Raw genomic sequence first — 285349 nt, 5'->3', positions numbered from 1 at the left:
GAGAATGATGAAACAGGAGAAACACAGCTGTGGAGGGATGGGTTGCAGAAAATAACTGCTCTTCTGCTTTCTGCTGCTCCTTTCTGTCTCTCCCTGCCATGTTTCTGTGTGTAGGAGTGAGAATTTGAAAGTCCCTATTCCTATCCATGTGCTAGATTCTTTCGTGCAATGTCTCTCCCAGAACAAAGGTCATTCCCAAGGATAAGGGGAAAAGTCACAGACAGACTGTGCTGAAAAGATGGGTAGGTTTCTTTTTTTGCATCTCTGTTTCACATTACAGGTAAGTGTTAGGTGACAACACATTAGCAGTGAGTTATCCCATTTTGGGAAAATGAAGAACAGAGAAAAAAACATAGTCACTTATGACACATGGTTTGCGGCAGCAAGCATCTGGAACATTCGTTATTCTCGTTTCATTCCTTAAAAAACTTATACTTCAGAATCAAATCAGTAACGGTGTGTACCAATTTTATCTTGTGCCTAATGTGAATGATAATAAAAATAATAATCTCATTTTTTTACACTACGTATCAGCTCCACTGAAACCATATTACATTCGTTTTCTCTTTACAGCTCTGTTTTAAAGGCTGCAAGGGAAACATAAAAGTGACATCCAAACCATCTGCTCATCAGCATTTCATCTCCTTTGCTGCTGTCTCCACACACACAGGAAAATTATCCAGCTGTCTGTCTGTGTACATGGACATATATAATCTCAAACAGACAAGGATGCGTGATATTCCTTCTGATGCCAAAAAATTCCTGTGCACATCACCTGATTAAACCTTAAACTTTCCTGCAACAACAACAAAAAAATATGTATTCTGGGAGAGTTAGATCATGGGATTTACACTAATAAAGCTGACGCAACTTGATGTCAAGCATTTATCTTCTTCTGATAAAACTTTTTTGGAGTTCGACATATAAATCTGTAATAAAGCAATTTTAGATGACACTAAGATACTGGTCCTTCAGCCAAAGTTAACAGAAACAAAGATTGAGGAAATAAAATATTCCTTTACAAAGAAAATACATGAAAAGCATAATACAAAATGGAAATAACCACTACATTGCCAGTAAGATAACAGCCAGACCTGTCTATGCTTTACCCAGAATGCTGTCCTGCCTACTTAAAAATAGCAAAGGACTTGCATTAAAGTGATTTGTTGAGTTCTGAAATTCATTACAGCAAAAAGCCTTTCCAACAGTAACAACTAAGCCACTCAATCCCATATGTCCCAGAACCTTATCTATGAACTATTGCTAGAGCACAAGGGGAACTGCTTCTTGCCTTTCACAGGCTTATGCAGCATCCTGTGCTAAATGAACACCCAGAGGCAGCAAAGTGTTAAAAAGCAGAATCTCACGCCTTTGGTTCAGAAGCCAAAAATTACTTCACATTTGGGAGTAAACTAATTGCCAGATGCACATCAGAGTAGATCCATGTGTAAAAACACAGTACAGAAAAATTCCTAATTAATGAAGGGTTGCACAGCCAGTGCACCCACACTGCCCAAGGTTCCTGCAGGACCTACCAAAACATCCAGCTCACCCAACCCGGTAGCTATTTGCGCTCAGTGTAAGTGCAGATGTACTAACAAGGGAGGTTCTTGCTTGGCGGGCAAAGCTGTGATTGCTTTTGGGTTTGTTTCTGAACAAACACCTGGAAGTACCACAGGGCAGAACCAGGCCAGACCCATGGGACAGGGCTTGGGCCAGACGCAGAGGTGGCGTAGGAGGCCCTTAGCTGTGCTTGGAGGCTGCAAACATGGAGCTGGTCACCTCTGCACCTCACTTCACTGCGTTCCCACAGAGACAATGTGTCCCCATCTTGCCTCAGGCTTTGCCTCCTCATTTTGGGCCACCCAGCTGGGTGTTTGGTGAGAGGAGCACGTGCCTTGTTGGTGAAGGCTCCTCCGGTGGAAGGGGAGGTTGGTTAATGTGGGGACGGGCAATGAAGAGGAAATGCCATGGGTGAGAGACACACCTGCCTGAGGCACTTCCAGCCCCAGCACTTGTTGGGGGCCTGGTACTTTTCTCCTCTACCCGCACTGGCTTCAGCTGCACTGAGGAGATCCGGCTTTGAGGAGGGAACAGGAGGAACCTCTCCTGTGGCTGCCTCTCCCCTTGGGCCTCATGTTCTGTTTGAATTTATCTGCCTTCAATCTCCAGCCTTTGGTTCCTGTTACTTGACAGGATTAAATCACTCTTCACCGCCCTTGATTTTCTCCCCAAGCAGGAATTCGCAGGCAAGCTGTTTTCAGGTTGTTTTCCTTGCTATGTTGTGCTAAATTTACAAAGCCCTTAAGACTCTCAGAGTAAGGTATTTGCTCCTCTATTTGACTGCCTCATCTGTCCCTCTCCTCCAGGTATCTCAGTTTTCTCAGAATCTTTAAAAGATTTGTATGCCATCTTCCAAGGTGAGCCCATTTGTCCCATGTCCTGAGACAACCTCACCTTTCATTTGTCATTCAAATGTTTCTGAGAAGGCATAGAGAAAATATCTGATTTTTCTTTATGGCCCTGACTGATTTAGTGCTGTCAACAGGGACTAATGGCAACTTGACAGGTATAAATGGAGATTTAATTCAGATTAGCATTAGCTGTTCTTGACAAAGGGGAGACAGCACATCCTTCTGGTACCAAGCACAAACACTCTGAGATGCCAACACTTACATAATTTGCCTTACTGCTCCCTACAGATTAACTGATGCTGCCACTGGGCAAAAGCAAATACCAGCATGAGAACACACGCTGAACCTGTTCCCAGTGTCTGCTAAGGTTGTGCTAGTTCCCACTTAGCCCATGAAAGACATAATAATAATAATTTTCTTCTTGCATCTTTCTTCATGTTTGGTCAACAGGCTCAGTCAAGCACCCTAGAGAAAGTAAGTGTGAAAATAATGTCAAATAAGGCACAAACCAAAACCACAGAGCTCCAACTCAGTTTCAGAGAAGGGTTCAGGGACGGGCAGGAAAGGGACCTTCTGTAAAAGTTGCTTGGTGTGACCCAGTAAATGCCAAGTGGTGGCAGAACGGTGTGTGCCTAGCAGTGCCCCTAGACAGTCTGTCTGCCTCTGAAACAATTAAAATGCCGCAGTGTTTATGACAGAGGCCGATCCTGAAATACAGATGAGTATAACCGGGCCCGGGTAAGTCCAAACACAACTCCTTGGACTGCATGCCCCAAATCAATCTTCTGGGACAAGGTGGCTCCTCACACCTCTTCCTGACTCTTGGAGTGCATTCATGTTTCCTGTTTCCTTTAAAATAAAGCCAACTAGACAGTTCCCAGAGGTGCAGAGCGGGAGTCAAAATGCTGAGCAAATGTAGATGTATGCCAAGGTGTGTGCAGATCTGGCGGGACCCTGGTCCAGGATTCCTGCTTCCTTTCTTCTATTTCAGCAGAACTAATTTCAGCCTAACAGTTAGGATTTTTGTCATCCTGACTATCCTGATTTGCTCATGCTGTAATGGCACCCCAACGCTGCAGTAAGAATCAGGACTTCTCTGGAAGAAGACCTTGCTCTTGGCTGAGAAAACTTAAAAAAAAAAAAAAAAAAAAAAAAAGGTCCATATATTTCTGTTCCATAACAATTTTGCCCAGCAGATTCAGGACTCAGCAGCATGATTCATTGCTCAGTGTACTCTGAGCTTATGTCTATGGTAGCTAACCACACGATTTCCTTAATCTAGTATAATGAAATCAATGGAATAATAGGAAACCCTTCCCTTCTTGACAGCACAAACATCAGCTGATTTCATAGTGTGCTGGCAAGAAGAGATATCAGCTGTCAAAAAAAAAAAAAAAAAGGGGGGGGGGGGAAGAGAAGAGAAGAGAAGAGAAGAGAAGAGAAGAGAAGAGAAGAGAAGAGAAGAGAAGAGAAGAGAAGAGAAGAGAAGAGAAGAGAAGAGAAGAGAAGAGAAGAGAAGAGAAGAGAAGAGAAGAGAAGAGAAGAGAAGAGAAGAGAAGAGAAGAGAAGAGAAGAGAAGGAGAAGGAAAAGAAAAGAAAAGAAAAGAAAAGAAAAGAAAAGAAAAGAAAAGAAAAGAAAAGAAAAGAAAAGAAAAGAAAAGAAAAGAAAAGAAAAGAAAAGAAAAGAAAAAAACAGCCACAACACACAGAACAAACTAAAAAAGAAAAAAGCTACAAAATAGAAGAACTGTTTTACAATAATCTGTCCTAAGATTCAGGTTGGGTGAAGATAAAATTTCAAAAATTGTCCTCATACTTGATGTTTCAGATACCTTCTCTCCTCTTTTTCTTTTTCACACACAAGTGTTCTTATATGGCATGTTTCAGCTCAAGATCATCCTATTCCAAAGCCTGAATATGATGCAGAAAAAATTGTATATGTAAATCCAAAGCCAACCAGAAACATTTGCCATCCTTTCTCTCAGCTCAGACATGGTGATTAACTATGGAAAAATGTTGTCTATTCACCTAAATAACACGCTTTCTCACCAAAGTGCTGAGGAGAGCAGTTTTGGTGGCAGCACTAGGAAAATTCCTGCAAGAAAAAGCTTTTGTTCAGAAAAAAAGCATCTTGAGCACTTTGTTTTCTGAAACAGAAACAGCAGGTTGTGCAAAGGACTTGCCTGTGGGAGCCAGGAGGCTCTGGATGTCAAGTGCAGATAAGTCCCTGTTGGAAAGGAGGAAGAATTTTATAGTCTTAATTTTATCATTTTAATTACCAGTGGAAACGTGGAGCTCCTGCTATTCCCACCTGGCTGCAGGGAAGCAGAATGCCCCTCAGACATCTTTTGTGCAGGGGATGATGCTGTGCATTGCTCTGCTCTCCAAACCCAGGATGACATGGTCTTCCCAAGGCTCCACTGTGGGAAAGTGGAAAGAAAACACTAAAGCTCTTTTCTTTCTAGACATGGGCAAAAAGACAGAAAAATCAGTATTCTTTGTCAGCATTCTTCTGCTAGTAGATCCTTCAAAAACAATAGCAACAGAAAATTATTCTAGAGTTGCCAAGGAAACAATCCAAGAAGAAATATATACTACTCTTAGACTTCACCCAAATTACATCAGCCACCTTCACGTGAGGGCAGAGGACCCAAGCTATTCAACTTGGTTGTTCCCCCCAGATTTGTTAATTTCTTACAATTTCAGCTTTCAGAGGGACCCCTGAGTCCAGTTTTACAACAACACAGGCACACTTTGAGCTAAACCATCCTTAGAGGCTCAGGCAAGAGCAAGCAAGGTCTGTGAATCAAACAGGCTTAAGCAGATTTGTGGTGCCTCTTCTCCTCACAGCCACTCCAACAAAGAGACTTCAGCTCAGGGATGAGCCTGGTGTGATGGGAATGTCTTCGGTCAAAGGGAAGCCCAGTTCATCTGCCGCAGAAGTGTTAATTAGTAATAGCTTTATTTTACCAGAAAGCAAAGGTATTCTGTCTAAGACAGAGAAAAAAGAGTTTCTCTTGTGGTGTGGCAGAAATGGTCCTGTACTGTGAATTTGGAAGAGGCAATGCTCAATAGAAAAATGAGGTTACAGCAAAGCGCAGTCGGCGATGCCCAGTATGGAGCAATGGGGGAGTATCCCACGCTGCTCTGGGGATGCACGTGGGAGCTGTTTGTTGCACCTTGCATGTGGCATTGCTAGAGAGCATCTGGAGAGCATCACGGAGCCCAAGCTGTTCTGCATGAGTGGCTATTTGAAACAAATAAGTGTATATTCCCTTACAGTGATTGCCTCACAAGCTGTTGTTGAGAGGGAAATGTAAGCATGCTGTGTCTGAGGAGTTTTCGGAGGGTTAGATGAGTGCTCTGGCAGCAGCAGTCCAAAATACATTTGGTGTGCGTGCATAACTTACATTGTGGCTGTTCCAGTCCTGTGTATGTTGCTAAATAACTTTCCCATTGTTTCATTGGTTACATTGCTCTCAGTATTTGGCTTGACTTTTGTTTTATGTCTCAGTCCCCTTAAATCCTGGCTGATGGAAAATTCATAGCCCTTTCCTGAATCTTTTTTAGAAGAGCCTTTTTTGTCTGTACTTCTGTGAATCTCCTACTTCCCTGGGGATTTTACATGTAATATCTTATCTATAGAAAAACAGTTACTCTTAGGATTTCAAGGGAAAAAGCTAAAGGAAGGGCTATAAAAATTTATAATTTTATATATACCATATCCTATATGTAGGGTCCTACCTACAGGATCATTTTTAGTGTAAGAAAAGGAGGTTGAGAGGTCCAGATCATGACAGAAGTGCGTTGTGCAGGCTGCGCACAGAACTGGGCACCTGGCAAGGTGCACACTGTGGCCTATGTGCCTACATAGGGGGCTGCCCCAAAATGGGCACCCACGCTGTTGGTGCAGCTTGCCAGCTGGCATGGGAGCCCAAAATCTGCATTTTCAGGACTTCCAGACCATGCTTATCCTACCTTAGTGGAGCTGGGGAAACCTAGACTGTCAAGTGTCTTGGGCAGGTTGAAGACCAGGTCCCATGGCTCACTGTCTCCCAGCTCATGGCTACCTAGACCGACTGGGAATGGGGATGTGGGAGCCTGGAAGCTCCAGCCTCGCCTCTCTTGGGGAGCTGGGAGAGAAGTTGGATGTTTGGGAGCTTAGGGTCCTGCAACTGCAGGATCTTAGCTCTCTGGAAACCACCGGGCAGGCTGCCAAGAGCAGGAGAAGCCATCCAGCTGCCTGCCAAGAGAAGTGAACCCACCAGCACCCCAAAGGGTGACCTGGTGACTTGCTGGGACTCTGACATGCCTTACTGTAAGTGGGCTGCCTGCACAATCCATACAGGGGTAAGCCTGGAGAGAAGCATCTGCGGGGACCTGAGAGGATGGACTCCTTCTCCCATGCATTAGGAAGGACAGTCCTGCAGCTAGGCACAGCACAAGGCACGGGAGGCACCTAAAACACAAGGCTCATGGGCTGTGATGGAGGGGGTTTGCTGGGCATTTCTATTCCTTACGTCTGACTTAAGGCATCAAACTGGAAGGGCTTAAAATATGTTGAAACCAACTGATGCTATATTAATTACATTTTGGGCTTTTGATTTTGGTCTGTAAGGATCAGGAAGTATTCTTTTTTATTATTTTTTTTTCTCACTTCTTAATATATAACTTTAGAAAAGAGGTTTTTGTCCTTTGGTGATGTATTGGAGATGAGCTACTGGGATGTGTCTGTGCTTCTAGGTACTAAAAAACTCCAAACCCTGGTGCCTGTCTTGCTCACATGGATTAGGCGAGTAAGAGGAGAGGTTAGGAGGCAGAGGCTGGCTTTCTTTGGGACAAGGTATGTTTTCTAAGATCATCTTTTCTCCCAAGAATTTTTCTGGCATTTAGAGACCTAAAACATTGGCAATCTCTGCTTTATCTCCTTCTCTCTTCCTGATGTACACTGTACAACTTTGGGGGGTTTTGATCTTATAAGCTAAATTCAGTATGCTCGATAGAAGCTATCAGTAACTGGTTTTGATGTATGGGATGTTGGAAGCAAATGCTGTAGGAGCCCTTCTGCACCCAGAACTGGGGGCAGATGTCAGTAACCGCAAGGGAATGGACCCAAGAACTGAAATGATCTGTCCTGCCTTTCCACTCTAGCACAGGGCAGGGAGTTATTTTGGAAACACAGAAGAAGAGTCGAGGAGAAATTCTGGGCTGACAGAGTTCAAGGACTTCTTATGACTTGCGTAACAATGTGAACCACTGACTGCTACAGACACTCAAGCTGCTTTGCAAAAATAAACCACCTCGTATTTCTTCCACTGAGTAGCATTGAAAGTCAGGAGTCAAGACTGACACCTGAAAAGCAAACCTGTCTGTATTTTCTTATAATAAGCCCCAAGATCGGTGATGTGAGAGGCTTCCGGGAGACTTGAAAGGAGGACTGTAATTTTTGTAATTTTGTAAATTTTATTTTATTTTATTTTATTTTATTTTATTTTATTTTATTTTATTTTATTTATTTTATTTTATTTTATTTTATTTTATTTTATTCTTTATATTTCTTCCACTCTGTTTGAGCTTTGCTCCGGTTTAGCAAAGAACTTTTCAGGATGGCAAATGCTTGTGTTGTCCCTGCATCTCTCCAGACCCTTGGAGCAAACCTGTCACACACTGACTCCCTGTGCTGCCAGGAGTGTACGATCACCTGGTTCTCCCCACATGCGGGTGCTCCCCACATGCATCCATGTCACAGCTGCCCCACTCCTTGCTCTCACATATCCTGCACTTCTCCATCAGCCATTCCAAATGGAATGAGGGTCACATAACACTGTGCCACACAAATATGCCAGGTCAAAGACAAGCCTAAAGCGTGCAGTTAACAAAAAAAATGGAGGGTGGTCACACATGCTAGCTAGGAACTCCTGAGCAGTCACCTACATTTAATTATTCTTCATTTTATATTGCACCCTAACCCCTCATATTCATTTCATGCTCCCATTTAAAGGAATGTTTAACTTGGATACAAAACTGTGAGCTTACTGCTGACATCCATTTGACTGCATTTATTCCCCCCTTCTACTTGCTCCCCTGTGACCAATACCATTTGGTCACACAATCTCAGCTTATACCATCAGAGGAGATCTCTCCAGTTCACACAGCTGCTTCCTCTCACCTTGGAGACCCGCTGAGCCCAAGGGGTGCATACTCCATAGGCACATAGGTTTGTTGTTACTGCTCTTGGCACTGGGCAAGCGCCAAAGGCTGACAGCCATGCAGGCATCCTACAGATGAAGGAGCCTGTCTGCTCAGTCTAAGTGTTCCCTACAGACCTAAATAAGAGGTGACTCCTCAGTAAGATGATGCCCATAAACTATAGGAGGAGATTGGTTTAGCGTAGTTGGCGTTTTCTTGTGAAGACTTTCTGTAGCAACAAAATTTCACTGTTACAAGCCTGTTGGTGGTGTGTGTGTAAGAAGGGGGCAAAGAGAGAGGACACAAAACCAAGATACAGTCCCTAAGCCGCAGTAGGATGCTGCAACTTGACAAACCGTGAGTTGGAAATATTTGTGGTGAAGAGTTTGGATTGCCCTCCAGTGGCCAAATGGGATTTCAGATAGCAGCACAGGTCAAAGGCTGTGTTGAGAAAATAAATTCTGAAAAAATCAGCAACTAGAAACAGACTCTTATTGCATTTATCTGATACATATTTCACAGGATGGTGGTACCTCTATCATGATCGTGGTAGTGCATCTCTTACAGATAACTAATATTTGCCATCTTCCTTTTCAGTCTTAACTGTATTGCCACTCTCCTGTGACCACGCAGACATTCACAGCTGTCACCAGCCAAGCATTGATCCAGCTGGGACCTTTGCTAGCAAACGAGGGTGGGACAATGTGCACAGAGCCAAGGTCAGCGGTCAGTGCAGTATCCAGAGAAACAGGCCAAACAGACTGCATGCAGCAGAAAGAAGGGTCTTCTTAAAAGCACAAGGCAGATCACCAATAACAAAATTTATATTTAAAAAAAAAAAAAAAAAAAGTGAAGAACAGGCTGGCTTCACTCAGTAGGAAAGAAAGACAAGAGAAGTTTGGCATGCTGGCATGTTTAGTTTTTTTTTGTTTGTTCGTTTTTTCTTTTTTCTTTTTTTTTTATTTTTTTTCTTTCTTTCTGGGACAACACTTTTTCCACATCCATTTTGGACAAAGCCTCGGCTTTTATCTTCCAGCTACACATCTGACCCCTGACCAATTTTCTGCCTTTTGAACATTGTTCCTAAAGGATATTCCAACATCAGACCATCTGCAAGAAAAGGGATTAGAAAAGACTGTGTGAAGGGAAATCAGCTCCTGGTGCATCCTGGTCTCATTCAAGCTTCGTTGGCAGGACCTTTGCAGAAACTTCCTGCTTCCTTGCCATGCTGCTGCAGGTCTGTTTCAATTAACGAGCAAGGCAGCAAGCTGTTGGTTGTAGCTCAGAGAGCTGAGTGGCAGCCAGAGATACCTTCTCCTTGGAGAACCGAAAGCTGTTTGGTACTTGGCCAGCCAGCCAGTCTTTCCAAATGAAGCCTTTGATGTCTAGGTGCTGATTTCAACCTAAGGGTTGAGCAGAGCTCTGTCACTTTGAGACCATAAATCACAGAAATGCGGGGCTGGAGTGGATGTCAGGAGAACACCTACTCCCGCCATGCACTTGGCTCTCCTGTCAGATGTATGTCTGATTTGGACTTAAAAATGTCTGATCACAAGACTAAGAAGTCTCTGTAGGTGTTTTTCTCAAATTCTGGATCTTCCTAACAGTAAGAGGTGTTTCCTGATGTCTAACCTTTGACACAAATTAAACCTGTTCTTCCCATATCCTTATGGGTGTAATTCATCATTTCTTTTACAGCTATGTTTTAAGTACTGGAAGTCTTTCATCATGTCCCATCTTAGGATGTTTTTATTATTATTATTATATTTTTTCTAGATTAAAAGAAAGAAAGAAAGAAAAAAGCAGTCACTTGATCCTTTTCTCATAGGTCATATTTTCCAAATTTCTCCTTTTTGGTCTGTTCTGGCTCTTCTCCAATTAGTCTCCATCTCTCATCAAGTGCACAGCCCCAGAGCAGACACAGTACTCCAGTAAAGACCTCACCCACACTGAGCAAAGCTAAAAAATTACCTCCTGTGGATTACACAACACTCATATTATTAGATGCCAGTACAAAACTGGCTGTGTTTTTTCTTCTTTCTTTACATCTCATTGTTGTTTGTTTGTTTGTTTGTTTTTTATTCAAGAATCATCAGTCTTTACAGACCCTTCACCAGCTTCATCTCCTGTTCTGTAGTACTAATTAAACCTGTTACTAAATCAAGACCTAAATTGGATGTAAATCCATGGAAATTAATGGTATAAGTGTGGCAGCAGGGATGGTGTAATAAAAGCAGCAACGAATAGAGTCAGGACCACAGCCTAGGCTGAGTACCAGTGTACTTAGACTGCCTAGAGCTAATATACCCCCTATGTGTTAATGTTGCTGTCTGCAGAAATGCATATAATTCTTCATATTCCTCCATGGAATCAGATACATAGTTCTTACATCTCTCATTTCTCATATCTTTCATTTGTTTTATGAAGAGTAAGATTAGCAAATGTTTGAAAAAAATTGGTTCCTGGGCCTATCCCTAGTATTCATATCTTTATTCATGAGTAGTTCCCTCACATAACCCCGTGAACATCGGTAGGAACTGGATCCTAAATCTTGCCCCCATCTTGCACAAATAGAGTTTAGAGCACATACATGTGCTCTGATCCATTAAGTATGTGGATGTACAGATAGTGACAACCTAAAAAATTACTTAGCAGAGTTTTGAAAGGCCCTTTTTTAATTTACAGTTTTTCCATCTTGTAGTCATAATCAGTGTTCTAGATATTGGATATACAGAGGCCAGAGATGTGGAACACTGGGTGGGTACTGCCTGAGATGACTCCTGCCCAATTAAACTCTGTAAGGATTTGCTTTCCCTTCACCAGTGAATAGTTGCTTATTCCTGTTTTATGGAGTAACATTTGGCCATCTAATGGTTCTATAAATATTGTTCTGTAACTGCTTTCATTTCAGTCAGTTTGCCTCAAAATATTTTCTCTATAAAACTTGATAATGCTGGGAGTGCACTTGAAAATATTTGTCTACTTTTTTTTTTTTTTTCCACACAAAATACATTGTATATGCTACCCAGCAAAAACACCTAGGAAATGTACAGGTAGGTCATTGTAAGGATGATGGAAAATAAACAGGGGAAAAAAAATGCTTTGTCCTTGTTATAACATTCAAATCACTTGTCCCCAAAGATCAAATGTAAATCATAGATCTGGGAAAGCCCAGAAAGATAGGAGGAATAAGTGCATCTAGACACTTCAGCTAGGGAGACATTTTGTAAAGCTGGCCAAGAGGAGGTCACTGGTGACCTTGAATATTTAGACATATGACTCATAGATAAATGGATACTTGAACCGTCAAGAAACAAAAGATTAATCATTTGTTGGCCTCTCTCTTTTCTCTTTCTGCCCTGGCCAAAAAAAAAGCCTGCAGTGGTGTGGTTATTTTTTTTCCCTCTGATTTAATTCTTCTGTTAATATACAGTAAAGAATCAGACTTGAACTGGGAGGAAGCATATCTTCTGTTTACAGTAGCATATATTAAAAGGGGATCCTGGGCATTGAAAGAGGGGTATGGTATTCTTTTTAGTGTTTCACCATTCTAGCAAGTGCTAAAAAACTTGGGACTAAGCTATTTTTAAACTGTTCTCTTCAAAAGCCCCCCCGAAGTATGATATTTGCACTCCCCACAGCAAGCATGTAGTTGGCTCAGAAGCATGAAACTACAGGACTAGTAGATGTGACCAATGCCAAGGGTCTGAGGACTAGAAGAGGCTCTCTAGTTTAAGAGTGTTAAATATCTCAGTGGACTCACACAGGCTGCAGGTTTCACCTGGACCCATCCGCTGGTCTGCATCCTCTGTATGGCTAATGTGGCAGTATTTTCTTGGCATCCACAAATATTAAATACAGTTCATGCCTTTGGCTGAGGGTCTTGCCTCTTCCAGCTTTTTACTGCTGCAAAGCTGGAAAGGATTTCAGACAGCGAAACATACAGATTTATCATTTCTCATCTGCTTCCTTTTGCAGGACAGTTTGCCCTGCTACACAAAAAAGCCACAGCTGTTATTATCCAGGTCAGGTTGTATCAGATGAACCCTTGCTTGCTGAGATGAGATGTGAATAGAAGTAGGCGACTGGTCTGAATCCCTGCTTACAAGTAATGCAAGTTGGAAGACACATTTGGATAGCTCCAACACACTGATAGTAAAAGATAGAAATGGATGCCTTTTTTCTTTTTTGACAAATTTTGGCTTTGGATTCTTTGTCAAATTCTTTCTTTGTTCAGAGACAGCCTTGGCAATCACATCACAGAAATTCATTAAATTCACTCATGAAATTCCATCCAGAGAACAAAAGCTGGCATTCGTGTTCCTGTGCAGAATGTGGATTTAATCTGAAAGCCCGTGTGATTGCTAAGCAAACACCTCACATCTGTTGCAGGGTGGATTTGTTTCTAGTAGCTGGGATAACCTTTCTCACCTGCCATTTGTGGGCTGGAAAGTTCAGCATCATAATTCATAGCAGAGACACAAGTATTTGGGGAGTTTCTCTGATAGCAAAGCCACAGCAGAATGGTTCACCTCTACTGAGACAATATTCCTCCCCAAGTAACTACTGATCAACACTAAGACACTTTGTAAAAATCCAAACAAAATAATTTATAATGTCTATTAGATTTGCCCACTACCATAGCAGAAGTCTGCAACTACCTACCAAGAGGAAGTACTGAAAGAGGTCATGAAAGTAGACTAACCCAGACAAGGGTTATTTTCTTTAAAATTAAATATATATGTGTGTGTGTAAAAAATAAATAAATGTGAGCACATCAGTAATATCATTTGCTTGTGCTAGAAAAGGTGTAGATGTAGTATCTCTGGGAAATAGGATGAATGATGCAGGTAAGCTCTGATTTAAGACCCAGAAAAGTCAATGGTAGGCTTTCAGGACTTCTGCAGTATATAGTCCTCACCCTACTCCACACACAGCTGGAGTCTCTGCTAAGTGCTGCCTTTTACTGTGTCTGTCTCATTAAGTCACTTACAGCTGCCTTCCCTCTAGCCATGGAAAACCTTGACCCTATCAGTCTAAAGACCACGTCATGAAGCTTCACCGCATATTGAATCTAATATACTCCCTCATTTATTACTGTGACTTACATGAAAGACATCTAATTCCCTTGGAGCTAGTGGGAGTTTGGCTTTGTTCTCTATTAAAAAGAGACGAAGAGTCAGTGTTTCCTCACTTTTTTTTTTTTACTTTTTTTTTTTGGCTGAAGACACAAATCCATCCCCTTGAATTTTGTTTACTTTTAGTTTGTTTGTGGAGTTTGTTAGTTTCCAGGGGAATGCTAGGCAAGAGAGCAATAGTCATTTACAAGCCTATTCTCACAAGGAAGTGTTGTTACAGCTGTAGTCATATAGGGCAATCTATTTGTGTCACCACAGAACAGTGATCCTACACGCACACAGTACTGAAATTGGTTGCTCTTGGTACTTACATGGTATCTATGATAATAAGATTAATCTGCACAGTGTTGATACCACCTTTTGCAATTCAGTTTTGTTGTACTTTGCAACATCTGTTCTCATGGTACTCCCACGTCTATCTCATCTCCCTTTTACTAGAGCTAGGATAGTGCTAAATGTGTGGCTGCTCTTCCTCAGTGAGGTTGCTGCACATGAGGATCACAGGAAGGGCATTTTACTGGATGAGGAGGTTGAAGACTAGGAGGTTTGAGAAGAAGTATGCCCTCAGCATCTTCCACAAGCTGTCCCGGGTCCATAATCAGGTCAGATTTGGAAATCAGGGGTTAATGGAGAGACACCATCCCTCTGGCTTCTATCAGGCTCTTGGGTGCTGTTGATCCCTTGTCCAAAATCTTTAAGAGTTTTATGGTACCTGGTGATATTGTGATACCTTCATCTGGCACCAGTATAGTGAAAGATTGAAGCAATATCCAGAGAAATAAGAAGTTCATCTGAACTTCATTTTTCATCCAGGGAGATCTGTCATCAATAATAACAGACCAATTGGACTCAGTGCCAGTTCATTTGCCAGCAGGAGCAGGGAGGTGATCATCCCCCTGTACTCAGCTCTAGTGAGACTGCACCTCAACTACTGTGTTCAGCTTTGTGTCCCTCAGTACAAGAAGGACATCGAGGCTCTGTGGCATGTCCAGAGAAGGGCTACGAAGCTGGTGAAGGTCCTGGAACACAAGTCCTGTGAGGAGTGGCTGAGGGAGCTGGGGGTGTTTGGTTTGGAGAAGAGGAGGCTCAGGGGAGACCTCATTGCTCTCTGCAACTGCCTGAAAGGAAGGTGTGGGGAGCTGGGGGTCAGCCTCTTCTCACAGGTAACTAGTGATAGGACAGGAGGGAATGGCCTCAAGTTGCGCCAGGGGAGGTTCAGGTTGGCAATGAGGAGACATTTCTGCTCAGAAAGAGCAGTCAGGCACTGGGATGGGTTGCCCAGGGAGGTGGTGGAGTCACCGTCCCTGGGGGTGTTCAAGGAGAGATTGGACGTGGTGCCTGGGGACATGGTTTGGTGGGTGACCTTGGCAGTAGAGGGCTGGTTGGACCAGATGGTCTTGGAGGTCTCTTCCAGCCTTAAGGATTCTGTGATTATATTGACTATCCTTAAGAAAGAAATAATGCTGTGATCAGCCTGTTTAGCCACTGAATTTCTCCCAGGTAGAGAAGTTTTGGGGTCATGTACAAGTTTAACCTAGTCACCCCAGCATTAAATACTTTGTTTAATCTGCACAATCTAGCTTTCTGTTTTGTATAGTTTATGAAGAGCATATTTCTCTGAGTACATATTTGAAAGGGTGTGTTCACCATAGATGTTGTTTGTTAACATTTTTCCATTTCTGTCAGCTTTTTATCCCTACTTGCAATTAAATTGACAACTGGGAAAGGCAAAGAGTATTTTGACTTATGGACCTACTACAAACAGTAAGGCAAAAATTAAAAGTAAAAATATTCAGGTTTGACCTATTTACATGTCATATTACTGTTTTCAAACTGCATTTTCCCACTACACATTGTTGCAATCAAAAGATGCCAAAACATATGCTTTCTGTTAAATATAGTTCTTCCATTCCAATGTTTTTTTTGTTATGAAGATCACAGAAAAATAATTTTCATGAAACCTCTATGCATCAGAAAACTTTGTGAAATTAGGAAACTTCAGGTGAAAAAAATGTTTTCCTTTCATGCTTCTAGATAGTTCATTCAGGCTACTGTCCCTACGCAGCTGCTCTGTCACTGGTTTCTTTCATTCCTACTCAATGGCCCTTGTGAATTAACCAGGAAGATGGCTTCTTTCCAACCTTATCGTGAAGAGAGTGTTTGCAATGTGAAACCCAATGCACTCATCACCCCCGTGATGGTAGTGTCATCTCACTCCAGAACATCTCAGACCTCAGGTACCTCCCTCTGTTCCTTCAAAGGCGCTCAGTCTAATTCCACCATTCTCCAAGAGGTTCCCAAATACACCCCAGCTGGCCTATGTTCCTGTAGCACACACCTGCAGCTGCTGCTTCCTTTTCAGAGGCAGCCAAAGGAGCACTAATAGATCTCATGGTTAAATTGGGAAATGGGAGATCAAGAATCAGCTCTTGATCAGCCTGGGACTGTTTGCATGTATTGCATCAGGGAGTGTAGCTGACTCCAAAACAAATCCCCCCAAACCTAAGCTGAGCTCTAACTTCACTTTTCAGCAGTTAGGATGTGCAACAAGACTTGTGCTTTAAGCTCTGAAATTCTCTCTTGAACTCAGCCCTTAACTGAAAATCATCACCCCTGAAACGTGAACAGATGAGGTTGGACACCATGGTCAGAAGCAAGCATAGCTCCACTAAAACAGAGGTCAAAACTATGTTTAAAGTCTTACTTTACTGTAAAGTTTTAATATAAAAGAAAACAGCCTAATGACATATGTCTGGCTATCACTCTGTAAAGCCTGTTCTATGCTACTCTTCAAAGCACGTATCATATAAGTGACACTCTCACACTGACATGTTTACCTCAGTGTGTTGTCTGCATAACATGTTAGATTGCTTTTACAGGCTTGTCAGTGAATTCTGGCATTTATATCACTATACTTACTCAGGTTGTAGCTTGAAGATGTATAGATAAATTGTGAGAAGATTCAGCAGACCAAAAACCTGCAAAAGAGTTTCCCAGGAAAGCAAATACTGAGTCCAATAGCTCAGACAGCCTCTTTCAATGCAACTCTAAGATGTTTCATGTTTATACTTCAGATATAAGGGGGAAGGGGCTAAAACCAGGCGCGCCGGTGAAGACCTAAGGGATGGTACACTAGAATCAGAGGGGCTGTGTGCCAGTGAGGTCCTTTGGTCAGATCCACAAGGTGCTGAGTGTAAGGAGACGCACTTGAAATGCTTTTACACAAACGCACGCAGTATGAGGAATAAAATAGATGAGCTAGAAGTCCTGGCCCAGTCCCGCAACTACGACATCATCGGCATAAGCGAAACCTGGTGGGATGAGTCCTGTGACTGGGGTGTTGCGATAGATGGTTACAGGCTCTTCAGGAGGGACAGGCAGGGTAGGCGAGGTGGTGGGGTGGCGATGTATGTGAAGCAGGGGCTGGACTGTGTGGAACTTCAGGTCGGCGATGGCAAAGTTGAGAGCCTCTGGGTAAGGATCAAGGGACGAACGAATAAAGGGGATGTCGTTGTGGGAGTCTATTACAGACCGCCTGGCCAGGACGATAGCGCCGATAAATTATTCTTTACGGAACTAAGAGAGGCCTCGAGATTAACTCCCCTTGTCCTTATGGGGGACTTCAACTTGCCGGACGTTAACTGGGAGTGCCACACGGCTGACACGAGCAAGTCCAGGAGGTTCATGAAGCACCTAGATGATAACTTCTTGGTGCAGGTGCTAACGGAGCCAACTAGGAAAGGTGCCCTCCTAGACCTGTTGCTAGAAAACAGAGAGGGTCTGGTGGGAGATGTGGTGATTGGTGGCCGCCTCGGTCATAGCGACCATGAAGTGGTTGAGTTCAAAATTTATGGTGACAGAAGGAAAAGTGCCACCAAAACCTCATCCCTAGATATGGGGAAAGCGGACTTCAGGCTGCTCAGGGAACTAGTCAGTAAGGTCCCCTGGGAAACTGCTCTTGAAGGCCTCGATGTCCACCAGTGCTGGTCACTCTTTAAGCGATGCCTCCTAGAAGCACAAGATAAGGCAATTCCAAAATATCGCAAGTCAGGCAGGCAGGGCAGGAGGCCGGCGTGGCTGACCAGGAATGTTCTAATGGAGATTAGGCGGAAACAGAGAGTGTTTCGCTACTGGAAGGAGGGCCAGGCATCATGGAAAGAATACAGGGATGCTGTTCGTGTTTGTAGGGAGAAAGTTCGAGTGGCCAAAGCACAGCTAGAGTTGAAGCTGGCTGTGTCTGTGAGAGAAAATAAAAAGGGTTTTTTTAGATATGTAAATGGAAAAAGGAGAACTAAAGAATACATAGGGCTGCTCCTTGATAGGGAAGGTCTCCTCACAGACAATGACGTAGGCAAAGCAGAGACGCTTAATGCCTTCTTTGCCTCTGTCTTCAATGCCGATGATGGGCTTCGGGACCCAGGGTGCCCTGAGCTGGAGGACCGGGACGGTGGGGATGACAAACTCCCAACTGACCCTGAACGTGTGCGGGATTTGCTACTCCACCTGGACCCCTACAAGTCCATGGGTCCGGATGGGATTCATCCCCGGGTGCTGAAAGAGCTGGCGGACATCATCGCGGAACCTCTTTCAATTATTTTTCAACGATCCTGGGAATTTGGAGAGGTCCCGGTAGACTGGAAGCTGGCAAATGTTGTGCCAATTTTCAAGAAGGGTCAGAAAGAAGACCCTAGCAATTACAGGCCTGTCAGTCTCACATCAGTGCCTGGTAAAATCATGGAGAAGTTGGTTCTCGGACTTATTGAGGCGCACCTGGGGGACAAAGCAGTCATTGGTCCCAGCCAGCATGGGTTTGTGAAGGGTAGGTCCTGCCTAACTAACCTGATTTCCTTTTATGATAAGATCACCCGTATGGTGGACCAAGGGAAACCAGCTGATGTGATTTTTTTGGACTTCAGCAAGGCTTTTGACACGGTTTCCCATAGGATCCTACTGGACAAAATGTCCACCATACAGCTAAATAAAAACATCATACGATGGGTGAGCAATTGGCTAACGGGCAGGGCCCAAAGGGTTATGGTAAATGGGGCTGCGTCAGGCTGGCGGGCGGTCACCAGTGGGGTCCCTCAAGGCTCCATTTTAGGGCCGGTACTTTTCAATATTTTTATAAACGATCTGGATGTAGGAATAGAGGGTATTTTGAGCAAGTTTGCTGATGACACCAAACTTGGAGGAGTTGTGGACTCAAATGAGGGCGTAAAGGCCTTACAGAGGGATCTGGACAGGTTGGAGAGCTGGGCGATCACCAACCGCATGAAGTTCAATAAGAGCAAGTGCCGGGTCCTGCACCTGGGACGGGGAAACCCTGGCTGCACGTACAGACTGGGCGATGAGACGCTGGAGAGCAGCCTAGAAGAGAGGGATCTGGGGGTCGTGGTAGACAGCAAGTTGAATATGAGCCAGCAGTGTGCCCTGGCAGCCAGGAGGGCCAACCGTGTCCTGGGGTGCATCAAGCACGGCATCGCTAGTAGGTCAAGGGAGGTGATTGTCCCGCTCTACTCTGCGCTGGTGCAGCCTCACCTCGAGTACTGTGTGCAGTTCTGGGCACCACAGTATAAAAAGTACATGAAACTGTTGGAAAGTGCCCAGAGGAGGGCTACGAAGATGGTGAAAGGTCTGGAGGGGAAGACGTACGAGGAACGGCTGAGGTCACTGGGCCTGTTCAGCCTGGAGAAGAGGAGGCTGAGGGGAGACCTCATCACAGTCTACAACTTCCTCGTAAGGGGTTGTCAAGAGGCAGGAGACCTTTTCTCCATTAACACTAGTGACAGGACCCGTGGGAACGGGGTTAAGCTGAGGCAGGGGAAATTTAGGCTGGACGTCAGGAGGGGGTTCTTCACAGAGAGGGTGGTTGCACACTGGAACAGGCTCCCCAGGGAAGTGGTCACTGCACCAAGCCTGTCTGAATTTAAGAAGAGATTGGACTGTGAACTTAGGCACATGGTCTGAACTTTTGGGTAGACCTGTGCGGTGTCAAGAGTTGGACTTGATGATCCTTAAGGGTCCCTTCCAACTCAGGATATTCTATGATTCTATGATTCTATGATATTTCGATATATGTCCCTCAGTGGAGATCTGTATCTTCTTTACTCTTGCAAGAATGCTATAAGAGATCTCACCCAAAGTTCAGAATAGTCACTGGGAAACCTCTCACCAAGTTAGCAAACACCATAGCTAAGCGTCTCGATGCAGTGAAGGACTGCTGCTTTTATTTCACCTAACATCCTCTTAGGCACCCTGAGAGCTACACAAATGCTGTCTGCAGTGGCTGTTCTTCTGAGTCCAGTCCCTCAACGTGGCTTCTTTCAGCATCACACTGGTGTGCAAGGAGGCCCAGCCTTGCACAACCCTTGCATGCCAGCCTGGCAATGCCAGCACAGCCTTTGCAAGAGAGGAGGCTCTTCCACACAGCAGCGGTCTTTCATGGCCTTGCTGAAAGGAAGGGGTTGGCATAGAAAGACACAACTCAGAGATTCATATTTGGGGGAATCAAGCAACCCTATGAGGGAACAGGGAAGTGGCACTGCAAAGACTCCTGTTAAACACAGAACCCCAGGAACAGGCATCTGAAATAGCAAGCAAGTTTACAGTGTGATGGGGGAGAGTGGGGAAGTGATTTGTGAAAGTCTTTGTAAAAGAGAGGACTATTTCAGCTAGGAAGATAACTGGAAAGTGGGATAAAAAGCAGCAGGGATGTGTGTGAATAGCATGATATCATTCTGATAAGATGGTTATCTTTCAGACAGAGTAATAACAGTGAGCCAAATCTGTCTGGACATCTGTATAGTGTCACATGGGAATTATTAACCGAAACTGTGAAAATGGAAATCAGCACAGAAATGGTTAGGAGATGAGGACATGCCTGAGTTGATGACAAGGAGTTCTCCTGCAAAGAAGTCTAATGAGCTGGGGCAGTTTTCTCAGGAATGAGGTTAAATATCAGTTCAGTGTGATCACTGGCAGAGAAAATGGGAATGCCTAGTATTATTTATTGATGTCAAAAAGCTGTGGGCATTACCAGCATGCTGTGATGCCATATGGGTTAAGCCCAATGACCAAGAGGTCAGAACAAAGATTAATAACATACAAAATCCAACCTCTTGTGCATGGTGATAAGTTACCCAAACTTTCACAACTGTCAGGAATCCTGCTGTCTGAAAATGTGACTGGGAAAAGACCTGTCAGTGCAGGTCAGGGGATGACCCAGAACTCTTGGAAAGGAGAAGAGAGGGGATAAGGCAACCCCAGGACATGCAAGGAGAGGGCTTTGCAATAAAGACACAGAAAGGAGAGCTCCCACTGCACAGACATCCCTGGGGTGACCTCACAGGTTTGTGGCATACAGATTTCCTTGGCCATATTTGCATTGATAGATACACTGAGTGGAAGAGTAGCAAATACTGATCCCAGGGTTATGGGGAGGCCATCTAAAGACATCAGGTTAGGTAAACTTGGCTTTCCAAACAAAACAAAACAAAACAAAACAAAACAAAAAAAAGCAAGGCTGAGAATAAATATGACTCTTGTCTGTAAATGTAGTAGGGTAAAAAACAGAGAGGGGAAAAGAACAGCTTGAGCCAAAGTACAATGTTCAAATTGTAAACTGGCCATAGCTACCCTTACTTTGGGAATCACAAGCTTGTTTCTCAGTGCTAGAGGAGCCCTGTGCTGAAGGGCTCTTCATAGAGGTGCAGTGAGGACAAGAAGTCTCCCTGCTTCTCTGATATCTAATAAGACAACTAAAGGTACCACTTCCTTCTGGCTCCCTTAATGACATGGGAATAGAAGTGACCCTGACTGTGCAGTTCACATCATGGCGAGTATGTGCTCTGCCCTCTCCTTGCTGTGTAGTGCAGAGCCTTTGTGGCAGTACCAGAGCCCAGCATCACCTCCTTCCTGGAGGTAGCAATCGTCCCTCAGCACACTCAGCTGCAGTTCATTATCTCTGCGAGGAGGAAACAGAGCATTATGCTACACTAAGTTACAAAATGTCCCTAAGCGTCTTGTGCAAAGGACCAGAGAGCGACTACAAATTGCAAAGGAAATAAATTCCAGAAAAAGTATAAAAGAAACAATACTGAATTTATTAAACTTGACCTTTTTTCTTTTCTTTTCTTTTCTTTTTTCTTTTCTTTTCTTTTCTTTTCTTTTCTTTTCTTTTCTTTTCTTTTCTTTTCTTTTCTTTTCTTTTCTTTTCTTTTCTTTTCTTTTTACAAAAATTTCAAAAATCTCCAGGAAAACATAATGGGCCAGACTGAATTTGTTCCACTTGGATAACAAGCTTCCTGAAAACCCTACAAAATAGCTCAGAATGTAGCTTTAGCTTCACGGGAAAAAGTAATCACTGGTTGATAAAGAATCTCTAAATGATCTCTGCCCAGCACTTCAGTGTTTTGCTTAAGGTCTGCTTTGTCAGGGAGGAAGGGCAGGAGCAGAGCTGCCTGCCAGATTACTCATTGCTGGCAAGAGGATGTGAATCAGTGTTTGCAAATCTACAGTGTGCTGAAAGGAGATATTTATTGAACTGAAACAAAAGGTTAAATTGCCAAGGACTGTGATTTTTTTCCAGGGCTTATGTACAGAACTAGATCATAGTCTAGGTCTGAAACTGAAAATAGTCATGCATGCAGTGAATTTAGTAGGTTTAGTAGCAGATGATCAGTTTGTGTTCCTGGGCTGGTTATGCACAACATCTAAGCCCAAACTCAGTCTAATTTCTTCATCAGCTCTAACTGTGTGCTGAGAATTGGCCATGGTGGCAAAACTGCACAGAGAAATGCATGCTCGAGTGGAGTCTGAACTGCCCTTGGCTCTGCCGGTGTTATCCAGCCTTACTTTGTTGGGATTTTCCCCTGGATAAAAGATCAGGTTCCTACATGCTACTGATTCCTACATGCTACTGGTTCCTATATCAGGTTCCTATTGATGGTTGTTGATGCCTCTGTGCTGGGAAGGAAGCAGGGTTTTATCCACCTTTTGACAAATGTTGTGCCAGCTGCACTGTAACACCCCATATAATGAGCCATAACTACCTGCCCGTGGTTTGTCATGCAATGTGCTGCCTGCACCAAATACCTCAGCAGCAGTGCCAGATACCAAGGAGTGAGGAGCAGGGACAGCTATGAGATCAAATGAAAAATAGGTGGAATGAATCATCCAAAATAGTGAAGTTTTTTTTTTTTTTTTTTTTTTTTTTTTTTTTGTATGTGGTCTTGGAAAAGAATAGGACTGGCTGTCCTGGAGGGCCAGTTGTTGCTCTTTGTTTTCTGAAGTCCTGTAGATCATTTAACATGTACTGTGACTTAAAACCTGTATCCGTACGTTTTAATTTTCAGAACGGTTCCCATTTTGCTGTTTTTCCACCTTTTCTTTCTCTCTCTGTTGGCAAGGAGGAAAAAAAAAAAAAAGAAAAAAAAGTTCTGGAGGGGATGGTGGAGAGAAAGGGCAAAACCAGAAGAAAAGTCCTTGTCTGATGAAATTCAAACGAACTAAGGGTACATTTTTCATACGGCTGTTTCTTTGGAAGAATTGAACACTGAGATTTCAAGAAAAGGGCTAATTTACACTGAGAAAACAGACTATTTTTTTCAATTTAAAAAATTAATTGGCTTCATGCAGTACTTCTTGAAGAGGTAACCAAAGAGATGTAAAAACGCATCCATTAGTAGTTCATATTTACAGTGGTTTCTCACTAAAACTCATGCACCACTGTAAAACGGTTTAATACAGTAGTGCCTGGGGACAGGATGGGAGTGAATGTACCTTAATCCCAGTAGGAAAATATCCCCTTCAATCTTTATTGCATTTACTCAAAAATACCTAAACCTGCCTTGAATCTCTGCGCTCCAGGCCACATGAAAAGGGAGCCAAGAACTCAAGGATATTCTTCTCTGAAAATAGCATATTTCCCCACTCAAAAGAGAGAAAAAAAAAATCCCATCAGTCTGAGAGACTTCCAGAAAGCAGTGGGATTAATTTATAGTTGCCAGGAACCAAGCTCTGTTTCTTTAGGCACCAGCAAGAAAGGGGCTATTTTACATCCTTGTTTACTTAGCTAATGAATATAAGAGGCTGCTTAGCAACCTCTCATCAGGCAGCATGAGGCTCACCTTCCTAAAAGCAGACACAAAAATGCAGTGCAATCATTTTGTTCTGTTTTAATGTGTTAATAGAGGAAATCATGACACTACTGCACATTATTTGGATGTGTTATTTCAATGTTTTATAATGGTTTCAGGCTATTTAAAGGTATATTTTTATTTAATGTTAATTACGTGCTTTTCCCTCTTCTACTCAATAAGCCTTTTATCTGTTACATCCTCATAAAAAGCTTGTTACATTGACTGTATTAAAATATATTGTATTTTTCCCACTCAGCTTCATTGACAAAGACCTCCTAGATTATGGCAAAACTGGTTTGGCTTGGGTGAAGAGAGACAGAGATCAAACACAGGGAAGAAGTAATGTCGACAGGCTCTAAGATGTTGCATTAAAGTGAACTCAGAGGTCACAACTGCCATCTTAAAGTCATCAGCCCTTAAGGGATGAACCAGCAGCCTCTGCTTTCTCTAGAGGGCTTAAACTAGAGGGCAGTTAATATGCAGAGAACAGTGCCTTATCACCCAACCACAATATCCAGTTTGCACCATATTATTCCTGCTCAGCAGGAAATTGGGGTCACCTGAGTGTGATGCAAAAGCAAGGACAGAAAGAAGCCTGCTTGGTGGCCTCCTGCACGCACCTACTGCCACAAACAAGGAGGGATGACCTGAGATGGAGTGCTTTGGTCTTGCAGGCAGCTGATGGGCAGAGAGGAGAGCAGCTTGCTTTGGCTTCTCCCTGAGGGCAAAACAGTCCCTCCTCCCACAACAGCCTGGTAGCTGGTTGCTCTGTTTTACAGTTGCCCATGGTGAAATCCCAGCTCCCTTTCTACTCAAGTTTTTAAAAGTGATTCAAGATGCTTGGAGAGGCACCTGGCTTTCCAGGAAAATTACTGAAATAGTTTCTTCACATTATTTTTTCCCCTCTGCCTGCAGCCAGCAGGTAACATCTGGAAAATATACAAAACAAAGAGCAAATTGTCATTTCAAAGAGGTTAGTAGCTCTTTAGCAATTGTCTGTTAGTAAGGACAGTATTTGCACAGCTTTTTCTCAACCCAGAGCAGGCACAGAACAAGGTTTTATTCACTGCTGATGTAGAAAGCCCATACAGATACAGGGGTTAATCTGCTCTGCCACTACCCCTCCCACAGAAGTAGTGATGGAGCCTTCTAGAGAAGTGGGGGACCTTGCATTTCTCTTTTAGAGATGTAGCAATAACCAAGGTATCTAGGAAGAACAATTTCTACCACAGAAAGCCCATCTCCTCTGTTTTAATGAAAATGGAGAAACAGGAACAGATCTCCCAACCATAGTAGCAGGGTAAAAAAAAAAAAATTAATGACCACAGGTGCTTGGGGTCTGCAGCAATGGGTCTGCCATACAGGAACTTGAGATCATTAATTCGAGGTGAAACAGTGCTGTGGAGGTATGAGATTATTGTATTGGCAAAATGCAGAGTATGTGATGCGGGGGCACCGGCCTTCCCTCTCTTCTTGTTGAAGGCAGAGCCCCTCTGGGGTGGCTGTGGTGAGCACAGGCGGTGCTGACTTGCCCAGGGCAGAGCCTGAGCTCTGCCTGGGGACACACAGCACAGGCAACATCCATCACCTGTTCCTGCTTATTCTCCTGTGCTTACAGTGCAGGTGAAGTTGAACAACCCAGCCGTTCAGACATAGGACTGAGAAACAGGCATGCACAGGAGCTGTGTGAACCTGCTCGTGTTTGCACAGCCAGGGAGAGACAGGCAAGGAACTCACTTCTCTCACATTTTACTATGCTGGTCTAAGAAATTTGCCCCTAGAGCAATGGCAGCATGGTCAGAAGCTGACCAAGGATCCCTGTTTCTGCTATGTTTTGGGATACAGCCTCAGGCACGGTGCTCGTGTGGTCAGCCAGCTTCCAGATCCTCTCAGCTGGGAACACAAGCTGATGAGGAGCGTGTGTCCAGCTGCATCCCCCTGGGAAGACGTCCCATGTTTGCCAGATTTTGTAGATGTGTTTGATAAAAGGTCCCAGATTCCAACACTGCAGCAAGAGTAGGAATGAAATGGGACCTGCCCGAGCCATTTGACTCTCATCAGTTTTGGCACATCCTGATGTACAAATAAAAACATGTTGTGCCTATGAACTCAAAAAATAAATCAACTTAGTCTTACTGTAAGGGTATTATAAACTTTATGCAAAAGTTTGATGGGAAAGTTCTTTAAAATTTACAGGGACGTGTTCATTTGACTTGTTTGACCATGGAAACTAAGGATAAGGAACATCTAACACTATTTCACTGAAGACTTACCAAAATGTTAAAGTAACATCTACAGCCAGGCATTTCAAAATAATGCATAATATTTTGTGGTAAGAACTTACAGTAATAATTAAATCAAATCTTCTTTCAACACTGCTAGTAACCTAAATGAGCTGAAAATCAAATTCATGTCAACAAATGATTTAACGAGCAACATTATACGGGTTGTGTAATGACACATGCGAGGACCGCTACCGAGAGGCCAACAGAGCCTGAGCTGTTCCAGCACTAGGAACGGTTCAGGGATGCCTCGGTGGCCAGCTCAGTCCCTCACATGCTGCCAGGGAGTTTGCTTTTGGACTGGGCTGTGGGAGGGAGAGTCGGTGTGATCAGGAGACAGAAGGAGGTGCAAGCAGCTCTCTGGTGCTCACGGAAGACAAAGAAGAGCTGTCATGTGGGAGAAAAACCTGTCTTTGCTATGTACATGGAGGCTTTTCTCCCAAAGGACTTGGCATAATCCCAAGAGAGAAAATTAGCTTCAAAAATACATAGCAAATTTGAAGGAAGCCTCGGTCTTTTCAGCAGGTGATGGGAAGCTGGTGGAGGAGAAGCAGGAGAGAGCTCTGACTGGTGGGAAGGAGAAGAGTGGCTAGGAGGTGATCAAGGACCACAGGCAGAGAGGGTGTGCAAGGAAGAAGGTACAGGCAGGTATATCAGAGACTCAAGAAACTGGAGATAAACAGCAGGGGATTGTTTTCCTTTGAACCATCATGTCCTGAGTGTTTCCTGTTGCGTGTTTCTTCCTCCAAGCTCCTGTCAGGAAAGCTTTAAGTAGCTGAGAAGAATGGAGGCAGAAAATGCTGAAGACCCACGTGAGAGATCTCCGAGGTAGACCAAAGACATATACTCCTGAAAAGACATCTCCTGAGGCTGTTGCTAAACAATACAGGATATGAAGTATAAAACACTTACCTGTATCATGGGAAACTTTCAAAAGACAAGTACATGAAACACGATCAGTGCTTTCCTCTGCTGATATGTCAACAACAACAAAAAGCAGCATGGTGATTAATCTGACTGACTTGGTCTGCTTCATATGTGGTCTTCCAGAATGCCAGCAGCATAGATGCTGAGCCAAAACCAAACGAAAAATACCTGTTTCTCTGGGATGCAGATTCAGGTTTAAACCCCAGATTTCCCTCAGATTTTGGTTCTGAACTGAATCATTAAAACTCAGTGGGTCTGTCTAACCTACAGTCATATCTGCTGTGGTAAGGTTTGTCTCAGAAAGCAGGAAACCTGGAAGATCTCAACAAGATTTTACCCTAAGCTGGCCCAGATCTGAATATGCCTGGAAGACAGTATCTGCTTTCTCTGAGCATTTCCCTCAGAAAAGATAAGTTTTGCTAGAAACTAAAGCCTGCTGTTTTTTATGTAATGGCTATTCTGAGCATCCCACTCATGTCACCAAGCTGCTAGCCAGGTATGAAGAATGTTATCTCTTTAGCTCTCCTCCACATCTATAATAATTCTCATAAGTGGAGATGGTCATTCTGCCAATCAAAGGAAAATCATCCCTACCAATAATGAATCTGTCCAAACAACAATTAATTTCCTGAGCTGGCATGTCTCACCAAATTAATTTTGCATCACTCTGGCGAAAATAATACTGAATTTTCTTTTTCTTTGTTTTCAGTCAGTACTACATATACTGGATAAAACTTGCTTACTCAGATCAAAGATGTCATCACAACTACACAGGAATTGTGATTATAAGAACTTCAGAAAACTGAGTTGAAAGTATATAAGGGAGCTGCCTCACAGCTTGTTTCTTCCTTCATTAGTATAAAGGGATGGCATACAATCATAAAAAGTAGCTTTGCTTATTTGGTCGAGTTAAGATTATAAACATGGTTTCTAAATGTTGCCTGAAGTTCCAGCCTCTCCTATGTTCTTATTACATCTTCTTGGCTGATAAATGAAGCTTGGAGCCAAGATTTCCAGTTGTTCAAAAAGCCAGAAGAGGTGTTCAGTGTTGTTCCAAATAATACTCATTCTGCAATATTTTAAAGTCGTCTGTGCAACTTCTGACCAACCAATCTCCCTCGCCCTGGAGGGCAGGCTGTGGCATGGTCTGATCATAACCCAGTGCTTTCTATTTGCTGTCTGTGACTTCACCTGAAAACACTGCAGCATTACACATCTTGTGGCATGTCCACAAAAACTTACTGTGCCAGCAAGAGGTAAAAACCTGGAAAGCAATTCTGCCTTATGAAATTCACAGACCTGTTGCTGTGACATCCTGTGAGTTCATATCCCCAGAAAGGAATAATTAAAACATTGAATTAAGTAAGAAAAACCTTCACTTTTCTGAGACCCTCATCCACAGTCCTTGTAATCTAAAGAAGTCTTTGCATTGAGTTATTGCCAACTAAGACAGTAGCTGTGCCATACATGTATCGTATTTCCTTGACAATCACCATTGTAAGAGCCTCTTACAGCTACTCAGAAGCTTCCCAATCTTTAAAGCCTTCAGCTGAGATTTACATGCTGTGAAGACAGTTGGTCTCATCTGAAATTTTGGCAACTAACTAGGATAACTCTTGCATAATGAAAGGAAACGGAGATGAGAGGCTGAGATGCTCCGCTCAAAGACACTTGTGCTTGTGAGCCTGGGACCCATCCTTGCTGGGCACTGCTGTTTCAAGGCTGAGGAGGAGGCACAGGACCTGCAGCTGCTGTTCCTGAGACCTAACAGCTGCATGGAGGCTCAGCACCACAGCAATGGGAATACTAAAGGGCTGGAGCTGGCAGCAAAGCAGGATAGAGGTAGAAGCTTGGAACAAGAGAAATAGGAGGGTGGAGTCCATGAAGCAATCCTAAGAGAGAAAGTACTATCAAAGGCTCAAGGCTGGTTGACATTTCACAGGAAATCTTAGTCCTAGCTTCTCTTAACAACTCAACTCTTGACTTGCAATCTGTATGATGTTGTTTCAGAGGAGAGTTCACAAGTAATGACTGCACACGTGCTTTCAAGTGCACATAGTCCAGAAGACCCAATGAAGGGCTGACATCCACATTTGTCAGGTGTGACATATAAGGTGGGCAAGCCACCAGGAAAGCAGGACATCTCAGGTAAGGACTTTTGGCAAGTCTGTGTCAGTCAGAAGCAGAGCCCTGAGGGCAGGAACAAAGTCCTCCTCAGGCTGCCCAGATGCCTATCAGTGCCTTCCTGCCACAGCACTGAAGAGCATCTTCTCAGCTGAGGTGGCTTCCACCACGACCCCCCTCTCTGAGAACACAGTAGGAGGAGGGCTGTAATACACTGCCTTTCCCCCACCTCTGCAGGCCATGTCCCTGGGAGGCGTTGCAGTTCACCCTGGCTCTGATAAGGAAACACAAGTGCCTGGCCAGGAGTGCTCTATGCCTGCCCATGAAGAAAGGAAACCATGTCTCTGCACTGCAGCATGCACACAGCCAACAGCCAGGCCTGGGCCCTGAGTGCTGCACCCGCACTCCTTCCTCTGAGCGTCCCTGGGGGCAAAGCCACGTTCTCCCTCAGCCCAGATTCCCAGAGGGTTTTCCCCAGGCTGGAGCAGCCTCACAGCCCGTGGCATAGGGGTACTCAGTAGTGCTGGCTACTCACTAAGGGTACTCACTAGTGCTGGCTGACTGTGGTGTTCACCAGTCTGGCGTCTCCTCAGCACAAAGCTCCTTGTTCCCTCCTAGAGAGCTGTTATAGCCATTTCAGAAAGCTCTTCCCCAGAGAACAAGCTCACAACCCGAGACGTCTCCCTACCCATGGGCAGCGTGCCCCATGGGGCAGAGCCGGCAAAGGGCTCTGACTCACACATGAGCCGCCTGTCAAGGAACAGCTGGAGACGCTCAGCAGTACTGGAGTGCTGGGCTCCGAGGCTGCAAAAGGCATATTTGGGGGTTTCGTGACATGCCGTGTCCTTCAGAGCCAAAAGTCGTAGGGTTCGTGGCCAAACAGATGGACTTAGCTGGGAGGAGGGGGAGGCCACCTGAGGAAGGACTGCAGAGCAACCAGAGCCAATGCCAAACATGTGTAGGGCTTCTTAGCAACATGGGATTAGCCTAAACATGCCATTGCACAGCAGATCTCTGGACATCCCCACACTCTCCCTTACTCACACATACTAAAACTCTCCCTGGAGTGCAGCATTGTCAGTGGCCTCCTGCCAGCAGCCTCCCTGCACTGCTCCATCCTGCTCAATAGCAGCCAGGAGCCAAATCCCGGCATCCCTTGTCCCCTTCCCACACCAAGTAACCTAACATGCAAACACCTCAGGCTGCCCCTCTTCACCCCAAGATGTTACAGGCTCTTCCACATCACTGATCTATAAGAGGAAGAAGAAAGTCAGAGCAGGAGTTTCTGAACAGATACAAGTACCCCAGCAGCACACAAAACACATCATATTGCTGTTAGCTTGCGGACAGCCAGAAACAGCCAAAGTCAGCAGTGCCTATTACAACTGCTGTTGATGTTGACACTAATTCAGACAAGCCTTGCATTGGTGAATGACTCCATTAACACCGTCCTTTAACTCAGCCCCCAGTTCCACCTCTATGCATTTTTCTTTACTTGTGATTCTTTGCTGAAACTCATGCACGTGGCTCAGTGCTTCTGCATGTGTCCAGTGGATGTCTGATCCCTGTCCAACCTGAGAGGTCCCTGACAGAAGCACGGTGAGGAGCAAGCCAGGAACCCTTCTCCTGGAAAACACACCCAGCATGGAGGGTTTGGTTGGGAGTGGAGCCATGCTCAGCATCTGCTTCCTTCCCATATATAAAAGCCTCATCATGCTGGACCTGACATGCACATCACAGAGCTCTGTCTTCCTTTCAAAGATTTCTACTTGGCTTGCTGCCTGTCACTGAAGAGCCATACCTCCTCTCTGGATTTCCTTTTTCCATGGATTCAAAGCTTGTCCTCCTGCTACTATGTTCTCTGGCTGTGCCCATTTGCACAGGGGTGCGCAAATTGAACGGGGATAGTGAAAAATACCCCTGTCTCTCCCTATCTGTATCATGTGCTCAAAACCAAAACAGTCTCAAGGCATCTCTGCTCTGTGTTTTGGGTCCTGTCCTCAACAGCATGTGCTCTTACTGGGATGTATTCCAGCTGGTCCTGCTTCTGCTCCCTGCTCCCTGCTGTCGTAATGTGATTGATGAGTAGGAAGAGCTAGGCAGAAAGAACAGAATAGAGACCAAAGAAAAAAATCAGAGAGAAGGCACTGAAGCAGAAAGGTAGTGAAAAAAAAAATACAATAGTGAAAACAGGCAGAAAAAAAAATAAAAAGAGAGAGAGAGAAAATGAGATTATGAGCAGATAGAAGAAGGGGGGGGAAAAAGAATGGATAAAAGGTGTAAAACAACAAAAAAAAATGAGGGAAAAAATATTGAATGAAGCAACAATAGCAGAGACAGCCCCTACCCTGAAGATACACATTACAACAGAAAGCCCTTTGACACTGTAGATAGCTTGGACATGAGGTAGCAGATGCTGCCCTTTCTGTGGGACTGGGGCAGTCATGTGTCATAGGCAGAAGTAAAGGCACCAGAATAGCCTCTGAGGGAGTTAACCCAACAGAATCAGAGAGAAAATCTCTTGTTAAGCTTGAAAGGATCATTAAATCCCTTATCAGAAAGCTGATCTGTTGCATGTTCATACTCAGCTTGTTCAGTGGTTGTGTGCTCATGTGCCCATGTCCTCCTCACTGCACGTGCACAGGGTGGGCAGATGAGCATAAAAGGGAGTTTACAACACAACAACAGTAAAGCTTTCTGTCCTCATGCTCCCTGTGAAAATGGGGCCAAATCTATGCTACATACAGAAATAATCAGTGCTCTCTTCCAGTGTGCTTATTAAACTAGATTTAAAGCTAGTCTGTTGCAAAATAAAAGACTACTTGAACTCTGGTTTATATCAGTTTTTTCATTGCTGGGAAGTAAATCCTTCAATGAAAGCCCATATTTTACCAATTTAAGCAATACTAAATGAAAGCAATGCCGATACAGTAAATGTTAAATTAGAGGAAATGAGTAAAACCCACTTTGTCCTCTTTATAATCTTCTGAGCACACATGCAACCAAGCTAATTCTGACTGAGTTACCTCCATGCAATACCACATGTGGGAGGAGGTTGCAGGGAAGTTTTCTAAGGGAGTTCACAGCAATGGTGTATTTGTCCCTGTGAGGTCAATTACTCTGCTGAAGCATATGATTGCTGGCACATATGAGACTCACTAGATTAGAAAATGCTGGAGCTCTTCTATTGCTTTTGAAGCTTCTGTTCTCTGTGTTTGGAGTAGCTAAATACATAGGTTTTTGGAAGGAGATTTGATAAACCTTCAAGACCAAGGGTAAGATTTTCCCAAAATTCCCAAGTGATTTAGAAGCACTTCTTGCTTCTAGTAAAGTGTGGGTTCCTGTGTTGCTTGGATGTGTCCTAAAGTGCCACCACAGATCAAAAAATGCTCACCAAATTACACTCACCTGCACTTGGTAAGCAGGCAGTGAAGACCCAAGAGAGGAGATATGAGATGGGACCCTGGATTCAGCATCACTGGTGCGGCACTGTGAAAGCTTAACTGGGAGCAGAAGCTAGCTCCTTGATGCCTCCAGAAAATGCCAAGGAGTCAGTTGCTGCATAGCAAAAATGTTTGGGCCTGACATAAGCATTGGAAACACCCTAGGTGGAAATTCTGTGGCCATTATGTTAGCAGTTGTTCAGCCTCAAGTTCTGGTATATAGGAAAGACTTGCAGCTGCTGTGAGCCAATATGCCCATGCAGAAATCAAGAATAGCCACTTTTGAAGAAGCCTTGTAAGAGCTAAGGGCATTTACACAATATGAGGCTTCGACCCTGGTGCCCTCTCTTTACATGCCTAGTCTGTGGAAATGTCGTTGTTAAGTGCTATGCAGGAACCACAAAGTCAGGCTCTTCAGGATATGCCATTAATGAAAAGACACATTATCAAGCAATTAAGAGATTTACAATATAAAGAATGTTTCTGAACCATTAAGTCCTTTTGAAAGTCTTGGTTTAAAGCACCATTTGAATCTTTCCCAGAAACAGAAACGCAGGGAAGTGTAAATAGCATACAAATTAGACTTGACTAAATAAAGACATTTGGTAACCAAAGTAGCTTCTTAATTAAATTCTTTTAAACATTTAGCAATCAATGGGATTCATTTTTTTTAGAGTAGTAAAGGGAGGATTTGAAGGTATGAAAAGGCGAGGGGAAAATATTTTAATTGCATCAGATGCAAAAACATCCTCTTACCTCGACACATAGGCAACTAAAAGAAGCACAATGTCAGTGTAACAGCGTTGTGTTAAGAAAAAAAAATACAAAGAGCTTTCTCTTATTTCTGGGTTTCTTCCTCCTGTTTCAGGGTGTCCTCACTCTACATCTGTGAGGCAATTTCATACTTTAAACTGTGATGGTGTCCCTTCAGTTCTACAACTCAGAGGGATAGGTTGATTTTAGACACAACTGTCCAATGCTGTAGCAATGTGTTAATAGGAATCTGATGCTGACATTTTCTAGAAATAAAGTCAATAATCACCTAATCTATTATCAGTATCTAAACTAAAAAAGAATGTAGTATGTAAACATACAGTATCAACTTCCATAAATTATTTCAGTGTTTTTTATCTTTGAATTATAATATTAAAAGCAGTTAGTCATAAAAGCACTGAAAATGTTTATTTTCTTTAAAAGTAAAAGCATTTTTAACATTCTTAGGAGCTGATATTCGTGAAGAACTGCATCCAGGTCTTGAAATATTAAAACCAGCATGATCTAAATGCATATCTATATAGCCCTAAATAACGAATCCAATCAGTATGTTATTCTTTCTCTAAGGGATTAACTTTTTCCTCTGTCACATCTGACTTTTAAAAACATCAGTCACCACACTTGGTAGACTACTTTAATGTAGAAGATGAAATCACTTCATGACAAATATTCAGTGTACTGCCATATGCTATTATTCCAAAGCCTAACAGCAAACTTCATCCTTTATAAGCAGAACACCAGCCAAACTGCTTAGTTACCAAATGTGTTTGCATTTGTGTTTACAAACTGAGCACACCCCTTCCTTCTTTTAATTAAAAGAAAATAAATAAATAAAAATCCTTGCAATGTATTAAACTAACCCTACGCTTGCTGGCCAAAACTTGGGGAATGTCCTTTCTAGTCAATCACCATAATTAGTGACTGCACTTCTCCAGGGATGGCTCCTCAACACCCCTCAGCCGCACCCTGTGTCAGTGGAGAAATCTTCACCCCACTCAGGAAAGATTCAGCTCCTCTGGGTGAGAACACAATGTATTCTCCACTGAAAAATCATTTAGTCTTTGGCTACCACGTGTTTGTGGTCACTGTGAAAGCCTCCATGTTTCTGGTCTAAGTCAAGGTGATCAATCTTCCTCGTCTAACAGAGTTATTGTGAAATGACTCTGTTTATATCTGTGAGGAAGTCAGATATTCAGCAAAGGCTGAAATCATAGAATCAGAGAATGTCTCAGGTTGGAAAGAACCTCAGAGATCATCTAGTTCCACACCCCTGCCATGGGCAGGGACACCTCCCACCAGACCAGGTTGCCCAAAGCCCCATCCAGCCTGGCCTTGAACACCTCCAGGGATGAGGCATCTACAGCTTCTGAGGGCAACCTGTGCCAGTTCCTCACCACCTTCTGAAAGAAGAATTTCCTCCTACTGTCTACTATAAATCTATCCTCTTTTAGTTTAAGACCATTCTCCCTTGTCCTATTGCTATCTACCTGAGTAAAGGGTCCTTCTCCATCTTTTTTATAAGATCTCTTTAAGTATTGAAAGGCCTCAATGACATCTCCTCAGAGCCTTCTTTTCTCCAGGCTGAACACCCCCAGCTCTCTCAGCCTTTCTTCACAAGAGAGGTGCTCCAGCCTCTGATCTTCACTGTGGTCCTCCTCTGGACCTGCTCTAACAGCCCCACATCCTTCTTGTGCTGGGGGCCCCAGCCCTGGATGCAGCACTCCAGGTGGGGCCTCACAAGGGCAGAGCAGAGGGGTACAATCACCACCTTTGCCTGCTGGCCACTCCTCTGTCCATGCAGCCCAGGACACAGTTGGCCTTCTGGGCTTCAAGAGCACACCATTGGCACATGTTGAGCCTTTTTTCCACCTGAACCCGAAGTCCTCTGCAGGGCTGCTCTCAGTGAGTTCTTCTCCCAGTCTGTAAAGCTTATCAATAAACCAAGGACGCAGCTCTGAAGAGGATGCTGAGAACTGCCTGGAAAGAAACTTGAAATGTGGGATAGATAGGCCCAGCAGAGAGGAGATACCAATGGGATCCAAAGGTTCAGGAGGAAGTCAGTATTTTGTAGCCTGATCTCTCTGAGAGCTGAAGGAAATTTAAAAAAAAAAAAATATATATATATATATATATATAATTGTGTTACAACAGGAGAGGCCAACCAAGAATTACAGACTGACTGACTAGCCAGTATTGTAACGTCATAGTTTCCAAAGAGGCTATGTTAGAAAACAAAAGTACACGTCAGTGGCAGTTCTCATCATCTGTGATTGTCCGAACTGAAGCAGAGCCTTTGAAGAATAACCATAAACACTCATGCAGGGTTCAGACCTGCTCAGCATATGACACATATGAGCATATGGGCAGAAAAAGGGCTCTTTCTGCTCCTTTCTTTCACAGGCTTCTCTGTCCTTGCAGGAGAGATGACCTGATATGGCTTTGGTGGAAAATATGTAAGCAGATGCAGTATCAATGGTTCATTTATCCAAGCACCAAATTTTCCCTGTTGTATTATCATCTTCCCCAGCATAAATTACAATCCGGTTACTAAATTCCTTACAGGTCTGTAGGGAAGGCTCCTGTGTTGAACAATCAGTGGCAAAATTCCCATCCACTTCAACAGGGCCAGAATTTCACTGTATCTCTCTCTCCTTTCATGGGCTTCTTCTGCCTGGAAGGGGAAATCTGTGCTTAGGCTTAGTCTTATGGGCTGGTATCAATGTACATGTATTTATATCAAACATCTGCTTGTATATCAAACATCTGCTTGGCTCTGCAGTGTCTTTCAGGTGCACTTCTACACCTTTAAGTCTTTGAGAGTCACAGCAGCAGAAGCTGAAGGGGCATCCTGCAGCTCAGTGAAAACACTCCTGTGGCCTTTGGATCCTGCAGTTCTCTTATTCTGAGCCCATTGCTTTATTTCTGTATTACTCAGCCTGTATTTCAAAGCACGCTGTCCCCTGTGTGACCTAAAGTAAATTAAAAGGTACCATATGTTAGAGGACTTAAAAGAAAAAGTGTGCATACACTACCTGAAGTAAATATGCTGAAATCAAGATCATTTTGAGCTTTTTCCTTACAGAACTCCCGTCCTTGTGGTAACACAGTTGCCTGGCAGACATTTCTGCTTTTCCCTTGCCATGTGCAGAATAAATCAGAGACTGAAACACAGTGATGGGAGATACACACAAAAGCAACCACCAGGAAAGCTGCTGCAGCCCCACAGAGACAAGGAGGGGTCCTCTGTGTCCCCAGATGTCCTGTGACTTCAGTGAGGCACTCAGCCACCCTGAATGCCATCTGCTGGTGGAGGTCCCATCCAGGTGTTCCCACTGCACACTCCTGGTGCCAGCCCAGCTCTTGGCAAACCTCCTGGGGATGAGGAAGCTGCCAGCTCTGATAACATCCTGGGGACATGCCAAAGAGGGCTCTGCCTCCACTCATGCTGGACACCAAAGGTGGCTGCCAGACCTGGCATGGTCGTGCAGTCCAGAATGACTTTATTTCTAATAAGCTTTCCCTAGGAGAAGAAAAAAATACCCCACTAAGAAAGAAGCTGTGCAGAAACTAAACAGACACATGCAACATTTTGCAAAGACAGTCTGACTTCAGGATTAGATCATTTTAATAAGCAAAAATAACAGTGTTTGCCAAAATACTTGCACTGTTATGCTTCTCTCTAGCAAAGGACTGTGAACTGAAACCTGCATGCTTACAGCACCCTTATTTCCTTCTATAAAATCAAATTTATCTTGTTACCTTATTTATCCATGGCCAGCAGATCAGTTCAAATAAGCTATACTTAACTGGTATTTATTGTACTTTCTTATCAATGTTACTCTAAGAAACAAGTCCAGCATGAACAGGAACCAAAAAGGGGCTGAAGCTTTGCTTTTGCAAAATTAAGTCAAATGCAAATTACTATAGGTATTTGTTTAAAGAGATTTTGTAAGAGGTAGAACAGCTATCTGCAGCCTGTGTTTCAAATAAGGAAAAAATCTTACACACAAGGACTGCGTATCTATTTAACTGAATGAAAATCTAGCACAAAAGGTAGTGTTCCCCCTCCCAAAAAAAAAGGCATTATGAGCAAGCAGAGTATGGAAGGAATGGGAGAGAAGAACTGGTCAATAAAGAAGCTTCTGATTAAGATTTCAGGATATATGGGTATAGAAATTAAAAAGGCAAGGATTTAGAAAAAAAAAGAAGAAAGATTTTCTATCACATATAGAAAAAGCAGAAGGACTGAAATGTGAGCCTGATAGGCAGTGTAGAGAAGGTTGAAATGAAGAGTAATCTAGACAAGGACCAAAATCTGAGCTTTAAATAAAGATGGTTATCTTGAACATAGGAACAAAGTTGCAATGGCTAATAAGAGTGTTAGATGGAAAGAGCTGTTGCCCTAAACCACAGTGTAAGGAAATTTGAAAGAAGATAATGTATGAAATATAGATGGAACATACATTTCTTCTTCCAGAATTCTGGAAAAACTAGCATTTGGACCTGGAAAGTGATGAACTCAGATAAAGGTACTGTGTGTTCTGGTTTAACCTGGCCAGCAGCTAAGCACATACATCCCTTCGCTCACTCCTCCCAGCCATTAGGATGGGGGAGAGAATTTTAAAAAATAATAATTAAAAAAAAAAAAAAAAAAGAATAAAAAACTCATGGGTAGAGATAAAAACAGTTCAATAGAACAGAAAAAGAATTGATAAAATACTAATAATAGAATACACAAAGCAAATGATGCACGATGAAATTACTCAACACCCACTGACTGATGCCCAGCCAGACCTCAAGCAGTGGCACCCCCCCGGCCAACTTCCCACTTATTTATTGTTCAGCACAATGCCCTGTGGTGAGGGACATCCCTCTGACCAGCCTGGACTGTCCTGGCTGTGTTCCCGCAGCTCCTGGTGCACCCCCAGCCTCCTCGCTGGCTGGGCAGTGCCAGGAGCAGAAGAGTCCTGGGCTCTGTGTGAGCATGACTCTGCAACAGCTGAAACATCCGTGTGTTGTCAGCATTATTCTCATCCAAAATCCAAAACACAGCACCATACCAGCCACTAGGAAGAAAATTAACTCTGTCTTAGATGAAACGAGGACATGTGACAAGAGGAAAAGACAATAAAACCTAAAATACATATAAGAGGCTTGATATGATTTTGAGATAAGAGATTTTTGCAAGAGGAAAGCATGGTAGACCTATTCCTTTGGCCTTGAGTAGAGCATTTTCTACTGTAATACTTAGGGAAATTATTACAACTGACATCACACTGGCTAAAAGCAGAGAACAGGCTGCACAAAAAGGGCATGTTTGTGCTGAAGGTAGGTTATTAGTGGTGCTCATCCAGTGGAAAGTATTGGATCTAATGGTAACACTTCTAGGAATGACCTGTATGACTTACTACAGTTTTTCATATGTTAATAAAATTTGCTACTGACACAGCACAGAAAGGAACTGCCAGGAGAGGAGGAATGCAATATAATTTGGGGAAACCTGGATGACCTGGAAATCTGAAGCAGTAGAAATGGAACAAACTAGAAGTACAGGGACATATATTTGGGGCTTAAAAAGAAGGCTAAGAGTTATAGCACAGGAGGTCATTTGTGTGAAGCAGCTGAGAATAAAGACTTGAATATATTATTTATCAAGCCACAAATGTGGTACATCTATAAGAAAGGTAGGTATGATATAATAAGATGAATCAAATTTTTCACATACAAGAAGTAATAAACAAAGGAGATTACATAAAATTCTTATGGCACCTCATTTGCAATGCTGTGCACAATTCTGGTCACCTTTAAAAAAATAATAAATAAATAAATAAATAAAAATAAAAATAAAAATAAAAATAAAAATAAAAATAAAAATAAAGAGGAGAGGAGAGGAGAGGAGAGGAGAGGAGAGGAGAGGAGAGGAGAGGAGAGGAGAGGAGAGGAGAGGAGAGGAGAGGAGAGGAGAGGAGAGGAGAGGAGAGGAGAGGAGAGGAGAGGAGAGGAGAGGAGAGGAGAGGAGAGGAGAGGAGAGGAGAGGAGAGGAGAGGAGAGGAGAGAAATATCCTGCCTGTACTGTTTGAACTTAAGCACAGAGTTGCTTGGGTTGAACAATTAACATGCAGCAGAAAATGTTACCTCTGAACTGCAGCTCTTATTTCACTGTGAAGGTCACTGGCTTCCAACCCCACCCAAGACAGCTGTGTTGGAGTTTTGCAAACCAAGCCCAAAACTTGTGACTTTGTTTTTGGCTGGAGCAAAGATCAGAAGACTGCCTGAAAAGAATGCTTGGAAGGAACAGGGAGGGTGGGAGAAGAGCAATGTACATGCCTGGCTGGTTGGAGGGGAGGTAAAAGGGCATCTAAGGGATGGCATAAGAAAGATACAGAAATGTCTAGTCATACCTGAAAATCAATGGCGAAAATGTGAGGCGAGCCAACGTGCATCAAAAAGTCAAGCTGTAACTATGCCTGACACAAATAGTGTAGGCAGCCCTGAATACCATATCTCTTCAAAGGATTTTCTTGGAGAGAAATGAAGTTGAAAACTCGTCTGGGATTTATTTTATATTTTATTTCATTTCATTTCATTTCATTAGGAATAGCTCTACATTTCAGCTGATCATTTGCAAATGGACGGAAAAGTTTAGATGTGTTTAGGAATCCTCCAATTCACTTCACAAATAACCCTGCAACTCACCTTCACTGTGCCTCTGCTCTGGGTGAGTCACCAGCACACATGAAAGACAAGGAAGGAAGGGCTGGGGTTAATGAAGAACAGCCTGCTTGGAGACTTAATTTTAATGTTCACGATTAAAGAAAACAGAAGATAAAGTATTCCTTCCAAACCTAAAACATTCTGCTTGTTCAGAACAAGCCAAAATCAAAACAGGAATAATCTATTCCCCACAGTGTTGCAGAGGAAGAAGAATATAAAATAAACACCATGTATATGAGAAGTTCTAGATTTTATGTAACAGCACAAACTGTACACAATGATAACGGAAGCAGCTCCTGGATATGTTAGTCTCTAAGTGGGTCTCAATTCACACTAGCCATGGTAACTGCCCTCTGCATTTTGTTGGCATCTTCATCATAGAGATGTGTTTCTTCTAGTTTGTCTAGGTCTTATTCAGTAATGGAAGTACAGCAAATGGAAAGAGGAGAACATGCAGAGGAGGCATGTACTTGTCCTCATCAGAGTTTACCAGCCATCCGGTCCCAGGTGATTCCAGCAGCATGAAGAAATGCCAGTTCAGAACAGGCTTCCTCTGGGAACGCTCACCAATATAAGGATATGAAGTGATGTTTGTACAAATATAGCCATACCAATAAAACTGGCACACCCACGAGTAATACACACCAAAAAAAAAAAAAAAAAAAAAAAAAAAGCTGCACTCTACAGATCCTCCAAAGCTGGCCAAAGCTGTCACATCAATGCAGCCATTTTAGATTCTCTCAGCACATGGGCAAGTGAAGGCCTGGCCATCGGCTGTCAGGTGTGTCACACCTCCTCCTCAGAAGTAATGAAGGAGATCAGTGACCAGTCACAGAGACCATGACATACCTTGCAAGTGCCCTTAGCAGGGTGACCGCCCCCTCAGTGGCTGCCCTGGGGTGAGAGCAAGCAGCAGTCTGTGTGGAAACTGCCTTTTGCTCAGGTAGCTGGGGCTCATTTGGCTGAGACAACAGAGCCTGAAGAACAGAAAAAAAAAGAGTCATAAATCACTCAGGTAAAGTATATACATTTTGAAAGGCTAACACTAGGTGGAGGGGAATCCCATCCTTACCATCTTCATCAGACTTTGGCCCCCAAATACAGACAAGAGGTAGTGGAGCCAATTCTTGGTCTCGAAGACTTCCCCACTGGGGCTGAGCAATCCCAGCAGGTCCTTCCATAGAGACACAGCAAAGGAGCCGTGTTGCTGGGACAGCAGGACCTTGTTCCTAGAATGGAGTACTGCGCTGCCAGGTGGGTGCTCTGCTGGTGCAGTCTGCAATGGGGCTGTGCCTGCCTAAAATTATTGCTACAGGGCATGCTCCTTCGTCAAAATCCCACAATGTGGCTATGTTGGCAAAGGTCCTCAGTGTCAAAGAAGCCTGAGCTTCACATTTAGCCTTGTCACATTCTCCGTACCAGTCAGAACAGGATTTTAGGCAGAGGGAATTGGATCAAAGCCCTGGGGCATTTCTTTCAAAATAAATGTACAGAAGTATCTGCAAGTAATACCTGGTGTGTATGCAGAGAGACAGAGAGAGAAAAAGCAATCAATCAAACAAAACAATCTGTTAACCTATTTCAATTAGCCCTCTGCTCAAGTGATCAGATATTCATTTGCAGCCAGGTCAATAAAGGGCAGTCTCTGTTGGACACCTCTGAATCTACCACCACAATCGTGCTATGATCACATCTAGCCAAGTGCAATACCTTTCATGCATATCTGCAGTCAGAAAACATTGCTGCTACAGTCACCTGAAAGGGAGGCTCCTGCTGGAGAAAGAAAGGAATTTGGCTGCCAAAGTTGTCACACACAAAGCAGTGTTCCCAGAAAACATATTTCCCAGCCCACATGCTGCATCATTTGAAAACCTGAATTTTATATAATCTTTGGAAATGGATAATTACATGCCCTTTCCTAAAATGTAAGCTAACTTCAGGACCCCTCAGAAAATTAACTTTCTATAGTGCAACTTGCTTCTTCTTTTCCTACCCCCCTGAAGCATACAGCTTTGCATCCAGTATCTATTTAATTTGCTGGTCTTCACAGAGGTCTTTATTGTCTGCTGGAAAGACCTGCAGCTCATTAAAATTATACTGTATCACAGTTGCTTATAAATTCCTTGTGCATTCCCTTGGCATTCAGTCAAATAAGTGAATGTGTGTATAACAACCTTTTCCTTCTTAACAATAAATCTTGTAAACAATAGAAAAACAAATTAAATTTTTACAAGTACCAGATAAATTAGGCTAAAAATTTGTACCTCCTGAAGGAAATGTTGTAAGTTGTTTACCCTGAAATACAATTGATAGCATTGACTCTTCAATTTTTGCCCTGAGCTAACGCTATGGAAAGAAGCTGCAGCAGTGTAACCTGTTTCAAGGCCCTTCTGCAATGTGCATCAGTGTAGTTTAAGCATAACCCACTTTACAGATGGACACATCAATAAACAGCTCTGCCTGTTCTCCTTTGGGTCTGCCTAAAGGAAGGATACCAGATTACACAGCAGCTTCTGTTCTGTGGACAAAATTAATACGTGGGATGAAGCCACTGAACCTTTAGACATCCATCAGCTGCTATTTTCCTTTGCTCTTGCCTATGACCAAGCCTCCACATCGAGGTGGGTGACACTGTTTGGACAGGGCCATTCTCCACACATTATGCCCTATTTCTCAGCAAGTCTGAGCTCACTGAGGCCTGGAGCCAGCCCAGGCCAGCCTTTCTCTACAGAGAAGGCTGTAACACAGGTGGGGTGGGAGGTGTTTTGTCCTGGTCTTACCCTCTCACACTGACTTCAACCAACTTCATCTCTAATGAACTCAGACCATTTCCTGGGATGCTGGCTGGATGGGAATGCCCCCATGGGGCTAGGAGCACAGCCACCCCCATGGGGAGTTCTGTGCAAGTAGCACCACCACAGGGACAGAGACAGGAACCGAGGGAGGATTTGTGTATGACAGTTAATTCTCAGCAAAAAGATGTCAATAATATGACATAACTCATCTCTAGGAGAAAGAGCTGACCAACTGCCATCAGAGCTATGGTACAGCTCACCACCTGACATCCCTATAGGGCACCAGGGACTCTGTGAAGCTGATACAGCAATGCTAATTTGTAGCTCCTGAGAGACCAGCACCCTTGTTTCATCTCCAGAGCAGCTCAGATGCAGAGAGAACAAAAATTTTACAAGACAAAATCAGCATGTGCTTTTCAAGACTGGTGTTGATATTTGAGGCTATTTATCTCACACTGCTACAATGATATCCAACTTAAGCCTTCTTGTATAGTGCTATTGGTATTATAATTGTTCTGCAAGAGGACAAAGTTCATCACTTTTGCCTCAAAAATATAAAAGCAGACATAAATATGTAGCAAAGGAAGGATCCACCCTGAAGTCTGTTTCCCCAATATGTGCTAAAAATATTTGGGTAGCTCTTGATGTAGTCCCATGGAGTAAAGTCATTATGTGCTATTGACTTTGATGCAATAAATTTAGTATTATCTGCTGTCACATTTTATGATAGTCTCATACCCCAATTGACATAAACTGCTATAAAACCTCATATCTGAACTCAGATCAAAAGAGATTATGCACTAGCTCAGACAGATGCTTTTTATTCAGTTCTTTCAGAAATGCCTGGAATTTCTACTGCAAGTCTTCCTGGGACTTTCTGCAGTTAGCTGGTCATCCACTGAGCCGCCTGCAGATTTCCAGAGGTTGCTGCAGACCTTATGAAAGCTGGAAGAAAACTCATTTTCCATAGCTCAGGCTGCATTTTTTCCTAGGGAGTCCTGCATTCCAAGGGTTTAATTGTCTGAATTTGATATATGTGAAATCTCAGCTTCTAAATGTGTTTCCCATGAGAGATTTTATTTTTTTGCTACCATAAATTTTTTAAAGCAAGCATTACAGTTGGAAAAAAACACTAGGAGAGGAGAAGTATCAGAATGGACTATAGAAGGGTGAGGTAAAGGTGTCATAATTTCCCAAAAGCTGAGATACTCAAGAAGTCTACACAAATAAGTCATTCATTTAAAAGAGAGGGTTCGTGGGAGTGAAGTGCCAATTTTTTGTTGGAACCTGAAAACTCTAGAGACCATCAGCTACCCTTGACTTCAAGGCTTCATAAGGCATAACACTCCTACTTACACCAGAAAAATTCTCTGTGTCAGAGGAACAGACATGGTGTTTCTGATGGTACTGACAATTTTGACAATTTCTTCAACAACCACAGGAGGAGTTTTCCATGACCAAAACCAGTGAGTGCCCCCTGTTGTAAGTCCAGCACTTGGAGTTATTTAGATCAAAAACAACTCTTGGACCTTCCCTGTCTTACATACCAGCGGGCCTGGTACTGAACAGTGGGACTTTGAAGTGACTTTTTGCTTGACTTGTGCTCCTGAATCTCTGGTCATTTTTTAAAACTTAGTACCCAGGTACCTGTGGTTAATGGAAGAGTTAGTGAGATTTACCAGCAAAAAACTGCTAAATGAACATAACAGTGTAAGTCAGTGTCTTGTTTCCTGCACAATGTGGGCCACTAAGCTGGTGCTCCCCTTGGGGACACTAGGTCTTATCCTGCCTTGCTTGCATTGCGGTGGAGATTCTGCCTATGAAGCTTGGTGGAAGGATTTCTGTGTGGTCCAAGAGAAGCAGAAGGGTCTTCTACTTCCACCTCAGTCACCTCAGGCCCCTCAGCTGGACAAAGGCAAACATGCAATCCCGTTCAGACATGTCCTGCATTCCAGACCAGTGCCACCCAACACATCCATAAGTACTCTTCCTTATCTCACTGATCACACCAGCAAGGCAGGAAGGCAACGCCCAGCTGTAGGAAGGTTCACCTGAACTTGTCAAGTGCTGTGCAACAGCTATCTCAGGTAAGCTTTGACATCCGATCCCTTCCCAAACACAGTGCTACCTTACAGTTGGAGGAGGGGGCATCCCCAGCATCTCCTCTGTGATCTTCCCCTGCCAGCACAGAGGGAAGAGTCACACACGAGGGGAATAGGGTGGCCCAGGGCTTTGGCTTGGTCATGATCCAGCCTCTCCTTGCATGCAGGCAAGGGCACTGAAATGTGCAGAAGCTCAGCCCTGCCTAAAACACACTTCTTTTGCAGGCAGCAACAAGCAAGAGATTAGGCCAGATACATGATGTCATTTTTTTTATCATCTGTAAATCTCCAGCTTTCCATACTCCCAGCCAACTCTATGATAAGCTGGATCAAACTTTGCTAGAGAAAGAATGGGAGCCCTCTGTTATTTCGTATGAAGTAACCTGCAGGTCACCATAAAGGATATTAAACATTGTTTATCTAAACCTATAAAACTCGTAAGACTTAACATGGGGCTTGGAATATACCTTCTCTGCAGCTCCATTACATTTGCTCTAAGAAAAATAACTTTGCCCTGAAGGGACAGCACTTGCAAGTTGTGAGAAACCCGTGCCATGGAACATCTCTTTTCCTTCATATAAATAAGGTCACTAAAGAACTGAGCTTTAGCTCTGCTAAATTCAGCAGACAAGCAAGTATCCACTGTGCCCATTTAAGTATAATAGGAATGAAAGTGCCGGCCTTGAATTTTAGGGCTGGTTTCACGAAAATACAGCATTACAGAGCAAATCAGGACAGAATGATGCAGAAGACATGTAGGAGAAGAAAGATAAGATGTGTCTAAAAGTAAGTAACTTGTATTTAAGTACCTAAATTCAACAGGACAGAAAAATCCAAGTCTGGCCAAAGTCAAAGACCATTTGACCATTGCTTTGAAAAGTACACTCAAAACCACATTCTTCTCTCTTGCAATGCAATCACTCATTTTGACTAGAGAATTATATTAAATCTACTACTTCTAATGTAACTGCAAAAATGGTGAGTTTAGAGGCCTGAAAGTTCCTGTCATGAACCACCCACCCTGTCAAAAGCACTGTCCCAGGGAGAGACAAGCACTTATCCAAGGCACAGCCCGGACCTACAGGCTCTAGCATTCCATAAATACCTTTCTGCAGGAAAAAAAAATCAATGGGTGCTTTCAGACTTGGAATTGATAGCAGAGCCATGCCCAAATCCATCTCTACTGTCTGCGGATCCCTGCCAAGCGCCAAAGAGGAGTCTCTGGAGGGTCTGAAGCAAACCAGCCAAGGAGCCCTGCTTAATCTCCTGCCCAATGTACTCATCACAGAAAACTTCTCCAGGAAATGCCAGGGCTCCCAAGCCTTCCAGTGTGCGCACAGCTCCTTGTAGCTTGCTGAGGTACTTCTTGGCTTGCTCTCAGGTTCTCTGATACAATATATTACAAGATTCCAGCCTCCATATGATTTGGAAATGGCCCAGTATTCATAGATCCTGGCTTATGGTAATATTAAAGGGACGAACAGGACGACCCTCTATCGTTCCCTCCTACAGGATATGATATCTCCTGTGGGTCTTTGTCAGCTTAGGAAGAGATAACAGTGCCTGCAAGGCAGAGCTGTTAACACTGCTCACTGTCCTCGCTGTCACAAGTGTTCATTAAGCAGCCTCAAAAGCTGCTTTGTAAGCCCAAACTTCAGCTAAATTGACAAATCCTTCCTGGTACACTCAGGCCATGCTAAAGAAATGCCTGTCCAGAGGCTAATTCATTTCTAGCTCCCCAGGCTGTGGTGTGCAAGGCAGCACACAAGCCGTGTGACAACCTCTCCATGCTGTGGTGCAGCCAGGACCACAGGCACTGGGGCAGGGACACGCAGCATCTTTGTTTTCCCCAGGGAAAATGCAGTGGAAGGGGAGCCCCAGGTGAGGAGTACAGTCAGAAGTACAGCTGTGTTTTAATCAGGAAGGACTGGCCTGGTCCCGCACCCTCTGGAAGGTTCAGGATTTTCAACATGGAAAAGCACAGAGGAGCCAAGTGCCTCATAATCCTACACTGGAAAGCAATGGTGATAGTAGGATTTTGAGAGGGTACCAGTGAGGTGTGAGAAATGAGTCTGTAGTCAGTAACTACAGCTAGAGATCCGTGCTTGTTGGAGCTCATAGAGGTATTAAATGAAGTGAAGCATTAATTTTTTCTCCAGCCTTGTGTGTGCTCAAGGTCAGACCTTCACTTGGAGTCTGCATGCACATGGTGCACACTGTTACTCTCTTCTGTGACTGACAGTGTGGACTTCATGCAACAGCCATTTCTCTGATCTGGCAGAGAACTGTAACAGTCTTGGAGAGGTTAATGTATAAATCAACCTTCCATGTAAACATCTCAAAAGGTCCTGAGATCACCATATATTAAAATATGGACAGTATGCTCAGCCAAGAATGAAATCCCAAGAAGCCTTACAGACTTTGTGTGAGCCTAAGAGATAATGAATTCTCAGGGAAGGAAGCATGGCTTTTTGTTGTGTATGATGTTGAGTGTGCATTTATACTTAGATAAAACCAAAAAATGCAACTGGCATTTAACTTAAGAGGACAGGAGCTCCCACTGGGTCACAGTTTTGACCCTGGCGGGACTCAGGCTGTAACATTTATGGGGATGGTTTGAGGAAAACATTTACTTATATCAACATGGGGAGAAGCCATTTTTCAAATACCTTTTGAGACAGGGACGCTTCAAGACCAGCAACAAGAGAGTCTGAAAGAAAAATCACCTAGCACAATGTGGGACTTGTAACTGGAGCCACCCCCCACTTTGGGGACCCACTGCCAGTGCCCTACCTCCCTGCCTTGGTACCTTGTGGTGATGAATGTTGGACATCTACCACGTGTCTGGAGTTTGCTAGGAGCCACTGGGGAGTCCAGGAGGTAGTGGTGGGCGTGAGGCCAATGTAGTGTCAGTGAATGTCAAGTGTGGGGCAGGAGGAACAAATGTCCCGTGGCCCTTTCTGGACATAAGCCCAGTCCCTGCTGTTGGCCCTGTGGGACTGAACTCACCCCGTCACTTCCATGCCTGCACTCTCCAGCAAAATAAATTCCATTTTGCTCTCCTTATTCACAATGCATGCTAACTGAGCCGTGGATAAAGATACCATACAAAGTACCTGAGCCTGAAGATGTACTTGTGTTTAAGAAGTTGTTGAATAACTCCTCATCCTTACAAAACTATTTCTTCTAAGGTGCTGCCAAAGTTATGGCTTATGTGCTTACCAACAAGATAAATTACACTTGCATGAAAGAAAGGTGACTTTGCAGCAGGACTGGCTGCCAGAGCTAAATCCTCTAAGCATTGTCTACCTCATTCTGTAGCTTCATCCTGGCCTGTTACCCTCACCAGGCTCAGTGGATAACCTGTTTTCCATCTCCTGCAAAACTGGCAAAGTGACAGGAGCACTGGAGACACAAGAAGAAAGAACAGATTTATCATTTTTCTTTTGCTGGCTCGAACACATCCATGCTGAACTGGACTCTTATACACGTGAGAGACTGTGCCTTGAACAAAGAGATCGGTACATTGGTATAGACTAGCAACAAGATGTGAAGTGCATTAGCAAAACTACATTTCCTTCGTCTCCTCAGTTCTGCTTAGGAAAGGGGTCTTCCCTCCCATCCATTATTTTTAAAATAAGCATGAAAATCTACAGTACACATCCAGGTTTTGCAGGAAAGGAATTTGGGGTTTTGGGTTGTTTGTTTGTTTTCTGGAAAGCTGCTGAACATTTTTTTCAGTATAGTGAAGGTAAAGATCATTCTCCAGTTCCCCATGTGATCGTGGCAGTTCTGTCTCCTGAATACTAAAAGTAGGCTTACCTTCGGAAGGCAACATAGCATAGACAACTGAATCTTCAACATCAAATGGGTATCAACCTTCCTTCTCTGGTAGCCAGGACGGAGCAGGAGCTGCCTGTATCACGTGATAAGACACACTCCAGCTCTCTGCTACAGGGAAAACACTGAAGACCAAATCCAAGCATCCTGTGATCAACTGGAGTCTTCCTGCCTTGTGTTTCCTGCCAGCAACCAGTCCTTGGCAAGTTCCTGCTCATCCCCTCAGGGTACCCTCCAAGCCTCCTCAGAGACACCTGAGACTTTCTGCTTGGGTGGAATTTACCTTATGTGGATCTCAGCTTGCATTATGTAGCTCAACATATTCATTTAGTCATCTGCATCCCAGAGTGCCCAGTTCTAAGAAAAAAAAAAGTGGAACCTGTAGAGGTTTTGGCCGCCAGTATGTGTAAAGTGTTTTTAAAGGAGGCTGTTCTGTGGAGGAAGAGCCACAACACTGTGCCACCGTGAACATACATGTACAGTGAAGCTGTTTAGATCTCAGGGAGTATGATACAAAGGTGTTGTGGATGTGGAATAAGAGAAAGCCTCTCCTTGTGCTGAGGAGCCACCATCAGGTCATGCTGGAGTAAACGCAGCACCTATGTAAGGGCTGCATGTGAGCATGGGTCAGTGCAGAGCAAGATGCTGATGTTGCTTAGCTGTCCACATGTTTTGTTACTGCAGCCTCTTCCCCTGTATCTCACTCCTTATCCAACATGGTGTAAGTGGATTTCCAAAACGATGTTCTTAGTAAGCAGTGGAGTGTTCAAAATCTGGGCCGCAGGATCTGTAACTGCTTTTGCTGTTATTGTTGGTGATTCTTGCTTAGTACATCTGATATTCCCGCAGATGTGAGGACTGGAGCTCTGTTGTTTCTTACGTTGTTTATACGAGTGTCAAACTTACTGGCTTGTGGCCTTTCTCAGAAATATAGGTTACTAGTATTTATTTATATCAAGGAAGTGCCTAGAAATTCTAGGCACAGACCAATGCTCAGCTTGGTAAGGTGTTATACAAACATAGAATGATTCTCCATCCCCTTTCAAGTCCATGATCAAAGCAAAAAAGAAGAACAGACACATATGCAGCATAACAAAACAACATCTCTGTATCACAAAATTTTGCCATGAGAGTTGCTGGGTTTGATTCACTAGAGGTTGCGAAGACAATTTTGAACAAAGCAACAGCAGAGTTAAACCAAAGAATCATTGCGTTGGGTCAGAACAGGCTGCTAAACTTGTCCTTGGTCCCCACCTCACCATCATGAACAACCTCCTCACTTTTCCAGGTCCAGGGTGAATGCCCACTTGGATGCCTTTGCTGGACATCTGCATGGCAATTTCTGCCTATGCAAGAGTGACAGCACATTCTCATCTTTCTTTCCTGGCTAGAACTCCATGCTCAGAAAAAGGGTGCCATGTCTCAGACACCAACACCAGGGAAAGCTCAGATCCACACACGGATCCCAACCCCAGCACTTGGGAATTGCTCCTGGCCTGCACCAGAGACAGAGTTTGACCTAGCATATTTTATATAAACAGCATGCCACACTGGGATGACTGTGGCATGCAAAACTCTCAGAGGAATGTAGTCATGTTACTTATTAATGTAGATGCTCTGAAAAATGTAGCCTGCCTTCCTTCCTTCCTTCCTTCCTTCCTTCCTTCCTTCCTTCCTTCCTTCCTTCCTTCCTTCCTAAACTGGGATGAATAAGATACCTTGCACCCACTTTTCAGCTTGTTCATTTTAATCAAGACAGCTAAATGTACTAGAAGGAACACAATACCTGTAACATATCTTCACTTGAAAAAAAAAAAAAAAAAAGGAAACAACCCAACCCTCATCCCTCATCCATGAGTACAGAGATGTAAATGTGCATTTCTGTCCATGTGTACACATTAGCTGTTCTTTCAGAGTAAAAATCTAACTTCTATTCTGTCTTAGTTTTCCATTATTATTGCTTCCCCTCCCAAAGAGTCTCAAATGTTAATAGAGCTTCTTCAAAATGATGACATTGTTCCCTCTTCCTAAATATCAGGAAAAAATGATACTCACAGTAATGATTTATTTGAAAAATCTTTCCACTCACCTACAGCTATGAGTAATATTTAAACATACTGTAAGATCATCAATCTGGACATCTGAGGCCAAATTCTTCTTTCTGCAGTATTTCTGGAGGCAGCTGGAGCTGATGGGTTTTAACGAAGACATTTATACACAGTGAACACTGCCAGAGAAGAGTGTAGCAGCATTCCAGGTGCAAAATGTCTCTCACCTGGGCACTCTTTTAGAAGATGAACCTGGATGGCTCTGGGGACAGACATGGTCATGAATCTGGATCTCTCACACCCCAAAGACTGGGAAAAAGTGGGTGTTCATTGCCTTCCTCTCCAGTGTTTTGTTTTCTGCTGCTTGTTTCCCTCACTTTTCTTCTAAGTGCCTGAAATGAAAATTTTAATCTAGAGTCATAAAGAAAGTTTCCTGAGCAGACTTAGTTTGGTTCTTCTTCACTGGAAGAGAAGTTAAACCTCTTTCTTTTTACCTTTTTAATTCAATCCAAAGCCAACCAGCTTTTTCCTCTCACCTAGCTGTTTAAATAAGACTTGACACAGCCATATGAAGAACCAAGTGAAGCACAGCCAGCCAGCAGCAGCTGAGGCACCACCGCTGGTGCCCACTAGACAAGAGTGGACTCAGTCTGTTCTGGTGCCCATACCTATGTCAAGTGCTGTTCCAAATGCTCCTTGTCTTGAACTAGATGGGATTGTCATCTTTACTTCAAGGACAAAGGTTTGTATTGTGTCAACCATTTTAAGGGCACCTGGGATGAGACAATGAGGAGGAAACAGATCTGAAGGAACAACTTGCAAGACGGTCTCTTTCCAGATGTGCCACGGATCAAGACAGAACTGATCTGCTGCCTAAAATGAGGAGGATCTTGCTAGTAGTTGTTAAGTTTCCTACATCTCAATAGACATCCTGCATCTAAGGTTTATACACCTCAGAGCTTGGCATTAAACCTCATCAACAGACTGCTTTTCCTCATACAGTTGAAAGATAGCAATGTCTAACTAAGAGGATGTTTGCCTGATGCAGTGGTGAAGGAAGAGTCTACATCTCACAGGAACACATAGCACTGTTATTCAGGTGTATGTGTCCCAAACTCCTCATGATCTCCTGTGCCATATCCATTTGGGACCAGTTTTCATTAAACAAGATAAATAGCCAAGCTGTGCAAAAATCAACCAACAAAACAAAAGCCCCACAAAGACCCAATAAACAACAGCAACCGACCAACTAACCAATCAAATAAATAAATAACCCTGGATGTTACAAGCTGAACATGACAGTGCTATAGCACCCAAACAAAATGAAAAGAAAAAAGGCAGGCCAATTTCGAATTTAAGCCACTGAAACTGGAATTCCCATTACCTCTTCTGGACTGCTTTCAAGCATATCTGGGCTAGGTGGAGGTATTTCTCAGCTGGTTAGATTACAGGTACTGGGAGGTTTAGAGATGTCAAGATGAATGATCTGTCTCTACTGTTCTGGTCTTCAGGGACTGTTTGGAGGCTGGTGGGCCTTGGCTATTGGCTGCTATAGGTTCCCCAAAACACAATTGAAACTCAGAAAAAAAACATGGTCATAAAACAGAAGTGCAGAATATGGGGGTGAGGCTGCTGAGAGCAGGTTCTCCTGCTGGCCTGGCCTGGCTGCCTGGCAGATTTTGGGTGATGTTCAGGGTATCAGTTGAGATCTACCAAGTTTTGCGCTAAGGTTACTACAAAGACCTCCTGGGCAACTGTGTCATCTTTGCAATCATCAGAAATAGTGAGGAAAAGCTCCTACCTCTTGGTTTGTGTGTCTGGCATTTGGAAATAGGCTGGGGTAGTGGGTTCATTTCTTGCTTCTTCACTTGTTTCAGACTGCTTGCTCAGGAAAACTGCTTTTCTGATGGCCAGCAACCCTCCAGACTGCCTATCTGATGGTTGTGAATGCTCTTTTCTTCCTTCTGAACCTAGTCTTGTCTCTTTTGCAGGTCCCCCTAAACAAACCTTTGCCACCATGCTCTGAGGAGGTGAGTATTGGATACTAGCACAAGGAAATACCATTCCCCAAACTAACTAGCTTCGTTCAGGCAGTGGTGCCTAGAGCTGTTTCACATTTAACATTAATGGCCATTGTTCTGCAGTTCAAGCCATAATGTCTCTTCCAGCTTTACCTCCCACTAACCCAGAAGACTGCTTTCAATTTCTGGAGGGAATTTCTAGGTGGTAATTCAATTAATACACTAGTGGGTCAAATTTTGGTACAAGGTGAAGCCTTATGTTAAATCTTGTAAAGCAATAAGAGCTTGCTGGTGGTGCTATAAGATGTCTGAAAAACATACTGTGTCACAAGGCTGCTAGGAACATCGTTTTTCAAATGATGCTGTCAAGATGGACTAAATAGTTTCACTTGCAGTAGGAAGCATGTCCTTAGCTGTAACACCACCTGACAGTGTCCTAAAATGACATTTTCAAACATTTTCTCTGTGGTGGTTCTGCTTTTGCTTTGATTCTCTCAAGGGGAGTGGATGAGGTGTGTGTCTGCAGGACCCATCCATGAGTGATGGACCCTGTAGCCTGTGCACAAATGGAGGCAGCTCACAAATGGCAATAGCAATTCCCGTGGCTGTAACCAGACTCCTCTCCCTAGGCCTGAGCACCTGGTTAGACAAGAAATCACCCCTCAGTAAAGCGTGACCCAGGGTTGAAGTGCCTGTGGATGTGGTAGAGGACATGCAATCACTAACAGAGCAAGAAAACCAGTGGCTCTGATACATGTGGACAGCGGGGCAAATGCTTTGGCTGAGGCAATCACCACTGATGACACAAACCTCTGTCATTAGGAAGTTAATTCTGTCCCAACAGCCCAGAAAATTAGCTGGTTTCCTTCAAGGGTCAGCAATGTGTCCCCCCGTGCACTCACCACACAAGCACTGTCCTGCCTGGGGACCCAGCCATCAGCCTTGCCATCTGGTGGCTGGTGGAAAGCCACAGCAAATGACCAGCACCTGACCACAGCCCTCAAGAACATCACAGATGTGTGACTGCCATGGAGGTGAGCCACTGGAAACCTTTGTCATAGACCCAAAACTGTGGCCGTGTGCTTTTAGAGCGTGGTCTTTTGGGGCAGATACCTTTCATTATGCAGGAATTGTATGCATATATAAAAACATAAACAGAACCATATACACGTGTATACAGAAAACATCTCTATATGGCAAACCCATCAGTGAGCAGTCCTTATTCTTAAAGCACTTGCTGCCTCCCGTGGGATGCTGTTTAAGGATGAGCATGCAAAGACCTTGGCTGGGATCACATTATCTATAAAGATGTTGAACATTATTTTTCCAGCCTGTAGGTTGAGGTGACTGGCTGGGTTTCCCTCCTTCAGTGGAAGAATACTGAACTATCCAGAGGTCCCACATGCAGTATAAATATGCCAATTCCATTAACTTCCTTAGTCATTACCATAGCTTCAGCCTGAAAACACATTTGTCTCGAGGTGAATTTTTCCCTAATGGAATAAACAGAAATATCTGTAAGAGGTGTCGTGCCTCTACCTCCTCCTGTGGAAGGGCTGCTTGGAGAGCCCAGCAAGGGCAGGAGTTTGATGTGTCCTCAAAGGAGCCCAAGTAACAAGCACAAAACCCAGCCAAGAGCTGATAGCTGTTTTGGTTTACTTTCAGCGAGCACAAACCTGCCAGAGGTAAAAATGGAGAAACATTTTGGAAGCCATCACTTTGAGTTCATGTTTTCCCTTCCCCATGGTCTCAGCTCCTCCGTGTCACACCAACAGAGCTTTTGACTCTTCTTGCAGGCTACCATACGCTCAGTGGGTATTAGATGGCAGCCAACTCTTTGAATTATACAACAGGCAGAGACTTCCAGCCGTGGTCCCGAATGCCCCAATTGCTGTGCACTGACCTCAGTTTTTCTGATTAAGTTATCCATTCCCTGCAGCTAACCAACCAGCAGAATGCTTTCTCTCCTTTTGTGCTTTCTCTGAGAGCCAGGGAAAAGGTTGTTGTTGGTAACAGTGAAACATAACAAACTCACATGCTGTCTTAGGTAATTGGTGAAGGTACAGACCAGTTCATCAGCAATGGTTTTAACCTGTTCCATACTTTATATTCCAAATCTTCAGACATCACTCTGGTAAAAGGTGGGAACAAAATTTCCTCTATAAAACATTTATCAACATGGTATCTGCAGATGCTGGATGGAGACATGAAAACACCCTAGTGGTCACTGCAGCATAAATCTCTAAGCAGCTAAGAAGGTAGAGGAAAAATAAGTTGAAAAAACTTGGGAACCAATGAACTCCCTGTGAGATTTTACCAGAAAGGGCCTTATAAAGCACTAGTAGGCATGGCCATAAATACAGACGAATATAGAGAACATACTTTGGATTCAGCAGATGTACAATAAAGGCACGTGTTGAATACAGTAAAATTGCAGGGTGGGCAGTGGTTGAAAAGCCTACACTTTGAAGAGCCACATGGGCACTTTTTTCTGAGGGGAGGCAGGTGGAACAGGCTCATAACAAGGCCTCAGAGTTTCTATGTCAGGATTTCTTGGTGTTCATGCTGATGCTTTTGAATTCCCACTTAAGCCACTGAGGTTAGTTGTAAGTCAAAAAATATGTCTCATCCCAGCATTTTGGCACTAAGCTATAAACAAGTTTGTTGTGCAACTGATATACATTTGTTTTCAAATGTTTTATTTACAATTCTTTTTACAATTTATTTTTTTTAACCCTCAAACCAAGGTTGAAGTGTGACCACTTTTAAAGATCTGTTATAATACATTTTCCTCATTTTCCTAGAAACACATTAAACACATTCATAAGTCCAGTGATTGCCTGAACTTTTAGCCAGGCTTCTGACAACCCTATTAAAAAAAAAAAAAAAAAAAAAAAAAAAAAAAAAAAAAAAAAGTTACTGGCCAAATGTTAATGATGTTAATGGCAAATCACATTCTGTTAATAGAGAATGTTTCAGACAAAGCAGGACCTGCTCGCTGCATTGCAATGAGAAAGCCCTGAAAGTTGCTTGTTGAAGTGTTCATATCCCCACACCACTACTGTGTCTCTGGAGAGGACATCATCTGTTCAGAAGTGCCACGTTTTCAGCATTAGAGCTAAGAAACTTCTTAGGCTTTTTTAAGGCTCTTATGTTTTTAAGTAACAGACATAATTTTTTTTGGCAAGCATTCTCTCCAAAATGTGCAGATAGTTCCTATACAGTAAAAACGAACCATAAAATTGCACTGTACCAAGAGGAAAACTAATAAAACAGATTTTGCTGAGAAGAGCCAAGCTAAACGTGTCTAACACTCTTTGGGAACCTGCTCCATCTCCTGCTGCCCAAACCACAGGGCGGTGCTGGGCTCAGCAAAACCCAAATGCTTACACGGACAGCCTGGTGATCCCAAGGGCTTCATCCCTTTAGAAACTCTTGGTAGCCAGCACCACTGTCTTTTCTGTGATGAGGCCAGGGGCTGTCCCCACTGCACAGCTTTTTCTGCAGAACACCACATCTACACATCTACAGGCCGATATCCTTTGTTTCTAAAATCGCTAATGTACATTCTCTGGCCAGTTTCTTCCCTTTCCTATTGTCTTTCTGTGCCTTCATGTCCCTTCAAACAAAAAATATATCCTCAAGCTTAGCCTCTTCCCAACCCCTCCAGCGAGTCTGCACCTTCCCTCCTGGCTTCCTCCTCAGAGCCCATGTCTGCTCTCCCGGTGGCTGGATGATCTCAGTCATCTGCCCCGGTCTCAGATGCTCCACTGAAACACTTCATTGTGTATGTCCCAGCCCTTGTCTGGCCTCTGGCAAGCTTACATTTTCCTGCTCTTTCTACAGGGTGGCAAATGTCAAAGCTGCCAAGGTGCATCTACTGCCACGAGCCAAGTCAACTGCAAGTTCCTCTTCTCTTTCTCCTGCAGCCAGAGCCAGGTCCGCTTGCAGACAGGCTTGAGTTTATCTTAAGGGATCAAAGCAGAGCTTAGTGTAGTATTTAACACGTAAGATGAAGAGTGTGAGGTCTGACCTCCCCTTTCCAGATGTTTCCACGGTTGTAAAGAGGACGGAAGGCCCAGAGCTTGCTGCACAGCTGCAGCTCTGCTGAGGCCTGACCCACCTGCTGCTGCACTTCATCTTGCAGCCATTGCCAAGTTAATCCAAACCATGTGGCTGCTGCCATCTCCTAACAGACACACATTTTCTGCATAGTTTCTTGTCATTGCCAGTGCTTTGTTCCGGTGTTTTTGAGAAAACATCTGCCCCAAGGATTCCCCCTTTTATAACCTCTTTAAAATATGTCACCATCTGCTCCTTCTTAAAACCTCTTCCTCGATCCCATCACCACTGCCTGCCCCCCCAGTGACCTCCCCTTTCTTAGCAAGGAGCTTGAGGAGGGACGTTTGTTCCTTTGCTTCTCATAACACAGCATTGTGTATCATGTTTTGATCCAGTGGTTTATTCAGTCTGTAGCAGAGAAACGCCTCTGCTTTAACAGAGAAATGCCTCTTCCCTGAGATGCTGAAGGTACTTTGCTTCTTGGCATTTGTAGGGTGTCTGAAAGCAGAACCCCACCCCACCTCTCCCTGCACCAGCCCATCTCCAGGCTTATGGTCTCTAGGTTCTTGAATCCTAACAAGCCATTTTCTCCTCTGCCCCAAAGCCTGCCTGCACCAAACACCCAGAAATATCCCCTATTGAACCTTCACTGGTCGCTCCTCCCTTTTGTCACCTTTCTTTATCTCCTTTTCCGCAGGGCATATGCCACTATTTTGCTGATCCTTTTGAATGACACCTCTCCATGTGCTGTCTCCACTTATTTTGCCTCTTTTCAACATCCTTTGGCTCAATCAGTCCAAGCCAAAAGTGCCTCTTTTCACCAAGAGCAGGATCTACAAGAAGCTTTTCTTTCCCTACTGCCTTTTCCAGTTAGACTCCCAATGCACCTCTGCTCTCTAAAACTTTCATGAGATTCTTGTATGGAGATTTCTTTCTCCTTCTGTATAACACATTTTCAGACAAAATTTGTCTTTTGTCAGATCCATTTGACTGGAAGGCAGAACTGAAACTGTTGTAAGTGGAGGTCAGCTGTCTGTGGTACATGGCACAGTGGTCATGTTTAAAGGCAGTGTGTGGATGATGTACTGTATGCCTCCAGAGTTACTTTGCAATGGATTTTACTTCTTTGCTTTCTTCTGCACTTCTGTGCAGGTCCTTTAACTATTAAAGGTAAGTCCAGGAGATAGTTTGTTTCTAGCACTTCACACTCTCAGGGCACTTTGCAGGTGGTGACCGAGCATCCCTGAGCTCCTGCCATGTCAACCAGAGCCTCTGCATATACCACTGCTATGTTAATATTCTGGCTGCAGGCTGCTAATATATAGAAACCCAACCTCTTTTCCAAAAGTCTGTGCAGAAGCTGGACTTACCATGGCAGAGCATATCTCCCAGGCCCTCCTCTAGCTCCCTGCACACAGCCCTTCCACGTGGCTCCCCCCAGCCCCAGAGCCATGGCTGTCGTCCCCCCAGCCCCTGGCTTCGAGCAGCTTTTTGGCTTTGAATGAGAAGCAGGGTGCCTTGCCTCCTTTCATCAACCTCAGAAGGAGGCTGTGGGCTGGGCAGAGCTGGTGTGGGGTAGAGGAGATGCTGTTTGAATGCAGCATCAGAGAGAACTACCTGTGGGGCAATAAGGGCTGAAACTGGAATCTGTGTGATAAAAAGAAGAAATTTGATTATTTTTTTCTTCATTTTTCCCCCTCCCATTTGTCTTTAATTTATTAAAACAGTTGTGAATCTTCCTGGAGATTCACCAGGAATAACTCCAGAGGGACTAATACTCATCATTTTTCTGGATCCAATTAAATAGAGCATCACTGCCCTCATCACTAACATATGTTAAACAGAGCTAAATATATCATCTTATTGTAAATTGCATACAATTTGGCTTTTGTTTGTCTTTTGTGGGCACTGGTATCTGTTTTCTGCTCTGAATTTGTCATTAGTAAAATAGAACTCACCCAGAGAGAGCTGTTAAGTGCTTGTATAAAATAATCCGACAGAAAACGTTACCAAAGGATGTCAGCAGGTGGGTCCCATGGATATTACAGGGAGTTACAACCATTTCTAAAATGGGGAAAATTTTGCAATTGTTGCCACTGTTCACTGTACAATCTGGCTTCTAAAAATGCTGGCAAACAGAAATTTAGCACTGCCAACTTTTGCAATTGTATCATGAGTTGCTGATACTAACGTTTTTAATGTAGTCCCCACTCCTGAAAGCATCTGGATTAGATGAAAAATCTCAACTTTCATTTCATATAAAAGCCTTGTGATTCTAACCCACATGGTTTTAAAAGCCTGGCAAGGCATGGGTGCCATTTCATCCAGTTTTACTGCCTGTAACTTAGACATCTAGCTTAAGCAGGTCACCTGGCCCAGCAGTGGGGAGAATGACAAATCCAGGTGGCTGTGTGGCCCCACCAACACCCCAGCATTACCCTTATGACCACTGGGTGATCCTGGGTGCTGACCTAAACCACAGAAAGCATCAGCAGAAAGCGGAGGGCTAAGAAGAAGTATGGAGCTATGAAGATAGTGATGCTGATCCCAGTGGTGCCGGACAACTGCACACGGTGATTTGGAGATTTCACTTAATGTTTGCACTGCATTAAGAGTGGGGCTGGAATAGGTGACCTGCAAAAGTCCCCTCCAACTTGGGTGTTGGACAGCACCCTCACCAGCAGTGGATTCTCAGTGGATGGTTCTGTCCACTCTACCCAGAGAGGACTTATGGCATGCTCCTAGAGTGACGATGGGAGTCAGGAGACAGCCTCCCTTTTGAGAGGCATCAGTTGTGCCCCATCTGCTGGCACATGCTCCATCTTGGCTTTTAAAGCTCTGTATTTGTTTGCACGTTCTTACACCTGCTGTGAAATTAGTCATAATTCTTCAAAAGCTCCCTTCAAAAAATAGTGGTGGCTTTTTAATTTCCAAGATTCTGAAGTCCAACAACATCCTCTAGCTTGTCTCTCTTTTCTTCGTTGCACTGTGAGCATCTTCACTATTTTTGCCTCTCCTCTCTCATAAGCAGAATCCAATCATATCCTCAATTTATAACAGAGTGATTTTTATTGCAAACAAAAGACTTAATGGGTCACAACACCTTTCTTCCTGTGTTTCAGCTTCCTTCCCTTTTGCTTTGTTTTATTCTTTCTCTTTTGGGGAGCTGGAGTTTGGGTTTTTGTCCTTCTGTGTTTTTCCCCATAGAAACTGCTACCTCACAGCTCCAGTGCACAAGGCAAGAGGAAAAAGGCAGGCCAGCAAGAAGCAATGACTCACAGTGTCGTGTGCATTTAATTGTCCTTAATTTATCACTTGTGCATTTAATTGTCCTTAATTTATGAGCTGTAGGCAGACAGTGGCAGCAGCTAGCTGAAGTCTACTTACAAAAACAGACTAAGTTTTTTTGCCTCCAGTGCCTGGGCACTTCCCATCCTGAGTAACAGCATGACAGCACGGCCCAGCATCACTGCTGGCATGGCAACTGCCCCATGAGTGGTGAGCACTGGGTCCTGCCCTTCCTCGTTTTTTTGCTGCCTGAAGGCAGCTGAGGACATGTACTGGAGCCCCGGTGAAATCAGAAAAGCTGATGACAGTGATTGCTTGCTCTGAAGGTGTGCGCTCACTCTCACGCTGTGCAACACCATCTACGTGTCCATTCATCTTCCCCAAAGTGGTGAGAAACCTCAAAGGAAAAAGAACAAAGCAAAAAGAAACAGGATCTTGGAAGAGAAGAGCTGCTGCTGTGAATAAAGGAGGCCAGATGGGAAAATCACCACACAGAAACACGCTGTGAATCACTACAACAGGAGCTTTGGCTCTTTGGGTATATTTGGACCTTAGGAGGCAGACATAGCTGCAGACACAGTGTATCAGAGGCCTGGTATACATTATATCTACAATACTAAATATTTCATCTCAGGTCATTTGGAGCATCTTGTTATAAAAAATCTCTGCAAGAAGACTGAATAGCTCTCAGGGTCTCACTGCTCTATTGTTATTCATGTCACGAGGAACCCAGCATTAGCATCTTTGCACCCCATATATGCTTGGCACAAGATGCTGCAGGTGTGAAAGTCTACTTGGGTTTGAGGGACAATTCTACAAGATCATGAACCAGAAACACATCAAGAGCTAATAAAAACAAAGGCACTCCTGGCCCAGACACAGTTGCAGGAGGAGGGGAAAGCATCCCTTCACATGTGCCCCAGTCTTGCAAGATTCCCCAGCTTCCAGTATCAGCTGGGCTGGGTGAACCTCTCTTCTGCCCCACTCAGTGGCTCTTATATTCCTGTAGGTGAATTTTGTAGCAAGCTCAGCCAGTGTGGCTATTTGTTGGTATTGTCTCACCAATCACTGCCTTTTCTGTTTTCCATTTATGTGTCTCTTCAAAATACAGCAGCACTCAGCCAAAGCAAAACACACCAACCAAGCTAACGGGGAGTTCAGGCTGCACAAAGCCATCCCCCCATCCGAAAGGAGAGAGAAAGGAGGAGCAACAACCACAAAGGCTGCCTCCAGCCCACCAGCACTTCCCGGTACCCTGCCCCTTTGTTCAGCATCCGCAGCCATCGGCGTTAAACACAGCCAGGGTCCAGGGAATAAACACGACCCAGTTCATTGCAGCAGACATAGAGGAGTCGGAAATGAAAGAGTGAGTGGTACAGCCTCTAGGGGAAGAAAAAAATAAAAGAAAAAGACAAAAAAAAAGGTGGAGCCAACTGGAGTTTTTGCACCAAAAAAAAAAAAAAAAAAAAAAAAAAAAAAAAAAAAACAGTATTGAAATACTTTATTTTAGCTTTGCTTAAATCAATTTTTCTTTTCAATAAATTTTAAAAAAATCAGTGCTCAACCCACAGCAGCCTACACCTGCAATCTCCAGTTACACCAGCTAAAATACAGGGTGTTAACTAATCCCTGGCATTTTGCATGCAAAACAGGCCTTCCTTGCAGCTCCTTGGAGATGTTTTACTCATCACCATGAAGCTGCTGCTGCTGTGGACAGAAATTACAATTATTTTTTGAGAAAAATATACAGAGGTGGTGTATTGCTAGACCCTATGTGCCACCAGGGTGACAGCAAGCACCTCTCTTGTCTTTGGGGGCCAAATACCGTAGCATTGACACTCAGCACCAATGCCTCAGATCCACACTTCAGAGAAGGGGAAGAGTCAGCTCATCCCTGGAAAGTCTGCTGGAGTAAGTAGAAGCCTTCGAGGCACCCGGGCCCAGTGTGGGATGACCACTTTGTTCCACTGCACTGAGAAGAGCAAGCTTCAGCTTGGATTTTGGAGTGTTTTGGGATACAAGTATAAATAGGAACTGTACCCAGCACATACTTTGCACCTTGCAGTGACAGAATGTGCTCGAAATTGTTCTTTCCATTTGTCTGTCCCTGCTTCCAACATAATGATTCAACCTTGCACACAACTCAGAGCGTTTACCTTGCAGGGTTTATTTTACATCCACACGCTTGCAGAGATGAGAAAGCCTTTTGGCCACAAGGCTGTAGTCAGGATTTAAAACAAAATCATATGGAAAACATATTGCGAAGAACTTACTGGGGATTTCGAACCTTCAAAACACATTATTAGAGCAGCTGGCTTCTATTAAAGGAGAGTGCAGAAGTTGGTAAAGACCGATGGTATCCCAAATGGAGCTCCAGACTGAAGACAACCCTGTCCATTGTTTGATATTCAGCAGCCTCCCGACCCTACAAGCACTACATACCCCGAGGATAAGGCCAACCCTTCCTTCCACCCTTGTCCTCAAGAAAGGAGAGCACTAAAAGCCTTCTGGGCAGATCCCAAAGAGCAAGCCAGGGTGCTACTGTCACCCTCCACATGTGCCCTTGTCACCTGAGGGTGGGACAGCTTCGCCCACCCTGGACCCCCAGTGCTGTGGGACAGGCTTGGCCACAGCCAGAGCTCTCCCAGGGCCATGAGTCCTGCTCTTCTCCTGCCCCACAGGCAGGGTTTTTGGGACCAGCGTGGCCCTCTTCTTCAGCCCCCGCCAGCACTGATGTTTTCTCTCTGGGCTGCTCTTGGCTTCCTCCTCTGCAGCTGTGCTCTCCACAACTGAAGGGGCTTTTCAGGGAAAAGTGAAATTAGTAAAAGCTAAGATAATTGAATGCATTTTGTTTTACCAGAGAGGCTGTTTGTGGTTTGCAAATAGACATGAGACGTTATAAAATATTTTATAACAGTACCCTATAGAGATGACTTGTCTGTAAAACATGAAATGCAACTGGCAGGAAACCACCACATTGACTCAATAAAACGTAACATAAACTGACAACAAAAAACAATCTTGTCAAGCAGCAGAAAACTTTATAACCTCAGTTATTTGAAAAATACAGAGGTAGCCCAGCTATTAAACTGGAAGGGTTCATTAGGATAATTTGCACTATTTGCTTCACTGTTATTAAACGTGCTGCCATGAATCCATCAGGTTGGAATTTCTTTGACTCTGTTATTCTCCTGACTCTTCCTGCTCAAAAAATAGTAAGAGGCCAATGACCACTTTAAAAATCACACAATGTTTTGCAACACTCATTTAGAAATATTTCTAGGGCAGCCAATCAAGGCTTCAGAGCTTATGGAGCATGCATCTCCTCAATGCATAATAGTACATACATTCTTGGCATGCTCCGTGGATAAAATCGATCAAATCAGTGTAACTAAAGTTATTGCCTGGGTCTAACCTAGGCGTTGGAAACAGGTCAACATCTGTCTCATTAATCTTCTCTGTCTTTTATCTGGGATGTTGCAAGAACATCTTTGCATGGGAAAGCACGGCTCCTAATAATGTGGAAGTAACGCTTAGGAGGCTTAAGTAGAAGATGATATTTACTTGTTCACACCTATATTTTTGTACTGAGGTGTGCCTCGATAATGAGCCAGGACTCCAGCCCTGCTGGCACTACACAGATGTGGGACAAATGCAGAGCCTGGAAACTACCCCCTTGGCAGGCTGCACTGAGCACCTCCTTCAGGGGTATGAAAAAGAAAGGAAAAACAGCTGAACAGGTTCTTCATCATTTCTTAACCATTGTGTCCCTCTGAGCAATAGCTCTGGAGAGGCAATCCTAAAGCACCTCTCAACACAAACTCCAAGAAGTTCATTCCCACCTGAGTCCTGGCTTAACCCTTTGTACCACGGGTCCAGAGGAGCAATATGGTCTCTGCAGTTCTGCACATCTCAAGCAGAAGATGGGCAGAGCATTTGCTCCCCCAGGAGTCAGTAACTTCCCACTCCCTTCCTAAAGACAAGTGCAGCACACATCTGGGTGTCGTGGGTGCTTCCAGACACCTCTTTGCCAGGTGGACACAACACCTGAAAGGCACCTCCTGTGCTGCAACATGCACAGCTTCTGCAAACAATTTTCCCAGCACCCAGCTAACCACAGAAAGAGAGTAAGTTGTGTTTCTTTGATGGTGGTATGTGCTTAAGAGTGTCTAATACTGTGGATCATGGCAAGTAACTGAGGTTTCTGAGTGGTAAAATAATATAGGCAAATTAATTAATAGAACAAAGTAATTACACAGAGTAAATGTATAGGAGCAACTGATTCAGCCACCCCCTTAAATTCTGAAATGGTGTGTCACTGTTCTGCAAAGACTTGGAATGCCAGCATGAGAAGATTTAATGTGTTTTTTCCCTTAGTTTAAACTAAAGAAAAATTGGCTGCACTTTCCCAAAGTTAACAGCAAACAGGTCATATTTATCGTCTTGCCACTTAAGCTCGAAAACTAGCAATTTAGCTATTCCTAAATGGCTTGGCCCTCCTGAAACCGCAGATTGTGGGTTATATGCAAGCTTATCTCCTGGAAGTGATTGATATTAGAACAACATGGCACTGCAGCCCTGGCATTCTGGAAAGCTTGTGAGATCCTCACCCCAAATTCAGCTTAAATGCTGCTGGTAGTTTCATCTGTGCATGTGTTATTACTGTGATTTATGGACATAGGTCCCAGATAAGTTACCCACCAAGGCAAAAATAATCAACAGATTCTCTGCTAGCCTTCTGAGTTGTTTTTTCCCTTCCCTGGATCAAAATTTCTTTAGAAAAATATGATTATTTTCTCTCCACAGCTATAAATTCCTCAGCCAGCTCCTCTGTTACCATGCAGTCTGCTGGGCACATTCCAGAATTATTTCTGAAGTTTCCTCAGACTTCCATATAAGTCCAAAAATTCCCTAGTCCTGCTCCATGGCAGTGTGACAGCCGGCCCCTATTTCTTGGTAAAGAGCTTTGAAACACCCAGCTCCACTGATGCCGAGCAGTCTGTTACGCTGATCGGTAAATTAAGGACACACAACCCGCACAGGGCTTTGGGCAAGTGCTGCCACAATCATCACACCATCTGTCCAGTAGCCGCAGCACTTTGTAGCAGACCAGCCTTCCCTAGGAATAATGGGAACAGGAAATATAAAGCCATCCCCACAAGGTCTAGAGTTAATCATCTCCAGAGAAAGCGGTGTTGTGGTGCAGCTGCAAAAAAAGACCTTATCTGTGCAAAAAATACATGAAGGGTATCAAACCAAATAACACTCCCCCACTGGAGGCAAAGAAGTCGAGTCCCAGGCTCCAAGTCAAGCATGACTTGAGGTGCCTTGCAAGAACAGATGCGGTGTCCTCCACGTGGTGGTGCTCCTGCTGGTACCTGGTGTCATGGACATGGGGTGCGAGCAGGAGGTGCAAGGCCAGTGTCTGCTCATGGCCGCTGTGTCTGTGCTCCCTGCGTGACGAGAGGAGGGGAATTAGCCAACAATAACAATGTTTGTTTTGTTGCCATCTCAGTAGACATCCTAATAATGCTAATAGGAAAAAGAAACCTCACCAGAGAAGGGAAAGGTCAGAAGGCTAATAAAATAAATGCAGCTATTGTGCGCTCACTTGGCAATTCGGATGGGAGTGTGATTTTATTTCCTTTTCAGTTTGGATTCATCAGTCGACTTTCTTGCTACTACAAAAAAAAAAAAAAAAAAAAAAAAGGAATTTCAGCTCTTCACACAATGCTTGTTAGTGAAAACCATGTCTTTGCAGAGATTTAGGTTTACACTTGCTGGCTTTCCATTTTGATTCATTTCTTTGATTTTTGCATTTTTTTCCTGTTTATCAAAGAAAAGATGTGTAGTCCCTGAGAAAATGTTGGCCAAAAAGATAATTTAACAATGAGTGTTGTCCTTAAAGGACATAGTTGGCCAGGGTTATCCTGATTTAATGATTACCAAGTCAACAGAAGCTGGGGGAGAAAGTAGCCTGGAAGGCTACAAAATGGATGGCACAGCCACATGTAAGAGGGCAGATTTACTCCCAGGGACCAGTGAGAAAAGTCACCTGCTGCAAGGACACCCTCCCAGGTCTGCAGAAGGTCTCTCAGGATGGAGCCCACCTTGCATGAGAGCAGGCCACTTCTCCTCCATAGACTTATATTCAGTCATCAGCTGGAACAGCAGTGCCTCTGACTTCCCTATAGGTCCAAAGAAAAGACTTGGCTTACAGACTGTACAGCACACGACAAGAGCCCCGTCCTGCCCCCTTGCAGAGCAGGCTCCATGCTCTGCAGTGAAAGGAGGGCCATATTTTCATGGGATACACCTCTCCTCCGAGCAGCAATGCACTTAGCTCACCATAGAGAAGAAAAAACATGCCACCCATCCCTCTGCTGCTATGGGGACTTTTCCTTGGTATTATGTTTGTAGTTTCAAAGGGTGCACTTTTCACTTCAGGCTTCTCATTGCAGCCTTTTCTGAAGTTATGCCATGATCACAAAGAACTACTTTTGTGCTCTCCCTATTCTTAGCATCCTTTCTCCAGAAAACAACAGCCTGAGATTCTCTGGAGAGCTAACGGGACGCTGTGGTAGGTAAACAGGAGAGTATGAAGCAACACTAGTGGATGCTTTCACCCTCCGCACACAATACCGGGGAAGGCAGGACAAGGAGAGCCCAAAGTACCGGGCTGATGACCACAAAGACATATCCGAAAACTGGAGTGGGTTCACAGATCAGCATCAAGAAAAATCTCATCATTGGTTGGTGTTCATGTCCATGCAATGTGTAAGAGACCATACAGGACATGCCTTTGGCAGCTCAGTTAAATAAACTAAAGCATGGGAACATGAAACTGGCATGTGAAACACCTGAATTATTTTTTTTCCCAGAAAAATTCACTGCTCATCAAATATACACCATCTTCTTGGAAACCTGAATCCCCTGGAAAAAAATATATATTACATCAGTGTGATTTAAATGGGGATTAGTTTTTGCTGTTTTGAGAACAGAGCTTGTGTCTACTCTTTGAGGAGCTCGTGTATCATATGGGATTAGTTGATCTTGCAAAATCCAGTTGTTCCATCCACCTCGGCACAGAGGCTCCAACGAGCCACAGGCATCCTACTGCTCTGTGGGATTACGCAAATTAATAAGAGGGAGGCAAGGACTGGATCAAAGCCCTCAGCTTCAGAAGGGAGAGAGAAAAATTCTCATCAGGGAAAAAGACAAAAAGTGTAAAGCCAATGAAGTGGGAATTGAGAAAGGAAATGAAAATATATGAAATTTACTGGTTTTAAACACAAAGAGATATAGAGATCATCCATTTCATATTAATTCCTTCATAAACTTGGCCATGGCATGATTGATTACATCCAAACACACAGTTTTTCTACAGCTGTAATTACAGATATCTTCAGAATAATAGTATTTACTTGCATGCAATATAGCAGTATTTTGCCAGCATCACCCATTCACCTCTTGGGAATACATTCATGCACAACTTTCTAGGCACTGGCTCTGAATTTTTGTCCGTATGTGCAAAAATATCTCAGACGTAGCCAATGTATTAGCTAGGCAATCTCAAAAGAGTAAGATGCACAACATCTCATTAACAGAGAACACAGTGCTATTCAAACTTCTTCTGCAGCAACATCCCTCGGAGCAAGAACTGTCTCAGATTTTTCTGTGAGCTCTCATTACTACAGTGATATTTATGGCTGCGCCTTAGGGAACACAAGCAGACAGACTTGTCTATCCTACACAAAGCCAATGGTCTCTGGGCCCTACTTATACAGAGTCTTATTTTGATATAAATTTCATCTTAGGCCAAAGGTTCTGGCAGTGACCTTCTAGACACCAGCAGTAATTGTTTAGGCTTTTTTTTTTTTTTTTTTTTTTCCAGAAACTTTCTTAACAATAATCTGTTAAATTCTAGTGCAAGAAGAGCACATAGCCCATCTGCTCATAGCTGTTCTAATCCAGCATTACCCATCAGACATTCACAGACTGGAGTCATGTTGGTTGGGGCCCCCAAGGTCTCTTTCAAATCCCAATGTAAAAATACAAAACATTTCTCAAGATGTTTATGCTTTCTCCAACTATATATAGATCAGACATATTTTTCAAAAGTACTCATTCAGAATTTAGATCCCTACAAACTGACATCCCAAATTCACTTGTTTCCTGAATGTTTTATCAAAAACTCCTCTTGCTTCAGCAAATTTTCTTGGCCAGCTTATTTTTGAACTGTAAGCAGGCAAAGCTAGAAATGTGTTGCTTGGATTAGTTCGAAACCAAAGTTTATTGATTGTTCATTATAAACGGGATCCACACAAAGCTTGAAACTCAAAACCAAGTTCAGAGAACAAAGGTGACATGACAAATTTGAAGAAAAATATCACATGACCCTCAGCAAAACAAAAAATTTTGCAAAGAAAAGACAACATATGAAGCAATGGTTTCATTTAGCAGAATATACATTTTAGGGCAATCTTCTCATCGTTTCCTACATCACACTGTTTTTTCACCTGTACCATGTGATTATTTGCCAGCTGTATCAGGCACCACTTCCGTTCTGTACCAGGTTGGCATACTTCCAGTGACAGACCTTGTCCTGCTGACAAGAACACTTTTACAGTCAACTTTGTCTCTATTTTTGGCCACCTTGAATGATGGATGAAGCATGGTATTGTGAAATTGCAGAGTGGCTGAGGTTGCAAGGGCCTCTGGAGGTCATCTGGTACTCAAGCAGGGACACCTGGAGCAGGCTGCCCAGAACCATGTCCAGATGGCTTCTGAAGATCTCCAAGGATTATACAACCTTTCTAGGCAACCCTAAGGTTGACAGCACTTGCTTTTTCCATGTATTTGAGTTGACAGCACACCATGAACAATAATAATGAGTTCCTGGGGAAAAAGATGAAAAAAAATTTTGTTCAAAACTTGATTTTTGAACTTGCACAGCATCATCCACACAGTTCTAGAGAGTGCAAGAAGTACCCAGGGATTACCACTGTCTGTTCCCTTCTCTGTTCTGCCACATGGCCAAGAAATCAACATAAAAAGGATGATTTTGTTCTTATGGAAATAAATACTATCTTCTGCTGCAAGTGCTCCTCCCTATGTAGATAATTTCTTAATAGCCATTGGCTTAGTAGAGTCATCCAGCTGCTTTGCTCCACCTGATTCATGGTGATGAATCACCATGCAATGAACTCAACCCTTCAACCCTGAAAGCTGCCATGGAAGGGCAGCTCTGCTGTATATGCAAGGCTTCACCAAAATGGTTGCAGCCATCCTGCACCCTTCCTATGGGAAGACATTGGTGTGACTTTTTATTTCCTGTGTCTTTCTTGGAGATTAATGCCAGTAGTAAGGCTGAGGCATTCTGGATAATTCTTGACTGTAAGCTGAAAAGTTGACTGATATGATGTCAAGCGGATGGTTGGTGGTGGAGGTGGATGGGTTGTTTTGGGTGGATGATGGCGATACTAACTTCTGTGGGCAGCTTTGAATCTACCGCCAATAATTATTACTAATAGATGACCAAACAGTTGTCTTTCTACAAGCACTTATTTTCTTTTGTAGTTTCCCAGTAATATCCTTTTTATCTGATTTCTTGGATTGTTGTTGTTGTATTTTCCAGTAAATTTCTACAAGTTTTTCATCGCTGTCAAGAATAACATACTAATTAGTACAAAAGGCCAAAACAAAAAGATCTCTCCTCTCTCTGCCTCTTCCACTGCATTTGTTTTCCTGGTCCAGGTGAAGGACAAACCTCAGTCATTTCCCCGAGAGAAAATGAGGTTATGTTGCTTAAAAAAAAAAAAAAAAGCGAACAAACAAACAAAAACTTATTTCAATTTTTGGCCTATAGTCCTTGTTTTTCCCTGCAAAAATTAACACCGAATACGGATGCTGTGACCTTCCAATAGTTCTTTCCTTTTTGATCTGAAGTGTTACAGGGAATTTCTTCTTCTTTTTCTCTTATTTTTCACATTGCTGATTCCTACTCAGTGCTATATATAACTTTGCGCTCAAGTTAGCATAAACCTAATGTCAGTGCCAACTGCCACCAATATAGGTCCTTCTGACATGAGACGAATTAATTCATTGTAAATTATTTGGGAGGGAGGGAAGAAAAAAAATCCACTCTGAAGCCTAAGTATCTGTAGATGAAGTCTAAATTTGATCATGATGAAAATCAGTAAACCAGAGTTCTTGTTTAGTTGCTGCTAAACATTCTCTGACTGAATCAACAAACGAACTTGATTCCTGCTCCTCTTTCAAGCCAATAGAAAATAGTTTCATGGAGCTGGAAAATGCTCTGGGCAAGACTTGGGGAAGCAAATAACTTATTTACTGAATACAGGGTGTTGACTGATTTAAAACGTCTTGCCCATTCATCCAGTGTCACCAAGTGATTGGAGCTAGAAAGGAGATACGGAGTTAGAATAGTGGAATGAAACCATGGTGTGTGTGGGCAGGTGGCTCCCCTCAAGCAGTCAGGATACTGCCTGCCATGTTTTTTGGAAATCCAGAGCCTCCTTTTTCAGTGAGTAGCTCAGGCATGGGCTGGAGAGGGTCACATCTGTGTGACTGCCTCTGTTAATGCACATTGAAATAATTTTGTCCATGGAAACTAAGAATTCATCACCTTCAAAATGTTCTTGGAATGGCCAGGCAGGAGTCTCTGGTGGGAGATGGACGTTCAGGCCCACTTCAGCAGAGGAAGAATTCAGTGCTGCTCTCCTGCATTTTTTGAGGACCATCCTAACTGCCTACCCAGAGAGCAGAGAAAAAGCTGCAGCACCCACCTCCTCCCTTCTTGCATGAATGGTGCTGTCATCTCACCCTTCTTCATTCATCCCAGAATAACTCATGGGGAGAAGGCACAAAGTCTCATTTCGCTGAGGAAGGAGGAAAACAAAACACTTTCTTTTTTTTTTTCTGAAATCAATTTAGTGGCTAACAGAAAATTATTTATAACCAGAGCACCAGCTGAAAATGCCTCAAGTCGAGGGTGGAGATCTTGCTTGTCCTGCCCTGTAATATACCCACTGGCCTTTGTTTTTTGTGACGTTGACAGTGCAGGCCCAGCAATACACAACACACATGGGTAATTCTCAGAGCAGTTCCAGCCCAAGCAACAGCTTCCTAACGCCAAGGCTTGAGCAATGAAGCAATACAAGAACTGTACACACACACTGCCATTTGGATTAATCTGGCAGCACTTACATGTAAACAAGGCCCAGTGGTGGACACCTTCTGTCCTTCCAACACATCAGCTCACGCTCTGCCACAAGGGGTGAGATCCACGCCAGCGCTCAGTCACAGCAGGGGACTAAAGCATGGAAAGCACATGAGCAGGGATTACACAGCCTCCTGAGGCTGGCAGCCAGATGTTGGGTTCCCTGACTGAGCGTAATCAGCTGATATTTCTGCCATTTTTCCCCCAAACACCCAGAAGAGGTTAACAGAACGGCACACACAGAGATAAGCTCATGATCACATTTGCATATTTAGGCACAAACACGTCAGCCCCTTCAAATCTGTAATCCCCGAGGATCCATAATTGGACGGGATGGCTGGGATTTTTGGATGTCGGGTCCAGATCAGAGCCTGGAAGAAGTTCCAGGCGAGCAGCAGCCAGACAAGCACTTCTCTGCATCGTTGCCTCCACGCTGGGACCTGCCCTGGGATCCAGCCCACGGCATCTCCCTGCAGCTGGCTCCAAGGACTTGGGGTCAGATTCCTTGCTGGCCAAGGAGAGCTTTGCTCTCAAAACCTACAGTGAGCCCTGCGTGGTTTGGAATAACACATACAGCAGGGAGATCACTGTACTGTTGTGACGCGCCAGCTGCTGATGCAAAGGGCTCAGGCAAAGGAAAGCGGGCTATGATGGGATGCTCCCACATCCCAACACGAGCTAGCTCCTGGTATACCTCACCACAGCCATGGAAGCACACTTCTTTCTAACAAGGCTGACATCAGAGCTCACTGGAGAAAAACCCAGCCCCAAGACGAGTAGATGCAGATGTTACTTTCGTGGACCAGATTTGGGACTGAAGCCATCACCAGCCCACGCCTCTATCTGTCCCACAGAGCCTATGCCAGACAACCACATTCGGAACAAATATATTAAATTCCAATTAATAATCTGTACTTTGCCCCATGAAAAGCATGGCTTTGCCAGCCACATACTCTGTACATCCACGGTCTCATAACAGCTGGAGAGAACGCAGTTGGACCAGCAGTGAGTACCAGCAGATGGACAACAACAATCGCTTAACTGCTGCAACTTACACTAAAGATAAAATCCAGGAAGAACTCCAATTCCCAGCTAGCTAATACAGAAAAGCAGCAGTTCTGGCTTTGAACTGCTTTTAACTGACCTGGATCCCATGAAGACAAGGGAAAAATTCCTGCTGGAGCTTTTTACACTCAGACAGGCTAATTCCAGTTTATGGTTCCTATCTCATTTAGTTATGCAAACAGACACCAAGCCCACACTTAGCTCTCCAGAATAATACTCCTCCATCCCCCCAAACAATCCAGGTGAGAGTTTCAGTTTTGTGATCCTTATTCTTTTGTCAAAACAGTAAATAGGCATGAACTCACAAGCATTTCTTCCTTGAAAACACCAATATGGCTTACTGCAGTCAAACCCAAGGTCTTTTGGAATAGTCTGAAATCCTGAAGTAGAGGCAGGGGAACCCAGATGGAAGAAGAGTATGCTGTTTCTGACGTACCTCAAGTTCCTCTCAGCAGCTTGGGAAATGAACTAAAACACTCACAGGACCCAAGTAGCACGCACTGATTAACCAGAGGGGCAGGCTAGCTATCTGTGTGCATCTCCTATGGGATGATGAAGCCCAGTGATGCACCCTTTGAAAGGCTGCATTTCCCCTCCTTCCTACAGCTCTTACTCGACAGAATTCTGCATGAGGGCTGAGCGTGGCTGGAAATACCCCAGTGAAGCATTTAGTCAAACACAGATGCACATAGATACAGTGGGAGATGGAGAGCTTTCCTAGTCGCTGCCTTGGTGAGCCCCAGACACTTTGTTCTGCTTGGATGACCCTTGGAGAAGGCTGAGGCTCGAAGCCCACCCCAGCTGCTGTGGCAGGCAGGAACGGCAGCCTTCCTCTGCAGCTGCGGGGCCTGGGGAGCTCCTGGGTTCCTGGAAATACTGACAACTTTCTGGTTCTGGCCAGTACTGACCACAGCCAAAACTCAAAATTCCTGCAGACTGGAAGCCCTTACTTTTCCCTGCCTCAGGTCAGAATTTCTAGAGGCGTAGCAGAGGTTGCAGTGTTACCCGTTCCCACCAAGGCCAAGTGCTGGGATGGGACAAATTAACCTTTCTCAGAACTGTGGGATTACCTTCAGAACCACGACACTGAAATTAACAGCTGGTTCTTCTCTGTACCTTCTGGTTTCCAGACCTCCAAGACATGTCTGCGTTCCACAGTCCCAATGACAAGCTCTGTGGTAATAATGTGAAAACTTTTAACTTTCTCTAAAAACAAACAAACCAATCAAACATACAAACAGAAAACTGGAATTCCTGTGCAATACTGTCTTCCACGACTGCCAGTGTTGCAAACTCACTGATAATAGTAACTGGCCAGGCTGGATGGGGCTTTGAGCAACCCGGTCTAGCAGGAGATGTCCCTGCCCATGGCAGTGAGGTTGAAATTAGATGGTCTTTAAGGTCCCTTCCAACCCAAACCATTCTGTGCTTCTAGGATCCTATGAATCCTATGATTTCTGTTAAATCCTATGAATCCTGTGAACTCAGTTACCATGCTACTTGCTTCTAGCTCAGACTCTTTATAGCTACAGCCTGTTTCCAGTAGGCTAAGGGACAAGCCTTTAACACACAGGCACTATGGAGCAGCAGGTGGGAACGAGCACAGCTTCAAGGCACAGAAGCACCACAGAGCTCACCCTAAAGGAAGCAGTGCTCAACAAGGGCTCAGCTGAAGTCAGGAGAAGCCAGGAAGGTAAAGGCTTGGCTCCTCCCCACAAATTAATTAATTAATTAACACTTAAAAAAAAAAAAAAAAAAAAAGATAAAGTAATTGTAGTTTAACTGGGAGAGTCCTGGGCTTTTCAAAGCATCCACTTTCCCTAATCCACTCAAAGGAAGTTAGTTCCTGGAAGCCTCCAACCTGTCTGTAATTGCCTAGTGCAATAACCAGTAATTTTTGCTGGTTTCCCTGGAGTTTTAGAGAAATTAAAGCCTTCAGATCCAACTTGAGGAAGCTGTCATTTCTTCTGGAAGTTTATGTGCAAGAGGAGTCCACCACTAAGGGTCTGCCAGTCATTTCACATGGCCCCTGTGACAAGGCTTCCCAAGTGCTGTGCTGCAGGGAGCTCTGCCTGGCAGGGACTTGCTACCAATCCAGAGGGATGCTTGAAAATGCTGCAGCAGGACAGGTCTGTCCGAGCCCTGCTCCAATGCTACTGCAAGGCTACGTGGGGACACCAGCAGCTCTGGCGGGTCCCAAGACACCTAGGCAGCAGGTGTGCTCACTTGCCCCTGTGCTAATTTGTTCATCCATCTCTTCAGGTAAGTTGATCCAGTGAAAATCTGGAGTTTCTTCAGGCCAGCAATTGCCCTACAAGGCAGCACAACTCTAACCTCAGTGCCTCAGGTAGTCTGTGGGGTACTCTTTGCAGCCTTGTCTTAATTACAGCAACGTAAAAGACTTTGTCACCTGCTGCTAAATGTCTGGGTTTTAGACTACTCAGGGTGCCGTGGACAATGCATGTCCCTACACAGACATAGCTAGAGACTGATGAGGCTGCCAGAACATCTTTATTTTAACTAGGAGTACCTTCCTCTAGCCTCTGGATGCCTTACTTACAGCAAGACACATATCTGCCTATATTTATCAAAACAAGTTGTCTTCTCTACAGCATTGTCTCCTCCCACATACTGCTGACAGGTAGCTTCAGTGACAGAGGTTACCCCAATTATTTAGAAAGTGGAAGCAGCCGCCCAAATAGTTACCTTCCTGCGCAGCCTGAGCACACGAACTGCTTCTTCACCTGCCTCTTGGAAATTCAGCTCCGAAATCCTACTGACAATAGAGCAGATACATACCCCCCTCTAGTGGGAAAAGTACAGCTCTGGTTCTCCGGGACAGGAGTGGCTCCAGCCCTGCAAACACACACACCTACCATGGATGCCCAAAGCAGCTCGGTTTTTCAAATCAAAGGGGCAATAGAAGCTATGATGAAATCTAAAGGCATTACTTTTCAACATTAAGCAGAAAGCATTTCAAGGAAAAGGCAGCCTAAGCCTATAAACTTACCAGTATTTTGTCTGCTGAGCATTAGGCATGAATACAACCAGAAGTCTTTTGCATTGTGCTAGCGTAATGATTAACTTCTGAGAGGTTGCAGCAGTAGGAATGTAAAATGTTAGCAGGAAGGCATGGCCACGTTTTAAACCTGTTTTGCTGTAATAGAGAAAAAAAATCTTGAATGCAAAACAAAAAGACAACTGAGTCTTCTGTATGTAGTTTTTACTACGTCTATTGCAGGAGCCTACCAGCTCGCAGGCTGAGTCACAGGTGGCATTTTCTGGAGTGGTTTGGCATTTAGCTTTCTTTTTTTGAAAAAAGACTTGCTCTAGATGAAGGTGAAATAAACGTGAGGTGGAAAGTAGAATCTGGGGGAGAAAAAAATAGAACACCTTTTATCTATTTTCACGCAGTACTGCTCTGCAATGTGCACATGTGCAGATCCCTCCTGTCCCAAGGGCAGGATGAAGGCGCCACCCGCCGGGATCTCCAGAACTGCCAACAGCATCAGCGCGCACTGCCCGCCTCGGGGAGAGGCAGCAAAGGGACTGCAAGAGCCTGGTTCGGCTGGCCTTAACCTGCCCCAGCCTTTTCTAGTTCAGGGATAAGCATGTGCTTTGCAACCAGCATTAGGTGCCTTCTTACAAGAAAAAAATATAAAAGAAAATATATATATATTAATTTTTTATATATTTTTTCTTCTAAAAAAATATAAAGTGTTCACTTGCATGTCCCAGCAGTGTACTGCCCTTTGAGATCCCATTGCACCCATTGCTGAAAAGTTCAGTCACTGAAATCCATTCCTAGTCTGCAAACCAAGCTTCCAGTGCAGCAGCTTTGCCACCTATAAGCACTTTCTATCACATCACCCTGACGCACTTTGTCCTTCTACTCATAGTACATGAGCATTTCCAAGAGGGTTTGGGCTAGGTGCTGCAATATTTTTCCTGCTTTACGTTTCCAAGTTCTTCTTTTAACATACTGTGACCTAAACACAATTTCACTGTGTATACACACACAGCACCTTCATAAGGAGCACAGTTAAACAAGGACCAACAACAGCGAGGCTCAGAGGGACTGTGGGCATAGTTTTGCAATTCCTCTGTCTGGCCCAGGTAAAGACTCCTAATTTCAGTGCTAACTGAACTATAGATAAAGTCTGTAAATAATGTATGTCATGCTCACTGGTGAGAGATCCTGCACAGTTCGTGCTAGAGCCAACTTTACACACAGACACTATTTTCATGGTTAGGGCCAGAAAGCTCCAGGTAGAACAAGCTGCAGGTAGGTTACATTTTGGGTAACGTGTCTTGGACTTGTCCGCTCAGACATGGCATTTGAGGCCAGCTGTAATCGTTTACCTGCTTCTTAGCCCACGTGGGGAGAGACAGACCTGCCCACCTCCGAAGCAATTTCTGCAATGCAAACTGCTGGGTCTGAACACCGACAGATCAGTACGAGGTTTATGCACTTCTGCCCTGACAGTCACCAGCCTTGCTAGCAGACTCAGAAATTACAAGCATGTACTTCAGGTCTAGTGGCATAAACACCAAGACTTCTTCCAGATTTCACAGAAGCGTGGAGTTAAGATAGCTTAACCAAGCCCTTTCTTCTTTCAAAAGACACACACACCCCAAATGAACAAAAAAAAGTACTTTATAACTGTCTAGTGAAATATGCATTGAATCATTTTCATTGCTTCAGTGTTTTTAACGTTTGCCTCAACATTTTGTAAACTTTCATACTCCATTTGGACTTTCTGCTTTCAGACTTGAAGGCATCAGGACAAGCTCACCAGCTGACTGAAAGCTAGCAAAGCTTCTTAACTTGTTGCACAGCAGAAACCAAGCCTTGCGCTGGGCTTCAAAGCTTGAGCAAGAGCTGGGCCTGCTTGAGATCTCCATGGTTTGCCTCCTCATGGTCTGAAGTTAATGTAGACTTCCTCCTCGGCTTAAGCATTCCCTCCCAGACCGCATCCATCTCTGTTCTTTAAGAGCAAGCAGTACTGAGATGATGCCCAAGACAGGCGCTACAGCACTCAACAAAGCCTTGCCTCAGCATTCACTTGTCTTTAAAGAGGATCTCTTTGCTACATGGTGTTTCAGCACATCATGTAGTCTCATATAAGGAAAGAAGAAAATAATCTGCTGTTTCTTCCATCTTTAGGCAGACTCCATGGCAAACACAATATGCCTCCTATATACTTTGAAGATACTTCTGGGAAGTGAGAAAGAGAGGATTCTCTTCTTATCTAAGTCCCTGTTCCTCCTCTAGAAATCTAAATGCCCCTGCTTCTCTCTCTACCCCACTCAATCCACCTTATCAATAAGCTTGACCCGACAAATTCTGTGAAGCTGGGCCTCAATAAACTGAACCCAACAACTAAAATCAAAGTATTAGCCTTTACTAATCCAGATGCCAACCCAACAGCAGAATAAACAAAATACAACCACAAATAAAACAGCATGAGCATAAATTTTATGTACCAATGCATTCAGCAATGAACTTGCCTAATTAAGCTTCGTATCTGTAGCTAGCTACTGATTTACACCTACACAGGACTTACAAGGTACTGTAAATACCATTCCTTTCTCCCCCTAATAATTGTCAGCAATATTAGTCAATTCCATAACTAATTAAGTCCTTAAAAAGGATTTGCTTCAGTGGTCTGGCATCAGGAATACTATGGGCTACATGATGCATTTTATCAAGATTTTAAGCATTCTGAAATGCTTAGAAGGAAACAAAGAAGCTGCACCATTAAGGTAGCAAGATGGATCTCAAAATGAACTTCTCAGCCCAGTAAATAATTACAGCAAAGATTTTGCTTTGCTTAATTAGAAGTGTCCCCTGGGAAGTACAATTCCTTCTGCCAGAAAGTCCTACTGGAGGAAAAATGCATTTGATGCTAGTCTTTACTCCTGAAGACCAAGGTTTCATAGGAAAAGCTGAGCGTACCTCATGATAGACTTCCACACCGGCTATCCAGACTTTCGGATTTGGGAGAGCAAGAGCATGAACCCTTTGGTAGTCTTTTTTTTTTTTTTCTTTTTAACTGAAGTCAAAGCTGCCAGACTGTTTATCAGTAGAGGTACTTTTCTTCATCACTCCTCACACATTATCAGAAGTAAACCATGATAGCAAGATATCAAGAACTATGTCAGTGTATGTTTTAAACAAGATATAAGGCAATCCAGAGTTAAGCAGCAGCAGCTCAAGCTGCATATCTGAGATGAGAATTAGGTCTACAGAAGATCCCCAAGTATGAAAATTAAAAAAATATATTTTAAATGTAAAAATAAGCCATCCTGTGCAACACACAGTATCTGACTAGTCACAGTTTTGGTTAAAGACTGTTCCTATGGTAGTGGCAATTTATCTCCCTCCATCACCTAATAAAAGGCATTTCTTTTTTAAAAACACTTCTCCCCTTAATCCCACTTGATACTTCAAAATAGCAGCCTAGTACCATGGCAATGCAAGCCTCTTCCTTGTTTCTCTGAGAATCGATCCTGAACTTAAAGGAGCACTCTGGGAACCCTCAAAGAAAACTTAGGCACAAAGTACTTCATACATCCAGCAGCATCCTGTCTGAAGGATGTGCAACAGAACTAGCAGAGCAACCAAAACCCACTAACCCTTCCTCGTGCCTCTCAGGACCTCTCGGGCATGCTCCCGTATACCAGGCAGCACTTCATTCCCGTCTCAAGCCTGAAGTTCAACCTGTTACTACTGCTTCAGGAACACAACTGTGGGCAGTTTAGACTTGACTGAGGCACATAATCAGGCCCTAAAGCTAAAGGATGAATATATAGAATATATTTAACCAGTATGAAATGAGTACCACATACCGTCATTCCTGTAAGAACTACAATTGAGTCTGTCCCAGTACTGCCATCTTCCGCCCAAGGTAACACTTCAAACGCTAATACATTGCTACAACACATGAAGATCTCAGACAAGAAATCCAGGAAAGGCAGGGATAACTGAAGACCATCAAGTCAGGCAGGCACAGCGATGCCTGTTTTGTTTTTCCTGTCTTCCTGATCTCTCAGAAAGTTGCAGAGCCTTTAATACAATAAATTACAGAAGGTGCTTCTCTTCCCCAGCCCTTTTCAAAGCAAGTAACTGGACCAGCTGCTACCAAAAATGAGTCTGTTACACACAATTACAGAAGATTCTTTTATTTGTTCATAGTAACATATAGTAACATAAAGTGTGTGCTTCCACTTAGGTATTTAAGTGCAACAAAGAAATCCATTACTTCATTAAGCTTCAGCAAGGCGAGCTATGTTTTTATATGCAATGGAAAAGATTATTTCAAGTGTCTCCCTTTGTTGCACAACAATTTAAAGCTTCAAAAATCTAAGGAATACCTTCCACAGGATTAGACAAGCAGACACTTTGCTTGGTTATGAAATGTTTTTGTCGGATGAGCTAAGTGTTTTCTGCAGTAGAGCTATTCATTTGTAAGCCACAGATACTACTACCAGAGTGATACCGAAGTAGAAGTGGTGCCATTTCAGTAGTCTGTGCAAGAATTCCACTCTACTTTTTGCATGATGCATATCTTGAAGATACGTTCTCCCAGTTGATCACATTCCAGATGGCTTTCAAATAATCAGGTCGAACATTTTTATACTGAAGGTAATAGGCATGTTCCCATACGTCGATTCCTAGCAAAGGAATAAGACCTGTAGAAAAGAAGGATAAAAACTTTAAGTCTATGAAAAAATGCTTCACATGTAAAGTTTTATTTTGCTATTACCCAAGTTCTTCAACTGTAGAAAGACAGAATTGAAACCAGCTGAGGTCTTTTTTTTTTTTTTAATAAGTTTACAGGTTTTTTTTACATGTATAAGAACACAAGTATCTTCCTGAAATACACCACCACAAAAGAATCTCTTGCCATACCAATATTTGTTTCCACTGTTTTAATCACAAGTTACTGTTTCATTACTTTCCTTGCTTTTATACTAAAACATTTTTCTAGTTGAGGTTTTTAGTGGAGAGTTTTCACTGAGAGAAGGGGCAATATTTACCCACTTTACCACTGTTTGTTTCAATACTTTTTCTTTTTTTTTTTTACCACTGATAAGCAGTGCACAGACCATTTTAAGTGTTATTTTATTATAATAATTATTATTACTATAATAATAACTTATTTAATTGACATTCATCACTATCTACCAATAGTAAGGAAGCACACTATAAGCCTTCCATCTTAAACCTAGTAGCCTGTTTCAAGACAAGAGGTGTTACATGCATCTTTCCCTCTCCTGTTGCTTGGCCTATACCTAGGGTTCTGTAAATAGTTCCTGTCAGAGAAAACAATCTAAACGTAACAGAATTATTTTTCCCAATGCTCTTACAGGCAAGCGACTCCAATTACTCAGAAACAGTCCAAAGGAGCCTGAACTGAAATTACTGTGTGAGACAGCACTTCCACAGTATGTGCCATCTATTTCCCTTTTTTTGATTAGACAGACTGTAAGCCCTATTGCTCTCCACAGAATTTCTAAGTCCTGGTTTACAAATGCTGTTTTATAAACTGCAACTGTTTTTCACTTCTGCTAGAAGTGAACTGATTTATCCAGCTATTTTTCTTCATGTCTAAAAAATCCCTCTCCCATCTCACACACTTGCCTCTGAAATCTACAAAAAGTGGAGGGGAAGGAAAAAAACCTGACCTGTTGTTCCTTGCAAAGGGTCTTGATTCGCACAAGCTGCTATCTGTAGGCGTCCTTGCTCTTTGTTATAGCCAAGCCACCCCCAGCCTGATCCTTGAACACCAACTGATACAGCTGTTAGCTTCTCCTTGAAGTTTGCAAAGGAACCAAAGTCACGTTTGATGGCTTCCATCAGTTCTCCTTTAAAAAAAAAAAAAAACAAAAAAAAAAACACAGAAATGTCACAGTATGTCAGGTACTTCTTAACTTCCATGTATTGCCTGAAAACAGAAGGAAAGAGGCAGAAGCAGTTCGGCTCTGAGAAAAGGAACTGTCTAGACAAAATAGATGCATTGTTAGTTAACAATTCTGTCCCAACCTGCTTAAGAGAGCAAGCAGACAGAAATAGACAAAGGCAAAGCTTTAAAGCATTTTTCCTAAGAATGCCACCCGAAAAAAGCTCCATCAGAAACGGACAGAACTGCTGAGCTACTAGTGGAAATTTCAGCTTCAAAATCTTATGCACCTGAATCCCACCAGTCTACAGACGGGCATAAACACTTCATTCAAAAACTTTCAAGTCTACCACAACAGCTTTTGTGAGATCTTTATTATAGGGCCGTTACCTTTAATTGCAGGTCACTTGGAGATTATCATTCCTCTATCCTCCCAAAGGGATTTCTTCCTTGAGGTTTTAACTGTTAAACTATCCCTACTTGAAAATGGAGCATAAATCCAGTCACTAGGCTGGGTGGTCTGTAGCACATTTCTTCTCTTTCTGTGAAAGCTGAGTACATGTACATGAACTTAATTACCACAGCTCTGGATAGCTTTCTCTTATGAAGATAGAAAGGACATATACAGCAATAGCCAAGTATTTTGCAATGTACACGTAATCAGTTTTAGAAATTAAATACACTGAGCACAGAACTAGCTTTTTGAATTTTTACCTTGCTTTGAAAAGGCCCTGACTTCCTCAGAACTGTGGTAATTGTCGCATAGAAAGGCAAATTCAGAAAAAAATAAAGATATAGACTATTCCAAAGAGACAAAAGATCATCAGTTCTGCTGGTCATTTAAAACTGACTCAATAAACCATCACAACAAACCTTTAGGCTCTCCTCCTCCATTAGGCGAAAGATTTGTCCAGAAGATGGTGTGATTGATATGACCCCCACCATTGAACTTCAGTGCAGGCTGAAGCGACACCTGAGCTGTAACATCACCTAAGGATGCAGAAGATAAAAATAAGTAAGTAGACAAATAAAAACATCACAAAAACATCACCACCAGAGTAAACACTAAATTGCCACTAGGCCTCCACTGATACCCAACATCTTTCAACTCTTATTAGCCTGTAGCGTATCTACAAAAAAGGTAAGGGGGGTTGTGACTGCTACTCAGATTTTAGATAGCCACTGGCAAACTGCATTAAGTATTTCTCATCTTTTGCTTGTCCTATAACTACGTGTGACCTGCCAATATTGCACCTCTCAGGCAGCTCATGTTACACGTACAGTACTGAAGTATCTACTGCCATTCTACAGCTAAATAAAGCAACCAGTAGAGCCAGAATGTGTTAAGGACTTCACACTTGTAAATTGCTCAATACCACCAGTTTTAGAAAAGAACACTATTCACCCTTTAAGTCATTGATTTGCCCACTGTGAATTTTTAAACTTCTTAAACACCTTGAACAGGGTGAACAGTTTGTGCTCCAGAAAAAGCTGCTGATTACAGTCAGCACATAAACCACAATGTTCCTCTCCCTCCAATTTTTCATTTCTTTTTTTTGGGGGGTGGAGGCTGTTTTGATTGATTGTTTTTGGAAGAGATGTGATGACCCAGGACATTTTATTCAACATGAAGAATTGTTTATCTGAAACCTGTCCTCCAAATACCGCTGTCTAATATAGGTGAACTCCCCAGTCCAGGCAGGCTTTAATTTCAAGAGAAAAACAAAGACCAGGAGTCCATCTAGAAGCATCCGCAGCACATCTAAGCAGTGCACATGTAATGCTAACCCTCGTTTCCAGGCCTGCACATAACGCTCATACCACCCAAGGTCAGACAACCTTGTCCATCCCTCCTCCCCCTCCAAAACATGTCATATTCCTTAAAGCATTCACTAGTGCCTTACGTTTTAGAATCGTGTTGCACCACTTTAACATGAGTGTTTTGACTGTTATTTTGCCTTTTAAAATAACTGAAACATTGCAAAAGTTTTTGAAGCTTTTTCCACCATTCCAGTACATTCTCAAATCAGGCACCAGTGCAGGCAGCTGTTTCCCCCCCTCACTTTCAGGAACAAGTGGCATAAGTCCTCCTATAGGAATAAATGAGTCATCCTAGGACAGACGTGAAGACGAGTCACAAAGCAGCAGCACACCTGTCACTAAGGTTTGAATTTAGGATTCCAAGTTCCATACCCTTAAGAAACCACAATGACCTTGGTAAGTCTCATACAAATAAAGTATCTGGATGAAGCTGCTCAGTTCCACGATGTCTCACAAATCTCCCCAAAATATAGAATTCAATCCTCTGTTACAATAGATTACAGTAATGCTCAACCACACACCTTCAGCTTAATTTTTGCTGGAAATGATCATTGTTATTGTAAAGACTTTCCTTAAGATGCAAAAACTAAACAGTTTCCTACAAACTTTTCTTAAGAATAATTTGTTCCTGCAGGAATTCACTTTCAAGTGCAATATAGATTTTTTTTCTTATTCAGAAAAATATCTGCAAGTTAAAAAAAAAAAAAAAAAAAAAAAGTGTAACTAACACGTGGCATCTGCATCTCCAGTTATAACCATACCCAGAGCAACAAAACCAGACAGGGGCAGGAATGGAATAAAGCATCCAACGCAGCCAGTGCAAACACTATTTCTGCATTCAGGTATCAAATGAAGGATGCGACGTCTCTCATATCCCGTCAAACAGCATCTTCAAGACATTTTCCTTGAATTCTGCATGCCTTTAAGTTAATCCAGAAACATATCCACAATATCACAAGCCAGGAATCCAAAAATAACCCAGGACATTTTAAACACCGTTATTGTTTATGATACCATGCCTTAGCAGAAGCATGACCACTGTGAAGCTGAGACAGCATTTGATTGCTGCCCCTAAAACACAGTGTTTGGTTGCTGTCAAAACCGTCCTGCTGAACTTGGCACTGGAAAAGATGATGGACAAAAGTAACTTGCCTGTATGTTACTGCAACTTACCTTGAAACCTACTTGTATACAGTGCCCCCTCCAGCCTATTGCACTCCTCAACCCAGAAGTTGTTGAGGACAACTCAGTAAACCACAGGACAATTCAGTAAACCAAGACAGACAGCTCAGAGGTGGTGCTCAAGAGACTTGTCAGCTCAGTTTCTCAGTCTGCTGCTAAGAGTCACTCCTTTCCTTCATACAGAAGCCAAGTAAAGCACCATAGGTCAACTGTCAGAAAAGAATGGAAAATTCTGGTAGGCATAAGTTTTCAATGAAAATAAGTTTCAAGGTTATATCCTTCAATTGGCAAAATCCTGCATGTTTTGATGGACCAGTAATCAGAACCAGATTATGCTGAAAGCTTTCTGGAATAAAGTTATTACTTCCCATGCTGGATCCTGTCACAGAGGTGCATACTCATTTTCAAAGAACTGACAACACAAGCAAATGGAATCCACTCAAGAAAGCTTTTGAGTTGTCTAAACAGCTACAGATAGGTTAACAACATGTTAAAGATGATCTAAAAAGATTAGTTCATCTCCTATTGCTGAACAGAAGCCATTGCCAAGGTTCTGTTATCCAGAAGAGATAGCAAATAGATGTGACAGAGATAGATGTGATATAGTGAATAAATTTACGTCTAACCGAACAGTGAAATGCTGTGCAGAAAGTTTTGGCCAGGCTCAATTTTTAAGTATGGGGAAAGAAGGACAGTACTGACAGAATTAGGTGGCAGTTCAGACTCTGCCCTTTCCTAAAGCCTGGTCTTCCCAGTCTTTCTAACGAGGGTCAAAATCCCACACACTGCATACTGTGCTATCACTGAAGTAAAAAAGCCAACCCAAAACACACACACAAAAACAGTGTAAGCAAATATTTGTCTGGCTTTGATGTGCATGACAACCATAATGCATTGCAAAATACAGGCAGCAAAATCGTTACGGAAAGATTAAATTCTACCTCTAGGAACACTATCACCAAGACCAAGTGATGAGAGCCTATCAACTGATAGTATTTTATTATTTTTTTTTTAAATACCTTAGAGGATCCAGGACACTGCAGATGTTTCTGCCAACCAGAAATTCTGCCTTCACTAGTGGCTGAAGCCTTAGTCATTACACAGCACGAGCAACATCAGCAATAGATATACTGATTTCTTATAGTTTTGTTTCCCTCCTTAGTTGCACTAATTAATCTCTGCTAGACAATTTTCCTGGATCCACCACTGGCAGGACAAAGCAGCAATCTTGATTGCATGATTCTTAATCAAATCTCATTAGAATTTAAATGGCACAAGTTATTTTTAGTCTTACATAGCCACCTGAAAATCTCTAAACTTTCACAAGTAATTAACATCCTATATTCAAGCACACTGGTACTTCTCAGGGGTACAGGGCTCAAGATTACTCAGACATGGACAATTTTCACAGTTTCATCTAAGCCCAAACAAAATTACACTACAGAGCCACTCAGCAACAAGGCATAAGTGAGTCTATAAATTCATCACCTTTTAGACATAAACTGAAGCTCTTTAGAAAGATCGTTACTACAGAAAAAATATATTCCGCCTCCTTAAAAGGATATATACATATATTTCACACATTCTCATTAGTCCAACTTAAAGACTGAAATGAGTCTTTTAAAAAGTATTTCATGTGTTTTCACTGTAGTTTGGCTAAAACAACTGTGAAGTTTTCACAAAAGCCAGTGTATCTCGAGATTCAATTTGAAATATTAACACAAAAAAAATCCCTTATGTCATGCTACGTATTTCAGTTCCTCACATTGGCACGAGCTACATGACCCCTTAATTTGACCCAGTGGCATACTGACAACAAATTTCAGCTCTCCTCACTGGGTATCACATAGACATTCGCCTTACATCCACTTGTACGGGACTAAGATTACTTCACAACAATCAGCAAAGCACCTGATGCGTGAACCATCGAAGTGCACATGTTCTATATATTTTACATAATTTTATTGCTAAGCTTTCATTACAAAGTATTTATTCAGTAAAATGACTGCAACTTCCTATTGGCGCTTTGGTTCCAGTTACTAGTGTAAACACGGACTAAATCCACCACAGTCAACACAGTTTCCCCATATTTTACAGTACTACAGAGGGCGGAACTTGGGCTTTTGGCTAACCCTAGCAACACTGAAGCCTACCACAAACCTGCTCTTAGTAACATTTTACTTTATTACAAAATAAAAGGAAAAAATGCAAGGTTGAAATACACAATCCAAAAAAATGTAAAGAAACTATTTCCTGTAGAAGAAAGTTGTCTTTTTTTTTTTCTTCGTATCATCTACTTAAGCTAGCTTCCATCTCATCTGCTGACTGCGGACACAAACCTTTTGCCAGCGCCTCCTTGTACTTCTCCTCCGCCACATTCAGGTTGTTGACATATGCGGCGTGGTGCTTGCTGTGGTGCAGCTGCATGATCTCGGCGTTGATGTGGGGCTCCAGAGCGCCATAGTCGTAGGGCAGGTCCGGGAGGGTGTGCTTCTGCCTGGACACCAGGCACCCCAGGGGGGCTACCAGCTTGGCCCCGCTTCTGGAAGAGAAAAGGCAGAAGGAAGCAGCGTTACTCGGTGTTTTAACGCTTCAGCAGGCTGAAGTGACCGTTATGATCTGCTGCTGTAACACGCAAGGTGCTGTCTTCGATAAAGAAGCTGAGCTCCCGTTTTGCAGATTAAAGCACCCCGCGCTGTAACGAGACACGAGGAAACGCTGCAGGGCCGGGAGGAAGGGCGGCCGCGGGGCCCCTCCGCCTTGACCTTGGCGTGCAGAAGGGACAAAACCCCGCGGCCAGGCAGGGGCAGCGCCGTGCCGAGCCGGCAGCCCCGAGCCGGGCGACGCAGCCCCCGGCAGGGCGGGACCACCGCCAGCAGCCCCCCGAAATGGCGGGGGGAGAGCGGAGCGCAGGGGACGAGCCCTCCGCCGCCTCCTCCCCGCCCTCCCGCGGCTCGGCCACGGCAGCCGGGGGCTGCCCGGCCGCCCCCAGCGCCGCAGCCCAGCGGCCGGCACGGCGCTGCCTCCCCCCCGGCTCTCACCGGCCCGGCCAGGCGAGGCGGCACAACATGGCGGCGGGCGGGCAGCAGCGCGACTGGCACCGCCTCACGGCCGGGGGAGGTGCCCGGGGAGGCGGCGGAGGGGCTGGGCCTGAGGGCTCGGCAGCACCTGGTCCTAGGCAAACCCGCCCTGTGGTTTTTGCAGTTAAAAATTGGTAGCCATAACCTTAGGACTCTTATTTGTGAAGTCAGCGGTTAACAAAGACTAACAGGACATTAAAAACAATACTTCTCAATTGCACTGGTGATCAGTTGAAAACCCTTGACTGATCGAGATAAATTGTTCGCATATTACCTTTTATGTACAGCGTGCTTCAAACTGATTCTTGAGGGGAGAAAAAACATTTACGTAATATGTCAATGTGAACACAGTAAAATAAGTAGATCAGTCACTAGAAGTTTCAAAGGTTAATTTTAAGCAGGAAAATAATAGGAAAGCAAGATCACCTTTCCAAACACTGGTGAGACCACTCGGCGCAGTGCTCCACGAGGAAGCAGAAATTCTAGAAATGGGTGAAAAAAGGTTCCATAAAATAAGTCTAGAGAGCTGACCTCCTCCTCTTTAAAAAAGAGCCTGAACATTGACTGTGTGTAAACCTTACTTGTGGAGAAGAGCTGTGATGCACACAGTACTGTCTGGGAGAAACCAACAGGCAGTTAAGCCTTGAAGAACCATCTGGGATACGGCTCAGCAGCAGAACAGGCCCACCGAATACATGGGACCAGACTACACTGCAGTTCCTTCTGACCTCAGGAGTCTGCATGCATTTTCCCCATTTATAATCACATTTTGTCCACTTTGCAAACTGCATAAATCTCTGACAATTTGACACATACAGACTACTATTCTTAGTGCCACATAATTCAGCAAAGGTGGGCTAAATAAGTACCTGTTAAACAGACATGCCCTCTGTGCTTTTAAAGGAAACCCATAGAAATGAGACAAAGGATTTCCTCAAAGTATTTATTTAAAGTATTTTTCTTCATTTGTCACTTGATCCCAGCTATGTCTATGCATACAGTGGAGGACATTACCACCTTAAAATCCCAGGCCTCAGTACTGAAAGCAGAGGCAGAGCAGCAGCCTGTACCAGAGCTTGCAAGCAGCTCCACACTCCCATGAAATACTAGTTGCCATTAGGATCCTAACCTCTGGGAACAAGGAGGGCACTTAAAAACACCTTTTCAACTATTTCATCTACTTACTTTTTTGATCCATTCCATTTTTTTCTCACTTTTCTGAGTTTCTTGTTTCCCAACACCTGTTTCTCAGCGTCAGTTCAGCGGCCCTTAACACACATCAGAGTGCTTCATTTGTGTACCTTAACTCCATCAGATAAAATAATCAGTACTGAATAGTTAGTGAAAAAGAGTTCAAAGAAACATGAAAAATTAGTTCTCCTGTAAGGCCAGTGAGAAAAGCTCTTCATTATGAAGCATTCTACAAGATAAAGACAAATACTAGATTAAACTATATGGGAAAATATCTTTGCTACCACAAAGCTCTCAGTCTTTTGAGTTTTGTCTTTTTAAAAAAGTGCATGTATCCAGAGATCTTAAAGAACCCAAATTTACTGGCATAAAAAAAAAAATCAGTGGGGTTAAGTGTGAACAACCTTGATTAAAGTAACTTACCTCATCTTGGAATTTGCCAGTAAATCCACAGAAATCCATATTGTGAATCCAAATATTGTGACGCAAAGTACAGTAGTTGCCCCTCCACACCCTTTTAAAGGACCTCAGAAAACCATGCAAGTTTCCTCTTTTTAACCTATCAGCCAGCTGTACTCTGGATATCTGAGCAGAAAAAATAACTACTTTATCAACAGATAAAAGATGAATTGTTTGAAGTCTACAGATTTGTAAACAAAACTTTCCTGAATATTGAAGTAAATCCATGAACTATCATCTCCAGGATGATTAAATGCCTTAATAGAGGCTGTATGAATTTACTGACAGCCGAGAACATGAACATTACTGTGGTTTAGCATTTGTGTGCATTATTATACTGTATTTCACTACTGCTTTGCTGCAAGTACTGCAAGAAAGCAAGCCAATTATAAGATGCATTTTTTTATTAACTGAACTAATTGCTGGGTTGCTTTCATTTAGAAAATAATTCAAACACCCCAGCCTACTTATTTAGCAGATACTCTCTAAGTAGAGAATGACAAAGGAAATAGCTTATCTTACCTTACAATTATTTTCCTAAAAGTTAAGTAAACTTTTAGTCTGTACCCGTTTTGTATTTTTAAGCTATTTAGCTAAACTTCATTTTTAACTATTTAAAAATCACTCACCCTTGAGAAAATTCACATCTTCATGAGGTTTTAAGACATGCTCTTTAGACAGCATTAAGTGGCAAGTTGTCTTTGCCTGAAAGACATACTTTTAATAAAGACCTTAACAGCACAACTAATAGCAGTTAGTGCAACTCCAAACATTTTGCATCTTTCTAATCCGTTACACTAGATGCCATCTTCTTAAAATGAGTTGCTTTCACACTTCAGATTTGAACCACCGATTTCATCATAAGGCTTTTTACCATTCGTATTATCAGATAGTCATTGCTATTGTCCATTACCATCATTTTAAACTTAAAAAAAGTTTTAAAAGAATTATACTCCACCACAAATAACTGGAATATATACACACGCACTACAGATACTCAAGTGATAAAGCACTAAAACTAAATATGAATCACCAGCAACTAAAAATTTAGGATTCTTTTTGTAAACCAGAAATTACTTTGGGCACCAGATGTTAGTATTTTTTTTTTTTTTTTTTTTGGGTAGATGTTGTCACTTCTCTTCTACATGCCCAACTGCCCAGTAAGTACTATTTTTCAGGCAATAAGAGCTAATGTAATGTTCCCCAAAACCACCACATATTGCAAATGGACTTTATGCTTCCAGTGAGACTAAGTTATTTCAGCATCTTTAACTGAGCCCTATGAATTTAAAGTAGCAGCAGTACCTAGACTAATTTGTTTCCAACACATGTGACAGCGACTAACAGTATTTTAATTATAATCATTTATCTTGGACCACAGTATTGCTGATGCTAGTTCTCATATAGCATGGGAACCCTTCTACAACCTAGGAATTTATTTAGTTTAAACTACAGCGATAGCATTTCCAAGCGTCTCCTATAACTTTGAAGATAAACTACTTTCAGTCAAGTTTTGCTGTTCCACAGTGAATTACAAAGCTATAAGCTATTTACTATTATTCTAGTGATTATATGTGAAAGAATTGCATTAGTTGTTTGGTAATGGCAAGATTCTCAGGTAGGAAAATGTTGAAACTGAGTTAAGTCTGCCTAAAAGTATGCTGCTGAATACTTCTATTTTCCCTTTAACAATGCTAAAAAAGCCAGGACTTTTCCCTTGCCTCTTTCTTATTGTTACCATCACAAAACTATCAGACAAAAAAATCACCTGAAGGTCAGGTTCCAAGCAATTCATAATTCACTGCTACTGAACAATAAAAGTATATATTTATATTTCTGAACTTAAGTCAGCTCACTGAACTTTCCCTCACATAAGCTATTTAAAAAAAGGAGTTGTCTTTTTAAAAAATGCTGAATTACTACCTTCTTAAAGTGTCATAATTTGTGTATTTACCTGTAGGATACCTCCTAGTCTTTTTTTTTTTTTTTTTTTTTAAGAGCCAGGTTCCAACTCCAAAGATTCGCTTTTATTAACTTTTTTTTTTTTTTTTAAATCTGTAAATAAGAAAACCTGTAGAATAAGCACTAAAAGGCTGGCCTGAAACACGATAGCACACAAACCTATAACCACGGGTACTTGGTATAAACTGTATCAAGTGGGGTTGGCACAGGAACAGAGTCAATGAGAAGCAAGTACTGTAAACACACTCCATACAAATAAGTCAGGTAAGCCAATGCAGAACCATGAGGAAATTACATTATTAAAAGTTTTTATTTAGGTTTGGTCAGTACAGGTAAGATAATATTGGAGTCACAGAGCAATATGCATAAACAGGATACAACAGTTCTTAAAAACTGAGTAACTATGCACACAATCCATAAACATTCGGTCACCTAAGGAGAAAATGCACAGATGTATGGTGGGAAAAACTGTAATTAACACTGAAACTACTACGGGACTCCTTCAGTAAGTCCATCTTTTAGTGATAAAACTACTGTACTGGGCAAACTTGGCAGTCATAAACCCACAGCTATTATGACAAATCTCGAAGGTGGTGTGAGTATAACAGTATGAGTAAGAATGCCCTTACACAGCACAGGTTCTAGATATACACAGATTTGTACAGACATCATTTATGTTATACTTTATGGAAATAATTTCCATTTCAACTTCACATTAACTCATATAAAAATAACTTGAGCTACACAAACGTCTTTTTAGCAACATTCAACGTAATTAACTGTTAAAATTTCCAAAGTGGCAGAGGTATTGAAGCAAAAAGAAACCCACAAAAAGGCAAAAATTGTGACAAGTATGCACTAATTTAAACGGCTTCTGGACAGTATCCTCTCCCAATTTAAATGACACTGTATAAAAATGTTGCAGAAAAATGTTACAAAACTGAACCCTGCACATTTACACTGGAGTCCAAACCATTCTGGACATGACGAGAACCCACAGTTCTGTTACCTTTCATGCTCACTGTTTTCTCCTCTTGAGGATCATGATTGGAGTCTGTGTCATTTGAGTGGTGAGTGAGAGAGTTTTCACTGCCAGTGGGAGAGTCTACACTTTCATACCCAGTACTGAGTTGGTTTATGTAGCTACCACCTCCTCTACCAGTTCTATCTTCAGAGTGGTTGGACAGCTTATTACCATTCCCTGGAGAAGCCGGGAAGTCATCTTCTGTGCTGCTACCCTCCCTATAAAATCCAGGCCCAGACGTCCGCTGATGGGAGGAGCTACCATTGCTTGGTCCGTTAGCCAGGCGGCTGCAGTCTTTACCCACAGCCTCTCCCTGGTCTGTAGGCTCAGAAGATGGAGTCCTGCTGGTACCTGGGTTGGAGGCCTGGGACTGCTGCTGCTGGTACTGCGCCAACTGCTGGCGAGTCTCCTTCAACTGCTGCTGAAGAACTAGAATGGTACTCTGCATACCCTCTACCTCCTCATCAAGCTGGATGATGAAGTCATTCAACTCTATATAAAGAAAACACATTTGTTGCAAATACTTAATAACCGTTATGCAGCTTGAATCATCAAGACAATCACAACGCAGTAACAACACGTTATGCTGAATTTTTTCAACTTTTTCAGCCGTCAGATATGCACCATTTTTGATACTCTGCCTCTGAAGGAGGAAATGCGGAACTGGCACCTGCATACTTTTCATACTACAACTTAGAATGTATGAGAAGAAAATTTCTGGACAAGAAAGAGGGTGTCTGGAAAGCAGCTCAATTCCAACAATTAATGCTTTGCAGTTGAATTCTAACATACCTACTTACCTGAAGTGTAAAATCTTAGCAGAAATACTGTAAAAGTGACCACAAACTAAATCACTAACTAATAGATCTGAATGATTACAAAAGCCTATACAACAGAAGATTGTAGTCACATTTCAAGGAAATTTCAACTCTTACCACTTCTAATCCTATTTAATGGGACACAAATAGGGTAGACTTCTGTTGACACTTCTATCAACAAAAACACTGAAACACCCTGTGGAATTGTTACGTACAAAGAAAAATCTTTCACAATTGGGAGTGCATGTTGGAGCAGAACAAATTTGTCCTGAAAAAGGAACACCGAGTCTTGCATTCAACTGCATCACTGACACAATAGAGCAAATAACATGCAAATTGATTAACGTAAAAAATCAGAAACCTGAAGTGCTCTCACTGCTATGGGCAAAAAAATAGCTAGGAAAACTTGTACTGTAAGATTGCCATAGCCTTCATTCATATAGAGAAGAAGCACTAGAGGCTAAGAACATATTTCAATTCTGAAGCTTATCTTACTAAGCTACACTCAAGAGCAAAAATCCTTAAAGAATGCCTGTATTTGTTCCAGTTATGAATTTGATCATCTTAGTGCATTAAAATAACTATTATCTAAAGAGTAGTTGAAAGGCAAAAGGTTAACTACTCCAACATAATTACAGAATCATTTACCTTAAGAATTTTCCTTATTATCTATCACTTCATCCTGTTATTTTCTCACAAAAATATGATCTACAGAAAAATATTTATCCTTAAACATACAGAATGTTACTCAGACAAATGCCAAATCAAGTCAATGCTATTTGAGGCATCAGTCGTGAAACAAACATCTCCAGGTTAACATTGTAACATCTAAATAGCTTGCCTCAAGATTTAGTGTAATAATCAGATAACGTGTTGTGTAACCTTCAACCAAAAGAACATCTCAAAGAACACTGATTCTATGCTGAACTCTCAACTGAAGTTTTAATTTGCATTTTCCCCTCCATTTAAGTTACGCAAGAGGTCAGAGTTTATGGATAATTTCAATTTAAGTTCATAATGCTGTAGAATTTGGACAGTGAACACGATGGGACATTTTAGTTCATCCGGTTAACTCATCAAAAAATGCATTTCTATTATTCTCACATATTGTTAAAGTGTTTGTTAAAGTGTTTTTTTCCTTCTTCACATAATTCCAAAATGTGTCAGAGTTAAAAAGAAGCATTGTTTTCATTGCATGCTTACCTTAACATTCCCTATTAAACAGGGAGACCTAAAGAACAAAACCCAGCAGCTCCATATTCAAACCTTGAATTACTGGAGCTGCAAATCCCACCGGCACCCCAAAGTTAAGTTTATATTGTCTTTTTTTTTTTTTTTTTTTTTTTTAAAATTAAGGCTACCAGTGAAGACTTACAATGCTCGTATTTTACTTGATACTGCCCTTTAATTCTGGCAAAAATTTTACAGTACCCATATCATTAGAACATTAAGCTAGCAGAAGTGCAAGGCAACTTCCATTTTCTTAAAAAAATCCCTTACCATCCTGACTGCTTTTAAGTTCCTCACTATATTTCTTCTGTAAAGCCAACTCTGCCTCAAGCTGTGCAATACGTCCTTGGGACAGCTGCCTTCCAAGCTCTTGATTCTCCTGGATAAGCATTCGACACTTCGCCATTAACTTTTTGCCTGTTTGGCTGCAAAGGAAAGAGCCATCTATCACAAAATGAATACAAAACCTTCAGTAATCTTCCTCAATCACAATTACAGACAAGAAGGAGATGCAATTTCTGCATGTCACAATTCAAGGAACATTATGCCTCAACATAATTGTCATAGCAGAAAGTCTCCCTATAGTTACCACATGCTGTTCCAATGTCAGTTGATCTTCTGTCGCTGTCCCATAAAGTGGAACGCAAGTTTTATTACTGCAAATACGAATAAGCATATGTTCTTTTTTTTGATACCAACATCTGGATTATCAGTTGCAAAATCTTGCATGTGCTATTTCTTAATGGAGTTAAATATTTGATTAAAGATGTGCCTTGTAATTGAAAAGATTAAGTACTGCATAAAAACTTGTAAATCTAATTATGAACACAAACCTTCTTCCTTTATCATGCTAGCAGAACTTACTAATAGAAGAAGGTTGTTTGGGGGGAAATATAAACCTTACGTTCATTTTTTATAGTGACATCCGTTTCTTCTTTGTGAGGCTAAGACATTCATTTGAATGTTGTCCAGGTGCTCTTGTTTAAAGAATGAGATGCATAGTTTTCAACTCCATTTATGTATTTGACAGAAGCGCACAGAGTTCCTTTCAAGATTCCTATAGCCAGCTTTCGCTAAGCACATCTTGCATCATGGAGACAAAGTAAATTGGCAGGAAATTAAGGAATACATGATACTCGATTCAGGATGACAGATTCAGATCATGGGTAATGTTTTAGAATATCCAGTTCCTGAAACAAATGGGCTGAAAAAAGTGTTTTGAACTGGCAAGATTTCTTCTGCTAAATAGGTAACATCACATCTTTAATCTTCATGAATAAATTTGCATTTTGAAGCATTATAGGAAGTAATATGCAAATTAATATATAGGCAATATGGCTGACTCTATAATATGGTTAAGAATTCAAGTCCTTCATGACTGTCTGCCAAAGTCAGAATAGCAACCACAAACAGTTCTTTTATAAGGCTGAGCAACATAATGAAGCTGTCTTTCTACAGAAGCGTAGGCTCTGTCAAAAAAAAAAAAAACAAAAAAAAAAAAAAAAACAAAAAAACCAAGAACTTAAACAGGTGAATTCATTGGCAGGACTTTTTTTTTTTCTTTTTTTTTTTTTTTAAGACCAAGGTAGTCATTTAATTTTTAAGTGACAAAAAATAGACAGAAATTGAGGATTAAGAACGTAGAGTAGGAAATTTCTGCTATTGTGATTCACAGCCATGGTTCTCTCCTGCAACCAATACACCCAAGCAACGTAAAAAATTTAAAATCGTAATTTCCCTTATTGACTACCTTTTAAGCATTCAAGCCTTAAACAATTTTTAAGCTCTGCCAAGACTGCCTCAGTAAGCATTTTCCAATTGGCTCTCCCAAATCTTTCAGATGGGCTGCTCCAGAAGGAATTTGGCTGTGTAAAGTCCTGGAAGCCTGTAACTCTGCTAAAGGCAGCAACCTGTTTTCTTTCTTGATGTGATGTCCAATGCCAGGTCCTTGAAGTTTAAATTGTGTTGACCTAATACAATCCAAGTAACACACTTAAGATGCAAGTTTTCTGACAGATGTTCATTCTGTGTAAAACAGGACCGCTTTGGAGACTGACCAATGTGACATAATCCAAAAGCTTTTAGGCAGACATGCAATGATTTCCAGGCATTTGCAGACTCCTGTAACTATATTCATCACTACAAGTTAAGTAAGTTCAAAGTGCTGAAGACACGTAACATTGCTCTCCTTCACAAAACAATGTAAACTGCAGAATTATGAAGTACCAGGTACTTGGAAATGGGACAATTTTAAAATCCCATTAATTCTTTCACGTTAGCTCCTGCCAAAATGTAAAATATTTATTACCTGTATATAAATTTGCATAGTTACCTATAATGCTGTTTCTTTCCATCTCTTTTCCAGATGTTCTAAACTAGTATTGCACCAAATTCCCCTTGCAATTTACATAAAATACAACACATGCAAGAATATCAAATCCAGTAGCTATTAAAGTAATTCCTATTAACTTTCAAACTAAATTTTGCATAGTTTTCACAAACCCATTTGAACATACATGCAGCAAAACCTGTAAGAATTAAATGGTTAGGTTTCAGAAGACAACTAGGCTTTTTGCAAATGGCATTTCTACTAATTCTTAATCCAAACATACATTGTATGTATAAAAGTGGTTAAAATGGCTTAGTACAGCCATTCCTTTGATTATATACCCTTTTATTTCTTCCTCCACGCATTTGGCGATTATATTGCACACCCTTACCTATGGGTAAGGTCCAGAACTAACAGTGGTTAAGGGTGCAGTCAACATGTTACCTCAAGAACATCAGTGAGGGATTTGAATAGGAGCATCAGCTCTTTCAAGAACTAGGTCAGGTGACATGAAACAAGACTAGTTGCATACAAGGATGGACAATTAAAACAAAGTGTGGGGCTAAGGAGGGCAAAGAATGAAAATACTATGAACACTTCACATGAATCATCATATCTTTACCTTTCCAGAAAAAATAAAAATCAGAACCAGTAATGAAAATAGCCTCAATTCTTTACCAGGAAATAAAACTTAATTTTCTCTACTCCAGCTACTGCATGTATGAGTTCTCCACATTCACACCAGTGTGACTTCAAATTATATGATGCATATGGAAGTATATTGTAGCTACAGAAGTGACAAAGTCCTTTGAATACTTTTGCTTGAAGGAAATTGGTAGTAAGTTGCGTCTCAGTTGTAAACACACAATTAAAGCCTGAGAACTTGAGGAAACCAACCAGCCTCTATCTAGAGATATTTAAATAATTTTTGAACTCCAAGTAAAACAAGCAATCTGCATGGCATGCCTCTATCCGCACATTATAGTGAGCTTTACAAATGGCTTGGCAACACAATTAACAATTCATTAATGCAAGTCTTACCTCTGTTTTGATGCTAGATCATTAAAACCTTAGATACTGCTATAGCAAAATCATTCCAGATGTATCACTTTTTAAAAGAAAGTTTTTCTGAAGGCTTTTCTTTTGCTGTTAAATCATTACTCATGCAAAAAAATAAATCTGCATAAGTACACTACTCTTCAATCCCATGTTAATCATCTAAAGCACAAACAGTTGAGATACTTCTAAGTTAAAAGTATGTAGTGCCATTTTAGTAGAAATCGTTCAAACAGAATACATCACCTTCTGTGACAGCTGGATCTTTTTCATTTAAAACTGAATTTTCTAGAATTAGACGGAGTCATAAAATATTGCCCAACTGATTAGAAAAACCAAAACCTTAGTTTACTAGAACTCAATTCGCTAAGATAAAAAAAAAATACACAAATGCTATACCAAATCTGCATTTCACTTTACACACCTCAGACATGCACTCCCAGCTGTCCCCAATTGCTACTCTTACAAGTAACTTGGGACAAGAACAGAGGCATCAATAGAGTAGCAAAGGTTCCTTCACTGATTCCACCAAGGAAAATGCATGCATTTAAGTTTTTGTGGCTTGTTAAAATAGTGTCTTTTTTTCTTCAGAGAACGAGACAATGCAGAAATAACAATCTGTTCAATTCTCGTTCATCCCAGGAGTTTCACAATACAACAGTATAACCAGTAGTGTTCCTTGAACTATATGTTACAACTATTTCAAGGCACATTTTATATAGAAGTGCAATACAAAAAAAACAGGTGTACAAAGGAATAAAAACACCCCACCAACACTGAAAACAGTTGCCATTGTGTGCCTTCTGTATTGAGCACTTGAGATCAGTTCTTAATATAGAAGATCAAAAAATTCTCATTTCTGCATGAAAACATGCAGTGAAATACTTATCACAACTAGTTTTTCTTACACATGCTAGTTGTGATCAAATATATACTGCTTCCAACAACTTTAAACCTGCAATTAGATAGAACGTACATTCTTGTACAGTCCTAATTTTGAGGCGTCCACAGCATTACCAACCATCCAGAGAACAGTTTATTGTTTAGCAACATTGACTTAAGGCTCCGTCAAGTGCTACGGAGCCCAGATGCTTACCAGTCAAATGTATACACTACCACTGACGTGATATCAAATAGCGCTCATGGCTATTCAGAACTGTTTAGCAAGTAAACTCTTTAATGCAAAATTCACCTCATTGAGTTTTGACCCAGCAGTTCAGTGAACAAGCAGGAAGTCCACAGTCTTATTGGCAAAACTGACTTACAGTGTCTATAAGTCACTAGGCTCAAGGTTAAGAGCGAAGCATATTCCATTTCTACATTTTACGGGAATTTTACATGTTCAATTCATGATTTATAATCTCTAGGTTCTCTCTCCTCCAAACTGTCTGTAGACACAGTGTGCCACAGACTTAAGACTTCTGTTTTTCCCTCTATTTTCTTCAAATAGAACAATTTTGCAAATGTCTACATGTTCTAGAAAAGATTTTTTTTCGGAGATGGCCATTTCTTCAGAATAGTCCGACGCCGTCAGGCCTCTGAAGCAAAGGGGGAGAAAAAAGCTGAAACACAAGGTTCATCTGGTAAGTTTTACATTAAGCATTACAAGCTGGACAGTATAAGAATGTGGCTTTTGCCTCAAAACGTCTGAGTCTTGGTGTGGAAACGAGTACTTGGCTGTCCCACCATAGCATTCTCGTAGTGGGACTGTCAGGGAAGTCTTGACTGGGGAGTATTTGTTTTGTTTACCTATCAGGCGTAAATTTCCAGGCACTCAGTTCATTTTGGGCTTGTTCCAGTTTGTCTTTAGTCTGTTCCAGTTCACCTTTCATTTTTAGGAAAAACAAGTTGATGGCTGGGTCCACCATTGTTGATCGCAGTTGGGCAACACTAGGCTGCTGGACTTGCTTGAGGTACTGAATCTGATTCTGCACAAAATAAGAAAAAAATATTTATTTGTACATCATTCAATACAATTTTATAGTCATTCAGATACAATTACAAGTAGTTATTCTGAAGGTGACATGAAGAACGTTGTAAGAACATGTCCTAACTTGAAAAGGGGAGGATAAAAATCACTTTTGCCCATCTGGGTTCTATCAATATGCATGTCGTCCAACCTCCCTGCCAAGGCTACTTTCAAGGCAATTTATTATTTTTTTTTTAAACGTTCTGATTTGTTTTGTACATGTAAGTTTACCTTCACCCAAAAAATGACTGGAACATTGTAATTCGCCCTCCCTTTCAAAACTGCCTGCAGTCTTTTGAGGGAAAAATATACAAAGAGTTGCCTGCTTAAAACAGATGACTAATTCCCATATAACTTTTATGTTTCAGTATTAATTTTCATTAAAGTTACTGTTGATAGCATTTTTAAGCATCTATAAAAAAAGTTTTTACCTCATTTACAGAAAAAAAGGGAATTGCTTATAATGCAAGTTTGCATCTTTTTTTTTTCCTTAAAAACATCAATTAACCACATTTTAGTTGATTTGATTCACTTGCAATAAGCAAAATCTTGCAAATAGTCATAGAAGTTTCAGGAGTAACTACGAGATTGTCTTTTAAAATCAGCATTCATTAGTAAAATTTTCAATATACTTGAACAGGATTAATTTTTTTGAAAGCACCTCAAATTTTTGTCTCATCACAACAGGCAATCTTAAAACTGACTACTACACAACAGTGCACAGACTACTAGTCCATGTTTCGAACCCAGCTAATAAGTAAAAATCACAACAGCCTGCACTGACAGTGTTCATTCTGAAATTCAATTTATTATGTTCCTTTTATTACACATTTGTCACCAAGATGTAAACAAAGTTACACAAGATGAAAAAAGAAACATTAATTCAAGGTCAAAGGCTTTGCCTTCTGCTGCCAACAAATCTTGTGACCAGACTGACAGCAACAAATTCAATGAATAGTACAAGCCATCACCAGCAAAACTAAGGGAAAGTCTCCCCCAGCACTTTGCTTTACTTCAAACAAGCAGCACAGTCAAAAGCAGTCAGTTTAACCATTTCACTGTATACATAGCTACTGTTTATCGAATCTTTCACTCAGCAATAGTGAAAAGAAAATATAAGTACAAGCATCTTTATTTATTTAAAAAATGTGCAGTAGCAATCTCAGCCACTTAGTGATTTAGGAAGAACTCGTTAATGTATTTAACAAATAGCAACAATTCTTGAATTTTATTTCAAATATGTGATCTTCAAAGTTATTGAAACGTCTAATATATTTCAAATTTACTTCACATTCATTTAGTATTACCGAAATATATTTGGAACAATCATCGCATTTTTTCAATGTAACTTTAAACATAGTAGTCTGTGTCCAGAAAGAAACAGAAAGGGAGCAAAGCACTATGTAAAAAATGCTTTCAAGAAATACAGCACTCAAGAACCCACCCACACAAGTATTACTTAAAAAACAGAAGCCCAAAGTAAGATTATCCATTTCTTGGATAGCATTTTATCCCTACAGGACTTTAATCTCAACAAATGTACAGTGATACTCATTGAGTAAGAAGTTATTTATTTAATTTACTGTTATACCCACTGAAGTTTCTGATGTTTGCACTAACAGAAGTATTTCAACAGCCTGCTGTTCTTTGTGAGGGCTAGCACTAGCAGAGAGTGAAACCCCTTGTTTAACAGGTATCTGCGCTCATACAGACAGGCCCAGCAGCTCAACCTCAGGCTAGAGCTACATATACAGGAATAGTCATGGCCACTGCCAGACTCCAAGACACTCTTGCTCTAACACTCGAAACACCTATCGGCTGTTCATGTTTCCAAACATAAAAGCAGACACTTCGTTATACTTTTCAAAAGCCTGTAACCTTTGTATTATCTTTGCTTGCTCTAAACCCAAGGCAAGAAAGTAATGAAGTATTCTAGATAGGACAGCACACTGTGCAGGTTTTTGTTTGGGTGGATTTTCTGTTGTTAAGACAGGCAAGTGCTTTCAACACCTCTGCTTCTCACCGTCTTGAGAACAGCTGACGCCTTTCAGCCAAGGTTGTCCAAAGATATTGACACAGAACAGACCGTCTGATATCAAGAACTCAAACAGAAAACAGATGCTTAAGAAGTGCAAGCAATCTAAATAAGCACAGATTTAAATCCTTCTTATAAGAAAGGATTAGAAAGGAGTAGGAGTAGAAAGGAAGGAACTCAATAATGTAGAAAAACAACAAGAGTTGTAACCTAAACCACAAGAAGTTATGGAGAGTAATTACTATCTCAGTACCACAGTCCAAATGCATCCACGGGAAGCTTCCGTTCATTATTGGTCCCAGTTCCATGGAAAAACTCTGAGGATCAAGTATTTCCAAATATCTGTCCACTACAGTAGTTAAGCAGTAGCTTCAGAGCCTGTCCTTGAATTAGCAACCACCACCCCTGCTAGAAGTAAAGCTCCGTGTAGAGACAGCAGTCAACACCTTGCCTGTGCATCCTTAAGGACAGCAGCCTCTCTTGGGTGGGGTTTGGGGGAGAGGGTCAGATGGGGAGTTGTTCTTGCTATGGGGAAGGTAGAATAAGGCTGTTGCTGACAATGGGGCACTTGAGTTATTCAACTCAAACTGCAAATGAGCCCTTGAGCTAGCCACGAGCTATGCAAAGGAAGTTTGCAACACCAGACTCTGTAAGCTCCTAGCTCAAAAGAAACCCAGGTACTCTGCAGCTAGATTGAGCAGAGCCCAATAGAGGATGATGGTAGTTGAGTACATACTTGCTTGTTCCTACAAAAGAATGGAACAGAATCAGAACTGCCCTGACATACATACCTTCAGGTCTTTAAGAACAAGAAGACTGGTAACTTTTATGAGTTAAGTGGATTTTGCTGTGTTTTGTCTTTTAAAAAGAAGGGCACAAATTAGAACAGCAACCAAGACAATCCATTACACCCTATTTAAAACAGGACTAGTATATTTTAACTAGTGAATTGTTTTACACACTGGTAATCAGCAAAAGCACCCACACCTGTCAACTACTGTTATTTGAATGTGGTATTGCATTTTTGCATTTTCATCCATTTAAAATTCACAAGGCTCGTTTTATACTTACAAGCTTGTCACATTCGTGTCCCACTAATGCATTAAGAATAATGCAAAATGTATTTTAAAGTATATGTATTTTTATTATATGCATTTTTAAGCAACTTGACACCATAGAAGCTGCCTTTTTAATTAAGATGTGATAGAAAACAAGGCTAATGTAAATAACTCAGTGTCACTGGTATATCTAACACGTAAACACTGATCTTAAAACATGATTAACTATGCTAAAATTATCTTATGGACATGTTATTTGACATACCAGATTTTTCATATGGTGACTAGTTTTTGTTCATTTATGAAATCATTTAACAACTTTTAGTTTAGCTTTGCAGTTCACACAACAGGATTTATTTTTCTGCTGTTCTTTCATTGGAACAATAGTATCTAACAATACAAGCCAAGAATTCCTCCAAAATGTCTTTGAACTGGGTGATGTTCACCCCTGGGCTGCATTAAGAGTGCTGATAGCAAGTGGAGGGAGGTGATCCTTCCTCTCTACTCAGCACTGGTGAGACACACCTGGAGTACTGGGTCCAGTTCTGGGCTCCCCAGTACAAGAGAGACATGGGCATATTAGGATGAGGCCAATGAAGAAGGGTCATGAAAGCAATTAAGGGCTTAGAGCATCTGGCAAAGCAGCAGAGGCTGACAGAGCTGGGACCGCTCAACCTGGAGAAGGAAAGGCTGAGGGGGATCTTACCAACGTGCATAAATACCTGATGGGGGGGGTAAAGAAGGCGGAGCCAGGCTCTTCTCAGTGGTGCCCACTGAAAGGACAGAAGGCAATGGGCACAAATTGAAATACAAGAAATTCCATTTAAACATAAGAAAACGCTTTATACTGTGAGGGTGGTTGAACAATGGCACAGGTTGTCCAGAGAGACTGTAGTCTCCATTCTAGGAGACACTGCAAACATGGCTGGGCAGCCCTCTGTAACCTACTCCAGCTGACCCTGCTCTGAGCAGGTAGCTTGGTCTAGACAATACCTTCAAGTCCCTTCCAACCTCAGTGGTTGTGATTTTTATTTTTAAACCACTGCAGAGCAAGTTTTGTTTTCATACCAGTACTTACTATGGACTAATGTCATCTTACAGTAGTCTTAGGAGCAGTGAAAATAACGCGTACAGATTTAAGCCTTACACTGCTATACCTGACAGCTCTGGACACCTACAGCAAAAAAGAAAGAAAGGCTAGAAGAGGAAAATAACAAAAAGCAACAAAACTTATTACTGCTGTTGCACAGAGCCTATAATCTTCATAAGAGAAGCTCTCAAGAACATGTTTCACAAACCATCAGTAAGAAACTTACTACAATCTTCTCTCAGAAACTGCCAGTTAAAGAAGCAGGTGGAAACGATGTTAAAAAGATGATCCAAAAACAGAAGCCCCAGATTGGCAACAGGCTGTTTCAAGGAATCAAAACTAAACAGAAAGCCTCAGAAAACCCACAGAAATAAAGGAGAGAGAAACAACAAAGACATTCAGGGCAAAGAACATCAGAAACCCTACAAAGCAGGCTGACAAAGTTCAAAAGGATTCCCTCCAAGAAAGTCAGCAACTCTTTTCCTATCATATCAGTAGCTTTTTTCCCTACCTAACCAAAAGGATGCAGAAGCTAGCTATCCAAATACAGCATACAGACCAGTATAAAAACTCTTAAATAAAATTCAGTATACCACATCTTATCCTAAGGTTTCAGTATGTTCCTGCACTCAGTGATAGTTCGAAGTAAGATTTCTGGTAAAGAAGCACAGCTCCTAAATGCTATAGAGCAAGCATTGCAATACCTTTCCAAGCACAGCTGCTGCTGAAAAATCAACCAAAATAACCGATATTAAAAAAAAACTTTAAGAAATTATCTTCACTGATTGAGTGAAAGATTAAGTGTCCTACCATTTTTAAAGCACAGGAACTGGAATGCTGTAGATGTATGAAAAATGTAGCACATGGTTACTCTTAAGAGCAGATATTCCTGTAACAGTCTAAGCTAACCCTTATCCTCTCTAAATACTTACAGTACACTCTTGCATCTCCTGTTCTTTAGTTGCCAGCCTCATGACCAGAATATTTTCTCTTCGGGCAGATTCTTGCTGTTGCTGTTTCAACTTCTCTTCAGATTCTCTCAATCCCGTCACATCATTAGCTAATAGAATTAATAAAACAAAGTACATTTGATAGCATCCTCCCATGAACAGTTTAAGCCTAAAGACAGCTACAAAAACATAAAAACCAAACTCAAAAACAGAAGAGCTAAGTAAGTATGACTGTAATTAGCACAGATTAAAAGATAAAGTATTAGAAAAGCTTGACAAAGCTTGATTTTGAATATGTCTTTCTAATCCTTCCTTAAGACTTAAAACTAAACTTCTGAAAAAGTTTCTATGCTTATACAAGAATTAACTTTTAAAGTGCTTATTTAACCAACCACTCTGTCCTTCACCACTACTACTTGCAGTCTGAAATTGAGGTAAGATGGAAATGTCTTGTTATCTACAACACATTCACAGTGCATAAAACAGTGCTATTAGCAGTCAATTCTCAAAGCGATCTCAGCACTCAGAGTAAACAGTAAGAATGACACTGGAAAACTTCAGAAATGGCAGTTTTGTCACAGCTATAAGAGTTCTGATCCATGAACATTTACAGAAGTTTATATATGAAATATGAGAGAAGGCCAAATTATTCTACTGGGAACGTGCAAACAGCCTGGTACAAACAATACATTCACTCTATCAGAAATAAAATAATAGGAAGTTGGAATAATTAAGTTGTGAGGTTGTTGTTTTTTTTGTTTTGTTTTGTTTTTTAGAACTACTCAAGAATTATGTACTTCAAGTATGAACTAAGAACATCACAACTCACTTCAGGACAATTACTTCTATTTTTTGTTGCAGATAATCCAATAATACTGATTACTAATGCTGGTTATGCATTTGAGTTTCTAAAATTAAGAAACTGGGAATGTTAAAAAAAAAAATCTATCTACATTAGGACATTTTTACCCTGAGATGAAATCAACTGCTTACATTTGCTGTACTTTAGTCTCTCCAAAACTCAGATGAGAGATGGCAATAGATGAAGGATGTAACAGAGGTAACAAGGAACATCTGCCTGGACTGGCAGAAAAAAACCTTCAAAAGCAGCGCTATCACTGCCACCAAGACTCTGGGTATTTTGACTGACAAGGTGAATAGAAATCAGGAGAGCTTCTAGCTGCTGATGCTACTTTTGCATGACTTAGGACTGGTGATCCAGTCACTTCCAGAATGTATTCAGACTCTTAAATAAGAGTATGCTGATGTTTTCTCATATTCTCTCTTTTTGAAATACTGAAGTAGACCAAAGTTTTAAGACTATCTAAAACTGACATTCAAATAGCTAATTCAACTTCCCAAATGAGATAAAAAAAAAAAAATCAATTGGATATTAATTTTACACCTTTAACTCTACAAACACCATCTCCCCTCCCACGTGATTTACAATCCTGTGGAAATACTGAAAGGACAAACATTCTAAGTATTTTGGTAGACAAAAGCTTTTTCTCCCTATTGCACAAATCCTGAAAATACATGTATTTGTGGGGTTGTGCTCTGGGTTTTTGTTTTTTTCCTAGCAGTCCAGGTACAGATGGTCCCATAGATTCAGTAACAGAATTTAGAAGCCATGCAAGATCTGCAAAGAAAACAGATGGCTCGGAAAACTGCAAAGCTTACACCAGGAGAAACAGGCATTTTTCTGACAAATATCATGACTGTCTATTCCTAAGGAAATATTACTGTTATTTTTAATAATAATGTGACAATAGAGTATCTCTTTCTAGAACTGTCAGAAATTACAAACACTACTTGACCACTCTGCTTTATACAATCATTCAGGTAACTAATACCATTTTGAAACTTTACAAACTTACAATTAAGATCTGTGTACTTGCCCTCCAAAGCTTGCACGTATGCTTCATACTGTTTCCACCTATTGCAGAAAGAAAAAGATTTTCCTGACGATTAGTTTATTAAATCAAGACATTTCATTCCTAAACAGAGTATATTTGTATCACAATCAGAAAACATTAAGAGATACGTAACTTGGTAAAAAGTATTACAGAAAAAAATCCACTTCGCAACTCAAAAGGATAAAAATACAGCTGTCCATTACCACCCAAAATTTACAACTTAAAAAATTCTTGTAATATGTCAAATATTAGAATCCAAGACTTAGTTATCTGAGCTAAGTACCTAAGATGCCTCTCGTTCTCAAAGCAGATAAAAACAAAATTCTAACAGAAACCATAACACAAGGACAACACATCTGTTACCAGGCGAGCAGCAATGCAAACAGAAGCATATCACAACAGTGTAACTTGCAGTCTGTTAGTTACTCCAGCTCATTTAAACCAAGACCACGCTGGTAATATTTATTGCCCAGCTATCCGTTTAATAACTCTTTTAAGGCATGCTATTTAAATGATCCATCCAGAAAAACCTCACACTTAAAAAACAGCATTGCATTTAGTACAAACCATCAAATCAGTAGCAAATAAAGCCCTGAGTAAAGGTAACCATGACATGCCTTGCCAACAAAATTCACAGGATGGGTTGTGGGTGTTTTTTTTTGTTTTTTTTTTTTTTTTGGGGGGGGGGGGGAGGTGGTGATGGTGGTGTTCATTAGGGTTTTCTTGTTTTGGAGGTGGTGTTCTAAAAGAAGTACTCCTAACTGTGTATACCTCACTACAGTACAATACCAGAAGATGAAATAAATTGATCTAATAACTTAGTTATTAGATACTACAGAAAGGGATGGTTTCTATTCCCTCCCTCTCAACTTACTCTTTCCCTCCACACCTATTCTGTGCCAGACCCATCTTAACTGCACTAACCTCCCTAACCTAAAACAATACCACCTCAAACAAAACTATAACACCTAGATTATTTTTGATGTTACAGTGAACTCAAGCAGCCCAGTAAAGGGCCTGCAAAACATCTGGTCTATAACAGCAAGTGAGATCACATCAGTGTGAAAAACAAAAGCAAGCACATGGTCTCTTCTTTCTGGCAACAAGAAAAATTTTCTCTCTTCAGCTGAAGAAGAAATCAGCATGAATTAACTCTTTCAAAGCTCTGTAGGAGAGCACCGGTGTTCCCACTTAATCCTTAAATTCAGCATCTCTCTGCTCTGAAAACAAATATAGTTAGAAACAAAGGTTTCATAATTTGACCACTTGAAGTTCAACATTAACTATGTCAACCCTCAAGAAGTGCAACTGAAACAGTCTACTAAATAGCAAGTCTGAAAAGAACCTGTATTTGTCTTGAAAGAATTACATGAGAGTAAAAAAGCTGGTCTTCAAATATAGCTGAACGATTAACTTCTGAGTTATGTCCCCCAGCCTGAAAATAATAGTTCTCTCAGAACTGTGACCTCTTGATTGGTAACAGAAGCTATACAAAGAGTGAGTGAACTGAAACGCTGAAACACAAGTTATGCAGATGGAACAGACCACCATCAGAAAGAAAACATGTGGCCTGTGGTGACCAAGTAAGTCAGAGGTATTAACTCTAATAACTCTAGGTCACCTCTCAGTGAGTCTTAGTATTTAAGCAAGGGCTGAATTCCTGGAAGAGAAAACACAGAGCTCATTAGACCATGTCATGGATTTACAAGTCATGTGCCTACCTACTCCTCTAGAAAGGTGACTCCTCAGACAAGATTACTTGGTTTTGTAAAAATGCACAAAACCTTGTGCTTGGAAATGAACTGCTACAGTTTTCACATTTAAGAAACTGTACAGAACAAACTTCTGAGCACCATACTGGCACAGAGAAGTCCTCCAACAATCAAGCCACAAATTTTAAAAATTGAAGTTTTTCTTATCACAGCAGCTTCAATTTCATACACAAGCATGGTCTCAATGATTTTGGTACAACTACAAAAGATCTCAGGAATAATTTTCTCTTCTAGCAATGTTTTTGACTCACTGCAGGCAAAACAGCTAGCAACAAAGACAAAAACCAGAAGCAGGCTTGTTTCATGCTACATTTTTTAAAAACCATTAAAACAATCTATGAAGCTAAAAGCATCAAAACAAAAAATGAATTTTAAGAACATCCACATAAATCAGATAGATCATTCCTATAAGTAACTTAAGCTTCAAAAAATAAGCAGATATATAGATAGGCCCTTAGTGAAGGGGGACCGATTCCCTTTCAACCCAACTTGTAGTTGTAATTCTTTGACTACAGAAACATCTGATGTATATTCATCTCGGTAATCACCAAGATTTTTTTATTTTTTTTTTTTAAGTCCAAATATTTACAAAATATATTGACAAGACAGTTTCTTGAGAACATTCCTGAAAGCAGCATTGCACCTCAGCCATTCCAGAAGTCATTGGCTGTATGTCCATGCTGGTTGGAAGTCAGTAAAAGCACTGTATTTCATCAGAACCGCTTGTGTAAATAGAAGTACTTCAATATTTTACATACTAACCACTAGGATAAACCATCAGGGGAACACTGAAACAGTTTTTTAGCTATAGGTCCTTGGCGACTCCTCCTCCACAAAATGACAGTGTAGCTTCTAGCTACCTACTGCATTAAAGAGAAGGAGAAGAGAGCAGATGAGCCCATCACCACAAATAAGACAACGAAATCCCCAGAAGGCTAGACTGAAAGGTTTCCTGTTTGTCCTGCTCACTTTGTCAATGGAAGTTTGTTCACTTTTGCTATGTGCTTTGTGGAAAAGAACAATGAAGTTCTGACTCAATGCACAGGAACTGACAGAAACAGCACCTTGCACATGTAAGTATTCAACCAGTGCAAATTGCACAGGGATGATGATGCATATAATACCAAAACCACAGATGACACACCAGTATCTTAGAAGGATTTGTCCTGCCAACACACTGACCAAAAGACAAATTCCAACTCTTATTTTAAGATGATATACTGGTGGTCAACACAGGTTTTTCTTTCTATGTCTGAAAGTAGTAGAGGTGCTTCTGATTAAAATATACACTATAATGTGATATCTTATTCCAACCTACAAAAGAAGTTAGCAGTTAGCACAGTAATTACCAGTTTCACATGAAGTCATAAAGAAAAGCAAACATAGTATACATCATTTAGTTATGTACTCAAATGAAAGAGAAAGAAGTGTTCTTAACACTGCTGAGTACTAACAAATGAAACATGGCCAAAGTGGCACGTAAGTACAGACAGCTACTGTCCTTAAACCAATAAGGAGACCTTTTTAAGAACAGAAGTTGCTTTGTTTACACTAAGAGGAAGACAATAGCAACACAGCTGTCACCAGCAAATTCCCTCCTTTCTCTTCATTAATTCAGTTTAGCTGCTGTCAGACTTTACCTCCTCGGGCAGATTCTGCCGCATTCTCCCTTTATTAAACCCTAGAAATCCATCTCTTCTAGGGCAGAAAGTAACCATTGCAATACGCAAACTGGTTACAGTTGGAAAACTTTTTTTTTCTTCATACAATCAGGATTCAAACCACACAAGCTATGCTTTGATAGAAATTTTGAGCATAGCTTTGGAGGCTTTCAAGTCTGCTACTCCCCTAAGACAATCTTGAATATGAAAACTTCTATAAAAGGTTCCTAAGACCAAAATCACCTAACATCAAAGAAGCATTTTCCTACTATTTGAAAACCTTATTCTTTACTACCCAAAAAGCAGGTATTTGAGCAGATGAAGCCTGAGGCCAGTTAGAAACATCTGAAGAATGACTATATTGATCCCACTGGAAAAAAATGTCACTCCAGTAGTAGCTAGGAGAGTTTCCCCAAAAGAGGGACTAGCTGATCAAACAAAGTGTTACACTTCTTGTATCCTCACGTTTCTACAGTTTAAGTCTAACTCATTTATGAGATGACAGTATTTAACCAACTGGAGAGACTGTAATAAATGCAAATAATTTACAATGTACCAAGAGCCAAGAGCTAAAGTTTACTCAAATGTACAAACTATTTTAAGCAGATAAACAAATGACCTGCAGATGCCTACTTTTCTTAGTTCCTTCTTAATCAATCAGGAAATTCAGGTATATAAATCCTGTAAAACTGAAGCTTTGGTCTCTCTCTTGCTTTTTTTTTTTTTTAAAAAAAAAAAAAGCGGTCTTTATCACAGAATCACCTATTCCATTTTCCCTGGTGGCCCTTGACTTTCTGTAAAGTAAAAAATATAACCAGGCTCTTCTTTAAGCAAGCTCTAGGGGAAAATCTCATTTTTAACATTTTATTGTTAGCATCTGAACATGCTGAAAAGACAACTAAATGCACCAAGAAAACCGAAAACACAGTAGGAGTAAGCAGTTGACATTTTTGTGATGTTTAAAAGTAACTTGCTATCTAGCAAGGAATGTAAGCAACCTTGTCTTTTAAAGTCACAAATAAAGAAAAAAATAACTCCTACTCATGGATTAGAAAATACTGCTCAGGATTTTCTTTCTACAGAAAGTGCTTCCCCCCAAACTATAAATGAAAACATTTCAGACTATGAAAATCTTACAGAAAATGTATCACAAGGCGGCTAAACAGGTCTCCAGAACAAGAGCGTTAAAAACAATGGCAGTGAGGTGACATCTTCAAGAGTTTGCTAAAGCATTGCAAAACAAGAACTCTGTCACTATACCTTAGGATAAGCTCATCTCTAGGCAAAACCTTAAAATCTGCTTCACTAAGGCGAACCTGTGGAGCAAAAGGAGAAGCACAATTTATCAAGCTGTCATAAAAATGGGGGGTGGGGGGGAAAGGAGTGTCACAGAAGTATTTTTAAACATACCTTCTTCGGGAGAGGTTCTTCATTCGTCATTGTGAACTCTGAAGGGAGGGAAAGAAAAGGAGTTTCATTTAGTGTAGTTACTACTGGATGTGAAATACTCAGCAAGTAAGACATTTGCATTTCCAGTCTTAATTTCATCTGTTTGGGGTATAAGACTAGTAAAATACTGGTTCCCCACCATGCATAGTCAGCATACAATACAGTACTATGACACCTACACCACTGTAATCTAGATATAAAGTCAGACTATTTTTTTCCCTAAAAGTTAACCAAGAAGACTTTCTTTAGTGTCTAAAAAGCCTATCAGTAATCAATTTTTCCTATTTAATTAAGGGCAACCTACCCAACTTTGCCCTTATTTGTTTAGATCAAGGGACTGGCATTTCCTATGTGCCCATAACTATTTACCATTGCCTTTTACAAGGCAGAGCATAACACAGAAGTGGTAAAAGCAATTTATGCTGCTATTTTAATACTTCTTTGGAATAAAGCTAATGATTTGAGAACACTACCACTAATATTTGGACTATACCAAAGTAACAAGTTCTTTTAAATACTCATTTTTAAGATTCTGATAAATACGAAGTATTAAGCAGTTAACTTAAAACCCTTTACCTTCTCAGTACGGGTAGTGTGTCAAATAAATGACTTGGGTACATCATCAAATTCAACTCCTCTTGTGTATATGCACTGTAACAGGACTGTATTGTGTTATGCTAACTGTTCACGCTTCCTTGACTTACTGGACATACTTCCTTACCTCTAATGGATACATACTTTTTAATCACTGATAACATTAAATATTAAACCCAAAAAGATCATAAACACACAGCATTACAAGCCCATATTTCACAGTGAAGTCAAGCTTACTAGAGGCATGCACCTTTGCAATATGCCAACAAAAAATTGAAAATATTGAGGATTTGACAGACTTGTAAAATTGCTGCAATAGATATGTACCAGAAAAAGGGCATGGCCAACTCCTTGGTAGCCAACACTTAGCTTCACAAAAAAAAAAAAAAACTTCTCAAAGACTTGCAAAAGTTAAATCAATTCATTGGTTGCCTTTTTTAGTGTACCTAAGATACTTTGTGCAAGAGCTAAGAGCCCTGCCACTGCCCATAAGAGAGATACATGCCAAATGAAGCATACTCCCTTCAACCTATGCTAACCACTGTCAAATACGCAGTATTCCACCAAGTAAGAATATCATTAAAAAAACAACACACCACATACAGTGCACAGCTGAAACAGATTCCAAGCCCTCCATAAAATAAAAGCTGACATCAGAATACGTGGGGAAGTTTCTAAAAGCATGCAGCAGAAGCATCTCGCTGATGAGTGGCAGCTTCCTGTTCCTGTACTTCAGCAGACACTGAATCGCTTCCCCAGTGTAAGAAGTCCTCTCCTCCCACAGTAGTTGCTCAGTCATTTTGCTTTAACTTCTGGATGCAGCCCCTGTTTCACCTCCTGTACGCACAAGAGGCTACTAACACAAACCTCCTTGTGCTGAACTCATTCACACTAAGATGGAATAGCTCAAGGAGAATGCTGGGGTCCCCTACATTTAGGTTGCCTACCTCACCCATTATACTTTTCTTAAGGAATAAAGATTCTAAAATTTTTTAAGTGTTTGGAAGTAGCCTTGAAGACTTCAGTTGGAATCAGGTCCTTCACAGCAACAAACATTATTTTTGTACGTTTCCCAGAACTACAGTTAGCATCAATTAAATCATGCATAGCTGATGCCATTATTTGCATGTTCCTTCAAAAAGGAACAGAAGCACACAAATACCAAAAAAGGTGAGTTTGCCCAATCACTTGGCTCATGAACCCTGCCACAGCATATAACTATAAACACTTGAGCATTGCCACAATTGTGATTGAAAAAAATTTAAGTCTGATGCTCCATCTAAGGCTGGGCTACCTTGCATCTCCATACCCAGCACACGATTGCAGCACTCAATCCTCCACAACAGCATCAGACCAGGCTACACAAACCTCTTTACAAACGCCCTCTCTTGCTTTCAGATAAGATCCTTTAACAGAAGTGATGAAGACAGAAGTTACAGGCCACAGTATTACAGAAGTTAGTCTTACTGTCACTTCTCTTCCCTTGTAGCAATAGAACTAGAAAAGAAAAATACCACCACTAAAAAGCTTACTATAAGTACATGTATTCAACAAGTTACTTTAGAAAATTTAGGCTGATCACATGTATGGATAAAGAATAGTATTCTTTCCGTATGCGTGAATTTCACCTCCCTACTCCCATGCAACAGTTTGAGGACATACCGAGACTTACAAAAACCTTCGGGATTTATTACTGCTCTAGGTTGTTTCCACCATTGTGCTCAGTGTTCTCTGGCAGCATTAGGAGCATCAGGTTGGTTATATCAGTCAGTTATCAATGATTTGCCTTAGTTCTTTCTGTTCTTTAGCAGATACATTTAGAAACTACAGACAATAACATGACAACTAAAGTGTTCGCTCTTTGAATTTAATGCTGTAACTTTTCAAGAGCTGTGCAGCGAGATGCTTTTCATCATTCATCTGCCCCCTGAAAGAGAGATGATCCGTCTGCTACGCAGTTCAGATTTTGCAAGAGCATGACAAAGTGCTCTTTTCTACACTAACAGGAACCGATGAAAACACTGTTCCCACACAGCCTGCTTTTCCATGATTTATATAATGAACAGCTTAACCGTACTACCCTCATTAAGCACCTGATTTTTGAGAAATGTAAGCTGTTACACACCACTCCTACATCTGCTCCTAGCAACGAACAACATGAAACTATATTCCATGCTTGACGTTGTCATGGGTACTAACAGATCTTTTGCAGAATTTCATCGAGTCTTGGGTTTTTATTGCAATTCAAATACAGAGACTAAATAAAGAAAGCGCGTTCTAGTTTTGTAAGCTCTGGTAGCGGGTATGCCTTTCGGTGGGGTGTGTGGGAAATACAGGATATAAATAGGAAGAGGTAAAAATTTAAGTACTTAAATATTAGGTGTATGTGAAGTGTTGGTTTACTACTTACACCTGAACCAACTGCTCCCAAAAAAATAAAAACACACGCACACGGCGGCCCCACCCCGCCCCGACCCCCCGGCCCGTGCTGACTGCACCCCCAGCAGCCGCGCTGCGGGCCCGGCCCCGCCTTCGCCTTCTGCGCCCCGGCCCCGCGCCAGGCGCAGCCGCAGGCCTCGGCCGGGCCCCGCCGCCCCCCAGCCCCGCTCCCGGTCCCTCGCGGGCCGCCCCCGCTCCCCTCTCCCCGGGGAAGGCCGCGGCCGGGCCCGGCGGGAGGAGGCCGCGGCGAGGCCTGGCACAAAATGGCTCTACGGCCTGCCGCTCCTCCCCCCGGCCGGGCGAGGGACGGAGCCGTAGGGCTCGGAGCCCCCCCCGGGGGGAGCGGAGCGGAGCGGTGGGGCCGGGCACTCACCTGCGGCCCGCGGTGCGGAGGCGCCGCTCTCCCGGCACGGCAGCTGCACGGGCCGCGCCCGTCACATCGAGGGCGAAACGCCGCCGCGCCGCGCCGCCGGCTCCCGCGGGGCTCCGGAGGCCGGGGGTGGCCGCCGCCGTTGCTGCTGCTGCTGCCGGTGGTGGTGCCGGTGGCTGTGGTGGTTGTGGTGGCCGCCGCCCCGCGCCCCCCTCCCCGTCCTCCTGCCGGCCGCGCGGCCCCGCGCGCCGCTCCCGCCCGCTCTTTCTTCGCGGGGGCTCTGCGCTACAAAATGGCGGCCGCGGAGGAAATGAGCGCCCGCCCGCCCCGCCCCGCCCCGCGCGGCGGCTGCGCGCGCACACGGCACCGCAGCGCACCGCACGGCCAAGGCCCCGCGGCCTCGGTGATCGGTGCTGGGGGGCGGTCACCGGGGAGCCCCCGCACCCCCGACCGCCTGCCCGCCGCTGCCGTTTCTTCGCCCGTTGGGGCGTTGGTTTGAAAACTGACGGTTAAACGGCCGCCCGGGCGCGGGGCAGCATGGGCCGGGCGGAAGGATACGGGCGGCGGGAGCGGCGCCCTCTGGGTGAGGGAGCCGCGGGAGGCGAGGCGGGGCGCCGCGCTGCGCACACAGCTCGCTGCTGTCCTCGGTGTGCCGCAAAAAACAGCAAACTGAGCGCTCCTGCCTCCACAGAAATAAAATTGTAGGGTTACAGGAGGATAATAAAGGCACCTTGTTCCCCTTAGTAGCACGGAGCCGCTGCTTTAAAGCGGAATTCATGATTCTGCTCCGCAGTGCCCTTACACCAAGTAAACGCGTTCCCTCGCTGCCAGCGAAGTGTTACGGCTTCTGTACTCTGAAGTGAGGCTGCCAGCTGGGTCACACAGGTGTGGCTGGTTATAACTCACTGATTTTCTGTGAAAATGCTCTCAGAATCAGCCCTCTTGGCTGTGCTACTGGTAGCAAAAGCAATATATTCACCATAGAAAAGATTCCAGCATTCATATCCCCCCACATTTACATCTATATAAACATTTTTTTTTCGGTGAACAACTGAAACATCTTGAAACCCAAGGCACATGTAAAGAGATTTGTCATAGCTACTCAAAAAAAAAAAAAAAAAAAAAGTACAGATCATGTGAATAGTGACCACAAGAACAGAAGGCTTGAGTTAATTCTTTCAAAGCCTTATTTCATTGTTTAAACTGAGGAAATATAAACCGTGATTGCTCTTTGGGGTTTTCTGCTTCTGCCCCCAGTTTCCTCACACAAATCCCTTGCAGGTGTTTGCTTTAAACGTTTAAGATACTGATTCACAGATAAAGCAATCACAGGATGTGGCAGCCTGGGAGAAGTCTTACAGTTCTGTAATAGTCCTTAACGTGAACATTAACATAGTGAATTGACTTGTCCTCATGTACAAATCTAAACACTGCAATGCTAAAAATGCATGTAAAGCATATTGGGACTTTGTTCAGTGCTACGGGAATAAATATACTAACACCTGCACTGGCTTGCATTTACGGTATGGTAACTGGAGTAATTTTTTTTTTATGGTACCAAGATAACTCCTAGCAGCATTGTTTGTCCTCAGATGAAAATACCAATGAGAAAGCAAAACTCATAAAGCAGCACAATATAGATAATGTTAAGATTAAATAGGAACCAATATCAATGTGTACAGTACAGCTTTCTGTAATTAAATGCAGGAAATGTTTAAGGTGAAATTAACCATTTCATGAAGCATATTGTGTTTGCATCTCTTCCCTGTGACCTATGACACACCTGAACTGTGTTTTAAATTAATGCTGACTCTCCTACATTTGGCTTTGATGGAAAAGTTGATTAAAGTAAGAGGAAAAATGACTGCACAAGAACATCATTTGGCATTAAACTGACCCCCTTGTAATGGCACATAACGTGCTGCCTTCTTTCTGGCCCATTCTTACCTACCAGGCCTGCTCAGTGGATATTAATAAAAGTAGAATCCATTTTTGTTTTAAATCTGTTCATATTGGCTCCTCTAGTTTCATTCTGGGTTCCTTGAATGCCAGCATGTAGTTCATTCACTTAATTATTTTCCTTCTAGAAAGCTTGAGGCTTGACATTGTTTTTACCTGCTCAGGTCTGAATTTTTCACCTTTTGCTTTGACAATGGCACCAAGTGGAACAAAGCAACAATTAAGACACTTCTAAAGTTAGAAGGAAGCTGTTCGTTGCATATTCATGGCTAAGTTTTCCATCTGTTCTCTGCATGCCTTCACCTGGGCTGCCTCACCCTCTCCCATGCTTGTGTCCCTCCAGTGCTGCACCCTGCATGGACAGACTGATAGATGGATGGATGGACAGATAGATAGATGCAGGGCAACTCTGGCCCATCTGAGACCAAGGCAGAGCGCTTCAGTATTCCTGCATCGCATCAAAAAAAGATTTATAAAAGACTCATTAAATAAACTGCAAGAGATGGCAGTGATAGTCTGCAGGTCAACAAAGCTAAGAAATAGGAGGGGGGAAAAAGGTGGGGAAAAAAAAAAAAGGAAGAAATAAAATAGTTTGGAATGCTGTTACATACATTTCTTAGCATTTTAAGCAAACTTAAAATAACAAATGAAAGGAATGCTAATCAGCTCCTCAAAGGTTTGTCCTTGACCTGTAAGGACGTAAGATGGAGGAAGGCAAAACGGTGGTATGCCTGCTGCAGGAGCAGAGCATGAGCTCTTAAGGGGCACTAGAAAATGTTGCAGTAAGCCTACAGATGTGGTGGAAAAATAAAACACATGGATTGCTGCACTGTGAAAAAAAAAAAAAAAAAAAAAAGTGATATGGAGAGGTACTTCAGGTAATTAGCAGGTAGAGATTTAGACGCTAAAAACCCCAAATTTGAATTCCATGAACTCTCCCTCCCTTGCAAAAGCTTTATGCATCCTAGAATGCAGCCTTAATACTTCCTTTATGTCCCCTGATAAGAGATTTCTAAGGATCTTACTGGAATTGCAATGTATTTTTCTTCTATTTCTATAGCAAGAGGTAATAAGAATTTCTTTAGAGAGCCTTCCCTTTTAATTAATGGTAATTTTTTATGATTTACATATAAGATCTCATGAAAGCATGTACGTTGTTACACAGCTGATTTTAAAACTCTACTGTCCATGGAGTCAATTTGACAGCAACAGTCTCCAGGACTGCAGCACTTGTGATGCCACTGCACACCTGTGAGTTCCTAAATACAATACAAGGATTTGGGGGAGAATTTGGGGTAGGGCTGACCACACTGGTAAGTAAATTGCAGATGGTCTCCTGAAGACATCCCCTAAAAGGCAATGAATCAATGAATCTACAATTACAACCAAATGGTGACTCAAATTAAATTTGGGTTTGCGATGCTTGATAAATACTGCATGCTTGCATTTGGAGCAATGATTTGTATATATTTACTAAGGATATAAAGCCAGGTATCTACTATACCTATGTTTAAGCCATATAAAAGTTACAATGGTTTTAATATCACAAAGTTTTTTCTGTCTGAGAGGAAGGGAACGTTGTTATTATTATTATTAAGTATTGATTAGATTATGAGCTTTCTCTGACAAACACAGTTGCAAGGAAAACACAGATGGCTCTTAACACGGCCAAAACATTTTTTTTTACTTATCGGGAACTTGATTTCCAAGGACCCGATTAATCCAGAGGGAATTTGAGGTTTAGGAATGTTAGATAACGTAAATCTCATCTTCATTAGGAAAACAGCCTGTTCTTTGAGGTGTATTTTGTCTGCTGAACCCATCTGTAGACAACTGAGCATCAGTAGCCTAGTGAGAAAACCTGGGAAAAGAACGAATGCTCTTCCTAGACCTGAGAAAGACTCTTGAGGTGCTAAAGGTGTTCAGCAAGCCTGAATGCCCTGTATTATCCTGGCACAATGTTAAAGAATGTGGAGAGAAGAAAAAGCTTTCTCAGATCTCCCCCAAATGAAAAAGGTTCTAATTTTCTTGAAATGATGCTAATTGTCAAGCTAACCTGTTTTGGTACCTGAGTTAACTTTTTAAGGAGTAAAAAATACGACTTCATCTTTTGTCAACAAACAAAAACCTTGCTTTTTGCTTAAACCAACCAAAGAACAATTCATATTCCCTAGCAAGAATAAAAGTAATTTCAAATACAGACTAAGCATGGAAAACATGCATCTGAAGGGTGAATGCCTCTGAAAAGCATTCAGGTGAGAACTATGGGCCCCAGAATTACTAAGTATGATGAGATTTTTCTATCTTCTTGTCAAGATTTATGAATTTAAATTATTTATTTATTTGTTTATTTTGTCAAAGATCTGGCTTTTTTTTTTTTTTTTTTTTTTTAACTCACATACCCAACAAAAGTATTGCTATAAATATTGACCAACCAAATGTCAGATTTATGGTAGAAAGAGCAAAGTTTTCATATGTTGGTAACAACACTGATATCTGGACAGGCTGAATTTAGAAAACATTTTTTAGCAGAAGAGTACATCAGTACATCAGTACACTGGACTGCTCTAAGTTTTAGCCTATTCCTAATAAAACTGAGCTACCATTACCAAATGAAAATGCACAAATCTGTGAATATTTTACACAAGGCACAAGCCTATTTCATTGTGATAATGGGAAGATAACGCATAAACTTTGTGCAACATAGCCTTACTTTTTGAATGATAGTGGGTGAAGTTCATTGTTCCAAACTGATGTCCTAATTTTTACTGACTGAATTTCCCAGAGCCGAGATTTCCAAGAAATGTGAAAATGTACCAGCATTGGGCAGTAGTTTGCTATTGGTTATTATCCTGCTCATTAACTGCACTGAATTCAAAGCACAGCTGCCAACTAATGTTTAGTCATTTTCTAGTATGTTTAAATAACTTAACTTTGATCTGTACCATACAAGTTTCCTCATTATTTGTCTTGTGCAATTGCTGTTGTTTTGCTCCTTTACACATTCCTGCTATGCATTTGGATCTCCTCCTGGACACTGTCCAAGCAGAATTAAACAGTATAACAAAAGTCAGACAAAAGTACCTGGATAAAACTCGTTTGATTCTGTCATTTCAGGCTGGCCCAACATTACAGGTTGGTCTCCCACTCCTCTTGAGCTGGAAAACAGTTCAGCTGCTTGTGGTTGAGAACAAAATAGCAGCAAGTCAGCTCATTGGCCTGAGCTGTCATGAATTCACAAGGCCCTCTTCAAATTCAAACTCTTTCCGTCTGTTAGCAGATTAAAGATCAAGTGTGGAGAGATTAATGCTGATATTTGTAAAGGTTTAAATAAAAGGGAATCCTGTGTGTAAGAGCTACTTTAGAGGTATTATCATTTTTGGACTTTGCACACCTGCTGACATTTAATGTTATTCTGGGCTCTTCTTACATTATTGATTTTGTATTTGCATTGATGACTTCAAATTGTAATCAGTCAAATATTGCATTAAGAATGACGTGTTGGTATACGGGACAGCTGATAAACTAGGTTACTTGGTGCTGCCTCCGTACATCTGCGTGAGTCAGTCTCTGCTGAGTTTTGAGGTGGTGCAGAGCACTTCCAGTCGCAGAAGGTTGCCCAGGAACTGTGTGATGTTCCTCTAAAACAACCGCTTTTTATAGCTTAAAATCACGTATTTGTGGGTTTTGCTTGTACGGTAGATCTACTAATTGCTTACTGATGGGTCTTGTGGAAAGACTCCAGACGTGGTTTTGTCACCCAGGTTTACTCTGAGGTCCCTGTTGGCATTACCAGCTGCCCTGGCCACGCAGCCTTGTTAAAGACAAGCCGTGGCGCACGCCTGTTGCTGTTCAGTGCATCCTGAGGCGACTAGTGGATTAGTCCGCCGAAGGATTTGGCTGCCCACAGGATTAACCAGAGATTTCTGCTCCTGAAGACATCTGAGATGTCTTTTTTTGTTTCACTTATGCCAGTGATGTTGTTGTAATGGTGAAACCTAGGTTAACGGTCTTGCTTTCCAAAGCTGTGCTATTTTCCTGTGTAGGTTTTTACATTACAAGGGAAGATTGGAGCCTGATGCGGGTCCAGCTTGGGCGCTGCCTTGGTTTTACACTCGGTGTTTCCACACAGCGAGCTCAGGCGCGCTGGCGCTGCACACCCCGTGGCGCACACCCATCATCACACAGCACTTGCCACGCGAGGCCGCAATTCGCCCCTCGCTTCTTCCCAAAAGCCCTAAAAGTAGGGCTGCACGCTGCGGCACCGCCGGGGCTGGGGGGTCCCTCGGGGCCCTTTCTCCCCTCAGCGGCTCCCGCCCCGCCCGCGGCCCGGCCCCGCCTGCACCACGCGAGGGGCGGCGCCGGCACCACGCGAGGGGCGGACCCGAACCCGGCCCCGCTCCCCAGGCTCCGGCTTCACTCCGGCTCCGGCTCCGCTCCCGGCCTCGCTCGGCTCGGCTCGGCTCGGCTCGGCTCGGCTCAGCCATGAGCGCGGACCCCGTGGTGTTGGTGTCGGCCGTCAGGACCGCCGTGGGTGAGCGGCCCCCAGCGCCCAGCCCCCCGCGCGGCGTGCCCGGGGCTGCGTGCGGGCGGTGACCGCTCCCCTTCTTCCTCCCCCCCGTCCCTCTCTGTGTCTCCTCCAGGCTCCTTCAACGGCGCCCTGTCCGCGCTGCCCGCACACGAGCTGGGCGCCGCCGCCATCCGCGAGGCGCTGCGGCGGGCAGGGCTGGCCCCCGAGGAGGTGTCGGAGGTGGTCCTGGGCCAGGTGCTGGCCGCAGGTAGGGCCGCGAGCGGGGGGGGGGGGGGCTCTGTAGGGGCTGCCTGCTGCTCGCTACGCGCAAATGGAGGGATTTCGTGGAAATGTGGGTGCAGGGAATTGTTTGCTTTGACACGGCCCTGTGCTTCGTCCAGGGTAATGTTTGATCAGAGCCACAGGGCAGACCCTCTGCTAAACAGTGAGGAGGAAAGTAAAGGAAGCGCTGTCATATTTAAAGCTGATTCGGGTTTATGCGAATCTGGCTCTGTGCTCTCCTTATCTCTGCCTTTACATACAAAAGAGCTGGACTCGCTCTGGCCTGGGGAGGTGTAGATGAAGAACTTTGCCTTTGAATATAGTGCGCCCATTCTCTCTCTGCAGCAGATTGCGAGCGAGAATGAATGGAAGCTTTCATTTGTACAAATGCGCTTTTGGTTTCCAGGGGAACCAAAGGGGAAAGATGTCTATTCACAGTGCGCAGAAGACATCAAAAATAAGCCCTTCAGCTAGCAGCAGTTTAAATGAACTCATATCTTATACATGTGCAACAGGTTAGTGCCAATCTGAAATTGAATAAATGCCGTTTCATCTCACCAGCAGTCAAAAGCAGAGTTGCAAATAAAAAAAAATACGAGTAGCACGTGGCTGAAGTCACTGGTCTTACCATCTGTATAAATGAGAGAGGTAACTGAGCTGCTGGGAACTTCCTTGTCTACCAACTAAAAACAGGAACAAGCCCTAAATGTTGGTGGAATTGGGTACCCGTCACAGAAAGTGACAAGGCCTGCCTTTGCTTTCAGAGAGTGGACAAGGAAAACCGCTGTGTGTTCTTGCAGGTGCTGGGCAGAACCCTGTTCGGCAGGCGAGTGTTGGTGCAGGAATCCCTTACTCCGTGCCTGCATGGAGCTGCCAGATGATCTGTGGGTCTGGCTTGAAAGCGGTATGTCTGGGTGCGCAGTCCATAATGACGGAGGAGTCCAGCATTGTGGTCGCAGGAGGCATGGAAAGTATGAGCAAGGTAAAGCAAAAGATTGCACTCTCGCTTTCTGGCTTACAGGGAACAAACAGCAATCAAGTTATGTTGAAACCATGTATTTCAAGGCTAGTGCTTTGGAGGCAGTCTCTGCCCTTGGAAATTAATTTACACATCCAAAAATGGTCTTTTGTAGCTTTTTTTTTAATGATACTGTAGCTACTTAAAAGGTGCCATTGCAAACACACATCAAAAATCCCATTTTAATTCCCATCTAGCCCTCTAGTGATGAATTATTTGCTTGAGACAGCTGGCAATAGCGAGGGTTGCTTTTGTGCTGCAAGAGGCCCAAAGAATGAATAACTGGAAATGTTATTCTCTTGCAGACTAATTGTTCAGTAATTAGATCTTGGAAAGGAAGCAGAGCGCTTCCATTTCAGGGTTTTCAGCCCAAGGCTGTGTCATGGGTTGGTACTGAGCAAATGGTCTGATGCCAGGCAAGGGTGGGGTCTTCTGCCAGGGCTCACTGTCTGTCAGTGCCGAGGGTGATGGTGGTGTTCCCTGGTAGTGCAGTGGGAACTGTTTGGATGGACCCATGGGCTGCATCGCCCCACAGAACCATTTAATTCTACCCGTGCAGAGAAAATGTTTGCTGCTTGGTGAGCTGCTGCCTGGGAAATGCGGAGGCCAAAGAGTGTGCCAGCTGTCAGACCCTGGAGGGAGAGACAGATCAGGCAGATGGGGAAACTCATGTTTTGACTGGCCAAGGACCCTAATTTTCCCCTTACCATGATGCTCATTCTATACTGCAGTGTGAAAAAAGGAATTAGGGTGTTTGGGGCAGGAGCGGTATGTGTGTGAGCAGGGCTGCAAGAGAGAAAGGTGAGCTGGGATCTGGGATTGCTACCTGCAGCCCCAAGGTGGGGATCTGTCTCTGGCTGTGCAGCTGTCTTGGCTGTATTGTGTACCACGGATATGAAAGACTTAACTCCTTTTGAAATACTTCTTGCAGGCTCCTCATGTAATTCACATGCGAGCTGGGGTGAAAATGGGAGAGGCTTCATTGCAGGACAGTATAATCCGCGATGGCCTCACAGATGCATTTTATCAGTATCACATGGGTATAACAGGTAAGTGGTGGCAGTCATGAAAATGACATGGTTAACTGTGAAGGGAGGAAGAACTCACTGTGAGTAAATTTCAGAAATCTGAATTGTCAAATAAGATGTTTCAGGCCATCCTTAAGTTGTAGTCATGAAAAAGAGAGTAAGCCCTAATATTGAAAGGTGTTGAAGGCATTTTCTGCTTTGTGTGTAAAAACTACTTTTTTTTTTTTTTTTTCCCCTCTTCCTCTAACTGAGCTAACAAAGTGTTGACCTGGAAAAATAGGTTTTTGAACTCTCTGGCTTGGGCCTCTTTGTACCTTGTCTCACTGCATCTCATGCATCTGAGCAATTTAAATTAATTTCAGGAAAAGTAACCAAATTAATTCCATCTGTAACTGAAGCATTCAGCAGCACGGATTTATGATGGGAAGGAGTTACATAAAGTGTAGTGTGGATGCACATGGTTCCATGTCCTCAGGTTATTGCATCCTCAGTGACACAGGCACCCAACTGCTTTTTCACTTCCTGCTTATGAAACAGTAACTTCAGAATTGTTCTCTCCTCTGAAATAGATGTTGGGAGGTCTGAGCATCACAATTCAGAAAAGCAAATAGAAAAGCTTGTTGACGTTTGTATTGAATTTGATATATCATCTGGAAGGAAATTGTATATAGAAATGTTCACCCTTAAACCAAAATCTACTGGAGGATCGTGAGCAAACAAAACAAGAAATCAGAATGAAAACTATTCAATGAGCTTAGCTGCTTGCTACAGCAAACATTAATGACTACCTTTGTACTTTCAATTTCAGCAGTTATTTTTGTTAATTTGCGTTGTGTTCTCGTTTCAGCTGAAAATGTGGCCAATCAGTGGCAAATTAGCAGAGGGGAACAGGACCAGTTTGCTGTACAGTCACAAAACAGAGCAGAGGCAGCGCAGAAAGCTGGCTATTTTACAAAAGAAATTGTTCCTGTTCTTGTACCTTCTAAAAAAGGTAGGTGTGAATGGATAATGAGCCAATTTTAAATAGAAATTTGTTTGCTACTACGACTCCTATAATCAGTGCTTTCCCAGTTATGCAGCCTGTTGTGTAAGCTGTTCTGTAAGCTGTTCTCTCTTTTTCAATTTCCAGTGGTTCTTCTTTAAATAGCCCTCATGGATGCAAAACCTGAATTTTTCAAGAAGTCACACATCAGTTGTTCTGTGCTCGCATTGAATAGATCCTGTGGGAAAAGTTCTGGCATTAGGCCTTTGAACTAGTGGAGGGCTTTCCTGAGACCAGTTTAGGTTTCATGTCATTTAACTACCAATTCCAACGACATTCCTACAACTACCACTTGGAAGATAGCATTCAGCTTAGACGAGAAGCTGTTTTCCTATGGAGAGTAAGAACAAGATCTGCTTTAGTTCAACTAGACAGTATTGTATTTGTTAGTGTTTCAGAAAACCCCGCTGTCTGTTCTGCTAGAAGCTGCTGGAGGGAGCATTAATTCACACCGATTGGGCTCAGTCAGAATGGCTTGTTGGTAAAAGGAACGTGGCATAGATTCCTTACCAGCTGGTTGGTTGTGGCAGCTTTCTGTTCTAGACAAGCGTGTGGTTAGACACTTGGTGAGTTTAACGCTCCATTTTGCAGGTCCCATAGAAGTGAAAACAGACGAACACCCTCGGCATGGGAGCAACCTGGAAACAATGGCAAAGTTAAAGCCCTGTTTTCTGACAGATGGAACTGGGACGGTAACAGCTGCTAATGCTTCAGGTGGGTCAGTCAGGCTAAAACCAGAATGGAAAAGCTGGATGTTTCCGCTGAGTACACCTTAAAGGAAGCAACAGCATGTCTGACAACACAGGTGTAACTCATAAAATATAGCTGTGGAGGAGCTTGTTTGTCTTTGCTTGCTTTCTGTGAAGCAATACAAGTATTTGGACAATAACAGCAATATTTGATGGCGGTTACCCAGCAAATGCATAGCAGTTGTTTGTCATTCCACAGGTATAAATGACGGAGCTGCAGTTGTAATTCTAATGAAGAAATCAGAAGCTGCTAGGAGAGGTCTTATGCCTTTGGCTCGGATCGTGTCCTGGGCTCAGACAGGCATAGATCCATCCATAATGGGAGTAGGGCCCATTTCAGCAATAAGGAAAGCTGTAAGTAATTGTTTTTCTATGTATCCATTATTTAAAACAAACAAACAAAAATAACAAACAAAAAAAAACTTTTGTAGTCTCTCTTTGTTTTCTGGCCATATCTTGTTTTTCTAGATTATAGGGAAAACTTAGTAGAAAAAAAGGAAGTAAGTGAAAACAAGACTTAAAATAATGGAGAGTATATTAGATTTCTTGTGCTACCAGGCCAGTACCTACTCACTGAAAAAGCTTTTATAGGTGTAAGAATAGAGTTCAGAAAATACACTGGTCAAATCTATAGAAGGCCTCAAATAACATAGGGGCCTAAAGATCAAGCTTAGTGGAAGTGTGTACTAACCAAATTTGGGGATGATTTGGTCCTACCACCATCTGATTCTGGTTCTGTGTCTGGTGAGGTTAAGTTTCATATCATTGCCTAATTGTATTTGCAATGTGAGAGTGAGAAGGGTCAGCGTGAGCATCTGTGGCGGTGCCCTGTGTGTTTTGGTTTGCCATGCAAAACAGTTGGCACATACAAGCTCAATTCCTTTCAGATGAAACAAGGTGCACTCCAGAACCACAACCACCGTGCTCATACTGTTACTGCATGCACTGATCTACTGCATCCAGTCCACATGACGAGATTTCCAACTAAAATACCTGGAGTGCAACTATTATGAGCAGCTCCTATGGTGCCACATTGCTTGCTAATACAGAAGTAGCCTATGGCAGCTCCAGGTGATTTGCTGAAACTGCTATGAAGCTGTGTGAAAAGAGCTCTTTTATGACAGGGATCAATTTGCTTTAGTATTCCTTCGTAGTTTTATTTGTACCATGTAGACCTCATACTTTGTTCATCTCTGAAATGTCTCAGCAATGTAGAAACCAAATGTGGTCACCCAACCTGTGGCTTTTAATGTGAAAACTGGAATCATAAAGCTGAAGCTTTTCCTAATCTAACCTCAAACTGTTCTTCTAAATCAATACCGTAAACGTTCATTTTTGTACGTAAAACACACGTTTCTAGTTTAAATTGGGGAATAAACATGCAGTAACTAGCACTACCTAAAATTTTATAGGTATTCTGAAAAAGTTCACTTAATATGAACTCTGTATGCACGTTATCACATGCTTCACACCCTCCTCAGTCAATTGCTTCAGAATTTCGTAACAGTTTCTAGAGAGATTGACTAGACCATGCATTTTACTGTTGCGACATAATAAAGCTTAGATACTTTTTCATATTGTTGTTAGAAACTGAGTGGAAGCAAAAACATGCCGAAGCCTGTACCTAAGCAGGCAATTGTGGAAGTTTCTCATGTGAAAACATTAGCCACATTGTCTTCTAAAATAACACTATGGAAGACAGCTTCCAAATAAACGCAGGAGGGACTGGAGCAATTCCACTCCACCTATGACTACTGGTCACTTCACTACTTCCTGTACTTGCTTTTAATCAGTTAAAACCTAGTTTTGAAAACTTTACTTGTTAAGGGCACCACGTGCAGTTTGACTCCCTGGAATTTTAGCAGCACCGATAGGTGTAAAAAATTAACCTTGATATTATAAAAGCAGCCAGCACATTTTAGCATGTTGTACTCTTGCAGACACCATGAAATTATGCTTGTTGTCAAAAGTTATCAACCATGGCTATAGGAAAACATCCTTTTTTCCATTAACTTCTTAGAAATGGTGGGTTTGTATCATGTGACGTGTCTTGTGAACAGCTGCATTGGGTGCTGAGGAAAACCTAAAAGGTAGTAAAAGCCTCTGTTTTGTTCTACCAGATTGACAAAGCTGGATGGACTCTGGACCAAGTTGACTTGTTTGAAATCAATGAAGCCTTTGCATCACTATCTGTTGCAATAGCAAAAGAATTGAAAGTAAACCCAGAAAAGGTAAAGAATGTATTTAAGGTAGTTCTGTGCAGCTGGAATGCATTCCGAGTAGGCAAAAATGATGGGAACCACAACAGGCATTTCCTTAAGCTACTCATCTGTGGGCTTGCTTTGCTAGCAGGCAAATTGTTTCTTAACAGAACAAGCCTGTAGCTTTACTACAGCAGATTTTTATGCAAATGTAGGTTACTGCTTGAGCATAGTTATTAGCCTGTTTAAACTTGTTCCTGGAAGGGAATTTGCCCTTTTTTTCTATAGATGGCAAAAAACATAGACATTACTCTCCAGTTCCTAAATTCACTGCACTAGAGAGTAAAGGTGGATGATGAGATGGGCCCCTTTGGGAAAGACCGTTACTTTTAACAGCTTTTACAGACCCTGATCTAGTTTTCCTTGAAGTGTTTGTAAAGGATTCGGGCTTATTCACATGCAGGAACTATACCCAGTAGTTGAATTTCAGCAAAGTTAAATGACTTGATCTTCTGTATTGTCTTTTCTTACCCCCTCAGGTCAACATCCAAGGTGGAGCCATTGCTCTTGGCCACCCTCTTGGTGCCTCAGGTTGTCGCATCCTTGTTACTCTTCTACATGCACTGGAAAGAACAGGTGGAAAGCGTGGTATTGCTGCTCTCTGTATAGGAGGAGGAATGGGAATAGCTATGTGCGTTGAGAGATGAATATAAGCTGTAGTGTGCTGACTGGCTTTGAAAGAATTTACTAATAAATGTGTCCTGCAGCTTACTTTTTTAATTTTCCTGAAAAATTAAAGAAACTTAATTCAACTGCTTTCTGCTGCTCATTAATGTCATAGCTTTGACACTTAGTATTAATGGCAACTACAGGTGCTCGTTTTTTTTTAAACACAGAGCCCAAAAGGACCAACATCCCTCTTATTGCTGGAAATTAATTTGTTCACAAAAAAATAGCAGCATTCAACCACTTGTTTTATTAACATTGTACGTACAAGAGTGGGAAGTGTAATTTAGACAAACATAAATAAAACCTAAGTTATTCTTCAAGTGCTCCAGAATGAACTGCATCCTCATAGCACCCTCTGTCTTCTTTGGTTTCGGGGTGCAGTTTGATAAGATCATCAATTCTAAGAATAGTAATTGCAGCTTCTGTTGCAAACTTCAGGCTCTTAGTTTTAACCATGGTTGGCTCGAAGACACCAGCTTGTTTGTTATCGCGAGGTTTTCCATTGACCAAGTCGAGACCAATCCTAGAAAGAAAAATTATTGTTAGAAGGAGAGGTAGTACAGGTAAAAATAAGTGTGGAGCATCTTATTTAATTCTAGGTGTTAATGACACACAGTATGGAAGGACAGAGGGGGAAGGTTTCAGAGTTAACCCACACCTTTTTCAGATGCAAATCCAGCCTCGGTAAGCCAGCACAACACTTTTACACTCAAGTCACCAACACATTTCACTGTGAAACCTTCTGATTGATACTTGCCATTTCAGGTTTTTGCGATCAGGGTTAACTTGAGCCTCATTATGGAATGCTCTTAACTTCGCCACAAGATCTGTCGCATCTTGAGCAGCATTTACTGCCAATGTATTTGGAATTATTAAGAGGGATCTTGCAAATTCTGCTATTGCAAGTTGTTCACGTGATCCCTATAAAGAGAAATTAGTTTAAAAAACAACTGCTGCACCACTAGATGAAGAATAACTGGTTTCAATAGTATGTACGAGGTTTCAGAAACAAAACATATTTAGGCCAAAAAAAACGTAGTTTAATTATCAGAGAGAGTAATTATAACCCCCCCCCCCCCTTAAAAAGAGCATCTTACAATTCTGTAAGATAATTATATTTCCACAAATCATGAAACTGACTTCTGGTAGAAGAAAAACACTTGAGAATCCACACTGTCCCAGTGAAATTGTTACTTCTCTGTGCAAGACTTACCATACTGGTTGCGTAATTTTCAAGGTATATGGAAAGGGCTGCCTCTACAGCACCCCCACCTGGAACTACAGACTTGGACTCCAACACCCTCTTAACCACGCAGAGAGCATCATGTATAGACCGTTCCATTTCATCACACATGAAGTCGTTAGCACCTCGTAAAATAATTGATGCTGAAGTACGAGCCTTTGTACTATAGAAAAAAAGGAGTCAGAAGTCAGTTCTGTTGAACAGAACATGAATTAAAACTTTTCTTGCTAAAAACTCTTTTAAGAACAGTTCAGTGGACCCACAGGTTTCCAACATTGGAAAGAAGTATCTTAAGAACGTTACACTTCCTCAGAGGATACATACATCCAGAGGAAGTCAGTATTTATTTTAAATTCTAAAATGTAAGAGCCTGATTAGAGTTTTAGCCTTTCAAAGATACTTGAGAAAAGTATGACAGAGAAAATATTTTTACATCATACTGGAGAATATATTTAAATACCAGGAAAAATATAAAACTTCATCAATTTAGTGTCTTCAGTCTCAGGACAGGTGTGGAATGGGAGGAAAAGCACAGGAGTGATACAGCATGAGCAATCATGTAAGGGAGACCAGAAGCAGTGGAGAAGTTATTATACAAGTATGTTCTTCTGAAAGAAACTACAATTCTCAAGTCTTCTGGTAGCTGACAGCAGCAGCGTGCTAAAACTTGCAGGGAGAATACCCCACGGATCAGGATTTTGCTCAGGTTTTTAACAGCTTTTGCTCCTCCTACCAAAGAACAACTTAACTAACAGCCTTTTAAGTGTACTCCATTTGCTACTACCACCCGGATGACTGAATCAATGCAACCAGTGCAAATAAACACCGCTTTCCATTATGAAGGAGGAGATTCAGCTTGTACCTCCTTAATTAGATGAAATGACTCAGCCAGTACCTACTGCCCTTCGCTGCCTGTAAAGGGAACCCAGTGTGACTACGCTGCTAACAGTTAGCTAAAGGAACACAATGTGAATCCTGTAATGTCCCCAGTAATTTCATTAGATTTTAGCATACATTTTAGAGTGTTATTTTTTTTTTTTTTTTAGTTTACCAGCAGAATTTTCAGTAAAGCCTATCTAGCAATCTGTCTGATACATTATGGTTGATGAGACAGTTGTCCAGCCCCAGCAGGTGTGTTCAAATACTCATACTTTCACCTCTAATTTGCAGTGGACTTGTATGCTCTTTCCTATGCACGTAACTACTCATACCGCTGACTTAGCATGGAAGCAAATAAAGGAGATTTTTATCTCAAACATACACAGAACTATTTTAAAAGGGGTCCTTACTTCTTGATTAAGATCAGCTCATCATCACAGATTCGCTCTTGAATCACCTCTTCCGCCTGTCCCAGCATTAATGCCTCAAAACTCTCCTCGCCTTCAAGGTTTGCAAGGGTTGAACATACAGTTGCTTTAACAAAACAAAAAGGTGAAATTAGCATTCAGTTCCAACACATTCTTTGCAAGCTTCCCAGAAATGACATACAGTAAGAAAAAAATCAAACAAAAAAGCAGAATACGCAGATTCATTAATTCTCAGTTAGCAAATTCAATATTCTCCAGCTTATAATCAACATTACTGGTTTTACTGCATTTTCATACCACTTTTCCACAACTAGTACAACTTCCTGTGCTTTACCACAATGAAAATGCTTTCCCGCAAATTTCAAGCTTGACAGATAACATCTGCGCGGGAACAGATTTTCAGTATGTATTTAAAATATTTAAGACAAATGAAGAATTCCTACCCATCCTAAGTACATAACACAAAAATAACTCTCTAAACAGTGAGTTTACTTTTGCAGGTATGCTTAACAAAGACCTCTAAAGAATAACTGATTCTGGTTTCCACTTGCAGAAGAAAATTTTTCCAGTGCCAGGCAACATTTTTTCCACCCACCGTAAATTCTCAGCAGTCAACTCCTACAGTACTCAAATACTCTGACAGAGCACTTACTTAAAAGCAACAGTAAAGTTAAAAACTAACAGGAGTGTCTCAGCTCTACTCATCCTCTACTTGCATGGCCTGCATGTTAACAAGCTGTATTTTGAAAATCAGTTCCTAATACCTTAACAGCAGTTTTTATGTAAAAATAAATCCATATACACATACCCCCTGATGCCTTAGCAATCCGCTTAAGATCCTTTTTTACAACTCTTCGTACTGCCATGGCACCAGCATCAACGAAGTATTTCAGACACATGTCATCAATACCTCCAGTGGTGAGAATAACATTAGCACCAGTGGCCAAGATCTTCTGGATTCTTTCTTTTGTAATATCTGATTCTCTGCAAGGAGAGAAGTTATAGAAGTTATCGAAGTTGGAAAAGACTTTTACAATTACTATTCAGTATATTTGGGAGATGTTAACATTTAAAACGTTTTTGCCTCTTGCCTTCAGTGAAAATTACATCAAGCCACCCCAACTGAAGAGACCAAACAAGCCTACAAAACCCCGCTGGCTCAGTCAGTCAAGCTTCCACAAACCTCTGTCTGATCTGGTCCAGCTTCTCAGGGTCTGAGATAACAACCTGCACACCAAGCTTCATTTTTGCTTTCTGCAGGCTGAAGTCAAGGCACGCGATCTTTGCATTAACTATTCTCTTGGTCATACCTGAGAAGAGGGAGTACACAAAAAAAAGGATGTCAAACCAGGTCATTTTAGCATTCAAGAACAAAATTTAATGCTTTCGTTTTTGCAACCCCAAGTTTTAGAACTTACACACTCAGTCAGGATCCATGCAAAAAGACTAAGAGGCGAGAGTTCACACAAAAGCTTTATAAAACATAGCATGTTCTTACCTTGTGAGCCTACCACGCAGTTCAGAGCATAGCCATTCACGAGAATGCTCTCTTTTTGGCTGCGACCGTGTGCCTTCAAAACGTTAACTGAGTTGATTGGATACCGAGCCTGACCCTTCTGGTCTGTGTATTTAACTGCCATTGCAGCATCCACCACCATATTGGCAAAGAAATCACCATCACTGAAGTGCTCAGTTAAGGTTAAAACCAAAGCTGAAAACTAATATTATGCTTAAGGAAAGGAGGGAGAAAAAGCAGAACACACTACGGAAGTGCTATGCTTAGAAGCACAAAAGAAAATGTATTTAAAGGATACATTCCTATAATCTTAGAGGACATTGATGTTTTAGCAGCATTAATTAGGCATTCCCTGCCCAGTTCGTCCGTGTTAATAGTAAGATTTTCATTGATGTAGCGAACTGCTTCCCTGCAGAATAAGACAAACACTGGTGAAGAATGCCACTCCCACAGAAGAAAAAAGTCTCACATTTCTCAACCTTTCAAATGTGAACATAGGAACTAAGTAAATTCGCCTTCTAGAACATTAAAGATGACAATTTTATGTAATGCTATATGAGTTCCAAATTAAAACTACAACAAAAACAATAAATGTATCTACTTGGCACCTAAGAAATCTATATTAATGCAGTCATAAATACAGAAATAAACAAAAAGCATGCAGTTATTATACCTTGAAAAGGCAAAATACTTCAATTGTATCAGTTTCTTACTTGCAAGCAAGTCTGTATCCACCAATAATGGAGGTAGGATGAATTTTCTGTTTGACTAGTTCATCTGCATTTTTTAGAAGTTCTGCAGCAATGATTACCTGTTTGAAAATACAAATATCAAACACGGATATCCCATATTAACAAAACAACTACTCATTGTATTTGAAATCAGAATCACTGGCTTTCAGGAAATGGAAAAAAAAAAAAAAGATGAAAAAACTGCAGTGACTTCCACTCCAGAGCCCCAGACATGTATGGGCACCGGTATCTCTCCACACAAACAAACACCCCCCCCACCTTAGCTACTATGTAACCTACTGCAAGAAAACTCTTATTCAGACATCTGCAGATTTCTTCATTCTGCATACTTAATCCACATTGCATCAAGATTCATAACAGATGAATCAAAAGCTGCACTGTCACCATGAAACACTGCCTTTTCGTGTATCTGTCTGTAAAACCCTTCACATACCACTGAGGTTGTCCCATCACCAACTTCTTTGTCCTGTAGGTCAGCCAGCTCACAAAGCACTTTTGCAGCAGGATGTTCCACTTCCAGCAGTTTCAGAATGGTTGCACCATCATTAGTAATGGTCACATCCTGGTTTTCAGAAAGCAAACGTTAATACAAAGTACACGTCTATGGCTTTTACTGATGTCTTTCATTGTAAATATGAAGAAGAGTAATAATTCTTTGCAACCACCCATAAAATAATTTATAAAAAAATAGTAGAGTAGCGAATAGCTTCTAATATCATAGTTGGTTACTGCAGTCTGTAGTTAAAGTTTCCTTAATTTGTTTTAAGTGTAAATGCAAAATATGGATTATTATTTTAAAATTGCTACAGTTATTTAAATTTGTTTTTATGTTGTTTCTTACAACGTAGAGATCAGGATAAACAAGTCAAGACCACCATGAGGCCTGACTAGTGGTGCTATTCATTCCCTTATTCCAACCAATGCTTAAGTGGTGACAAAAATTTACATGGGGAAAGGAGACAATTGTGCTATGACAAAAGCGACACAGTATGAAACACCTGATAGCAAGCATGCTCAATCCTCCCCAAATTCTGCTCTCACTCCCTCTCAGCAACACACAAAATCTGAACAGGTATGTGCATTATCAATCAGATGGGTAAAACGCACTAGCTGGAAGCAATTAATAATACAAATCATTTTGGCACTTCACAATTCAAGAAAGCTCGCTTACCCCAATATCATCCACCAGCATCTTATCCAGACCAACTGGCCCAAGAGAACTTTTCACAATGTTGGCAATAGCAGATGCAGCAGTAACTGTACAAGGGAAAGAAAACAAAAACAAAAAAACTTTCTGATGATTCAGGTTTACAGAAGATGTGCCAAGAACCTGTGTTTTCAGAGACTTTTTTTAAGCTAAAGTGACCTTATTTAGAATTATGTTTTAGCCTGGCTAAGCTGCAAGATGGCTTCCTGCCGTTAGAAGTACCAAATGCAAATAGAGGAGCGTGCATCAAGGCAGACACAGACGAATGGTACCGTCATATAACAACTAATAACAAGTCTTTTAGCCTCAGTTAGGTCTATGACTAAAACAAAATCGTTACTCTTTAACTAAACATTTTACGTTAAAAGTGAGTGATCTTTAGTCCCCGAATTATGACCTGCTAACATAGCGCCTTGTTTAAACGATGTTCTGCCAGCTTCATATAGGAAAAAGATACAATCAACCTTTTCCTTCAGACCGTGGCATTTTTTTCTCTATCCCACAAGCATAGCCACTTCATCTGGAAATTGAAAAAGTGGTAGTATAATGGGAAGAGCTCGCACGTAGACCCTCACTCTGAACTTCAGACGATGCAGAAATTTGTTTCCTTTTAGGGCAGCAGCAGCTTTTGAAAGGAACCACCCCTGTATCGCCAAAATCGCCATTACCAGTTATAGATTAGCGCAACTTTGATTTTAAACGTCCTGAGTACGGCATCAGAATGTAACGACTATGGCAATGATACAGGCCCTGAGGGCCCGCAGCGGGCCCGCCGGAGCACATGGCGGCCGCGCCAGGCCGCCCCCCCGCGGCTCCTCGCCGCTCTGCTCCCCACACGGCGCTTGCGGCGGCCGTTACCGTTCTGCGTGCGGATGCTGTCGCCGCTGGTGCGCTCGCCGAAGACCGCCAGGGGCCCATCCATGGCCGCCATGTCCGCGCCGTGCAGTGCCGGCCTGCAGCGGGCACAGCCTGCACCGGGCGCGCCCAGCCGCGGAATGGCCGCCGGGCCGCGGGGCACGACGGGAACCCCCCCCCGCGGCGGGCACTCCAGGCGGAGGGGCGGGGCCACGCCCCGCCTGGCCAATCGCAGGGCGCGGCGCGGCGCAGCCTCGAGCCGCGATTGGGTCGCGCGGTGGAACAAAGGCGGCGGGCGGCGGGCGGGGCGGGGGGGCTTCCAGGACCTTCTAGAAGATGAGGGGCGGGGCGGGGCGCTCGCGCATGCGCGCTGGCTGCTCGCAGCCCCTCCCCTCCGGGGCAGGGTTACGGCCGCCGGGGGGGGAGGTGCAGCCCCGCGTGACGTCACCAAGCGCGGGCGGAAGTGCTCCCGGTGGGCTTCCGGGGCAGGTGCCGGCCGCACCCAAGATGGCGGCACCCAGGCGCCCCTGAGCGGGGGAGAAGGGAAAGGAAAGGAGCGGAGCGCGGCCCCATGGCGCTGAGCGGCCGCTGCTGCCTGCTGCTGGCGGCCGGCAGGCTCCCGGCACGCGGGGCGGGTAAGCTCGGCCCTTCTGCGCCCCTTGTGCGTGTCCTCGGGTTTGTGTTATGTGTGGGTCTTAAAACACGGCTGAAAAGTCATGTGCCTTTAACTTGTAGTTTACAATCCACTTCGCATGTCAGAGAATGAGGCTGAGCACTGATCATTTTGTATCATATTTGTTCTACTATTTGTGCTATACCTACTTTTTTTTTTTTTTTTTTTAATGTTCCTCAAGGTTTTCGTTCTGCAGCGACTACAGCGAGTGTCAAAGCAGAGCCCGCGGCGGACACGAGCGACAATGATGTTGTTGCCCCGGACTTCACCAACAGGAACCCTCGGAACCTGGAGCAGCTGGCCCTCGCTAGGAAGGAGAGGGGCTGGAGGACGACGTGGCCCAGGCGGGAGTTCTGGCACAGGTGAGGCCGGAGATCGCTAGCAGGAGCAAAGACTCCAAAAGAAATAACAATTAAAAAAAGCACCGTGTGGAATCCCAATGAAATCACAGAATCACAGAATTTCTAGGTTGGAAGAGACCTCAAGATCATTGAGTCCAATCTCTGACCTAACACTAACAGCCCTCCACTAAACCATATCCCTAAGCTCTACATCTAAACGTCTTTTGAAGACTTCCAGGGATGGTGACTCCACCACTTCCCTGGGCAGCCTGTTCCAATGCCTCACAACCCTTTCAGTAAAGAAGTTCTTCCTAACATCTAACCTAAAACTCCCCTGGCTCAACTTAAGCCCATTCCCCCTCGTCCTGTCACCAGGCACGTGGGAGAACAGACCAACCCCCACCTCGCTACAGCCTCCCTTGAGGTACCCATAGAGAGCGATAAGGTCGCCCCTGAGCCTCCTCTTCTCCAGGCTGAACAAGCCCAGCTCCCTCAGCCGCTCCTCGTAGGACTTGTTCTCCAGGCCCCTCACCAGCTTCGTCGCCCTTCTCTGCACCCGCTCAAGCACCTCGATGTCCTTCTTGTAGCGAGGGGCCCAAAACTGAACACAGTACTCGAGGTGCGGCCTCACCAGAGCTGAGTACAGGGGGACGATCACCTCCCTAGCCCTGCTGGTCACGCTGTTCCTGATACAAGCCAGGATGCCGTTGGCCTTCTTGGCCACCTGAGCACACTGCTGGCTCATATTCAGCCGACTATCCACCATCACTCCCAGGTCCTTCTCTGCCTGGCAGCTCTCCAACCATTCCTCTCCCAGCCTGTAGCTCTGCTTGGGGTTATTGCGCCCCAGGTGCAGGACCCGGCACTTGGCCTTGTTGAACTTCATGCACTTTTTGGGTTATTGAATCAGTTGAAAATAACTACGCTTCCAGCTGGGGATTCAAAATCAGAACGTTAGACTTTAAGAGACTATATGACAAACCTAACGTTATTTTTTGACTGGAGCAGTTTGCCTGCACAAGCACCAATGCTACCCTGTACGGGCACACAGTGCTTGGTTTCGGTGTGAGTGCTGGTGGTGTGAAAGAGTGTCAGGCTGTGCACGTAATTGCTCAGGAGTCACTCTTGGAATTTCCCTCGGTTCAATTGGTAACATGATTCCTGTTTTATATCTTAATGAAGTAAAAAAAAAAAAAAAGATAAAAAAGCGATATTAAGAAATTGTTAATATAATAACAATTCTATTGCATCCAATTTTATTTCACAAAGCAAGTAACTTAAGAATTTCAGTGTGTTCTCTTTGTAGACCTGGAAAGGATGTCATCTCCCATGTCGCTTCTTTCCTTCACCCAGATTACGGCTGGAGCGGACGCAGCATTACGTAGAGGCCTTCGTTGAGCGCTGTAACGGAGATGTTGTAGTGTCTGCCTCTACTCGAGAGTGGGCTATAAAGAGACACCTGTACAGCCCCAAGGGGGTAACGGCGTGCAAGAACCTCGGCCGTGTAATGGCACAGCGCTGCTTGGAAGCAGGAATCAACTTTGTGAACTTTAAAGCTGTTATTCCCTGGGAACGTCATTGTGACTCGGCAAGTACCCATCTCCTTATACTTGTTTTGACTTTTTTACCTTTTTAAGCATTGATTTACTCTTCTCACTATTAATTTTCTTTTGTGGCTTGACTGTCCCTTCTTGTAACATTCAAAATGGTAACCCTGACGAGCTCCAATTCATGGCATTGTGCTTCAGTGAGGCTGTTAGCCTCTGACCCACCACAGGTATTTGATCCTGACTGCTTTTCTCTGTATTTATTCACATCTCTCTCTCTTTTCAACAAGATTCAAGAGTTTGAAAAAGCTATGAAAGAGGGCGGTGTTGTTCTGCAAGAGCCACGAAGAATTTATCTGTAAGATGGAGATCATCTGGAAAACTTTCCAAGGAAAAAAAATCACTTCTTTTGGTGTGTACAGGCACAGTGAAGGTCCAGAAATGGAAGAAGCTGGACCGCAGTATCTACTAATAAAACATTTTTAAATGGATTTGTGTCGTATTCTTGATTCCAAAACTATCAATGCCTTTCTTCTAAGGCTAGGCTAAACTGTTCTCATGGTTCAGCCTTACTGCTGGTCACTCAAATACCAGATTTTATTTTGTAAATCAATAATTTTTCAACAAATTTTCATTATTTCATTTGTGTTGTTTCAACCTGAACACTGGGAAGGTATTTGTTAGGTATTTGACCCTTGTATGCTGGCAGTCTAATTTAGCAGATGGCCATCAGGTGAGCATTTACTGTGGTCACAAAGTTACATGCTAAACTCAGTAAACACACAAAAACAAAAAACAACACATAAGTTTGCATTCCCCTAACTCATCTTTGCAGCCTTCTTGCAACCCTTCCCAGGTCTCGGTGCGGAGGTGCACGCTGTAGGTGCAAGATGCCCGCTGCCCCTCGCCCCTCCCCGTCCCCCAGCTGTGTCGGGTGTCGCGACCCGCCCCTATATCGCAGCCCGTTTCCCTCTTCCCGTTCAGCCCCGGGGCAGGCGCGCAGGCGCTGGGGGGACGGGGCGGAGCGGGGCCGTGTCCCGGGGTCTTGGGGTCCCGGGGGCGATGGACGTGGGGGCCGCGGGCTTCAGGCGGCTCCTGCCCGCCCTGCGGGACCGGGTCCGCAACGCCGCCTTCCTGGGTGAGCGCCGGGGCCCCCCTGTCGCAGCTGTAGGCTGCTCGGGGCAGCAAGCTGCTGGTGCTGGCTGAGAGCGAGCCCCATGGGCATGTGGGGGTGTTTTTGCGCTTTTCGGAATGAGAGCCTTGGAGGCTGTTGGAAGGAAAGTGGGGACATGCAGAGGGAGGCATTAAAGCAGCCTTTGCTTTGGAATGACCCCCGAGGGAAGGGGAGAAAGCAGGATGCTGCTCACACTCACTGTGTTACATGCAGGCAGTGAGGGTGCTGCCCTTCTTCAGGGAGTGAGAGGGTTTGCTCTTGCAGCAGTTCATCCCTTTTTTTCTTCTGGACCTGCTGTTGGGTTTAACAAAGAGGTTGTGGTGAAGAGAGGTCCTTCAGAGATCCTTGGCCAGGTGCTGGCGGAATGCACGCCTTGTATTTTGTTTATTTTGCTTTGTTTTGGTATTCTTTCTAACAGGCCTTGATATGGAGTTCACTGGCTTACACTCGACTGTCCTACAAAATAACCAGCCCAGGTAAAGCTGCTGGACTTGAATCGCGAGGAAGAATTGCTGTTCAGGCTCTGTGAAAGCCAACCTGTGCATTGCCACAGTTCTCACTTTCCTTCCCCTTCCCTCACCCCGTGCTTTGGATTTTGTTTTGGTAGCCTGTTTGATTCCCCCGCCGAGCGGTACCTGAAGGTCAGGCAGAGCGTGCAGCGCTTCACAGTCACCCAGCTCGGTAAGTGCTCCGCAGGGAGCAGTCCCACCAGGGCCCCCTTGCTGGCTGCTGAGCCCTTGAAGCCCTACCTGTGGATTCTGTTCACAGAGCCATTTGTTGGCAATGGTAGGTTGGTTGGTTTGGTTCTTTTCTGATGTTTCTACTAGCAGCTTTTTAATACTGTAAATAATTTAAAGTCAGGTGGGCCATATGCTTCTTACTGATCTAAAGCTATTCATATTTAAATATCCCAGGTACAAATACAGAGCTATAAAAAACAAGGGTGCAAGCAAGAACTAAGTGATAGCAGCTCCAATTCAAGGCTGTCGTTGACAGCTGATACGATGTATGTGTAAGGGGACTGTGAGAGAGAAAAACAAAGGGTGGTATTTCTGATGTTCCTAAAATGGAGGGAAAAAAAAGTCAACAAGAGAAGGGAGCACTGGTGGAGGGCTACTGAAAATTTTCTTAAGAACCAGTTAAAGGTTAGGAGTGAAACTCGGGAAGTGTTTTAAATATTCTTCAAACACTTAATCTACGTAAGATCTTAATGTGTTTTTTAAGGATTAATAGGAAAATGAGGACCTAAATACCCAGCTCCTTATACATGCTTTTGTAGTGAAGCTGGACCCACTGGTCTACGTGTGCGTAGTTGGAGACTTTTGTCACTGACTCTCCTCTTCTCACCCCTTGCTCAGTCTATTTACTGCTTAACCAGACCTGACTTCTTGCTTAACTGAGCACTGAAGAGCTTTTAGGGCTGTCAGGGAGCTAAGGAGTGGCCTGGCAGTTTGTGTAAAGGTTGCAGTGTGGTGTTAGTAAATGAGAAACACACTCCTTCAGGGATCTCTCACATCACTGATTTCATTTTCATGGTATTGTAGACATCAGCCCAACATCACTATTTCAGTTCAGGTCTCTCTTTCTTGCAGGGCTGGCAATATTCACAAAAGAAAATTCAAACAAGTAAGTAAAAAGCATCCTTTCCACGTAGACTTGGGCTTTTCTGTTAAAACGAAGGCAGCGTGGTTGAGCTTTTATGCAGAAATCTCTTGGGAAGGGCTGTGTCATTTCTTGTAATCATCTTCTAGAGATTTTTTCTTTTCATTTTAGGTATGTGGTGCATTTATACAACTTTTTTCTCTTTCCGTCAACGTTGGGAGTTACGGATGTTGAATTCACCCTCTCTGCATCTAGCATTCAATTCCTGTCTCATTACGGCTTTGACTTTAATAAGGTATGTAGTCTCTATGCCAGGAATCTAGAGCAGAGGAGGTCTGTGCAATTCTAGGAGAAACTATGATTAATATCTCTAAATGATACGTTCTTGGGGTAGGCAGCTTCTTCCTGATGTATGAATCCATTGTGTTGTTCATTAGGAGGGAGAGTGAGCACTGGTTTTCTGAAGGGCCTGAGAGGCAATATCCACATATTTGTCAGCCTAAGACAAATTCCCCTATCCCCAAAGATGAAAACACAACTCTTTTGAGCTTAGAAGTCGCTAAACAGAGCCCAGTGGGAGTTTTTAACTTTCCATGAAGGTGGAGGAGTCTCAGTGTACCTGTACCTTATGCATTGCCATGCTTCCCATAAACTGAGGCTGTTAAATAAGAGCACTGTTTAGCAATTTTGGATAGGTCGCATCATACGTTGGTATCTTGATGTTTGAAGAATCTCAGTAAAGGAAAGGTAAAAGCAGAGCAAAAAAAAAAAAAAAAAGTATCTTCCTTTATGAACAAATACATCTTGGATTACCTACAGTTAATGTTTTTGGAGAAGATATTTTGAGAACGAGAATCACCAGCACTTCCTAAATACATGTCAGTTTTGGAACTGACTAACCTGCTATTCTTTAATTTGGTGCAAGAAAGTCCAGGGGAGATTAACTAACCGTTTTTCTCCCTTCAGTTCCTGAAAGATGGAATCCCGTACATGAACGAGGTACAGGAGGAGAGCCTGAGCCAGCATCTCTCAGAGGGCAGCTGGAGAGTCTGCAGGTGAGCGTTACTCAGAGGGGTGGCTCCTGTACTAATGCTGTTGACAGCTCTCCTTCACCCAGATCACGTTTTGTAAATCAGTAAAATGTTGATCTGGATGCCTTGCTGCCAGTTCTTCCTGCATGCTGTGGTCTGCCCAGAGGCGGACTGAGATCACAGAACCATAGGCTCACTGAGGTTGGCAGGGGCTTCTGGAGGCTACCTGGTCCAACCCCCTCCTCAATCAGGGCCACCCAGAGCTGCTTGCCCAGGCCCACGTCCAGGTGGCTTTGGAGGATCTCCAAGGGGAGTCACCCACACAGTACAGAAACACGCTTCCTGATGTTTAGATGCAAAATATCACAGGGTACAACCTGGAGAGTTGGCTGGATATTTGGGAAATACTTCTGCGTTCCTACAGCAAGGCATGAGTCTCAGCTATAAAATGAACAAACAAAAATATAATTTCTCTCCCTCTTTTTCCCTGATCCTGCTTTAGTGCTGTGGGCAGGGATGTGATGAAGAAGGCTATTGATGAAGTGACCAGGTGGATAGTAGCAGCAGAGGAAGGGGAGACCATGACTCTGAAGGATCTGAGCGGTATGGAACAGGGCGCTTCCCTTGGGTGCTGACAGGCTCTGAGTGGCTTCATCACTGCTGAACATCTGTGGCTGCTGGTGTCCTTTGCTGCCTGTTCTCTTAAACAAGTCTCTTAAGAATGAAAGCACACGTGCCCATCCTGCCTTTACAGCCCTCTGCCTCTGCCTCCATTCTTGTCAGGAATTCGTCTCTGAGCTCTGCTTTTCTGCGCTATTGTGGCGTTGGGTCTTCCTGTGGTGGAGGTGCTGGGATGAGGAGAGCTTGTTTTGTAGTAACTGGGTTCTATTTTGTGCTTCTTCAGAATAGTAAGTGGAGAATTTGTAGGTGATCTGAATCAGGAGAACTTTGGGCTTGTTTGCAAGCTGAGAAGTCTCTGTGCTATTTTGGGGGAGAAGAAGTACATGGAATCATAGCAGGGGCTAATTTGTAGGTTTGTTCATGGAGACCAAACCTTAATCCTCCAGGTCAGGGGGTGAAACACAGGAAAAGGTTAGGAAGGACTCTGATACTTTTTTTTTTTTTTTTTTTTTTTTTTTTTCTTCCCCTCAGTCCAGTCCAAGAGTGTGAAATACAGAGGGTAGAGTGTGCTCAGTTTCATATTTACTACACCTGCTGTAGTAGATATGATAATGAAACTTAATTTATTTAAGCAATGAGACTGATTAAAGTGTCCTTTAGCATGCTGTTCATAAAACAACAGGTTAATTTGTTATCAGCCACCTCTCATCTGTGCTTGGCTTCTGAGTGTGTTGCTCTGACACCTTTCACAAACACAGCCAGTCTTTCTCAGAGCGCTCATAGTTACCTTTCTCCCTCTTCTTGTTTTCAGTTGGTCTTTTGCTTTCCTCTCTGTCCTCACAAAGGCTTATTTGACTGAAATTCTCACTGTGACTTTTTTTTTTTTTTTGCTGTCATGACGTGAATAGGAATGTACCAAAATCATACATTCAGGCCTATTTTTTGTACAGTGGAGGAGAAAAATCTGGTCAGTCCTTCTGTCTAGAAAAAGTGTTTTCCAAATAGGCTTCTCTGCCCCTCTGAAATTGTCACTATTTCTTTTCTGCCTTAGGCTCTCACATGCTTGAAGTTCAGCTGGTTCTGAGACAAGCTCTCCAGGATGTTTGGACGCAGCCTCTTGAAGATGGTGAGGTGAGCTGGAAACTTGGACCTTTTGAAGAGGGGATTTCCATCTAGATAGACAGAACTGGTGTTCTCGTAGAGGCACCAAAATGTTGCTTGTACTTTTCATGATAGGGGGTCCAGGAGGAGAAAACAAAACAAAAGAATGTACTGGGCAGTGCTGATTTTGGATCCCTTTCCTTGGCATATTACAAAATTGAATAACTTTTGGTTTCTGTTTCACCTGTAGCCACAAAATACATTGAGCTGTGGAAGTACTTGTCCTTGGAGGGGTTCTGCAGGGACTTTCTTCCTGTCTTTAGACTTTGACAGATAACTCTTTCAATACCTTCCCAAGAATGTGCAGTTTTAGCTTTTTTTTTTAAGTGGTGTTTTTCTTTTTTTTCATTTGCTGACATTTTGCCATATAGTTGCTTTGATTACTTTCACTCTTAATATGGCTTGTTATAGTGGGGTATGCCTTTTTCTTTTTTTTTTTTTTTTTTTTTAATATTTGGTGCAGTATTTTCTGAATTAAACTTAAGGCTGGGGAGCTCTCAAAACATGGCATGAGTCTTAACAGTCAGTTGCTTAGATATAGATTACAAAAATATATATTTTTTTACATTAGTACTCTTTTGGCTTGATAACAAATGTCAGCAGAGTGACAGATTTACTCATCCCACTCACCTGCAGCACAGCCTTTGAGGATTCAGTTTGTGTGATTGCTCTTTTCTTCTGTTTTTCAGTGCCACAAGCTTACAATATTGGCATAAAGTTAAACTGAATTATGTTTATTTGTGGTCCAAAATATCTGTGGTAGGAACTATCCCATTAAGAAGAGAAGCATTAATGAGACACCATTAGAACAGGACTTATTTTTTTTATTACTGGAGCACTGATCTCAGTAGGGAAGAGAAGTGAGGCCGTTTTGAGGTCCCAGGAGTGTCTGTTCTTCATAGCCTGGAAGCTGAACATGAGTCCTCAGCATTACTGAACCCCAGTAAGCAATGCACATACAGCTAGTGTGGGAGGCTGAGGTATCCAACATCTGTTCTTTTCAGGTAATGGTGAAAAAAGTGAGTCCGCAACAGCGCCGGCTTCTGGAAAACTCTTCTTATGACTACTGCCGGAAGGAGCTGATTCTCACGTCTGCCCGGGGCTTCACCAACCTTTTCCAGACACTTGTTAAAGCTAAAAAGGTGAAAACCCCCTGTCTCTACTCTTAAAAAAAAAAAAAAAAAAAAAAAAGAGAGAGAGAGATGAAAAATTAATTTACTACACTGGATGTAAAGATAAAAGATAAAGAAGTAGTTTGAGTGACTCGGTTCATTCAGTGTGATCATCCTGTTTATCTGTCAGAAAAACTGAGATGAATTCTTAGACTGCAGTCGTGGTTAGAAAAAATGTGTGTTAAACACAACATGATCTTACTGACCAGGTTCCTCTCCCAAAGCATGCTCAGCGTTATTGATCCAAATGCTGGATTTCCCTGTGTTACGCTTCTGTTAATCCTGCAGACCAAATGAGGCTGAGGAGAGTGAGTCAGAAGCCATTCTGCAATGTGTTTTTTAAACTATTTGAGAAAAAGCGGAGTCTGCAACGCTGAAAATCCTTGCGTTACACAGCATGAGTCACCGTCGAAGAAAGCTGAGCAGATTCTTGCCTCTGGGGCAAGATACTGTGCTTTTCAGCATGTGGCAGACCTGTTTACTGGGCCATGTAGGCTGTCAGTGTGATTGTATATGGCAATTCTCATGTTCTGTATGCAGGTCACTGAATGAATTTCAGCTTCAGAAGAGTTTAGGCCTGAAAGCTGTCCTTCCCCTTCTGGTTAGGCCTATAAATGTGATCGCTGAAAGATGCTAGCACTGTTCAGCTGAACTGAGAATCTAGCTCATAGTTTCTTAGATCTATACAAAATAGGATACTATTCAAAAATACCCTCTTCAGACAATCCACAAGTCTGATTTCCCGAAAGCACTAGTCCTGCAGTGGCCTTTGCAACCTGAATGACTTCTTGCATGTGGATGCTGTCCATGGGGGGAAAGAATTACAGCTGTTGAGCAGGTCTGAGGTGGGTTACATCTGAGTCCTTATGCAGAAAGCTGCTCCAACAGGCTATTATGTTCTTCCAACAGCCACTGGTGGGACATAACATGTTCATGGACCTCTGTCATCTTCATGACAAGTTCTACAAACCCCTTCCAGGTAATGCTGTACGTGTCGGCTGTCCCTGTCTGTGCCCCAGGCTACTGCCTTTGCAGCAGGGACGGGAGGCTGAGCACAGTGGGCATTCAGCACCCCAGCAGGTAGCCCTGCAGTGCTTGGTGCTAGTCACCTCTTCTGCACTCCAACTGCTGGAGCAGGGCATCATTCCTCAGGTGAAATACAGTTGGCTTTTCCTCAGTTTCATAACGTTTTTATCCATGCATTTTGCTTTCAGAAAGCTATGAGGAGTTTAAAAGGAATATTCACAACCTGTTCCCTGTCCTCATAGACACCAAGACTGTAACAAAATCCATCTGGAGGGTAAGATGTGATGGTGCTTCTGTGTGGCATTAGAGCTTGTATTTTCTCTGCTGGGTGAAAGACTTTCCTGAGTGGTTACAGAGCTGTGACTAGTTCTAAGTGTTGCCATGAGACACTCTGACCTGAGGTCTCATTTAATGAAACAGCAGTACCAGCAAAGGAGCTCATGCGGTTTTCTAACACGTTCTTCTTTTACAGAATCATCAATTTCCTCGAGTATCTACTCTTTTGGAGGTGTATGAGGTCCTGTGCAGGTCAGTGGTGGGCTATAGAAGCTTCTGCTATCACTTAATTTTCTTGGGAAAGATACTTTGTATATTCATTATTTCCCTTCTCCCAAATATTTTCCAGCTGGTTACTTGTCTTTCTAAATTTAAGAGCAAAATGTTTTCTCATCTTTCTTATAAAATTATTGTCGAGTGAAGTATTCTAAAAGTCACTGCTCACATCAGAGCTTTATGGGCCTAGAGTCCATAAAATGTATTCTAGTCTATACCATGTAACTGAAATGTTTCATGTTAGTTATGTGGTTGTAGTGACCCCTACGTTCCTGAATACCAAGCAGGGCTTTAGAGCTTTGAAAGGGGCTTTCCACCTTCATTTTATTGGTCTCAGGGTTAGCTTGCAGATAAGCAACACACAAATGTAAAATTGCGTGTAAGGCTATGGCATGTTATGAAATGAATAAGTTTAAATTCTCAGTGAAAAAATACCCTAATTTCAAATGCAAGCTCCCAGGAAAGGGCTATTAGCACTCAGCTCAAAGCTCTAATTAAACACAGTGATCAAGTGGAGCCTCAGTAGATACCCTATTTCATGAGCTTAACCATGATGTGGTTTTCTACGCTTGTTCTTTGGATATGTTGTTTTTGCGTGTGTATCAAACACTTGGTAAGAAAAAGCAAAATTTCCTCTTCCCCTCACCCCTACTCCCAAGAAGTAGATGCCAAATTAGAGCTTATAAAAACAGCACTGTTCCTTGTTTTGTAGCATTTTCAGACTGCAGATTCTCAGAGTTTTGGTGTTTTTTTTTTTTTTCTTTTATTTCAGTCACTCCATAGGTATCTATTTAATCTGTCCCCCATTCAAATAGCACTCAAACAGAGCCATCTAAACCACCTCTCTCCTTGAAGTTCTTGAAGTTGTCCATTGATTTTTTTTTTTTTTTTTTAGTTTAGTTCGCATTTTTATTTACAATTAGAGCAGGTTGCTGCTTAGAAAGTTTGGCTGTGGGAGGAGACTGAGGTAGTTTTTAGGAGTTAGTTTTCAGGAAAACTGTTAGTGTTCAGCAAAGAATCTCAGCCTTTAATAGGATACTACCAAAGTTCCTTTTAAACTGTTCAATAGTTTTTTCTGAAATGAAGCCACGGGTCACTAGAGAACAGGAAAGCCTGGCATATAACTTGTCTTGTCCTTCCTTGGTATGTTAGAGACAAAAATCTCACACATCCATTTGTCTTCAGCAACAACCTAAACCCCACAGATCCAACGGGCCCAGTGATTACTCTCGCAAGTGACTGTTCACGATACGGTATGTTTTTAAGCACATCTTCAAAGTTGGGTAGCTAAAAGGGTTTGTTTTATTGTGTGGATGTCCACATGGAAAGTGCGAGTGAATGTTGGTAGGACTGCTGAATTCACACAGGGCTTCTGATGTGTGTCAGTCCTGGCCCAAGGCCTGGGCTTGCAGAAAGTTGCGTGTTCCTCTCCTCCCTGGTAGCTGCTGGGGGTAAGGCAGGGCAGGACACAAAGGTTTACACCACGCTGCTGGCATAAATGGCATTTGCACTCAGATGGGCTGAACTGAGCCCAACTTGGTGCAGTGAAGAGTCAGCAGCCCTTGGGCAAGGGGAGGTGGGAAGCAGCGATCCTAGAAGAGGGAGCTAGTGGCAGGTAGGTCCCAGAAAACAGCTGAGCTAGGTAGCTCGCAGACCTTTCCTGCCTGTCCTGGTGTCCTGTAGCCCATGGCCTTCTGTGTTTCGAAGCAGTTCCCATGCCATCAGTAGCATAAAACACAATTCCTTTTAGGTTTTCATGAATGTTCATTTTATTTTTTATGTGCATCTTACTAAGCTCTTCAGCTGTTGGTATAACTGCTGCCTTTTTGTTGGCTGTGTTTTAAAATGCCTTGTAGAATTGTAGACCTGCTATTGGGTGTAAAGGCTTTAAGGGAAGGAGAGAAACTGCTGAGGGGGATGGGGGAAAAAAAAAATTAGGATTCTGTAGCCAAGCAGTTTCCACAGTGTGATGGAGGCTTTTATTTCTTTTTAATTTTGTTGGACACTTACAGCTGAGAAGAAATCCCCTCATGAGGCAGGCTATGATGCATTTCTCTGTGGTTCAGGTAAAATGCTTCTCAAACGCTTCTTGAACTTTTTTTATTGGGGCTTGGCGATTCATTTCCTGCTCTGTTTACTCCATGCTAAGTAATATTTATTTATACACAGTCTTATTCTTAGTAACTTACCTGCACTTTGAGTTTTTTACTTTCTGTAGTTCCATTTATTTAGTTATGTTCTTATATCTTTGATCTAAAGTATCGTTGTTTCTCCTTCTAGTTCTTCTGAAGTCAGCTCATTTGCTACTACGCAGAGTGACAAAGTGAGTGGTGTTTACGTGTTTATCAAAAGTCTTGTTACACAGATGAGTCTTACAGAAAACAGTCCTGAGTTTGCTCTGGCTGACTTTGTGTTTTTCAGTCTGACCTTCCTTTTGGATAACAGAAAGTGTTATTGAAAATGTCATTGTTCTAATTAGATTGTTATTTTATAAATCTGAAAGTAGTAGATTTATGTCAAAGCTGACATTTTGAAAAATGTAATCAGGGGCCATGAAATGGCTCAGAGGTTGGGAAATGGCATAGTGAATCCTTTATCCTCGAACAAGCTCTCTCAAGTTCAGTTCACTTGGGTAAGGGTCAAATCATTTTCCATTACTTTCCATTTTTGAAAACTGTGTGATTCAGTGACTTCAGCCAGTTAAGTTCCTGTTCAAATCCCTTCCCCCTGCTTGCAGCTTTTTGGTATCTTCTGCAGAAGCCAAGCCTTGGAATACCTATTCCCTCACTAATCTGGGGGCTCTGTGTTCCAGAGACCTTGTGTGGCACTGCAGTGCTGGAGAGACAAAACATTGTTCCTTTTTGTTTTCAGATGTAGTGATACAGCGGAGGCTGATCCTTCTTTCTCTCAGTATCTCACTGCGTTAGCTGAGTACCTGAACAAGGTGAATTTCATCCGAGGTGGTGCCTCAAGCATTGTGCGTATGAATTGCAGGTCTGTAACCACTCTGTGGGGTACGTAGGTCCATAGCCTAGCTGATGACTTCATTAGAGGACAAAAATCCACCAGTGCCTGGGCCCACCTTGGGAGAAGTTGTCTCCATGCAAGTGACACAAATGACCTTTCAAAATGGCAAATGAGTTGAAATTCTGCCTCATGAAACAGAATCATAGAACCATTTAGGTTGGAAAAGACTTCCAAGATCATCAAGTCCAACCATTAACCTAGCATTGCCAAGTCTGCCACTAGACCATGTCCCTAAGCACCACATCTACATGTCTTTTAAATACTTCCAGGGATGCTGACTCAACCGCTTCCCTGGGCAGCCTGTCCCAGTGCCTCACAATGCTTTCAGTGAAGAAATTTTTCCTAATATCAAACCTAAACCTTCCCTGGTGCAACTTGAGACCATTTCCTCTCATTCTATCACTTGTTGCCTGGGAGAAGAGACTAACCCCCTACCTTGCTACAGCTACTTTGAGGTAGCTGTAGAGTGTGATAAGGTTTCCCTGAGCCTCCTTTTCTGTAGGCTAAATAAGCCCAGCTCCCTCGGCTGCTCCTTGTGAGCTTTGTTCTCTGGATCCTACATCAGCTTTGTTGTGCTTCTTTGGATGTGCTCCTCGATGTCCTTCTTGCAGTGAGGGACCCAAAACTGAACGCAGTACTCAAGGTATGGCCTCACCAGAGCCGAGTACAGGGGGACAATCAGTTCCCTAGCCCTGCTGGCCACACTAGATACAAGCCAGGATGCTGTTGGCTTTCTTGGCTACCTGAGCACACTGCTGGCTCATGTTCAGATGGCTGTCAACCAATACCCCCAGGTCCCTTCCTGCCAAGCAGTTTTGCTGCCTCATTGTATTAATATTGTTACCTTACAGGATGGCATTAGTCACTCTACACTGTCCTAACACTGTGCTCTGTAGAAGAGCTTGCTGTTTCTCTGTTTTTCTATGTAGCAATAGTTTGCCTTTATGACTCCAGTTTAGAAAAATACTGGGACAAAAGAAAAGTAACCTTGCACCAACAGTTGTGCAGTATGCTGTCCTATTTTTGTCACGTTTCCTGATTCTGTTGTAGTTCTATAGTTCTGTACTATTCCTGAACTCAGATATGTCTCAACATTGCATATTTTCCAGAATTTTTCTGGGGAAGATGTACCCAGCCAACATCCCCCTCCCTTGGTTGTCCGTGTCCGAGGCTGGCCACAGATGAATGAAAGGCAGATTTACCAGGAGTTAAAAGCTCTTTGTCGCTTTGATGTCAGAAGGCTATCAGAGAACCAGTTCATTTTGCTCTCCAATAAATTTAAGCAGTAAGTGACTGGAAAATCCTACCTTTCTGTCCCTTGATCCTCTTTGATCCAAGTTTTCATCCTCCTCTCTCTCTGTTATGACAGCTCTTAGATAAAGAGATTTCTGTCCTGATCTGTGGGATGCTGTAAGCAGCCTGCAAGTCATGGTTAATGACATCTGCTTTCATTACAGTGTCAGGCTTGTTCTCCGCAATTATAAACACCACCCTCATCTGCAGATCTCTGTCTATCGCCACTGGAGGCACTCTCCACGTGTGAACTGCTTGTTGCAGTGAGTTATGAAAATCACATGAATGGGGAGGAGGGAGGGAAGGACATCCTGTTCATAGTGCTGGGGCCCTGTCACAGAAGCAGTGTGCTGCTCTTTCTGTGTCCTTCTAGAGATCGGGGAGTTGAGAAAGAGGTTCCCATGCTGACTGCTGGATTGCTACTTGTGATCTTTAATCCCTGGGCAGCAGGACTTCAAACGAGATCTTGATTAACCAGATCTAAGTTAACCCAAGAACATTTCACCATGGAGAGCACAAAACCATGTGCCATCATAACAGACAGAGGATTACCTTGATGAGCTGCAGTGCTAGCTCCAATAAGCTCAAGGAGAGAGAGGCAGAGTCTCCCAGGTGTGGGAGGGCTGTGGGTTTTTCTGGAGCAGAGTTGAAAGCTCAGTAGCAGGGGAGAATTCCAAATTCGAAATGCATCCCTCTGGAAGGAGAGGTAGCAGTGCTAATGAATAGTGAATTTCTGGCCTGACACAGTTAGAAAAAGAATCTCAGTTTTTAATAAGAACAAAATTCAGACCTGAATATAAGTAGCCTTAACAATGTTTTATCATTCTTGTCCTTTAGAGTGTCTGGTATTGTGGCACTGTGGTCTCTCTTGGCCTTTGTACTCGGAGGACGTCCTTGCTGTTCATCGTAAACGACTCTCTTTCAGCTGAGACATGAGGAACACCGATTTTTTTTTTTTTTTGAATGCTTGTTCTGTTTTGTTTCATTTTCCCTTCATTCAATAAAGTATATATATATATAAAAAAAAAAGTGTTTTAAATTTATTTCTTGGAAATGAGCTTTTGAAGAGGATGTGTTGGTTTCTGGTTTGTATTATTTTGTAATCTGTTCAAAGCATAGCCCCCTCCTGAAGAGGTAGAGGTGGTTCTTTTGATGACTAATATACTTTGTTCTAGTGGTTCTTCACAGCTATTCATAACCTTGGTTTGTTCTTAGTGCTTTTGTTGCTGCATAAAACACATTCGTGCTGAAGTTCTGGAAGTTATGAAATGAAAGACTATTTTTAACTTCAATTGTAAAGCAGGGGAAATGTCACTGTTTACCAAACAAAAATGGGCAGAGCTGATGGAGAAACCACTCTTGAAGTTCATGAAGGATTGTGGGGAATGGAAAATAATTTTCAGTGCTGTGACTGTTGTGCAGTTCAGTGGTAGTGGATCTGAAGATAGTCGCAGATAAGTGGAATTTGTCAGCTTGCAATTTGTAGAATATGCACAGGTCAGGTGAGTTGGCATGTTATTTGTTTGCTTCTAGTGCACAGCATGTGAGGGCTCCTTTATCTGAAAATATGATGAGACATCGCGCTCTGAGAAACTGAGATCAATTTCTACAATATAGCTAGAGTATTTAGCAGTCCAGGGACTGCCATCTTCAGAAATATTTCTTACAGATATCCTTCTTAAAACCAATCTGCCCATCCATGATTTCTAAATCATGGTCCCTAGATTTCGTTAGTCACCATAAAATTTAAGGGGGCTCATGGTCATACAATAAGTAGAATCTGCCTTTATTATACTCTAAAATGGGAATTGCTGCAGAGGACCTTAAAGCAACAACACAGGATTGCAGTGTGTGTGAAGATCACGTGCACCCTGCTGCTAACAGTTAGCTGCGTTGCTGCTCTGTAGGGCACTGTGTCTTCAGATGTGGTTCGTGAGTTCTGCACAGCTTGTGGTTTGTGCCTCTCGTTTCATAAGATAAGTCAGTTATTTGTCTGCATAGGAGCAGAGTTTTTTTTTTTGTTTTGTTTTGTTTTTTTTTTTTTTTTTGTAACCCCTTCAGTGATGGGGTTTTCTTTTCTGTCACAATGTTCCTTTAAACGCCAGTGTAAGTAAGGTTCTTTTTGTCTTCATCCCTATAGACCTCATGTGCAGACGGTCTGTGTTGTGTAGAATGGGGAAAGTTTACACTAAGAATTACATGTAGTGCCATTCATTTTCCTATAAAAACACATCTTGGGATGTGAGCTAGGAAACGATACCCTTGGTCTATGGGCCCCCTATTTGGTTAGCTATCTAAATATGGGGAGATGCAGCCTCCCTTGCATCTAATCTTTACAAACTAGGGATCACAAGACTATAGGTGCTGTTACCTTTGAGGAACACTGCTGCTTCTAAGAGAGCATGCACTTTGATTTCAGGAAAAAATAAATCATTTGTTCTGCCTTTAACTTTTTGCTTCCTTTCTCCCATTTTCTTTTCCAAATGACAAACAGACAAATACTGAATTGGCTCATGGCAGTACTATGGCAGTAGTTTATCCTCTAAAGAAACATGCTTCTCTTTGGCAGAAAGCAGAGGTCCTTTCACCCCTTTTTCAGGAACAGCCCATAGATCTGACCATGCCTTCTCCCTGTCCAAGGCACAGACATACCTCACAAAGCCAAATACTGTACTGAACCAAGACTTGGGTTTCCTGCATTAGAGCTGGGAGAGAGAACTTATAAATAAAATTGCTCTAGATCTACTAGATATTCCTTTAAGTCAGCTAAGTTTGCATTCAGATTGTATACAAGAAGAAGAAATATGAGCAGGTTTCTGATTGCCTCGGGAGAATTTGCAATCACAAGTTGCCAGTGTGTAATAACCTAGGGTCACTCACTTCTGAGAGCATTTTAAAGATAACAATCATGCGTGCTCTCGTGAAATAGGTTAGCTGGGGGCTAGTCTGACAAATCAGAGCAGCAGCTCTTATCTGTGGGAACAGATTTACAAGTTCTGAGCAGCTTTAGATCAAGACGACATCTCCCTGAACATGCCAATATGGCCATTCTGACCTCAGCTGTTGATTTTGCTCCAGACTAGGGAACTGTTACTAATCCAAGTTGGAAGTATCAAAAGTAGTTCTGGTTACACCCACTCCTACACGCCTTCTGCAAGGAGGGGGAAGAACTTCAGAGTCTTATAAAACCAGCTCAAGGTGCTGCAACCTGCCTTGTAACTCCAGCCTTGAGGAGGTGCATGCCAAAGTTGCTGGGTAGCTGTGAGGGCTGGCAGCTCAGAAGTCAAACCTGCCTCCTGAAGTCAGTGACAAAACCCAGCAGCAAAAAAGTCCCCAGCAGCAGTTGTTGTACACTTGCTTCTCAGCACTGTTAGGAAGTTGCACTGAATTCAGCCTGTAAGGTTGGAAAGAATAATTCCAACCCTCACTGAAACAATGGTAAAGGTCCCTCTTAAATATCTTACCCTGCAGTGTAGAATTGCAGGTCAGAATGTATCTACTTCTAAGAACAATTTGATTTTTTATATATATATTTTTTTTAAATCTTCATGATTAGATGCCTATTTTCTGAGTTAACCTCTCTGCCCCTGGCAGGTAACCTCTCAGGGCATCTCCTGCTGCAGAACACCAACAACAGAAGTCTTGCAGCAGAGGAGCTCAGCACTGCTTTACGTTAAAAGAAATACCATCCTGCCAGACCTTTGTTGAGGAATTTTATCATTGCCATTAGCTTTGAAAAAAAAAGAAACAAACACCAAAACACTTCAATTATGCAAAAAGTCTATGGTGCCATAAATGTAAGAGTCCAAACTATCACTATTTTTTTTTAAACAACAATCTGCTCATGGCTTCAGTGGCAATACTCCAGTTACTGGCATTGGAGGAGAGCAGAATTTACTTCTTGGTTAAAGTCAATGTATAGTTTTTGTATAGAAGAAAGCTTTATATATCCCTCTGTTTCATAGTGGTGTGAATTAATATTTCTTAGTAATGTTATGCATTCAATCAAAATACACTGTAGCTGAAAACCTTGCTGCATATTGGAAGAGCAAGGTTACGGATACCTTGCTGGAAGAATCAAGAGGAACAGCACCATACTAAGCGCCAGTGTCACTCACCCTCTTGATGCTATGTAGCCCAACAAGTCAGGGGTGCTCTGGCTGTGCTGCAGCATCACAGCTGAGTCTGAACTTTGTATGCTGATCAAACAACTGAGGAAATTTCTGTATGCCTTTGGGCTTGTCAGACAACATGAGAAAATCTTTCTGTGCAACTGTTCTGTTAACATGTCATGTGGAGTGCCAGGTTTGACTCTGATTTTCTGATTTGATCTTCCTTTTTCCTGATAGTCCACCATCTCCTGTAGTCTCCATTCTCCAGAAGACTCATTGAGGGGGCAGTGGATCAAATGCTGCGGACATACTTGTTCCAACATCAGTTCTGCTTAACTAAAGGGCATGACAGAAGGGAGTGCTCCCTTCCTGGAAGGGAAACGTGTTGGTCAGGTCCCCTGTAAGGCAAGTGTCTGAAGGAGAAAGCAGACCAGCCACTCTGGGAAGAGCACGACTCTCTGTATCTCTTGGTTTGCCCTGCAATAACAATAATTACTCCTGAGTCACGCTGACCCAGCTGGAGGTGTCCTGAGGCGGGTTCCAGCATCTGGCAGCAGATGTGGCTGCCGTCAGAGCCATAACCGGGGCTAGGCCACACATACCCAGTGAGTGCTGGCAGAGAGTTGTCCTGGTGAGGGTGTCTGAGTCCTATGTATTCAGTCAAAATGCCTGTGAGTGAGCAGTGAGGAGGGAGGGAGGCTGCTGCCTGCTGCCCCAGAGACATGGGGATCGATGGGGCAGAAGGTGAATGAGGGAGGCTGTGGGACACAGGCCAGGGCAGGCAGAAAGGGGCCTCAGCAAAGATGAAGACTGGAAGGAGAGCACAGGCAGGCAGGGTTGACAGAAAGAAAGATTTTCTTCTGTGGGGGCTGTGACTTTGTTTCAAGGCAGGAGTCCATGAAAAGCGGTGAAGAATCGTACTGCAGAGATGCCTGGGGGAGGAGGGAGAGCTTATGCTGAGTGTCTCGTGGAGCTCATGCAGGTTTTCTCTTGCTGCAAAACCTGCCTTGCTCTGATTTGTGGTTTAAACTGGTTTTAACAAAACCAGTACTCCAAGTGCTGTGTGAGCACTTTCAGGCTCACCTTCGGGTACAGAGCGTGGAGCAGTCCCAACCCCGAGGGGTATCTGGGCAGAAGCTGCTGGCCTTCAGGCAGGAGCACCACATGCAGGAATGCCCCTGGCTGCCATTCAAGCACCAGTGTTTGATGGTGGACTTGCTATTTCTGGAGTGTATATATACAGGTATCATAGAGAGACCTGTATAAGGTCCTCTCCAGACAGATTTTAAAAGAAAATAGCAGCAGCAACTCACTTGGTAAAAACAAACAAACAAACAAAATCAATTCCAGTGCTATAAGGCTTGTTTTTAAAACATCTATGGGGTGAAAATCTACAATGGGTAATGGTTACTATACAGGAGAAATGTATGATGTCCTGCAAAACACATCCAGGTTACAAAAAAAAAAAATAAATAAATAAAAGGAGGAAAACAGGCTATTTAAAACATGAAAATAAGTTGTTTAATGCCACCCAAGACATACACAAATTGAAGAAATCCTGAAGTAATTCTAAGTCTGGACCTGGTCCCACCTACTAACACCCTTGAGGTTCATCTGGGTTTCTAAGCAGTGAAAACTGCTGAAGAATGATCAGCAACTCTCATTCTGTACTTTCAACTGATACAGAATATTTTATTTGTTCCCTAAGACTTGGAACAAAGTGATACTAGTGATACTAGACACAGCTGTGGCATGTTCTCTCTAAAAGATGCTGCTAGAAACTTCTGCTTTGCCTCCGGTTTTCTATTACTGAAGGTCGTGCTGGCTATAAAATTTCTCATTATTTAACAAACTGCTTGCAGCCAGCATAGCCAAACAGGCTATGTTCACTCACCCACCAGAACTGATTTGTCCTGTGCATAACACACACAGCAGGCGTGGCTGTTCCTACACAAAGAAGAGGATTTGCAAACCCACAAGCTCCACAGCCGCCTGCAGTGCTCGAAATTTGCCCCCTCCCCTGGGATGCGGTAGCGGAGCAGCTTGATGTAATTGTTCCATAGGGCTGCTGGGTCATGGGAACTAGTGCCACAGGAGACGTGCTGGGCTCCAGGGGCTGGGCTGGGGCTGGCGGCTGAGCCAGGGGTGCCTGGGGGCTGTCTGCAGCCGGAGGCATCCCCATGAAGGGGGGATGTTCATGCATCTCAGCTTGCATTGATGAACATCCTGCATGTACCATGACTTGGCACGACAGAAGAGTGTGGTGATGGGGGACAGAGAGGCAGCTGGAGCTCTTCCCTAATCCCATAGGTACCTGTCATCAGTCTTCTTTACCTTTGTGCTTCCAGTGCTGTCACTCTGGAAGAGGCACCTGGAGGAACAAATCTCTTCTGTCGGTGGCTGCTCGGTCACTGTGATGAGGGACACCGCACGGAGCAGGAGGCAGGGCTGCTGCAGCGCGAGGCACTGCTCCATCCCCTTGCTTCAGGCAGTTCCCAGGCAGAACAAGCTTGCCCGTGGGCTATTTCTATTAACAGTATTTGTGCTACAGCAATGGTCACAAATTGGTGACACACATGCCAAGGCACATGCCTCACTGCAGGCAAAAGCAAGCGTACAGGAGGACCCTGGTCCCACCCTTTCCTCCCAGTTGTTGGCTCCCACCAGCTGCCAGGGTCAGTGCGTGCAGGAGAGAGATTGGCTTTGCCTCTTCTCAGCAGGGGAGAGGGGCAGGGAGAAGAAGCAGGATTTGGAGAGGAAGGCAGCAACCTGAGGTGATGTGAAGGGGTTAGCTACTGCTGACCTTTGGGGTGAAACTGGGTGGCCTCACCTACACATCACTTCCTCCTCATTGAAGGTCACTGTTTCTCTTGGGTTTTTGCAAGTTCACCCTCTAATTTGCTTCAGGCTAACAACACTCAGCAGCACGAAGCTCGCCCAGCCCTTTCAGCAGATACAGGCAAGAGGGCTGGAGCAGTCCGGGAGAGGAGCTGGCGGCCTGCAGCAAGGAGCAGTGCTTCTGTCCTGCTGGTTCCCTTCCTTCCCACCCTCCTGCTGGGCACCATCCTCAGTTTCTGTGGTCCATGCTTTGGAACATATCTTTCTGGTTTGTGCGTGTGGGTGGATTCTCCCTATGGTTATCCTCCAGAGCCTTTGCCACCTGGAATGGGCTTTGCACCAGCACTTTGCCCCCACTGAGTCCAAAGGCACCACTGGGGACCTATCCTGCCTCTCCCTCCTAGGGAGGTGCTGCTGGCAGAGTGCACCCACAGCACTGCTCCAGCCCACAGAATGAGGCAGAGATCCTTCACATCCGCTTGCACTGAAGACTCACAAATCTTTCTGGGCAACCTCACTTAGTGACTTTAGAAATCTAATCTTTATAAATGTCTAAATGACACTGATTTAGGAGTCCCGCATTTCAAAATGCCTGTGAGTCTGACAGGCACAGCAAAGATGAGGAATACCATCACAGTGACAGTGATGGTGATGGAAAGCGTCATATGAGGCCTCTGCTGCAGAGACCTCTTTTGGACAGTGATGAACAAGATCAGACTGGAGAGAACCGTGTGTGTGTGTGTAAAATTAGGCAAATTTATGTTGGAAATGGAGATAATGATTGCATTGCTTATTCCAGAGCCCTGAGAGCAGGGCTTGTGAGTCCTTCACGTAGTGGAATGCCTCATCCTGCTGATCAGGCAGGAGAGGCTCAGGCCACCTGTGCTGGCACTGTAAGGGGAACAGGATGCTTGGGCACTGCTCTGTGCTGATGGCTGTCAAGGGAAAGAGCCTGGTGTTGTCCCCAGTGGAGAAAATGATACCCAGCATGGAGATAGCTGAGGAACTTCTCTGAACAGGTGACCGCAGGTCTGTTAGTGCCAGCTTGTATCTAACAAGGCATCTGAAGGGAAAGACAAAATCAATGATGACCATATTTAAGACATGTGCAGCACATTTCCTCCTCTTCATCTCGAAGCAAAGAAACCAGAGGATGTTACCGTACCCACCTAATCCCAACATGGTGCTGGGAAGCACTAAATTGGCAAAGGCTGCCTTCAGAAATAATGTGCTGTCTTCTAAACCATGTGACTTGATCTTGTTCAGCCTTGCTGGTCATTTGCTAGCGGGGACAACGTGGTGTTTTACTGTGCCATGGTGTCACTTGAAGCACGTGCTGTTTTCTCTCAGCAGGAGGGGCATGTTCTGCCATCAGTTTGCATTACTGCAACTGACGGAAACATATCAGCATCTAATCAAGTAATTTTTACCTTCCTAGGTATTATAATTCAGAGTGACTGCAAAGAACTTAATTTCTCATGAGTCCCACATATTAGGAACAGAAAAGAGAGAGTCTCTGAACGTTACTTTAATTAAATCACTTCACCAAAGGAGAGACAGGTTTATTGAACACCCTAGAGTCAGAAGCTGATATGCATTTTTGTTCTGCATATTCTATTACAGATATTTTACTGAGTGATTCTCAGTTCTCCATTACAGCTGGGTTGCAAAGATCTCATTTCAGATAGGAGAGAGGGAAAGTAAAAATAATTTCTTGCAGGGAGAAAGTTACTCATTAGAGAGGACTGCTTCTAAGGTTAAAGTGAAATTCTGAAAATTGTGCAAATGTCTAAATTGACAGTATTCAGCTGGTGGCACAGCAGATATTCTCATTTAAATAGCAGTGCTTGCAAAGAATTAACTAGAAAAAAATAAGTACTGTGTGGACCTACTGACCTTACTTATGTGCATGGGCATTAATAACCCAGAACCCTGAAGCAATGAAGCATACTTCTTCTCTTGTGGATCCAGCAAATGTCAAAATGTTAGCAAATTATCTGTATTATAAGGTGTTTGGTCAGCTAGTAAGTACTATTAATAGAAATCAAACAGACAAAATCATAACTGTCACCAATGAAAAAAAAATCACAACAGCTTGCTAAAGTCATGTTTATGTAACCTAAAAGTTTGTGGATTTTTTAGAGCACACAAAGGCAGAAATCAAAATAATTTGTGTCCCTCTTTGTTAAAATGGCAATTAATGAATTGTGTTAACACATAAACATACACATATATAAATACATAACTCACAGTCTCATTTGATCTTGCACTATTTGTTATCTAATGTATTTTGCTCATATTTATATAGAACTGAAAAACAAAAAAACAAACGAACAACAAAAACCAAACAACAACCCAAACCCTACAAACAAACACTGTAATACAAAACAGATTCTACAAAGCAGCAGACATCTTTTACTGCTTTTATGGTAATAACAGCTGATAACATTCATTGCTTTGCAGGATTGAGACCTACATTTTCCATGAAAGTTATGAACTTCTTTGTTGTAATTTGTCTCCAAGGATCTAGCTGGGGTGCAGCAATGATTCCTTCAGTTCTGGGTGTGCTGATTTCAGCTCTAAATATTCAATAGAAATTAAAATAGACCTGTGCAAGTTCATCTTCTTCACAGGCTTGTGCTCACTGAATTATTTTCATCCCTATTACAAGGAAAAGGGAGAAAAGATTTACTTGGAAGAAGGCAATTTCTGCAAGAATTGTTGCACTTTGGTGCTAATTAAAATAACTGAAAATATTTACAAAGTGAGCAGAACTAAGTCTTGATGAGGAAAGAAGAAAACTTGTGTTCACGGAGCTGCTTTGCTTTGCAAATGCCTTTCAATGCCATGTGTGTTTATACACAGCACAAAGAGGCATTGTGGAAGCAAACAAGGCACCTTCCTCCCTCTGGTCACGTCTCTTCAGTTGCCTTTCCTTTGCACACACAGGGCTCTGCACTGTGTGGTCCTCCCATATTTTCCATTTCAAGTAAGCGCTGCTCCTAAATAAGTTGGGCAGACCTCAGTGCATCTCACCTACGCTTGCTCTTCAGGTGGAGTGCTCAAAGCCTAACTCACCCAGGCCTGCCCTGGAGCTGATGGAGGGAAACAAGCCCAGGGAGAGCACAGTGCCTGTGCCAGCACCTGGGCAACTCAGCCTGGGCTCTGCCCACGCTCCTGTTATTTTCTCCTGTGGGATTTGCTTGCCTGACCTGTAGAGCACACACTTCAGTCAGATGTAGCACCAGTAGCAGTAACGGTAGTGTTACAGGATAAAAGTTGTGAGGGAAATGAGGACTGAATATTTTCCCTCTGAAAACCAGTGCTTTGGCCCTGCCTTGTCAGGCCGTGAAGAATGCCTGCACATCCCTTTCTCCGGTGTCCTCTGCTGAAGCAATTGGATGGGCTTTTTCTGTTGCTGGTGCCTGTCCAAGAGGCATTGCCATGCCCCTGCATCAGCTTTGGAGAAATAGTGGTAATACAGGAGGCTGGGGGCTGGCTGAGAGCATCCTGAGGGTTGTGACACTGTGCTGGAGGCTTTGTTGGTAGTTGTTCTGGACTAGGGCAGCTGGCTGACACTGGACAAGAGTAAGACAGAGAAAATGAGGAAACATAAGGTGCTTGAAATACAGCATCAGCATCACATGCTGTGACTGTGGTGGAAAAAAATGAATTCAGTCAAGCAAGTGGGACTGTCCTCCCTGGACCCCAGCCAGGAGAAGGCAGCAGAGGAGAAGCTCTGGAAATTCTGAGTGTCTGAGAGGCTGTTCCCTGTCTCCAGGATAGAAAAGACAGGAAAGCTCTGCACCAACCCAACGAGAGAGTATTTCTGCAGAGGGAAAATCTATGTCTAAGAGACAGGTTGTGTGAGAAAATGAAGATCAGGCCAGTGACAAGCTCTGGGATATCAGCATGGCTGCAGAAGGCAGAGGCAAAGATAACAATGGCCCTTTTAAGCAAATCCTAAAAAATGCTTGTTTCTTTCGGTCACAAAGCAGAAAGCAGGACATTTCTGTTTCTGCCTGGACCTGAGGTGGTGCCATGACATAAAGTCCAGTCAGCTGTATTGCTATATGACATTTATCTCCTTCAGGAGCAGTCGCTGTGTCTCAATATGCCTGATGAGAGGAAACTACACAGCTCCGTCATCACCAGCTTTCCCAGGACGTCCTGGGTTATCTCCTGTCATCAACGGGGAAGCACCACCATCAGTCTGCATTCAGACAGCCCACAGGGAGTTCTTAAAGTAAATAAATACAAGTAAAAGTCAGCCATCAGTCTTTAAAAATGACACTATGTAAACTGACAAAAGAAAAGAAAAAGATTTATTAAGTGTGAGATTAAATCTTTATTTTGGTGCATTTGATCTCCGAATTTTGAATGAAACAGAAAGAACCCTTTAGACTGCTTAAATACTTCTTTGTATACTCCATTAACTAAAAAGACTCTGAAAAAATGAGTATTTGATGTCATTGATTTAAAACCATAAACAAACCAGTATTACGATTCAAATTAGTTTTCTTTTTGTAGGCGAAGTGGGCAGGAGGCATTTGCTATAGCTTATGCTATATGCTCGTAATGCCCACACCTGCTGTCCCTGCAGAGGCAGGATGTGGGTTTCCCGGAAGCCTCACGTGCTTTTTCATCTCCCTTGAAGTGGAACTGAGGGCAGAAAGGCGTACATGTGTTTTTGCAAAAGCTTAAGGCAGCTCTGGTCTCCAGGCAGTGACAGGAGATGGTCCTTTTCTTCCTCAGACAACTCTCCTTCTTGTAAGACATGCAAAATTAAACACACGGGACACTGAAGGCTGCGCTGGTCTTACAGGAATGGAAAGTCCCGGACATACCCATGAACCAGCTGAAAATTAAATAAGCAGATCTTTACCAGTGCTACAGATACAGTACTTGAATGTGGAGTTTCCAAGAGCAGAGACTTCTCTCTGGAACAGATAAAAAGGAGAATATATATATATATATATATTATTTTTTTTCCACTAAACTGGGGTGAGAACACTAATGTGTTGAAGTAATTGGGAACAAGGACCAGAAGGGATCTTTTATATTTCAAAGTCCAATTTCTTATTATATCATAAACCCCATGTTCAAGCTCATCATACACCCTCCTTAAGGTGGTCAGGATTTTATGCCCATTCTTCTCCCAGCTTGTCCCAAAACAGTGCTCCTCTGACAGTTGGTTCAGTTTCCAGCCTAGACGCTATATCACATTAGAGATGAGAGAAAGTTGTCAGCCAGGGTAATGTGCTCTGACACTTTTAGATAACGTTTGTCAAAAGTGACCGTGTCATTTCCAAGCTGGAAGAAAAAAATGTGCATTCTGAGCAGTCTTTCTCCATTTTACAGAACAAAAGGCTCTGTTCCCAGCCAAGCTGAGGGGCAAGCTTGCTGGAGATTTCAATGCGAGCAGGATCAGACAAGCCATCTTCTCACAATTTTGCTTGAGGTTGCCTAAGGAAGAAAGGAGAACTGGCCATGCATATGGATGTCACTGAGTAAGCGGATCCTGAGAGTCCAGATGCGTGACACAACGTCTCCTTGGTCACTGCCAGGAGGCAAGCACCTGATTTTGGTCAGTACTGAGGAAAATTCTCTCATAATCACCTTAGAAACTACTTGTCAGAGTTTACCCAATGCACTCATTACAGAAAACATTCACGGAGCCTGGCTGCTACATTTGGAAAGCAAGAAGCTGATTTATTCTCAGGCCCTACTGGCTCTCCAAGAGGTTATGGTTTTGCTGAGGACTGCTTGGTGGTGGAACCTCACTGCACCTGAGCAGGGCTAGAGGAACACCAACAGCCTTTGCTGTGCTGGCTGCTGCAGTAATTATTATGTTGAAGATACACCTTGAAAATAACTTAATTTCTCTTGAATAACACCAGCATGCTTTTAAGGTTCTGGCTGCACTGAGGTAAAGGAGATGGCATATGACTTTTTTCCTCAGAAAAAAAAAGGTGTTGTTTTTTTTTTTTTTTCTTTCCCTCCCCATTGTTCTTTTATATTTCTTTCTTTCTTTCTTTTTTTTCCTTTCCCTCATTCTTCCCTATTTGTTTTCCCAGTCTTTCAAGCCTTGTCTAGCAATTCAAGTGGTCAGAAGAAGGAAGTTAACATTTGGAAAGAACTGTAGCACAAAGTTTTTGAGAGCACGGACAGAGCAAAAAGTCAAGAAAGAGGTAAAATGGAGAAGAAAAGAGAAGAAGAAGAAGAAGAAGAAGAAGAAGAAGAAGAAGAAGAAGATGAAGAAGAAGAAGAAGATGAAGAAGAAGAAGCAGTAGCTGTGGACATAGGAGTAAAATGGTGGACAAAGGAGACAACTGTCATTTTAGCACTGTATATTCTGCCCATTTTGCCTGGTGTAATCAACACAGGGCTGAAAGTTTGAAGCCAATGCAATGGCAGAAATACTATTTTAGGGTCTGTTTGTTTTCAAATCATCCGTCAAAGGGAAGATTTGGCAGCCCAGGCCTCTGCATAGCCCCAGGAGGGCATCTCTGGCTTCTACATCTATCAGCTTGTGAAGTTATCCAAGAGTAGAACGGACTAGGGCAGAGGCTCAAAAAGGAAATGGTTTCCCTCCTTGCCCCAGAAGTGTTTCCAAATCCTCATATGAGAAACAGCTTGGCTTTGGCATATGAGAAAGAAATGACCCTAGAAGGGAGGGGCCACCTGTGCCTGTTCCAGGAGAATTTTGATTCTTATGCAACATTTTCTATGGAAAGAAAGGCTTTTCAAAACACAAACACACAATTTGCCTTGTGGTGTTACAACATGCATGTCTGAGAGTGATACAAGAGGCTGATCTGCTTGTGATACATGAACGTTTTTGAGATGTGTGAGTAACAAGTGAAAAAGAGAGTACTGTCACTCAAAGACAGTGCAGGTTACTTGTAGTTGAGAGTGCTCTTGGCTGTGAATTAGGGCAGGGCATGTGCCTCCTTTATTTTAATGTTGCATTGAAATAAAGGCTTGTTCTCTGAAGCCAGAAGGTATAATTAGGCTTACACAATCACATTTCCACTGGGGAAGTCTGTTTCACCACTGACACAATGGGCTGAATGCTTGAAAAGCCTGGCCTTGTTTTACCTGGCACAACATGTCTTCAGGAAACCTGCACATGTCATTTATCATCATCAAGAGGAAGGTTTACATTTGGTGGTATGGGACAGACAGTGCCACCCTCTCAGATGTCTCTTGCCAGCTGATGAAAATGTGAAAACTGAAACATTAAAGCCTTGATTGAACAAAGTGCCTGAACATATGCGTGAATTTAGGTGATGTGATTTAAAACATGTGCTTACACCATGCTGAACTCAGCTTGCCTTTTAGAAGAGTTAGTGGTTTGTACACCATACAAAGTCATTGTGTGCAGAGGCTCCACCCTGATCCCACACTCAGGTATGCTTACCAGCTTCTCAAGTAGCTCAGAAGATGCAAGAACCCCCTGTAAAACTAGTTAGCTGGGATCACCAAGCTGGTGAGAAAGCATCAAGTAGCCAGGGTCTCATTCCCTGTTGGGCCAGCAAATTCTGTCCTGTAGCTTATCTTTGCCAAAACCACAGTAATAGATACACATGGAGACTATCACAGGTGACAGGAACAACACATGCACATTTACATGTGATTACAGCACTCTCCTGTATCACCTCCTCTGTCACAAGGCAGCCATCAAAACAGAGGACATCGTGCAGGAGACATGGGCTCTGAGGACTTGTCCACCACAGGAAGAGATGAGCCCCACTGCCTTGTCCGCCTGGCACGGGGCCTTGTGTGACTCTTGAGGCAGCTAGCCAGAGTTCCCTGTCACACACACAGACCATCTCACCAGCTCTCTGTGGCAGGGAGAGGGTCATTGAGCATGGGTCCTTGCCACAGCCTCCCTCACCACCACTGCACAGGGTGGCTGCTGTAGCACCAGCTTCAGAAGTTCACCCATCCGCACAGTCCCTTGATGAGGAGGCCCCGTCTAGCTGTGTGACTGATACCTCGTTGTCTCCTTCAGTCAATCGATATTAGGCACCAAGGGAGTATCTTAGATCAGGGTCTGATCTCTTTGTACCACAGCAGAACAATCTGCTTGACAACATAGGTGGAGAAAACTCAATCTGTTGTTAAGTGTGCCTTGAGTCATGCTTGCGAACTCTGTTCCTAAATGAGAATGTATATTCCTATCAGTGGGAACATGGGTGTGTGTAAACCACAACAGAGTATTAGATGATTAGGCCACAGACTGGGAGAAAGAAATATAGGTCAGTGAGACAGAGAAACAGGCAGGATGATAGAGAGTTGCCAGCCTTCTAGCTTTTTAACCAAAGTGCCTTGTGACCAGTAAAAAGTGCAGCATCCTTTCTGGGGCTATACCCTGTAATTTTTACTGGGACAGTGTCAGTGAGGGGGCTGGTGGCAATCCAGACATTTCGGTGCTACCCTGGCTCTCAGCTGCACAGCCAACTCAGCTCTGCTCTGTCACACTGTGGGCTGCACACAGAGAAATTGGTGCCCACCTGGGTTATGCCCTGAGCCCCTTCCTGCAGCTGGCCCCATTGTGGTTGGTGGCATGTATTGCATGGCCAAGAGACAAACAAAAAATTCTGGCATCATTCTTGGGGAAAGAACACTGTGTGTCCTTGACATAGAAAGATAAAGGGAAAGCATGCCAAGGAATTAAAAATGTAGTCCTAGTACATGTGTTCAGCAAGAAACAGAGGCAACGACAGTACTTGGAGTACATACTTCTGAGGAAAATAATTGTTATTAACAAAAGACTCAGATTTTAAAATAGTTCAAGCGAGTCTCATCACTTTTTAGTTGCTGGAAATCCCTATTATAGGGAGGGAGACTGCTGTGGTGTCTTTAGCCTCTCCACCTCAGAGGAAGAATGAACCTGAGGTTTTAATGCAGGAAGAAGTGATGTTTTTAAAAAATGCAGAACTTTAGTATCTTTATTTCCAGCTTCAGTTGAGTTTGTTGATGTCCATTACCTAACATATTTTGTGTTATCTCAACTCTGCAGAGCAAATTCTGTTACCAAACTAATCTATGAATAGAAGAGGATAAGTCAATCCTGTTTCTGTAAGTAAGCTGATGACACAGCCGATTGATGATGCTGCTGAAGCTTTGACAAGATGTGCCACCACATCACTGTGGGAGCCAGAAACCCTGAGCCTGCAATCCTATAGGGTAGAAAGTTGGAAAAGGTGGAAATATAAGCAAAAAAGCCAAGACCACTTGATTTTATTGTAATAGAATCAAACTTCATTATTACATTAGTAAGGTTGAAATAGTAGGTGAATTCCTTGTATTTTTTATATTTACATGTATATTACTGTGCTAGTGAAACACCTCACAAACTTTAAGCTATCCTCCCAGTGCTGCCATATTACTACCATTTTGTAGAGGAGAAATTTTGATAAAGAAGTCTGGCACAAAGTAAACATAGGTCCCATGGTGTCTGCCCTCAGAACTATTGTTTTGTACACTTGCAATGCTTTATAAATATTTTGCAAAAATTATAATGGCTTTTTGATATTTTAGGATTCTAGATCTACTCTAAGGACATACCCTTGTTAGAAGAGAGAGTTGATTCAGTGTTTTCATTTAGTAACCTTCTGGCTTTATGTAGTAAACCTACTGCATGAGCTTGTTTTACTGGATGAGCTTGAAAATACTAATTGAGTCTATATTTTGTCTTTGAAAAGAGGTCAGTATTAGAAGCCGCTTAAAAATAATAATTAAAAAATTACTAATATAAAAATGTTTGGCTACTGAAGCTTTTCTCCTTTTCAAAAGTTCAAGATTTTGTGAAAAATCCTGAAGTAGAAAAACGTATTTTACTTCTGAAGTGATGTTTTGGTGCATTGTGCTTCATTTTGTGTCTATCAGTCAGGCTCTCAACCAGGAAGAGAAAAGAGAGCTGTATTACAAAACCCCATTCCATGGTGAATTGTGGGGAATTCCATCTGGTAAAGAAGAAATGAGACATAAGAAAACTGGGTTACATTTTCTATGCAATATAACCATAATGGGATATCCACAATGAAATGTTGATTTTAAAGTATTGTGATTGGGAAATTAATCCATGGACTTTTAGACTATTTTCACAGATGAGACAGGAATTGCTTTATTAAATCCCAGCATCGTATAACATAAAGCTCTTCCAGTCATGCCACTACTAAGGTCCATTTTTTTGCAGCTTATTACATAATTAACGTCCATACACAGTAATAACATTTGCAAGCATGCCATTAGATGACTTGCAAAGATGTTGCCCTGAGGAATCACAGACCTGTCCTGGTTGAGTCTAAATGGTGTTCAGAAAAGTCTGTCAATGCTTCATCTGTGTTGATTTTTTGAAGTGCTGACACCTCCATACAGCAGTTACCATCTCTTTTAATAATTTTTCAGTACAAGAGCTATTTCTTTTGTGAGTAGGAGCAGAGTTCAGGGATATAGGTGGACCACCAGACTTCAGCTGAAAAATCATGGGTGTTCAGTGAATCCAGACTAAGGCACTGAATATTTACAGTAATGGGTACTAAGGGTTTTACCTAACCACCTATTCCTGAAATGCAGAGAGCAAATAAAGAATAATGGCTAATTCTGTGGTAGGTTGGAAATACATGTACGTGTTGACTATGTGATACAAAATAAAAATAAAAAGAAGGGTAGGAGAAAAAAGACAAACAGATTAGTGCAATCAGGAGTAAAGATTATTTCAGGGCGCTCTTTATTACTAGGGCAGGCACTTCTCTTAACTCAGTCTGATCAGCACTTCTGTTTCAAGAAAGCTTTGAACATCTTTAGAAGAGAACCTCCAGAATCAATGCAGGTTGAATGACAGAGCACCAGGACACCAGGGCATTTGTTCAATATTTTGACCAGTAATACAAAATGTCTTTGTCTATATAAGGTCACTGGGCACGACCATCTTGTCTCAACCTAAACAAAGTAAAAGCTCAGTTTATTGGTTGCTTGGCACTCAGAATACTTCTTCCAACCTTTTATCATGGAAAGCTCTGACTCATCTCTCATGTGTCTCAGATATTTTCTAATCCTGTAACTTCTGCTTTGCACAACTGAAGCTGAAGTGGTCTAAGCTGCCCATACTAGTCACTCATATATGCCAGGCTATTACTAGCTTTCTTATAGCATTGTCTCCCCAGAGGTTATCACAAAGTGTTTCCTGTAACTCCTCACGCTACGTGGCAGCAGTGGCCCTCATGCTTGGTAGCTGGAGGGGCTGTCAGCAGGCAGGTGCAGTGTATTTTCCCTTATGTGTCATGATGCTGGGCTTGGTGTTAGCATTTGGGCCACCAGTGACTGGACGATTTTAGCAAAATTGTGACTTGATTTTAGCAAAGGCATGATTTCTGTTGTGGACAGACTCTACCCTCTCCACAACAAGACCTGCCACCACTATGTACTTTAGCACTGAAGGGTAGGTCTACAGAGAGGCTTGTGCAGCCTTTAAAACCCAGGCCTGCTGCAAGGAGGGCAAGGAGGCTCCTCACATTCAGTGTAGGATAGGAGATATCTAAAGATAGGAGCTAGCTGAATTAGCAAGCTTTTGTGAAAGGATCGTGTGGATTTCTTCTGAAGAGGGAAATAGGGAACAAAATGTTGTTGAGGCTTTGCAGGGGACTGACTGATAGTGACCAAAGATTGACACAGGCAAAGAGCAACCTGCAGTAGATTACAGAAGGGAGTGAGCCTGGTTTGAGAAGAAAGGAGACAGCTGGTTTGTACTTTATTAAGGTCAGAGAGAAAAAGAGAAGGGATGCCCAAGTTCCCTCTCTGTGTGGCTTGGTAAGAGTCTGGTGGAGAGCAGGAACGTATTTCCTCTTACAAAGAACTCTTCTTCTAAACCAACAGATCAGAAACGCGTCACAAAGATTCTTTGAGAGGTAAATTACTGAGGGTTTTAGTAGAGATATGCCTTGCTTTCTTTGTCCAACAATACCTTTTCACAACTTTAAAAGTATGTTTAATATTTTTCCTTTCCCCTTCCCAATAAATAAATAAATAAATAAATAAATAAATTGGGCAATAGGAAACCTTGTTCATTTTCATTAGTTTCTTTCAAGCTCACAGCACCACTAAGAGCTCCTCACTTTGTCCTACTCTCCTGCACCTCCTTACCCTTCTCTGATGTGGGAAACTCCCTGCAATTTCCCTCTGCCTGCTTCCTCACCAGCACTGGCGGGATGCAGAGGCACAAGCTCAGATCCCGAACATCATGTGTAATGCACCCAAGGTGATGAACTCCACCACCTGCTATCACATGAGTGCAACCATCCAGCTTCCAATCCCAGCTGGCTGATTTCACCTCTGGTTGTGGGGTTGCACAAGTGGTGTCAGCCTGGAGCTGTCCTGCCCCACTGGCAGAAGTGTGCCCAGGCAGCACTCAGCTAAAACAGCTACAACTGGCATGCTGCCCTATGCTGTGCTGCTGGGAAAAAAAGAAGGTTCAGCTCAAGCCTTGAGCAGGACTATTTCCTGATCCTTCCATGTTCAGGGGAAAGTCAGCCACTGAATTTAAATATTTGAGCTAAACACTTCCACTAGCCTGCCACCAGCCTAGGCAATGCTGTCATGAACCAAATATCACACTTATTTTCCAGAGATTCACAGAGCTCTGCACATTATTTTCAGGCCTGTCTATCCCTAGTTCTCTCTCTGCTCTGAAGACTTGCTGAGGAGAAGAGGAAGAAGTTGCTGCCACACTTTGAAGGCTGGACGAGACTGTCTGACAGTGCCTATTGACTGAATGACCATCAGAAAAAAATGTACCACCTGAAGGCGCTGGCAAAGCTCATCCCTTAGAGTTTTTACATGGTTCGTGCAAGTATGTAATTAGGAGAGCTGACTCCAAGCCATATGGAGGCTGCTTTGTATACTAGCACCTGTATCAGCCCCATAAAACCCTCTAATTTGGTTTACTGCTCCTAATTTTGTCCTACATTGTTGTTATCATCATCATCATCATCATCATCATCATCATCATCATTATTATTATTATTATTATTAATGAAAGAATTTCAAGTTCTTGAAAAGAACTTTGCCTTCTCCTTCCAGTAACCAAAGACACAAGAACATGAAATTATTCAAAGGCTCAAAGCAAAACAATAAAAAAGCAATGCTGCCAGCTATGTACATGCAGGATATTTGAAAGTGTACATTCAATTTACACCTATGGCAAGGCTGCTCTGTCCCACCAAGTCAGCATCTAATTGAAAAGTTTTGAGATAAATTATCATTCATGCCATATCTTGCTCTATAACCAGTTTAGACTTAAATTAATGGAATGCCTGTATTGGCAATCATGACTTTATTGTTGATACTCATTTCTAGTTCCAAGATCCATTGGGGTTCCAGGTCCTGTTATCACACTCCCCTTCTTCAATATCTGAATAGTTAAACTGATTCAGAAGTGACCACTCCAACTCTTGGCAGCACCTGATGTGAATACTCCATCAGTTAGCAGGCACAGGGTCCCCCTGCCCTATTCAATCCTCCCGTTGCTCCTGAGGTCAGCAGGGCAGGTTGCGTTTGTGATCTCTTCCCCTCTAGATCAGGTTTCACACTGCTGCCCTGGCCATGTTGAGGATGACTATTGGTACCAGTCTTGAAGGAACTGTATGTTTACTGTGTGCGTATGAAAGTTACCAGAAACCACTGGCCCCAGTGGAGGGATGGATGCTAGGGCATTCCTGGTCTTGGAATGCGTTTTCACAGAAGACTGAATAGACCACGGACACAGGTAGCTGCTCACTCTTGAAATACTAATGCATTCCTACAATGATCATTCTCGTTGCTCACATACATGTCTCATTTTATGGGTTGGGAACAAGTTTGGTTTTTTTCTTTTCTGGAGGCACCTTGAAATTTTTGGTGCTATAGCCGTTGAATGTAAGGTAGATTGCAACTTAAACCAACCAAAAGCAATTAGAAGTTGTTTTCACTTCAGTCTGTTTCTTTCCTAACTTTATTTTGACCCTCCCTTTGGGGTCATTTATTTCTCATGTTAGTTAGTAGCTTTTCCCATTTGGGGATTTGGTAGTTTTAGTGAAACATCTAAAGGAGAAGACCAAGAAAACTCTCTCCTTTTTTGGCTAAGAATGTTTGTTCTGCTAATATCTGAATATAAAAACAACCTAATACTTGGGGCAAAAGCAGGGGACATCCTCAAGGGACTTTTATCTGCTCCTAGGCTTATTTGAACTTTTCAGGGGAGACTGTTTAAATCTCAAGAACAGACTTTAGCTTCATATTACTTTTTCCTTTTTATTTTTTATTTTAGAATAATCTCAGGGTATGACTTTTACCAAGAGTAATGTATATATGAGACTAACTCAAAGGACTAGCTTATTTTCTTTTCTCTGTGGATTGGTTTTCCTTCCTTCCTTCCTTCCTTCCTTCCTTCCTTCCTTCCTTCCTTCCTTCCTTCCTTCCTTCCTTCCTTCCTTCCTTCCTTCCTTCCTTCCTTCCTTCCTTCCTTCCTTCCTTCCTTCCTTCCTTCCTTCCTTCCCTCTCTCACCCTCACCCTCTCCCTCTCCCTCTCCCTCTCCCTCTCTCTTTCTCACTTTCTCTCCTTCTTATACTAAAAAGCAATATAAAACAAATACACAAATCAACTTGCATTGTTTTAGATGATGTTTGGTGAAGTTCTAAAATGACATTTTTCCTTCAGTTTTTATTATCCCCAAATAGATTTCCTGCTCACTTCATGTTTGTTTATTTAAACTGTGCCTCTTGGTATTGTAGGAGCTCAGGACAACTTTCCATGTACTGCCATTCAGTTCCCACAATAGTTAACTCCCAGGCTCTCAGACAGATGACTTGCCAGATACTGAGTGATGCCATTTGAAGCACAGCCTCAGATGAAGAGCCTGGGGCCCTTTGCTTGGCATGCCTCAGTCATTTTGAGCAATGGGACAACTGCACACTTATTTTTGAGGGAGCCATGGTCAAAGTGGTTATTTGCTCTCCCTCTCACCGAAGGCAAATGGTTGGAGAAGGTAACCTTCAGCTTCTTCAAGGACGTTCTTCAACAACTTCAGGGAAATCTGAACTCACCATGGATGTATCTGGAAGAAGATTTTTTCCATGCTCATCTCTGAATGCTTTCATGTGGGAATGACCTTAGTAAGTCCAGAACTTTTTCCTCTTCATTTTACTCTTCAGAGGCAGAGACTTGGGTCTTTTCATATTTTTTTTTTTCCCCTTTTCTATTTCCTCTAACCCTTGAAGTATATAGATATTCTCCTCTCCTTTTCTCCTATGAAGTTTTACTACATTTCCAGCAGCACAGCTTTTGAGCACCCTCCCTCTGTAGCGTTTCCAGAGCACTGCTTTTGGGACTCTTCCCACTCACTCCAGTCACTTCACTTACCCGTTGCACTCACACTCACTTCTCTACCACATTTCCAGCTATGTTGTTTGTTCCCTCCGACTGAGTATCAGACGGTGGCACAGTCAACATACAGGTGAGATCATCATTACCATTTTTGTGCGGGTTTAAATGCCGGCAAGCCCTGAGGCTCCCCAGATTATTTACTGAACGCTCTTTTTTAGGATGTGATACCTTTTCTTAAAAAGATGCAAGTGAACACAGGAAAGCCATGGCTCATGAGTGAAAATTTATGATTGGGGTCAACAACTCTGTTTAAGTATTCACTGCAAAAGTTAACCCCAGTAAAACTTCTTCCCCTAGCATTTGATGTTCTTGACTGCTTGAGGATATAGGTAAATTCCCAGCATGGCATGTTAACCACCAGGGCTGCATATACAGATGAGCCAAGGCAGCTGGACAAGCTTATTTCCAGTAGTTAGTCCCTGTTAACACCACTGAATCAGCAAGTGCCCAGAACCTGATTGGGGCAGGTAGGAAACTAACAGGGAAGCAGGCATGACATATTCCTACATAACAATGAAAATAGTCTGAAGCCAGTGCTGCTTATTCTCTCTTATGGGGTAAAAAGAGACATAGAAAAGGAAAACTTCATCCAAAACAGCTGTTATAAACATTATAACAATGACAGGGAACCTGAACAACTATTTCACTTTGTGATGGGTTGGATTTGTAATTGTTTGCAGGATATTTGCAGTTTTGTTAAGTGGAATCAGTGTGTTTAAACATGGTTAAATTTGGTATAGTGAGTTGGACTCGATAATCCTTGTGGGTCCCTTCCAACTTGGGATATTCTATGACTGTATGGTTGCATACTTTTTACAATTAAAGCTGGTCAAATACAACTGTCTCAAACAGTGGCATTTTGTATACCCTCTACCTCCACACCTGGAGGGAATAGAGTGATGAGTAACTGCGTATTAATTTTACTTATTTGATTAAAACCTTCCTGGAAAAGGTATTAATACAAATTTTTTCATACACAAAATTTTGTGGTACACAAAAACATATGAGCCAAATTCACTTGAAATACATATGTATAACTTCAAATGAACGCCATTAGCTTCAAAGGGAGCTTAATAGCCCTGTCCGGGAACAATCTAGTGCTGTGCTAAGAAACACCAATAAAACCTCTGACCACTACATCAAGAAACTTCACAATGTGATAGAAAGGTTGCTTGTCCAAGAGCTCTTCAAGGGCATCTCTTTAGCTGTGGTTTAGCATCCACATGCTGAAGCTCACAGAGAAGAAAGCTCAGTATTTCTCCTAGCATGATGGGCTTAGCAATCTTTAATACTTGCTGAGAATAGTTCCAGCTGGGTTTCAGCTAGCATTAGTATATCAAAGATGGTTTTCCTTTTGCTAAGACTTTCAGGTATGACCAGAAAACCAGGGTCCACAAGGTAGAAAGAACAAGGGGAGGGGAGGAGCACACAATATTCACAGTATATTTTTATACATATTTGCAGAAGGAAGAGCTGTGCTATCCAAACTTGAGCTTTCCCCATGGATGAGTCAAACATAACGTTTCATCCCAGCGAAGGCACAGAGAACATCTCAATGCACAGAAACATTTCTACACAGGAAAGGGTCTGGGAGATATTGACCCCACTTTGGGTAATTATGATCATCTCCTTCCTGGGTTTTTGTGAAAATGGAATTGTCCTCTGGTGCCTCTGCTTCCAGATCAAAAGAAACCCATTCACTGCGTACATCACACACCTGTCCATTGCTGACATCTCCTTACTGTTTTGTACATTTATTCTGTCAATTGAGTACATTGCTGGTTTTGGATTCGCATATGGTTTTTACTACTATGTAACCACCACACTGTCTATTGTCTTCCTTCTTGGATATAATACTGGTCTCTATCTCCTGACAGCCATCAGTATTGAGAGGTGTCTGTCTATTGTTTACCCCATCTGGTACCGATGCCACCGGTCACAGCACCAGTCAGCAATTGTGTGCGCAATTCTGTGGACTCTGTCTTTTCTGATGACAATAGCCGAGTATTTAACATGCAAAGATGATTCAACAAAAGAACAGTTTGATGAAGCCAACCATTGCCAAGCAATGCTCATCTTCACATGGATCCTGACGTTCATGATCTTCATTCCTCTAATGATTCTGTCCAGCCTGATCTTGGTTATCAGGATTCATCGTAACTCCCTGAGACCTCACTCATCAAAGCTCTACATCATCATTGTGGCCACAGTCATTGTCTTCCTCATCTTTGCCATGCCTATGAGGCTGTTGTATCTTCTCAATTACCACCACTGGTCATCTTTGCTCAGCCAGCAGAACCATGTCACCATTGTTCTCTCCACCGTTAACAGTAGCATCAACCCCCTTGTTTACTTCTTTGTAGGAAGCAGCAAGAAGAAGAGGTTCAAGGAGAGTCTCAAAGTGGTTCTTAGCAGAGCACTCGCAGATGGGTTGCGGCCGAGAAGCCAGGAAGTTGGCATGAGTTTGGATATCGCTGAAACGATTTTCTGAGGCTTAGGGGGGAAGTTCTGGGGGCAAATAATCGGACTTGCAAGATTTAATAAACCACTGCAAAACTAAGAGCATTTTTCTTCCATAGAATGTAAAGGGAAGTAGTGAAATGGTACTGTTATCTTTGGTGGTTGAGTAATGGAAAAATATGGACTAGAATAAAGATAACTTTTATTTGTATTTTCTTAATTATTCAAACACATGCTACATCTTGATGTGACTATGTCAGTCAAGGATACCACAGTGGAAAAGAGACAGGCCAACAGAGAATATAAAAAAAGGACACAAATATGTTATAAATAGTGTGACATTTATAAAATCACTGAGCACCCATAAATGCTATTGAAGTCATCAGGGCCTGTGTGTATTCGCATTTTTAAAAGTCAAACCCACTAAACACAGGATTTACGTTACATACTGGGATCTATTACAGCTGTTTCCAGCTTGTTCAAGTTCACAAAAGAGCTGCTCCCCACGGGGAGCAGAGGAAGAAATCCACATATGGTCCCCATACATACCCACAAACATATAGCACGGCTTTGGTCTAGCAAGACATGCAAGTATATGCTAATGATCAAGTTCTGTGGTTAAGGGGCTACTTCAGAGTCTGCTCTCAAAGTATATGCTGCATGATTCCCAGTGGCATCATCATCCTCTGGTTCCTTGGATAGTTTGGTACCTGACACACAGGAGAAGCTGGCAACATATGGATGTTGTCAACACACACAGGGTTTTTGCCCTAATTGTGAAGGGTGGGACTGGCCTATTCCAAAGCGGCAGTGTTCCCGTAGGCTTAGTTATTCAAGGGGTCTATGAGAAAGTCATCCCAACACCTGCAGTCCCAGTCGTGTCTTCAGTATTCAGCTGTTCTCTGGAGAATACGTATTACCCTTGTGATCTCAGTTTTATAATATCAGCTTTGCTCAGGAGGAAAGAAAGAGAGGTGCCTCAAGCAATGTATGACTGGAGCTATACCTCAGCAAAACCATTCCAGCTGACTGCCTCCTGTATGGCAGGGCACCTGTGCTGGTATGTTGCTAAGTGTAATTCCTAGGGCCGCTTGCCCACTTAGAGCAAAGCTGCAGAGAGCAGAGGAAGACAACAGCAAGGAAAGGATGGGACTAGGTCACATTTATCAAACAGACACAGAGTAAGGAGAGTCTTGGCACTTTCAGAGACGTCTGGGAGACACATTTGCCTCTAGCCCCCACGGGGCTCCAAATCCAGCAGGAACGGAAAGCTCCTGCCATGGGCAGCGGCAGCATCTTCAGCCTCCCGCCAAGTTTCCACTGGCACAATTAATAGCTGACTGGGGAAAGAAAAATACAACCTACCCTTCCTTCGTTGAAAGATTGCCAGCCCTGGAATAAGGAAGATGGTAGGTTAAGGCCTAGGATTGGATGGGAATTAACATAGAGAAGAGCTCTCAGAAGGATAAATATTTCTTCTACGCACATTCCCCTTTTTCCTTACGTTAAAGTGTTGCAGTGTGTCATTGCAGAAAAGACTCGGGGAAAGGAAAAGGTTACCTCTATTATCTTTCCAGTTCCCTCACTCCATTAAACCCTCCCCTGTGACAGCCCCTCTGCTTGTCCAAGATCTTCTTTTTGAGGCTGCAGTCCCAGGCTTGCCTCCTCTGTAGATTTAGGTAGTAGAAGAGTGCAGCCTGCTCCTCTCTTTGGGTACTGATCTACCAAACTGCTGGAATGACACGTCAGCAGAGCAGCTTCCCATTGCCAGAGGTGGTTGCAGGACATGGCAAGTAGGTCTGTGGGCACCCTGGGGGCAGTGGAAATGTGTGTGTGTGGTGTCCACATACGCATGGCAGTGTGTGCGTGCACCTGCTGCTGGATGGGGTCTGCTGTCCACACGTAACCCAGAGCTCTCAAAGTGATTCAGGTGAGCCAAGACATGTCACTGTGCTTAACCATACCTTGTTTACTATGACAGGTCTGACTTAAAGGTCACTATGCATGCAGCTAAGTCAGTAGATCTGAAAGGGCAATATGGGTGCTCGTAAGCTGCACAAGGTACTCTGGGGTGTTTGACTTCCTACCCCATTTCACCTGTGTCTGTCTACGCCACCAAACATTTCAGAATTTGGACAAATGTCCACAGATCAGCGTACAGAGCAGACAAAATTAACATTAATCATGAGATGAACATCCAGAAGTATGAATAAGGATGAAGAGCTAGCAGCTGAAAAATGATTAATGTTACCCATTCCACAGATAAAAATATCTTAGGGATGTTCTTTCTTCTTTATCACAGCGACTGATGACTCTTGCCTGTGCAGACAGGCTGCAGTACAAGGGAAACTTATAAGCACATTATTCCACCATTAAAAAATCAACATGGAGAATGTGACATGTCATTTGTTGCACAACAAGAAAGTGATTCTCCACCAGTGTGACTTTTCAAAAATTATTTGTGTCTTTGGGAGAGTGTGAAATAGCCCTGTGCAGTGTCAGGAGGTGTTAATAAACACTTTGCAGTGGTGCAGAACAGGAAAGTTTGTCTTGTGGGTGAAGTCCAGAGATGTGGGTTCTACTTTGATGCATACTCGGCATCTAATCTTTCTGTCCCTCACATTCCTGCATGTAAAATAAGGATTACAAAATCTTCTTATTTTCTTATTCTGGGAAATCCTCTTAGAGAAGCTGAATTACTTCCCAGTTGTACTGATTGATGATGTAGAGAAAAATCCCACCTTGCTCCCTTTCCTAGCATGAGAATAATCTACAAGTGCACAGCATTTCCCATTATAAAGCCTCAGGTCACTTTCTATGGGGAGGATGGGAGGGACAGTTAAACTACAGAGTCATCCAAAATATCCTAGAGAGATCTCCACTAATGTCACAGGTGATTTTGTCCTCCAGCAGCTTGTGATGCTTGGCAGGGTATGCACCTGGGAGAGGTTTCTTCCCAAGTCCTCCCACTTGGTTAATCTCAGGGTGAGGGTGATCCATTTACAGGGATCTGCTGCATTCTGCATTTCTTTCCTTGCTCTGCTTTCCTGACCTGCAAATACCCGCAGCCTGTTGTCTGTTGTGCCAGACCTGTGCTGTGTGCTCTGGTCCTTGTGGGGGGGTGTGGACCTCTTTGGCATCCCCATGGGCTATGGGGGAGACCCAGCTGTGTGCCCACTGCACCACTGGGTTTCCTGAAGAAAAGACAGCTGCTGGCTGGTGCTTTCAGTCTCTCCTTCACTTCAAGCAGTAGCCTGTGGAGGTTGCAGTGGTGATACTGGTCAGCAGAGGGTATTCTTGGATGGCACCTACATCAAGGGAAAGCACAAAATCAGCAAGGGATTGTCTGTATGTGTCTGTGTGCATGCCCATGTGTGTAGCTGCCACAATATGCTGCCTGTAATGTGTGTGGTTCGATGCTCCTCTTCCTAGCTGCACATAGAAATCATTTATTAAAATCCACTACTCTGAACTTCTAGCTACCTGTGCAATGGGAAGGCCTGTTTGGTTTTCATTCAGTTGTCTGGTTGCTTATGTGATGTCCACACGGAATTATTTTTGCTATTCCAGTGGACTCAGCAACCTAAAAGATGGAGCACTATGATCTGCATTCAAAGCAAAGCACTGTAGTTGCAAAACTGAATTCAGAGAAGAGGTACAACAAAGATGAGATAGCCTGTGTGGTTCTAATACTTTGGCCTTGCATATAATCGTTCAATTTTTAACTCTATTATTACTTTTTTTTTTTTTTTTTTTTTTTTTCCAAACTGGAGTCATGCCTTATCAAATGTACAGACTGGACCTGATGCTGGTACATAGTAAATACAAAATCCTTGCTTCATTTGTTTCAGAAACAGGGAAGGTAGGACAGGAGAAGGGAGGGAGTGTGGCAGTGTCCATCTGGCCTCAAATCCTATCTCCAGCAGTGGTCACAAGCAGATGTGCACAGAGGAGAAGAAACATAAATCATCATGCTTTCTTCTCATCCTCTCCCAGCCTTCGACAGTTTTCGTCTCAGACCTCATGGTCTAGAAGACTTTGTAGTTTGCAACCCTCAATGGATTTCTCTTGAACAAATACATCCACTCCACTGGAGGCCATACAAGCTTTTGATATCTTCAATATTCTGTTTCACAGCCTAACTAAATGCTTTCTGAAAAATATCCTCCTTTTGGTTGTTTTGAGCTGCCGCTTCCTAGACCTGTTAGTGTCCATAGTTCCTGCACGGCCCTCAGACTGCTCCTGCAGCCCAATATTTGTGTGCCGTATTGAGGTGTACACAAACCACCTCCCAGCTGTGACCCAATGGTGGTGAGGCTGCTGCCTTTGCTAGTGTCAGTAGAAGGCACGATCTGGAATTCACTGTAACAAGGAAGGAAAGACCCAAATGTGAGGTTCACTGACTTCACAGGTATGTTCTGTGAAATAACCTGGTGTTACAAAGCCTTGTCACTTCGCTGCTCTAATGTCTATCACAAGGAATTCATTTTCCTTGAGGAACTGGAAAGAAGATAGCAAAGGCAGCTTTGAAATATAGATAATGGTAATAAAGGAAACTCTAGCTACCTGAAGTCTGATTCAGTAGGTTGACTTGCTGAACTAGGGCTCAGGAAACTATTATTTTTCCACTTGTGTCCATGGCTTACTGAGTGACACTAAAAAAGTCATTTATAAATCATATTGCCTTAGCTCGCCAATTTGCAAAAAGAACAGTACATGAACCCTTTAATAAAACCAGCTCTGAAACTGGTTAAAAGCTTTGCACATTCTCTTTTTTTTTTTTTTTTTTTTTTTTTTTTTTTTTTCTCATAGATTTATTTCTTCTTAAAATCAATGGGTCATCGCTGTCATCCCAGCAGATGAAGAAGCTGATGGTGCAAAGGTGTGGAATCCTGTTTGAGTATTTCACCCGAGAGAGAGAGATCTGTTTGCCACAGAGGGTTAGTGGGTAGGGAAGAGAGAGAAGTGATTTAATCTGGACTAGGAATTATTTTAAATAATGTATTTATTTACCCCCATTAAGTATTTACTTTATGCTAAATACAGACCAAATTGCCAAATATGACAAATTGATATTCTAGCAAATAAATATTAATAATAAATGGTAAGAGATGGTTAAGACAAAGAATAATTATATCAAAATATTTATAGAAGCAAGCATTTTCATGTATAAAGTGTCCACAGTGAGAAGAAAAAGCTCTAACAGCTATGAGCAGAAAATGGACTGAGCACCCTGGAGTCACTGTTCTATCCCAAAAGAAAAAAAAAATTGCTTATACACATCAGAGGAGGATGTTTTATGTTCCATGCTGTCTTTGGTCTGTCTGGATTTATTTTTTGTCTGAAAGAGTAACATATGTCTGTGAGATATAGCTTATTTTGTTATTTTTAGGGGAAAACCATCTCTCCTGCAAGGGAAATTTTCAGACGAACACAAACTCTGAGCTCACTGAACGTACTGCTACATACTACAGCGAAGAGAAATGACTCTTGTGAAAACAAACATGTAAAAACATTTTTCATTATTATTTTTGAGGGGGCAGGTGTCTAATTCTGATAACTTTTTCCCTGGGCAAGGCGATGGAAGGGACCTCTGCCATAGCCAGTGGCCAGGCCAAGCCAGTCAGACCAGCACCTGATCAATGCACAATGCCTCTATTGCTAACCCTGGCATGACTGAGGTCCTCTGTAAACACAGCTCTGCCAACCATTTCCTTTGTTATGAGCTCCCTCTTGGTTCATTTACCCATTAGCACAGATCTTTCTGAGCACAGCACTGGCCTGTGCTTCTTGGCAGCTTTCAGCACTGAGAAATGTTTATCTCTATTTTTCCCAGTCTGGGTATGACACCTCCTCTCAGAGGAGCGTTCAGCTGCTGTGCATGCTGTCCTGGGGCGTTTCCCTACTTTAATCACTACAGCAGAAGACTTTAAACCTACAGTGCTGTGCTTTTAAGTCTTTGGTTAGTTACAAGCAAAATATATGCCATTCATCTCTCAGCTTTGTATCCATCCTGAATTTTCTACTGTGTACTTCAGTCATACTTCCCCCAGTTTGATTGTAGCGTAAGGCTTGCCAAATTCTGCTGAGCTCTGATGCTTCCCACCTCATCTATTCAGAGCAACTACAGCCATTACTTTCCTCAACTTGGCCAGATGGATTGAAAAAGAGCTTTCCACACCACTGTCCATCATCCAACACAGTGTCAGGCCTCTCATTTATTACTTTGTGTCGAACAAGAATGGAAGTGCAGAAAAGCCCTCCAAGCAGTTTTGCTGAAGGCTTCAAGTCCAGCTAGTGCTAGTTATGTCAGAAAGCTTAACAACGCCTGTTTCAGAGCACGTGCTGTAAGGCTCAGGTGCACATCACAGCACTGTGAAGAGGAATGTAAATATACAGAAAGAAGCTATTTTCTGTCTTGTGTGGCACAAACCATCTATCCTGTTTTGGGGACATCATACACAGTATTTCCTAATATTACTTTATTTCAGCTGCTAAGGAAACAGCTGTCTGGAAATACCAATATTTAGCACTGGTAAATTTTCCACCCACAATTTTTGTTCACTTCAGTTAGGTGGATCTGTAAGATTTCCTTCCCCATGATAACACTTGTCATATCTTTAGATTTCATGTCAGTAAATGAGAAAATGCTGGAAAACTGCTCAAGACTGTTGTCGTGTGTTGTCATCACATACAGATGCAATGCATATTTCTTAGCATGTTCACTATAATATTTACATGTCTTCTGTTTCCTTTCCTCTTGGATCAGTTTCTAATTGAAAAATAGTTAAGGAAAATGTCATTACTTCCACTGACTTAGGTGGACATATTAGATTCAAAACTGCACTTACTCTGGATATGTCCTATTTGTCTTATGATCTACAGGTGCAATCTATTATTATTATTTTTAATTGAACCATTTAAACAATATTGTTATTTGGCATTAATCCTGTTATGGCTTAACTGTGCCTTCATACATACGTTGCTATTGATATCTGCTTTCTTCTACACTGTTTACTTCAGATACTTGTGAATATAAAACATACAGAGAAATGTGGTACCAATTGTTAAACAGTGGAATGGTGCTTTTCTTCTAAATGAGTTTACGTGTAACCTTATTTCTTATTCTTCTGCTTCAGATGCCTTAAAATATTTTACGTAAAAATATAATGGAAATAAAATGCACGTCTATAAGACATTTAATACAAGCATGGGCATATTTACGAATGTGGCTATGAAAATGAACGTGTATATATGGGCATAATATACAAATACATGCTAGCAAGACAGGGGGAAGAAAAATCAACTGAATAAATTATACCACATATTTTAGTCCTCCACAAATAGCACATTATGCAAGCAATGTCTTGCATAGATTCTTTCCCCTGAGAGGAACATGAAGAAAGAAAATTTAGGTTGAGCTGTCATCCTTTAAACAAAATTGATTCAGTCGTTTCCCTGCTGTGTATGATATCTGTTAATTCCTGAGTGTTTTGATGGAGATGGCATTTCCGTTTCAACGTCCTTCAATTACAAGTGAAAAAAAGTCACACCACACAGGGCCGGGAAAAATGAAGCAAAAAAGACATTTATCAGCTACCTCATTACAATTAAGATGGAGCAGATGACAGTCTATTGTCATACATAGTACTAATGAAATAGATGAAATAGCTCCTGAATTAGAGAAAGGAAAGTTGCTTATTATCTCTGTCACTGTCTCAGGACAAAAATACAACACCATGGGGTAGTATGTCTTCCAGGTGTAAGAAGTTTCATTTGTTCACTTCAGCTCCACAACAGATACCCACAGTTTTTTGCCAAGGCAAGTGGTCTTTATAAACCTTTGTACTAGCTAACATTTCTCATAGCAGAGGAACTACTACTGATTTCAGGCACATCAGATGCAATTTCTAGCTATTTCAGATGAGGGAGCATCCATGAGTTTCCATTATCACATCTTTCTGTGCTGAGCTGCAAATTACATGGAGAAATATTTATTATAGATGAGGTCCCACATGCAGGAAAGAGCAACAGTTCATCTCCAGAAGTGAAAAAGTGAATGGAAAAATCATGTCACGGGAGAGCAAAACATGATAGAGGATCATATTTAAAAAGAGATGGTGATATATTTAGAGTGCATGATTAATGACAACAGATAGGAAAAGGAGGAGTCTCGGAGATAACTGAGAAATGTAAGTCAGAAGGGGGAAAGAGGCAAATAATTCTGAAATAACAAATGCATGTGGGGATGTTTTTCTTCCCTGAGCCTACCTTGCAACTGGGGGCTGTTTGCTACCACCACATTTATATCTGCTCATCTGTAAGAATGTGCTCTGAGAACAGGGTGAGCTCAGCAAGAGCAGGGGAGTGTTGCACACTTGTCTGGTACTGGCACAGGTCACAGTACCAAAGGTGGTGGTTAGCTCCAACACGACCGTCCACAGGAGACCACAGAGACCAAAGCCTGTGGGAGAAGAACAGGCCACAGTGTGAAGAGCTCCACTGATGTCAAAGTGCCCAGAAGTTAAATCACTGGACTGGGCAATAATGTTTAAAACACTGAACAGTTTTTCACTCTACATTTGTTGCTTTTGTAAGGTGCTTTGAGGTTAAATCACTGATACTAAGTTTCTTGTAGATGCTCCAAATGGAAGAGAAATAGCAGAGAAATCAGACTATGCTCCTCTGATATCTAAGACTCGAGTGAGTGAAATTTCTACCAGTGAAAGTACCATTGGTTAACTCTGGTGAAGTGGTTTGTATTTTACAGTTCTTGCCCTACTTGGTGAATGTCCACTGAGTAACCTAGGCCCTAGCTGGTAATTCAGATCCTTAAAGAAATATCAATATTCTGGCCCAAGAACTAATAGTCAAGAGCCATAGTCCTCAAAATCTAGACCAAGGATGTGAAGAAAAGAGATGGAGATATACCAAAGCGCTGATGCAGACTTGCTCAGGCAGTGACTCAGGAACGGCCCTGACAGGGGCTGTCTTCCAAGGCGCAGCACAAAACAGAGCTCACTCTGAGTACACCGTGTAAGAACTTTCCCAGCATGACAAAGATTTCAGATAAAGTCAACGTGTTTAGACCAAAGTTGATATCCTTTCACAGTTTCATTGAACAATATCAGCTAGATTAGGAAATGTCATTAATTATCTCTGTAACTGCATTGGGAAGCCTAAACCTATGTCTGCAAAACAAGGTCATCAAACACTGTTTTCCTCCTCTCAGCAGTCTTATTTGAAATGCTGTAAAGCAGGCTAACTCATCATAACAAATCAGGAGGTAAAGCTCATCAAGGGCTTGCTTTTGGAAAAAGCTAAAGAGAAAGGACCGGGGAAGAGCAGAAGCAGAATGGGAAAGGAAGGGAAAGAATTAGATGGGTGGTGAAAGATCCAGTGAGCCGCAAAATAGAACAAGGGCATATTGACAGTAGGTATAAGATTAGAAAGACAAAAGTTTAGGTGTAGAGAGCAAGAGAAATGGAAAAAAGAGATGAGCAGTGCCACTGTGCTTTCTGTAGAACGGCATAGCTCCGTGCAAGAATCTTAGGAATAGTTTTCACATAGTATAAAAATAATTATTTTATTATACAGACAGCTGGAAATAAACTGTCCAAATCTCACTGGAGAAAGAACTTCCCAGAATCAAAAGTAAAAACAGCTCTGGATTCTCAAAGAGTTTTTGTTCCTATTTATTGAAAAGGCAGAGAGATCAGATACGAGTCTTAAAGGGAACTGAGACGGTAAGAGTAGAGGCGAGCTGCCTCTGAGGCAGCCTGTACCTCGCAGCCGATACTGGCCACATGAAGCAAGAGTGTGAATCAGAACATGAAATGACTCCGACATCTGAGACCAGGCAAGATGCAAGGAAGAATCCTAGAGTACCTGTTTATTCATCTCTGATTCATGAAACCCTGTCTACTGAAAACCATCTGCAACTACGAAGCTTCTGTAAGAGTTTCACATCGTTAGGATGTACTGCAACTTAACTATCAGTCATCGTGCCGAGCCACTCCTGAGGAAAAGGTAAGATTATGAGATTACATTCCAGAATATTTTAACACTGCTCCACAGCACCCGACAAGCTGGGATGCCAATATCATTAAGCATGGCTGGTAAATTATTATTTATAGAAGATATTCAGAATGAAACAGTCCTGCCATGCTGTATTGGCAAAACATAGTTTAGGGTATAGAAATGACTGACACACAGCTTCCGCAAATGCTTATGCATGCACTTAGCTTTAAGCATGAGAGAAATCCCATGGATCTTGAGAACTGCTGGAATCCCTGGGTTATAAAAGTTAAGGAAAATATATAGAAAATTGAAAAGTTTGCAGGCTTAGAATCTGCATGTGAGATTTCTCACCCCTGAAAAATCTTTTACTTTTAAAATTTATGTTAAAGAGTTTTGTATAAATTTGTATTTACAATTATATTTCAGTGTTTAAGCAGCTCCACAGCCACCCTTGCTGTGCGGCAACTTCGATTCATTACTAGGTTGAGGTTGATGAATGCTTATGTATTAATACTGCAAATTAGAGAACATTGTTTTTTCCCTTTCTAGTTAGGGGTTGATGAATGCATATGTATTAGTACGGTTCCTTTTTTTTTTTTTTTTTTTTTTTTTTTTTCCCCTTTGGGGAAAAAAATGGGAAGAACTAGGACTGTCTTCTGCCTTTTCAACTTCTTTCCTCCCTGCTAGGTAGCTTTTCACATGCTTTTCTCTGTATGCAAAGACACTGCTCTGAAATCTCTGAGCCTTGTGCAAATACAGCGGTCAGCGCATACAAAGCAGTACGCAGAATGAAGAATGCAACTTGCTTGTAACCTTCTTCTTTCCTTTATCAGCAAACAACTTAGAACTAGCTCTTATCAGATAACTGACACGAACTGTTCATGGGCCCTGACACTGCAGACCTTTATTCACATTCCTAATGTCAGCAAGGTGAGTAGTCTCATTGTCTTCAGTGGAGTCACTCTCGTGTTTAAACATACAAAAAGATCATTTCAGGAATAAAGCTCGATTAGCACTAATGCCTGCAGTGAACTTTGTGGTTAATACAGTTTTAATGCAACTTAGAAAAGAGATGGAATTTACTGGAATTTACTGTTAAGTCTAATGGATTAATGAATTTGCTCTGTATAGAGTGAGTGATGTTGGTACAGCTAGCAGAACAACAAAATTAAAAAAATTCACCGAAATAATAGACTCAGTATACCTTTTTGTCTACTTTTTTTTTTTTCCCCCTGAGCCTTTGAGTACATGCCATTAGGCTTGTCCTTGAACTATATAGGCTAGAATTTAAAAAACAGACATCTGGGATTCTTGGGTAAACAGATTTGGATCTTTAAGGAATCCATTGAAGGCTGAAACAAAACTTCATGGGTTGGCAAGGATCTGTCATGCAGTGATACAAAACTGGAACGGGTAATGGCACTTAGCCAATCCTTTTCATTCATCCCTCCTCCTCTTCCTCCTCTCTCCTCTCACTTGTTTGCCTTCGTACAGGATTCATCCTTTCACTAAGCTGCTACTATTGCTGAGCCAGCAGAAAACTAATATGTTTGTGTGTTTGTTTGTTTATTTTCCCCACAGGTTATTGTTCTGTTGGGCTGAACTTCTGAGCTGAATAGCGTTGAACCACCTTGTGCCAGCAGACAGGAGGAGACCCGGGGCTGAGGCCATGCGAGGCAGCGGTGAGCGGTGGGCTAGAGCTGGGCTCTAACTTCTGGCTGGGTCTCCTAGGGTGGCATTTCACTGCAGCTCAAAAAGCTGACGCTGGTGCTATGCCTTCCTCGGGCTTCCTCGCCCTGAGCCGCTGCCGGTGTTTGTGCGGCAGCTCGGGCCATGGCAGGGCTGGAAACGAACCCAGAGCAGCCCAGAGGGCACGGTGGGTCTCACCCTGACCAGCATCTGAGCCCCCAGGCTGCCCTGCGGCGCTGCTGGGAAGGAGGGAAGCGGAGCGTGTGACTGGGGGGAAGGAGGGGCACGGGTCAGGTTGGAGCAATATGGGTATAAAAAAACACAGGGAGCAGCTTGGGATCAGATCTGCCACAGAGGCAGATCTTCACGCTGTCGTGTTCTCTTGGATGACAGGGGATGGGACAGGAAAACAGCCCAGTGCTCCAGCGAAATCGCTGGCAGCAGCCCCGCCACCTTCCCCCCTCAGCACTTGGGCAGCGGCCGCTACCGCCCGTTACCCAGAGCGGCCGTTACCCCCCCAACGGCCGCCTCGGCCGTTACCGCGGCGGGCGGGAGGGGAGAGGGCGGGGCGGGCGCGCGTCACGTGGCGCGCGCCCCTCCCGCCGCCGTCACGTGCGGGCGGCGGTCACGTGAGGAGGCGCCGCCTGACGTGCCGGGGCCGCGTCGGCAGGGCCGCGGCGAGCGCAGCCCGGAGGGGAGCGGAGCGGAGCGGAGCCGAGCCCATGGCGCTGCCCGGCCTCGGCCTCGGCCTCGCCCTGCTGCTGCCGCCGCTCCTCGGCCTCCTCCTGCCGCGGGGAGCCGGTGCTGGCCCCCCCCCGGTGCTCGGCGACGCCTACCGGGAGCTGTGCAGGTGGGTGGCGGGGGGGCGCCGCCGCTGTCTGTCCGTGTCCGTGTCCGTGAGTCCCGGCCGCGGGCGGGCTGAGGCCCGGGGAGCGGGGCCGCTGTGGCTGGGGGCTGCCCCCGGAGCCGGCCCCGGCCCGTGCCCGGGCCTCTGCGGGCTGCAGCAGCCCTGCCCTGCCCCGCCGTGCCAGTGCCAAGAGCTGGGCCAGGAGGGAGAGCGCTGCGGAGGGGGGCAGGTGCTGTGCTGCCTGTAAGTAAATAAGAGCAGGTCGGCACCCAGGTGGGGAAGGCCCGCTTGCAGTGGGGAAGAAAGCTATCACAACTTCTGTCCGCAGTAACTGAAGTGTGAGGCTGCTTGAGCTTCGAGTGGGTTTCTTTGCCTGCTTCTGGTAGCCGTACTGCAGGCAGGCTTGGGCAGTCTGGGGGAGGAAGGACAGACCTGCGTTGCTTTTTCTGAAACTTTGTGGAATGTGGTGGCTTGCAGTGCCTGGTGTCGTCACGCTTTTGCTATTGTTCTTGCGTGCTCCTGAAGCTGGCCGTGCGGCCATGTGACTTGCAATTAGCTGTGTTTATCTTCTCTGCTGAGGCGCCTCCAGGATTGCTGCAATGTGAGCACCTGGGAAAGAATACAGAGGACCTGGTTGGATAGATGAAGCTAGTAGTGAGAATGACCAGAGCAGTATGTTTGCTCCTTTCAGCACTTGTCGTGGAACCACAGTGTGCTCTTGTGCTGTTAGAAGCCTTGGGTTTAGCATTTGGCTTAGCCTCAGAGAAAAGGCATGCCCCAAGCACAGGGAGATGACCTGTAGGTGAACTTGCTCAGCTCTATTAAGTGCTTCGACAGACTTAAATGGGAGATGTCATAAATAACTCGTTACTGGACTTATTTGCATATGTCCATGGTTGCTTCATAGGCCTGGGAATTTGCCACTGCAATGGCCTCAGTGTGACTTCTCAGCACATTGGCTTCCTATAGCTCTTGCATGTCTGAACCTCGCATTGCTCTTCCCTTTCTCACACGTTCTGTGATATGATGTAGTAGATGTGGTTTAGACCGTATCGCAGAAGGTGAAATGTCAAAGTGCATGCAAGGATCGAAAGCTGAAGGGCATGTGGTGTAACTGTAAGGCTGTTACGCATGATGTGCCTGTCAGAGAACTTGCCTGAAGACATGTGCTGTGTGTGACGATCGGAAAAGGTGACAGGTAAAGCAGAGCGGAGCTAAGCATGAGTAGGGGTACACAGTAAGTGTTCTCTCAGCTCTTGAAGTACAGCAGCAGCTTTGTATGTTGTGCTGTTCAAGCTGTGGTTTTCTTCTAGGGAGAGCTTTCTTTGATACAGAAACAAACCTGCTCTGTGCATGTTTATGCTAAAATGTTAGCCACATCTAATGGTGATTTCTGTGGGAAGTTCTGCATCTAAGCTGATTGCAAATCATCATCCTGGAAACTGTTCCCAAGCCTGTGAGCTTGTGATCACGCTGGTTGAACCTGCTCGCAGAAGTCTTCTGGTTTCAGTCTCGCCTCTGCAATGTTTTCATACTGAGGAGGTGCTGGGCACGAGGCTGTATGGGTGCACAGTGACTGAGGGATCAGCTTTCCAGTCCCACTGTTGTAGGTTTCTCACCTCTGTGCTGGGCGGTCTGGCTGTCGTGCCCCTTCAGCAAAGGGAGCCGGCAGTGCCTCCCTTGAGAGCAATGCCCTGTAGCAATGCCTCTTCCTATCAATGCCCTGTAGCTGTTGGGGTGGGGGTGTGCCTTCCTAGCAGGCATCTCATGGGGTTTGAGAACCAGGAAGCTGAGGGTGCTTATGAAAATGGTGGCGGTAGCTGTCCCATGCTTCGTTGCATTTGGGGGTGGTTCGCTACCATTCAAACCCCAAAGCGGCTTGCGGTTCGGGTTAAATGGTGCATGCGAGCTGCCGGCCTTTCTGCAAGCTGCTGATTTCAACACTGGAGCTGCTCATTCCCAAGGTAAACTAAACTCACTGATGCTCCTCTCCCTTTTCATGCTACCTTTTTTGCTTCTTTGCTTTGTCAAAAAATGCCAAGCCCTTTATTGAGCTTAGGGTTTGCTAGAAAGTATTTTAACTTTCTTTAAGACACTGAAGCAAGGACATAAAGGTAGGTAGCTGGAAAGACTGACCTGCGGGCAAGTCCAATCCAAGTACGTGTTTGGACACTGCTTGCACAACTGTCGGCTGTAGCCTGGATTGGTGCTGCCTCCAGCAGGGGATCCTCCCTGCCTTCTGCTGCCTCCTGTTCCCAGTGAGCCAGGCCTGGGGCTGGCTCCTCTCCTCCCTGTGCACTTGAGCATGCACCTGTTGTTTGTGCTGAGGCAATTCAGGGGCAGAGCAGTTCTTGCATCCAGCCTGTGTCGCAAGCAGAGGCCAGAAATAAGCAACGGGGAAGGGGAAGGCAAAGAAGAGGGGAACTTCCCCTGCAAGGTGGAGGTGGATCTGTTTCAGGCCTGTAACTGTGAGATAAAACCAACTGTGGGCTATCTGGAAACAGGTGCTGTCATGTAATTTCAGCAGAACTAGCTATTTTGCAACTAATGTCAAGGCGGATACTTCTGAACTGCCTTTGTTCACAGCTCTTGAATGGCAGCAGAAGTGGCTGCCTGGGTGGTGTGAGGCACGAGCATGTGGCTTTGCTCCTCTCTCCTGGGGGTCTGCAGGAGCTGGGGATGCCTCGGGGAGTGGTGGCACTGGAGGCTTTTCTGGTTCTTCTTGTGGCGGAGCACAAGCTGAGTTTGCAGCCTGTCAAGAAGCGATGCTTTGGAAATGACCAGGTATTTTTTTTCTCCTCAGGTTGTTCTTGCTGCTTTGGCTCTAGCTGCAGCCCGGAGCAGGCAGTGAGGTTAATGCTCATGCACTCTCCACCCCTATAACCAAGTCTATTGCTTGTCAGAGCTGCTGCTGTAACAGCTCCCTTAGAATTAATCTGGGATATCCTAAGCACCTCAGATGGCAGCTCTTTGCTAGCTGCATGACCTTGGTTGGACCAGGTAAGGGGCCAAGCAGGAGGAGTAACTGCTGGCAGGAGGTGTCTGCTGAGCAGCTGGAGGAAGGCAGCTCACGTGGCTCAGCTGCAGCTGGCGTGGCCAAGTGATTGCAGACAGACTGTGTTTAGCTGATGGCAGAGATCAGTTTGTGGCCAAGTGATTGCAGACAGACTGTTTCCCTGATGGCAGAGATCAGTTTGTAAGCATCGGAAAGTAGAGCACATGCCGTGGGGCTGCAGTGAGATCCTATCCCTGGGCATTCATTGCATGTCAGGAGCTTTACTTGTGAAATAAATAATTCTTTCTTTTGCTGTGGATGTGCATTTTGCAGCTGGTAGTTGAGAACAGCTGCTCAGACTACATCCAACCGCCTGTTCAGCTCTGGTGTGTTTGGGCAGTGCAATGAACAGATCTCCTTCCATCCCCGTTCTTTTAAAGAAAAGGCCCTTCAGCTTTCCTGAAATAACTGTGCTCTGCAACCAGGGTAGGCTTTCATTTGTGTGTGCCATTGAAGGTGTGGTTTGGAACATGATGAAACAAGAAATTCCATGCTTACTTGCCCTGGATTGTTTAGAAAAATCCCTCTGACTTCCTTGTGTAGGGGTCTATGACAGGCCGGAGAGAGGCTGACTTCAGCAGCTGTTCTGTTGCAGTTCTGTAAGCATTCTCATCTTGTTTCTCTTCTGCTTCTTGTACGTGGGTGAGAGGACTTTAAGGTGTTGATGTCCTCTGTTTCATAACAAGGAACTGGGAAAGCAAGGAACTAATCTCTAATACATTGATAATTCTGTTGTATGAAGGACTCGGATTCTTGTTGGTTCACAAACAAGCTTTAGTTTCCAAATTCTCTGTGGGTGTTGAAGAACACTCCAGCTTGATCAAAAAATGTCACTCTTTGCCTCTTTTGTAATCTGCTGAAACAAGTCAAAAAGAGCACTGGAGCCTTTGGGAGTTTTTCAGCAGAACGTGGAATTTCCAGGACTTCCTCTTACAGTTGTGTTTTGATTGAAACACATTTTCTGATGGAGGAAAAAATGATTTTAGTCTTAATTTATGTTTTCAGAGCCCTTGAGGTCAGGTTCTTCCAACTTATTCTGTGTGATTTCCTTGTCAGGTTTTCTTACCTTCCTGTTTTTTCTCTACTATAACTTAATTGGCATCATCTTCCTGCACAGAGATGGTCCACTTCTGAGCTAATCAGTATGATTGTAAAATATCAACTCTGTGTACTAGGAAAGAACAATGGCAAGCGTTTGTTTAGGATTGAGACACGATCCTTGAATCTGATCCTTGATCTGATTAAAAAATAGTTTCACTGGTGTTTCAGGTATGACTCAGTACCTGGTATGTTGGGGTTTTTCTGAGCTTTCTCTTCCTGTAATAAGATGATGATTTTCAGTTTGCAGAGGGAGCTCTTGTATTTGTCCCTGACTTGTTCCAGCCACCAGCAGATTGAAATTAAGGCTGCTGTAGCACAGGGAAGCCAAGAGGCCTCTACTCAGCAATTGCATGGAAAAATTGTGTGTTATTCTACTGCTGGCTCTTTGATTAGAGATGAGATTCACTGGATTTCAGAGGAGCTCTTAGAGGATTCAAAAAAATCAGAATACAGGAGCTGAGCTGCTGTTGCCCCATCCTTGTCTAAGAATTGGGCTTCTGAAGTGGCAGGAGAGTGGTGGGTTCTCCTCCTGGGGGGGCTGGGGTATGGCAGTGCCGAGTGAGGTAGCGCCTACAGGTCGAGGTGGAGGCAGCCAAACCCTGGGGGTGAAGCTTCTGGTCAACTTCTCATCTTTTGATAGCTGAGAGAGGGGAGCTGAGCCTCCTTGATGGGCTTGGGACTAATCTGTAGATGAAGGCAAATGCTTCTTTGGGTCAGATTCATTAAACCTTAGGTGAATTGTAAATATCAGGAATGCCTAGGAAGCTGCTCTATTGCCTTTGTTTTTCCGATGGCACGAGTCTGCATCAAATCCCACTGAAGTTGCTGTTTCAGATGGAGGGGGAAAGCTGGGGGATCTCTTACACTGCAGAAATCGGCTCAATCCAGAGGATGCGCGCTCCTGCCAGAACTGGGAGAGCTCAGAGCCAAGCCGACGGTGCATGTCTGCTGAGCTGGGCCTCTAACAGCGCCTGGATGGTGCTTCCTGCTAGTAGGCCAGCCCGTCTGGAGAGCTCCTGACCAAAACCAGCTGACCCGGGCGCGGCTCCAAAGTGAGCAATGCGGTGTCATGCAGCTCATCACATCCGCACCATCGTCTCGGTGCTTGTGATGAGGGAAGCTAGGACTTATTCAGCCTCAGAAGTGCAGTACATTTTTTGGTTTTGTTTTCTTGCTCTAACTTACTCCCCACTGTGTTATCTAGAGTGTCATGCTCCTTTATCAGATTTTACTCGGCTGGTTTTCTGACATGGCTGTAGCTAGCTGTCACGATCCCTTTTTGTCCCTCGTGGATAGCTCTGCTTGCTTTTCAGCTTCTGACGTCACCCTTCAGAAGCTGTCCCTGGAATGTGGAGTTCTATATAAAAGTGCGTAGAGGTGCAGATAGTCCAGGGAAGCATTGTTTGCATCTTTCTGTCTGAGTGCTGTAAGAATCTTAGACCCAGATTTTCCCTTGTAGCTAGATGGATTTGCTGCTGGTGTTCAGGACGTGGCCTGCTGCTCCAGTCTGCTTACGCTTGAGGATTTTACACTGTTGTTGGGTATTGCTGAAAGGCAGTGGTGTGCAGCTGGCCTAAGGGATTTGACAAATTGGTCAGGCTCTCAAGGAGAAGGGTTCACCACCTGTGATGTACCTGCTCAGAGTACCCTTCTCAGGGATTTCAGGGAGGGAGAGGGGTTGGTTGGGTACTGCAAGAAATGTGGGAAATATTTAGGTACTAGAGAAGCATCTCTGTTTTGTTCTTGGCCCTGACACAGTAACAACTATTTCTGATACTGATACAGAACACAAACAAGCAACTTGGTGTAGTGGTGTGCTTAACTTTGCAACCTGGTTGCTTCAGGGACTGGGGCCTAGAGGATGGCAGCACAGAACTAACCCAGGTGCTTTTTTCTTTTCAGTTACACATGGGAAGCAATTGATGCAGACAGACATGTACTTTATAAAATAAACTTCTGTGTTGGTGTTGAAGAGTGTGGGAGGACGAGTGCAGTCTGTGCATATGACATCAATAAGAAGAATTATACGTCAGTAGGTAAGTAAACAAGCGTCTTTCCTTCTATGTAATCCAGAGCCAAGTTAATGGATGGTCTTATAACTATTTTTCCAAGCTTCTTTGTATTAGTAAAGATTTTTCTTAGAACAGTTTAGCACTTCATTCTGTTGTAGGTTTACTATGTAAATTTGAGAAACTGTGATTTCAGATGATTACTTGACAGGACAGTGAAGTTTATCTCCTCATCTATCTAGTTAATAAAAATCTACAGCGGGAAACTATGCAGCACTATCCCAAGTAGAAATAACTACCTGTGGTAGGTTGTATCCTATCTGGTGTGTATCCTCATTTGAAGCTCGATACCAGACATAGGAAAAGCTTGAGTTAGGGATCTAAACTGTATCGCAGCCTAGCCTGATGTTAAATTAGCTCTTTCACCAGGGTTAGGTGACATTCTGTAATGCGGTCTTGTATTGCTTAGCTTTTGGGGTATCTTTAAGTTGTTACCCAAAGGAAGTTAATGACGCACAATCCTGTTTTCAGTTCCATGTGTCAAATCTGGTGGCTGCTTCAGTAGTTCTGAGGCATCCTTGGTATCCGAAGGAGTGGTGGACTTGAGGGGGCTGATCTAAGTATGAAACTGGTATATTCCTGGCCACATGCTTTACATGTTTTTTCTGGTTCAAAGCAGCCCACGGTCTAAACTGTACTTGTGTACTGATTTGCATGGATGCTTTTCACTTTTGAGGTTCCTTCTTTACCTCAGCAACTGAAGCAGTAGCATACAGATACCAGTAAAGAGGTTTTCTCATGGCTGGCTGCTCCTTAAAACAGAACGATGTGCTAGCTTTCTGAAGGTTAGTATGTTCTCAGATTGAATCCTGGTTGCTGCAGATCTGATGTCTGAATTTGGCTGTGTTTGTCAATTGTGCTTTCTGTTGGCAGACAGCTTTTATGAGAAGCTATGAGTCTTCAGGAAATGTTTGAGCTTGAATTGCTGGAAGATGGTGAGGAAAAAGATTCTCACCTGTGTGCAGATGAGCAGCATCTAGTCAGCCTCCCTTTTACCCACCCCTCTCCCTTAGCTGTAGAGATGCTTTGGTTTCAGGCTGTGGTCAGTCAGTGGTTTTCATGCTGTTGTGACCCTGACTTCAAATCACTGGGTGATGAGTAGAAGTGTTCCTCAATTTGTGGCTGTACTTCTTTAAAGCAGTGCAGTATATCTATGCACGAGTTTTCTGGAATGGCTGGTTGATGCACCAAAGTTCAAAGTGCAGTTGCGTTTTGTGGTGTCCTCTACTCTGAGGAGCACGACATCTTTCTAGACCACTTGTCACTGCTGCTGATTTTTGTTCCCAAAACGTGTAAGGTTTATTTCCTGCTGAGGTGGATCTGACCTCTTGAGTTTTCAGTTGCATGTGGATGCAAAATGAAGTAGCACGTGAGCAACTGTTTTAGCATTGTCTTGGTTGTACTGGGACTTCAGCACCGTCAGACTGAGTTGAGGTCATGCTGATGTATTATTAAGCTGCTTGTTTGTCAATCCAAGGCACTTTTAGCAAGAGAAGAACAATCCTTGAATCCATGTCTACCTGGATGTAGACTCCCATTGTAGGTTAGCAGCCAAGGCAGCTTAAGCCATGTGCCTGTCTTAAAGCAATCCGGCTGTTATGAGATTACTTGCATGCCTGTGCTGAGTGCAGCTGAAGGGTTTTGACTTAGGGAAAGGAAGAGCAAAAAGTCAGCTGATAAACTTTGCTAAGTGGTAAACTTTGGTCTAGTACGGGCTTAATCAGATTTCTACCTTGCAAAGAGGAGTTTTGACTGCAAACAACAGTTTTGCTCTTAAATATTTGCTATGCAAGAGGTAACAGCTATAGGGAGCAATAAAATCAACTCAACTTTGGTGGGAGCAGGACCTGTATGATCTGTGACTGTAATCAAACTGTATGCAAGGGAAGCCTTGTGGCCAATGCTAACTGTGTTTGCGGGACATCTAGTGTCGCGTTGAGATCCCAGAGGCCTCTCCTAGAAAATGCTTTTCAGCTTTATTGGTTGACCTGAGCAGCTTTTAGGGTGTAGGCAGAATGCATAGTTCTTAAACGTCAGAGGATAGAAATGACCTGGTACCTTTTTAATTTGGTGTCATACGTAGTGACTGATGTTCTACCTAGTTGGACTGCTGTTACAGCAATATTTCTACTGTTAGTTGTAACTGTGTTAACCTGAGTGGTGAAACATGAAGTTTTTCAGCTGCAACAGGCTGGACATGAAATGATAGCTGCCACCTAAATGCCCCCTTTCTCTTGGGTGACTGATTAAAAGGCAATCAGGGAAGACATTCTCCTTCCGAGCAGCCTAAAAGATGAAGGAACAAATGCGTAAAAAGTGTTGTGAATAGTGTCATTAATACTGGTCTACTACAACTGTGTAAAATGAAGTTTAACTGCTAACTCTTCTGACCTGTAGAAGCTGGCTTGCGGTGTTACTTTAAGCAGAGAATGCATCTCAAAAGTCATGAAGAAATGTGATTGGAGAGGGAGCCTGTTGTAGGGAAGGTTGCTGCAGAACTGGTACTTGGGAAGGACATCCATGGGAAGCTGACAGTGTGAGGGGGTGGCTTGTAAGACTACTCCCAACCCTGCTCACAGTGTGTTACTGAAGGGTTTCTTGCTAAGATCTTTGTAAGTTCCTAAAGTAGCTTTTAAGCATGCACGAGGGAGGGGAGAGAGCATGCGTGTTGTCCTGGGTTAAACAAGATGTACTGGCTTTGCTTGTTTTTTTCTTGAACATCACTTTAACTGAGGAAACTGGAGTCAACTAACAAGGCCTTTAGAGCAATGTAATTAATGTGTTCTCAGAACTGAGAGAAAGCTGATGCTTACAGAGGGCTAAGTTAGGTCCTCAGAGGCTGCTGCTGTAAGTTCTTGGCTAAACTGAGGCTTGAAACCATACACATTTATACAGAGTTCAATAACTTGTGCGTGTCGTTACCATATGCACCTCTTTTGACTAGAAAGTTATGCTGGCTTCCTTCCTACCAGGTCTCCTAGTGAAGAAGAGAAGACACTGACAGCATCTTCTAAGGGATGTTGTAATGAGTAGAAATCTTGCTCTCAGAGTAGTGTGCATCTCTTAATGTTTATAAGAGGGCTACGTGATGCTTCTGTCAGCATCAGTGCTCATAGTCCTAAAAACATGAAGGCCATGTTTTGGTAAGTGTCAAGAAATGCAAAAGGCAGGGATCTCAGACAGCTTTCATGTGCATGAAAGCTGGTACAGAACTGCATGGTGGTAACATGCATCACTGTGTCAGGCTCTCAGCCTGGCACAAATCCCTGTGCACATGTGTATGAGCAGGTTTGGTCTATGCTGCCCTTCTGGGCTGGCAAGTCTCCAATCTTACCTTCCCTTGAAAAGGCAGGTGGCTACTGAATTCTGTCTGTCTTGTTACGCTGATATACAGAGGGGTGCTGTGAATGCCTGCTTAGGTATTAGCATCTTGATGGGGCTTCTTGTAACAGAGTTAGCGTGATGTGATCACGTGCAGCACTGATGGGCAGTTCTTATGGTACTTAGGGCTAGCTGTCAAGGTCTTGTTCTGCCTGTCACTGTTTCAGTTTTACCTGCAAGCTTGGTGGCTATAGCAGCTTTCTCCTGCTACAGTTCAAAGCAGTTAATGTGCGGGACAGGACTGGAAAACAGTGCTGGGCAATCAGCATGGAAAGATGCCAAAGAATGTCATTAGGGAAAGCCCTGGCAGCTGGTAACAGTGGTTGGGAAGGTGTTGCTACAGAACATTGCCTTGACTGTTTTTGAGCTTCTTGTATCCTCTTCCTGCCCAGTTCATTTACATCTGCTGCTTTTGCTCTCAGAACTGTATTACCCCAGATTGGGTGCGGTGTAGTTTGTTCTGTCCTGATTGAGGAGTTAACAGGCGGGGAAATGTGGCTGGGCTCATATGTGACCTAGATGCAAAGCTGCTATCTGCAGTGATTACAGATTTGACTTTATCTCTAGTGCAGACATCAACAAAAAAAATAAGGAGGGAAGCCAGTTAATATTGGCATTTTATAGTGTTCTCTGCAGTTCAGCCCAAACTTATTGCAGCACTAAAATCTACCTAGTAAAAATGGGCAGCGTGGAGGACTTTGCTTAATGCTAACCAAATGGGTTTGAACGGGAACATTCCTGAGCTTGAGCTGGCGCTTACCACAACTTGAAACATGCTTCACCCTTTCCCTTCCTGTCAGGTGTTGGAGAAAAAGGGATGTGCAGTGAAGCTTCACTGACCCCAGCCCTCTTGCAGCATGCAGGCTGTGCTAAAGGGGATGAGAGCTGTAGGAGGACGTGCATGGATGTAGTGCTTCTGCGTTGGGTTTAGCAGGAGATAATGCCAGTACTGCAGATGTACCCAGGCACTGATGGAGTTCCCATTAAGTACACTCTCTGACACGATCTGTTTAAAAGACAGGCTAAGAAGCTGATAAATTGAAGCCAGTGGGAGGAAGGAGTGAGTTGTGGTACTTGCAGCTAGCTCGTAATGGTGTTTGCTTACAAAGCCTTGAGGAAGTAGATGTGTGATTAGAGAGATCAAATACAGTCTTAACTTGGATCTGGACTTTAGATCACGAGAACTGCAAGGGAAGTCTGCAGCTGTACTCTGTTCAGACTGTTCTCAGGTGGACTGGTATGTCTTGTGCTGTTCAGTGCTTGAACTTAGAGCCTTTGTGTTGAGCTTCCACAAAAGCACAGTACTGTAACCCCTCCCCCTCTTTTCTTTTTCCAAATATTAGGTGATCTAAACTTGCAAAGAGCTTCTAAAACTCTTCTGGAACTCAACACTACAGCTAAGTGCCCAGAGAAAGACAGTCAGCACCAAATTCAAAGCAACATTAACTTCTTGTGTGGGAAAACACTGGTAAGTCTAAATCGCTTATTCTTATCTTCAATGGGTAAAGTGTGTACTTTTAACTTTTTAGAGAGACTTGCTGTACTAGTGGATGTAGTAATTAACAAGCTTCTTAGCCTAAGTTACATTTTGGTACCAAATTAAGGATGTGATCCAAAGGAGCATTCAGAATTCAATCAAGTTAGAAAATAATTGCAGATCTGCTGTTTAGGTCTGATCGCAGGCTCTTCTGGGTCTTTAATGTTTTCACTTGTATCTTCATGTTTTTCTGTAGTATTTTAATAGCGTGATATGGAGGAATTGGTCAACTGGGTGCTGTAACTGAAAGTTGTTGTTTCAATACTGGCTCTGTCTGAGCTGTGGACCTAGAGTGGCTGTTTAATAAAACAGTCCTGAAGAACAAGGCTGATATCTGGTGCAAGTCAGCATAGATGACATCAGTAAGCTTTAGATTTTGTCTGCACATAGTTGAGCTTAGAGTGCTTGTGCATCTAGCTGGGCTTCTGGGGGTGCAGTTGTTTGTGGGTATCTGCCTAAAGTGTGGACGGAGATGCTTGAAAAGTGTGTGTATGCAGTTCATATCCATGTGCTTTTGGAGTTGCACCTTCTAAACGCTTAACTGATACCCCAGCTTGGTATTCTGTACAGACTGATAAGTTTGTGTATCAGAGATAAATATGTATCAGGGCTGCTGTTGGCACAGGTAACACCATTGCACACCCTCTTTTGGAAGCGTACCCAATTCAAACACGGTGCCAGTGCAGCAGAGAGGTTTAAAGGCTTCCTCTGTGCTGTTTTAGCAGATGATTCTGTAAGCAATTAAAAATAGTTCCTCAGCTCCAGATATATCACCAGATCATAACCACCTTTAAACCTCTTCTAGTTAGTGTAGTTGTAACACCTATTTTCATGTGACCTAGCAAAAAGATTTTGTAATAGTGTCTGGAACAACTTGTCTCAAGCACTTTTTGCAGGGTTAAATGGAGGAGGGTATCTGTTTGAATAGGCTAAAGCATTTCTAGCTGAGGTGATGAAGGGACAGTATGCAAAAAAATCTCATTTTCCTTCTATAAGCAGAGGCATTTACTTGAGCATCAAGCTCTAAACTATGGTAGAAGCTTTGTCCTGAAATAGGTGCAAATGTTTGTTGTGAGCCTATAAAAAAAAAAAAAAAAAAAGTAGCTGGCTTCAGAGGTATCCTTTCCGTATAGCTGAAGAACTTGCTAATCAGACTTTGTGGGATGAAAGATAGGGAACGGGTAAACGATGCGTTGTCTTGCTGTTTGTCTCTTTACACACACAGATATTGGTCTTTTCATTTTTAGTAACTAGATGTGCCTGGTACTTCTGCCAATATCAGTTGGCATAAGTAAATGCTTCTAAAAGATGTAGTACAATTTTTGCATATTAGGATTGGCACACGGTAATTAGAGAACTTGCATATGCAGAGTGAGAAGGATTTGGCATCCTGCATCTTCATGAGTTTACCAACAAATCTGATAAAAGGCACAAACAACAGTCATGCTATTTAGGTGCTATTAAGAAATTGTATGGCTTTGATCTGATGTTCTGTATTCTCTTCTTAATCTCTTAAATTAACTTATTTCTGTCTGTAGATACAAAATAAAACTGAAGCCTGTTCTTAAAATTACTTTCTCCTTTAAATAGGGTACGCCTGAATTTGTAACAGCAACAGAGTGTGTGCACTATTTTGAGTGGAGGACCTTTGTTGCTTGCAAGAAAGACTTGTTTAAACCTGTGAAAGAGGTAATCCATGTACTATACATATAGAAATTTATTTTCACAGATCTGGCGATCTTACTTTTCCAACCCTCCTACCCCAAACAAATCCTAACAACCTCCATAGGCCAGACTTCTTCACATGCTTATAAAACAGCTGGTGGAGCTGAGAATTTTTGGTAGTTCTTCAACCCCTTAAGATCTGTATGGTTTATAGTAAAACTGTAAGAGCTGGAGCAGAATATGCTAAGTTCTGGTGCCTTCTTTTATCCAGTGTATCTAGCTTTAAGTCTATCTGAAAGTACTTGAGTTTCCAGAAGTAAAAGACTTTTTCATGTATTAAATTGTTTTTATAAATGCCTGTTTCTAACTTCTCCCAACTTCATTGGCCTGCATTGTATGTATTTTCTTTTAGGTGCCTTGCTATGTATTTGATGAAGATTTGAAGAAACATGACTTAAATCCTCTCATCAAGATTTCAGGACACTACTTGGTGGATGATTCTGATGATGATGATTCCTTGTTTATAAACATCTGCAGGGACTTAGGTGTGGACACAAGCTTGTATCACCTGTCGGAGTATAAATTCCTAGCAGTATGATTCTTCTAGTGCCCCAGTTGAGGTTGTCCCATGACTGAAGACTGGTGGTTTAGGATTTTCACTATTGTTTCAAACTATTTCTGATGATTTGAAGGCTGCTTTTTGTGAAGCCAAGTTTTCTTCTCTTAACTGTTGAGCTGTTCAGAGATATTTGCCTGCTGGAAGGGCAAGGACTGTTAGAGAAGTTTACTTAAGCTCTTCCACTCAATCAAGTCTTTTAGCTGTTCATGTTTACTGCCAGATAGGACCAAGATAGTTCATAGCACATGTTTTAATAAATGTTAAATTTTAATAAACTCTGAATACATTCATTTGTGCTCTGAATTTATTGGTTGCTTTGGGCTCCCATTCAGGCTGTTGCTTTGTTACAAGTCTGTCCCAAAATGAATTTGAAAGTGTTTAGGTGCTTTGATAAGTAATGATGCATAGCTATCAATGTGATGTCAGTTGGGAGCCAGCCATATAGATAAGGAATTAAAATAGCAAAATCATTTCTTTGAATCTTATTGAAAATGCTTAGTTGTATTCTTGCACTGATTTTTTTTTAAGCCATGCAGTTATTTTTTGTGTGCCCATGTTTAGTGGACAACTAAACTAGAACTTCTACTTACAGTGGCAGGTCTGTTCTTTTAAAAACAAATCCAGAAGAACTATTAGTCTGAAGCTTTTTGCTGACAGCTTTGGATAAGATAAGAATCAAAGGAGGAAGAAGCCCTTTCCTGACAGTTAGGGCTTTCTGTCCCTTAGTACTGTTTCACTGTCGTGGGGGGAAAAATTAGTTAAAATACTTCTAGAAATTCTTGAGCCATATATATATATATGTGTATATATATGTGTGTGTGTGTGTGTATATATATATATCCAACTGCTGTACTAGCTACCAGAAACTAATTTCAGCAAAGAAAAAATGGGACAGCACGAGCTTCTCCTTGTACATAAGTACTTCAGGTTTTGTCTTGCCAGTTACACATTCTTTGTTACCCATTTTAAAGATATTTTAAAAAAAGGGTGAAGCAATGTATAGCAAGTAAGTCACGAATGAAATCACGGAGTACTCCGTGCAGAGCTGGGCTTAAAAATTGAATTTTGTTTGCTATGTTCTTTAACAGGAAGCTCAGGTGGAGAGGCCAGCAACTGCCCTGCTGGCAGCGCGGCTTGCTTGATACACGAAGGTCATGCATATGATGTTGGCCGTCCAAAGGAACAGCTGAAGCGTCATGACCAAGACAGGTACTTCATATTTCTGGTGGTGCTTCTCAGTCAACTAGGCTGGAAGAAGTAGTCTTATTAACTTCTAGAAGACCTGTGTTGCCATCAGCATGAGTTCAATTTTGAAGCATTGGCAGAGATTATTTTTTTTGAATAGTGGGAGGGTAGAGTCTTTTTGCAGACATCCCATTGTACTGCCATAGCACAGCAAATTTTCTTCCTTGTCAGAGGCTCTTTACAAAATTGCAAATTTCTTGGAAGCCAGGGTTAATTAGTATTCTCTGCCTCCAAGCAAAAGAATGATTTTTAATTCCATCTGTCTAATGTCTCAGGGCTTGAAGGGTAAATGTGTTGGCTCTGTGTTTTGACTCACTTTGTTTGGCTCTCTCTACTGCCCAGGAGTGCTTTAAATTGAGAATAGGGCCAGATGTTGCCCTTCTGTAGTTTTGTATGAATGGGTTCTTAATACAAGAAACAGATAGGCAATGCGAGGTTTATTGTTTCTGGTGGTGGCAGAAGAGCGGGGGCTAGGAGAAACTGTTTCCTTGATGCTCTCTGTTTTGTTTCCTGCTTTTTTTTTTTTATGCTCAGAAGGAGCAGTCAGGCACTGGGACGGGTTGCCCAGGGAGGTGGTGGAGTCACTGTCCCTGGGGGTGTTTAAGGTTGGACGTGGTGCTTAGGGACGTGGTTTGGTGGGTGACATTGGTGGTAGGGTGGTGGTTGGACCAGATGATCTTGGAGGTCTTTTCCAACCTTCAAGATTCTGACTCCTGTCTTTAAGAGTTATTTAGAAAACTGTAAAATGAAAGGAATAAACGCATCCATAAACAGCAACTTCCAGGAATGGGACTACTTTGTATCCTGTAAAAGAGAGGTCTCTCCAGCAGTATGCTTCTGTGCAGTGTGTTGTGTCTGAAGTGTATTTTTGGCTTCTTTTTTCTTTCTAGGCTGGTACTGAGTTATGAGAGACTATACACTGATGATGAAAAGCCAGACTTCTGCCTAGGCCATAATCCAGCAGTGACAATCACTTTTGTTTGCCCATCAAAGAGAGGAGAACAGGTAACTTTGCTGTTCTAGTGTGTATGTTAAATGGTCGGTCTTCTAACTTCTGTGTGCATTATCTATCATTTTAATTGACAACTAAAGTGAACAGAAAAATTCTGCTGTTTTGTGGCTTTTCAGGAGTGCGGCATATTCAAAGTAAATACTATTCAAAAAACTGTCTTCTAAAACTTAAAACAAGAACTTGAATAAAATTTTCCCAGGGTTATATTCTTCCGTTATTTTGGTGAATTTAGTTATCCTTTTGTAGGTTAAACATTTTTGTCTGAATGGGACTCTTAAAACAGTGTTAGTCCTTGGCACAGGACTTGGTTGATGAAGGTTTTTTCACCAGTCAGGCTTGGGCATGCTTATAGTTTTCTGTTACTTGTTTCTTATTCTGGCCTTCCTCAGGGAAAAAAAAAAGTGTCACTGCTTGGCAAAAGTTTGTCACTTGCTAAGCAGGCTAACTCCTTTAACCTTAAAGTTTGTACTGTTAAGCAGCAAATCAATTTTTGCAGGACACTGTTTGAGTCAACTTCAATGCAGTATGGTAATTACTGCTTGTGATGCCAGGTAATTTCAGTAACCTGCATTCCTTAAATTGGATCAGTGTGGATATTGCTAGTGCTCTACTGCTTCATGTTGCAACGCTTTTGGCTGTGGGCTGGCAAAGGAGGAACTCTTGTCAGGCTAAGTTTGATTTAATGTTTTGTCCCTCCTATGACCTAGATAGGTACCGTACATCATTCTCATGACTGGGTGACATAGGGTGTCCTCTGATGTCACTTTGTAATACATCAGCATAACTATGCACACACATAATATGAATGGTATTGCTAATGTTAACTGTGCCTGTAACTTCCATGATATTTACCTGTGTATCTACCTGTTTTAGTTTGTGAATCAGTGAGCTTCTAAATGTTCCTCTTCAAGAGGTGCAAAAATATTTCTCTACAGAAAAAAAAAACACCATCCAGTGAAAGTGTTGGCTAAAGAATTGTCAAATACTACCTCTTATCCTGATTTGGACTGAGGGAAGTTAAAGTTGCTAAAATGTACAGTGCTAAGAGGCTGCTTTGCCTTCAGAGAATACTTCATCTGTTCCCTTTTTTGAGGAATCCCCAGAGGCAAACGCAATCCAAGCTGTGCTCAGCAATTTGACCTCCATGTTCTCTTTCGCCAACATGTAAAATAAAAAATGCTTTTTAAAATGTACTTTACTTCTAATCCTCTGCTAATGGCTGATGATTTACTTCTTTTTAGACTTCTAGTAGTTTGCCACATAATCAGTAAGAGCTGTTTTATTCTATTCTCAATATCTGAATAGCCAGAGATGGTGTTTGCAGATCATAAGCAATTTATTACAGGTGAAGCTGCTCATTACTCACCTGAAACAAATGTGACAAAACTGACAGATTCCATTTCAAGTACATCTCTACACTTGTAATTTTAATCCTGATTACTTCTGTATCAGAGTGCAGGTCCCAGACTCACTGCAAAAACAAATTGCCGGTATGAAATTGAGTGGGTTACTGAGTATGCCTGTCACAGGGATTACCTGGAGAGTAAGAGCTGTCTTCTGACTAATGAGCAACATGATATCTCCATTGACTTGAGACCACTTACTCAACTTCCAGGTAAGCTCACTATTTTTATTTTGAGTCTGTGGTGCTACTAATCAGTTTTGTTTCCGTGTTTGGAGACTGGGAATAATATCCTATCTAGATATTTGGGTCATACCTGACAAGTAGTTTTTGGTAGACTTTGTCTGTTCTGCTATAACACTTTTTTTTTTTTATTTTTTCAGATTATGTCACACCGTATTTAGCCAAAGATGACAAAGATGAGTATTACTATTACTTGAATGTATGTGGGAAAACTAGTGCAGGTAACTGCAAGGACAGCACGGGATACACTTCATCTTGCCAAGTAAAATCTATGAATAACCAACAAAAAGTGGCAGGAAGATTTGAGAACCAGACCCTAAGGTATGTATATTAAAAATATTTCCAGGCTCTTTAGCTGTGCTAAGTTATCTGAATGATGATTGTTCTTTGTTTCCTACTTTGACACCCTTATTTGTCTTGTAAGCAATATTGGATACAAAATGCAAGCATTTGTGCTTGGTGTTGTGTAGGAAAACATTAACAGTATGCCAAGATGGCATTAGCAAACAGGAGCAAATGGGATTGGTAGGGGCCAATGCCTACAAAGGAAGGAAACTTTCACCAACTTTGTCGGAACTGCAGACTGCTGTACTGCATCTTGCCCTTCTTGAGTTTTGCATGCAGTGTGGCATCAGGGCTGGATGTTTTAGCTTTAGCTCATTTGCAAGAATTAATCACGCATTAATCATACTCAAGATTACTTGAGTTCAGGAATTAGTGTGTGTTTAAGAACCTGAGGGTTCCCATACTGGGACAGTAGCAAAGAGGTTCTTTGCTTAGGTAGGATCTTTCATTCTGTATGTATGCATATGGCAGACATGGAAGAGCAGTCGTCCAGGGGGTATGGCTTCTTCCACCTGCAAAAATAGCCATGAAATAAAGTAATATGAAGAAATGTTCCACTGAGGCTGGAAGCCTTTGTTGAAGTAGAAATATCAGTATTAATGTTGAACAAGCATCTGTCTTCCCTCTTGAGTGAGGTGATTAAGTTTAAAAAAAAGAAAACAAAGTAGAATAAAATATGGCTTCTGTTATGAGGAGAACACTGTGTTATTGCCTGATCACATTTCTATCTAAAACTGACTTTTCACTCAGATATTCTGATGGGGATCTCACTTTAATTTATCCGAATGGGGATGCATGTAGTTCCGGCTTTGAGAGAATGACAGTCATAAACTTTGAGTGCAATGAAACCGCAGGTGAGTATAATCAGCTGTGGTGACTGCTCAGAGTTTGACTTCTGTGCTTGCTGGTAGACCTTATGCTCAAAGGAATGCATGCTTTGAGCCACATTTAACACAAGAACTAAATATTGCTAGAGTAAGCACTAATTTCTGTAGCTTGCAGGATTGTTTTGTACACCGTAGTAGCACTGATATGTTAAATTAGCACTGGTGATAAAGAATTTTGAGGCATGAAAATACCTGTTTTTCTTAGTCAACAGTTTAACAACAAAATAAATCCTTTTGCTGCACAGGAGTTGTGGTTTTTCTGTCTTCCTTGCTTGTTGCGTTGAGTTCTTGAATATGTCTTGCTTTTTTTCTCTTCCTACTGGAAACCTAATCTGTGTATTCATCTTCAATATTAAGGTAATGATGGTAGAGGGACTCCAGTGTTTACTGGCGAAGTGGACTGCACCTATTTTTTCACTTGGGATACAAAATACGCGTGTGTTAAAGAAAGAGAAGATCTCCTTTGCAGAGTTTCTGATAAGAGAAAACACTATGATTTGTCACCTCTGATCCGCAGTTCAGGTATGGCAGTGAAAGCTCACTTTCAGTTACTTTTGTTCTGAAACTTCTGTTCTGAATTTACGTGCCATTTCTAATGTCATTGCAATTCCTTAGCAGAACGCAATTTGGCTGTCACTTTTCTTGGTATTTTTCTGGGGTACTGGCACCCAGTTCCATCCTCTCAAAAGAAATAATCGCGTTAGGAAAGTAGCTGTATCTGTGACTGTCTTGGTTATTGTTGTCTTAAGGGACTCTGTATTTCTGTGATGAATGGTGTTTTGGAATCGAGAGGCTGGAATGATAAAGCTAGCTGACTTGTTCTTAGTGACTGTCTGTATTTCAGATTCAGCCCAGAACTGGGAAGCTGTTGACAGTAGCCTTTCAGAGGCAGGAAGGAAACATTATTACATCAACATCTGCCATAAAGTGCTGAAGAGAGGAGGAGCTTCTCTCTGCCCAGATACTGCTGCTATTTGCTCTGTAGGTGAGTCTTTAAATCTCTGAAGGCTTGGTGTTTCTTTCTTTGTAAATGCAAAAGGTCTGCACTGGATGCCTTCTGTTATTTGAGGAAATGGAAGTTAGGAGCATAATTCCCTTGTGCTGCTAAAGACCTCAAAAGACATGATAGCAGTATACTTTCCTAACAGCTGAATGGTATTACACTTTCCTCCATGGCTTGTAGAACGGTCTAGGGAAGGTTGAAAACCAACTTGTAATGGCATGCTTTCTTATGACTTTCCATTTGGCTAGTTAATATTCTCTCCCTAGAGTAAACTTTCTAGGGGAAAAAAGTGATGCCTTTGCTCTCCTTGCAGATAAACAAAACAAGAGCAGGAATCTTGGAACATTTGTTTCTTCGCCTAAAAAGGTTGGAGAAAATATTCAACTTATCTATTCAAATGGAGACAGCTGTGGTGTTAACAAAAAAATCAAAACTGTCATCACTCTTATATGCAGACCAGGTAAGAATATCCACACCTTTTTTTCTTTAATCCAGTTAAAAAATGGAGATCACTTCATATTCCCAGGCGTGAGTGCTAAGTCTTAGTATTTGTCTTTGTTTTTCATTTTCTTGTATGCAAAAGTTGAAGGACTATTGTTTGCTAGGATGACAGCAATTTAACTACAGGTATCTATCTCTGTTCATGTTTTTATAAAAGTGCTCTTTGAATATTCAAGACCACTTAATAATCTCTTGAGCTGAGATTTTCAAACAAGATGAAGGTAAGTTTAAGTGACTAAAGCGTTGTGAACACTTGCAAGCTCTAGAAAGCACTTTCTACCTCTAGATTGTCTTGATAGAAAAGACTGGTTCTGAACCATACATGTATTCATTTACGTTAACCTTTTTCAATAAGTTTTCTCTGAACTGCTTGCATTTTACAGTAAGCAGGAACACTTGCAGAAGCTGTTAATTTTCATCTCCCTATAATAGCCCACTAGTATAACTTCTTCCAGGGAAATAGTGATCTTGGATTCTTGCACCTCAGCCTGAGGAAGCTAAATCCTTTGCGTGTTGACTGTTCAGATCAGGTCATGCACTAGTTCTGATAAACCTGTTGCTTTATAGCCAAGCTCCCAGCTTGCATATCAAAAGAAACGTTTTTGGAGTGAGAGAGTTCTTGGGAACAGACTGAGCAGTACATCCTCACCTCTTGGCTAAACATGGGGAGAAGGATGCAAAGAACTAGCGTAAGGAATTGTTGATTGTGGTCCTTATTTTCACAGGAGAGGTACTTCATTACTTCTGGTCCCCTTTTGGGGAGAAGTCAGTGTTTGTAGGCTTAGGGTAATAATTTTGGCAGCCTGACTGTACTGAGTATTGTTTAACATGTTGCTCTTTCAATACCAGGTGATCTAGAAAGCGCTCCAATCTTGATGTCTGAAGGTGAATGTTCATATGCTTTTGACTGGTATACTGCTGCTGCATGTGTCCTGTCTAAAACTGAAGGAGATAACTGTCAAGTCTCTGATGCTCAGGCAGGTACGTGTTTATGTTGGCCAAACTGAAGGGTCTTCAAGGATAGGACTTCTGCCATGGCATTGAGCATTAAGTCCTCTTTATGTGCAAAATCAAAGTGAACTTGTTCTAAGTCTAAGCATCTAAAACAGTGGAGCACAGAGTTCTGAAGTATATGCACATGTTAAAATGAGACCAGTGTGAGCTTAATGCTCTTCCTAGTGTGTGTGTGTGTGGGGAAATAGGTGTAACTTGTACTTGACTGTAGTAAATTCATCTATAAGAAAGCACATGCTTCCATTGTGTCTGAATTTCCATGTTTCTGGAACAATTACATGGAAGGGGAGATACGTTTAGGGGAACGTGTCTGTATAATAACTAGCCGTATGGCTGGTAGAATCAAAATTTGAGAGATGACGGGAAAAACTGTGACTGAATCTTAGGCTGAATGAAATTTTATTCCTTCCCTGTTAGGCTTCTCTTTTGATTTATCACCACTGGTCAAGAAAAACGGGTACCACTTAGTTAATACTTCACAATATTTGTTCTACATAAATATCTGTGGCAGTGTGCCAGTCGAATTGTGTCACACACCATCAGCAGCATGCCAAGTAACACAAAGGTAAGTTGCTAGTTCTGTTGCTTGTAATAGATCTCCTGTTGTGTGATGTTATCTAACAGTGACCAATTTGCATGTAAAGTAATTACTACCTGTAGTAGATTCAGGTAACTTGCATGTAAAATAAGTGCCAGTGTAGTAATTATGCTGCCAACTATTTCAAGTGAAGTATATGTGATCTTGCCTGCAATTAGCTTTTGAGACTGTCCATTGCTCCGCCTTCAGACATACGGTATGATTTTTTTGGGGTGGTCATGTGTGCAGCCAGTTGGACTTGATGATCCTTGTGGGCCCCGTTCAATTCAGGATATTTTTTCTGTGAGTGTTCCCAGAGGGGTTTTAAGCTGTGTATTGACTGCTCCAGCTGTATTAAGCCAACTTGCACTTTGAATTCAAGTCAGCTGGGTTTCAAGAGTGTTTGCTGTAAAGAACAACTACTGCCTAGGTTAGCCAAGGTCCTAAGGCTGAGTAGCAGCTGCCTTATGTGAGGCAGAGCCCAGAACTTGGGTGTAGCAGCATGTTTCCATCGGTAAAAATGCAGGCACAGTCCCAATGTACACAACTACTCTGTAAGCAGCATTGTTCTATCTTCTACCAGCCACGTCTAAGGTGTAGTATCTGTGCAACACTTCAGATTCCAGGTCAGCCTATTGCTAGAGATGTGGTGCAGTGCACTTTGCTTGATCTTGGGGTATTCTCCAGTTAAGGAGAGTTTGCTGTACCTGTGTGGGGAAAGGTGGTTAGACTAGGTCTGACAGAGCTAGTCTGACGTGAAGTCAGAGTAAAGAAACTCTCCTAGACCAAAGCTGATCCTGAGCTAAGAGCATATAAAGGCAGTTTTCTTAAGTGAGAAGACTTGTTGTTGTGGAGTCCTAGATCTTTGCCATCCTCACATGGTTGCATGAAACCAGCATGAGCTTGGTGTTAGGGTGTCTGCAGTTTGAAGCCCATTCTTTTCTGTTACTGTTCTAGAGAATGGAGCATTAGTATTCTAGGTACCTAAGTAAGGTATAACTTCATTTGCTTCCCAAAGAAGGACACCTGTTCTTGGTTTCTTTGTTTTTGGTAGTCGTTTTTATCTTAGTTTTTGAACTTGTATACTCAATCTTGCTGAATCCTTTTGTCTTATTACAGAGTATTCTATAAACATACCTGTGTGCCTACTGTTTGGTTGACTTTTCTTTAAGATAACTACATCTGAATTTTGCACAGTCTCAGAGCCTGTTTTTCTTTTCTAGTGAGAAGCAGTTTTGGAGTCTTGGTCTGCCTAATTCCAAACTTTCATATTACGATGGTCTGATTCAGTTGACCTACAAAAATGGTACACCATATAACGATGAGAAGAAAACACAGCGATCTACTCTCATAACTTTCCTGTGTGACCGTCAGGCTGGAGTAGGTCAGCCTGAATATCAGGTAAGAAGTTACATATGAAGAAGGGAACTCTCTGCATCCGTAAAACATGCAAATAATCACTGCTAGGCTGGTACAGCAGAGATTTGTGGATGGAAATAACCATATCTATAAAGCAGACTGCTCAACAAAACAGGTATTTTTCTTGGTATATCAGCCTGTACTCATCTTGCCTATACTGAACAGTAGTAAACTGTTGACCTGCATCAAGGTTCTCACCTCACTATTCTCTATTCTCTAGTTTCTGGGCCATATAATTACTAGTGCTTTTGATCCTCTTGTATTTCAAATCGGGGGGAAAAAAAAGCCATGTTTCTTGGCCAGAGATCTGAAGTGCTAGGACTGTGCCCTGTAACTCAGCCAACAGTAGTTATGTTGCTATGGTTGTTTTTGCAAGTGCTTTTGGTGTTACAGTAGGGAAATAATGGCAAGATCAATGTGAAAATGGACCGACCTGTACTAATCAGTCTGAGAAAGTGCATCCCAAGACCCAGGGGGAAATAAACCTAATATACAAAGGAGTAGTGTTGCTTTACACAGTAGTCTGTTTGAAAGCCTCCCTTGACCTATTCTGCTGTCTTTCTAGGTAGAAGATAAATATACCTACAACTTCAGGTGGTACACAGAGTATGCCTGTCCTGAACTGCCCTTGGAATGTATTGTGACTGATCCCAACACCATGGACCAATATGACTTGTCGAGGTAAAGTAACGCAGTCTTTGTGTGAACTTGGCTATTTTAGTTCAGTGTGCTAGCTGATTGTTTAACTCTGGATGACACCGGTTTCATGCATAAAATGCACTAGAAAAGTCATCTCTTCTGACAGTCTTAAATGCAAGTATCTTGAAACGGAGATATTTCAATCTGGTATATTGACGCCTCCTGAGATGTAAGTTGACTTCTTGGGTTGGCTTTGCTTAACTTGCTTTGACTGTTTTCTGCTTTCCTAGGAGTAATTTTTTGTGACACTTAAAAATGAGGGGAAAAAGTTACATGAAATGCAAACTGAAATGCCTTGCAGTTCCTTTCTTGAAACTTAACAAAGCTAGAGGGAATCTATGAATAACATGTGAATCCCAGCATGAACTTTTTCCTCCCACGCAGTTTAGCAAAATCTGAGAAGAGAGGTGGAAACTGGTATGCCATGGATAATTCAAGACCAAGTGAGCGCAAAAAGTACTACATAAATGTCTGTCGACCACTGCTTGCTGTTCCAGGATGTGACCGACGAGCATCTGTGTGTCAGATGGAATATCGACACGATCATGTGAGTAGTGTTTTTGTCCCAGCTCAGAGCTGATTTGCCGAAGTGATTGAGTTAAAGGGGAGTACAAGATGAGCACGTGAGTTTTGGCCCCTTAGTGCAGCATACAATGGTATCCTGTGCATCCTTAGTGCTGGCATAGTCACTGCAGTATGGCAGACTTCTACCAGCCTCTTGAAACACCAAAGCTTTAATTTTTACAAGGTTCCCACTCTCAACTTCTGCTAGTGTTTTTTTTAAACTTTCCTAAGCATGACAGATAAGTAATGCCTGCTCTAAGAATGACTGGGGCCTTCTACATACTGTTTTAAAGAGCTGCACAAATTAAATTGTAGTTATTGCATATGAGGTGTAGGCCTCCCTAAACTCCTGAGCTGTGTAGCTGGTGAGATGGGGATGATTTTTGAGGCACTCTAGGCACCTTATTGTAAAGTAAAACTTCCTGGTGGTTAAATGTGTATCTTAAATATAGAGTGGGGGAGAAATATGGAGGAATCTCTAGACCTCTCAGTCGCATTCAAAACTCAAGGTAGTCTTCTGTATATAAGGTTATTGTGGTAGGTACCATCTTGTTGGATATTTCTGTAACAATGCACTTGAATTTGAAGTTGCTGACAGTTTTCTGTATTTCTAGGATTCTTACTATGAAGCCACCTCTATTAGCAATCTTGGTGTTGCCAGCAAAGAATTAGTAGTTGAAAGACCTGGTCACATTCTTCTAACCTATTCAAATGGCTCTGTGTGCATCAATGCTGATGGAAAGATGACAACTTATACCACAACCATCCACTTTGTCTGTTCCAGGGGCACTCTGGTAAGGACAAATGATCATTCAGTTGTTCTATCATAGGAGGCTTTCCATCAAGTGTTTAATGATAACAGACTTCTTGGGGTCTTAACTTTGTTTTTACGTCTCTATTTTAAATTAGATGCCAGAGAAACGTGTATATGAGATTCAGTATTTTATCATAAGTAATAAATAGCTAACAACTAATAACCCTAGTGGAAATTGATGCTTCAGGCTAGTTCAATTAGCATGAAAAAGTGCATGAGGAGTTGACTGAAGATTGGAGTTACACATGCAGACATTGCAGATCCCCTTAAGAGGAAGAACACTGTAAAGTGCATCTTCAGGCTGAGGTTTTGCATCTCCGTAGCTTGATTCTAGATGCATTCTTAATTCTGTAAAACTTTTGCTGAATTTTAGACTGGGGGGGAACCACTGAAGCTTGCCTAAACTTTTTCATGATAGCTTGTGAATCTGCAAGTCTTATTTCCCTCACTTGCTCTTCTCCCCAGGACATATGGTAAAAATCTGGGACGTGATGCAGTTACAAACTGTTTTGTTTTTGCCTGAAAGCACTGAAATGAATCAAGTAATTATTATTGCAGTTGCCTCAGCTGACAGTGTTTTGTGGTACTTCATTTTTTTTTAGTGTACTGTACCTTATACCCCAAACTCTCCAAAACTTAGACTGAAGAAAGGTGTGATATGTGTCTGGGTTCAGTTTTGAACTGCATTTGAATATTTGTATATCAGACTCAATTCTCCTGACTTTCAAAATAAAAAGGAGTGAGGAAACTGGGTTGGGAATTCTGTGCTTTTGTAGTGAAATCTTTTAGAACATCGCAATTTTAAAGCAGAATCTCAAACATGGGAAGGTGTTGGCCATTACATTTGCCTTGATTCTGGTCTCTTCTCTGTTATCTGTTTCCAGAGTAGCAGCCCACGGTTTATATCTATTCAGGAATGTGTAGTCACGTTCTTATGGGAAACTGAAGCTGCTTGTCCAATTAAGGAAACAAAAGATGATTCTCAGGTGAGAAAGAATGAGACAAATGTGTTCATGGTCATCATGTGCTATTTTTCTGGCATGTGATGTGTCTGTTGTCTTGATGCGTTTGTGAAGTATGTAACTTTTGGCCAAAGTGGTACAGTGTGCACTCAAGGAAGAATGGCTTGCTATGGCATTAGATGTTTCATTCCCTTATGAGTTTGCTAGTAAAGTTGAATGTATACGTAAGGACTTCTGTTGTCATTGTTTGTGTACAGATCATCAAATGAGGCTCACTTCTTTAAACTGGGCTACTCAATTGCTTCTCGTTTACAGGTCTTAAAGTGATCACATTAGAGTAGAAGTATCCTCCAATTAAAATTTCTTTGCTCTTAGCTAACCTGATACATGACACCTGTTGAACTACACTTCGATATCTTGATATGACTGTCAGTGGACAACTGTGTGAAAGAATTGAAGTGTTGCTACTGCCAGAGCTGTACTCTAGTTGTCCAAATTAAGTTGCTGCTTCCTAGACAGGATAGGTATATCCTGTAAATTTCTACTTCGACTCTTTAAGCAAGCTAGAAGTAGAACTTAAACACCAGAAATGCAGAGTGAGAGAATAATGTTGTAATTTTTCTCTTGTAGACCTGCTCTGTGCGAGATCCAAACAGTGGCTTTTTATTCAATCTTCAACCATTAGCTTCAGGAAAAGGCTATATGGCAACAGGAATTGGGAAAAAATTCTTGGTAAGAATTCTGACTGTACAACCTGTTGCTTATGGATATTGCTGTTGTATTTCTTCTGGTCAAGATTAGTGAAATGGAGCTCTTGTACAGTATTTTATGAGATTAGACTTGACAAAAAAAGTATTGTACTTGAGAAAAAAATAGAAGGTAACTTGCTTCATCGTTTCAAATAGTCTTAAAAGCATAGACATTATATAGCAAAGCTAAAAATCAGTCTCATTGTAGTGGCACCACAAGGCTATGCATAGACTAATTATGGACTTCATTGTATAATTATGAGATTATCTGCTAGTGTTAAAAATGGATAGTGAAAGCCTAGAAATGGATTTAATCTATCCATATCAGTGCTCTTAATTTGGCTTGCCTATCTCATTAGTTCTAGGCTATCTACAGATAGTACCATAGTTGTTTTTCGGTTGTTAAACCACATCCTGTACTTCCAGTGGGGAGAACTTGTGGACCATGTAAACTGAAGAGTCAAGATGCTGTTCCTGTGTAGTTGGTTGTCTTGCAGTGTGGAAGTGAAAGACATTTTGTGATGTTTGAAATCAGGCTTTAAAAAGTAAAACTCACTTATATGTAAATAAGTAAATAGGTCTAATTTTTCTGATGTGGTTAATGCTGTGTACACTCATGGTTTTTAAAACTTCTAGCTAAACATTTGTGGGCCCATGCCAGATTGTGGTGAAATCAATGGAAAACAAGCTGCTGGATGTGAAGCAGAAAATCTGACATCAGTGAGGATGGTGGAATTGGACAAAACTCTTTATCTGTCTAGTGAGGGAGTTCTAACTCTTACCTACAGAGGTCCTCTTCGTGTGGAATCAGGTGAGTTCAGGAAGTTGTGACAATGTATTAATGTTCTGTAAATGGTCTTCATTCCCTGTCTGTTCACGTCGTAAAACCACCTGTGTTTGATGTTAATCACTTAAACAGGCTAGTTCATATTAAAACTAGGAAGAGATCAAATCATGAAAATGATAATGGTTCCATTGTGTTGGTTGTCTGTACAAATTGTTGTGGTGATATCTCATATTTTCTCATTTTCATAGCCATGATGATTTTTCATTGTATAACACATACCAAAACAAGTGATTGAGCCATTGTGTATTTCACTGCTAGAGCTTCTACCTTTCTGATTACTGTAGGATACAATGAAGACAAATACTCCCCTCCACTTAATTGTAATCATGGGCTGTGGAAAGGAAAACTGAACAACTTAATGTGTGCTACTCAGAAAGTATCAATACTTGTTTTCAAGTTATTACACAACCTAAATAAAACCCCACCTTTTGTGTGGTGCAATGTAGGGGTTGCTGGTATAACTGATTTGATGTCTTGCGGGTTTTTGTTTCTTCTCATATGTCAGACAAGTGAATGTAATTCTGCTCTTTGAGATGTGGTAATGCTATTTGTCTCCCATTTGGAAAGCTGCTTGAGACTGCTAAGCACTTTAGCACAGGTCTCTAAAGAAGGCTTATACTTCTTAATGTTCAAGAAGCATATAAACAGAATGTAGTGTTTGCCTGAACAGAAGAAGTGGTTAGAAAATGTTGAAGTCAAGTGTTAGCTTGAACTTCAACTTAAATATTCTTGAGTAAACCAGCAGCAGATAACTCTGTTTTACAGGGACATCAGACACTTTCACGGTGACTTTCATTTGTAATGATTCATATCCTGGAGAGCTTAAGTTTGTGCGTGAAGAGATAAACAGCGTACTGAACATCCATGATACTTTTTTTGAGTTTCACACAGCTCTGGCCTGTGCTCCTGCTCCTGTAGATTGTCAGGTTACAGGTAAGTACCTGGGATTCAGGTGGGCTTTGTTCAACAACTCTTGGAAGGATTAACTGAACACCACAAGCTTCTATGGAGTAGGGCTTTGGGATAACTTAAGGATGCCTGGTCTGAAGAAGTTTGAGGCCTGAGGTCTTCAGATATGTTGTAGAGAGGGAGAGGAAATGGGTTGTTTAAAGCAGGTTTAACTTATAAAAACAGATGAAAAGCTAATATGGAAAGTAAATGGAACTTCAGTCTAACTCTGAAGAAAGCAGGTTAAATTTGTATTGCTTGTAGAAAAATCCACCTGTGAATTGTGGAGTAGTTGCTTGTGGTAGCTAAACCGATTATCAAGAGAATTGGGTTTTAATCTTGTATAGCTCTATCTCTATGCGAACAGTATCTTGTCTCAGTGGATGTCTAATGTGATTCTGAAAAATACCTTGAATTATGTGCGTTCATCAGTGAAACATATCGTTTGAAACCTGGTACTATACTGCAACTGTCTAGCAGGTCTTCCAGTTTACTGTATGTACCACATCTCTTCCAGATGCTGCTGGTAATGAATATGACTTAAGTGACTTGAGCAAAGAGAGTGAACCGTGGGTTGCTATAGATACTTCCAAGAATGCGAAGAAGCGTACATTTTTCTTGAATGTTTGCAAACCTTTGCCCTCTGTGCCTGGATGCCCTGGTAAGCCAAATGGCAAGCATTTCTTAAGTTCTGATTTCTGGTGCCAGACCTTGCATGCAGAATGATAACCCTTGTTATTTTAATACAATTTCTTCAATCCTGCCTGTTCAGTTGCTGAACTTCACATACCTCACAGGGGTATAATCATAGAATCATTAAAATTGGAAAAGACCTCCAAGATCATCTAGTCCAACCGTACCTCTACGACCAATGTCACCCCCTAAACCATGTCCCTAAACACCAGGTCCAACCTTTCCTTGAACACTCCCCGGGATGGTGATTCCACCACCTCCCTGGACAGCCTGTTCCAATGTCTAAGATGAAGTATTGCAGATATTCTCAAACTGAGAGCAGTCTTAATGCTAATCAGGACTCTTGTGTTGAGATGTGTGGAAAAGCAATTGGGGAAAACTGTTGTGGGGGAGTATTAGCAAGTATCTGGACTTTTTTTTTTAAAAGGCAAGTTAAATGTTGATGCTTCTTAACTGAATGAAGTCTGAATGAGGAGCTTATGCCATGCGTGTCTTACTGCCTTTCTAGACAGTATGATTTAAACTTGTTGCTCTAGCCTTCTGAGTCTATAAGGACAGATTAATACAGTTTTAAAGATTTCAGAGAATGTAGAACTGTGACTTGTTCTCTTCCTCAAAGCCTCTAGGCACACAGTGTCTCCCAACTTATGAAAATGTGTCTGCTGTGTTGTGCTTCAGGAGTTTGAACTGTGCTGAACGCTCAAAGCTCTCTTCAAGCTATTTCATTATGTTGTCTTACAATAGATAACTTGTTCACGAAGCTTTGAACTAAAACATGTTTTTCTGGTGTTTTCCTGTAGGTGGAGCCATAGGATCCTGTGTGAAATATGCTGATACAAGCAAGAACCTTGGAGTCATTCAGATAAATCCACAGGCTGCTACTGATGGGTCACTAAGCATTATTTACTTGAATGGTGATATGTGCAAAGATAAGCAACATTATTCTACACGTATAATCTTTCAGTGCGATCAGACAACGGTAATTTTCTGTGCTAGTAGCTATTACAGATTTAAGAGCCTTGACTTACACCATAAACAGTTTCTCTTCTTTTGGAATAGACTGATTCATTTAGAACGACAGTATCTTGTATATAGGCATTTCACTTGTCTTTCCTTTCAACTGCTTTCCTGAGCCCTTTGAACACAACAGTGAACTGTATTGCAGACAGCTTTGTTCAAAATGGGTACAGAAATTTGGTAAGAGACCTTAGATTGTGCAACCCCATTGAAAAGGGATTTTTCATGTATGTTTTGGGACTTGCAATGCAGTTTCTAGTAGATCTCCTTCACATGGCTTTTTTTTTTTTTCTTGTAGGGTTCCCCAGTGTTTGAGCAAGAAAACAACTGTGAGTTTGTATTTGTTTGGAGAACCTTGGCGGCCTGCCCTGTTCACAAAGCAGAAGGTACATGTAGTTAAGCTTTCAAGTATCAAATCTGTACAAGAAGTGAATACCTAGTGAAGCTACACTTGTTTCTTGCCCTGCAAGTCTTTCTGTAAAAGATGCTGGCTTGTCGAGGGAAATCTATTCAGAGACTTAGTCTAGCAAAGATTCCCAATCTAACAGGAAAAATACTTTCTGGTCAAATCATGGTGCTACCTTGTTAAATCACAATGAAACTTGTTAGTCTTGCAAATATTGGTAAGTGTCAGATTTCATGGAAGTGTGGTTGATCCTGTGCCTGTCAAATATTTTCTTGTTCCCCACCAAAAACTAGAAATTTTATTGTGAACTTGACTCTCACTAGGCAATGGTGGAGACACCAGAGGAGAGAGTATCAGTTTACAGTTGACTTCAGGACATGCAAGAAGGAATCACAGGCTCTAGTTCTGATATTCAGTTGGTAGGAAACTGAGTGTGCAGGTATCTTCTCTGCTCTTAAGAGCTTTGTTTTGCAGCTTGTAGATAAGACCTTGTGAATGTAGATAATACCTTCTGAAATATCAGACTTCCTGTAAAGTATCTGTTGCATCTGTACTCAACCTAGTTGACACTGTCAGTCATCTCATGTGGTACAAGGCTACAAGAAGAATGCTTATCAAGCTGCTGCTCTGTAGCACACAAGTACAGTGCAGCATGCTGTTGACGAGAGTTGTGGTTTTGTATCAGTTCCCTCTTCCTTGTCATTCGTCTTGGTATCAGCTTGTTAGGGGATTGAGGAAAGCACAGTAATCATGTGATATGATCTGATCTTTTCAAAATTTTCAAAGCCAAGCCTCACTTCAAACCTGAGGGCTTAATCAGCAGTAATGTTACAGGTGCTTCTCAGCTGATTAAACCCATGAAACCAGATGTTTCTCAAACCTTTTCTCCATTGACTCTGTGTGGCTTTAAGCTCTAGCTAACAATTCCTATATCAGTTATAACCTAACTCTGCAGACTTGGTAACTGTTACAGAGAGATGGAAGACGGATATCTAGGACAGCTTTTGCTTCAGCCTTGTGACCTCACTGTTCTTTCCAGATAATTGAGCAAGTGCTGGACTTCTAGTATCTCTGGTTCTGTCCTTAACCTTCTTCCTTGCTGAAGGAAGAGCCTGTCAGGCCAGCCTGATGTAATTTTTGAAGTACAGTGTAGCTCTTATGTCTTCGTTAGTTTTTTTATATATAAATTGTATTTGTGCATTAGTTTTATCGTTCTAGGTCGTAGTGACTTCTCAAGACAGCCTGATTAGCTGGATTTAAATGGTTCTGTAGTGTCATTCCCATGGAGTGCTAGCTACTTAGCTTTTGTGGCCTTATTTGTGCCAGGAGGCCTTAGCTGTCTAAATGTATTTGGTATGGCTCACAGATACAAGATTGTATTTTAATTCTTAACTTTCCTTTAAAGGAGAGAATTGCCAGGTGAAAGATCCGAGGTATGGTCATGTTTATAATTTGAAGCCACTTTCCAATAAAGACATAAAAGTGAGTACAGAGGAGTATGACTACTACTTCAGAGTTTGTGGAGAAATAACAGAAAGCTGCAAGCCAGGGGCTCGGGGCGTGTCATCATGTCAAGTAAAGAAGATGGACAGTACTTTCAGAAAAGTAGCAGGTATGGCACTTGATCAGAAGAAACTTAAAGTGGAAAGAGTAGCAAGATCTATTAATTTATCACATAGTAGCTTTTGTTACACCCTGGTTAATCTCAAGTTTTATGAGATAAAATACCCTACCAGTTATACTTCATGTGCAAATAAAATCTTATGTCTATAGTTATCTTGTCACGCAACTGGGAGTGAGCTCAACACTACCACACAAACAGTATTCACTAAATAACTAAGTCGTGTGTTTTAGAGGAAGTCCTAGGTCTTTATATCAATGCTTATTTTATTGTGCCTGTTATTGCTGTGTAACCTGGTTGTCACATGCATGACTGAAATAATGTGTATTTACTGGATTAACTGTTTAATTTTCTCAACTCTTCGCTTTTAGGCCTGCTTACAGAGAAACTGACTTTCAAAAATGGTTTAATAACGATTAATTACACTAGTGGAGAAAAATGTCATAAAATATATGAACGATCAACTGCCATATTATTCTATTGTGACAAGACTACATCAGAGGTTAGTTGCAAAACAATTCCTGTGTATATACTGTCTTCCAGAGTTGCTGTCATCTTAATGTGTTGCAGGGTAAGGTGAAGAACATGAATTAGCTTCCTTCAGGGACTGCTTGAATCACTTGTAGGTTATAGAGGAGACATAAAGCTCCCAATAGGTTTAAAAACAATCCTATTTATGAAGGTATCTTCCTTATTCCCCAGGAAAGTTAGAGCATGCTGTTCATTTAGGAGATGCCTGCTACTAGCAAAGCCCTTCAAGAGGCTGGGAAACTTGCACAGAAATAAGAGCAGTCCCTTAGTGAGAAATAAAATATAGGATAATGAATCTGTAGAAAATCATGTAGTATATGGCCAGACCAAAGTTACTTGGTTACTTGCAATTTTTAATAGTTCTCACTGTTCTTGTGCTCACCTTCCTATTCACAAAGAATGGTGCTTAGGTTTACCTTTGGCTCTTTTCCTTCCTCATGTCACGGAAGATGGCAGTAGCTCCTAACGGTTGCTGTTTAATCAAAAGTGTGCATGTGGATAAACTTCGGTTTGAGAGAAACTGTGCTTTGAGCTTTTCAGGCCATACTGTTCAGATCAGAGGCACAGTATGTCTCTAAGATACTGTGCTAATACAAGTTGCTGGACCTTCTTGAAGCTGACTGAGACCTTTTGGTAGTTCCTATATTTAAATTGGAGAAAGTAAATTCCTTTTTTTCTTTCAGCCTGTATTTTTGAAGGAAACTCCAGATTGCACCTACATGTTTGAATGGCATACACAGTATGCCTGCCCACCTGTTAAATCCACTGAGTGTTCCTACAAGTAAGTTGATTCCACAAATGTAAGATGGGGCTGTGTGATGGCAGAAATGAGTACAGCCTACTGTAACTCTGCAATACTGCCTCTTTAGTTATTGTAGTAATACTTGATAAGTGTGGTCAAATAAAACTCACAGGCAATTGTCCTTAACATGTGGAGTCAGGGTAAGTTTCTACCCTAAGATGGAACAACCTGCTGCAACCCTCCATTTGTGCTTGCCATGCATTAAACTTGTGTGCTCCAGTGAAGTCAGAAATACTCTTGCATTGGCTGTAGGCTATGTACGCAGCCAGTTGCTGATGCAGTGATATCTCTGTACTGAATTTGAAGCTTTTGGGGACCAATGAGTCTGGATCAGAGTTCTTTTCTAGCAAGAGGCTCTGATTGTAGAATTATTAAGATGAAGCTTATTGTAAATGACAATTTTGAAGTTACTGGAATTACTTCTTTTAAATGCTAAATTTAAATTCTTTATCTTACAGGGATGATGAAGGAAACTTCTATGACTTTTCATCTCTGACACGGCATAGAGAGAATTGGGAGGCAATTGCTTTATCTGCTTCTACACAGAAATACTATATTAATGTCTGCAAGTCCCTAGTACCATACGGTGCTGCACGTAAGAGCTAAATAAAAATATATTCTAGCTACAGATAGAGGAGGCAAATGGTAGGACGGTACTGCTGGCTCTTCAGAGTAAAAGATCATAAAAGCCAATTATGTGGAGACAGTGGTGTCACTGTGGTGTGAGAGGGAAGGCTAGTTTTTGGGCTTTATTTCCACATGTTTGGTCCATGAGCTCTGCTTGCAGGTCATATCAGCACTCCAGCTCTTTTGTTCTTACACAAAGTCTTACATAGCTCCTGGAGATTAAAATAGTCTGGAGTAGGTTGTTAATTTAAGACTTTTTCCGTGGCATCTTCTGAGCCTAGTTCCACATGGTGGAGTGGAAGACCAGGCATCAGGCTCTAGCCTTTCACTATGAGTAGAAGTCCGCTTCCCCAGTGCTAGCTGCCGCTGCTTTCCTGTGTGAAGTGAGGTGGCTGCTGCTACTTGTGACTGGGGAGAAGGCGGGTGGTTGTGAGTGTGATTGGGCATTTGTTTAGAGGTAGAACAGCCATGACATAACTGAAAATGGAGTTTTATTCTAGGCAAGCCAGTCTTAGCAACTTCTGGAGTAATAATGCAGTGTATTCATCTGTACAGGTTCCTGTCCTTCTGATGCTGCTGCCTCTGTTGTGGAGGATGCAAAATGTGTAAGCCTTGGAGAAGTGGCTGATGGACCCCGGTGGGAAAATGGCATTTCTGTTCTGAAATACATTAATGGGGATCAGTGCCCAGATAAAATTCGCAAGAAAACAACAATATTGCGCCTCAAATGTGATGAAAGCAGAATAGTAAGTGGGCTTCTCCTGGCAGGGCTTTGCATTTCCATGAGTTAGTACCACTGCATCTGTGTGAAGGATGGTGGGACAGTTCTTAACTATTCCCTAGTCTTCTGCAGCTGGTTGGGAGGTAGCCCTATGAGCCTTATGAGTAGACTATGAAGTAGTGCTTGACCTTTAGGTGATGAGCAGTTCTTAAGAGATCATTTTGTACAGTCTAACAGTTTTTATCATCTCTAATACCTTCAAGTTGTCTGTACGTTGAAGGTGAGCATATTGTGGGGTAGGAAACATAGGGCAGTGCCAGTAGCCAGTGCTTGGTTGCACCTCCGTGTGCCTAGCCATTAAATACTCACTTGAGGAATTTCATTGTAGTGTTTTGGATTTTCTGTTGTGTGGCTAGACTGCCTTTAGCTCTATTCTCATCAGTTTTATTGCTACAGGTGATGATTTTGGACTGTCCTGTGTATATGAGATAGTTACAGTTAAATACTGTAGTCTTGGGCTTATTCACTGCTCCAGAATGGGTTAATTCTTAGGACTGGTATTTGACACGAGCTCAGCTAGAGGCTTCAGGAATAAGCCTGTGGCATGAAATCTTACAGTATCACTTGAATTACAAGTTAACTGTTAGTGTTTTGTGTTTAGGAGTCAAAACCAGAACTTATAATGGCCATTGAAGATTGTGAATATAGCTTCTTATGGTTCACTGCTGCTGCGTGTCCTCTTAAAAGCAACGTGCAAAATGACTGCCGGGTAACAAATCCTGCTACAGGTAAGGAGAAAGCCCAAGAACTTTGTAGGTGGAAAAGACTTCTGGAAGCAGCATTACTGTTTGTTCTCAAGGGATTTATTAGAAAAGGGTAGTGACGAACAAGCTTACTGGTGGTGGGTAGAAATATCTTGTACTACAATGTTCTTTGGCAAAGATCTGTAACAAGTTTGCTATATATCTGTTCTGAAAGTAGTTTTGCTTCCAATTTTTGGTACGAATTGTAACTGTCTTCTAACCTAGCGGGCAAGTAGGTGCTAGTTGACCTTCCAACTAAAGAAAGTTGCTCAAAGCTTTTAATACAAAGAAATGTTGTAACTTTGAATCTGCAAATGGATTAAATTACACCCTGTTTTCCCTATAGGTCACCTCTTTGATTTGACATCACTGAAGCGAGAGTCTGGTTATATAATCAGTGATTCACATAACAGAAGAATTGAGCTGAATGTTTGTGCTGAAGCTAAAAGTTCATGTGCTAATGGAGCTGGTAAGCATTTCATCCCTGTTGTTTCTGTATTTTTTTCCAGGTACACCGTAGTCAGCAAAAACAACTACTTATGCCCAGGTTTGAGGTAAATTGCAAGTGGCAAGTTTTACTGGAACCGTGGAAGGACTGAAGAGAACAATTGTATCTGAATTGCTTAGGAAGAGATACAGAAACTGTTCTAAGAAATCAAATGTGGTTCTATCAAATTCCATTTTAAACCTTAAATGGGTTTACTTCCAGACTGTGCCCTTGTGTCTGTAAGGATGGGTATCGTTTTGGTGATGAGGGCAAGACTGTAGATGCTGATGCTAAATGTTTTGGCTGTTGTGAAAAGAAAGAGAATATTAGCTTTCAGCTAGAATGAACTGAGAGCACTGACTGCTGTGTGGCGATTGCTGCATTGACATAATGCATCTCCATTCAGCCTTGTGTCCATGCTTCAAAATCTTGCCAGCCCCCTTTCTAGATTTCTGTTTTTTGGGTGCTTCTGAAATACCACTAGCAGTTTAACTTGTATTTTAGGATTCTTACAGGCAGGCACCTTAATGAAATTATGTATAGTCAAGGTGATATTTCTGGGTAAATACCTTGGATTTTCAGAGAAGTAATCAAAAGCTATTCTCAAATGTATATAGTTATACTACATTCTACTGGTTAATAAGTTAACAAAAACAGTATTTAGTTTGTTTCAGTGCAGCTCAGTTTAGTGGTAATTCCAGATAGTGTGAAAAAGCCTTTCCCATGGAAATTGGAATAAGGCTAGAATCTTAAGCTATGTGCTGATCAGTAAGGTAGAGGTGCAGTACAGGTTTGAAAGGCAGTTGCATCAGACTTCATCTGCTTTGTTCACTTTTTTACCGTAGCTGTCTGCATCATTGGTGGTCCAAAACCAATTAATGCTGGAAAATTAAGTAAAACTTTAACTTATGAAGATCAAGTGTTGAAGCTTGTTTATGAAGGTGGAGATCCTTGCCCTGCAGACCCTCAACTGAAGCATAAAAGCTATTTTAGCTTTGTGTGCAAGTCTGATGCTGGAGATGACAGCCAGCCTGTTTTTCTGTCTTTTGATGAGCAGACGTGCACTAGTTACTTCTCTTGGCATACGTCCTTGGCTTGTGAGGAAGAGGTAAGAATCACTTCCACGCAGAACACTTCTGTGGGACTAAATTTCTGGGGGGAGGTTATGCATAATAGTGTATGCTTTAAATCCCTTGAGAGTAAAGTCTCTTCCTCTAGTCCAGAAGTGAATTTCATGTAGAAATTCTGAAAGACTTTTTATTGGTATGTTCAGCAGTGAAGAACAGTAGTTGGCAAACTTGTTAACATGGTGAGTACGTTAAAACTTTAACACTTTAGATCAACCTCTCTGGAATATACTTAGCTGCTTTTCTGTACAGCTGAAAAAAGCCATAGGCAGCTTCTTAGGAAGTAATTGTTAAGATTCTCCAACTGAATAGGCCAATAAATCAGGCTGAGTTGAGGATGGGATGGCATTGCTGTGCCTGGGGCTAGTCTTCTTCTGTGCAAGGGACTAAAGGTTAGGCGAGTCTGATCAGTTCTGTTAAGTGCAATGACAATTGTGAGAAGCAAAGAGTTGTGAGAGATTTTTTTCTCACGCTATCTGATAAACACTGAACAAAGGATCTGCCTTTGCTTTGTAGCACAAGTTGTGATAACTTGATTTGGTCAACTCTGGATGAACTGGTGTTCCAGACAAGACCTTGAGCTATTCTTACTATAGCTAGTTTTAGCTAAACTGTTGCTGGTAACAGGTGCACATAATGAAAGCCAGTAATAGGAATAGAAGGTTGAATGGTTTTGTTCCCTGAGCCAGAGGGTGAATTAAGGTCTCTTTAACACCTGAACATTACATCTTATGAATGTTTAATCCTTCTTGTTACTTTGAATACTTCCTAGTGTGACCATCATTCTCTGACAAGTTGTTCCCACCTCCCATGACCACCTCAGTTTTATTATAGGTCTCACCATCATTTAGAGAAATGCTTTTCCGGCTCTTTTCACTGAAGGAAAATGTCATGTACCCACTTCCAGTCTCTTGTAGGAGTTGTGCAGCATGCAGCTCTGATTTCCTCTCCAGTAGTATGTACAATACATGCTCAGATTAAAAAAACAAACATAGAAATCATTGTTTTCTAAAGTATTAACTTTGATCAGTTATCACTTGTGTGTTTCTGATCACTTTTCAGTGTATCCATAGTGACCCTAGTTTGTTTCAGAGTGGCAATGGCTAGGTAGCAATAATGGTCTCTACTGAAATGAAATGAAAACAGAAACTAACAAAACTACCAGTATGTTGAACATGAATAGACTCCCCAGATTTCAAGTGTCAGTGAGCTTATGCATGTAAAAAGTTTCCTCAGACCCCGTTTCAAGCAGTGCTCAAGCCACGAGGTTGCAGTGCAGTAACTTTACGTTGTTACAACCAAGCTTTTTATTGGAAGTGGTCCTCATCTTCCCCACAACATTGAATAGGAAGGAAGTGTAGGATCCACTGATCACTGTAGTGACTGTGTGTTGGAGGCTGCATTCCAGAGGTTTGTTCTGATGTTATTTTCATGTGGATTCAATTCTATAAATATTTAAGAGCTTGACTTTTTTCATATGTAGCTTGTAGGCACTTAGTATCTATAACTAAGCAGAAGTTGTCATAAATGCTGCCTTACTTCAATAAAACTTTGAACTTTTGAACGTAGCTACATTTCTCTCTGTGAAGGAGAGGATGATTATCAATAAGTTAAACAAAAGAATAAAAAATAAAATGTGCTTTCTCATAGGTGAGGTGCTCAGTATTGAATGGCAGTTCTGTTATTGACCTGTCCCCTTTGATACATCGCACTGGGTATTACGAGGCGTTTGTCGATGAAGATGTAACAGAAGTTTCTCCAGACTTCTACATCAATATTTGTGAGCCTCTCAATCCTATCAAAGATGTTAATTGTCCACCTGGAGCAGCTGTTTGTATGGTTCCTGTTAGTGGACCAGCAATAGTAAGTATTATGCCTGAAATCATGGGAACATGCATTTCCTTGCTAGTTTATAACAGTATCCCTGACTAGAGACCTGATTTGAGCAATAGGCTTGGCAATGGGATAAATAAATGGACTACAGAATTAAAATGTACTCTACAAAATTCCCTTTCTTTGCTTTTCCTGTGAAACAGTGTTTACTTATTCTGAGCTCCAATGATTTTTTGAGTGTAGAGAGATTCCATGCCCTGATGAGTATGAACAACTACTACAGAGAATTTCTGTGTATAGCTGCATGCCAAGCACTGAGGCTGGGAAGCAGAATGTCTCTTAGTCTGCTATTCAGTGGTGCAGAAATAGTGCAGTTGATTCTATGATAGCCTGTTTGCAATATGAAGGAGGATGTGTCCTAGCATGCTCTGAAACATGTTTAGTATTTCTAAGAACTTGACAGCTGCACAGTCTTAACAAGACTGCGACAGGATATTGGGCAACTTGTCAGTGTTATATGTCCTTAAGAGACTTTCTGGAGGCTCTTGCATCTAAGGCTTTATGTGCATCTTCTATAGCTCGCAAACAAAAAGTTGTGATGGTTTTTCATGAACTTCCACACTGATCTAGGGAACTTACTCTTTGCTAATACTACACAGTTTTCAAGTGTTGGCATTTTTGGCACAATGATTTTTAAAAAAGAATCCACCCTTAAGATGCAGAATCTTCCTGGCTTTTATGGCTTTTGTCAAGCTTAGCTAAAGGGTGTTTTGAGCTGTGCAACTTGCTTTGTTAGGACTGAAATCTAGTTAACTGTTCTTTACTTAAAGAATGAAGTTTTCAAAAGTGCATAGGAATTGTGCTCCTATGTCAGCTAAACAGATGAATCTCTGAACTAATCTAAATCTGAGTTGATCTGAAATCTAGATTTGTTACTTTTGTCTTACTATGTTTTTTCTTGTGTAGGATATTGGTCGTGTTACTGAACCTCCCAAGCTAAAAGAGGCAGTAAATGAGGTTTACATCACTTACACCAGCACTACTCCTTGTCAGATAAACAACAAATTGAACTATACTTCTCTCATTGTATTTCATTGCAGCCAAGGAACCGGTCTGGTAAGACATCTGTTAAATTTATGTTGATATTGGAGTGCAATGAGAAGTGGGGAGTAACAAGTATTAACTTTGCTTAGAGCTAAATCAATTGTTTGTTTCCAGCGTGTAAGGATGGTCTTGTTTCATATAGTCGAGGAAGGAATATGCTTAGTATTTGTGTTCTAAACTAGGCAAAATTTCATAGAGCGTGAACTTTAGGCTTGAAAGTATCAAGTTGTGATGGTTTCAAGGATCAGATTCCACTGAAGTAATGTACTGATAACTTATTGTTGGCATTAAGCTTAATGTTCTATTGTACTTTGTCTGGGTCCAAAAGATTGAACTTGTACCATAAGCTAAAACAAGAATCAGTGTAACTTTTTGTAAAGCTATTATGAAATACTTCACCTGTGATGTATATGATTAGAGAAGTGGTTACAACTTAAACATAGCATCTGAATGCAAGTTTTGATTTTTCATTGACACCCGAACAATTGAAGCTGCATGATGCTATAAATTTAACATTCCATGACTTTTTTTGAATACTTAACAAAAACAGCAAAGAAGCACTTGGGTATATGTGACACACCAGATCTTGTTAAAGGTATTTAGTGGAACTGTTTTCCATCCCATCAATTTTCCGTCAAGATGGGAGATGAACTGAAATCCTAGGTGGCTCTGAGTACTACACAAGCCATACTACTACTTTGATTTAAAATAGGATGACAAAGGAACCAGCATTCTGTCCATACCTCAACTTTGTTAATTTTTGTAATGTTTTCTGATGTGGAGAAACAAAAGCTTCACATTTCTTTTCCTGCTTGCAACCAAGGTGAACATCAAAATCTTGATCTTAATTATAATAAGAAAACTTGCCTGCTTCAATTACTATTTGTTTTCTGTAGGTAGGTAGAAAGTTCTTCACCTACGGGTTTTTTGGTACTAGTTGCAATATTAAGGTATGGAGTTTGTCCTACGGTCTGTAAAACCTAGTCAGTAATAATTGAGGTGAACTGCTGGAGGGAAGAGATTAATGCAGAAAACAACAAATTTTCCACAATTAAACCTAATCTTCTTCTTTTTTTGTGGTTTTTGGTAACAGGGCAGGCCAAAGATGATACGGAAACTTGACTGCAGTTTTGTGTTTGAGTGGGAAACTCCAGTTGTGTGCCCTGATCAAGTGAAAACTTTGGGCTGCTCTGTGACTGACGAACAATTACACTATACTTTTAACCTGACAAGCCTTTCTGGAAGATCATTTGAGGTAAAGTCTTCTCAGAAGGCTCTTCTAAACTTCCTGGAATGTGAGAAGAGACTGAAGTGCATGCTGCAGCTGTGGTCAGTGTCGGTGGTTTGCCTTTTTGACAGAGGGAGTAACATTAGAGCATTGCCTTTCAATGCTTTTGAGGGGGAAGTTCATGAATCTACTGTTGGGAAGGAAGGAGAACTTTTCACTGAAGGGAATCTTGATTTGGCCTTGAACACGAAGACATGTCTGCTGAACGTGCAGTGTCCTTGGCCCCATGGATGTACTTACCTGCAGCTTTGCTGCATAAATGAAGGCCAAATTGCAAGATTAGTTATCTGCATTATGCAAGGACTGCATGAGACGCAGTTTATAAAGCACTCCTATTGTTCTCTATAAGTATTGACTTGCAGGCTTCAAGAGGCAGCCTTAGAATCATGGAATCGTTTATGTTAGAAAAGACCTAATCATCTAGTCCAGCCTTTAAAGCCTTGTTTCTGGGTGTCCACACAGGTACTTTCTGGATCCCAAAGTTACCATGTTAGTGTATGCAGTAAGGCAGCAGATGTGTACCAGGGAAAATGCAAAGATGGAGCAGTGTGTCTGACATCTGAAAGTGGTGTGTCATCCTTTGGAAGCCTAAAAGAAATGAAAATGGACTATAGCCGCCAGGATGAAACAGTCATCTTGCAGTATACAGGGGGTGATCGGTGCCCTCCAGGTGAGACTGCAGCAGAGCCTATTTACATAAAGAGTTGTTGGCTTTCTTACCCTTAAATCTCAGCTTTGTTGCTAAGGGAGGGAAGGAACATGTATTTTGCATGCCATAGCAGAAACATGGTTTTCAGTCATGTGCACCATACTCACCTGCAACATCAATGCTTCTCTTTTGGAAGAGAGCGCAATTTTTCTGTAGAGGTGACCATAGCTAATTGTATGCTACATCTGAGTTTTCTAATTGGATTTTGACTCGGTGTTTCAGTATCTGTTGTCTGCCTCTGCACGTGACTCTTCTTGAATGGTGTTGATGTGCAGGCTTTGGATATGGTCCTGGATCTGGATATGCCTGCTTTTTCACTGTATGTTGTTCAGAGAGCATACCTTTCTTTTTCAGTGACTGAAAAGGGAGAGCTCTGTGTGTTCCCCTTCAAGTACAAAGGGAAGAGTTATGAGGAATGTATTATGGAAGAAAAAAAGAGGCCGTGGTGTGCTACAACTGCAGACTACCAGGGAGATGGAAAGTGGGGATATTGTATTAACGGTAAGAACTTTTTATATCTAATATATAAGGCTCTGAATTAACAGTGTGAGTTGGTCATTATCGGGCTGGGCCGAAGACCTCTGACGTAATGTAATGAAAGGGGTGGGAGTAAGCAAGATAAAGAATCTATAGAACAAACCTGATTTTACTTAAGTGAATTAAAAGTCAAGTTCATGCCTTTAGATATCATGGTGATTCAAAACCATATGTTCAAGTGCTGACTGCCTTGATGGACATCCCTCATCTTGGAGGGAGGAGTTGTACAACTTCCTGAAAAAATTGCATGGGAAGTTAACCTAGGGAAGGAGGTTGCTAGGTAAAGCATTTATGCTGCTTCTCTCTGAAACAATACCTGATTAAAATTTCTCATACCTCTAAATTGCTACACTAAAATCCATACATGTCTGGAAGCCTCTTACAAAATGATTTTCTTCCAACCTCCCTTCTTATAGCAACTGCAAGAAGGGAGTCTACCATTATTTTCGTATGTGATGAAAATGCTGGCAGTGGGAGGCCATACCTTATGAGTGAGATGCTGGGCTGTGCTGTGACGTTTGAATGGAAGACACAGGCTGTTTGTCCTCCGAAGAAGATGGAGTGCAAGTTTGTTGAGAAACACAAGACTTACGACTTGAGAATGCTGTCTTCTCTGACGGGCTCATGGATCTTCTTCCACAATGGAAACTCGTGAGTAATGAACAGGGAGCAGCCTGCTGCTCAGTGTAACTGAAGTTATAATATGGCATAGTACTTCTGTTCAGGTCCATGTTCAGGGTTGTTTAAATTTCTGACAGCATCTTAAAGCTGCAGATGCTTAATGCTGTATGTAGACCTTGGGGGGGAAAAAAAAAGGCACAAAGGGACCTATTTTATCTGAACAGGATGAATAATTATGTTCTTCGTCATCACCATTTCCCTTTATTGGTATCTATTTAAAGAATGAATAAATCTAATACAAAAGCTTTCTAAAGGCTTTCTGCTTAAATTATCTTAAAGTAATTTTGTAGCTTAAATGCCATTTTCTAATTCTTAGTTATGTTGATAAAAAAGAAAACTTAATGTTTCGTTTGTTCTCTATTAACTCAAGCACATGTTGTCTAAAGTTCAAGAAGGGCTTTATCTCCATAAAGACAGGGCAGAAAAAATTTGCTAGTATCAACCTAAAAAAATGTAAATGTCAGGAAGTCATCAATCTTTTCAGTCTGACCCACTTGGTTAACAAAGAAGTTGAACTGGCAAGGATAAGAGAATCTAATTCAAAAATTTGCATCTAATTCTAAAATTACAGTAAACTGTAGGTTAACAAAACCCTAACAAAACTGTAATGCTCCTAGTTCTTTTATTCTTATAAAACTGAACTGGTATAACTTCGAAGAGCCTTAAACTGAGAGCGCTACAAGCTCTATAGCTGAGAGAAAACTTGGGTATTCCTTGTCTTGGTTCAAATTTCTACTTTTGACTTGAGTCAAAACTAACTAGTGAACTGATCTGGTAATCAGTTTCTCTGTACAGTCGTTTACTCTAAAATGATAACTAAGAGTAACCTGCTAAGTGTTTATGTGTTTTGTTCCTTCAGCTAGCTTGAGTATTTGATCTTTCAATGTGGCTAGCTCCTTGCAAAGAGTTTACAAAGCTTATATTTCATCTCAACAGTTGAGCCTAAAGAAGTTTTTTTTTCCTGCCGTGTTTTTTGTTTAGGTACTATTTGAATCTCTGTCAGAGGGTGCATGAAGGACCCACAGGCTGCCCTGAAAGAGCCAGTATTTGTAGGAAAAGCAACAATGGAGATGTTGAAGTTCTTGGGCTTGTTCATACACAGAAGCTGAATGTGACAGGTATAATTAACTTTTGTTCCTAAAGAGCTGAGAGAACTAAATCGGACAACCTAGCTGTAATGGCTCTTAAAGGATTCTATTCAACCTTGAGATACTTTTGCCAATGTGTCCTCATTTTTTTTTTCTGTTTAAAGAGAACAACACAAAATTAAAAGTGGTGTTTAGGCCATGAGAAAACATGAAAGCAAATAAGCAGTGCTGTAATTAAAGCTGTAACAGGTGAATTGTCTGAACATCAGGAAACACTTTCTGTGAGGATGACTGAGCACTGGCACAGGTCGCATGGAGTCTGTGCAGTCTCTCTCCTTTCAAAACAGTCTGGACATGGTCTCAAGGATGTGACTGTAGGGGACCCTGTTAAACAGGGAGTTGGATAAGATGACCTCTGGAGGTACCTTTCAACCTCTGACTGTGGGAGGGGAGAATTATTTTTTGGTTCATCCTGTTTTGAAAAACTTGTCCTTTGTCTGCTAACGCTTCCAATTAGAGCAGCATGTGAGAGATGACTAAGTGGCTTCTCTCCTGAGAAAAGGAGTAAAAATCCCAACTTTATTCAAAGATTTCAATTTAAATAAAGAATCTTTTTAAAATTGCTGTTAAGTTTCTGAAAATGAAGTCTTCCAACCAGCTACAAAAAAAGGAAGTACTGCATCTGTTAACTGCCTGAGTTTGCTTATAAGCTGTTTACTTGCTCTTAATATGTCAAAAAGGACATTAAATATAAATGTTAATTATACCCATGCTGGCAACCTGAACATAAGGTACTATGTGAATGCAGAAGTGTTGGAGGAGTGACTTTTAAATGATCATTGTGAAAGCCTCAAATCACACAAGTACTGTAACTGGTAAATGGTCTGTGGGGTGGAGGGACCTAGAAGTTAGTCTAAAGTAATGAAGTCTGGAGAATGAACAAAGGAAATTTGTCAGTTGCTTACAAAACCCTTGAATTGCTATTTCTCTTCTAGGTAATATAGTGTATATTAGTTATTCCAGTGGGCAGGAATGCAGGAAAAACAAGAAAGTAACAACAGTTATAGTACTGAAATGCGCAAAAACAGTTGGCGTGCCTGTGCTGCAGAGGTGAGTAACAAATTAGCATACTACTGACTGATCTTCATGATTTCTGTTGGACCTCTAATAACTCTCAGGACAGTGACCCTCTATTCTGTTGGACAGTCCCTAGAGTAATCTTGGTCTGTATTTGTAAGACATGGATCTCCTGAAGCTTCTGTACTTGTTCACTTTCATAAATAGCTGTATTCTGTGTATCTTAAATTGCCTGGGCAAAAATCTAGGCATTCCACTCCTGAATTAGGCTGGGATGCTGTTATGTTGTCAGTTGTAGTATAACTGCTCTTAGTAACTTTGCTCCAGATCTATTTAGTAGATAACACTTACTGTAGATAAGCAATTTAGATAATAAAACATGTTTTTACTCCATTACTTAACCATACCAAATCTTTCAGTACAGATTATCTAACTACATGCTGTCTAGACTGAGTTATATGTGCATGATCACAAGTACTAAAAAAGCTTGATGGCTTTTTGCAGTCTTGTTTTGGTTGACTGTACATTGGCTGTAGAATAAAGAAACTGAACAAGAGGCTGTGCCTGAGTCAAAGAAGTAGGCAGCAAAATCTGACTAGCTTATATTTCTTGTCCCAGCCAGATAAAGTGCAGAGCAGTAAAGCTGCCAAGAGCAAACTCGCATGTTAGTTAGCTACAGTATTTAAATAAAACCCTGTGATGTACTGTGTGAGTTCTAGAACTCTTGAAGCAGGGAGTTTAAGTGAAGTCAGGTGACTGCAGTCTCTTAACTCAGCTAAGATCAATAGAACTCAGGTAGTTTTTTTTAGTGCTTATTATTCTAGCTTACTCTCTGCATGTTGCTTAAGCAGGAGATTCCCATACATGAGCAAATTGCTGTGTCTTCTCTTACTCAAGATATTAAGTGCTTGTTACTCTTTCCTGGAATAATCAGTTATCTGTTGTTTGGCAGGATTGATGAAGAAAACTGTATTTACTACATCGCTTGGGACACACGTGCAGCTTGTGCTGTGAAGCCACAGGAGGTGGAAGTAGTGAATGGAACAGTAATTAATCCTACAACAGGGAAAAACTTTTCTCTAGGGGATGTTTATTACAAGTAAGTTGAAGACCAAAAACAAAAATAATAAATAAAATAAAAATATAGTTCTGTAGACCTCTACTGCAAGAAAAAAGCTTGGTATAATGTTCCAATTTGCCTTAAGAATTCCTAGCTGTTAAGTGGGAATTTGCTGACAGCCTTGTACCAGTGGCTGAACTAAAGGTCTGGTTGCTACTACAGCCTACAGCTGGGTTTAAAGCTTTGAGCATGTCTTGGGGTATTCAAGACTAATCTAAAGTCTGCACATACACCATTTTGATGGTAGAGTTCTTTATTATGAGTTGTTGTTCTTTTCCATAATATGTAGACACTGGATCATTCTCAGAGATCCTGATTTTCATCTACAGTACTCTTTGACTCTTTTCAAAACACCTTTCTTCCTGCTCAGTAGATCCATATGCAAGCCAGAACCCATGCTTTAGTAACCTTAGAAGCGAAGCAGTACAGCTCTGGAGGAATGTTCAAGCATGACCGAACTCTGGACAGGCAGGGAAAGGCAGTTATACTCTACTAACATTGCACATAATTCTGCTCCAGGAACTCCTATAAATAACTACATTTAACATCAATTCTAGTGTTATGGAAGGAAACCTGTCTGTAGTAGTGTTATGGGAAGAATAAACTCTGCCTGCAAGGCACAATTCAGTAGTGTGCATTGAAGAGCACAAGATTGGTGTAACTGAGCAAATGCGTTTTGAATAGACCTGCTGTGCATTCATGTTTCTCTGTGCTTATAATGTTATCAGGTAAAATCAAACATTCCTGGATGAGAGAGTAGAAGAGGTCAGGATGTGAAATGAGAAACTTGGTGTAATGAGAGATTAGTCAAGTCACATTTGATCAAGCTCAGTCTTCAAGCAGGTGGCTAGAACAAATAACTCAGAGTCTCAAAGCATTTTTAGTTTTGCCAGCGGCAAGGAGGGATATGACTGTAAGTGGTAGTTGGATAGCACTTGGGTAGATGCTTTTGCCAGGAGGGCGACTACTTAACTCGCAAAAGCTTAACTCACAAAAGCTAAGACAGGCTATTTATCATAACTACAGAACACTCAATATGGATTTCATGGCCAGTATGCTAGCAGTGTGAGAGCTGCTGAATCATACTTCTGTATTCAGTTTAAGTGCTCATGCTCCCATTGAGGACAGTATAACTAGAAGAGTTTGGTTTTGGTGCATTCTTAGAAGGCTTTATGCCGAATATAATACTCGGTTGTAATACTGAAGGAGGAAGCCTCTGCCCTGTGTCTCTTCTGTCTGATGAATCTATCACTCCAACTTGATTTGGAATCTGCTTGAGGTAACAGGTACTGCTGTTGCCAGTCTTAAGTCTTGGAAATTACTTAAGTCTGAGTTTAGACTTAGTATAGACCTGCCCTCTGTCTCCTCAGGTTGTACACAGCTTCTGGTGACATACGGACAAACGGAGATAAATATGTATATGAAATTCAGCTTTCTGGTATAACAAACTCAAGCTTCCCAGAGTGCTCTGAAGCTAACATCTGTCAGGTTAAAACTAATGAGCGTCGTTTTCGGAGAATTGGATTTGCCAAAAAAGCTAAATATTACGTTGAGGGTAAGTACTTGCTTGCTAGCTGTAATTGCTTGATCTTCATTTGAATTGTTTCATTAAATAGTTCTTTTTCCATGACATCTGTGCTAAACCATTTCTGTAAAGTTGTCCAGAGTCTCTCTTCCTAGTCTTAAACTAAAAGAGGGTAAATTTACATTAGGTACTTGGAAGAAATTCTTTGCCATGAGGATGATGAGGTACTAGAGCAGGTTGCCTGGAGAAGCTGTGGATTCCCCATCCCTGGAAGTGTTCAAAGCAGCACCCAAACCAGCCTTGAGCAACCTGTTCTAGTGGGAGGTGTTGCTACCTTTTGCAGGGGGTTGGAACTAGGTGTTCTTTTAAGGTTCCTTCCAACTATTCTCTGATTTTTATAATTTAGGCTGCTTCTTCCTATTATGTGAGGCCAGTTGTAAATGTGGCCTTAGCAGTAGATTTTGGGCTTGATGCTTGCTGAAAGATTTCAGTAAAAACAATATAAGATGAGACTAGGTTTCCTGTTTTCCTCTGCTTGTGCTGTTCCACCTAGCTGCTTTTCCCTGTAAAGAGTTTAGCTCACTATTCCACAGCAACTGGGTGGAATGAGCTATATGAAAGTATAAGCTCACCTGCAGGTGCTGCAAAATGTGAGCGTTTACTGCAGAACAAATACATGCGGGAGTGCAGATGCAAACACACAACTTCTTAGGGTATAGTTCTCCTGGCTGTTTTCAAGGAAGTGCTAAAATAAGGTGTTCTTCTTGTTTTAGATGATGACTTGGATGTCATATTTTCATCGGACTCCAGATGTGGTAAAGATAAATCAAAGTTTGTCTCCTCAACAATTTTCTTCCACTGCAGTTCACATGTAAAGGAAGGCATCCCTGAATTTCTTCACGAAACAGCAGATTGTCAGTATTTATTTACCTGGTACACATCTGCTGTGTGTCCACTAATGTGAGTAGTTAACTGTTTTCTTAAAGTAACCCTTCTCAGCTAAAGGCTTTTTTGTTGTTACTTGACAAAGTAATAGGGTGGGGAGGTGGGGGACAAGCTTAAAAAAAAAAAAAAAAAATAGACTTATGAGTAAATGGAACTAGTGTCCACGTGTGTAATGTTTGGTGTATGGCAAACATTTATTTAGCAGTCAAATTGATCTGGATCTACAAGCTTCCTGTTTGCAGTGGAAATAATGGAGAGGTATGGTAGGATTTATTACTGTTCTTCCCATTAAGTAAAACTTACTGTAGCTGAGAACATGCTGTTTCACATTACTGAGAGGAGTAATGAGTATTTGGATTTTTGTTTTCCGTGCCTTATTGCCTAGAAAAATTGAAAGCCAGAGCAAAAACTATCTGCCTACTTCTTCAGGCTAGAGTAAAAAATCATATGTCATAGAAATAATGATGTATTTTCGCAGTGAATTGATCTCCTTATTCTACAGAATTGAACTCTTCATTTTACAGGTCCAGAAAGGAGTAATGAGGTGACAGGCAGTGGTTTAAAAGCAAAATGATGCATCTCAGTGCTTACCTGCATTCTTGACTCTTCAGGCAGCCTTGCTGCAAAGAATGAAATAATTCTAGGACTGTAATTTTGTAGGTGCTAGCTTAAAAGCACGGGGGAACTGTTCATTCTGGTGTAAGCAGGGGATTATCTGTTAAGGCAGTTTGTCTGTGCAGTGCCACTGTCAGATGCAGCAAATAATTGCTGTAGCTTCTACAGCTTGCTCAGGTGCAGGTTTAATTATGTGAGTGGATAGCTGCTGCTGTCTAAGATCTGGTGTCTAATCACACACTTTAGTAATTGCACACTTTAGTCTTGACTGTTATCTTAGTTTTATGTACTGCTTAAAAGCACACCAGAATGTAGGCATAGTACCTATCTTTGTTTTTTCAGTAACTAGAATAAAATCCCCTAAATTCCATTCTTTATGAATTCTGACAGGCTAGTATAGTATTTTTTAATTTAAATCTGTTCCTAATCTAGTTTGATGCAATTTGTCAGTAGATCTTAGTCTTCCTTTTCTTCCCAATTTGTTATTAGGTCAAACAGTGTTCCAGGAAGCCGTGAGGGCCAATCTGATCAGGAAGCCCAAGTACATAAAGGTCTTTCAAGGAGAAGTCAGGCTGTTGGTGCTGTGCTGAGTGTCCTTCTGGTTGTTCTCACTGCATGCCTGATAATCTTGCTGTTCTACAAAAAAGAAAGAAGGTAAGAAATGGTTGGGAGGCTCTGAAAACTTTTGGTAGGACAATTTGGCTTCCTCAGTGAAGGGGAAAGTTTTTTTTTTTTTTTTTTAAGACTAAAAAAAACTTTAAGACCTCTTCCTTTTTTTAAGACCACTTTTTTTTTTTTTTGAGACTAAAACACCTCTGGTCTATATCCACCTTGAAGCTGTGCTAAAGGGGGGAAGATGTAATATTCAGTCCATGATGCTGTAGTAATTAGAATGGTTTAGGGTCAAATGTTGCTACACGACAGCTTGCAGCTTGCTTGGTAAAATGCTTTGATAGAAATCCACTGAAATGCGAGGGCTATTGAGGAGAATATAGTCTTCCTAATGCAGTGTTCTTCCTTCTCTTTAGGGAGACTGTTGTGAACAAGATAACAAACTGCTGCAGAAGAACATCAGGCGTTTCCTACAAATACACAAAGGTAACACAGTAGCAAAACCAAAGGTTTTGTTTCTTGTCAAATTTTAATGTGAAACTCTAATAAATAGATAAAAACCTTTAATTTCCAGTTCCTTCAGTGAATGGAAACAAATGCATGTGGCTTCAGGAAAACTGTCTACATTTATATTGTAAGATGGGAACCTTTACCATTTTAGAACAGCTGAGGAAATGAACAGTCTGTAAATAGCCAAATAACAAATCTGCCAGAAGAGAGTACGCCTCAGACACAGTAAAGCAATAGTAATACTGCAAGAGTGTGCTGATAACTATCTCAGTCTAAATTAAACCCAAGGATGTGTGGAGTGGGTATAAGAACTGGGGAGATCAATGTATGTAGAAGAGTCTAGAGTGCTATATGGACATCTTTTTTCCTGCAGATAAACAGTGAAGAAGAAGAAGCTAATGAGAATGAAACAGAGTGGCTTATGGAGGAAATCGCAGCACCAAATCAAAGAACAGCAAAAGGAGTGCAGGAGAACGGTCATGTTACTACCAAGTCCGTTACATCTGAAGCTTTTACATCTCTCCGTGTGGATGATTTGGACAGTGAGGATGAAGTGTTAACCATTCCAGATGTAAAGATTCAGACAGGAAGAGGACTAGACAAAAGCAAGCACCCACAAAAGAAGCCACCGAGCTTTGGCAGTGATGACAAAGCTTACTTGCTGAATGGGGGAAGGGAAAGGAAAACAAAAGCCAAGTCAGGTCAACAGCAGGCACAGAACTCTACAAATACAGCATCATTTCATGATGATAGTGATGAGGACTTGTTGAATGTTTAATTCCTTTTGTGCCTAATCAAATATATATAGAGAGATTATATATAAAATGGGACAACACTTCCAACCAAATATGAGGACTTCAGCCTGAAAGATTTTTCTGAATTTTGCCTTTAACAAGAAACCATTGAAAAGGGAAGAAGAGAAAGATGGAAAGATGTCTTGGTTGTTTACAATGATCTGTTCAGTAATGACTGGATGTCTAGCATCCAGTTAGCTGAGTTATGTTGACTCTCTCTAGCCAGGACAACTTTTTTAAGCCTCAGCATAGACATTAAATGCTTGCTTAAAAAGGAACCTTTCAAAGGACAAGATTAAAGCTGAATTAAGTCCCTGGCTCCTGAGATTCAAGTTATCTGACTACTAGCATTTTAACTCCTTGTATTTATTGATCCTCACTACTCAGGTTTGCTTATAGCAACGTGTTCTTCCTGCCGGCAGGGTATTATTCTATGGGTTCGCCCTTCTATGGGTTCATCCATTGTAAGACAAGGAAAAATATAACTTTTCTGTGTTGGGATGATTTGATGTAAATTTTAGAACTGGTCTAATTTATCCTGTAAATTTGAGTATTCGTTCTAATTTAAACAGATCATTGGTTCAAAGGTATTGACTGAAAGGTACAATTCTGTATAGCTTTAGCCTGGAATGGTTGCTGTTCTTTGCATGATATTTTCTAGGTACTGGTCATATGACTGACTTCATCAGTATTTGCCAGAGCAGCAGCTGACAAGCATCCAAAGATTTTTTTTTTTTCCTAGATCATGGCTGAACTAGACTGACTGCACAGAACAAGAGTTTTCAAGGTCAGAGGCAGAATTGTTAGAATACAGCTTGCACTGCCCAGTTTGTCATCACCCAAAAAGCCCAACAACCAGAGGAGCCCTGGTCTGCATGATACCTCTCTGGCATTCATTACAAGAAAAGAATTGGGCTAGTCTTTTCTGATAGTGTAAGAGCTAGATCTTAGGCTGAGGTCCTGGCCGTGGTCATTGATTTGCAGTGTTGCTGGCAATTAATGGAAGTCAAATTTCTTCTAGCAGTTTTGCTCTTTTCCAGGTGTTTAATTTATGGGCAATGATAGGGTTTCAAAAAATTTTACAAATACATGTGTTGGTCTGAATTTTTTTGAAACTCTTCATTGCTCATTCTGGCTGGCTTATTCAGTTTCAGCAATGGTTTCTTTTTATAAAAAAAAAAAAACAAAAAACCTCCATTTTGAATCAAAATAGTGTAATATGAAGTATTCAGCAATTTCAATAAAAGATATGACGTGGGTATTCCAAATCCCCACATCTCAAGTCTGGAATCTTTCTTATGCTGGTCTAATACTGGTCATCAGCTTGGGGATATCCTTTTCTGCTGTCATAGCTAATAATCACATCACTCAATGTTTGATCATAAAGATCAAAAAAAATATATAGGTACTCCCCAGTACAGTTTTTCTCAGACTCATAATTTTTCCTCTTGCATTTCACCCAGTGAAGTCTAAAAACAGTTTGGCTAAAGCTGCATCTCATCATTGTTAAAACAAATGCAGCCTTTTTCATAGTTGGCATTATTATACTCTGGGGAAATAAGGCTTGCCAAAGTGTATTTTTTAATACTGCCAATTATCACCGGAGGAGTTCCCTGAATGGATATTGACTATTATTGCTTCCCTTCCCCAAGTCTTTAAGGCTTGCATTTTACAGTTGTTCGGTCTGCAAACTGCTGCATGAAATGCCTTGGTATATGACAACCAAATGGTTGCTTCATGTTTACTGTGCATAATAAAACCTATGTAGAACAGGTACTGCTGGATAAGCATCCCAGGTAGTGTATTGATGACATTTTCTAATACGAAGCTGACAGCAACAACTGGTGAGCCTTGGGGCTGTTGCCCACTTCTTATCTAAGCAGTTGTAAGTAGACTAAATCTCATGTTCATTGCTGTACGCATGACTAACTCCCTTGAACTATTTTTCCTGCAAAATATGCTTTTCATACATAAAGAGGGAAGTGTACTCCTCTGGTCCTGCCATTTTCATAACATACAAGTCTAGGGCAGTAATGGCTGTGGGTTAGAGGCTGAACTCTGCTGGTCAACAGCATGACTCCCTAAGGGGAGCATCTCCCCTGCTGGTGCAGTGCTCTTTATTGCTGTGTCTCTGCTTACAAGACAAGTGCTGCATGACTCCTGCCTGCACTGGGAAGCATGAGAGAGATCAGAAGAAGGGAAAAATACCAGTTGGGATCTGTTTTTGTATGTGGAACAAGTGTACATCACTACCAACTGTTCAAACAGCTGCTAGGAAAGAAGCAGTGTGAGGTATTCTAGGGTGTGTTTTTTTTAAGGAATGGTCTAACAGTTTTCAACTACACCCATTTTCCAGGCAGGCTTTGATTTCTGTTTCCTTGGCCTCACTGACTGCCCCTGTGAGCATGACTACCTCCTGCTATGAGCATGCTGGGTGCTGCACGCTTGTCCCAGCTCTGGCTCCACGCTGAAGCACTGCAGCCAGGGAGGTGAAAGTCCACCATGGGCTAGTGGTGGCCGCGGGGTGCTGGGCGTGGGGTAGCGCTGCTGCAGGTCACTGCAGGAACGGAGGTCTTGTTCCTTGCTTCAGTGCTTCTGCCTGGCAAGAGAAGGTAGAGCTGTGAGCAGGGAGTGCGGGGCCACAGAGCCCTCCTCACAGCTGGCTGGGCTGTAATTGTGCCGGGGGTCGGTGGGTGGCTGCTGTGGGCCTGCTGGGCCAGAGAGGAGCTGGTTCTCTTTCTACCCCTCTGTCAGAAAAGTTGCCTAAGCTTGTTTTTTGCGGTATTAGTCTTCAATGAAGACTGAAACAACTATTAGTGGTTAATTTTAAAAGTAAAAGAAAACACAGCAAATACACACAATGTAACAGCTGGAGTACTGTATTTATTTAGCTGTTCGGGGCGGGGAAAAACATGCTCTGATGAGGAGTTAAATGCAAGTTCTGCCTGGGTGAATTAAGGTCTGATTTCAAATGAAACCTTCAAAAATAAAGCTTGCAACATGTCGTTTAATAATTTATGGAGTTAGTCTTGACTTTTGGTCAAATGTTTTCGTTACTTAAATAGCTTCGCTGCCAACTAAGTATATCAGTGTTGCAGAGAGGACAGATGAAGTTTTGAGGTGGTTTTGATGCCAAAATGCCAACATTTGATGATATTTTGGAGCAGGTGGGTGAATTTAACAGGTTCCAAAAGCAAACCTTTTTCGTCCTGTGTTTGCTCTCCGCCACCTTCACTCCCATCTACGTGGGTGTCGTCTTCTTCGGGTTCACCCCCGAGCACCGCTGCTTCAGCCCCGGCGTGGCAGAGCTGAGCCAGCGCTGCGGCTGGAGCCTGGCGGAGCAGCTGAACCACACCGTGCCTGAGTGGGGCGGCCACGGGACCGCTTTCGGCAGCCGCTGCAGGAGGTATGATGTGGACTGGAACGCGACGGGCCTCAGCTGCACCGACCCCCTGGGCAGCCTCGCGGGCAACCGGAGCTCTGTCCCCCTCAGCCCCTGCCAGGATGGGTGGCTCTACGACTACCCGGGGACCTCGCTCGTCACTGAGGTAAAAACCTATGTCCATCTTACCTTGTGCTATTACAGATGTTATGGTGTGGGAGATGGTTGATGTAGCCGATGTTGTATCAAAGTGCAATTACCTGTAAGAGGGGATCGTCTCCATCTCTGAACTTACTCTGAATGCTTTGCAAATAGTCTTCGCTCTGTCCTTGCTGCAAAGTGTTGCCTTGGTCTGCTCAGGAGGTTTATATCTCCAGCTGTGGAGCAAATAAATCCCTAGGTAGATAAAGTCCAGTCTGGATTGAAACTCCCATTGCATGAGAAGTCCTATTGGTGGAAGTGTGTAAACACTGTTTTAGAAATCAAGAACCTGTAACACTCCAAACAAAACCGTCCGTCTGGGACGGTGCCTTCCAGAAACCACACATGCTTTCTGCGATATCCGCCCAGATTTGAAGGTTTTGACTTCTTTTGTTTAAAACAAACAAATCTTAGTTTGTTTCAAATATGATTAAATGACTGACTATGGGTGGGGAAAAGTAACTGCCTCCCGCAAGTAAACAGTTTAATTCTGGAACAAACCGCAGAAAAACCAATGGCTGTTTTGTGTTCTCAGAACAGATGTGAAAATGGTATTTAAGCTATTTAGAGTGTTTTAGGTTTTTAGGGACTTTAGCCTTTTAAAAAAATGAAAATAAAAATCTGGGATGGTGAATTTGATTTCATCTTAGGGAAAGAAAATGACTTCTGTTATCTCTTAAATTTGTTGTTACTTCTTAACAAATGTAAGAGCAGGTAATTTTTGTTGTAGTAAATTCCCTATTTGTAGTCCGTAACAGAGGGTGTAATGTAAGGATATTTCTTTCCACAATGTATGGATTGCAGGACATTAAGGTGAGAAGATAAGTAACCAAATCTTTCCAGATGGATTTTGTTGTGGAAAGTCCTGGTCACCCTTCAAGGCAGCACCTCAACATCTTCACAGCAAAAGGCTTGAGCAAAGCCTCTGCTCCAGATGGCCTGTCATGTTTTGAGACTATCCAACATCAAAGAACTTACAGCCTGACTGGATTTGTACAGTCGTGCTCAGTGAAAGTTGTCTTCCTTTTTCTTCTGAAGGTGGTGCAGGGCTAGGCCTTGGGTCACTTCCTTCACAGGATAGCTGGCAGATGTCGTGTGCCTCAGGGTTCATTTTGGCAATGTATCTTGTTTCTGTCTGAGAGCTTCCATTAAGGCTATCAGGCTGTGTTATCCCTTGCCTGGCAGCTAAGCAAGGAAGAAGATATCACAGAGCAAAGCATGTTACTTTGCTCAAAGGAAAAAAAAAAATAAAAAAATAAAATTACCCCCCCATGGAAGAATATCCTCACAGGCACCCTCGCAGAGTATCAGGAAGAAGTATATATTGGTTGAAAATGCATTGGTTAAATAAACCCAGCTACTAGTAGGCTGGGAAGGTTAGATGGCAAATATTTTCAGGTTAACCACGTGGTAAAGCTTGACCATGGATGCAGAGTGCCTGATCTCCAGACATGTTAGGCTGTAGGGGGGTTTAGGTGAGCAAAAGGCCAGAGCATAACAAGAATGCCATGGCCTTGGGGACAGATGTGGTGTACCTCATCCCGAGTTCCTCTGGAGCAGTGCTGCCGGGGCTCCATGGGAAGTGGGCCAAGGCAGGCTTCTGCAAGCACCTGCAATACTTCTTTGTGAAGCCTTTACCTTAGTCCTCACCCAGGGGCTGCTATGGCATACAAGGTTATGAGGCAACTGGAACTGCTTGTATGTGTTAACCATCAGCCCCTAAAAATCTGTTTAAAATGCCCAGGGTGATCAACAAGTCCATGCTGATTTGATTAGCTTGATATTTGATCAACTTGGCAATAACTGGGTTACATTCTTTTCAGTATTGAGAGATGAACCGCGACTAGGTAAATACCAGGGAATTGCCCAAGGGCTTGATCTTGTTTTCAGTGTTGAAACTTAAGTCAGTAGGGTTCCTGGGTGCTGATGAAATCAGCATCAATCCAGAAACAAGTTTAAATCTTTAAATGAAGCAAACGAGGCTTGTGAATGTGAGCAACCTGGTTTCACTGTCTGGCTTCTAACTGTGGTCGTTCTTTCAGTTTAACCTGGTGTGCGAGGACTCCTGGAAGTTAGACCTCTTTCAATCATCTGTGAATGCTGGCTTCTTTATTGGCTCCGTAAACATTGGCTACATAGCAGACAGGTATGTGTGGGACAGCAGCAAAACCCTCTGGCCTCCCTTATCAGGGTTCAGCAGCTAACCTTAGGTAAAGGCAGAAAAAGGTTGTGCAACTGGTATCACCTGTTGTTCTCTCTTCAAAGGAAGGTCAACCACTGTGTTCAGTCACGTTATCAGAAGCGAGTACTCTGTCTTAGGTGAACAAATCATCCCGGGTAGCTTGCACAAATCTCTCCTGCTCTGTGAGTCCTGCAGAGTTTGCAAGCTCTTCTAGGATGGTGCCCCCAGACCTCCCTGCTGTGCCACATGGGAGTCCTGGGCATGTTAACAGAAGCCAGGAGATGCTGATTTGGAGCTATCCCTTCATCTGTCATGCTCAGTGTGGCTACAGCTTGGAAACATCATGTTTCCATTTGAGAGACTTTGATATAGTAGACACAGAGATCGCCAGATGGGTACAGCTGCTTTGGAAATCCCTGGGTTCTGGCATCTTTAACAGCCCCTTCAGAACCAGCAGAGATGTCATTGAATTGTCCTTGCCCAGGCAGCTGGGGTTAAGAAGCAAACGCTAATATTTGAAGGTCCTTTTTTCTCCCTTGTTCCCCTCCTGCCTGGAGACTCTTAGTAGAGGAGGATGTGTGTGTCTCCAGCTGTGAAATGCAGCCCACTCACAGCAAGGTCTGTACACTCAATTTTTGGGATCAAGTTATTGGTACATAAATCTGCTACCCTGGTGTATACAGACAAACCAGAATCATAAATCTGTGCATATTTTTCACTCTATTACATATAACAGACCAATAAATGGATTGCTCTGAAATTCAGAGAAAACACCCACAATCCAAACATCTGTGAATATGGGACTATTGCTGCTCTCATTTGGGAAATTTTTCTTCCTCTGAGAAGCCTGAAAGCTTTTGTGTAATTGCAGAACAATTGGCACAGTAATTTTTCAGGGATTCAAAAAGCAAATAAGTGAGTAATGGCCTAAAAATAAAAGTTGGTATGTGCCTAGCCCTTGTATAGCAAAGTGTTTGATCTTTTTTTTATTTCAAAAATGCACAAAGCTTGTATCTTATGTCTGTTCTCATGACTAGTGTTTTGTTGTACACGTACTATCTTCCAATCCAGGTTTGGCCGTAAATTTTGCCTCTTAACTACAATTCTTGCAAACGTGGTCTGCGGCATCCTCCTGGTCTTTGTGCCCTCCTACCTGTGGATAGTGATTTTCCGCTTCCTGCAAGGGCTGGTCAGCAAGGGCTGCTGGACTGCGGGATACATCCTAGGTGAGTTCGGACCTTCTCCTTGAGATAGATGGGCTGCAAAAGATTAAGAAAAAAAAAAAGCCTTTTAAAAATGCCTCTTGTGGCTTTTTGAAATCATATATGCAAGCAGGCATCATGGGTGTGTTTCCCCTCTGTCTTCTTGGTATTCTTTAGAGCAGTGTTACTTCTCCCATATGACAGTAGCATTCCAAGATTAAGCGAGTGGTGGTACATTAAGGCTGTCACCTCCAGGTAGGCTTTTCCCTGTGGGTCAGCTCCCTGTTGCAGATCAGACCCTGCTTCCTGCGAGTGCTGGCTGAGGAAGAAGTTGGCCCCAGGTCTGACAGCAGCCAACCCTCTGCAGCCCAGTCTCAGACGGGGTAAGGACAGAAGAGGACATTGAAGAAGTAGGCAGGAGGGTAGGGAAGTCTGGAGGCGTTGTTATGACACAAAGAACATTAAAGGGCAAACAGGCTTTACAGCCTAAAAATAACTGGAGAACAGCATGTACTTGCTGAGGAAAAGATGAGCTGTTTGGATATCTATGCACTTGGTTGAGTGAAGCCAAACCAGGGGATTTCAAAGCAATGGTCAGAGCCAAGCTGCGCTGGTGTTCCTCACAGCATAGAATCACAGAATCATTAGGGTTGGAAGAGACCTTCAGGATCATCTGGTCCAACCATTGCCCTACTACCAATGTCACCCAATGATGGTGGAGCTGCCTGGAGCTTCTCTGTTGTGGAGTTCAGGCTCATGTCAAAATAAAACTCTGAAACAAACAAAAAGACGTAAAACCACACCAAGCAATCACTGAAGCAGCAGATTAAACATTGTAAAAGCTGGCCAGTTGAGATTTATCTAGATTATTATGGCTAGTGACTATACTGGCTATCTCCAAGTGATTCGGTTAACTGTAGCTAAAGCATAAATGTCAACACCCAAAACATCTGTGAATTCTTTTTAGCAGAGGTGTTGTGCTGATGCAGTTACCTGGATGTTTGAAATAATAACATCTAGCCCACGGTCTGGACCATCCTCTGCCAAGATGTGGTTGTTTCTTCCCGAGGGTGTTCTAGATACTCACCTGGCGTCTTAAATACTTTCCTGGCACAAATAAAACCTTCATCACCTCTGGGGAACTTCATGCCATTTTAGAGTGTAAAATCCCTCTCAGGATGACTACGTGCCCCATCTTGATATTTCCCCCCTCAATTATATCTTGCTGCTTCTGTTTCTCCTTGAAATTCTCTCATGAGAGAAGGCATGGTAGAATCAACCCCAAAGCCCATCTAAACTTGTCTCCTCTCTGTAAAGATGGCTGATTCTGAGTGCCCAGAGAAGGGTACAAGAGCAGAACAGCCTCCTTGTCATGCTCTCCTGGGATATTTGATATTTGTCTACCCTGCAGCTGCTTATGGCTCAGTTTTACAGAGCCTGAGGAATCGTTCTCTGCTCATCATTTGGCCAAGCAGAATTAGCTAATCCATCATCCCCAAACCAAGGGCTTCCTTGAGTTGCTGAATAACTGCTTTGTTCTTTCTCTAATTTGTTTGCTTTCTTGAAATGATGTGACTGGATGCAAAAATGAGTATGTTTATGCCTTTCTGCTGGAATAATTACTCTTAGCTTTGCATTAGCAAGACTCAACCTACCTGGTGATGTGTGGTTGCAAAGTGCAAATGGATGAAGCTCTATGCCATCCTGTGCACAGACATTCATGTGCTTGGAGGCTGAAAAGGTGCACTTGGGAAACAAAATAATGAAGTCTGCTTCATTATTGGGTATTATTGGCATTATGAGGCATTATGTATATTAGCCCCGGGTTTTGCAACAAAATTCCTCAGTGCATTTTGAGGGCTGTATGAATTATTCAGGGATTTCCATGCCAGAGGACAATGCTTGGATGCCTCAGGTCAGTGTGAGAGCAGGAACAGGGTTTTCTGGTAGTCTGGCAGGAAAGCACACCTTCCTCAGCAAGCACTGGGGTACTTTAGTCCCGAGGTTTCATGCCAGGAAGCCCAGGATTACCAGGAGGACTTCTTCAGGGTGTCTTCAAGGTGCTGGGGAAGCTTTTGTTTCCTGTGGATGCTGCTGAGCAAGCAACTCGTGCTCTGCGTGGTGGTGGAGCTGTCAGTCCCTGTCTGTTTTCAGTGACCGAAGTCGTCGGGCCACAGTACAGGAGGACGGTGGGGATTCTCTACCAGACAGCCTTCTCCGTTGGGCTCCTGGTGTTCGATGCCATTGCTTATGCCATCCCTCACTGGCGGTGGCTGCAGCTCACGGTCACCCTGCCCAGCTGCTTCTTCCTGCTCTTCCACTGGTAAGCCTGCTTTCCTTGCACCTCTGCCCGTGACTCAAAAAACAGTTTCTCTCAGCTCCCAGGATTTGAGATCGAGGGAGATTTGGCACTGCTTTTTGGATGTGTGTCTCCTAATGCAAAGAGGAGGCACACAGCAACAAGGGGTGGGGAATAGGATCCCTCAGCAGCTGGCGCTTCACTGCATCTTACCTGTGTGCTGCACCTGGTTTCTGTGTCTTTTTACACACCAATGTTTCTTTTTAAACACCAATGTGAAATGCACTGGAGGAGAATGGTCTGGTATGATAACCTTTTCATAAAGGAAAAGAAATGCCTTGGCAATTAAGTAGATCCTATACTGAAAATGTGGTAATAAAGATCCTATACTGAAAGAGGTACATATTTGTAACATGTTATTTACTTTTTTTTTTTATGAGAAAAAACAGCTTTTGTGGTCCAACTGAAGGAAGGAGCATGGGTCCATCTTTATTTTGTATATCTCCTAACTTTTTGAGTAATATTTTTCAGTTTTTGAGAATTTTGGTTATAGGTTGTCTGGGTTGAGTTATTAGGCTTAGTAGTAAAAGACTTGTTTTTCTATTCCTTTCTTTTTTTTTTTTTTTTTTTTTTGGCGTGTGTGAATTGGTAGACCAGTTTTAGCTTGTTCATTTTTTCTTATCCTGTGATGGCCCAGCTGGACAATGGCTCTTTAGAAGGTGCCAGTTTTCTGTCAGAAGGCTGAATAAAATTTTGGCAATACTCTCACTCAAAGCCCTGCTGCAATTTCTCTTTAGTAACCACATCTCTGATCAAAGACACTGCAACAACTGCTCCTCTTCCTACGTGTATTTCAACAGGGGGATATACTGTTTTTCCTGGCTGGGAGGAAACCAACTCTTTCTAATCAACCAAAATATTCTCCCTACAGTCTCCATTTGTGGGAATGCTGTGGGTGCTTTATGTTTTGGTGTAATAGCATCCACTCACTCACATTGTAGGTTCCTCCCAGAGTCTCCCAGGTGGATGATATCTCAAGGAAAAAATGACGAAGCTAAGAAAATTATCAGCGATATAGCTAAAAAAAATCGGAAAAAGATGCCTTCCCATTTTGAGGTAAGTTCAGGGACTGCTTATGCATGTAAGCAAGAACCATGATGGTCCCTTCCATCTGTTCCTTCCAGTAGAAGTTCATTGTACTTTGAATATTGGAAAACCTGGCCCTGCGGTCAGGGAGGTGGTAAGCTCTCTCACACTAATGGTGGAGGTGGGATGGCACAACTGTCTTAACACTGTTTAAGCAGCAAACTGAGTTTTCCTGTGGAAATACATGTATGATGGGAAACATTTGAAGGCATGGACCCATAGAGAACCTTTGGGGAAGTTTGAGGGAACCCTGCCCAGACACGGCCTGCTGCATGGGAAGAGGTGACCAGCACACCCTTCTGGGACTGTTGCATGCTGTGAATAGTTGTAGTGTCAGGACATGTCCCAGGCACTTTCCTAGGAGAGCAGGGAGCATTCAACTCCTATGAACACTGTGCTGGCTCTTCCGCAGGATATTAAATTTGAAGATGATGATGAGGGCGGAAAGCAGAGTCCTTCACTAATTGACCTTGTCAGGACACCACAGATGAGAAAAAACACATTAATTTTAATGTACAACTGGTAAGAAGATAATGTTGGTGAGTTGTTTTTGAAGCTCTGGTCGTGAATGCTCCAGCAGGACATAGACTGTAGTCTTTCTGACTGACTAACAAAGCTGGGACACTCTCCTCTGCCTAGGTTCACGAGCTCCGTCCTCTACCAGGGGCTCATCATGCACATGGGTCTAGCTGGTGGGAACATCTACCTGGATTTCCTCTATTCTGCTCTTGTTGAGTTCCCAGCTGCCTTCATCATCATCATCACCATTGACCGTGTTGGGCGGCGTTACCCCTGGGCTGCAGCAAACCTGGTGGCTGGGGCTGCCTGCCTTGTCACAGCACTGATCCCAGCGGGTAAGTCCACCTGGGTGAAGCCACGTGGTGGCTTCCCATCCCAGCACTGCCTCCTGGGGACAGCACCTGCCTCTCCCTCCCCTTCCAGCCCTGAAACACATGCATCCATCACTGCGTGCTGCCTCCTCACTTTTAGTAGTGCTCCTCACTCTGCAGAAGTGAAATGAGACAGTTTTGTAGCACGGCTAATACTAAATTTCAAAGCACCTGGGTCCCCTGTGCTGCTTTCTAAGCTTCCCTGTGGTACAGCTCATGCAGTGATGACTTTCCATTTCCTGATTTACATGTGAAAGAAGGCTCCTTAAAAACATTGTGATATGAGATCAGAGGTCCAGCTAAAATAGCACTGCTGTGTCAAGTGAATCCTAAATCACTGGGATAAGTTAAATACATTAAATGAATGAATTTTCTCTGCAGACATATATTGGCTAAAACTGATTGCTGCTTGCCTTGGGAGAATGGGAATCACAATGGCTTTTGAAATGGTTTGTTTTGTAAACACTGAACTATATCCAACATACATCAGGTAGGTGCATCCTTCTCCCAGTGGGCCGTATGGCCAGGAAATGTTGAAGCCAATGTGTATTTTGTGTTATACTAAATGAAATAATCCTCAGAACTATGCAGGTAGTGCTGATCACAAAGCAGGTGGGAGCACAAGTAAGGTGCTTTAAAAGGTAAGCTGATGAAGAAACAAATGTGCTTCAAGGCAGGTGGAAACTCATGTGGATGAAATAAAGGTAAAAGTGGGGACAACCAGGATGGGTGGGGGATCTGAAGGCCCATGTTGTGCTGAGATTTGTATCACATTTGAATGAAAATAACATGAAAAGGGATCTGTCCAGAGTGGCTGCTGCTATGGAGAATGTACATTCACGCAAGCCCTTGACCCAAAGACTGGAATTTTCCTTACTTGTAAGTGGGCTGCAGGGTGCGTAGTTCAGATGTAGATATATCCACTGCAGGTAACTAAAGCTTGGATGCTAATCCTTCAAAGTTTTCTTCTTGCCCATGACCATAGACCATAGCATGCAGGGAAGATGTCAGTACTGAACAGATGATTTTTACACATCCTTTTTTCACTGGAGAGAAACTCATTACATGAAGTTACACAACATATGAAAATCTTATTTCTCTATCCATAATCAACGTAATGGAAGATAAATTTTAAGATTTTATTAATGGTGTGTAACAAACAGAAGCATAATTTGATACCCCTTGTACTAAGTCTCCCAAGAGATACTGAAGCTATGATTTTCTTTTTACTGTATCTGGAGACTCTCCTTGGATACTTTGGGCCTGATTCTCTTTTGTTTAACCTTCGGAATTTGCTCACACCTCTGTGAAAATGCAGGTATATTCTCCTGTTCCTATTTGCTATGCTTTTTATTCTTTAGGTGTTTAGGTCTAAACAATTTTTGGATGTGCCCACCAATAGAAAACTAGATACTTTAGATACTAAAAACTACTTTGCAAAGTATCTTGATGTTTAGTGGTTTGCAGAGCCATGTGCTCTGTGCAAAGGCAGTCGTGGTCTGTCCTCTTCCACCTGCAGTACTTGCTAACCTGATCCCTGTGCTGTCAAACCAGGAATCTCGGGGTGATGGTCTGCTCTGCCTTGTGTGATGTTGGTGGAATTGTCGTCCCGTTTATTGTCTACAGGCTGGTGGAAATCTGGCACGAGCTGCCTCTGGTGGTCTTCAGTAAGTGCTGCCTTACCTCCTTGCCAGCTGCTCCTGGGGGGCAGCAGTGGGGCCTAGCTTGCAGAGGGAGGGAAAAGCAGCTGAGGCATTTTGCTCCAGTTTCAGCAGAAACACCTTCCCCATCCGTGTGTGGTGTAACCTTCTGTTGGTAGCAGCCTGGAACTTGTCAGTGCATTCAACATCTCCTTTGCTTTTATTACTGTTCCTTGCATTTTAAAAGAACCTGGAGGTGAATACAGATTTGACAGATGGTGAAAAGCTGAGAAATGTTCTAACATTTTAATGAGCCTAAATGGGGTTTTGTTTTGATGGGTTCAAATCTGACAAATTACTGCTCTTCTGTGAGGTGTATTTTCTCAGACCTGAACTTTCAGGTCGAGGTCTGTGACTCTTCTCTGAATCTTTAGATCAGCGTGCTATTTATAGAAAAATGTCTTGAATGGCAGTATGCAGTTTTTAATTGACAGCATATTTAGGAGGGTGCTTAGTAGGTTCAAAACAGGAACACCAAATGTGCAAAGTGGGTAAATGAAATCAGCAGTGAAAAAAAATAAACAGAAAAATTAAACACATTGTGCAGGAGTTAATAAGTATTTTCTAAATCTAATTACGTAAATAGCATACATTTTCTGGCTTATGCTCAGACTAAAAAGGGTTCTTCCCTTTTTACAGCTGTCTGTCCAGTTTTCAGTGCCCTAGGTCAGTGCATAACTCACAACCAAACTTTGGTCCATTACCATGTCTGCTTGGCTGCCAGGTCCTGCAGAGATGGTATGCTTGTCTTGCATATCAAGCCTTGATGAGTACCTCTCTAAAGAATGGAATAAAATGCTGTTTAAGAGTCCTTTGTGCCAGGCAGTGGAAAGTGAGTTATATGCTAATTTATATGCATATAAATTAGTATATGTTAACAAGCTCTTTGTGCATCTTTGCTTTGAAGCTGTTCTTGGTTTAATTGCGGGTGGATTGGTGTTGCTCCTGCCTGAAACTAAAGGAAGAGTTTTGCCTGAGACTGTTGAAGATGTTGAAAACTTTCACAGGTGAGTTATGGTGGTGGACTATTGACCACTTTCACTTGAAATTGTACAAAATCCCCAGCTAGAGCTCCTTGGGAAAGCATGGGGCTTACTTGGTTGTCTCCTATGCTTTCGTGAATTTGCTTGCTAATTCCCAGACTAAGACTAGACTGGTTTTGGACTCTTTTACCACTCTTCTCTGCATCTGAGGACAAACTGCTTATCTTCTCAGGGGAAGAGGTAGGGCAAAAGAGGAATTTTGAAGTCAGGTGCTTGCTGAAAGTATTAATTCCTGGTTAGCTGCTTATATCTTGCTGTTCTTGCAGGCAAAGTGCTCCAAAGGACAAAAAGATCTATCTCCATGTCCAGACATCAGAAGTAGCACGTGACTGAAGATGGTACAACCTTCTGGGCAGTCTGCTTTAGGGCACGGACTTTTGCTGGCACGGACAAGCAAACTGGAATGAATACCCTTTTGTCTTGCCTCCTTTCCTTTTCTTCATAGAATCACAGAACAACACAGGCTGGAAGGGATCTCGAAAGATCATCAGGTCCAACATTTCACGGGAGCCTAGATGAGATTATCTGGCACCCCGTCCAAGAGCAGCTTGAAAGCCTCCAGTGCTGGGGTTGCTCACCCATCCCTCTTTTTTTTTGGTCTGCCTATCCTTTGCTTACAATGTTTTCTGATCAGGTTGTCCCTATGACTGCATAGCTGCTTCCCTCTCTGTATGCTATAATATTAATGTTTTAGGGCTGGAAAATGTTCACTCAAGTGGGACCTAAACATGAGAGCAGGTCTTAATTTGAGGATGGAGGTTTCCCAACAGAACTCTGTAAGTCCCCATGAAATCTGACTTTGTTGTATACAGGGACAGCATAAGAGTTATGTTACCATTACCTCTGTCATGGAACTGAGGTGACTACAAATCTCATATAATCCTGTTAGAACAAGCAACCACTTTGCACAGACCTTTTTGCTATCCTGTATGTGTTATGGTGTTCATGCACGCCCATGTGAGTGTACAGTTGTCCTGACTGTGGATTTTGCTGGCTATCCCGAAGCTTACAAGAATGGGTGTGGGCATGAAGAAGGTGCATGCAAGAAAGGCTACTGCACTTGTAAAGAACTAGGGGTCTTTCTCATTACTAAGTGTAGCCACTACATTTTCTTGTTAGTATCTCCACAGGCTCTATACTTCTTGGTATGATGCTGTTTTCTTAAATCTCCATGTCATTGTAAATGTGTGCACACAGGCATATGGAACTTTATTAATAATATTCTGTTGAGCCCAGCTGGGGGTGTGGAGTTGGGAATGATATAGCTGTCAGCGAGCTCAGGGCCTGACAGTGTCCTGCTCCACCTAATAATTTTATTAGGGTTGGCTTGTGCCAGCACAGAGCTGTATCTCTGGAGTGAGTGGGGCCCAGGCTTAGGGCAGGGCTTCTGAACTGGGATTTGGCCAGTGCTCCTGTGCCACAGGGAGCATTAGCGGCAAAGTTAGATCTACTAGGGCCTGTCCAGCACCTCTCACGATTTGCAGTTGCACCAGAAATGGGGTCTGCCTGTTTCTGTGCCTCCTGCTCCTCTCTGCTGTTGGTGGCAGTAGTGTATCCCCTGCCCATCCTTCCTGTTCATGTTCTGCTTTTTCTTTTCCATACTACTGAGCAACCCTAACAGTCCTGTGGTTGCAGAGGAGAAGGGGCATGAAGTACTGTGGCTCCCCTTCACTGTTTGGCTGATCCCTAGCACTGTTGGGAAAAACTGGAAGCCAGTGAGGATGCTGTATGTGTTCCACAAAATACTTCTGCCACTGATCAGCTGAGCAAAATGTTGCTGGACTCCCACGGGCAGTGTGCAGTTGCCCTGGGGTTGCTTTCTGGCCCTAGCATCAGTTAATGTTCAGCCTTGCTGTGAGGGCCTCTAAGGCAGGGCAGCATGTTGTCCAGCGAAGCAGGGCCCTCAGATGACTTCAGCCTGAGCTGTTGCAAAACTCATGTTTGCTTTGGGGTCAGCAAGAAACAAATCTGGTCCTGAGACTGGCAAGAGGGCCCGTGGGGATGCAATTGTATGTGTCCCGTGGAGCTGCTCCCCTGCTGTGATTTTGTGATGACTTATCTCTTTCCTGGAAGAAAGCTGGCAGAACATCTGTTTTTGTTGTGGTACATCACTTTGAAACCTGATGAAAACTTTACAGAAAGAAAAAGGGGGGTGGGGTGGGATGGGGGGCAGGGAGGAAGAGGCAGGAAGTAAAACAAATGCTGGGATGAATAAATGGAGAACTCCAGAAGCTGAGTCTCAAAACCCTGACATATCACAGAGGTGTGTGTCTCCATAAGCACTACCCTGCTGCTGCAGCAGGAGCTGCGGAGGTGGCAGGTGCTGGCGTGCCTTCGCTTCTGCAGCCACCTGAAAGTTATAAGGGCCCTTTGCTCTTGGTGGCATCATCGGTAAAGCAGCACTGTGCCAGCTCCTGTTCCCTGTAGCAGCAGCTGGGCCCAGCTCTGTGCCACGGCTGTACCTGCAGCCTAGGAACCACTGAAAAACTGCAGCACAAGGAGACTGTGCCTGGGAAGAACATAATGTCTCCATTTTCAGGCTACCCGTGAGCCTACAGTAGCCGAGTTTTGGAAAGAATTGCTGTTTAATTCATAACTGCTGGACAAAAAGTTGCTGGTATTCTCCCTGGCATTGTCTGAGAGACAGCCTGACTGCGGATGTGGTCTAGGGCAGCAGTCCCTAAGCACTCCTCTTGTCCTCTGCTCTTGCTTTCAGCACCAGCATCCAAACATCCCAGTGCTGGCATAGCTGCAATTTGGAGACTTCACTGCTAATTGTATCCTTTCAAACATGGCCACAGCCTCTGTAGTCTATCAAACTCATTAAGGGTTATTGTCTGCAAGCTATAATCTTAATGTGGTTGCTTCGTCAAGGTGGTCTTGTGTGTGTCCTGTGATTTTCTGCCAATTCATGGGTCAATGAAAAGCTTATGTCATTTCCAGCTCCTGTTATAGTGTGATCAAAACTGTAAGTGTGCTAGATTGTGCTTGAGCTTGCTCCAGTCCAATCCCTACTGTATACACTTGTCACATTTCATTTAGTGTATTAGTAAAAAAATGTGAATAAATGACACCTCTTCCCAGAGCTGGGGCTGGTTAGGAGACAAACTCAACTCCACAGAATATACACAAGCTGCTGAACATAATGTGAACCACATTGCAAGGGGATCCTAAGGACTACAGAGAGCATCTTCAACTTTAAGCCCTACAGCAGTGATTTTCCAGCATGTTATTCGTGGAGATCTGCTTAGAAAGCCAGACCCTTCGTGGCTCATCTTCCCCTTAGGCCTGAGCCATGTCCTAAGGCTCTGCTGCCTGCAGCTCCTCTTTGCCTTGCTTTTAATTTTCCAGCTTGTCTAACAGTCAAGTTCTGGACTTAAAAGCCAGTCTGGACTTATAAGTGTTTATAATTTTTGTATTTAGATCTCCAGAAGAGGAGGGATCACATGGGCAGGAAGAGATGCTGCTGAATGCCCCCAGGCTCCATGAGCATGCTCTGCAGAGGTGCTCGCTGCAGGGTGGCTGGAGCTGAATCTGCTGAGCATCAGGAGACTTAGACAAGTAGTACCAAGGTTTTCAGGAGTGTAGGGGAAGTGTGGCAGTAAATCAGCTACTGTCTGCATGCTTTCTTTCATGTAAAATCAGATGAAATGTGTTTGGGGGGGTTGGGAGAACAAATACACTCCTGCTTGCTACAGAAATGAGCGGCAATTGAGCAGCCCAAAGGTCTGATTTTTTGTTTTGTTTGCTATAATTAAAAATAATAAAATCGTTCATGATAGTCCTGCCCAAGTCGTAAGAGTCACTGCTACTGGATAACCAGGAACACCAGAAACATTAAAGTACTCAGAAGGCAGAGAAATTCAGGGAAGGATGGCCCATGAAGGGCTGAAGTAGAAATCCAGGAGCTGACGTGCAGCTTGGGAGCAGCTCTGGCCGCTGGCAGTGCACGAGCAAGCCAGGGAAGAGCTGGCTGTGTTTGTGCAGCTCTTCCCTCAGTGCTAGGTGAGGGCTGTTCTGCTGCCCCTCTGCCCAGGCAAAGGCAGGTCTGGGGCAAAGTGGGTCCTTTTTACTTGGGAGTGGCTTTTGAAGTCAGAACTTGGAGATAAATCGTATTTTCTTTTCTTCTCTTTTGCCTGCAGAAGAAATAAGGAAAAGACATGTGAAGCTCTGGGTGGCAAAGAGTGTGATCCACTAAGCAATCCATATGCTCGCATTCGCTGAAAACTAAACGTAATGGTTATCTCATCACGGGCAGTTTTTCAGATGAGGTCAGATTGTTTCAAAGAGAGCAGGAAAAAAAAAGTAATTTGGAGATCTTCTGTGGCCTTGCTGCAGCTGCATGGCTGTCTGAAAATCATATCAATGGTTGCATTAGTAACTTTGGCATTTCCTACTGTAAGAGCTGTTATTTTAGGTGCTTTCTGAAGTAATGTCTGGTTGTATAGCTGTATGTGTGGACTTACCAACTTCTTCTAGAGACAGCCTCTTCTTGTCCTACCCTGTGCCGCATTGCCATCCCTTTCTGGCCAGGTCCTATAGACCCCCCAACTCAGGGCTCCTGAGCTCTGCCCAGGATTTAGCATCTCCATGGCCCTCTGTGGCCTTTCCCTGCTTGGAGGAACCACTTTTAGCTGCTCCCTTTCCAGCTTCTTCAATTCCTGCCCCACATATTTTTCTCCATCCATCTGCCTCCATCCTCTTTGCTCCCTTCCCTCTCCCAGTCTCTCTGTACTGGCAGTGAAGCACCAAGGCAGCCTGGTGAAGATAGTGACAAGACAGTTTTTCTTCCCAGGCCTTGCTGATGCGAAAGAGAGCTGCCCTACCCCATTGGGCCTGTGCTCCATGTCGTACCTGTGCATGTTTTCAGCATCTTCAAGGGTCTCAGGCAGAGTTTTTCCCTTGGTCTCAGGTAGGAGCAGAACCAAGCCACCTCCGATGAAAGCGATCACAGCTGCAGAGACAGAGCAAGGGCAGGAGTTGCAAGGGCAGTGCAACTTCTAAGTTGCTAATTAATTCTCATTTAGACACAGCTGCCCCAGTGATTGAACGAGGGCTCCTCAGAGTGGTAATAACACTTGATTTTTGTTTAAGTGATGCTTATTTTTCAGAGTAATTGCAGTCATCTCTGAGGGGCACTGGAGGCCTGGAAAGCCACCCTGGCCCATAGGTCCACAGGCAGTCTGCCTCCCTTCTCCCTCGCTTTGCGTGTAGGAAACAGCTTTTGGCTCCGCTTGTTCAGCTGTCATGGGATGGGGGTGACACTAGCTAGCTGCCATCCCTACTTTTAGCTAATTCAGACATGAAAGAAATGTTACTACCAGCCCTCCCAGCCCATTTTGCCTTCTGTTTAGTTTTTGACCCTGCCATGTCTGATATGCATCTATATACACACAGGTGTGTGTGCATTTTACTTGACGCTTGTTTTACAGGAGGGAAATAGGATTTCAGACTCACTGATCTAGGCTGTGGCAAACCAACAGGCCTTGTAGCTCTTACCAAAGACAACCAGGGGCAGCTCGTGCCAGAGCTCTGCAAATCTGTACACGATGAAGGGTGTTATGATCCCACCGAGGTCGCACATGGACGAGCAGGCCAGCACCCCCAGGTTCCTGGAAAGGATGCAGACAAGGCTTTGGGCTAAAGCTCATTAACATCTCTCCCCTAGTATAGGGCTGGTTTTGCACAGCTTTCTTGTGAGCTTTTAATTTTAAATGATGCTTCTGTCATTTGACAGATGATCTGTAAAGCTGATCCTTAAGCTCCCAGGATTCTTCTTTTTCCACTGTAGGCATTTCTGAGGTCTTTACAGTAGACTCAAGTGGATACATGGGAACTCCTGCTGCTTTTAGTCCCTAACAGAAGATGGTGCACTTACCTGAGAAAAGTGGGATACAGCTCAGGGTTTACCAAGCAAACCATTTCATAGCACATGGTAATCCCCATCCTGCCCAGGCAAGCTGCGGTCATTTTAAGCCAATAAAGAGCTGGAAAGATATTATGCACATTTACGTTGGAATATAAAACTGCATTCTTTCTTAACTTAAAATAGCATTAAAGATTTAATTTTAGAAAAAAGTAATTATAGTGGTATGAAATGTCATGAAGACAGCACGTGATTGTGTTCTGTTTCATTCATTAAAGAAATAACATGATTGTCTTGTGATTCAAGCAAATAACTGGGATTTAAAACTGTCAAAGAGATGAGATGTCAATAATACAAAGTAATTTGGTTAGTCCAGAGTATTAACCAAAAGCTTATACAAAGCCACCCTTTCCTGCTTGCAATAAAACTAAACAGAGCACAGCTGCTTTTTCTTTTCTTTTTTTTTTTTTCTTTTTTTTTTTTTTAATTGAAACATTGAAATCTTTGAAATTAACATTGATATCGGTTAATTTGCAAGATACTCTGTACTTCTGCACAGAGACTTCTCATGGCTTTCAGACAGGGACAAGCTTGTGCTGTCCCCCTCTCTTGGTGTGTGCTCTCAATTGCTTTCACACCTGGATATACAAATGCCTGCTGCCAACAAATGAGTATCCCAGCCCTGCACTGGGTGTCAGTCCAGGACACTGCTGTGTCCTCCACGGGTTCTTTGATCCCAACCTGACCTTAGGTTGTGTTTTCGGCCATTTCAGCAAATAGTACATATGCAGCACTGAGTTTCTCCCTCATCTACCCAGCTGAGGGATGCACCCAGCCCTGGGCAGCATTTAACCAGTTGATAGCTGCTGCTAACCCCTTCCTCAGACCCTCTCTAGAGCCATACCACTGGCTGCTGCTCCATGTGATTGGCATTGACTGCAGCTATGGGCAGCAGCTGTGGGCTTCCACCCCAGCCAAGCACATCGGACCCGTCTGTGCCTCTGCAGTCCCTAGCCACTTGTTAAAGTGTCTACTGTCTGAATGCATTGCTTTTTTTTTGCCTGTGACATTTTTCCATAACACTTTGTGGTTTTTGTCCTTGTCCTTCCGTGAACTGTAACTTCTGTGGTTTCAGCCTAATTATACTCCATAAAGAGAAAGAAAAGATGTTTCTTTCAGTTGCCCTCGAGGGACACATTCTCCTTGCAGAGAATGCCCAGCTGAATACACACCAAGTGCCTGTCACCGTGGTTGCTCAACATCCTACACTGATGGCAGCAGCACTGCAGAAAGCACTTACTGTATCCAGATAGTGTCTAAGTATGTGTGTGCACCCCTACATTTTTCCTTGTTAGAAGCAGAAAACAGGGATTTGGGGTTGAACACCCAGAACTGTGCATTTAAATCCAAATTAGCTTTTTTTGTCTAGCTTTTGCAAGGTAGACAAAAATCGTAGACTTAACATGGCATGCCTTGGGTCTAGCACCTGCAGACTTGCTATCTGATTTGATGCCGTTTTGGAAACGTTCATTTCTTTTCTCATGCCTCTCATTAGCTGGTGTAAATGGTGGTGCTGGGACATACATGAGCTTTTACAGTATTTGTCTTCGCTGGATCACAACACTGACATGGTGTAGGTTCACAAAGATTGCTTTCTGTTTCCAGAGAAATAATAAGGAGATAGGGAGAGAACTCATTGACCAAGGAGGTCTGAACGACTCACTGTCTGGGACTAAAGCTGTAACAAGGCAGGCACCACCCGTCAGCACATTTGCTACAGCCCACGGGTAGCGACGGCCGATGCGATCCACTGTCAGCAAGAGGATGAAGGCAGCTGGGAACTCAACAAGGGCAGAATAGAGGAAATCCAGGTAGATGTTCCCACTGGCTATTCCCATGTGCATGATGAGCCCCTGGTACAGGACGGAGCTCATGAACCTAGGCAGAGAACAGGGTACGGTTGAAGACCAACTCTTTGGGAGAGGGTTTGTGCAAAGAACTCAGATTTGCAGCTGGTCAGGAGCAAAACAGGCTTAAATCAATGATGCCAATTTAAGGCACTGAATATACCTCCATCTGGGCTGCAAATCCATTTCCTTACCAACTGTACATCAAAATGCATGTATGCTTTCTTATCTGAGGTGTCCTGACCAGGTCTAGAAATGAAGGTTTCAGCTTTTCTCCATCGTCATCCTCAGATTTGAGATACTGGGAACACAAGCAAGAGAAGGATAAGAGATTAGAGTGGGCAGGGGAGAGGGTGGTGACCACTGCAAGGATATTTTCCTCTAGATTAATGGGAAAATGAGGGGTTTGATTTGTCAGTTATGAAACTGAAGGGAAATTAACTTCCCCAAAGTGTTTTAGGGAAAGGAAACATGAATATTTATGTAGACAGTCCTCATGTCCGTGCAGCCACATGTATGAGGCTGTCGCATGGCATGAAGCAGGAATTTAAACAACAATGAATGAGGATGTCTTGTACTGTTCAGTCATGAAACTGGGAGAGTTTACAGTGTGTTGATTGGTACTAATTAGAGGAAGAACGTTCCTTGCCTGCTGGCTACTTTTGCAAGCCTCTTCTCTCAAACATGCTCTGTTAGGGTCCTTGGCAGTCAAAGAGAAGAACTTGTTTTACTTTAGGGATCTGCTGTCCTTCTGGTCACTGAGCTGCTCCCTGCTCTAAGCCCTAAGCAATCTTAAACTCAGAACACTGTTAGTCCTGAGCTTTGCATACATGTTTGCTTTCAGCAAACACAGTGCAGTCACCTGGAACGAGAGAGGTAGCTGCTTCTTATTTCCCTTGGCAATGCGCTTAATAACTTCCATGGCTTTATCATTTTGCTTCTGAGTTATCAGCCACCTGGGGGACTCAGACAGACACCTGCAACACATAAGAATGACATCCATGAGGCAGGAAAATGCATTTTTTCTGTTAGAAGTAAAATGAAAATGGAACTGAATTTCTCATGCTAGGATCCTATGGTATGTTGAATACCTGTGAGCAGTCTTGAATTCAATGGTATTTGTGGCTGTCAGTGATTGTATTCTGATTTGGGCTCCACTTGGATGATGACATGGCCTGATTTTTTTTTTTCCTAATTATTATTATTATTTTTTTAATGTTAAGACCAGTTTGTGACAGTTTGGAAACATTCCTCTAAGATAGATTGTGTGATATGTTTTAGAAATGACTCGCAGCCTGTAGGTGCTAAAACAACATCTGCAAAACTGATCCTTAAGCTCTTCCATGTTAAAAATAAACTTTAGAAAAAATAATTAAACCAAATCTGTTCCTCAATCTGGTTCTGATACTTTCTAGGGAAAATTGACTTTTTTTTTTTTTTTTACAAATAATTAACTAGATGGTGTTAAAGACAAAGCAAATTTAATTAATGATTAAAAGATCCCACTTTTCACAGTACCTAGAAGTACTTTTCGAAAGCTGATGATTTCTTATTTTGTGATGGGTGGCAAGGCCTCCAAACACAGACACATTACTGTGTGTTGCAGGTAGTCCCTTGCTCTCAGGTGGCTCATGCTAAACCCCTGGGCAGGGTGAACAGAACGACCAAAAAATGCCAGATCTAGTCTTGGAAGTCCTACCAAAGGCAACTGTCCTCTGCAAAGCAGCTTCAGCTTCCAGGTGCATTCTCCATCTTTTATCTGCTTGGCTTGGGGTTGCTGGGAGCTGCAACACTTACCAATAGTATAGTAGGAAGAGGAAATTGGGCAGGGTGACGGCGAGCTGAAGCCACCTCCAGTGCTGGAGCACGTAGGCCACAGCAGTGAAGATGAGCAGCCCCACGGTGAAGGCCAGCTGGTAGATAACGCCCACGGTCTTCCGGAAGCTTAAGCCAACAAATTCTGCAGCTGCAAAAATAATGTTACGTGAAACACAGGGGAAATGCGTGGGGCTGGGGAGCTGGGGAAATGGAGCTGCCACTGGCTGCACAATGCGGAGCCCCTGCGGCTTGGTGTGGGGGTATGGATATGGAAGGTAAAACACAGCAGGATGTGGTATGGGCTGTGAGTTTGGCACAGGAGCTGGTCTTTGCCACTGCTCTGAGTAAGTATGGTCTGAGGAAGTATGGTTTGCACTGTTTGGAGGTTGCCACAGCTGGGGCTGCCCATGAAGCCTCCACCGTCCAGCTGGGGACTTTGTCCCTGCCTCCAGGGGTGTCAGGGCTCACCCATAACATGTCCAAAGACAGCCTTCTCCCTCCCTCCCCTCCTGGCTGAGGACTATCTGGGAACGCCTGCTGGCAGCCCCGTGCCCCCGCCTCACCCCACTGGGCTGCAGCAAAAGCCATTTTGGCACAACATCTGCGAAACATGAATGTTGTCTCTCAACAACAGCACTGCTGCTGCTGCCTTTCCTGGAAACGTGGGTATCTCTGCAGCATTTCCAGTTCTTGTCTCTAGACTTTGTTCTCCATTTTGACATGTGACTCTTCAGGTACGAACACTCCCTAGTTTCTATGGCCACCTCCCAGTTATTACTCATATATGTACGAGCTGAAGCAAGCTTTCCAGGAATATGAGTAGGCTCGATAACAAAGTCTGCAGGCCTGTAAATCCTCAGACAGACATCTCACAAAACAAAACACAGCTTGGCTCATAGACACCCGCTTTTGGCAGTAAATAACACACGGTCTCTGTCTGCTCTTGCTATGCACAGATCCCTAAAATACTGGGGGCCCAAGGTGAGGTGAGCCCTGCTGCTAAACTGGGGGGTCGTGGCCGGAGGGTGCAGTTGTGAGGTGCTGTAACTAACTCAGGACGTAGCCGGTCAGCCAGCCCCCCTTGCTGACCAGTCCCTGGACCAGACGGAAGACCACCGCCCACGTGTAGCTGGGTGCAAAGGCCACGAGAACCCCTGAGACTGAATTGATGAGGACTGTGATCAGGAGGCACAGCTTGCGGCCAAACCTGCAGAAGGAAAGAAGAAGAAATAAAGGGAAAAAAGGCTCATCTTGTGGCTGCACAAAACCCCAGCTGAACGGCAGAGGCATTCCTCATGGCATTCCTCATTACTTGTTGGAATAACAAGTGCTTTCTTCTGGCAGCTCTTGTTCCAGGTGGTTTCTTAGGTACAAGGAGAGTAAAGGCTTACTAGCACCTGAAGTCCTGACCTGAGCAGTAATTTATTGTTTTCTCATCTACTCAGTGATGTTTTTAAGGAGCTGACCTTCCCTTCCCAAGGCACTTCCCTGTCCCTTTCCTCTCGTTTACCTTACCCTGACTGGGCCCTCCCAGGGAACAGACCTGTGGAGGACAGCCCAGGTGCGAGGCACTCAACCAAGCAGCCACCGTGCTTGCTTAGAAATGTCATTGCCACAGCAGTCTGAGCACTGGTATCTAGCTGATGGTGTGCAGAGTGGTCCAGTCCAGAAGCAAGACTTAGTAGAAAGGACAGGGACCGTATCTCTTCAGAGATATGGTTGAAAAGGGGAGCAACCACATGAGGGCTTCAGGACCATTTCTAGGCACTGGAAAGTGAGAATTCATGACAGCACGATGCTCATCAGTGGGAGGAATGGGAGCATGTAGGAGCCACCATCTTTGTTTTAGTTTGCTTTGTATTATTCCTGAGCTCTGGTAGTCTTCTAGTTTGCACAGGCTGGTGATGGATGCCAGCAGTCCATGTGGTGCTTGGGCAGAAAGCAAGTGCAACCTGCTTTGGCCAGGCTCCCCTGCTCACCCACCACGCAGGCAGGGCTGGATGGAAAAACAAATGGTGTGAAGAAGCTGGAGATGGTCCCTGTCCCCCTTCTCCCCGCCTTTTTTTGAGTAGTGGTCTGGATATACTCTTCCCTTTACAGCATTTTTCATCTTGATGGAAATGGAAGTTCAGGGAACTTTTCCCATCCTTTTTTTTTTTTTTTTTTTTTTTTTCAGCTCATAACTTATTTCTGGTTAATGACTTAGTTAATGAGTTCAAGAAATGCTCTGATGTAGCTCTTCAGCCCATCTTTCAAAGCTGCAATAGTTTTCATGTGTATATTGTTTGATAACTGTTATCTTTACTTATTTTCTCAATAACCTTTGCTACATGCTGAGCTTTTCTTGAAGGGGGTCTTGTACATCCCTGTTATTTGTCATTCCCTGTGTCACAGTGACTCACAGATAGTCAGGAATAGATTGTTTCCAAAAGAAACAAGCTTGCTAGAGCACTGGGAAGGCATTTGTTCTCTAGCAGACAGAGACAAATACTCACTTAGAAGTATGATTTATAAAAAACATTAAATTTGTCAATGTCCACTGACAAAAATAGCGTGATAATAAATACCAGCCAAAATAAATGTCTTTAGTTCTCCGCAATAACATGGGCAGATCAAATCTCTCATACTTTCCTTCTCTCCTTTTGTCTGACATACAGACATTTTTGACTCTGTCTTAAAAGCCGGCTCAAGAGAGCCTTATCAGACCACGAGAGAACCCTCTCCTGAGAAGACCTTTTCCCAGAGCCCTGGCAATGAATGACAGATGTGCAAACGCTGCATCTTAGCACTGACCTCAGCAGCTGCCTCAGGAAACAGGGGTGCCCTTTCCAAGACACCCATGCCTGGAAGCGTGCCCAGAGACTGATGAAGCAAATGAGAAGGTCTAATCCCTTTGGGAGAAGCATAGTTCAGATTTGAGAAGAGCTGATGAAACCTCCCTTTGAAGTACCTAAAATGTTGTCAGGAGTTGTCCTGAGTATATCATGTTGCAGCAACCTAAAGCACAGGAAAAACAACACTCCATATGCATGCCTGATTTCTGATGAGGAAAGAATGGACATTTCAAACACAAAACTTGGGCCTCTTTCCCATTCCATCTAATAAGATGGAATCTTCTGGAGTTGTTTTTGCCCTAAGCATAACTTTCTATGGGTATGAGATTTTGTTGAGCTCTTGGGTGCTTGTATTGATTTAGGACCCCAGAGAACTGGGAGAGAGTGCCAATGAGTAGAGTGGCAGAAACCTCCTCAGCACTTGCATTATCTTAACATCAACAATATCCTACTCGTCTTCTCATACTTTTGCCTGATAATAAGACATGGTAAAAAGAGTCTTCAGCATTTTGACACAGAAAAGCATTTCAGATAAAATTGAATATAAATGGGATTGAGGTTTCTGGTTTCCATTGGTTCACATAGCTATACGCTGCCAAGAAACACCTTCGCTAGTTAATGTTATTGCTTAGTCCATCTCTGTCCTGGAAAGGGAATTTAAAGAGTAGCTCCTCTGATGGCCACAGGATCTGCTTACTGCTGTTTCATGTCCTATCATTCCTGGAAGAATGGCTGCTACATATCTTGTCCTTTGCTCCCATAAGCTGTGCCTTATTATCAAAGCATCAGTTCTGGGAAAAAGGATGGACTACTTTCAAGTATGAAAGCCTGGAAAACTGGACAGAGAACAAGAGCTTTGATTTCAGAGAAGATTGTAGTTTTACTGCAAATTTTTGGTGCAAAAAGAAAACAATATTTTTCAAAATGTGTGAAGAAAAGCAAAAAAATAGCCTGAGAATGTGAACCTTTACCCTTCAAATCAGACAACGGACTCTAGCCCAGGCCTGAAGACTGGACATTGGGTCTTTATGGTAATTCTGCAACCATATGATGTGTTTCACCTGAGAAAGCTTTCTGCCACAGGGGTAGCAGCACACAAGAGGTGGCCAGAAAGAGTTATTTTGATAAATTAGGATCTTCTGATGAAAAATCTATTTAAGCATAAAGCTTTCAATGTGCTCTGGTTCACAGACAGTAAGATAATGGTTTTCTGCAGACTGAAAAGTGGTCTGTCCTACCTATGCATAGATGTGCTTCTTCATAAGCATGTTCATCCCTGTCAGGGGACAGCATGGGGGTAGCAGCTTTTTCCACAAAAATGGTGCTCACGGCCTAACCAAAGATGTGTTTGCATACAACAAAACATGATGTGGGACCAGCAAGACACACAGTCCCATCCTTGTTGTGAGACACTCTACAGAACTGCTATGAGTGAGAGTGGTGCAACTTCCTGTTGTTTTCCTCTCTGCTTGGAGAAGGAAGAAAAGTGAAAAGAAGGGATCTGTGGCAATATCTGTTCAGCAAAGTTGATTTTGGGGCCAGCTCAGCATGGAAGGAAAGGCTGTAGACATCAGCACTCTCATAAATTCTGAGAATTCAAGAAAAAAGAGAACACAAAAACATTTCTGCAAGATGGACTGGCAATGCTAGAGAAGGAAGCCTTTGTCTCATTGTTCAGCCCGCATTACCTTCACCTCTCCAAATTCCAGTCTCTCTTACTGTTGTGCTAAAAAATGCATCAAAGAAGAACAGGAAGGTCAGTGACAAACCATAAAATTTGTTTTGAGTATAACCTAAAAACAAAACAAAACAAAAAGTGAGCAGATATATGGCACAATGACATTTATCTCGGAAAAGAGAATGTGAGGGGTAATAAAATCTAGACCCAATTATATACAGCCAGCTGAGAAAAGGATGGATCAAAGAAAATTTAGGAAGGAACAACTATTTCTATTTCTGCATTTGACAAAACCACTTCTATTTTAAATCTGATTTATGGCCAGCTGGATGGTGTTAAAACTAACGTGAAAAAAATTTATTACAAGATAGGCAAATAAATCTTGGTGTGGGAGTTACAATTTCATTTCAAACTCTGAGCTCCCATTGCAGTTTGCCACTGGAAAAGAAAACAAAATCTCTTCACTCCTAAGTATGCAAATTCCACACAAACCACTGGGCGAGTGAACGCCATGACATTTCCATGAATTCCTGGATCACAACAGCCTTTGAAATCAAGGGCTTAGGAACCACGATCCACCCCTTTGTACATGACACGTGAGCTTTTTGAACCAAGTTTTGCGTGCACTCATTTCCTCCTTGAATCATACATGTAATTCAGTGACATGCAGAAAACAAAACCAGAGGCAGCAGTTCATCTTACACCTGCCTGCACGCTACCTACCTGTCTGCCATGTAGCCGATGACCATGGAGCCAATAAAAAATCCAGCATTTACACATGACTGAAAGAGGTCAAGCTTCCAGGAGTCCTCGCACACCAGGTTAAACTGCAAGGGCAAGCGCAGTTAGAAGAATGGGAATATTCAACACAAACCATGGCTTGTCAAGGATGGGTAATGGAAAGAAACCAATGGGAAAAAAATGAAAAGAAAACAACAACAACAAAAAAAAAAACTGAAAAAGAAACTATCTAATCTCTTATAAATAACATCTGCAAGGCTTGTAGAGATTATCCCAGACTTGCAGAAAAGTTACACCCTGGAAAATGATTATGCAATGACACATAAAGGGAGTGAGAAAGGCAGAGACTCTTTGAACGAACAAATGAAAAAGCTCAGAAAAATCCCACCCTCTCCTCCCCCACATCTGCTTGAAATCTGGAGGACACTTGCAGCACCATTTCCTTCATGGATGTCAAAGCCTGCTCCTAATCATGCATCATCGCACTGTGTGGAAGCGGTGCAGGGCATGAGAGGTGGTGGGGCTGCCGCCGGACCAGTGGAGGTCTGTGTATACAGGGACTATAGGCTCCATCTGTGGCTCTGCTCTGCCCTTGCGTGACACTGCTTGTGGGTGAGGAGATGTTTTCTCAGCCCTGGCCAAAATGAATGAGTTGCAGCAGCTGGGAGAAGCCAGGCAGTTGGCCAGATGTAATTTTCATAAAGGTCAAAGAGGAGTCTTTAGTAAATCCCTGAGCTCCTTTTTGGAACCTTCATCAAGGCTTGTGTGTGGCAGGGGAAGAGGCCCCCGCATAGCTGAGATCTGCCAGCTGGAGTCTTTCTTTTGTGGCTTTGCAGCACCTTGAAGCACGCTGCCATGAGCCCTGCCGGGGCGAGCCAAGAATATGTCTGTCCCACTCCTCACTAGCACCAGCAAAAAGCCCAGGCTTTGACTGACTCTCACTGCACTGAAAGGGAGCTCTGTAACCTCCTTCTGATTTACAACTGGCAGGCTGCCAACCTGCACCCAAGGGAGAGGGGAAGAACTTCTCTACAGCAGTGGTTTCTTTTGGGAGACAGGAATCGTACTGCTTTTTTTTTTTTTTTTTTTTTTTTTTTTTTTTTTACCTCAATGATTCCTCCAAAGAGGAGGAACTCAGACATTGCAGCCTCCAGGACAATCACCTGTTTTTAAAACAAGGTTCAGCATGTAGGATGCTCTGGAGAAGCAAAGTTCACAGCTGCTGTGCACCTCTTAACCTGCAGAAGCAATCTGCACCATTTGGTGGGATAAAAGTAAAACTTTATTTTTACGATTTATGGAAATACTAAATCACGCGTAACCAGAATTCAGCTTGGAAACCTTATTTCACATCCTCTTTCTAACCTGAGTGAGTTTAAGGTAGGCAGACAAGAGTGATCATGTCAGATGAGCCGTGCCTTACCTCAGTGACGAGCGAGGTCCCCGGGTAGTCGTAGAGCCACCCGTCCCGGCAGGGGCTGAGGGGGACAGAGCTCCGGTTGCCCGCGAGGCTGCCCAGGGGGTCGGTGCAGCTGAGGCCCGTCGCGTTCCAGTCCACATCATACCTCCTGCAGCGGCTGCCGAAAGCGGTCCCGTGGCCGCCCCACTCAGGCACGGTGTGGTTCAGCTGCTCCGCCAGGCTCCAGCCGCAGCGCTGGCTCAGCTCTGCCACGCCGGGGCTGAAGCAGCGGTGCTCGGGGGTGAACCCGAAGAAGACGACACCCACGTAGATGGGAGTGAAGGCGGCGGAGAGCAAACACAGGACGAAAAAGGTTTGCTTTTGGAACCTGCCAAATTCGCCGATCTCCTCTAAAATGTCATCCAGGGTTGGCATCTTTCTCTGCTGCAGCTCATTAAAATACCTAACTGTGGCTTTTCACAGCTTTTGCCTTTGCTGTGAGCTTAAATCACTGCTGAAGTGTTTGTTCAAAACCCACAAACCAATAATTAAAGAACATGGTCAATCGTCAAGCCATGCATTGCAACCTTTGTCTCTCAAATGCCCCTTCTAAACAAACTTTGGTTCTCATGTTTTGGCCTTCTTTTGTTGCTTTATTTTGTATGTGGCAGGCTTGAAATACAAGAGTTGGTGTCCTACATTATGGCCATTTCAAGTCATTGACAGTCTGTCAGTGCACAGTATGGGGCAGGCAATGATTCCTTTGTCCAGCGTTTTCCATTTAACAGAGATCATAAATATTTCTAAAGCAATGTCATTCTCTCCTCTGTATATGAGCAACTGAAAGACCTGAGCATGCGCTTAAGGAATGGAGGCATCTTTGGTCTGTTTTGCTGTGTGGGATGATTTCTATTGTGTTCCCATAACTGCGGTTACATAAGGTCCTTTCATGTTGTTCCCCATTTGCTTCCCCTGTAAAAATTAGCTTTTGTCAAGTAATGTAAGAAGTGATGGGGAACTGGAAAAGATTCAGTGCATCAGAGGTGTGGATTTGAACAAAAACATCTGTGGGCAAAGGCTTTGGCTTTTTAAAGAATAATTCTTCCTGTAAATGTTCTGAAGACAGTTTTTATTGTCGCTCTTTTCCAGCCAAAATGAAATGACTTTGCAGCTTGCTCAGTGCTTCTGAAGGGAATCCCTGGGCAGGTGGGTGTCACAGAGTTAATGCCTCTCCCAGGGACACTCAGTGACCTCCCTGAGATTTACGAGGCACAAAACTAAACGAACTTTGGAGGAAAACAGAAGTGATAAGTAATATGATATTTTAAAGGACTATTAATAGCAAGCCCTGCTGAATTGCTATGACAGTCATACCTAGGAACTGTCGTGAATCATGAAAGGGACTGCTGCTTTGCAATAAACATCTTTTACCGTTAAGAAAGGAGCAGACCTTTGACCGTTTACAACGAAACTGTTCAGCTATCTCTGTTCAAGTCTGTTTTACATCAGAAGCAGGGAACAGGCTATTCCCTTTGTGAATGCTCCAGGTCAGTGACAGGACCTCACTGCACAAGCATCCTTCAGACCTTACTCCCACCTGCACACACACGACTCAGCAGTGCATGTATCTGGCGTGTTCATTCTTAGCTAAAATTTGGGTCAGCCAAAGCTTAATTAATTGCAGCAAGAAGCGCATAAAGCATCCTGGATATGCACTTTACTCCCTTTCCTGATTCTGTCCAGTGTAGTTTCACAGTGGAGGATACAAGACTGATACAATTACAGGGTCCAATGCCAGTTTTTCTGCCAGAAGGTTGTGTCTCCACTTTTAAGGTACATTGATGTTCCTTCTCTGGGAAAATGTCTTAGGCATTCTCTTGTATTGCCAGTAAGCTACTGAGTAGCTGCGGATATTAAATGGGATCCAGAAGATTTTGTTATCGATATCTGAGCTGCCCTTGAATGTCATAGCAAGACTCTCTCCTGTGTACAGTGACACCAGTCTTAGGGGAACTGAGTAGTTTTCCCTAACAAACATTGCGTTAACCCTTCCTCATGTGCTGGTTCCTCAGTGACCACTTTGGAAAGTAGTTTCTGTGAAGAAAGGCCATTTGGTTCAGCTTTGCTTCCTGGCCAAGGGCACAGCTCTGTCTGGATGGTTCCATCCTCCTGGACTTGTCTATCTGCAGGGGATTCAGCCAGCAGCTCAGCGGGGCTCAGTGTGCCCGTCAGTGTCTGTGCTGGTATGACAAGGGCTGAGGGGATGGAGCGGGCATGCCCTGGCTACAGCACTTTCCCTCAGTACACCCTCAGTGGTTCATCCTGCCAACATAATAGCATGTCACTCTCATCACCTGAGAATACTCGAGTCTGTCTGTCTGGTCACTTTAAGGTGTTTTGCAGACAGACTCTTTCAGTTTTGAGGGGATCGGAGCAGGGAGCAAGCATGCATGCAGTTCTGCTGCTGGATACGAGTGCATGTAAACAGAGGCAGCATGATAGCTTGTCAGGGTGACATCTTTATTCCAAGAACCTAAACAGGATTGTATATGGGCTCTATTGATGCACAATGTGTAACATCAGCAAGAGGTGCAAGGTGAACAAAGCCCAAGCTGCTCTGCTAGCAAAGGCTGGCTGAGCCTCCAGCAGAAGAACCATGTTGCCCTGCAGTGGCAGGTCCATGAAACGAACCATCAGCTGTGACAACTTTACTGTGTATAATCAGTAATCTCTTCAGTTTAAGCAGTGAAACATTACCTTGCCTGCTTTACAATCAGCCTTCCAAAAGATATGTTAAGTGTTCCTGTACTCTGACCTTCCTGAGCTTTAGAGGTATGCTCACAGGGCTGGGTGAAATGGAAATGAAGCAAAGGCTAAAATTATGTTCTAAAAAAATATGGATACAAATGCAAGGCAGGTCTAATTTATCCATAATAATAATGCATACTGATAATTACAGCATATACATGTATAAATAACACTTTGCTACCAAACAATAGTCCTGACTTTCAAAGATCTGAAAGCATCTTCTTACTCCTGAAGACCAAGAAATTAAGGCAGAGAGATATAACAGGCTAGCTCTTCTGAGAGCTTAGTTTTCAGGTCTTCAAGGCTAAAATGATTTACTAGACGTGCACTGGACATTTCCGCTGAGGTGTCTCCTGAGGTGTTCTAAAAGTCTTGCATGAGTAATCATTGCTGCACTGAATTCCTTCTCGTGAGTCACTCTGTCATCCACATCAGGTAGTAATGATTTTGGTGAGGCATTTTGCTGTATGTGTAGGCCTTATCACAACTCTCTTTCCTGTGAGTATACCAAGGATGTAAGCATTTAACAGTGAGCTATAGGCATGGTACCAGTTGCGTGTCACAATCACACGCTGCCATAGACCTAAGGAGGGAATCCCACATTCATAGGAAAGCCTTGGAGAGTTGCCGCAAGCCTCCAAACAAATGGTGAGCTGTACTCCTGCTGGGGTTCACGGCCTGAGCACTAGGGTGCGGATACACGAGGCAGGGAGAGCCAGTCTGAGCTGTTGGTGTGAAGGTCCCCAACACTCCCCATCCCTTTTCCATGCCCAGTTCTGGCACTTGTGGTCCCTGTGCTCTATGAGTGGAGCCGACTCGTGAACTAGGCATAGGCTGATCCTTGCTGTCCTTGCAGTTTTGCCCTGCAGGGCTCAGCAAAGGGCTGAGAAGGGGCAGAGTCAGTGCAAGGGAAGGGTCAGGACCACGCGGCTGGGAGCTGCCAGGAGAGGGAGGCTGGGATCAGGAGGAGAGAAGCAGAATGTCCTCCTTGTGATGAAATAGCTTCAGCTTTCAGCAGGGCTTCACCTCAGCTAACTTCAGCCATGCAAATGCTGGGCATCTGGTCTGAGCTAGATGTCCATGCCTGTTGCCCAGGACGCTCCAGGTATCTCCAGACATCTATATCCAGATGTCTAACAGGAGGCTCAGTGGTGGCTGACAGCAGAGGTCAGCACCCACAGCTATCAGTAGCAGCTGGAGCACCAAGCAGCATGTATTTAATCCAGATGAGGTGCTGACACATGCAGGCATGTCTGGCAAATTAACCAGGGCATGAAGCACTGAACTCACCAGTGGGGCTGCACTGTTACACTGACTGTGGGCATCCAGGCAGCACCTGCCCTGGCCTGACTCCTGCTGGGAGAAAGGTGCGTGTCAAAAATGGTTTAGCAAGTTTGGGCTGCCCAGGAGTCTGTAGTCCACCAGTTCCTGGCATGATGGGATCTCGATTTTTCAGACCCAGCAGTGGGAGCTACGTATCTAAAAGCTAGGAGCTGGCTATAGAGGGAGCCTACACACTTTGTTTTAGGCTGCTTAAGTTATTAGAAGCAACACGTGTTTGCACTTGGTATTTATTTACACCATGAGAATATATTTTATAACTTGGAGAAACAAAGTGTACCTTACGGTTGGCTCATGCACTAACAACATATTTTTCTTAGATGATAATCACACTATATCTGGCAAACTCCTCTAGCTTTTCATTATTTGCCTTTAGATCCAAAAGTCACAGCTTGAGCTCATTTCCTCATTGAACACTAATTACCACCTAGTATTGTGCAACATGGGAGTAGCTCTGCCAGTGACAAAGACAACTCAGCACCCAGTACTCACTCTTTGTCATCTGCTGCAGCATGGAGCATGACGTGTTGCTGGAGTTTGCTCTCTGCACGTAGCACTTGTGCACTTGTGCAAGGGCATGGCTTTTGCCAGGGTTGGGAATGCTCCTGAGCTACTCTGCCACCAGCACTAGGGTGCATGGGCCACCTGTGGTTGGGTGGAGGGATGCTTGTGCTGCCCAGGGAGAGGGAAGCAGCCCTAGGGCATTGTGAACCCATGCCATGGGGTCCTGTTGCTTTGCCCTGACTCACCAAGGAGATGGCAAGGTCATCCTGCAATGCACCTGGGGTGTGTGCAGCCACTCTTTTCAAGAGGGGCAGTGATAACAGGTTACTGAGGGGAGCGAAGGAGCCCAGACAGCGCTGCAACTACTGGTACAGAGTCTGGAGGGAGTGCTTAGCACTGGAGGAAAAATACATGTTTTTTCTTTAGATGGTGTGATTGGTTTTTTTTCCTCACAACTACCTGCCTATCTAGTCACACAATTTCTGCACATGCCTGGAGCATGGGCTGTCTGCAGTTATCCTCATGTTTCAACCCATCCTGTCATCCACAGGACACAGGTCCTGGAGCTTCAGCCTCATGGTGAGCATCCATTTATGGCTGGAAATTACAAGTCCCTTCCCCAAAGGGCTTGCAGTCTAAATCTCAGTTTTATTTCCCTTGTGTATGAGAACTGCTGGCACCTGCTCTAAAGGGAGCAGGACTTGTCATGAGACGAGCAGTGCAAACACTACAGGAAATATTACAAAAATAGATCCTACACAAGAAACTTGATAAACAAGTGAGGATGGAGTGAACCTGGGGAGACTGCAACGTAACATACGTTTTTGCTGGTGGCAAAGGTAGCTTGCACCACTTGCACTGTCAGAGGCAATCTGCTGGGTAATTGCACCCTTTGGTCCACAGCATGCTGAGGCAGCACCTTTCTCACAGTTCTCAGCCTGGGCGTCATTACTGCTGGGTAATTTAAACACATTTATTCCTTCTCTCCTTCCTGTAAGAAGGAAGAGGAGGATTAAATAGGTTTCAGACAAAGTATAGCCCAAAGGAAGCATGTGAATTTGTAAGTGAAGAGAAAAAACATAGGAGAAAGCAAACAGCGGCAATGTAGCAAATGGGTTTGCTGTCAGGAGAGCCAAAGGATACATTTCTACAAGGGCTGAGAACTGGCCCTGTTGAGCAAGACTTAAATACACAGTCAATTGCAAGCATTTAGTTTTGTAGTAAGTTCTTGGGTGTGTGAGTGCCTAATTAGTTCCTACAATACATATATTAATCATGTACTTGTCTCTGCTCAGACAGGGTATTACAGCTGTAGAATGTGACGTGAAGTGTGGACGTGCCCCAGGCACCTCACACCAGCTCAGGAGCAAACTGGGGGGGGGGAAGGCTGCCCTGCCCATAGAGATCAGAGCGGGGATGCGTCCTTCCCACTGTGGGGCTCTGCTCCCAGTGCATCCCAGTGGCAGTGAGCCCCCATCCCCTGCTTCTGGAGCTCTGCTCTGGCACATACCCACCAGCCTCAGCATCATCACTGGAGCAACACGCCCTGACCCAGGGAACACAGAGAGGAACACAAGGGCATGGGGAGAGACTGCTGCTGTCCTTCAAGACCAGTTGGTTCTCTTTGGAGACCCTAACTCACTTCTATGCCCTGCCTCAACCGCTGGCTGCGCCTGCAAGCCTTGTCCTTGGCATTCAGCTGAAATCCCTTGGGATTTACAAGGCAGAAATATATAGCTACCTGGAGTGCTGGGCTGTTGCAGGCCCTAGTGGAGTGAAAAGTATAGCACTATGAGACCCAATTTTCTGAATTTCTGGCAGCCTTGCTCTTGACATATCACAAAGCAGCTGCTAAGGTGGCTGAAAGACTGTATCGAAAGACTTTTCAGCCTCTGAGTTTAATTATTTTATTTTATTTTATTTTATTTTATTTTATTTTATTTTATTTTATTTTATTTTATTTTATTTTATTTTATTTTATTTTTCTGGATGCAAAAGCAGTTCAGATACATTCTGCTAGCTTGAATCTTTGGGGAAGTAAATATCAGATGCACACAGCTGTGATGTAGCCTGCCAGTGTTTGTTTACAAACACAGATGCTATTAGCTCTGGTATTTGTCCTCCTAAAAGGGCTTTCCATAAAGTAGCAGATGAAGCTATTGCTTCTGTTCAAATTGCTTGTAAACCCCACCTTCTTGTAGCTGAGAAAAGGCACTTTTATAGGTGAGGTTCAGTGCTCGACTCTGGTCTGCTGCCTCTGGCACAGTATGGGTACAAGTGAGTTGCTGCCCCTGTGGAAGGGGCTATCCAACCCTGCCTCTCATGGTAGGTGTTCTCATGCCTTCTCTTCTGGAAACACGAGAGCTCCCGCTCTTTAATTTTATTTACATATCTTAGCTTGAGTTGTAAGATTTTGGGGTTTGATATCCTGTAGTTTGGTTTCACGAACATTTGGACATCCATCTGCACTTCTGGGAGATAATAAAACACACCGATGACATAAGGCCAGTTGCAACTACAAATGAGATAAGGTAAGTGCAATCCCACTGGGTCTGCAAGAATAAAGAAAGCTGCCAAGGAGCAATGGCCAGTAGCTTAACTCCAGAAGGGACAATAGTCATGGGGCTGGATCCATTATGAATGCAGACAGTCCTCCTTCAGTATATCCCCAGACTCCTGTAACTGCAGTGAGACTTTACTAGACTAAAGAGGCTGGTTGGAGAACTGGGGGTTGTCCAGGTTGAAGGGCAAGGAAACTTGCTAGCAGTCGGCACTGAAGCCAAACATACTGTTTGGAATAGGGCTTAGGAAATCACAACTATTTTGCGGGGTTTTGTACAGGTGAACCATAAATCCAGAGCGGGGCCATTCTGGGGCTGGACTGGGTCTGCTCTTGGGCTCAGAGGACCTGGGTAGCTGAGGGCAGGGGAGGTCCCAGTGGAAGAGTCTCTTGGTGGCCTGGAGCCGAGGTGCCGAGTCAAGCACATTAGCTGAGTGACTGCGGAAGCTTGGCCTCCAAGTCAAATAGAGATAAAAACAAGGACAAAGTGCAGGAAGCATTCACAAAAGGAGCCACAGAAGATTCAAGTACATGTATGGCAAAAACGGTGTGTCACTGTGAGTGCATGGGAGCAGTGTGTGCACAGGGAGGATCTTGTGTTACCGAGCTGGTGGTGGTCAAACAGCAGCCCGTGGCCAGCAGGCACTGACATCCGAACACCACCTCCCTCTGGGCTCACGGTGGCTTTCCCAGGCGGAGGTGGTAAAACCGGCAGCACAGACGGTTTTACAGAGCACAGACTGTTCTGCAGAAAGGTATTTCGGACTGAGTGACCTTGTAAAATGTGTGCCCTGACAGTCCTATTGAGCAAGCCATCCATCCGTTACAAGAGGTTCCCAATGACTTTCTGAATTATTGGGCTATTCCCATGGGGATTAAATGCAAAAGCAGGTGGACTGTTAGTGTACCAGGAAATTAGGAGCCTGAACTCAATGTATCTCCATGAGCCTGTAAGACTGGCAGTGGGTGGCCAAGGCAATGAGTCACAGTGTGGGGAGCATCCAAGTGACTGACTGTTCACAGTGATATATGTGATAATAAATGTGTTACTACATCCTTAGGGTGTGGGGCGGATGGTGGGTGGGTGGGGAGGCAGCCTATAGCTACCTTGCAGTGATGTCGATATATTACTACAGCTGTTCCTTGGTGGCAGCAGCAGATGCCACGATCTCAACTTTTCTACCCGACCTCAGGGTATGTATGCCTCCACTGGGGCCTGCAGCAGAACTGAGCACACCAGTAACATCAGCGCTGGGTCCCAGGTCACACAGCACACGGTGCTGACTTGATTTGCTCCTGGGCATTTGGCATTTGTCCTCTGTTGAATTAGTGCACATGATGTAGGGTCTGTGCCAACTTTCTGCTTTTACACGGGTCTCAATGCCAGCCCCAGGATGACAGCATAACTTGAGGGACCTCAGCCAGAAGGTCTCTTCAGTACTTTCTGGGAGAACCATTATCAGCTGAGCAACCCCATGCCAGCTTAGTGTTTGGCATCAGTTTTACCCAGTGATAGGAGCCTTGCAGCCATACTGATGAGAGTCTCCATGTTTGCCATTGCTTCCAACAGTGCATAAATACTCATCAGACACGTCTGGTGTCTGGGATACATGTGGCTTAAATTCATGAAAAACATTGTTGTATTGAACTCTATAGACATAATAGGAATAGCAGATAGAAATACATCTATCAAGGACCAGACCAAGTAGGAGACATCATCTTCTTCAGTGAATTTGGGCAGGGTAGATGCAGCTGGGTATGCAAACCTCAGCACAGAGATGTACCTGGTTCAGAACAAATCTGACAGCTACCAAGCAGGGAAAAAAAACATTGCAGACTCCCAAACTTTGATCTTATCAAGAACTTACTGTAACAGTTGTATGTGCTCTTAGATAACTGCAGGAGGCAAGTGTTCAGAGAAAAGCTTTTAAGTCAGATGATAGCACACAAGAACTTTGTTTAAACTTCTGCCTTGCTGTGGTTATCTTGGGGTTTCCAGGCAAAGTGAACTCTATGAAAAAAAATCTTAAAAAAATGCATCTAGAGCTACTAAATAAAACCGCTGGATAGCAAGCGAGAAGCTGAAGAATATCTGGAAAGACTGTAGGTGACTAAAAGGCTAAAGGAGCTCTAAGGAAATGAGCTAAGCTTCCTAAGCAGGCACTGGGGGTGGCCGGTGATGTGGGCTGAGTGAGTGCAGAGAAAAACCACATCCCTAAGGACATTTGAGGTGGTGATAGCATTACTTCTGCATTAGCAGTCACAGGTGCTGATTTTCAGCACTGACAACCCCCCCGGGAGTGACAGCCACCTGTGGAGCAGCAGCTCCCCTCTCTCCCAGCACCCCGGCTGCCCCTGGGAGCCACCTGTGCCACCTTGCCAGGGTCTGGTCTGGCCACCACTGGCTGCCACCGCTGGCCACCAGTGTGGTGCCACCAAACCTCACCAAACCTCAGCCAAAGGCATGCACACCTCAGTGCTTTCCACCCAGGTCAGCGACTCCTTCAAGTTGCTGCTGTCCTGCTGCTGATGAGGAGGAGCACCTGCAGGAGCTCTGACAGCCCCTGTGCTCGGCTGGTGTAGGCACCATCAAGGTGGTGCCAGCAGCTGTGCTGATGTATATGTGGAAATCGTGCTAACACTGCTGTTTTCATTTATCAAACAAAACTGAAGTAAGCCCCTTCTGCTTTTCTTCAGCTATCATTCTGCTAAAAATGCTGTATGAATTAATCATCTAAATTGCATTTAAATAAAGTTCAAGTTTGGGCGAGTCTCCTAAATCTGAGTTTGAGGGATCTGGCTGTTAGTCCAGTAACTGCGTGTTCACTGAGGCGGTCCATCCCTGTCTCCTCATCTCAGTGCAGAGGAGCAGATGGTTAGGACTGGAAGTAGTGGCTGCCCTGTAGGCTTCAAGGCCTGTCTCCAGGGAAGGCCACGTGCCCTGATGGCACTGCCCCAGGGTTTCCATCACCTCACAGGGGCCCTTCCCTGCTTCCCTATTCCACTGCAACTGGCCAACATGGAGCTGGGCTGGAGCTATGGTCCCATCCCTTGCCCATGGCTGTTGGTATCCCTTCACCATTTGGTAGCCCTAGACTCCCTCTGCCAGCTGTATTATTTTGTCTGGTCCAGCTTCCAAAGACGTAGGTGTTAAGGTTTCCATCCAGTCACTGCAGGGTTTTTTCACAGGAAAATGGATGGGAATTCTGCAGCTTTTAAGAAACACTCAGCTTGAACTCCCTTTGTTTCAGCTCATCTGCTTGCTCGTTTTTTCAGAATCTCAGACCAATGTAATCAGTTCCTTTTCTGCCTTGAATTTCAATGTTTGTTGAATCAGCCTTGCTTTGGGTCTCCACACTATTCATTTACATCTTTGTATTTTTTCTTCAGTACGCTCAGGAACATTTACTAGGGAAAGGAAATAAAACAAATCCTGTGTAATAAATGTACTGACATTTAAAAGCAAATACGTGTTAAAACAGCTGAAAGTACAGAGTAATTGGAATACCCTGTGGTAGGTCCACACATCTAAAGATGCCCATTTTGAGTAGCACACAAGGTGTTGGATCACGAAGAGCGAGGGTGTATGCCCAGCTAAACAGCCTGATGGAAGTGGCTTGGTCCCTCTTCCTATTAATAAAGCATGCTCATCAAGCAAGGGGTGAGAACCCAGCTGTACAGAATTCTTTCTGGTTAGTATTTTGCAGTTAGGACAAAGGACACTGTGTTACAGGAGAGATAAACTACAAAAACAAAGTCAACTATAAATAGATTGTTACCACTAAGAGCTTCCAAAAACAACTACACAGAGATTAGAGGAAGGTGTTGAAGAATTACTTGTTCCCATCTATCCTTCCAGGATGACTCCAACTTTTGCTGATGGAGTGCGCTGACTCCCTGCTGCTGCTCTGAACTTACCCTGCTCAGGCAGCCTTTTGTATTTTCTGCAGGGCTGTACCTTGGGTCTTTCTTAGTGATGGCTTTAAAAAAAAAAATAAAAAAATAAAGGTATCTGAAAAAGGCAGAAACAAAGACTATGGTTTTCGTTTGTTTTGTTTGTTTTTTTCTTTTCTTTTTTTTTTTTTTGTATTTTTGCCTTTTGTTTTGTTTTGTTTGTTTTGTTAGTTTTCATAAGTATGAGGTGTATATTAATTCTCCCATGTTGATTTTGATCAGCTAGATATTCAGATTTGTTGGTTATTTTGAACCTCAGTTACTCTCTACACTGAGTCATGCTTCTTCTACATAAAGCTGTCCATAAGATGAACAGTGGTGATCTCTAGAGAAGTGCTCTATTACCTTCCCTGAAATGTATGACTGTCAGCTTTCTCGTTACACTCACCAGCTGAGTGGTTTTCAAAGTTCATAAGTGTTCTCGGAAAGAGAGATTATGCAATAGAAAGATCACCAAAAAAAAGTTCATTGACAATTTTTGATAAAACAGCAAACTGAGAAATGGTACAGAAGTATATTAAAAATACTAATGCTAGAAACTCTGCAGGGTTTTTGTGCTTTTGTGTGTGTGAAGTTACACATCCAAAACAGCTAGAGAAGCAGGCAGCTATTGAGTGGCAGCCCTGGAAATCCAAATTACACTGACACCATCCTTGATGTAATGTAAATATTTAACCTTTATTGTCACAAATCTGGGCTGGAAACTTTCACGCACAGCCCTTTTCTTAGTATTGAGAAACACTTGCTTCCAAACTGGATGCAAACAGAATCAGAAGGGAGGGGTATGCAACAACAACAAAAAACACAAGCAAAAATGACGTAATTTTCCCGTCTTTCTAGGCAGCAGATGAGGCAGGGATAGCTGAGAGAGAACAAAAGTTTGTGATTGACAGCTGTCTGACAACAGGAGGATACTTTTTTTTTTTTTTTTTTTAAGCAGGCCTTTACACCCATCTCTGGAGAATTCCTTGTACATTCCATTGTGTAAACTAGTCTTTGTTGAACTTGGGCTGTCTTGTCTTGTGACCAAAATGCTCGGTTATTCAAAGTCATTGTCAAGAGTCCTGACAAATGTACTCTGTGATCATGGCATATTTATCTGAACAGGAAGGTAGTGCAGCCTCTCTGCGGATCTCTAGAGTGACCGGGTGAAGTGGAAAAGGACAAGGGAAGCCACTTACCGACTGTAAAAATGCATGCACAGGAATCCCTTTTCCTCTGGCTGTCCTTCCTTCTGTTGGTCACAGGGAAGCTGTGATGCTTTTTGTTCCCTCACAAGAGTAGGATTAAAGCCAGTGGGATATGGGTGCACACTATCCATGGGCACACAGACGCCCAGCACCTGATCTTCTCTGGCAGGCAAAGAGGGACAGTGTGCAGCTGCCCTGGCATGCCTCGTGCAGCAGAGAGGCAGCCCTTGTCACTGCCAGCAGCAGGGACGAGCTCCCCTGGAGCTTTGGTACCTAAACCCTTCAGCCTCCCACCCTCTGCACCAGGGTGGCAGGAGGAAAAGCTACAGGTGTAGGAGTGAGTGCTGGCTGGGGGGTAGAAGATGTCTTCTTCCCCTGCTGTAAATTTGGTCTATACTTGCCCAAAGTGACAGGAATACAGCCTGTCACTGTAGTGGTCACTACTGCTCCCCCCGTGTGTTCCTCATTGCTTCTGTTTTGCTTTTCCCTTCACACTTTGTTTTTTCTATCATGTTTGGGCTTTCCCTTTTCTCCCCATGTCCCCATTTTTCTCTGCTGTTTCAGCTGCTGTCCTAGTGATGAGTACAGATCCCCCTGGTTGTTGTACTCTACAGTTCCTAGAACTACATTTATTTATATTTGTTCTTGGAACCAAGATGGTAAAAATAGCCTAAAGGCCATGGAAATAGTGAGGGAGGGGAGTATAGTGCATTGTGCACTGCTTTCATGGATTGCCAAAAGGTGGAAACCCTGTTGTTTGGAGCTGACCTTTCCCATGTCTCACAGTTAGCCTGCAGATAGCTAAGCTGATCCTGGAGGCCTGGGAAAGGACATACTCCGTTGAATAGATTTGCACCTCTTGGAAAGAAAAAGGAAATCTTGAAGGGAAAGAATGGGGAGATAAAAGAAGGAGATGAAAATTTTGCATTTCAGCATGGCATAAAAATGCTTTCTGTACAGGACAGCCAGACCCATGGGATGCAGATAGTTCTTGGAGGTGAAGTGAGTGGACAAGAACACAAAAGGGTCCTGCCATCTTCTGCTTTGAACCAAGCTTTGCCATTAAGATCTTCTCAACATGCCTTGAGCTACTACTGCCCAGTTAGGTGTGGTGGTCTCTGCAGTGGGGTCACCAGATAGTGGAGGTTCAGACAACCCTGAAATGCAGGGTTGTGGTCCAGTAGACAGGCAGCCCCTTCTCCTGGCATGGAGGGCTGAAGAAAGGCTGGTGTAGGCAGTCTCCTGGCCCTAGGATGATGTGACACAGACTGGTTTGCACCCCTGCTGCTTAGGACTGTCTAGCCTGTAGTAAACTTGTCTGGGAGATAAAAATTTGGTGCAAAACGAAGCAGCAGTCACATAAGCAGTCGCATAACATGAATGGTGGTAGATGACTGTCCAGTCTCGCTCCCAGGCCTTCTTTCATATATCAAGAGGCATATGTCCGTAGGACATTAAAACTTAGGTTGTGCTTTGCTGTGTAATTTTATCAAGGAAATAATGCTATAATCTAGGGTGGTGTCTGCAAATTGATTGATGTCACTGCCTCACTGCTTATGTTGTCCAAAACAAGAACACTGAAGTTTTTAAGTGTTTCTCTGAAGTACTGGTAACAATTATACAGGGTGTTGCACTAAAACTGGAACTTTCCAGGGTTTGTTTGATTGGGGTAGCTCTCCAGGCTAGTATAAACAGTAGTCTAGTGCCATGAGTAGACGGGGAACGTATGTGTCTCCTCCTTTAGACTACACAGTTTTCATTCTGTTTTTGAAATAGTTGTGACATTTAGGGTTTTAAGACAGCTCTAAAGATGTTTATGTTTGTAATCTAGTTGTTCTTTTATATCTCTTTCTCCTCTGCTCCCCTTTCATGGCTCCTTCTGCCTCTACTCTTTCCCTGGCTTGCTGCCTTTCCACTCTTCCCCTTCCCTCTTTCTATTCACTTCTCTTCATCTATTTTTACTGCTTCTGTCTTCTTCACCAGTCAAGGTTTTCCTGAGCTATTTCTTCCCTTGCTTATCTCCCAGTATCAAAGAGAATATTTTTTAACTGTATGCGTAGGATAAAATGCTTAGAATTATGGTTTGACCTCAAGATCCATCCTCAAAAACATTTTTTTCAAGAGGCTACAGTTGCAGGCTTTGTATACAAACCATCATCTTTCCATTCTCAGACGTGTTCATCTCTCACAGCATGCAAAGTTCAAGTTCCAGGAAAGCCTCAGCAAAAATGGGAATTGCTTGCTGCAGAGTAACCGTAATACATAATCTCATGCACCTCTCACTGGGATATTTAAATTTCTTTCACAAACCAGAGTCTTGCAGCACATTGATATGGTGGCAAATACTGATAAGCTGTTTTTGGAGCAAGAAATGAAAACACTAGTGAACACTACAAACTTAAGGTCACTTTGAAACTGTGTATACCAGACAGTTGAACTGACTTTGCTGAATGAACCTTCACATCTACCAGGAGAAATTACAGTGGGGAATGTTATGAACATTCCCAGATTTCCACTGCTGTGACATTAGTGCTGATTTCTCTCAGCTGCTAGGTTTTCTGGCAGGCTGTGGTGCACATGCTATGCATAACTGGAGCATAATGGGTGAGATCCATGAAATTTCGAGATCCAGCTACTAGACCGTATGTACTTTGGGGAAATAAAGAAGCTCCAGAAGCAATGTTTAAATGTTGGACCAAATTCTCCCTCGACTGTCTCTGGTCTAGCTCCACTGGTTAACTGGAAACTGATGGTTTCTTAAATAGGTAAAAAGCTGAGTGTGGCTGTGCTG

General features: G+C 42.7%; 10 protein-coding genes across 19 annotated transcripts; 6 read left to right on the top strand and 4 right to left on the bottom strand.

The window, feature by feature from the left end:
- Positions 1 to 79776: 79776 nt before the first annotated feature.
- SOD2 (superoxide dismutase 2) lies at positions 79777 to 87607 on the bottom strand. Its single transcript, XM_082756922.1, has 5 exons — positions 87558 to 87607; positions 86856 to 87058; positions 82387 to 82503; positions 81299 to 81478; positions 79777 to 80302 (listed from the first exon to the last, which is right to left on the bottom strand). The coding sequence occupies exons 1-5, from the start codon at positions 87584 to 87586 to the stop codon at positions 80157 to 80159; spliced, it is 675 nt and encodes a 224-aa protein (XP_082613048.1). The 5' UTR covers positions 87587 to 87607; the 3' UTR covers positions 79777 to 80156.
- A 3892-nt stretch (positions 87608 to 91499) lies between these two features.
- WTAP (WT1 associated protein) lies at positions 91500 to 115252 on the bottom strand. Of its 3 annotated transcripts, XM_082756586.1 has the most exons (9): positions 114972 to 115252; positions 111527 to 111564; positions 111377 to 111432; positions 106645 to 106703; positions 104750 to 104877; positions 103450 to 103500; positions 99415 to 99593; positions 94551 to 94705; positions 91500 to 92724 (listed from the first exon to the last, which is right to left on the bottom strand). In XM_082756586.1, exons 2-9 carry the CDS (start codon positions 111554 to 111556, stop codon positions 92141 to 92143), a joined length of 1242 nt encoding a protein of 413 aa, XP_082612712.1. In that variant the 5' UTR covers positions 111557 to 111564; positions 114972 to 115252; the 3' UTR covers positions 91500 to 92140. The 3 variants fall into 3 exon arrangements, with proteins under 3 accessions (XP_082612712.1, XP_082612713.1, XP_082612714.1); XM_082756587.1 differs by lacking the exon at positions 103450 to 103500 and having other exon boundaries at positions 114972 to 115248; XM_082756588.1 differs by lacking the exons at positions 91500 to 92724; positions 94551 to 94705; positions 103450 to 103500 and adding an exon at positions 98339 to 99203.
- Positions 115253 to 121324: 6072 nt separating this feature from the next.
- ACAT2 (acetyl-CoA acetyltransferase 2) lies at positions 121325 to 128598 on the top strand. The gene is made up of 9 exons (XM_082757214.1): positions 121325 to 121461; positions 121571 to 121705; positions 122520 to 122701; positions 123669 to 123786; positions 124613 to 124756; positions 125399 to 125521; positions 125756 to 125910; positions 127677 to 127787; positions 128297 to 128598. The coding sequence occupies exons 1-9, from the start codon at positions 121413 to 121415 to the stop codon at positions 128462 to 128464; spliced, it is 1185 nt and encodes a 394-aa protein (XP_082613340.1). The 5' UTR covers positions 121325 to 121412; the 3' UTR covers positions 128465 to 128598.
- Positions 128599 to 128710: 112 nt separating this feature from the next.
- TCP1 (t-complex 1) lies at positions 128711 to 135510 on the bottom strand. The gene is made up of 12 exons (XM_082757213.1): positions 135370 to 135510; positions 134476 to 134561; positions 133738 to 133866; positions 133266 to 133363; positions 132851 to 132961; positions 132535 to 132716; positions 132220 to 132346; positions 131845 to 132020; positions 131019 to 131142; positions 129700 to 129892; positions 129244 to 129407; positions 128711 to 129009 (listed from the first exon to the last, which is right to left on the bottom strand). Exons 1-12 carry the CDS (start codon positions 135440 to 135442, stop codon positions 128796 to 128798), a joined length of 1677 nt encoding a protein of 558 aa, XP_082613339.1. The 5' UTR covers positions 135443 to 135510; the 3' UTR covers positions 128711 to 128795.
- Positions 135511 to 135841: 331 nt separating this feature from the next.
- MRPL18 (mitochondrial ribosomal protein L18) lies at positions 135842 to 138412 on the top strand. The gene is made up of 4 exons (XM_082758326.1): positions 135842 to 136001; positions 136221 to 136401; positions 137734 to 137968; positions 138218 to 138412. The coding sequence occupies exons 1-4, from the start codon at positions 135938 to 135940 to the stop codon at positions 138287 to 138289; spliced, it is 552 nt and encodes a 183-aa protein (XP_082614452.1). The 5' UTR covers positions 135842 to 135937; the 3' UTR covers positions 138290 to 138412.
- Positions 138413 to 139042: 630 nt separating this feature from the next.
- On the top strand, positions 139043 to 151532 carry PNLDC1 (PARN like ribonuclease domain containing exonuclease 1). The gene is made up of 19 exons (XM_082758192.1): positions 139043 to 139065; positions 139520 to 139577; positions 139709 to 139782; positions 140694 to 140727; positions 140875 to 140998; positions 141670 to 141758; positions 142237 to 142337; positions 143407 to 143486; positions 144521 to 144658; positions 145598 to 145667; positions 145903 to 145988; positions 146187 to 146242; positions 147452 to 147519; positions 148279 to 148332; positions 148547 to 148589; positions 149138 to 149210; positions 150403 to 150578; positions 150751 to 150849; positions 151424 to 151532. Exons 2-19 carry the CDS (start codon positions 139528 to 139530, stop codon positions 151494 to 151496), a joined length of 1488 nt encoding a protein of 495 aa, XP_082614318.1. The 5' UTR covers positions 139043 to 139065; positions 139520 to 139527; the 3' UTR covers positions 151497 to 151532.
- Positions 151533 to 174467: 22935 nt separating this feature from the next.
- MAS1 (MAS1 proto-oncogene, G protein-coupled receptor) lies at positions 174468 to 175457 on the top strand (the record flags this gene model as incomplete). The annotated part of the gene is made up of 1 exon (XM_082756385.1): positions 174468 to 175457. One exon carries the CDS (start codon positions 174468 to 174470, stop codon positions 175455 to 175457), a length of 990 nt encoding a protein of 329 aa, XP_082612511.1.
- Positions 175458 to 187780: 12323 nt separating this feature from the next.
- On the top strand, positions 187781 to 241183 carry IGF2R (insulin like growth factor 2 receptor). Its single transcript, XM_082757518.1, has 48 exons — positions 187781 to 187985; positions 194041 to 194174; positions 198932 to 199056; positions 200716 to 200814; positions 201203 to 201335; positions 202498 to 202618; positions 203545 to 203659; positions 205119 to 205281; positions 205452 to 205632; positions 206407 to 206510; positions 206901 to 207065; positions 207388 to 207528; positions 207860 to 208006; positions 208897 to 209028; positions 209479 to 209626; positions 210862 to 211039; positions 211623 to 211738; positions 212141 to 212303; positions 212935 to 213114; positions 214019 to 214120; positions 214727 to 214828; positions 215482 to 215656; positions 216458 to 216625; positions 217158 to 217301; positions 218134 to 218312; positions 218649 to 218736; positions 220162 to 220368; positions 220749 to 220879; positions 221592 to 221689; positions 222169 to 222305; positions 222893 to 223083; positions 223720 to 223846; positions 224208 to 224330; positions 225194 to 225456; positions 227126 to 227338; positions 228275 to 228424; positions 229506 to 229667; positions 230163 to 230370; positions 230764 to 230910; positions 231363 to 231597; positions 232609 to 232745; positions 233711 to 233825; positions 234745 to 234891; positions 236283 to 236467; positions 237211 to 237397; positions 238487 to 238651; positions 239026 to 239095; positions 239493 to 241183. Exons 1-48 carry the CDS (start codon positions 187858 to 187860, stop codon positions 239895 to 239897), a joined length of 7434 nt encoding a protein of 2477 aa, XP_082613644.1. The 5' UTR covers positions 187781 to 187857; the 3' UTR covers positions 239898 to 241183.
- A 133-nt stretch (positions 241184 to 241316) lies between these two features.
- LOC309876801 (solute carrier family 22 member 2-like) lies at positions 241317 to 256085 on the top strand. Its single transcript, XM_082757527.1, has 11 exons — positions 241317 to 243461; positions 245539 to 245642; positions 246750 to 246904; positions 249035 to 249203; positions 250181 to 250295; positions 250738 to 250847; positions 250965 to 251179; positions 251597 to 251705; positions 252770 to 252882; positions 253823 to 253922; positions 254225 to 256085. The coding sequence occupies exons 1-11, from the start codon at positions 243051 to 243053 to the stop codon at positions 254289 to 254291; spliced, it is 1668 nt and encodes a 555-aa protein (XP_082613653.1). The 5' UTR covers positions 241317 to 243050; the 3' UTR covers positions 254292 to 256085.
- On the bottom strand, positions 253068 to 282687 carry LOC309876800 (solute carrier family 22 member 2-like). Of its 8 annotated transcripts, none has more exons than XM_082757524.1 (12): positions 282550 to 282687; positions 270226 to 280822; positions 268785 to 268888; positions 264602 to 264756; positions 263529 to 263697; positions 262594 to 262708; positions 261926 to 262032; positions 261548 to 261762; positions 259837 to 259945; positions 259458 to 259570; positions 253620 to 253693; positions 253068 to 253105 (listed from the first exon to the last, which is right to left on the bottom strand). In XM_082757524.1, exons 2-12 carry the CDS (start codon positions 270634 to 270636, stop codon positions 253079 to 253081), a joined length of 1599 nt encoding a protein of 532 aa, XP_082613650.1. In that variant the 5' UTR covers positions 270637 to 280822; positions 282550 to 282687; the 3' UTR covers positions 253068 to 253078. The 8 variants fall into 8 exon arrangements, with proteins under 8 accessions (XP_082613650.1, XP_082613649.1, XP_082613646.1 ...); XM_082757523.1 differs by lacking the exons at positions 253068 to 253105; positions 253620 to 253693 and adding exons at positions 256184 to 258094; positions 258813 to 258912; XM_082757520.1 differs by lacking the exons at positions 253068 to 253105; positions 253620 to 253693 and adding exons at positions 256184 to 258912; positions 281252 to 281394 and having other exon boundaries at positions 282550 to 282664.
- Positions 282688 to 285349: the final 2662 nt, after the last annotated feature.

Source organism: Aythya marila (genome assembly GCF_965140915.1).
Source record: "Aythya marila genome assembly, chromosome: 3".
In the NCBI taxonomy this organism is placed as follows: Eukaryota; Metazoa; Chordata; class Aves; order Anseriformes; family Anatidae; genus Aythya; species Aythya marila.
The sequence above is the reverse complement of the archived record's forward strand: the minus strand, read 5'-3'. Positions and strand labels throughout refer to the sequence as shown.

Coding starts and splice junctions, on each gene's coding strand:
- SOD2 (XM_082756922.1), bottom strand. CDS start 87,586: ATGTTGTGCCGCCTCGCCTGGCCGGGCCG. Junction 87,059..87,557: donor CGCCTCGCCTGGCCGGGCCG/GTGAGAGCCGGG, acceptor TTTCTCTTCCAG/AAGCGGGGCCAAGCTGGTAG. Junction 81,479..82,386: donor TGGAGGAGGAGAGCCTAAAG/GTTTGTTGTGAT, acceptor TTTTTTTTAAAG/GAGAACTGATGGAAGCCATC.
- WTAP (XM_082756586.1), bottom strand. CDS start 111,556: ATGACGAATGAAGAACCTCTCCCGAAGAAG. Junction 111,433..111,526: donor AAGAACCTCTCCCGAAGAAG/GTATGTTTAAAA, acceptor TTTGCTCCACAG/GTTCGCCTTAGTGAAGCAGA. Junction 94,706..99,414: donor TGGAAATTTACGCCTGATAG/GTAAACAAAACA, acceptor TTTCCTTTGCAG/CCAAACAGGCAAAAAGTTAA.
- ACAT2 (XM_082757214.1), top strand. CDS start 121,413: ATGAGCGCGGACCCCGTGGTGTTGGTGTCGGCCGTCAGGACCGCCGTG. Junction 121,706..122,519: donor GGGCCAGGTGCTGGCCGCAG/GTAGGGCCGCGA, acceptor GTGTTCTTGCAG/GTGCTGGGCAGAACCCTGTT. Junction 127,788..128,296: donor TGAAAGTAAACCCAGAAAAG/GTAAAGAATGTA, acceptor TTACCCCCTCAG/GTCAACATCCAAGGTGGAGC.
- TCP1 (XM_082757213.1), bottom strand. CDS start 135,442: ATGGCGGCCATGGATGGGCCCCTGGCGGTCTTCGGCGAGCGCACCAGC. Junction 131,143..131,844: donor GATTGCTAAGGCATCAGGGG/GTATGTGTATAT, acceptor GTTTTGTTAAAG/CAACTGTATGTTCAACCCTT. Junction 129,893..131,018: donor GAGCTGATCTTAATCAAGAA/GTAAGGACCCCT, acceptor TTTTTTCTATAG/TACAAAGGCTCGTACTTCAG.
- MRPL18 (XM_082758326.1), top strand. CDS start 135,938: ATGGCGCTGAGCGGCCGCTGCTGCCTGCTGCTGGCGGCCGGCAGGCTC. Junction 136,002..136,220: donor GCTCCCGGCACGCGGGGCGG/GTAAGCTCGGCC, acceptor ATGTTCCTCAAG/GTTTTCGTTCTGCAGCGACT. Junction 137,969..138,217: donor GGGAACGTCATTGTGACTCG/GCAAGTACCCAT, acceptor CTTTTCAACAAG/ATTCAAGAGTTTGAAAAAGC.
- PNLDC1 (XM_082758192.1), top strand. CDS start 139,528: ATGGAGTTCACTGGCTTACACTCGACTGTCCTACAAAATAACCAGCCC. Junction 145,989..146,186: donor TAACAAAATCCATCTGGAGG/GTAAGATGTGAT, acceptor CTTCTTTTACAG/AATCATCAATTTCCTCGAGT. Junction 148,333..148,546: donor TGCATTTCTCTGTGGTTCAG/GTAAAATGCTTC, acceptor TTCTCCTTCTAG/TTCTTCTGAAGTCAGCTCAT.
- IGF2R (XM_082757518.1), top strand. CDS start 187,858: ATGGCGCTGCCCGGCCTCGGCCTCGGCCTCGCCCTGCTGCTGCCGCCG. Junction 208,007..208,896: donor CACTCTTATATGCAGACCAG/GTAAGAATATCC, acceptor TTTCAATACCAG/GTGATCTAGAAAGCGCTCCA. Junction 232,746..233,710: donor ACAGAAGCTGAATGTGACAG/GTATAATTAACT, acceptor TTTCTCTTCTAG/GTAATATAGTGTATATTAGT.
- LOC309876801 (XM_082757527.1), top strand. CDS start 243,051: ATGCCAACATTTGATGATATTTTGGAGCAGGTGGGTGAATTTAACAGG. Junction 251,706..252,769: donor CTATATCCAACATACATCAG/GTAGGTGCATCC, acceptor CTGTCAAACCAG/GAATCTCGGGGTGATGGTCT. Junction 252,883..253,822: donor GCTGCCTCTGGTGGTCTTCA/GTAAGTGCTGCC, acceptor TTTGCTTTGAAG/CTGTTCTTGGTTTAATTGCG.
- LOC309876800 (XM_082757519.1), bottom strand. CDS start 270,636: ATGCCAACCCTGGATGACATTTTAGAGGAGATCGGCGAATTTGGCAGG. Junction 264,757..268,784: donor ATCGGCTACATGGCAGACAG/GTAGGTAGCGTG, acceptor TTCCTTCTGCAG/GTTTGGCCGCAAGCTGTGCC. Junction 263,698..264,601: donor GCTGACCGGCTACGTCCTGA/GTTAGTTACAGC, acceptor TTATTTTTGCAG/CTGCAGAATTTGTTGGCTTA.